Raw genomic sequence first — 271268 nt, forward strand, 5'->3', positions numbered from 1 at the left:
ATTATTGACTAATACTATATTAGTGAACTGCATGCAGGAAAATGCTACTATTACCCTAACTGATGCTAAATAACATCATTAATGCGCCAAAATAATAAAGATTACATTTTTTATTGTATGTTCCTTTTGTCTTTATTATCTGACATTAATTTTAAAAAGGTATGTTTCCAAAAATTTCTAATTTTGCATGTTAGACACTGAATACGATGATTCTGCATATTTCTGTAATACTGCAGAGATTAAGTCCATGAGTGAACGGAGCCACTCCATGCACTGGAGTCATCAACAGCCAAATATTAGAGCTGTCCTGAATGCATCCTAGGAGGCTCACAGCATTTACAGGAATGTGAAAAACTGAGCATTCTTGAACTTACAAAGAGAAAACGAGGACTGAAAATAGTACTAGATACAAGGTATTCCCAACTTTGGCCCTGAGAACCAATTTATTCTTGCTAACGGCTGTCCACAGACAGGACACAGAAGAACTCATATTCAAGAACATTTCTGAAAAAGGTGAACCAGCATTGTAGTAAATGACCTTTTTTTTTTTTTTTTTTTTTTTTTCCTCATATTTTATTAAAGAACCTTTCTGAACCATTGTTTTCCTAGAAGATGTTGTCTGTGATATTTCAGTCATCATCATTTCAATACTCATATTAACAAAAGCAAATGCAGCTGCGAAGTGGGGCTGTCACTTATTCCTTATCAATTGCTTCAGTGAATTTATGAAGACATTAATTTTATATGCTTACATTATTTTATATTGCATCCTCCTACATGTTACAATGAAAAAAGTCAGTGTTGAACACTGAACTTAGTATAAAACCAGTCTGTGAGCTATCATAATCCACATGCCTGAGTTATTAACATGGAAATAAAATTTCATCTTTCCTGAAACTTGTTACAGGTCTTTTGAGGGAATAAAAAAAAAAAGTGTTTCTCCCATGTACATAATTCAATTTCTCCTTAAAGTTGTTCTCAAATTAATTATGAATAAAAAAGTCTAAAACTTTGGCAGAAAAGCTTATCCAAGTAAAAAAAAATAAAAAAAATAATATATATATATATATATTCAGATTGAGATGTAGACAAAATATGTTTTAAAAAGTTACCTTGGACAGTATGTAAATTATCCACAAACCAACAAGAACAGACCACTTCAAAAATTGGTAGTAAATTGAATAACATTATATATATATTTATATATATGAATAACATAACATATATATATATATATATTTTTTTTTTCATTTTTGAAGGATCATCAAGGAAAAACAATTTTTCTTACATTTCATTTTTTTAGCAATTTCCTACTTTATGGACAGTGTGTGATGGAGTAGAGCCGTATGTGATGAATTGATTTTAAAAGTTTACTCTGAAAGCTGTCTTCTCTTGAAGAATCATTGTCATCTACTAATTCAGTGCAAGACTGGTTTGCCTCCTTGTATTAAATAGCATTACTGGTGGTTTTCGCTTACATGTTAGATGGACAAGACATCCATTCTAAAGGAAAGTTATTTAGGAATGATTGTTGGTGGTGTCTGGAAATGACAGACAGTGCCTCCATGTCAGGTGGAAAACTTGAAATTTCCTCATTCACCATGAGAAAAGAAAGGAGAATAGCTTTCTGTATTTGATTTTATTCTATTGCTATTTCATTTCTAGAGAGAAGCTTTACATAGCTTGAAGTGCTCAATATTGTGGTATTGGAGTGTGGGCGAGTTAGTTTTATGCCCAGCCAAAAGAAGAAGAAAAAAAAAAAAAAAAGCAAGAAGGTAAAAAATATCACAAAGCTGAGACAGTAACTGATGTAAATACTCAAGGGAGCAAGTAAATGGCATTTATGGTGAAATTCCTTCTTAGCCCACTGCTTCCTTCATTTACCTGAGCTTTGGCCTCAGGCCCAGGCCTAGGCCCAGCGGCTGAGGCATTGCTCTGCAGCACCAGCAAGGGCGCTTCTAGGGGTCAGGATTGAGGTGGCTCCTCACCAGCCATGCCTGGAGAGCCAGGACAGCACAGCTACAGAGTGTATGGAAGACAGCTTCCTGATCGAGCTGGCTAGTGAGCCTACAAGGTGGGGTGCCCTGCTAGACCTGCTGTTCATGAACAGAGAAGGACTTGTGGGAGATGTGGTGGTTGGAGCTGTGACAAGAATGACCACAAAATGGCAGAGTTCTCTGTTCTTGGAGAAGTCAGGAGCGATGTCAGTAAAACTGCTATCTTGGACTTCAGAGGGCAGACTGAACTCTTCAGGACACTGGTAGGGAGGGTCCCCTGGGAGTCAGTCCTGAAGGGCAGAGGGGCTCAGGAAGGCTAGACACTTCTCAAGAAGGAAGTCTTCAAGGCACAGGAGCAAGCTGTCCCTGTGTGCTGTAAGATGAGCTGGAGGGGAAGAAGAGGGGCATGGCTGAACAGGGAACTTTTGTTGAGTCTCCAGAAGAAAAAGAGTTTATGTCCAGTGGAAAAAGGGACAAACAGCTCGGGGAGAGCACAAGGAACTCACTAGCATATGTAGGGAAAAAACAGAAAGGCTAAATGACCTCAACCTGGCCACTATGGTAAAAGATAACAGAAAACATTTTTATAAATATATTAACAGTAAGAGAAGAGCCAAGGAGAATCTCTATCCTCTACTGTATGTGATGGGGAACATGACTACTGAGGATAAGGAAAAGGCTGAGAATCTCTATGCCTTCTTTACATCTGTCTTTAATAGTCAGACCAGTTATCCTCAGTGTATTTGGCCTCCCAACCTCGAAGTCTGGGACAGGGAGCAGAAGAAACCCCCATGATTCAGGTGGAAACAGTTAGAGACCTGCTGCTCCACCTGGATTGTCACAAGTCCATGGGGCCAGATGGGATCCACCTGAGGATGCTGAGGGAGCTGGCAGATGTCATTGCCGAGACACTTTCCATCATCTATCAGCAGTCACGGTCAACTGGAGAGGTCTCAGATGTTGGGAAACTTGCTAATGTTATGCCAATCTACAAAAAGGAATGTAAGAAGGAACCAGGGAACTATACGCCTGTCAGCCTGACCTCGTTGCCAGGAGAGGTGATGGAACAGGTCATCTTGAATGCAATCATGCAGCATATATGGAACAATCAGGGGATTGGGCCCAGTCAGCATGGGTTCATGAAAGGCAAGTCCTGCCTGACCTCCTATGACTGGGTGACCCGCCTGATGGATGAGGGAAAGGCTGCTGATGTAGTCTATCTAGACTTCAGCAAGACTTTTGATATGGTCTCCCATAGTATTCTCCTGGAGAAGGTGGCAGCCCATGGCTTGAACAGGCTCACTCTTTGCTGGGTTAAAAACTGGCTGGATGGCCAGGCCCAGAGAGTAGCAATGTACAGAGTGAAATCCAGATGGCCATCAGTCACCAGTGGTGTTCCCCAGAGGTCGGTGTTAGGGCCAATCCTCTTTAATATCTTTATTGATAATTTGGATGAGGGAACTGAGTGTAGCCTCAGTAAGTTTGTAGGTGACACCAAGTTGGGGGGAAGTGTTGATCTGCCAGAGGGTAGGAAGGCCCTTCAGAGAGACCTGGACAGGATCGGTTGATGGGCAGAGGCCAATGGGATGAGGTTCAACATGGCTAAGTGCTGGGTCCTGCACTTTGGCCACAACAGTCCCACACAACACTACAGGGTTGGGATAGAGTGGCTGGAAAGCTGTGCAGAGGAAAGGGCTCTGGGGGTACTGATTGATGCTCCCATGAACATGAGCTGGCAGTGGGCCCAGGCAGCCAAGGTCGACGGCATCCTGGCTTGTATCGGGAATAGTGTAGCCAGCAGGACCAGGGAGGTGATCCACCTGTACTCTGTGCTGGTGAGGCTGCAACTTGAGTACTGTGTTCTGTTTTGGACCTCTCAAAAGTGTTGTTCAACGCTTGCCTGAACATAAGCCAGCAGTGTGCCCATGAGGCCAAGAAGGCCAATGGCATCCTGGCTTGTATCAGAAATAGTGTAGCCATCAGGACGAGAGAGGTGATCGTCCCCTTGTATTCTGCTGTGGTGAGGCCACCCCTCAAGTACAGTGTTCAGTTTTGGGCCACAAGTCCTGTGAGGAACAGCTGAGAGAACTGGAGTGGTTTAGTCTGGAGAAGGCTCAGGGGAGACCTTATTGCTCGCTACAACTACCTCAAAAGAAGTTGTGGGGAGCTGGTATAGGCCTCTTCTTGCAGATAACTAGTGACAGGACTAGAGGGAATGGTCTCCAGTTGCACCAGAGGTGGTTTAGGTTGGAAATTAGGAGACATTTCTTCTCAGGAAGAGCAGTCAGGCATTGGAACGGGTTGCCCAGGGAAGTGGTGGAATCATCATCCCTGTGAGTGTACAAGGAAAGGTTGGATGTGGTACCGAGGGACGTGGTTTAGTGGGTGACATTAGTGGAAGGGGCACGGTTGGACCACATGATCTTGGAGGTCTCTTCCAACCTTAATAATCTATCATTCTGTGATTCTGTGGCTAAGTGCTGAATCCCACAATTTGGCCACAAAATTTCCTCCTGTGCAGAGGAAAAGGATCTTGAGGTGTTGGTCAACACTTGCCTTAACATGAGCCAGCAGTGTGCCCAGGCAGCCAAGAAGGCCAACAGCATCCTGGATAGCAACAGGAATAGTGCAGCCAGCAGGAGCAGAGAAGTGATCATCCCCCTGTACTATGCTCTGATGAGGCTGCACCTCGAACACTGTGTTCAGCTTTGGGCCCCTCACTACAAGAAGGACATCGAGGCCCTGGAACGTGTCCAGAGAAGGGCTACGAAGCTGGTGAAGGGCCGGGAACACAAGTCCTGTGAGGAACAGCTGAGGGAACTGGGGTGGTTTAGCCTCGAGGAGGCTAATGGGAAACCTCCTTGCTCTCTACAACTACCTGAAAGGTAGTTATCAACTTTTCCAACCTTAATGATTCTATGATTTCACTGATAACCTGAACTCTGACTGAAATGATTTTATGGTTTTATGATTCTATAATTCTGATTCTACGATTCTGCCTGCCTGCCAACTTGAGCGGCCAGGCGACCCTGCCATCTTCCACAGATCGGAACCCGCCAAGCGCAGCCACTCCCGCCCCACCCCCGAGGCGTGCTCAGCGCCGGCCACCCGCCCGGTAACACCCAATGGCAGCAGCCTCTCCAAGTGTCCGCCTCTGCTGCGCCCCGATCCCCCTGAGCGCCCAATGGGAGCAGCGGGCGCAGTATTTCCGCCTGTGTCTCTCCTGCCTCCCTTCTCCTCTAGCTAACGGTAGGGCGCGATGCTGCGAGCCAGCCAATGGCCGCGTGCCGCTGCGCCTTTCCCCGCCCGTTCCGGCCGCGCTGGGTAGCAACGGCAGTGGCGATGGACGCCGAGGGGCTGCGGGTGCGTGCTGCGGGGGGCCGGGGGCAGCAGCGCGGGGGGCAGCAGGGCGGTCTCGTCGGGCAGTTGAGGACGGGGCCGCCCCAGGGTGAGGCGTGTGTCCGGGTGACCCGCGGCCGTGTGTCCCGCAGGCGCTGCTGAGCTACTACTGCCGGGAGGGCTATTTCCATCACCTGCGGGCTGCCGCGGAGGAGGCGCTCGGACGGCTGGGCGGCCACCCCGTGTTCCACTTCTACCGGGCCTACGGCGACCTGCGGACAGGTAACGCGGGGCGGGAGGGGGAAGCTGGCCTGTGCTTCCTCCGGCCTGCCTCGCACGGCAAGGTTCGCTTTTTAGGCTATTGCATGGAAACAATATAACGTCAACGAGGTCTGAATGCTCTCCGTGATGAGGAGATCACCCACACTTAGTAGCTCACATACAAGCACTACATAGTTGCAATTCCCCCCACGCCACGTATACTCACTTGGAATGATACAGGTTTAGCACACATAGTGCCAAGGTGAGGAATGGTGATACTCTGTCTCATCTAGCGGCTCTGTGGATGTTGGTCAGGTCATTTTCTTGGAGGGAACCTGGTACCCAACCATATGCCTGTTGCGTTGTATCACAAAGATAAATTTGCTGGTTCCACCTCATATCTCTTCACTTCAACACAACTGTGCCTAACCTTGCTGTATCTGTCTGCATATAGAGAACTGACAGCTAATGCTTGTTGGGAGGATCTTCATAGATATTCAGCTGCTTTGAGATGTTTATCTAGATAAATTGGGTTTTTCAGGCATGTTACATAATACTAGCAAGTACTCTAAAGTGGAGGAGGGCTGTGGAAAGTGATTAGGAGAGAGTCAGGAGACTTTGAGATGCTGCGTTGCTTCCCCTGCTCCCTGATACTTCTTGGTTTACAGTCATACATTCCTATTTTTGAAGACCTTTTCTTTTCTAGATGTTTATAACACTTAAATAAGGCAAGTGAAAAATCCTGGCTATATAAGCAAACAGCCCAATGCAATGAACAAGTAATAATGATGGATTTAATTTTCATGCTAGCTGATAGAACTAGCTCACAACTCCTCAAGTTCTCTGCATTGAAATACTTTCTTTTTGTTTCCTATTTTTCTTTGAAAGACTTGCATAAACAAGTGAAAATGAATGAGTGATGAAAAAAGTTTAGTAAAAGGAATCAGGAGTCCTTGAGGTTGATCTTGAAAGATGTTACAATCTGTTCTGCTCTTGTTTTCATTAGGTGACATCCAAGACGGTATTCGACAACTAGAGACCATTAAAAACAAACAGGAAGTGTCACTGTGTGTGTTGATGGCTCTGATTTACGCTCACAAAATGAGCCCTAATCCTGGTATGCTAATTAAGTTGGTAATGGTTTATATTTTTTAACAGAGGTGTGTTAGGAATTGAGATCTGTAGACTAACTCTGCTGAACTACAAGAAGTACACCCCAGCATTGCATTTGGCTTAGTATCTAGTACTTTGAGTAAAATTTAACAAATAACAAATGTTAACAAAATTTAACAAAACCACCAAAATGCAAAGCTGTGAAAAGTAGTGTTGTCTTAAAATAAAACATCTTAAAAAATGACTGACTTACTGTGATGAAAAGGAGGAAATAAAGGGGAAAAAAATAGTTACAAGCTTCTGATTCTTGTTTGCTATTGCCTCATATCAGCTGTTTTGAGCAGAGCTGCATGTTTAGAAGGAAATTAAATCCAAGGTACTACTGTCTTTCAAGTTACACTGACCTCATGAATAAAGAAAAAAAAATCAGTTGAACAATGGTGCTTTCTGGGGGATTTGATAAATATTGCTAATTCTGTGTTAACCCAGTCTGAAGATTGGGTTATTTTGCTAGGAATTATACATTCAAAAGCGTATTTAGTCTGTCAGGTAAGCTGAATTGTCATGAATTTATTGCAGTTATGTCTTCCTGACTGTGGATTTATAACTTGTGTTAACAACTTAATCAGTGTGATGTGAAACAGCTCTGACTAATGACTTCACTATTATTTCAGTCTCTGGGGACTAATATTGTAGGGTAGTAAATTTATAATTCATTTCAAGACCCTCTGAGAAAAATCATAGCAGTAAGAGTTGGACATTTGATTTTAATGGTTCCTAAAAAGAGGACCAGAAAAGAATGCGGGCAAAAGAAAATATTTGGCATCAAGTCCCACATGCCAAATCAAACATTTTTATATGGGATTAACCTGATGAGGGCAACAGATGATAAAATTTGGAATATAAGAAAATGAGCTTTAGTGTTAAGAAACATATTACAGATTTTCTATGGGTTCTGGACCTAAATCCTCTTGTGTTCAGCATTTTAAGACTGAGTTGCAGTTGTTGTTTACTTGGTGGATGCTGATATATATGTGATAAGTTTATGTTCACCTGACAGAATTTGCAGCAACAAATCTGAAGCTTGACAAATAGCTGGTTTCTTACTCAAATCACAGAATGATAATGTTAATGGAAACCCTCTTCTGTGTCCAAGTAATATTTTTAACTGGGGGGGAATACCTGTGCACTTATCAATGTGGGATACAGAAAACAATGTTTGCTTTGGAAGTCGTTAGCTTATGTGTTACTTTCCCGTAATATTTTGAGACACTATCAATAATGGATCTAAACAAAACCTTTTCAGATCGTGATGCTATTCTAGAGTTGGATACAAAAATGAAGGAGCAACGTAAAACAGCAGGACAGCAGGCTCTGTACTTTGCTGGCTTATTTTTGTGGCATCTTGGTCGTGAGGACAAAGCCCGTGAATATGTTGATAGAATGATAAAAGTTTCTAATGGTGATAAGGAGGTAACTTTTTTTCTATGTAAAATAATAGGATTTATGTATATTGTGAAGCTAGATTTACTACATCAGTGCTATTTGGAGGTTTCCTTCAATGAGCTGTGTTGTAACACTTTTTTAAATACCCTAATTGCATTTGACAGGGACAAAGTAGAATTCAGAATGCCTTTTTTTGTCTGTGTTCATTGTCAGTTAAAAGGCCTGCATTAGCTAATGAAAATAGTATGTAGTTATGCCAGATTTGCTACTTGCTAGAAATTGTCATGGTGCACAATAGATTTAAAAAGACTTTCACTAGGGGGAGACATCTGTCTTGAATCTACACATTCAAAAATAACTAGAGGATTGAGGCTTTTTAGTTTCAGCAGTTGTTAAAGGCAAAATTTCCATACGGTTTTACTGAGTAATTTATTTTAAAAACCTGTGTAAGTCTTGTATGTAGCAATATGTTCTCCATTTATGTAGACATTGACATTTGATATTTTTAAGAATCTTTAATCTTCAGAAGAGTTTGTAAAAGTTTAGTGTGTTAATGATTTTTAAAGGTATCAGCCTGAATTCAATAAGAAAGGGGAAAATAATTACTTGATGACTTCAAGGCGTAGCTATTAATATTAAATGCATAATTGTTCTCTTTGCAGCATTGCTCTCTTGTAAATTACACTAGTATTTAGCGTGGTTCTTTTGTGTGGTGCAGTAGATTACTCGGTTTTACAGTTCCTGATATATTACATGAGTTAAATCTTCAACTATACTTAACATTCATTTCTGGAAACACATCACAGATTTAAGAAACAGCTTATCTTTTGAAGTGTTGTAGCTTATTAATAAAATTAGTAGTTACTAGTAAAAATCAGCCATTAAGAATTTCTTCGTTTTTAATTAAAAACATCTTGAAACAATACATTAATTTCTAAAAGGAATAAGAAAATAGCAATATTTATGACTTCACTCACTGAAGTTTTATGTTTTGTTTTCTTGTTTTTACTTTTAAGAAATACTATTTTTGAAACATTGCATAGTGAGAAATTTCTGGCTGAAATGCAGCATGTCTCAATTGTGGTTTTTGGGGGGTGTCTTTTAGAGAGAGACATGCACACTTCTTAAAAAGTGCATTAAGATTTAAATGTAAATTAAAAACAAATGATATTCTTCTTTCCTGTAAGTTAGCTAGATCCCCATTTCTAATTTGAGAATATGGAGTTGTGTGCTTTAGATTTTGCTGGGGGAGGCAGTTAGGGGTTTATCCTTAAACTTAGTGATGTATGCTTCACTTAATACATACTGTTTGTTTTGATAAGGTATTTCATTGGGTTCCTCATTTCAAAAAAAGTAAACCTCCTCTCATTCTTTTACATGCTTGAGGATATGATTTTCAGGCTATTTTTGTTTGAAAAATCATAACAGTGAATGTTAGCAATTCCAAAATATGGGTCTTCTACTAACCTTTGAGTCTTAAATAAGAAATGCTTATTTGATTTTATATTAAAGACCTCATGTTTAGTGAACTTTTTGGTTTTCATCGCAAATAAAATTTGTTTAGATAATCCATATTTTCATCATATATTTGACCTATTTAACTAAAGCTGTAATTGTCTGGAATATACAGAAGGAATATAATCTTTAGAAGGTGAAATGTCTTTTTATTGAAGAAATTATTACTTTCGGTTAATAAATTGGATGCCTATTTTTGTTATGGTACTGTAGGGACTATGAAGAAAGGTTAGATCTTTGCCCTTCACAGACAAGCTTTTTATAATCATGTAGTTGAAGAAAACAAAGTTTCTTCTTTTTCATTACGCCATAAGTTTATCAATGTCTGATACAAATGCTTAAAAAAAAAAAATTCTGCCTAAATATTTGCAGAAAATATCCTTACCATTTGTGATCATTTCCATGAGATTTTATTCTGCCTGTTTAGCTTGTTAGCTAAAATGGAAATGACAATTTCCATTGTCATTTTTAATCCTTTAAGTAAATAAACTATTTGATCAATGTAATGTTGGAATGAATTATTATTTAGGTTGTGTGGTAGACTGGTTATAATTTCAAATAAATATTTTAAATAGTTAATTAAAATACGTTACTTTATCTACTTTTTTACACTTACTATTCTATACAGTAATTTTCTTAGCTGGTTAGTTAAGAAATCTAATTTATTTTTTTACAGGGGTTGATTCTGAAAGCATGGCTTGATCTCACCTGTGGGAAAGAAACTCATATTAAAAAAGCTGTTAAGTACTTTGATGAAGCCCTTCAGGAAGGGAACGATGTTTTTGCTCTTCTTGGCAAAGTAAGTTTACTTAACTTGAACACTTTCAAAATGTGTCACATACATCAAAATGAAATCACATGCTAGTTACCGTAGTATGTGATATCATTATTGATTAGAGAGATTCTGTGAAGAGTTGTCCATAAGAATAGTTTATACAAGAAGTAAAATATAGCTGTCATATTTTTTGTTCAGTTGACTAGAATTTTTTGTCTACAACCTTGAGTAGGTTTTAGCAGAAATGAAGTTTCAATCACTTATTTAAGGAATATAAAACAGTTATCCCACAAACTGATCACTACAACAGTAAAAATATGCTGATGCTTTTATCTCCTGTGGTAAACAATGTTAATTGCAATGAGTAGCCAGGTTTCATAAGAAGTCACACTTTCTATGTTGATGAAGACTAACAAAAGGACATCTGGGTTACAGTAATGTTACACTGAGGCCTACTTGCTGTATTGCTTCACCTTTTCTCCACTATTAAATAGTACTGTGGTACGATATTGCTTCTCTAAGTACAGTTTCTGCCTCTTCAGATGAACTGAAGCCAATAACTTTCCTTCTGTGCATCTGTATTTCTCTTAAGTATGTTAATATGTTGTGTTTTTTTCTTTGAATAAAATTAAATACCAGATGATGCTTTAAGGTCCATTAGATGTTGATGCTTTTTTAAAAAAGGTTATTATAGACAAAATGGAATCCATCTGAATATGTATTTGTACATGTATTTTGCATGTAGTAAAATTGTAACTTAGTAAACTTTTTATTCATCTGTTTGTATGCAAGAAATGAGGTTTCATACCACAAAAAAGTATAGAAGTTGGTGATGCTTGTCCACATTATGGAATTGCTGTGTTTAAATGTTAAGATGTTTAATCTGTGGGTAACGTTTAATATCTTAAAATGTTGAGGTGGTTTAAAAAAAACTAATCAAAAGCTAATAAAGATAGTGTTAATAACACTAAAAAAAAAAAAAGCTAATAAGATAGTGTTATTCTTCAGCTACATCTATTTTTTTTTTTTTTTGGTTGTAACTGTCCTTAGTTGTAAATACTGTCCTGCAGTTATGGTTGGTATAGAGCTGCTTACCATGTAGAAGGTTTTACACATCTTTTGATTTTTTTTTTTGCAATAATTCTGGTTGATGCTGAAGCAAAACTGTTACTGAAAGATAGTTTCTTTATGAAAGAAATTCTGAATTTCTTACTTCTGTTCTGAATGTGTAGGCTTTGATGGGACTTCTTCTCTTTCCACTAGGCACAATATTTTGAGGTCCGACAGAATTATTCAGGAGCTCTGGAAATCGTGAACCAGATAATTGCAAGCTTTCCAAACTTCATTCCTGCTTTCATAAAGAAAATGAAGCTACAACTAGCCTTGCAGGACTGGGAACAGACAGTTGAAACTGCACATAGGTTGAATATGAAATAACAATTATGTTCTTGCTATGTTTAGACTGTAAGAATACTCTGAAGAAAGTTACCATTTAATAAAAAAATTAGAGCTCAGCCTTGCAATTCTGTGAGGGTACAACATCTGTACATCAATCCATCTTGGAGGAAGGTGTTTTGTTTTGTTTTTTAAGATAAGCACAGCTTTGCCACCTCATGCCTTCAGTTGAGTGCTATGATTTAAAGTGAATGTATGATAGAAGTTATGATAGTTGTCCCTGTCAATGTTTTGTAAGGCTGTCTCCCTTGTACCTTGAGTTTTTTTAATCATTGTCTCTTGTGTTTTTTCAGAGGTATTTTAGAAAAAAAAAAGTTAAGGTGATTTTATTTAGTAAGATTAGTTTTTTGGTTTTGTTCTTTTTTTTCTGAAAGCACTTATACCTGAGAAGCTTTCTCAATGCTTTATGTACGTATGCTAATGTTATACTCAGACCAGCTCAACTTAAGAACCTGAACATGAATTTGAATTAAATTTATCAAATATTGAGAAGATTAAAACCAAAAGTAGAGGACTCTTCAATCCATATTCAAGTTTTATCCTACAAGGGGAATAAAATGAAGTGTGATGGTACTATTTTTAACTTATTTTTAAAAATATGGTAGGCTACCAAAGCTCTTAAAAATAAAAAGGAAGGAAATAAGGCTTACTTTCACTGAAACAGATCATGAATCAAAAATTTTGATTTAAATTTACTTCTTGATTTGTTTTAGACTACTGCAGAAAGATGCCCTCAATTTAGAAGCCATAAGAATGGAGGCCCTGCACTTCCTATGCAGGGAAGGAAATATACCCCAGGTGAGCCTTTTTAATGGTGGGTTATTGAGCATAACATGGCCTTTCTAGGGACTAGATCATGATCTTGCATCTGCCCACTCATATTCAGTGTTTAGGCCTGTACCACTTAAGTGCAGGAAGATATGTATTTTCCTATTCTGACTCAAGTGGCTGCTCTGTTATTGTTGGGATGTTTTCTGGATGTGAAAGGAAGGAAACATAACTCTTTACCTATTTTCAAAGAAAAGGAATCAAACCAAAGAAGTCTCCTCTACACAGTTAGTCATGCCAATTCAAATCAGTTGTTTCTTATTGTTTAAATGCTCTTCTAAATTCATAAGTTGCTGTAAACCTCCTATTCATTGTGTTACTTCAAGAGAAATAAGCAAAGTAATGAGGTCTTCTAGTAATGCATTTTTGGAAGGGGGCCATAATCTCTTAATGACAGTCTGCAAGGTTAGATTCTTTAATGCTTGTGTGGTTTTTGTTTTTTTTTTTTCTCTATAAGAATTCTCTTAATCTTCAGAGCAGAAGGAAAAAAGTTACTTTCCACACAGGGATATACGTGTGTAGTTTGCATATATGGTGCTTGTACCATTTTTCAGGAAACTCACAAAACTTGTCTAGATTGACATATACCTTATGGTTGTAACCTCAGAAATGGCTAAAGTACTTCAGGTGGTTTGAGGAAGTGTGAAATTCAATGTCTGAGCATCTGCAAGTACTTCAGTGTTGCAGGACCTGAAAAGCATGTGTGTCTGTATTGCACAGAAGTCATAATATGATTTACAGGTCAGGGATTACAGACTATCTTGCTTGATGGGACTATTCCATTAGATCTGATACAGCTCATGTCATGGTCTTTTTTGTAGAGTACATAGAGGACATACAGATGTTTTATTGTTCCCTATTTTTCTAGAAATTCAAAAGCAATCCATCTCCTAGCCATGAGAATTTGAGTCTAAACTTCATGATACTATTACATAAATATGTAAAATGTTGCTAGTGAAAACTGTTCTGTTCTAATCTGTTTATTCTTTCCACTAGTAATTACATTATTCGTCTTTCTTTAAGGCTTCAGCAAGACTGGGTGACCTAGTTAAAGCACTGGACAAGTTAGAACCACGTAATTCACAGCTCTTCTGTAAAATGGCTTTAGCTTTCAGTAGAACAGTGAGTATTTTTTTACACAACGTGTAAATATCCATGGATCCTGGTTTTGTTTTTATTTTCTGGTACAGATGTTATGTCTCCTAAGAAGTTTCGGAGAATATTGAAATAGGTTAACATCTGTAGCCTTTTACTAAATTTTTAGTCTTGCATTCATTGTGACTTAAAATACTTAAGCCATCTCATTCCTAAGATGTTTTTATTGCTTGCTATTAAGTGAGAAATGCATTTCTCATGAAAATATACTCAAATGTCTTAAAGAATATAGGAAGGGACAACTGTTCAGCTTAATCACAGTGCCTTGAAACGGAAGTCTGCTTTAATCTCTATTAGAACCCTTTTAAGAAGGCATTCAAAGCAACTATCAGTTTTGTGGAACTTTATTGTATGGTATTATATTTTTACTTTTTAACTGAGCACACTTTACTGTTAAAATTTTTATGCCATTACATCAGATTTGTCTTACATGAGATGTTTTTCAGGTGCTGCTGTGATATTCATTGTGTAGACTATAAAATAAACCTTGAAGAGAGTTAAAATACTTCTATCTTTAAGTGAATTTAAAAAAATAGAAACTTAAGGTTTAAAGATTACTCTTACCTTTAGTGTGGCAGGAACCAACTTATCCTTCAACATACACAAACCTTAGTTGAAAGAGCATTTGACTTGACATCTGACAATGCAGAATTTGCTACTGAACTTGGCTACCAAATGATTCTACAAGGGAAAGTGAAAGAAGCTTTAAAATGGTACAAGACTGCTATGACCCTTGATGAAACAAGTGTTTCTGCACTAACTGGTAAGGTCTTACACTTGAGTTTATTTTTCTTTTTTGCTGGTCTTAAGACACAGATGTTTTTCTCAATTTCCTGCTACTGTGAATAAGTACAACTATTAGAACAGGACCACTGGACAGTACTTTCTGTATTTGTGTTATGCTGTCTTCCTTGTAGTGAGTTTCCCATCTCTGGATACATCTTTTGGTGCTCTTATTGAAGAGAGAAACTTCTTTTTTTAAATTAGAAATTTTAAAGTAAGAGTAAGCGTAAGGACAGATGTAAATGTGTGCATCTTTTGGTTTTGTGGATAGTTTTTAATATGAAAAAACACTTCAATTTATGAGAATATTTTGAAAGTTGCCACATGGCAAGTTCATAATATTTCTTACGTAGCTTTGGCTTAGTGTATTCTAAGTAAACTACACTAAAGGTCTGCTTTCACTAATTTTGAACCATTATATCCCGGACTTCCTTCTGGAAAAAATGCTTTTACCTATTGTTGGGTTTCGTTGCCTTTTTGTTTTTTTTAATCTCTTCCAGGTAACATTTCTAGTTCTTTATCTGTCCTAGTTAGGATCTGACTAGTTGGGGTGTTAGGTTAGTCACAAAAAAAAAAAAAAAAAACCAACTGTGTAATGGCCTTGAAAGAGGCTTTTGAAAAATCATTGGTGTTGAAGACTTTTTAATAGGGGTGTTTCTCCTTTTCTCCAGTTATTGGCTCTTTTGTATAGGGGCATTATTATTTTGCACAGTACTTCTTGGCTTTTTGTCCATATAGCATTTAATATGCAGACATGAGGTAACTATTTCTTATTGCTTGGATAGTGTAATTCATATGATATACTCATTCCTCTTATTTTAATCATGTTGCAAATCTGGATACCAGTCTAACTTCATGGAAGCAAATAACTGTAGAATACATAGTACTGAAGTGCCTTTGGTAGTTAGTGTCTTACCATAGCGCAGAAATAAGCAACACTGAGCATTCATACTTCTACTCCCTTGTCTTAGTTGCCTGTCTTATTCACATATACTGCCTGATCCATGAGGAAAAAACACTGACATTAGCCATCTAGTCATCCAGTGCTTGTCTCCTGTGGGTATGGTTCGCTGTGTATGTGTTAGCGAAATAAACACAAATGAAGAGAGGGAGCAAATGCATGATTATTGCTCAAAACTTGTTAAATGCATCAGCCTGAGGTTTAACTGTTATAAATACTGGTGCAGTTATTTCATTATCCTTGAATATTGACAAGTTTTCATACTGGAGTGTGGTAACTCATAGGTTTACCATGTCGCACACCAGTGCTGCTGATTAAACTAGAACCCAGGTTTTCAGTTTGATGTATTCTGGGTGTTTGAGCATACCTTGACATGCCTAATGCAAAACAGTGTTTGTTTTACTTCAGGATCTCCTCAGGACAACTTTTTCCTTTGTCCGCTGTGGACAATACAACAATTCTTCCTGTGACTCACTTGTAAATGAAGCATTACATTTGCTTCAGACCTCTCTTTACCTGGACTATGTCCAGAACTCACTCATTTTTTCTGTTGACATACATCACCAGATGAAATTGTATTTCAGTTGCAGTGTTCTGTCATCTGAATATCTGGTTTTTATTTTCTACTCTAGGGAGTAGACATTATCATTTCAGTATATTAGTGAAGTGCCTGCCTACATTTGTTAAAGCTAGAGAGCTTTTGGGCACTGCAGGAATAAATTCAAGGGCAGTTGACGGAACAAGTAGTCTCTTATGCCCATGGCAGAGACAGAAGTACACACTTCTGTACATGTCTAAATTAGGTTGAAACCATAATCAAGGCAAAACATCTGATGCTTACTGCAAGTCAAACATTTGAATTTTTTTGGGGGTAGGATCTTTTGATCAACTTCATTTTGCTTCTTGAATTTGGAAGTGAAGTTTATGGTACACATTGACTTCTGTTAGTCTAGAACAAGTTGAAGACTTACTGTGTTCAACTTTGTAATATTAGGGATAAGATATTTGCATGTTAAGTGCCTTATGACATTGCTTATATTAATGTATTAATTAATGCATTCTCTATCCCAGGTATTTCAAAGTACATAAAATATGCATTAGTATAAGTATCAATCTGTTCTTTTTCTTCTCTTATCACCATTTTATTAAGAGCCTGAAGAAACTTATGGAAAACGAAGTGTGTATTTGACTAGGAAGATGAACCTGAAAAAGTCTTTTAATATGTTACAGGAATTATCCGTTGTCAGCTAATACAAGGGCAACTAGAAGATGCGGAGCAGCAGTTGGAGTTTCTTAATGAAATTCAGCAGTCCATTGGGAAATCCGGGGTAGGAGACAACTTTGTTCATTAAAGTACTTTGTTCACAGTCTGAATTGTGGTCCACTACCTACTTCATCCTCCATGTTTCTGTCACTTGAGTAGAGCATTCTTAGCGGAGTACCATTAAATCTAAACTTCAGATTTCACTCCCTAAATTGATATGTTGCCTAACTTTGCAACACAAGACTAGTTGATTACTAAGCTTTATATCTGAAGATAAGTTCGAAATGTCAGGAAGGGGGGATATTAATTTGCAGAATTCTGTACTCAGAACTTAAAGCTTCTTGTACAGTTTAAAAGAACGCAGTGATCAGTAGTATCATTTGCAGTGAACATCCTAAATGTCTTACAGTATCCCTACAAGTGAAAAAAGTGTCTGACACTCATGATTATGTAGTATTTTATGAATAACAGACAAATGTATCTGAAATATGGAGAATATTGTTTCTTTTTTCCCCTGTAGGAGTTATCTTTCTTGCGTGCAGTCCTAGCTATGAAAAAGCATAAGAGACAAGAAGAAGTTATTGCTTTACTGAATGATGTTCTGGATACTCACTTTTCATCATTGCGTGGTTTTCCCCTTGGTGTGGAGTACTTTGAAAAACTAAATCCTGACTTCTTGCTAGAAATCATTAGGGAATATCTTAATTTTTGTCCAGCTCAGGTAAGCAGCTGTGTATCATATCTGCCTAAAAAAAATAAAGAATAATTTTTGCAATATCAGGTAATCATATTGCAGAAGTTTAGGAAAATTTCCCCCTTAATATGTGAATTATATGAGGTAAAACTATTTTAAGATATTTTACTATCATTAAACAAAACTAAAAATATTCCATGAGGTGAGTAAATTTTAATAATACGTGAAGAAGCTTGGGATATTAGCTTGGCCTGTGTCTGTGTTTGTAGTTTCGTAGTATCTCCTTTAATCAAGAAACTAGCAATACAATGAATAGAACTGTCTTGATATGAAACTTGGCTTTTGAACTGCAATTACTCTGTTACTGAAATATTTTTGTCAGCTCAGGATATCTTTTCAATTTCTTCATTTTATTTTCATTTGAGTGTTGATAAGTCAGTGTTATACTAATTTTTTTGGAAACCTAAATAAATCTTGTTTACTTGGGTGGCTGATTTTCTGTGATTGAATTTGCTTGTGCCAGGCTTGAAGCAAAGACATGTAGAATTTAAATTGAGTGGTGATCTAACATGTCTAAAGTGGAAGAAGCACACTTAAAGTAACTCTAGAAAGTGTCTTCCTTAAATAGATCATTCCTCTGTAGATGGCTGGTGGTGACTTTATCCTCTTGCTAGGAGATTTCTAGTCAAATTGTTGAACCTTTCTGTGAACATACCTTCATGCAAAGCTTTAGCATCTAACCAGCAAACAGTAAGTTTTCCATTATGATATGTCCCACTGTCTATAATGAGATGTTATCATTTGAGAGTCAAAAACATCAGTAGCAGTAACAATTCCATGTAATTTTGTCTACAGATGGAGATAAAGTAAGTGCAGTTCTGTGAAGTAGTGCTTTATCTGAAGGTTTTCCTAGGGTATTTTCTAGAATTACCTTGATAGTACCTCTTGTCCATAACAAAAGAAAGGTGGCTCCTGAAGTTTGATTATCCCTTTATTACAACAAAGTAGTGTTTGATAGGAGGGAGGCTTCTGTGTTGGTGAAAGAGCATGGCTGCTTCCTAAGACTGTGTGTCCCAAGAGGATGTTAGTTGTGAACAGAAGGATCTTTAGCTCGCCTTTTGCTTGTTGTACAGCATTTGCTTCAGGCATCTAGCTGAAGCAACAGAGGGGAGCAGTCTTTCTAATAGAGCAACTAAAATGTGGTAGATCACTCAGATTTTATCTGAAATTATCTGAAAGTAGCTATTTCTTGGCTGCTGTGTTCAATTTGATAGCTACAAGATTATGTTCAGTGGTATGGAGGAGGTGTAAGAGATGACACCGGAACCTTTTCCTATTTTTCTCATCTTTCTGGTCATGCATTCCAGCTTCAGCAATCTTGAAATGTAATTTATATTACCATTGTTGGATCAGTTGGCGTGGTAATTCAGAGTATGCTGCCAAATGTTTATGGCATGACTCCTTAGTTATGTCATCTCCACATTATTTTGTTTTCATTGGAGTCTGAGGCTCTTGTGTGTTCTTAATAGCAAGAAGTTGCATCTTAACTGTAAGACATCTTTTTATTTCTTCACTACAACACCTTTAGTTGTCCAGCTTTACTGTCATCATTAGAGCTCAAAGTGAAATTCAGACTTAACAAGTTCTGGATTTGAATGTAATTTTAAATGATACATTGCTTGTGGTTGCATTGGTTTGTTTTTTTTTGTCAGTGTTTTTCCTTTATTTTTACTTGTTTTCTTTTACTCCTAGCCTGCATGTCATGGGCAGTCTCCTTCATCACTTCTCAAACACTGTGCTTCTGTTCTGGAAACTGTGGTAAAGACTGTGCCAGGTCTCCAACAAGCTATTTTCTTAATTGCAAAGGTGAAATACTTAACAGGTAACACTCATATGAATGGCTAGCTATTCATCTCTTCAGTTCTTTTTCTAACACTAATTCCATGCTGAACAGAGTATTCACTCTTATCCACTGTAGAACAGATCATTACAGCTAAGTGAAGAACACACTTTTACTGCTTTTTTGTGATTTATGTGAATGTGTTTTTCTACACATGAGAATGTTTTATGTTTTAATCTACTGCTTCCAAAAAGAGGTCACTTAAGCGACTTGTAGATGGAACAATGGGGAAAGTCTTAAGTTTGACCTGGTTTCATTTCAGTTCAGAGCCACAATCAAAAAAAAAAATAGCAGTACTTCATGCATACATTTATTCATTCAATGATTACAAGTATTAAAAAAACAAACAAACAAAAAAAACCACAACAAAGCTAGTAAATAGTGAATAAATGTTGTGTATTTAATACCTGTATTTCATAGCACTTACATTTTCACTTACCCTTTTTTTTTGACTTCCTAGGGGATATTGAAGCAGCCTATAACAATCTACATTACTGTCTTGAAAGGAATCCTTCTTATGCAGATGCACACTTACTCATGGCCCAGGTATATTTGGCTCAAAACAATACTAAACTGTGTTCTCAATCCCTGGAACTCTGTCTGAGCTACAATTTTGAGGTAAGTTGGACAAAAAACTTTATTTGATCATCTAAAGTTTCTTGTATGTTTTTGAGTATAATATTTTAAAATGAGACTTCTGTGATTACATGTTCAGTATCTAAATGTTTATGTGAACACAATCCAAATATTTATCAAAGAAATTACAAAAATGACAAAAGGACAAAACTAATCCCTTATTAGAACATACTGGAATTGACTTACAATACAACAAAAAGATAATTTTCTCTCAAATTCTTATAAGTTTCCTTTGAGATCTCCTTTTCATGTGAAGTCTGTTTTAAAAGGTAGATTTGGCAGACACAACTTATGCCAAATAATAATTCTGTACTTTAATTGCCAGCCTAATGAAGCATATGTATTCTAGTGTGGGAGGTGCTTAAAATCTATTAAAATTCAGTCTAGTTTCAAGTAATGCTGTAAATTTTTTTCTGTCCCAAAGTCTCATGTTATGAAATAAGCTTGTAATTACAAAAAACTGGAACTATCTCATTACTGTTTTGCATATTCTTAAACTGAAATGTTCTAAGTACATTACTGAAGCATATATCTGGAAGAAAGAAGTAACAGAGGCTAATATTTATAACGGAATTTGAATACCACTCATAAAGTGAAATCTGGAAACTCCTTTTGCATTATTTTTTCAGGTGAGAGAACATCCTGTTTATTACTTAATTAAGGCCCAAACCCAAAAGAAGATGGGTGAATTATCAGAAGCTATTAAGACCTTACAGATGGCAAGGAATTTGCCTGGAATGAGAAAATATACAGCTTCCTCAAAGACCAAAGCAAAAAGAATTGAAATCGATGCAAATGATCGTGTGTCTGTCTTCCTAGAATTAGTAGAAGCACATTGTTTGAATGGAGAACTGGTAAGATAACAAATATATCCCAGAATGAGTTTCATTTTCCCATTACCAGATATCTTATGCTAAGGTAATTAGCATAGAAAACCATCACTCCTGCCAGTAGGTTTTGCTCTGTAAAACTTCAAAGATGTGATATCTGCCTTGACATCTTTAATACGTGAAATTATACAGGGAAAAAATATTTGTACATGCTCAATTCTTGCTCTGCAGGACCTGTTTAATTTTGAGGAGTGGATACTACTGATACTCACTTGCAGGCGTGTAGATTCTTGTTCTGTTGTCAAAATGCTATTACAAATATTTTTGGATCATGTCCTTCTGTGTAGCAGTGTACTTACTACTAGCTGCATCTGAATGTACAATAGGATCCTACATATGTCTGAGAATTTAACATAAGGCATAGAATAATGTAGTTGAAAGGCACCTCCAGAGGTAATCCTGCTCAAAACAGGACCAGTTACAGCAAGGTTCTCAAGGTGATTTTTGATGTTGCATATATACATGGATATGATCAATGTTGCATAAAAAATTGGTAGGGCAAGTAATACGTATGACAAATTTTATTTACATAGTAAGGGGAAAAATAACATTAAAAATCTTTTAGCAAAAGAAATGGAATCTATATGGTTTGGGTTGCTTTTTTTTTTTTTTAATATAATGGCCTCAGACATTCATTTGCTTATGGTGACTTTTTTTGGATGTTCAACAAGAAATACACTAATTCTATTTGGTTTATTTTCAGCATGAAGCTGCTATAGTACTGCAAGATGCCATTAATGAATTTTCTGGAACTCCTGAGGAAGTGAGAGTTTTGATTTCAAATGCAGATTTGGCAGTTGCTCAAGGAGATGTTGAACAAGCCTTGACTGTACTCCGAAATATCACACCTGAACAACCCTACTTTGTACAAGCTAAGATAAAAATGGCAGACACTTATCTTCAGTACAGGAGAGATAAGAAGTTATATGCTGGCTGCTATAGGTAAAGTTTTGTGTTGTATGTATATATTTTCCTATGTGTATATGTATATAATGGTAGCATTGTGAGCTACCTTTTTCCCTTTTCACTGAATAAGTCAGAAAGGTGTGGTGACATAATGAATTACTGTTGTAATGTATCATGTAATTAAAACAGTAATTGGAATTCTTACTTTGGAAAGATCTCTTTATTTTAATATTAATTTTTAATATATAATATTGTCATGCCCTATTTGTTTGAATACCAATATTGACTTGTTAAATACTGAGCAAAGTTCTGTCTTCTCTTTCCAGAGACCTAGTAGAAAAACTTCCAAGTGCTCATACTCTACTTCTTCTTGGTGATGCATACATGAATATTCAAGAGGTATGAGCTAGCTAGAAATGAATAAGTGATTGAGTCATCTGTTGACTTTTGCAGGTTGAGGCAATGCTGATTCTTACTCGTTTGTAGTTAGAAAACAAAGTGCTTAGGGATGTAAAAAATGAAATTACTCACTACAAATGTAACTGTTCTAAATTCAAATTAAAAGCTATTGAAAAGGCATTCCTCCTAGTAATCTTTAGGTGGAAATTCAAGGAGAGAATTTTTTCTTGATTAGTCACCCATCAGGTAAACAGAAATCTGAAGTGAGAGCTAAATCTTATTTGGAGAAGTTGGAGATACTTAGAGTAGTTCTGAAGCTTAGAATAGTTCTGAAAAAGTTCTTACATAGAAAGCTTGTATTTAAAAATCTTAAATTATTGAATTCTGATATACTTTTGAAATCCTTTGCTTACTTGATGAACTGTAAATCTTTTTTTACTCCTTGTAAAAGAAGCAGTTTAGACATAAACATTTGAAGGATACAATTTAAAAACTTGATGTTTTGAGAGAATGGATTGGGGTAGGATGCAACTAATTGAATGACTAGTTTAGGGAACTGTAGGTGATTAACAATTCTTAATAAAAATTTGCAAAGCGAAATGTAATTTGTGTGCTATACAAGGTGGAGGAGAAATGAATTATCTTCTTTGATACTAAATTCACTTGTGCTTTATATTAACTTCAATATGTGCAGCAGTAGAGAAATCTCAGAGGAGAAAGTCTGAAATTAATTCAAACTCTTGTGTCAGATCCTTTCCATATTCAGCTTTAACATGGACATGCATATTTAAATAAGTTTTATACTTTGAGCAATCACATACTGAGTATTTTTCTCTCAGAATTATTGTAGTTTATGAACCAGTAGTATGGGCACTTGTTCTTAAAAGTACTATCAGATTTTTTTCTTAACACACTTCTCATCTGAGTCCTTGACTTCCGTGTTTATCTTTCACTGAAGCCTGATGAAGCCATAGAAGTCTATGAGCAGGCCTTGAAGAAAAATCCAAAAGATCCAGCTTTAGCAAGCAAAATTGGAAAAGCCCTAACCAAAACTCATAACTATTCAAAGGTAATCTGTAAATATTCTATCAAACAAATTAAGCATTGAGTTTGTTATTGTTAACATGTGGGCTTTGCCAGCTTTTGTTTTTCAAGTTGAGAAGAAGAAGAAATCTTTAATTTTATAGCAGTGAACAGACTTGTTACCCTGGAAGTAAGTTTGCAATGTAATATGTATCTGGCCAAAGTAACAGATGATGGTGGAAATAAACCTGATGAATTGTAGTTCTGGTGATGTGCAGTTGGTATGGACTTGGGCCTGCACTCAAAACCATAGTTAAATACTTACACATTGGCCTAACTTTGGCTCACTGTTGGAAGATTAGAATCCATTTGGGGGAAAACTTGTTATGTTTTATGTTTGTAGTGTTAAGGTACTTGCATTTGTTCAGGTCACTATTATCAGTTCAGTATAGTTCAACTCCTGTCTTGTGCTATGATACTCCAGATCTGTGTGGAATAATCTAATGTACTGTGATTAAAGATTGAACTAGATGATCTTAAAAGTTTTTTCCAACCTAAATGATTTTATAATTCTATGATTTTATAATTTATAAATGATTTTATTCTATTCCTAGAGTTGTTTTAGGGGAAAAGAAACCTGTATTGTGATGGGTGTTTTATAGACTTCAATTTCTTTGTTTTGCTTTAAAGCTTGGACTACATTATCTTTAGGATGTTTAACCTTATATACATGTCTATAACATGTCCTGTGCATTTTTAAATATCTTTTATTTCAAAACAATAAAAGATAATAAAACACTTCAATTTTGTTCTGGAAGTGTAACTTTTCAACACAATTTCAGCCTGGATTTTTTTGTCTAACTAAAGCGAAATCCTAACTCAAGACTACGTGGGTTGTACTGTGAAGTACTATTTTTAAACATACTGAATAATAATTTGATCAAGAAGATAACTCCTTTTCTAGAATAAATATTTCTTTTCATTGACATTTGTTTATTTTTACTGTCTTTGTTTTTAAACATAGAATACTCCTCTTTCTAAAGTTATTAGTTGGTAGTTTTAAATTTCCCGTGACTTCTTACCTTCCTGTTTTTCAGGTAGACTTGGAAAAAATTTTTATCCTTTGTATACAGTAAAACTCAATAACTCTTAACTCCAGTCTAACTGGGATTATAACTTTAGCAGTTAATGAAAATGTAATTTAATTGGCAGGGAACCAGATGAAGATAGTATGTGCTAACGTTGTAATGCATATTTAGCAAAATGTGGGCTCTGGTTATTTTACTTAATTTTTGAAAGTCCAAACCTACAACCAAACGATATCACTTTAATGCAGTCCTTATTAGCAAATGACTTGGTTTGTCAAGGAGTAAAGAAAGTAGAGAAAGCTCTAAGCTTTAGTATGTGATTAAAAAATCTTAGTAAGGTTTTTGTTTTAAGAGTTGTCTTTAAATAATTCTCAGACTTCTGTTTGTTCCTTTCAGGCAATCAGTTACTATGAGGCTGCCTTGAGAAATGGTCAACAGAACTTCCTTTGCTATGATTTGGCTGAGCTTTTAATGAAGCTGAAGCAGTATGAAAAGGCAGAAGTGGTACTTCAGCAAGCTTTAGATCATGAGCCTGGTATGAATATCCTTGATTTACAGCAAAACATAAGATTCCTGCTATTATTTGTGGTTCGTGTTTGTCTGCAGGGAATAAACAAGTTCTAGATCAGCATTCCTTGGAACTGTAAAGCACAGGGTATTTTACATGATGGATACTTTACATGTATCATTTAAATGATACATGAAAAATACACCCTAAAATAAGCTTCACATTTATTTAAAGATATTCTTGCTAAGTTTCTTTTAAACTTTGAATGTCTGTGATGGATAAAGAGGTCCAGTAATTACAACAGCAGAGTTCTATACAGGCAAGATTGTTACTTTTCTTTGCTAACAGAAGTTCTGATATGAATTGATCAAGTATAGATGAGGCATTCCTGTTCTTAGGGGATGGTTGTTTAAGTGGAAAATGGTATCCTTCAGGGCAGAGAGACAAAACTGCTTGCAGATGTCTCTTAGTATCCCCTTTTGTGTCAGGAACGTGTACTCACTCCCAAAGTTAACTCACGTCTCTTCTTTTGCTCAAAGGCTATGAAGACATTTAGTGTGAACTGTTGAGTACTTCTTGATGGAATCTCTCTTGCGGTGGCTTAATTATAATAGCTAACTTTTTTTGGCTACCTGGATAGAAAAACAGAATTAGTATTATCCATCCATAAGTTTTTCTTATGCCAGTAACTTTTCATTTTACTAATCTTTCAGAATGTGCAGGATGTTCTTTACTAAAAAAAAAAAAAAAAGTTTAATGTTTTATTCCTAACTTAAGCATTTGAGGACCTAATTAACTTAATCATGCTCAAAACAGTTTAATCGTTTAGTGTGAAAAGATTGAGTATTAAACAGTTTGCTCCATTTACCTTAATCTTCTCTTCCATCTTACAACAAAGCAAAAAGTACATAAGCTGACATAGTTTTTGTATGTCTTTTGATATACTGCTTTTTCCTCTGGAGAATGTGTATATCGTTGGGTGATAAGTTAATGCAACTTACTGAATAGTTTAATATCTTTGATTAGAAATGCTAAAATATTTTTCTTTTACAAATGAAATCTAAAATATAGGAAGTGTTAGGGAGGGAATGATCCTACATAGTTGGCTACGTTCTAGTCCCTGACTTAGTCCTGTAATTGTGACAGACTTAGACAGTTTGCTAATAGAGCAATACACTTTTTTTTTTTTTACATAAAAGGCAATAACAATAAATCCACATGGGTTTTGTTGGCTTTTATGTTTTAACATGGAACTGTGCCCAAGGTGCTGCTTTATCAATAGGTTAAAATAAATTCAAACTGGGGAGAGCTAGTCTTATTCTAATGCTACCTTATGTGTGTGTATTTTTAATCATTATGTGAAAGCTTTCTCTTTGAGTAGATATCAAAATATTTAGTTAAAATAACTGGTTGTGTTCATGTCTATCTCTCTTAGCCTAGCAAAAGAAAGGTAGTTTGAGGGTGGACTAGAAATTTCATGAAACAATCCTATGCTTTTTTTGTACAGTGTTACAGAATCAGTTTAGATATTTTTTACTGCCTTTGAGAATGTTTTATATAAGAAACACAAAGAATGGTTGTATTTGTTGTCCACTTAAAAGCTACTCTTGTATTTCTGAAAATGCAAATAGACTAAACTGCCATGTGTCTTGTATTCTTTTTACATCTTTAAACATCTTGGCCTTACAATCTACAAACAGAATGGGCTTTGTTTATTCCTTCTATTGCCTCCTAACTCAGCACACAGAGTCAAATCTCAATCATAAATACCTAAAAGTCAAGCTGTGAAGCTTTGACTTAAGCTCTTGCCTGGAATATGTAGAGAACTGACTTTCATAGAATCAGTTCTTGAAAGAATGCTTGTTTAATACAATTCTTACAGTTAATGAATTGTCTTCTATGATGGAAGATGGACGTTACCAGCTTCTTCTGGCAAAAATTTACAGCAAAATGGAGAAGACTGATGAAACAATAGCTTCATTACAACAGGTAAAGGGAGAAAACCCTATGAAAGCTTGCAATATCTTAATTTTTATCCTTTGTTTCACTTTTACCCTGGTTTCTAACCATATTTTTGTGAATGAGAAAAATGGATACATGGTAGTGATAAACCACCAGTGACTGGTATGAAACAGCAAAACTTGTTAGTGTATGGTTTTTGTGAGCAGTGTCGTCTGAATTTTGGATCAGGCTTCTCGGTACAACTGGATGCCTGCATTCATACTATGTATTCATTTGTGTGTGGAACATAGATGGTTTGTTTTCACACACTCTGCTAAAGCTGGGGGGGCAGATAAGTTACCTACCTGTAGCTCAGCACTGAACAACCTTCATGGCTGTTCATGGAACAACCTAGGATAACTTCCAATGGCTACGTATCACTTCCTTGTAAAGAAAGAAACAGGAAGCCTTAGTAGTGTCTTTTGAAAAGCAAGAAAAGTGAATTATCTAGACTTATTAGATAATTTTACATAAGCAGTAAAATCATACTGGTATTGCTATTTAATCTGTTCTTAAACCCTTTCTTCCGTACAGTGCACTCTTGCTTTCTCAAACCTGTCTTTTCCCATTCTTCAGTAAACATCTAACTCTTGCTCTTTTGCTTACTTATTTGGGGGTTCTTTACTGTATGGCACTTCTAGCTGCTGTTTTTGTCATTGCCCTCAAAAATATTCTTTGTACACATTTTACCCCTTCCTGCCACATTTATTTAGACAAAAACACTTAGTTCTGCTGAAACCATCAGAATACAACTGCTCAGTCTTATTATTGCCTGTTCTTAAACGGCTTTCTTCCCTTGCATTTTGAGAGTGAAGTTAGGAATTCCTTGTGATTTCTACTATGTTTAGATCCCCTTCCTGATTGGGAAAAATGGTAGGGGGAAGAAGCAGTGCAGTACAGCTAACTTCTCTCCAGTTTATCAATTTCTAAATGAGCAAAGCGGCTCTTCTGAGACTTAAAATCAAGATTTTAAATATTAAGATAGTTATAAAACTTGAGCAGAAAGAGGGAGTCTCTTGTGTGGTAACTGGAGCGACCTAAGGTTGAAATCAAAGAAAATTGATCAGGTATAATCACCATTGGGCAAAGCTATTTCCTTCTCTGTCCTCTTGTTCTGTGACATCTGCTATTGACAAAGCTGCTTCCTCGTTTCTGCTACAGTTTTCTTAATCATTCTAAATGATTAAGAATTAAATGCTCAGAAAATAAAATATGAAGTTTGCGTTTTTGTTTAGTTTTCTGTACTTAATAAATTAGTTAATTACATAGTCTAAGTTTGGACTTTTGAAGTTTTGTATGCCTTATGAGAAGCTTGATTTTAGAAAAAGACATGTAACACATGGATTGAATTCTTCCCATGTTGCAAGGCAGTTTGGAGACAAAAGATAACGGGATAACATGGAGATAGATAAGTTGTTCTAAGCAAAGCTACAATGCTTGTGTGCAAAAATATTGCTTTTATGCTTAATGCATTTTTGTTCAATGGTGGCCTACATCATTTTTGTGGTTACAGCTTCATTAGCAATTATAAATTGGAACATAATTTAAATTGGGAAGAAGTTAATTATAAATAATGCAATGCACAGCCATGGGAAAAGTTTAGACCAATAAAAATGTTTCATCTTAAATCATATCAGTGTATTTAATATAAATATTCCTCAGATGTAGTATTCAATTAACTTAAAATTACTGCCTTAGTGTTTAACATTTCCAACAAGATGAAATCCCAACATATTTCTTCTAAAATACTCAACTGTACACCGATGTAAACCACTTAATCTTACCACTAGGTTGCTTTGCAGCATGTTTTTATATGAATTTTGGGGAGGCAAGACAGACATTTGAGGGAGTTGTGTGCATGTTTTTAAATGTAACTACATTATTTTAAAATAGCTTATACTATAGATTCCTTTGAAAAACGTTGCGTGGTCACTTCTTATTCGTTTCCCCACACCAGGCAAGGGAATTGCAAGCCAGAATACTTAAAAGGGCTCAGATAGAACAGCCAGATGTGGTTCCTGCACAGAAACAGTTAGCAGCTGAAATTTGTACTGAGATTGCAAAGCATTGTACAGCCCAGCGGAACTATGAAAAAGCAATTAAATTCTACAAAGAAGCACTTGTTCACTGTGAAACTGATAAAAAGGTCAGTTCTCCCTCTGACAGTTTTGCATTGTTTTCATATCTAGCTATGCATTTTCATATTAACCACAGTGCAGAAATATATTTGCACTTGTTTTTGCTTTATAATGAAACCCTCAAAGCTCTGTCTACATATTTGTGTTCTCTGCTTTGAACTTTCTCCCGTCTTAATCACATAGGATAAGACAGTTGTATATATTGCCAATGTCTGTCTATTTACATAAAACCCTGAATCAGGTAGTGGCCTATATTAGTCTATATGGTGAGTGTGTCATGCACAAGAAGGTGTATGTGAGAATCTGTAACACTTTACAGAGTAATAATGTAAATGCAATTAAGAAAACTGTTTCTGCTAGAATTCGTTTATATTCCAGAACTAATCAGTGAATGTTAATGAGATTTGCTTCTGTCAATGGTATTATAGCTACTTGTATACACACTTTTAAGAGAATTATTCTTACTGAAATATTTTAGTCTCTGGAGTAATACTATCTGAAAAACTGTCTTCAATATACCTCTGGAATATGCGTCTGAAGAAAAGTTTTCTGTTCTGTAAGTGAGGGAAATGAAGTTAATTTAATTATTTGACCAATAGTCAACAGGAAACAACAGAGAAAGGCTCTGCCTTTGGAAGTGAATAGTACCTCAGGCTCTGAAATCTCTCTGAGGTTTAATACTCAGCTTTCTTTAATCTTCGAATTACATGTGGTTATATGTTTTTAATATACAGGCAATGTTGGAACTTGCACGTTTGTATCTTGCACAAGATGATGCTGATGCCTGTCAACATCAGTGTTCCTTGTTGCTGAAGAATGACCGAGATAATGAAGCAGCAACGATGGTAATGTACCATTATACTAATTATGTATCGAAGCTTTTTGAGGTCTGTGTGTTTACAATACGATGGATTCATAAAATGCTTACAGCATCAAATTTCAGAAACATCAAAAAATCTATTACAACAAAATGTTTTTCTGTCTGTGCTGAATACTGATTCAAAATTAAGTTTCTATCAATCTTACCACTTTATCTCAATGCAAAACGCATGCTTAATAGTACCAGTGGAGAAGTGGTAATTATAAGATTGATTATAAGATGTGACTTAATTCATGATCTATTAAATTATAGAAGGGAGGAAGTTGAATTTCCAGCACATTAATATTAAAGCAAGCATCTAAAAAAAACTGCCAGAAGGTAAGAACTGTGAACTTAAGGTGTTCTTGTGTCCTTTTTTTTGAATCCTGGTTAATAGTGTTCCTATCTAACAGTTCTTTAATCACTGCAACGGATTCTCTATACATGGTCTGTATATTTTTGGTTTATAAGACAGCTTAATAGACTGAGCAGCTTTCACTTTAACACGTAAGGAGCAAAATGATTTTTAAATGGAATAACTTATTCTCTCACATCAGGTAACATCTGGAATTTATTCTAGTATGGTGGAAGAATGCGGATAATAGCACTCTGAATATGTTTTGTTCAATGTACTCTTTATTAGCTACTGCTCAGCAGAAAAACTGAAATGAACCTCTTACTTTCTCTGCTGAAACGTGCTATGAGCTTTCTTTTCCCCTAACTTGTAAGTTATTGGCTTTTGTATGTGCTTAATACGAATTTCTGGGAAATAAAAATAAGAATGGAAGTATGTGAGTGAAAACAAAACATTTTTGAGAGGTATGTTGAAATGGTTTTTGTATGTTGAAATGCTTTTTTTGTACTTTCTACAAGTGAAACGTTGAGACATGAGTCCATACCTGCTCATTGTCTTGTCTGTGCAAGGTGTTTATTCTCCAGAGATTGATGGATGGGAATGGGAACTGGCGCTGTACTTGTGAAATTCCTGCAGCACTTCATAGTTTCAGGTCCCATTATAAAGCACAATCTGTTTTGTTTTCTCTAAAATTGTCAATACCGTAGATGATGGCTGACCTCATGTTCAGGAAGCAAGACTATGAGCAAGCTGTCTTTCATTTCCAGCAGCTCCTAGAACGCAAGCCAGGTGAATATTCAGTAGTGATATTTTTAATTATTTGACATATAGTTCAAATGAGATAGAGGCACAAATCTGAAAAAAATACTTATATGTTTAAAAAGAAATATGCTATTTAAAATATAATGGATAGTAAAAACAAAAACTACCACTGTGTTCAGCAATTTACATTGCTGCAGTGCAATCGTTTACCTCCAGCTAAATACAACTAGTTATTTATCTGGAACTGTAAAGTACTTCGTGCAATTGATATTTTAAAAATTAAAGCCTAGGATTTTATTTCTAGGTTAGTAGAAATTTTCTCATTTCCAGTAATTTGCAAATTATGACCAGAGATAGAGCTATTAAAATGTATTAATATAATGAATATAAAGCTCTGTAGTGGACTTTGAAAGAAGCAAATGTTTGTGCTCTTGAAAGTACAATTACACTCTTTATGCAGTTTTTCTAGGAGTGTTGCAAGTATCACTTGATACCTTTTTCTTGTATCCATGGTTATGTAATATGCCTTATATATTGCACTATCACTTTTTTGTGTGGAGAATAAGGCAGGCTCTTCACTTGTAAATCTATTCATACAACAAATAGTTAAAATGATGTCCCGACTCATTTTTATATTTAGATAACTATGCAACCCTCTCACGATTAATTGATCTGTTAAGAAGAGCTGGGAAGCTAGAAGAAGTCCCAAGATTTCTTTTAATGGCTGAAAAGCATTCTTCCAGAACAAAGCTTGAACCAGGTTTTCACTACTGCAAGGGACTGTATCTTTGGTACTTATGTTTATAATTAAAATAAGGACAATTTAGTGTATTGCTACATATTTAACTTTCTTGTCATCTGTTATCATTCAGAGGTGCTTGTTACCTGTCAGAGGTGCTAATTATATTGTGATAAATACCATAGCAGTACTTCACTTAATTTCTTTAGTTAGTGGGATTATAGGAAAGGCTTCCTTGTCTCTTCTGAAATACTTTCCAATTAACTTCTCTTGAAAGCAATGCTATTTTATCTTGCATACATCTTTCATATTTCCTGCTCATTTAAAGTGATGTTCTTGCTGGATCAATGATATAATACTGCTACTTTTCAAATTTTAGAATTCCTCATGCAAAACAGTAGTTTTCAAAAACAAGCTTCTCTCAATAGTATGCTTGCTTTTTGAAACTTGTATTATCAATGCATGTACGTGATCTGTCTTCTAAATTCTTGGGTTTTGGGTGGGACTTGGGGCAGCAAATTTTACTTGCCTAGATTACAGTATTGTAATTCTTTGTCTAGGTACACAGGTGAACCAAATGATGCACTCCGGCATTTTAATAAAGCTCGAAAGGACAATGACTGGGGACAGAATGCTGTCTATAACATGATTGAAATTTGTTTGAACCCAGACAATGAAACTATAGGTGGTGAAGTCTTTGAAAATCTAGATGGCGACATAAGGTAAGTGAATGAAGTATATGTTGCTTGGATTCTTCTGTCAACCCATCCTCCCTGCCTCTTAATTATGTGTCTTAATCATCTAAATTGCTAGAATTTCTGAGCCCATCTAGTGTTTTGAATACCTATTAGATTGTATGAGACTACTCAGAACTGTGAAATAAATCACTTTCAGACAGAATATAAAGGATTTTATCTGGAACCTTAGCTGCTTGTAGAATTAAAAGACAAGTTGTAGACAGGTTGAAACAGCCATTGTTACAGAAGAGAATCAGTGTAGAATGCTTCTGTAACAAAGGCATTACTTTAGCGTGGAATCTGTAGTAACTCAATGTATTTGGTGTACAAAATGTAGTTTTAGATATGAAGGTAAAGGTTTATTTTTACAAATGCTTTTTCTGATAATAGCAATTCAACAGAGAAGCAGGAGTCTGTGCAGTTGGCTGTAAGAACAGCAGAAAATCTTCTGAAGGAACTGAAGCCTCAGACCAGTCAGGGTCACATTCAGCTGCGAATCATGGAAAATTACTGTCTCATGGCAACCAAACAAAAATCAAATGTTGAACGAGCACGGAACACTTTTACTGAAATAGTAGTGGCTGAGGTTAGTAACCTCTCTTGTTTCCTCATTTATCTCCCTTACACTTACAGTTAGTCACATAGTTCACATTCAGAAAGTGATGTCTTAGTGCTACTATTTTAAGATTTCTTTCCCATTAAAGAGTATTTTAAAGGAAAACAATATGCTGAAATAACATCTAAGAATTTCTGCACTGGATTGCAAACTTACAGCTCAATTATATGCTAATAACGCTAGTTGCTAATGTGAATAGGCTTCTTGGTTTGAGTTCTTGTTTTATTTTTTTAATTTCCAGTTGGTGTAGTTTAAGCATGGCAGGCAGCTTAGCACCACACAGCCACTTCCTCATTCCCCCCACAGTGGGATGGGAGAGTGAATTAGGAAGGTAGAAGTGTGGGAACTCATGGGTCAAAATAAAGACGGTTTACTAGGTAAAGCAAAAGCTGTGCATGCAAAGAAAAAGAAAATTTGTTTGCTACTTTGTCAGCAGGCAGGTGTTCATCTATTTCCAGGAAAGCAGGACCCATCATGTATAACTGCTTTTTGCAGCAACTGCTCTGCAACAGTTAAAGCATCTGTTAGTCATCACTATTCATCAAAAATCCAAATCATCTACAAGCATCTATAAAGAAAATTAACTCTGTCATAGCCAAAAGCATGATACCAGTCTTAGCAGCTTGTCTGATGATATAAGTATATATGGTACCTTCATTCTTTAAGCAAAAACAATTCAATAAAGTGTCTTCAAGCACTTCATGGCAACTTAGCAGAATTTAGATTCTAGGGCAAGATAATGCATGTGCATAAAATGCATTCTTATGATATGATTCTTCATTATTTTATAGCTACTTGTATTCCTTAACTTTAGGATTAATAAAGAATACTGTCACCTTTCAATGTTTTTTTATTCAAACATGTACAGACACATTTAGTCTATCAAAATGCCAAGAAATATCTAAGTTGCTACTAGTCATTTACTGTATACTACTACAGTGTTCCGCCCACTGGCTGAGCTGAGTATGATGGTCCTTTCCTGTGTAAGGCAGTTTGGAGAATGTGTCATTCTGCCTCCGTTACTGGCTTCCCATTTCTGCTCAGAGTTGATCTCATGTTCAGTGAATATGCAGTGTTTCTCACATAGTGGCACAGTTCAGGCATGAAGAATGCTCCAGTTGATTGTCTTCTCCCCAGATTTACATAAAATAGGTTTTAATCCATTCAGAGTAAGAGAACTGAGCCAGTTCCATCTTGAGAAACTTCTAGGGAAGTGCTCTTGCCTTGGCTATTACAGGGAAAAAAGTGATTACCGGATTCCATTTTGAGAGACTGTAACATGCTAGAAGGTTAAGCACTAATGGTTATTGATCCATTCTAGGTGTGACTGTTGTGGTGTGTAGGGATGAGCTGATGATTATATGGAGGAGGGTTGGGGGGGAGGGTGTGCATTTTTTTTTTTTTTTTAGCTCACTGTGGCAAGCCTATTTACAGCACAACCCCACAAAGACATGTAGAGGCAGAATACCAAGGGCACCCAGTAGCGAGCCAAGAATGCAAAGAGGGGGAGAGAAACTTGTAAGCTAGCTGCTAATGGAATCTTGTGTTCAGGATATGAAACCCATTCTAGGAAGGGCAAGATTTTAAGAATCATGATTCTTTTTTTTTTTTTTTTTGCTTGAGAGGCTCTTGCACAGAATGGTGGCTTTTAAGAACCCTGTTTATTGAGTAGCTTTCTGATACAGGTAGTTTAGACTTGCAAGTCTAGGAGCTGTACACCTAGAAATAAGAATCTGTGTCCCTGTTACTGACATTCACAGATCTCTAGAAGTAGAAAACACTTGTATTGCAACTTCAAGTGAATTCAGTTTCATCAGACGTATTTATTTTGTATATCAAAAGTTAGTTGTATCAGGTTGTTTCTTGTTGAGATGAAGTATATGTGAATGCTTTCAATACTTCCTGAGCCTGGAGAAGGTTGTCATGACCGCAGCCAGACTTACATTCAGCCTCTTAAATATTTAACCTAGTACTTATTATTGTGATCAGTATTATAAGAATAACCATTGCACTAAATGGAAAACATATTTGTAAGATTGGATGTTCTATCTTTAGTTCCTGCAATCTGTATCAGAAAGGTATAAACACTTAGGTTTTTCTTTTCTTGAAAGCAAAATCAAAAAATCGTTTAAATGGTCACTATGCCTTTTTCTGCAGAAAGATCATATACCAGCACTTTTGGGAATGGCCACAGCCTACATGATCTTGAAACAGACTCCACGAGCCAGAAATCAGTTGAAACGGATTGCAAAAATGAACTGGAATCCCATTGATGCAGAGGAGTTCGAAAAGAGTTGGCTTCTGCTTGCAGATATATATATTCAGTCTTCAAAATATGATATGGCAGGTGAATTATTAAAACGATGTCTTCGTCATAACAGGGTAAGTGACTGCACATTAGTAATATTTTAATTCACATAACTGGTTAGTTTCCATTTGAAACTTGGAACAGGCATGGCACAGGAATAGATCTTACCTCTTGTGGTATTTTCCTCATTTTTGCCTTTTTCCTCATCAAGCTGTTCCATCTGTTTCATTTTCCTTCCCCTGTGGCCCATCCAGTAGTCTAGTTTCTTGTAGATATTATACTAAAAGCTTGGGATACTGTCTATACTGTGCAGATTTTCTTTAGAAAAAAAAGCTCCAGGCATGGCTATGCTGTTTGTTCCAGAATGCTCTGATGTGAAATCTTGTCATTGCTTTGGAAGCCTAACTAAAAAAGAATGAAGTTAAACAAAGAATACACTCTATATATCAATATTTCTTTGGTCTGCTTTAGTAAATGAGGTATCTATCTTCATAAAAGCCTTATTTTTTCTCTTGAAATATTTGAGCTGTGGGCAACATGACAATATAAGCTCTTAACAATACAGTCCTGTAGTAGTTGTTTAATTTCATAACTTTTTTCTGCTTTATACATTAAACACAATATTCCTGTATGAACTAGTTGAAATTTCATATTAAAAAAAAAGCAATTAAATTGATGTACGTGTAACAATAGCTTTGCTTATGTTTTCTTGTGCTTAGTACTTTTACTTAGTAACTGAAATGTAGCTACAGAGTTCCTGGAGGCACTAAATATGTTTGAAGGAGTAGTTGCATTGTCCTCTGATATCTATACTTGTCTCAGATTAATTTAGGATGTCATTCTGCAAAATTCCATGTAACTGATCTGTATTGCAGATATTTTAAATCAGGACTGACTTGTCATCCAAGGTAGTGCAAGTATTACTTAATCTTTCAAGTTGTACTGATTTGAAGTATTTAAGCAATTAAGGTGTAATTGCTTAAAGGTGTAACCTAAATAAAATCTTGAATGAATATTTATATTTTGCAGTCCTGTTGCAAGGCTTATGAATACATGGGATACATAATGGAAAAGGAGCAAGCCTATAAAGATGCAGCAATGAATTATGAGATGGCCTGGAGATATGGAAACCAAACAAATCCAACAATAGGCATGTTTATGTAATGTATATGTATCATTTCAGGCAATACAGTAAGAATGAAAACACTACTGTTACCTGGAAGACTGTATTTTTCCGTCTGTAGAAATAATTACTGGTTTCCCTCACATAAAAACTCCAGCTATTACTGCAGCTATTTAATGGTCTACTTAAGTATTTAGGAGAGCCCCTATGGCAAGAGATGGAAGTTCTATGATAACTAAGAAATCTCATCTTACTGATTTCCATATGAGGTTTGGTCATGAACTCTTAGGAAACTTATAGCTGGCAATTATATGCTGTCTGTATGTACAGTATTCATTTTGAATATTTTTATAGTAATGCAGTATGTACTAGCTGTAGTAAACAACCTTTATACCTGTCCTATTATCTGAGGGTGGTAAATCATTTACTTGTTTACTACTATTTTTTTTACAGGTTATATACATATATATATATATATATATATGAATTAAGATTTCAAAAACTATTTAAATGGCTTTAAACACTTAAAATTCATCATAAGCTGAAAACTTGAGATTGTACTCAACTTCTAGTTGGGGTGGTTAATTGAAGTTAAGCTAGACTGTTACACTTGTAGACTACTTAATATAGGAAGCCCTTCGTAAAACTTACACATTTAAAAATCTCATTTTGTTTTTCTATCTTTGGGAAAATACCTTTTACCTGGAAAATATCAGCCTGATGTGTTGCTATGGGACTTAACTATTCCTTGTGACTGAATTTTATCTGTTGTCTGCTGACAGTGGAACAGAATAGCATTTTAATTTCCTAGTTTGTTTTTGGTATTGTGACTTTTTGCCCTTTAATAATGGAATTCTTTATTTTCTTAACAAAGAACATGGCAGGTCACACTGGGAAACCCTGTGGGGTACCACATTAGTTGAAGGAAGACAGCCGTTATTTATACTCTGTAGAAAAAACATGATCTCCAAAATGTCTCCTCTTGATTCCAACTGAGCCATTCATTTATCAATGTGTAAAGGAAATTCCTCTACTATTTAAAGTGACTTCCAGTAGAAATCTTGATATTTACGGTCTTAGATGAGAGAATATTTGAAAACAAATACACTAACTATAGAAACGTATGGTGATCTAAAAAAAGCTTTAATGTGATATTTTACTAATTTAATATGGAAATTGAAATTGTCACCTTTCTCTGTACACTTACAGGCTACAAGCTGGCTTTCAATTACCTGAAAGGGAAGAGATATGTTGATGCAATCACTATTTGTCATAAGGTAGAATTTGTGTTTAATTCTCTCTCTGCTGTAGTAAATTTGTTTTACATAATGGTCCTTTTTTAATATTTCTAAAATAGTGTAATATCATCAGAAAGACACACTTAAAGCAGATTGGTTATGTAAAGGATACTTAATCCAGAGCTCCCTGGCCATAAGGTAAATAAGAGATGTGGTTGGCTATCATATGTGAAGGCATATTTAAGTGGCAGTGGCTTCTTTTGGTTCTGTGGTTGACACTTGTAAGTTCATACAGAATTGTAGCTGAAGGTAATAATAAAATATTAATATTGGAAGACATTGTTAGAAAGTAAATTCCTTTGTATGGTTCAAACACATACACTAGATGCAAAATAATAAAGGGCTGTAATTTTAGAGCCAGAGTGAACATTGATATAATTACTAGTATTAATAACGAAATTATATTTTCTGTTTGGAGGAGAAATGAGAACTAGAAATCATAAACTAAATGGAAGGATAAGGGAGAGGAGGGAATTGGAGGGCAAGAAAAAGTGGATAGGGTGTAATAAGAAAGAGCCTGAGGGAGTGAAAATAAAATCGGTTTATCTCTGTGGAGAAAATTCTTGCAACCTTGGAAATATCTCTGGGGGCTGCTGTTCTTAATGCATGCATTCCAAACCACCTAGAGTCTTTAGCCCTTGACACTTGCATTTTTCCCACTAAGGTCACGGGATACTGTGAAAGGGAAGCAATGTGTCTTCAGTAAAGTTGTTCTTGACCTCTGCATGTGGTAGTCTCTAGCTACAAATATTTATACGTTCTTACATGAAACTTCTCACATTATTGACAGTTTTAGAATGTGTAAGCTCAGTGATGAGGGGGATAGCCATCCAAGTATTCTTTCCTTTCAGACAACTGTTATGTTTTTTGGTCTTCTGACAGGTGCTCGAAGCACATCCAAACTATCCGAAGATCAGAAAGGAAATACTTGACAAGGCCCGTGCATCGTTAAGAACATGACTTTAAAAAATAAATAAATTTTGAAGCTCATCAACTTGTTTGATCTCACTTTGGAAACTATTGCAATGACAGTGACCATATCAGCACAAATGTACTGTGAATATGGAATTCAATTTCTGTGAATATGGAATACAGTTATATTGCATTAGAAATCTGGTTTATTTCCAAGAAAAATCTGCAGCCCTGAAAAGAACTGTAGTTACTCAGCAGAGAATACTGCTTATGTGTGTGGTATATAAAGCATCATCTGAAAATAAAAATAACAAAGGTAAGGGCCACAAGGCCCTTTATATATAAATAACAAAGGTAAGGGCCATCTCTATAAAATACTGCTGAAGTGTATTTTGGATAACAACTCCACAACTTGTATCTCCAGGAAGGAAGTCACTAGTGTCCATTTCCCATCTATTTCTCAAAAGCGAATATGCACTCCACACTGTAATCTGTACTGCAAGTAATCTATACTGCTGTGTGTTTCAAAGTAAAGTAGTAAATATAAGATAAAACTTCTGTGAATACAAGGGTTTCAGAGAAACGGTATATAGGAGATAGTGCACTCCTATTCTTTTGAGTTCCAGCAGTTACAGTTTTAAAGACTAACTCTGTATTCTTTTGTCCATTTGAAATAGCACTCAAAACAACAGCCTGTCCTAACCTAGTGCAGGTTTTTTGTTGTTTTTTTTGTCTTTTTGTCTCTTGTTTTTTTTTTTTGGCTTATTGTTGAGATGCTGGATCTTGGTTTAAGTAAACTGCTCATTCCAAATTTCTAAAGTATGCTTTTATTTTTATGTATACTGTAAATACACTTCAGTTTTTCAAGATTAAAGTAATTGTATACATTGTTCTCAAACTTTAATTTTTAATGAAATTGTAGTATTTAAAAATAAGAATTTATATTAAAAAAATATTCAGTAAAGGCTTTTAAAGACTATGCAAGTCTTCTACACAGTATTAATTCTCTACTCATGCTGTCTGTTATCAACCTGTCTGTCAGACTTCCGTGGAGAAAAATCTCATTTCTAATTTGGAGGGTTTAGTCTTTCAATATCATATGTGTAGGCAGTACAGTCATATGTGTAGAAGTTAGTGCTTGTTTCACCTTTTTCCAAAAAGCAGGTGTGTGACTTTGTTTTGATTACATGGGATTGTGGTCTCTTGTGTATGTAACACACCTGTGGCTCTTTAAGGGATCAGCAACAAGTTGTGAATGACATTTTGTCAGTAATGCAGAATTTCTTTGAAAACATGCCAAACAAAAAATGCTAGTGCACTGGGGTATGTGTTTTTTCAAACATACCTTGGTTATATGTATTTGACTAGAAAAATACTTTGGCATGAAGAAAAAAAATCTTAAAACTAGTACTAAAATTTCTTAACTCTGTTTCCTGATTAAGTTTTAGCTTTCCATGTTGACATCACGTAAAGTCACTTTTTCTGGCAGTGAGGTGGTGGTCTGTTTTTGACAATTCCTTGTTAGGCTGCACAAGGAACTGTTTAAAATCATATCTAATCTTACCTATCAGTAACTGGGTGCTCTATCTTGGACAATTTACAGGCTTGTTTCCTAAGTGATACATGTCAATCTGCTTAAGTGGTGATGCTACCTACTGGAGGTTTCTAGGTTCTGCATTCAAGTAATTTCTGAGTTGTTGATCAGCTAAACTAAAATTAATGAAAACTTTCAGGTGCAGGTGTGTAACATTTCTGCAAGTTTTGGGTGAAAGATGGAGTTAAGTGGCCTTTCCTTCACCAGGTAACCTTGAAACTTTATGCTATTGACTTACCCCTTCTGTAACAGCCACAACAAAGGAGGGGAAAAATAGGAGATTGAGGCAGGGATAAGACTGGTTTGGAAATGGAATGGGGAACATAGAAGGAACTGGAAAATGCTGAGGCGGGAGGGTGTATTATATGGAAGCTGGGCTGTGGGGATCAGACTGTGAATCCTTAATCTGCTGGATTTTTTTTTTCCACTGCTAAAATACAAAGGCCTATTTCAAGGCAGTTTCTGATAAAACAGCATTTTTTTATCCACAGCCTTCTCTGTACTGGATCAGTGTTTCTGCTTGCTCTGTAGCATTGGAATAACACTTAGCTCAAGCTTAGAATAAAGTAGGTGCTTTTATGTCAAAACATGCAAGATGTGTTCAAAATTGGTGAAACTAAAATGCATCTACACCTCCTTTCTTTTACTGTGCAACTTATGCTCACATTGCCTTTTCATAAGATAGTTAACAGTAGGTCATGATGATGATGATGCATCCTCATTTTGGCTAGGATAGTGTTAATATTCTTCCTAGTAGCTGGTATGGTGCTGTGTTTTGGATTTAAGGATGAAAATATCGTTGGTAACATGCTGTTTTAGTAGTTGCAGAGCAGTGCTTACACAGAGCCAGGCGCACTCAGCATCTCTTGCTGCCCTGCCAGCAAGGGCCTAGGGGTGCACCAAGAGCTGAGAGGGGACACAGCAAGGAGAGGTGACCCAAAATGTCAGAAGGGATGTCCCACATCATTGGTGTTGTGCTGAACAACAAAACTGGGGGGGAGTTGGTCAGGGAGAGGCTGGCATTGTTCATGGGTGGTGAGCAATTGCATTGTGCATCACTTGCTTTGTATATTCTATTATAATATTTTCCCTTCCTTTTCTGTCCTGTTAAATTGCCTTAATCTCAACCCAGAAGTTTTACCCTCTCTTAATTATCTCCCTAGTTCCACAGGAGTGAGGGGTGAGTGAATGGTTGAGTGGTGTTTAGCTGCCTGCTGGGTTAAACCACAACATGATACAGAAATTAGCTGACAAATTAATCTGAGACTTTAAGATTTTTCCTTGCTACCTTATGGTGGAGAGTTTTATTGATACAGCATGGAAGTAAAAAAATCTGTGGAGTATGTTAGGCATCTTGAACACATCTACCCACTAATGTTTTAATATGGATGAAGTCTTTAAAATAAGAGTGCAATTGAGGCACATCTTTAGATTTCAATTAAAAAAAGCAGTGGCTGCAAGTTAATCCTTCAGAGAAAATCTGGCTTTAATATAATATTCCCTGGAGAAATGGCCTTTCCATTACCCTTTTGGTTTGTATAAGCCATTTAAGATTTTCTGACCTTACTAAATCTTGTTTACTTCCAATGCAGAAGGAATGCCTTTGTTTCATTTCTTTGCTCCACCTAATTAAGTGTTAATTTCAGTGCCTGCTTTTACACGTCCTTATTTTAGGATGCGTGTCCTGGTAGATTTTTTTTTTAGTCCCTTTCTTAATAAACAGCTTTGAATGGAAGAGGCTCCTGGAGGATGAGAGGGAGGATGGAGGGGAGTCAGTAATGCTGATTTCAAAGAGCTGCAGTCTTTAGTATGTCGTTGCTTAGTAACCCATCTTCCACTTCTGCCTTTGTTGAATAAAAGAGGAGAGCAAAGCTGTGGTTTCTATTGATTCATTCATTGGAACTGGGAACCTAAGCGTCTTGTAGCTATAGCAACATAAGCCATAGGTGTTGCTTCCTCTCCTCTCTTGACCCCTTTTTCCTGCAGGTACAGAATGCCTGGAGTATCTTTCAGAGGATTTGTGAACACTTGTGATACTTCTATCTTAATTTCCTAGCATTTTCAGATTTGTACCAGTACTAGGAAGATAATCTAAATTAAGAAAAATAATTTCATTAGTTACAATAACAAAATTAGATTCTTATGGGGGGAACAACAAGTAATATACTGGTTCTTTTCTGTTTTTTTTCAGACAAGATTCACCTGTCTTGAGTCATGTCTGAAACGTGACTACAGCAATTTCTAGAAAGGCTCACAAATCAGGAAACTCTGCTTTAGCAACCTCAACCTTTATATTATCAATCATTAGATGAGTGAATAGCCTTACAAACATCCTAGTTTAAACAGCTTATATTATTGGAGAACTTGTTGAAATTGTTCTGAAACAATTGTCTTTGAAAGTGATGGAGACAGCATTTCAGTGTAGTCTGCTGGCAGTGTAGAGTACTGTCTCTTAGGAAGCTGGTCATAAAGAACTCATGAGCTGCTGAGTTCTGTGTGTGAAGATGAGCAGGAAAAAAAATCACTCTGAAGTTTATCACTTTTTGAACTAAGATCACTACCTTGTCCCTTTACATTTCTTGCAACCATGAAACCTCTGTAGTTTTACCTCCTGCTTAATTTTCAATGGAACTGACTTCTTGAAATAACAATCTGCTTTAAAATGCTAAAATAGGGCTAAATAGGGTTCTTACTTGAAATATGTAATTTCTCTTTTTTTTCCTCTGCTGGAATGTCTAGTTTGGTGTTTAGCAGGTACCATCTCATGTAAAAGGAGCAGAGTGAATGATCTAGACCTTTAAACGACTAAGTATTCCTATCCCTGCATCCCTTATGTTAGAAAATAAAAGATTTTGAAATCTTTCTACTGCTAGTAATGTGCCTTACTTGAGTTTGAGGCCTGCCTGCCTGCCTGAGGTGCCCCTTGACGTTTAAACTTGCAAAGGTAGAAGGAGGGAGGGTTGTGTGCTGGCACTACCCGAACGTGTTAACTGTGCAGGAAACCTGTGGTGGATAAAATGTTCCTGGAAAGAAGAATTAGTCATAAAATACCGGCATCGCCCTGGGTGGCGGTGCTGCCACTCCACCGCCTGCCAGCTCACCGCATGTTTGCAGAGCAAACGCAGCTACCTGCCTGCCCCTCGGCAAGCTGCACGGAGCCAGCCCTGCAATGCTGGCCCGAGCCTGCGAGTGTGCTGCTCCGTGATCGGCAACTGCGGGTACGGTAAGGGAAGTGGGGAATAACAAACTGCTCGCTGTGAAAGAGGTATTTAGAGTGAAGCCTGGTGCTGTGTAGGCAGCGCCGTGGGGGACATGCCTGTCCTGCCCGCCACGCCGCGCTGTTTCCCAGCAACATCAGCGTCTGGGTGAGCGAGCCGAGGGCGCGTGGAGGCAGCGGCGCGGGGCGCACCCTGCAGCTGGCAGCGCGCTTGCAAGCGCCCCTGCCCGCGCGCACCGCGGGGCCGTTCCCGCCCCGCTCCTGCTTCCCGCCCGGCCGCGGCCTCGCACACCTGGCCGCCAGGTGAGGGCGGGCGCCGCGCAGGCGCAGGGCTGGCGGCACGCGCGCACCTGGCGGCCGCCGAGCGGAAGCCGTTGCCGCCGCCGTTGCCGCCGCCCGCCCGGTTTCAGCCCCCCTCAGGCCGCGGGCGGCCGCCGCGCGCCGCGCTCCCCTCCGCCGTGCCGCCGCCGGAGCCAGGTGAGCGGGGGCAGCGCCCGCTGCCGCTTCTCCTCGGCCGCCGCGCGAGTTTGAGGGGACGGGGGAACGGGGGAGGGGACTCCCGCCGCCCCCTCCGGTCCCGGGATATGTGGGGGGGGAGGGTCCGGCCCCGCGTGTCCCCGCCGTGGGGAAGCGCGGAGGGGGCGAGCGGAGGGGCCGGGCGCCGCCGCGGTGCGCACGGGGCTGGGGCCGCCCGGCGCTGCCCGCGGGAGGTGCCCGCGGCCACGTCCCGCGCCCACCCGGCGGGGGGCTGCGGGGCTGCCCCGTCCCGTCCCGTCCCGCCGCTGCCAGCCCGGCCCCGCTCCCGGCGGGAGGCGGCGGCGGTCGTGTTGCTTTTGGAGAGCTGACGGGGGAAGCGGCTGGTAACGCCAATAACCCAACTCTCGGCCGTCCTTAACTTCGTGAGAGCGTGCTCGCGTATCGAGGAGTCCTCGTTAAACGTTTGGACGGGTCAAATAAAAAAGCGTCTTGCTGGGAATATTAATCCTTTGTATTCATCGCAGGAATGTTTTACGTGTGGCTAGTGTTCTGCCACAAAAATGCACCTTCTGTCTGATAAACGATAACCAGTCCCGATCTGTTCAGCCTCGAGGAAAGCCGGTGCCCCACTGCTGAACTGAGAGGCAAAGGCAAAGCCGCAGCCCGTGGGCACAGCCAGTGTACGGCTCCTTTTTCAGTCAGTTCGCCCACTGGCTTGGTCAGCTTGGCATCTGCTACTGTCATCTCGAGGCCTCTCAGTACCAAAGCAAAGTAGAAATTAAGTTAGTTACAGAGAGACAGACTTACTATTTCTGCTGCGCTGCAGGGAGGAGCAGAGCAGCTTTCCTCCTCCTCGGAACTGCTGTTGCTATTTAACCTTGCCCTGGTTTTGGGTGGGGCAATACTGGCCGCAGCCTGGATATCTTGACTGCTGTCAAAATAGAAACAGGATATAATTGCCCTTTTTGTGACACTGCCCCAGAGTCTGTGGTCCTTGGTGTCCAACTGTATTGCTTTGAGACATTCCTTTGCATGAACGTGTTGCGTGGCCTATCTGTTCAGTGAGCTGATGCCTAGAGCAGGGCTCTCCCTTGAATTGGGGCCAAGGTAGAGAAGCATGTTTGTCATGGGATTTGCTGATCAGGTGCTGCCCAGCACGCATGAGTTTCACCTCCTCATCTGCTCATTTCTGTGCTTATGTTCTAGAAGATTGGAAAGGGCTTCAAGTTTCCAGACTGTGAAGTGCTAGATTTCGTGTAAAATGCAACTTTATTTGCTTGCCCAACTATTTTCTGTCCGATGTTCTGAACGTTTGCCGCTATCATGTGCTGTAGGTTATAGTTCTGCTTATAAACAGAAAAATCATGTCGCAAAACTACTTACAGTTACTAATGAAGTTCCATAGTCAAATCACTGTTTGTTTTGGTTTTGTTATGTAAATTTATTCAACAGTGACACACAGAGCCAGTCACATGGGGACAGGAGGAAAGAGAAGACAAGACACCTTTGGAAGGTTCTGACAAAGATCAGTTTAGCAGTTATTGACCCTGTAAACCTCATTACATTTAAAGAAAAGAAAAAAAAAAGAGAGAGAGAGACCAAAAAGAAACAAGAAAACTTGCTTTGCCTTACACTTATGGTTTAAACAACTTTAAAGGCCAATTTAAAGGCTAATTAGAGAGTAAAACAGACTTCAGGCCATGCGCTTAATGCTCAGATGCTCTCTTCCATAATAATCACTGCGGTGGATTGCCTCCAGTCTTTACTAGAAAAATCTATGCCCTTAGACTTTCTAAGACCAGAGAACTGAGGACGGTCAGTATTCCTCTTAGAGCTTCCTCTTCTCAGGAGCAGAACAAGATTTCCGCAGTCTGAGCTTCAAAGAAGGCATGTGTGAAGAAACACTATCTGGAGTTTGCCAATCTCTAGTCTTTTAGGAGCGTGTGCCCTGTCTAGGAGATTAACCAGCAGGAATATCTTTGTGGCAAGTATCTTTGTGGCAGGCAAGTATCTTCTGCAAGTGCAGAGGCAGAAACTGACCAAACGATTCTGTTTCTCTGTTTCAGGTGAAGCCTTAATCCTTAAATTCTGTATGTTTCATTTTGTAAGTTATCTGTTTATTTAAGACAGATACTAACTTTATCATGAGCAGTAGTATAGTTTGGTAAACTTTAGCAACCTTTTCCATTTTCCCCAAGTTCTTAAGTGCTTTTGTTCTTGATTGTATGGAAAGCCTCAGTATTCCATATTCAGCTAAGCCTGTATGAAAAATTCACTTCAAATTTGACATTTCTTAGTGTTGAGATACTAATGTGAGTGGATGTTCTTCTGAGATGTACTTCTGGGAAGTGGGTGCAGTTTTGTTTAGTGATTTTTATTTATTTATTTGGTAGAAAATCTCGATTGGTAGTGGAAGAAGAAATTATCACTTTCCAAAATTCTTATTTCTGTAGCTACTAATTTAGTAGCGCCTGTGTTGGTATTCATGCACGAAAAGACAAAAAGCCTCATCTAGAATTTTAGATTCAGCTGTACTGGTGGTGACAACAGGACTTCTTACCAGTCCAGCAAATGTAGCTGGGTATCTTTAACAGACTTCTGCTAATCTGGTGAGAATGGTTGATCATCAGGGACAGGTCTTTTTTTCTTCAAGAATTTGATCCACATTTCCTCTTCCGACACCTGCTTTCTGATTGGGGAACATTAAGGTCTTGGTGAAGGGACTGCATACTTGGGTACAAGAAAATAGAGATAAGTTTTTAATGAGACTGTGATGTTGGAGTTAGGAATTAGCTTAAAGTTGAACCTAAATTGTATAAAAAATGTGATTGAAAAAATTCGTAAGGATTAAATCTTTTTTTTTTTTTTTTTAAGTATTTTTTAAGTTCCTTAAACAACATTCTCAGGAAACAGAACCCTGTTTAACATAAAAGAAAAGTACATTTTCAAACAATTTTGTAAAAAAAAAATCTAAGGTCAAATAATATTGTTCAGTTTTATTCAGACTAAGATAACAAACAGTCAGATTTGTCTACATGTTGGCTACTGGAGTGAGGTTTTCTCATAGAGGGTGTTTGCAGACAGTCTGACATCAGAGTTAGTGGGTGGCATAATGTAACATAGACTGTGTATTGAATTCATGCGCTACCCGTGTGATGTGGTTTGAAGTAGCATGGCAGCTGCTTTTCAGCGCTTTCTAGAAGACTTATAGTGCATATAAGTTTTCTGGTTATTTTCTTTAAAAACAAAAGCAAACAAACAAAAACCCTTCCCTGAAATCAAACTTCTGGTGTTTAGGGCTAATTATTTCAAAGTGCTGCAAAAATGCAGGCTACTATTACTGGAAGTAACTCTAATGAATAGCATATTAAATACTTTGCTGAACAGTCAACTCAGGGAATTTAATTGTGCCACATATTTCTTCAGCATGTCCTGGAGGATGGAACAGTAGCTTAGTTTGTGCTTACCGATGTTGCTATGCCATAAAAATGTGTGAGGTGTTTGTGGGGAATAAAGATTGCATTTCTGACTACAAAATTTATCCTGTTTAAAAACCGTAGAAAAGTCACTGTTTTCATGACAAAAGTTGTTTGGATAATGTAGTCTGTGTTCTGGAAACTGATACTGTCTTGTATGATAAAGAGCTTTTCTCTTATTGTCAAGCACTATCCCTTTAATATATTTTGTCAATAAAATTACACTCAGAATTTGCCCATATCCAAGACTATAGGCATTTGTACCAAAGGAGCTCTTGTTTGTCCATTTCACTGCTGCACACACTATCCCAAGGCTATTACTTGACCCTTTCTTCCCAAAACAGCTTCTGAAGCACCACTTGCACTATTTCAGTGCACGGCATGCTGCCACATAAGCTACTGCAATGTATGAACTCACATTAAAAGGATAAGTTGTGTTGCTTTACTTGCACAGCCCACTTACATGAATTGTGATTACATTTCTAGGGGCAGACGCGTTTCACCTGTGTGTTTTGGCAGTTGTTATGCGTAAGCAGGCAGTACAGTTGTCTCCAATGCAAGGAAATATATTGTCAAAGATAAAAATTAATATGGTTACACAGAAAACTAAATGATGAGTAAATTGCTATATATATGTATTCTTGTTTACTCATTAGCTCTACTTATTATAGTCTTTAATTGGCACATATAAAGACAGATGTATGCAAAACAGCGTAAGAAATATTCCTGATGAATTATAGATACTTTTTATTTTGCTTTATGAATATATGTTGGCTATTTTGTTGTGTTGATCATGAGTGTCCTAAGGATTTGTATATGGTCAAGTTTTAAAGGAATTAATTCCAAATAAAATTAACATCAATTTGTTTTTTTTGAGTTTTTGGTAAAATGTACCTGTTAACTTCAAATGTTTTGTGAAGGCTATGTTACTGTGCCACCATCAAAACCAGCAGCAGATTTTATTACTCTGAAGTATGTGCTAAAATCTACGTAAGAAATCTTTGGTATCATCCAGTCCCTTTTTTTTTTCTTTCATGTTGCAGGAAACAAAGCTAAAATTCATATGGTATACAAAGAACTGGGGGGGAAAAAAAAAAAAAAAAAAAAAAAAAAGAGCAAGCTTAGCTTAGCAGAGGTAAAAATTGTTATATTAATTTAAATGCTGAAAACAGACTGGTAATCTGATAACTGCAACTTTAACTCTCTTGCGTAATTGTTAAATTAGTTTAAAGATTTTTTTGATGCAAAGGCAGATAACAGATGTGTGGCTACATCATGTAGTTTTTCCACCCTTTCTTGAGTAGTCTCAGGCCACCTCATTAAATAAAAAAGGGATTCTTAAATATTTGACTCAAATATTAATTCAGTTCTCAAATTAAAGCGTAATTTCAGTGTTAAACAGTCAATGTTGCTATGAAGAATTAACTCTTAGCTCATCTTTTCATGTTGTATCTCAAAACAGAATGTATATTGAAGCTTCCCCTTGTTATGGACAAACTTTCTTTATCATGATGAAGAGGCCCAGAGGAGGAGGCTGGAGGACGTTGTTGCTTGTTTAGTGATACAAAAATAAAAATAAAAATTTGAGGGCAATGGTGTTTGGAAACAAACAAGAACAACCTTATGCTCCCCTCTCTAGATGTTTGTGTGATAGACTATGACTAAATGGCTGCATGTGAAATTAGGAAGATGCCAGGTGTCTTATACATATATTTGAGGTATTTTATATTACACATATGTATGCATATATATGTTTTCTTTTTCTATTCAAAGAAAATGTATGTATATCGATTGTTGGAATCCTAAGCTTTAAGACTTACTGATATTGCATGTGTTTATGCATGGTGCACTGAGAAACAATAATGTGTTTTGTTTTTTTTTTATATAGCATTATGAAAACATTCGTGGTTAACAGGATGCAGGAGCTGCAGACTCACGCTGAGGCTGTGGTTATTTAGCAATAGTGGTTTTACAAGTTACAGTCTCTTTGGCAGGTGCTGAGCTGTACATATGCTTCGTGATTTGCATTATGTAGTGGGCTTATGTAGCAAGGTTTTGGTAGCTGCAGGGGTGGCCTCTGTGCGAAGAGATGAGGGGCTGCCCTGTGCTGGACACAGCCGGCTCCAGCCGGCTCCAAAATGGGCCCACTGCTGGCCAAAGCTGAGCCAATCAGCACAGCAGGTGGTGCCTCTGTGATGGCATATTTAGGAAAGGGTAAAAAAATAAATAAATAAAAAATGAAAAAGCTATGCAGCAGCTGTGAGAGAGAGGAGTGAGAAAAATGTGAGAAAAACAGCTCTGCTGACCAAGGTCAGTGAAGAGGGAGGGGAGGAGGTGCTCCAGGCACCAGAACAGAGGCTCTCCTGCAGCCTGTGGAGAAGACCATGGCTTGAAAGACTATGCAGACATTGGTCGTGGCCACCCACCATGGGGTTGTGAGGGGAAAGTCCTGTGTAATCAACTTCATCTTCTCATATGACAAGGTTGCCCACCTAGTTAACCAAGGAAAACCAGTTGATGTAATCTTTTTGTATTTGAGCAAAGCTTTAAATGTTGCTTCTTACAGTATCTTTCTGGATGAAATGTCCAGCAAACAGCCAGATAAATACGGAACATGATGGGTGGACAGCTCGCTGATGGGTCGGTCTCCAGGGGCCGTGGTAAATGTGGTTACATCAAGCTGGTGGCCAGTCACTAGTAGGTTTCCACAGGGTTACATTTTAGGGTCAATTCTCTTTAATGTTTTCATAAATGACCTGGATGCAGGACTCAAACGTATACTAAGTAACTTTGCAGGTAACACTAACTTAGGAGGGTTGTTAACTCCCTGGAGGGCAGAGAGGCTTTACAGAGAGCTCTTGACAAATTAGAGGGCTGGGCAATCTGCAACCACATGAATTTCAAAAATAGCGAGTGCCAGGTTGTGCACCTGGGACAGGGTAACCCTGGCTGTACATACAGACTGGGGGACAAAAGGCCTAAGAGCAACTCTGTGGAAAGGGAGCTGGCGGTTCTGGTCAGTGGCAAGCTGAACGGTCAGCAGCATGCCCTGGCAGCCAGAAGGGCCAGCTGTACCCTGGTGTGCATCAGGCACAGCACTGCTAGCCAGTCAAGGCAAGGGAACTATTAAATAGTGTCCAAAGGAGGGCAACAAAGATGGTGAAGGGTCTATAGGGGAAGACATATGAGAACTGGCTTAAAGTCACTCGGTTTGTTCAGCCCAGAGCAGAGCAGGCTGAGGGGAGGCCTGATGGCGGCCTGCAGCTCCCTCACGAGGGGAGCGGAGGGGCAGGCGCTGAGCTCTGCTCTGGGGACAGTGACAGGACATGAGGGAATGGCATGGAGCTGGGACAGGGGAGGATCAGGCTGGGGGTTAAGGTTCTGCACCCAGAGGGTGCTCGGGCACTGGGACAGGCTGTCCGGGGCAGTGGTCACACTTAGGAACTGACTGTGATCCCTATTATCCCTTAGCTGCTTGTGTGGAGAGGAGATAAAGGGATCAGGAAAGAAGAAGTGAAGCTGAGCTTGGGAAGAAGCAGGTTGGGGGGCAGGGAAGGTGTTTTTAGCTTTGTCTTTGTTTCTCACTGTCCTAGTCCATTTTTAATTGGCAATAAATCTTCCCTGAGTCTGTTTTGCCTGATGGTAATTGTCAAGTGATCTTTCTGTCCTTATCTTAACCCACAAACTTTTCCATCTTATTTTCACCCGCCTGTCCTGCTGAGGAGAGGGAGTGATGCTGGATGGGCATCCGGCACGTTGGCAAGTTGGTTACAATCCTTCCCCAAGAAAGAAATAAAAGGTTTTTATTCTTACGTTTACTGTATACGGGCATCAGTATAGCACAAGGTTATTGGTACTAAAGAAAATTGGGAAAATAATGTTTGAGACTGAAGTGCACTGGATTTAATTTTTGGGGGCGTGAGGGAGAAATTTGTGAGCCTTGTGAAGGTTTTTTTTTGGTACCTTTTAGTACATAGAGATGCTATAATAGGATTAGAAATCGTTCCACCCCTCTGTGTTTTTAGAACAATAGTTCTATGGTAAAACTACTGTGGTTTGAAAGTATGGGTTTATTTCAAAAGCTGACATAAGCTTTGAAATAAATTATAATATGAACAACTTTGGCTGCCTAACCCTGCAAATTCTTGAGGGAAACTGAGTGATGTCTTTTTCTCTTTTCTACAAGTTATATCTCTTCCTGAGAATATATTCTAATTAAAAATGCTGAATATATTTCTGTTTTAAATGATGAAATAGAAAAGTTATTTTTTATTTTATGTCATTTTATTTATTTATGCAGTTCTGTGGTCAGTAGTTAACAAGCAGGAATTAACTGTGGCTTTTACCTGGTTGCTGCTTAGTTCTTTTCTCAGTTCACATATGTGCAACTTATGCAAAAATAAATCCGTGCTTTGAATTCAGGCTGGTTGCTATTTTTAACCTTTCTTTTAAACTGCCAATTTTGCAGAGTGAATTCAAATCACTTGGATGCTGGTAGCCCTGAAATGTTTTTCATAGTTCTTCATCTTTGAAAGCCACTGAGTAATTGCCTGTCTGTAAAAAAGAATTTAGTTCCTGAAAAAGGAGAAGTCTGACATATTCTCTTGATGAGTTGCATCAGAATATGCCAGAAAGAACAAATGAATGAGAAAATATATAGATTGACTGCATGGCACTCAGCCTAAATTAACCTACTACCAATTACCTGTATTAAGACTGCATTTAACATGTATACTGATAACAAAATGAATCTTAATATATATATATTTTTTTCCACTTGGCAGTCTTGTTACTTAAGTCTGATCTTGAAATAGAAATGTTTTTCAAAATATTGGAAGTTTCAAAACTGTAGAAATAAATGGTTTGAGAAGTCCTTTCTGTCTTTATTGTTCACTTTTCATATGGATCTTTCTGCATAGAACTTGAACTCACCATATTGATTGCATGTGAAGTAGTGACTTTGTCTAGAAATAGTGATTTATTCCTACTGGAATGTCTGCTTTCTGGTTCTTCTATTTGAAGTATGTTTTAAAAAAATGGGGAAAGCGCATCTTGGGTATTTTACAGATAGGTAAAGCCTATCTTTAAGTGATGGATATATGATGTTTGACAGTTGGGAGTTGTGAATTAATTCCTGCCCATTGCTTTGTTGTAGTTTTACATTGTTGTAAACTGGATGTCTAACTTGATACTTTTTATTTTAATTTACAGGTATTATATTTTCAAGAAATGGTGTGACCTATTCCATATTAAAGAACATCATTCACTGGAAAACACTTGTTTTGTGACAGACTTTTAAAACTTGAATGGCTTTGAAAAAAATGCCTAAACTATTCAAAAAATTATTTTTTCACTGGAAACTTTGGAAATTTAGCATTATTGTGTTTTTCTTTCTGGTATTTTTATTTTTATTACAAAGAGAAGTGGGTGTTCAAGATTTTAAAAATGAAGGAGGGATTGAGCCAATTGTCAGAAAGAAAAGTCATGTATTAGGTCTTGTGCTAAATGCTATGAACAATATCAATGGTGCAAAGCCAAAAATGCAGATAAAAGCACCTGTTCGGCAAACTAAAGTTCCTGGAGAGAGGCACTGTTTGCCAGGACACTATACTGCAACGGAACTAAAACCCTTTCTAGATCGACCTCTTCAAGATCCTAATGCTCCTGGAGCTTCTGGTAAAGCATTTAAAACCATCAACTTAAATTCAGAAGAGCAGAAAGAAAAAGACCGTGGAGAAGAAAAACATTGTTTTAATGCATTTGCGAGCGATAGGATTTCGTTACACAGAGATCTTGGACCAGACACTCGACCTCCTGAGTATGTGGAAATGTGTATGTCCCAATAGTTGAAAAACTTGTCAGAAATAGAAATGTGAAGACCATAAAGTGATTTGATTTCAGCATTAGATTATCGTTTAGGAGAGGAAAAGTCTCTTGGTGATACATGATGATTTACTGTACATAACGTTCCACAGTGCAAAAGCCAAGAAAGTTCAGAAAGGCTCACTTATTTCATGGTTTTGAATTCATAGTAACCATATTTAAATAAGGTTTTCTACTGCTGCCTTTAAGCTACATTTTCTCAGTGACTTTCTGGACACCTAAGTTTTACTTAGAAGAAAACTAAAATTGTTGCTTAAACTTTTTTTCTGTTTTAAACACCATTCCCCACCCCCACCCTTTTTTATTAGTAAAACCACCAGTATAATTCAATAAAAAGTAGGAATAGTAAACTGGCAAACTAGGCAATGGAACATCTCTGCAATCTGTAAGAAGGAGAAACTGTATTAAATGAAGATTTTAGGACTTGGTGGGTAGAGTGGGTTTTAGCTTTGAGCCATCTCTGTGCATGTTCTCAGCTGTTTGTGTCAGAAGTGACTAACCTTACTGAGCTGCTGCTGGCAGTATGCCTAGCACTTTACACGTGGTACAGCTCACAGTAACCTTTACTGGAGTGTAATTGGTGAGATTTGGCCTGTATGTTTTGTGAGGGCTTTGGCAATGGCTGTGATAATTGCCTTGAGAAGTACTCCAGTCTCTAGAGTTGACAAGCAATAAACAGTGAGTGTGCAACCAATTTGGAAATACAGGAGTGTTGTCATGTCTTCTTGTCTTACAGTTGGATTTGGAGTTCTATTCAGAATACATGCATTTTGAAAAAATTGTATGTTTAAAATTGTTTCCCTTGAATGGGATATACTGTTCTAAGCATTATATGATATTTCTAAAAATTATTGAAGATCTAAATTAGATTTGTTCTATTTTTCCTTTCAAGTTCTTAATTTCTTCTTGTAAATACTTCTTTTCATGTTTTTGGATTTCAACAGTAATGGTGACTTAGTCTGACTTTGCAACTCAGTGCTGGTCTCAGGAGGAAAACATATTTTTGTCTGAAGAAGATCCAGGTGCTATATGAAGTGTACTCAAATGTTTATGAGACAGAAATCGAAATGAGCCAATTGTTCAAGTGGAATTCTTATTTATCAGATTTTTACAAAATACTTTGTGCAGCTTTCCTAGCTGGAGCACCCAATTTTGTGCTCCAAAACTTGGACAGAAATTGGAGAAGCTGAAAGATTTAATGTCCATACTTAAAAAGCTCTGTAATAGAAGGGGAAGGGTTTCTTTTAAGAATTCAAATAAAAACTTTTTGTCCATTTTGTAACATTTGATGCTTTCCAATCTGTAGATGTATCGAACAAAAGTTTAAGCGTTGCCCACCATTGCCAACCACAAGTGTTATAATAGTTTTTCATAATGAAGCGTGGTCCACTCTGCTCAGAACTGTTCACAGCGTGATGTATACATCTCCGGCCATATTGCTAAAGGAAATTATATTGGTGGATGATGCCAGTGTGGATGGTAAGAAGTCTTTCTATTTTCCCTTGAACACCATTTATTTATTGATTTTAAGGCATGGTAGGAATGTATATAGAATGGGTTAAAAGAGGATATATCCTTACCACCATAACAAATACCATATGGTTTTCAAAGTGCTTTTATTTCTTTTATTTCCTATAAAATAAAAAATAGTTCTCCCAGATTTTTTTCTTTCTAAGCATTCTCAAATAAGAAATCCTTGTTTGCTCAGAGGTTTTTAAACCCCAATTCCGATTATTCAAATTTTAGGGCTGCTTAAACAGTAAAAATGGTTGTGTGGCAAGTAGCTCTGTAGTATGTGCTTAAAACTAATTACAGTTTATAGAACAAAGTACTTAAGGATAAATTGGCCAATGCTTGTAGGTCTTTTATCATAGTGATTGCCTTTATGCAAATGAATATCATTACTATGAAGTGAAACTTCTTTCCTAAAAAATAAAATTATTTGATGGAAAATTAATTTTAATACTTCAGCTGATTGACAAAAAGAACTATGCATACTGAATATGATCATAAATGCATGTTCAAAAACTTCATATGTTTAACTTTAGATGAACACGTCTGTACATACATGCTTTCATCAGTTTGTTTAGACTTATTTGCAGGCCTGTATCTAGTATATTGAATTACTTGGATGTGAAGTACGTTCAGTAGTGCAGTTTAATATGAAGGGTAGGCAGAGGGAGGAAAAATTGTGGGATGTTTTATGAGGGATGTCAGGTTGTTTATCAAATTTTGCACCTTTAAAAGTTATTTCAATATAGCTTTTGTTGAAAGTAAATATTGTAGACTCTGAAAACCATTTGTAAAATGAGCTGTCATTAATGAAAAAAGATTGCAGGTTCTGCAGATAGTTTGAGGAAGTAGATATGTGATGAATTTGCCATGAGAATGGATTTTGAGTTGATATTCAAACAGTTGATACTGCGGAACAAACAGATACTGGCAAATGTCCTTTTTTAGAATTAGAGTGAATCCTTTATTCTGTTAGTTTATACATGCCATTGCCTAAAATTTCATATTACAAAAGTGAATAATATCTTAAAACTGGTTTCTCTTTCTAGAATACTTGCATGATAAACTAGATGAATATGTGAAACAATTTCAAATCGTTAAAGTAGTCCGTCAAAAGGAGAGAAAAGGTCTAATCACTGCACGGTTGTTGGGAGCTTCGGTAGCAACAGGAGAGACCCTTACCTTTCTGGATGCTCACTGTAAGTGTAACTACACCAGGTCTGGTTTAAAATAAATCTTTGATTTAATGTTTCAGTTTTATGAGTTATGTATGTCAACATTGCATAAACTCTTGCATTGCTATTTTATGTTATTGAAAGTATAACTGGCAGTGCCATTTAAAAACAGCATGTGTTGGTTTACTGTGGATATGTTAAATTATTCTCTGTGTACTACTATATAGTCAAGTGAAAATTCAGTGCTTGTTCCCATTTTCTCCATAGGTGAATGCTTTTATGGCTGGTTGGAGCCACTATTGGCAAGAATAGCTGAGAACTCTGTTGCTGTTGTAAGCCCTGATATTGCTTCTATAGATCTCAACACTTTTGAATTCAGTAAACCATCTCCTTATGGGCATAACCACAACAGAGGGAATTTTGATTGGAGTTTGTCATTTGGATGGGAGTCTCTTCCTAAACATGAAAATAAAAGAAGAAAAGATGAAACTTACCCAATTAGGTAAATGCAATTTGAGTAATATCCTTCAGTTTTCATGATTTTTATTATAAAAATCTATTTGTAGATCTAGTTCTTCACATGAGTACGATCAAAAGTCTTAGCATTACAGATTTTTTATTTTTTTTTGTGATATTTGCTTTAGGAACCAGGTTGTGAATTTTACAACTTTCATACAAATGCAGCTTCCTTAAGACAATAATTGTTCTGCATTACCATTTTCTCACAAACACTAGGAAGATCATAAGCAATTTCAGTAATTATTGTTTTTTTCAGAAGGGAGAGGGACAGGGAAACTATAAACTGTTCTTTTCAGAGACAGTACCACAGATTCTGTCTCTCCATCCATCATCCCTGAAAGAATGACACCAAAGGTTCAGAGCACCTTATACTAGACTGTTTCAGTGGTTTATTCAATGGTAGTTGTTATGGGCTTTGGCTTCAGACAGGTTACTGGTCTAAAGGCATAGTAATTTTTCTTGATGTTCTCCATACAGGGAAAATATAATTTTTCCTGATAGTTTGTTATTCCAGCAGTCATTTGCCTAATTTAGTTGTTAATTAATGACAATAAAATGTTAAAATGAGACTCAGTGTGGGCAGATTTAATTGCTTATTACCAGGAAAATCTGTCAGTGTAGTGTAACACTGACAAATGCATGAAAACAACCTAGAACATTAATACTAAGTTTTTACATCTGTATTTAAGAAAACCTACCTTAAATATAGTTTGAATCCTGTTTTCCTTGGTAAATTTCTCTTTTTGCAGAACACCTACTTTTGCTGGAGGTCTCTTTTCAATATCAAAAGACTACTTTGAACACATTGGAAGCTATGATGAAGAAATGGAAATATGGGGAGGTGAAAATATAGAAATGTCTTTCAGAGTAAGTTTAGCTACTTAATTAGTACTGGTCTCTACACTGATAGTTGAATGATTTTTGAGGACAATTTGGCATCAGATCTTGACTTCTCTGCTGATTCAGCCATCTAGGACATGGAAAATAAATTACTTATGACCTATGAAATAAACTACAAACGTGCTCACTAAACTGTTATTATTTTTTTTAATGTGTTTAAGTTTGATAGCTGAAGTGTATGCTCCCAAGGTTAACCTGATTAGGAAATTCACTTATGGTATTCCTGATACATACCCTCTTGCTGGTGTTTTTGATTTGATTTTATTTTTTTTTTTAGGTGTACAGTAATTTAATATTTTTTTCACCCCCTTAATTGTAATTGTGTTACACTTATACAAAAAATGTTATTATTAGGTATGGCAATGTGGTGGACAGTTGGAGATCATGCCTTGCTCTGTTGTTGGCCATGTCTTTCGCAGCAAGAGTCCCCATACTTTTCCAAAAGGTACTCAAGTGATTACACGTAATCAAGTCCGCCTTGCAGAAGTCTGGATGGATGAATATAAAGAAATTTTTTACCGAAGAAACACAGAGGCAGCAAAAATTGTGAAACAAGTAGGTGGTGGTGGTGGTATTAGAAATCACACTTGCTGCGTTGAAAGTTTTGGTGAGCAAAAGTTATTTATTGACAAAGTATGTAAGAATTCTAGACATTTTAATGAAAATATAGGCATAGTTCAGTACTTAATCCTGTAGCCCCCCAAAAAACATTTAGAAGATACTAAGTGTTTGGGTGGTGACAGTGTTGATTTCATTTGTTTGTATATTTAAGTATCTCTAATTAGAAAGTTTTTTTTTTTTTTTTTTTTCATATATTTTCTAAAATCTTGGGTTGTTTGCATGGAATAAGTTTTGGAACTTCCAGAAGAGCACAGATGGTGTTTGTATTATCTATGCTCACTACTAACTTGTTTTTTATAAGAAGAAATATAATGTCTCAAGTTACTTAAGTGTTTTTATTTAAAAAGCAGTTTTTGTTTTCTTCAGCTGCAGAATAAAGCATATCCAATGGTAGATATTGATTCTATTTCTATCTGTTCAGAAACGTAAGTTAAATTCAGAGTTTGGTGGAAGAGGTATTTATTTTTGTAAGTGTTACAGAACTTTAGTGTTTCACCAGCTGGAGTTTATGCTTTTCTTTTAGAAGCTATTTTTTTGCTCTTAATATGATAAAGTTTAGTGAATATTGTATCCATAATACCATTAGAATTCTAGAGTATGTTTAGCAGATAAAGACAACTGAATTCCGTGTGGGAGACAGTGCTGTACTGACTATAGTGCTTATTAATTAATCCAATTCAGCACTCTCTTTAATAACATACGTTATATTCAGCAGTTAGTTTTAAAGCTGTGGTCAATATGGTCTTTACTTGTTTTTGCTTTCCCACCTTATGATACTGTTAACATGCCCCTTTCTCTAAGGATACTTCTACTGCTTCCATGTCGCAATGTTGTATTTTTTTCGCTATGTTTTGAAATGCAGCAGGCAGGATGTTAGTGGTGTTATACAGGTATGGCAAAACAAATGGCAGTAAGTGCAGTAGTGCAGTACTTTTTAAAAAAGATTGACAAATGAAGCTTAAAACTTGTTTGATGCTACAGTACAGAGTATCATAGATTTATATGTATAAGGTTGATATTAATAGTTTTAATATATTCCTTTGCCATCTTTCCTTCCTTCCATCACTGCAATAGAAAACATTTGGAGACATCTCAAAAAGACTTGTCTTAAGGCAGCGTCTGCAGTGTAAAAATTTTACCTGGTATCTCAATAATGTTTATCCGGAAGCATATGTTCCAGACCTGAATCCTTTGTTTTCTGGATATGTAAGTTTAATTATTTTCACTAGCATTCTGGAATCCAGGAAGTTTGTTAATCTTTTATGCTACCTTAACCATGGTGTTTATATTTTAGCTATCATAAATGTCTCTAGAGTTTTCTGTCAATACTGTGGGCAAAGAATATCTCCTGCATATCATGTGGTTTAAATATTTTGTAGCTCTGGTAACAGGAGCTTTGCTTAAAGGGATCTCTCAACCTGATAAGCAACATTCTGCCCATCACTACTAGTGAGAGTGACACACAAGTACTAAGCCAGTGGTGAGAAATTTCCCGAATTGTTAAAATAAATTTAGCTTTATATAGTAAGAAGTCTGAGAGAATTTTTATTTCATGTTAATGAGGAAAACTGTACTATGAGAGCTATATACTCCTCAAAATTAGGTTTATGGTAAGAAAAACATGTGTTCATAGTTTAACGTAATTTATTTTAAAGACCATTTTATCTCCTCTGTCAACTTCTTAAACTTTGTAATGCTAAAACCAAAAAAAAATGAACAACTAATAATTCTTACTCTCGAGTCAATGTGAATGTTTAGCATGTATTGACAAATAAAGCTTTCCCTTCCTCCAATTTTTAATGTTTTATGTCAATCTTTTAAAATTGTAATCTGAGTAATGTAATAACCATGTATACTGGTAGCTGAATAATTCACGGTTCGTGGCTGTAGACAACTGTAATTTAGTTAGTAGGCTTTTGGGTAGAAAAAATAACTGAGAACAAGATTTTTAGGTTTGAGCATAGTAGAAATAAAAAAATAAATTAAAAGCTGTAGTTGTAGTTAAGCCACAGGTTAGCTTTATAAGCAAGTGAGACAGTTAAATTTTTCTCATACCCACTGAGATTTTTTATTTCTTTTTTGCTGATAACACCTTTTCTTTAGCTAAAAAACATAGGTAACCACATGTGTCTGGATGTTGGTGAAAATAACCATGGCGGCAAACCGTTGATTATGTATTCTTGCCATGGACTTGGAGGAAATCAGGTAAAATATTTGATCCCTGATTTTTATGATCTATTCAGCTGTAACTTTACCGTATGAAAGCTTTTCATTTGTTGTAGAGAAATTGGCTCACTTTTAGCATGCAATTTTTAAACGTTTAATATTTTTTGTAAGAATTAATTCCTCTTTGCTCAAGGCAGGTTTCATACTGTTTATTTTGTTGTGCCTCACATCTAACCTTTTCTGTTCAGTATACAGATTCAAGTTTTTTTACACCATTACACTACCTCACATTATCTTTCCTTTCTGTGCAAAACCTTTTCAACCTACCCTTACTACTTTCTTGTGTTTTCTTCTTAATTCCTCTTTTCCTTATACCTCCTACTGTTGCTTCTTTCTCTGCCACCAGGACTCACACTGTCAAGGAAGATGTTAATGGGAATCCAGCCAATGGGAGACCAAGTGGCCAGGCCTGAGCCATCTTTCTCTATCATGCTTGTAGCCTCATAGTGTGAGGTCAGAGTGGTCTACCCTGTAATGGCTAATGCAAGCGAATAATATGACTGAATTTGTCAGAGAAGAGCTCTTTTTGTTGCATAGATCTTGGAGACAGCAATGATCTTCTGTTTCTTCTACAGTATGAGTTGCAATAGATGTCAGATACTGAATTCTTCAGGCACTACTGTAATACTAACAAAAGTAACGTCTCCCTGCCCTGGAAACGCACAATTCTCTGTTGCTTTAAAGAGCTATTTGGAGAACAAAGTTGATTGACTGTATATCCATAATAATTCAAGTTCAACAAAGATTTAAATGTTTTGATTAGAAAATTGCTGTTTGTTTGTTTGTTTGTTTTTAATAAAATCTTCAACTATAAAAAACATCTAATTATAGCACACTGAAAACTCAGACACTCGATCCTAATTGATCTTTGTGGAAAACTGTCTGGATTAACAGCTACCCTGTTATGTTAGCTTCTTACAGTACTGAAGGTTTTATTCTTATTATTGTTATTATTATTATTATTCTGTTCTAATACTATATTAGCCTTTTCAAATTGTCACACTCATTAAAGGAGGAAGTGTGCCAAGACATTGTATTAAGAGATACATGTAGATCTGCTGTATGCTTGTCGTCTCTTTTATCTTGGATTGTACTAGAACTGGTGTTTTTAGTTTCTCCTGCCATACTTTAATGGCTTGAGTCATTTTAACATAGATTGTGCTTGTAATACACAAGAAATGTGCATATTTTCTTACTTAACCTTTCTTATTACAATACCCTATTTTCAATTGCTTTATGCTCTTTGTTCTCAGACTTCAGCAGTGCAGGCTGAAATTGTTTATGCTACCTGTCCTTTGAGCTCATATGTTTGAGATGGGAGAGGGGAGTGGAAGAAAGAACCTAGTTTTTGAGTTGTCCCTCAATTGTTTATCATTTTTTCTTTTTTAGCATATTCTAGTAACATGTCCATCTCAATGTCCAAGATGAATGAAGTTTTAAAGCTAGTATTCAAGTCATATTTGCAGGGCTTGCAGAGATTTTGAGTTCAAAAGATAATTCAAAACAGGTTTACTTAGATTAACAGATTTCAAGTAAACTATTATGTTTGAGAGTTAAATGACTAAGGAGGTCACTCCTATGAGTGCCTGTTTCAGGCAGTGATGTTGGATGCAGTGCCTCAAGAGTGAGGTGTCTGTTTCTCAGTGCTACTCCCATTGATGCCAAAGCAGTGAGGGGCCAGAAGCTGACCAACTAGACAGACAGCTGAAAGTGAAATGGAGCTAAGTGAGCATGGCTTAATAGTCAAAAGTGAATAAGGCTGACATATGGAGCCAAGAAACAGTGGTAATGGGACATGACAGGAATTCTGATGTATTGAGAGAAAGAAATGGAAGAGACCATGATGATAAGATAGAGAGTATAAAAGGACAGCTGTCTCTGTAAATGTTAGAATTAAATCCCTGTTTAGACCTGAACTATAGCCAAGGATACCTGAGCCTTAAAAGTAATCTGCTGTCAAGAAATAACACTAAAATTCACTCACAAAACGTGTCCTTATGTTACACTTTTCTAAAAGCTAGTTCACAGAGAACGTGACAGCATCCTATTGTTAGCATTTATTGTTTAGTTCAAACAGCAGAAGTTGACAAATGGCACTCAGCACTGTTCAATGTGACAAAATCTGGGTTTTGTTCTCTAAGGAAAAAGTAAAATCCAGCAACAAAAAATTGAATGAAGATTTTTAAAGTTAAGAAATGCCAAAACTAAAGTTATCCATGCAATTATTTCTACTCTTTCTTATGTATCCTTGTGGTTATGATTTCAGGGGGAGCATACAAGAGAATCTTGCATCATAGTGCATGTGCACCAAGTGTTTTTTAAAACTTCTACATTTAGATACTATTAATTATATTCCGTTGCATTAGTATTTAAAAAGGCTTTTACTTTTGTAAATACTTTTAAAATGCATACACTAAAGTCAAATAAATAATTCTGCAGTTTTGAATTGTTGAATAACAAAAGAAATCTATTCCTTTGTTTATTGGAATGTCAAAGGGATAATTTAGGTTAATACTCTTGTCAGCATTTATTTACTTAACTTTTTAAAAATTATTTAAATAGTACTTTGAGTATTCTGCACATCATGAAATTCGGCATAACATTCAGAAGGAGCTTTGTCTGCATGCTTCTAAAGGACCTGTGCAGCTTCGCGAATGCAACTACAAAGGCCAGAAAACCTTTGCACTTAGAGAAGAGCAATGGCAGCATCAAAAGGTATTCATACTGTACAGTGAATTATCAATGACCTCTTACATGAGTTAATTTTTAGTTTCTAATAAAACAGAAAACACCAACAAAAGAAAAGTGAAGCAAAAAAATAAGTTCAGTTTTGGGAGAAAAATGTAGATACCAGATCAAAACTTGATGATTTCACTATTGTAAAGTAGTCACTTAAAAAAAAAAAAAAAAAAAAAAAAAAAAAAACACTTGATATCATTGATATCGGGTACATCTGGCCATGCACCTGAAAGTCAATACAAATGCTTTGTGTCTTTTAAAATATTTATTTTTTACTAGCAAAACAATTTGGCATTTGCATTCTACTAATGTTTTTTTTTGCTAGCCTCCTTTTGCACTCACTGTCTGGCCTTACTCTTTTTACAGACATCGAACTTGCAAAAAATGATGGGAGGGAAGGAAATTTGTGTTTACTTTTTTTTTTTTTTTCTCTCCTTTCTCACCCACATTAGGATCAAACTCTGTACAGTGAAGCACTACATATGTGCCTTACAGGAAATGGAGAGCATCCAAGTTTGGTATCCTGCAATCCATCAGACCCCTTCCAGAAGTGGATCTTTGGCCGCAACCATTAAGATTTGCTATTTATAGACAGGAGCATTTTATTAAAAAAAAAAAAAAAAAAGGAAAAAAAAAAAAAAAAAAAGGCAGTTCCATTCTACACCGTGACCATATATGTATACTGCATTTTAAAGTGATGCATACTTTAAATGCAAAATGTTTAAACAGTTTCTTTTCTCTCTTATTTAAGTTGGATATAAAATGTGTAGGCAAAGATTCCCTAGCAGTCCTTTACACCAAAGAATGTTTGAGATCCCAATTAAGAAAAAATGTTTACAATATTTCCACAATAAGATTTTATATGTTGACCATTGATTTGTAGATCTTATTGTCCCTTTTCACTTTGGGGACCTTGTATATTGCTTTTCCACTTATCGTAAGTACTTTTGAAGATGACTGATTTTCTCTGTAGAGTTACAAGAAATTCTTGTATACTGTCTGAAAACCAAGAGGCTTTATGTATGTATATATTTATGTTTAATTGGTTGACTTAATGTTTTGTTTTTAATTGTTTAATTCACTCAATGAAGCTTTCTTACTATTTTTTATGTTCCCTCATTTGAAAAAATTAAACATTTGACTTTCTGTTTAAAGCTAAATAGGCTAGCATACTGTGCTGTGCCTCTAGAAAATCAGTCCTTTTGTTGTAGAAGAAAATGTCCATTCTCCTTGAAATATGTTATTTATGTATGATCACGTTAATGGAAAATCTTCTTATTCTGATATCAATCTCCTTTTATGTAGCCAAAACTTTGTGTATAGTTGTTTGGGTTTTTTTGTTTGCTTGTTTGTTTTGTTTTGTTTTGTTTTTTTTTGTTGTTGTTGTTGTTTTTTGTTTTGTTTTGTTTTTTGTTTTTGTTTTTTTACGATTTCATGAACTTTAAATTTATGGCAGTTACACTGTAACATTAACACAGTTTTCAGATTTTCGTTCATTGTTACCTTTAAATTGTTATCCACTAACACGTTTTATTTTTACCTTTTAGTGATTTATGCAATGTTTACCTAATGTTTTTAACGTTATTTGTCCATAATTTCCGGTGCAAACACTTAAATGTTGATTTTCTTTTTTCCTTTTTAATGCCTTTTCCTTTTTTCAAAGGACTGACCTCAGTTTTAACAGTCAAAGTGGTCTTCCTAACTGTTTTGCTAGCTCTTTTAATGAAATACTATAGTCTTGTAAGCATCAGAAATATACTTTATTGGATTATGTAGGGGTATTACTTCAGAAATGGCCGTTCTTTGATTAAGTATTTAAAAAATATTTATTTCATTGGTTATTTTACTGGATGCACAGTTTTTAAGCACTATTCTGTTAGTCTTCCATTGCAATCACCAATCATGCCCGTTTTCTTACTGTGACTGTTTCAGACCTTCTTTAATGAAGGTAACTCCTCTGCACAAAAATGTCCTCTTAGGGAACAGAGATGTACTCTAACTTGAAAATGTTTACTTCAGGGTATGAATGTGAGATTAATGATCATCCCATACTTAAAACATCTAAGATCACATAAAAATTGCACTTTACTATGGTAAACTTTCATAATTAAGTTCTATATTCTGATTTAGAGAAGACTTAACTGGTTGGTGTGAATTACAGAGATTGATTTATTTAAAAAAAAAAAAAAAACACTTCAGTTTGCACGTTTTATGCTATGGTGGGGCTGAAAATTAATATGAAATTAAAATAATATACTTCTAGCAAGGAAAGAAAGTAGCAGCCTAAAGACAAAGAAAAGACTTAACTGTGGTCTAGAAGTGCCAGTAATGTTATTAAGCTTTGCAGTTTACCAGAATTGTGTTGAATATCCATAGTATCTATTCAGTGGAAGAAAAAATGAGGTGTAATAGCAACCAGCTTGCCTTTATTAATGCACTCTTTAATGTGTGAATCTCTAGAAAGGTGCATATGATGTGGAACAACAAGATCAAGTCTAGTTCGATGCAGATAGTAATGCTTTAGTATTTTAGAAAATACTTTAGTATTTCCTTCAATGACTGCACTAGGAAAAAAAAAAAAAAAAAAAAAAGATTTTATCTTAAAAAGTCACAGGGAAACACAGGGAAAGAAAACTTAATTTTTTAAAGTGAAGGCAAAGAAAAGTGTTTGGCTGCATGATCAATATAAAGCTGAGAATAAAAAATGAAAGACTGGGTATAAGAGATTGAAATTAGTGTATTTTGTCCTGCTCAAATTTGTCCTTTTGTCCGAGTAAATAATAAATATCATTAAGAAGAAATGCTTATTTATCTGTACGATTTGTTTAATGGATGGATGTTTTTTGGTTTGTTTTTGATTTGTGATATTTTTGTTTGTTTTGTTTTGTTTTGTTTTGAATGGGAGAAGGAAGTCTGCCTTTCGTCAGTTTCACATGTTTGGACTAATGAGTTCAGCTTCTGAAGCAACACAAGAAGAAATCATTTCAGTACTTCTTAGTCAACAAGAAGACAGCAAGGGAAGACAACAAAGGCGTAAGCAAGGACCAGCAAGAATTTGTCAGGAGCATTAACTTCTGCTAGCTTATTTTTCTGGCTTGATAATCATGCCCTTGAGTCATGTCTTGGCTTTTGTTAAGGGTTTTGGTGACACCTGTGAGACTCTCCTATGAATCTCCTGTATTGCTATGAAGCAATATGACAAAATAAGTTGCTATAGGGTGGACATAAGTTGTTGAAAAATTGTACTGGAATAAAACTGTTTTTATTACGTTTGCAGATTAAATACTGGAAGGACAACAAATGCCCTTGACAAACTGAAGAAGGAGTTGAGGAAAAATAGGATACAGGTCAGTGAGATTATACAAGCACGAATAGAGGATGAGGAAATGATGTAGATAGCAACTCTACGGCGTTGGCCTCCAGGTATGAAATGTAAACCAAGATTGTTTAGGGAACCAGTTCTAAATGACAAACTATTTAGGATAACTGTTTAAAAGGACTTTAGTTCTTTTAGTTCATAGTTCACATTATATAGCAAATGTATTATTTTAAAAACCACTAAAGGGTGATTCCTTCATGCAACCTGTTTTTCCTACCGATTTGCATATCTGAATTATGATAGATCTACTGATTTCCATTTTTTCTTCTTATATATAGTGTTCAAAAATTAGATTTTAAATAACAAGGAAATGAGTTCTATTGCATTTGGAGGTAGTAGTAATCCTTTCTTGAGCAGGTGCTCATTGCTAGAGAAACTTAATTTTTGTCTTTTCTGGTTTTCTAACTGGTAATCTAAGACCATATTATAACAGATATAGCAATATATGTACTTGTCTCATACACTGTTTTCTACAAAGATTTAGGTGTAGTGGGTCAACCAATTATTATATTTACTGTTCAGTTTGAGCTGTGGAAGAGGAAGGTTTATTCTGAAATTTATGTTTGCCTTTAAGATATTTTTTTTTTAATATTTTGAGATTTCTTTTCTGGCCTATTATAGGTCAGTAGTCCAAAATTTGAAAAAAAAAAAAAAAAAAAAAAATTAATGTAGGTTTTTTTAACTGTTGCTACTCTTGCAAACATTCTAATCTTTTCTATATGTTTCCTCTCTGTTCCTTAAGCTATGAGCAGCATTTTTGCAGCACTTAGTACAACAGTAATTCAGTCTGTCACCTGGACTCTCAACTACCTGTCAGAGGTAAGCTAAATCCCATTTTAGTATTGGAAACCAATAAATATCTGTTGCATAATCCCAAACACTCTTTAAATAGAGAACTAATTAATTTGTATTGAATGTAGTCCAGGGTGCTGTATCGCTTACTCTACCTTAAACAGCTTAACATGAGGTAAATTTTCCCCTGTGCTTCACTTCCCTTAGTATCAGGTCCTCCTTGTTCTAGAAGTCCTATTTATTTACCAGGAAACTTGAAACACAATCTTCCTGAAATACCTACTGAAAACAAGTAGTTTTGTACCTTCAGCAAATCTCTTCATTAGTCCTGCAAATTTAATGATCATGGTATACATTGAAGCATGTACATTATAAGCCTTTACTCTCCTCTAAGCTAATAAATTAAATTTATTTTTTTTTTAATGCTTGAATACTTTTCTAAGACCAAACTAAAATGCCTTCATGTGCCTCATGTTAAAGCTGGCATTTCTGAAAAACAGGATGATGGAGTTCATACAAATGGCACATGGAAAATCAGTTTGTCGAAGGGGGTTCTCTGGTTCATTTACTGCCTTGGCTTTAATTTAAATATTTTCAGCAATGACACTATGTTCTGCTGTTCTCTGAGGAGGGAAAATGAAATATTTTTACATATGCAGCATATAAAGCTCATACATTAATGAGCTGTCTATGCGGGCTACCTACATTTACCAAAAAAACTAGCATAAATCTCTATCTCACTGTGCTCTCTTATACATTCAGGAGAAAAACTACAAGTTTTGAAGAAGGCTTGATTCTGGGCTGGGACAGCTCAGCCTTACGCCTGGTCCTAAATGTTCCAAGTCTGCATGGCTCATGGCTCAAGGCAGTCCCAGTTCTCCCTGCTCCCACGAACAAGAGGCCCTGCTACCCCTGATCTACCTGGACATGGTGTCATTAAATGCACTGGGACTTTGCTAGCTCACTGTACCTGATGAATTTGTTTTATCACCCTTGGGAGTAACTGCTGATCTACAGAAGTGTGAGTATTATTAATAGAACAGCTTACAGCTGAATCTTAGTATTAAGCCTTCCTATTTCTGAACTGGCATCCTGATGTCTTAAATTAGAACACTAGCTTTGGAAGTTGTTTTCCAAAGTTTTTTATGTCAGTACATCGTAGCAAGCCCTGGAGCACTGTTAACTGTAGCTCATTGCAATGCAAAAAGCAGTTTGATAAGAAAGGTTCATTTATTCTCTTATGTGTAACTCCTAACAAAAACAAATGCTACATTAAATCTTGTGAGAACTTTTTTTTTAGAACACAGAGAACAACTTAATATCTTTAGCAGTTGTTGTAAATACAAGTAATTCAGCAGTACATAATTTGTCACCACACTTGCAGACGACTTACCTTTTACAAATGTAAAGTTCAATTTTTATAAGTATCAGATTAAAAAGATGGCACAAAACTGTATTGTTAAATCTTAATGAAGCAATGTTGATCAGCAATTCTCAGAATAATTAAGCAGTTGTCCTGAAATTTAACAGTGCAGCTTCTCTGCCATTGTAGCCATTAAAATGATTTGTTCCGTAAAATTACTCCAAATTGGCCACCAGAGAGAGCTGTTGCAATTTTTTCCCCTACAGCTGTTGAAAACCATTCTTTCATTAACTTTTAACCAATAGGGTTATCTGCAGAGTAATCATGTAGTTTATTCCACTGGCCAAAGAAAAGTATGTGCTGTAGTGTCATTAAAGGGCAAACAGATATACCAAATGAGGCATTTCAGTTGATTTCTTAAACGTTTATATGCTGATAAGGTTTAAAACACAAAACAAAACAAAAAAACTGCAAGAGTTTCTTCTTATACTATCAGACTATGAGGAATGGGCAAAATGTTTGAAATTTCACAGAGCTGCTTTATAGGTTCTGCAGTCTTGGAGAGGATGTGCAGTACTAATTCTGATTCCGCTAGGGAAGAAAGGAATGTCTAGTGACTGCAAAGTAGAAATAAGATGCACAATGCACTGGCAGCCATGATGTAACGTAGAAACCTGTTTTACTTCATTGCAAACAAATGGACAATATATATTGTACAATATATAATAAAAATACAGCCGATACAAGTGCCACTAATTAACAAAAAAACTAATGTTAAGACTTAAAAATGCTCATTTTTGTAATATATACACTGCAGTAGTAAGCCACAATAAATACATCAAATTCCATATCATTCATAATAAATACTGAAAATATAAATACAGAAGAATACAGTTAATTTGAATAAATTATTACAACATAAGGTCTAGGTTAAGTTCTGTTGAATATTATTGTAGCTTATATTACCCTTTGGCATCTTTGATGTTACAACTTATTTAAGAAAGAGAAGAAACTAATTAAGGAAATGTGTAGTTCATGAAGTTTAAAATTATTTCCATGTACAGATTTAGGATGGAATTTCTTTCCCTTGGCTTCTTCAAACAGTTTAAAAGCAGTAGTCCAATTAAATATGTTGCTTTACTGTTGAGATCTCCATAACTTTAGTATGCAAGATCATCTGTAATGGAAAATGTTAATTACTTAATAGTTCTATTTCTCAAAAAATAGTAAAGTTAGATGTAATGGACAAATTTTAAACAAATCGCTGCAATTACACCACAATTTTACTAGTCTGATTTGAATGGATTACATGTCTGAAAGACCATCAACTTTTGAATCCATGCTGTGGCCTATTATTTAACACTTGCCAACAAAAATTTTCAAAGCAATTTTATATTTTTATGGGGAAATATATATACAGAGAGAGAGATGAACCTTCGAAAAAGAAAGGTTTGGAATAGACAGTGTAAATTTGACATAGTTCGTATTTGTTAGAACAATGAAAACATTAAACATAAAAATGTAATAAATGCTTTGTTTTTTACAAAATTGCTAACCACTAGTTGTAGATAGAAACAAATCAAAATAACAAAACTGCTATATTTTATGTTAACAGGTATTAACCAGTACATCTGTATTAATCATTTTATTTGCAAAAGGTTATTACACCAGAATGCAATTTAACTTAAAAGATTGACTTTACTAAGACACTATTACAGGCTGAGGCTCTTAGGAACAAATTTGTAACCTACAGATTTTGACTATTTTTGCACTGTTAAATGTCTAGCGCTTATTTTACATCAAACACTTTAAAACATGTTTCACAAACTACACTTCAGACATATTTCCATAGAAGTGCCTACATCCGTCAATTAAAAGAAGGACCCAGTAGTTAAGCATTGTTTATGTGGGCATTGTTATGTGAAAACTAACATGGTGGTATTTGTGTGTAATGGTATTTAGAAAAATAGCATGCTTTCTTGTGTTTTGTTGTTTTTTTTTGTTAGAAGAACTAGCTGCCCATACACGTAATGTTCAAATCTAGTCAAGAAACTAAAAACCTATGCTCAATCAGCATCTCAGAAAAACACAAATGGGTGACTGTTTTTACAATAATCAATCCCCCACTACCCCAGCAAGGATGACCTTCACCCATAATCCAGATTTCAAATTTCATTCTTGAGAAGTTCTTTAAAAATAAAAAAAGTTTCTGGTAGAGAAAAATTAGCTAGCCTAATGTACGAAGTCCCATTTGAAAATTCCAAGCTAAAATGCTAATAAAAAGGACACATGCTTCTTTTTTTTGCTTTTAGTGTCTATTGTTATTTGAGGAACATGTGTCTAGGAGCTGATTAATGATACTGAACTTGACTTTGCAGTTGACATAGGTAAAGAAAAGACATGGTAGCATAGCTTCTAGGGTTTTATTTTCCTTTGTTGTTTTTACCCCATGCTTTTGGATAAGTCTTTTATTTAATATTTTGCCTACATACAATTTCTATGGCAAAACAACATTTCCTATTTGCACCAAGTTCATATTTGCTTTAAAATATTTTAAGTAACAAAATTCATATTATTATTTGATATGGCTAAACTTGTAGTGAACAGGCATATACTTTTCCATTCCTGTTCTGGGGATACGTTCCTTTCCTTTCCTTTTTTTTTTTTTTTTTTCCTATTCTTTTATTCTCTCCTATATAGTATTTGGGGTTTTTTTGCCCTTTTTAGAAGAAGAAAAAAAAGTCCTTATTAATCTACCTCCTGCCTGCTTCCTCCTTTTCCTCTAAACTGACCTTTCTGTCCACCCATCACTCACCCCAAGGTGTATCTGCCCATGTCTCAAGACAAAAGAATTACCTTGATCCTCATATTAGAATAGTGGTGTTCATTTGTACATTCCACCATTTTTCCTGCCCATCAAGAAAAGCTAATCCAGTCTTGATGGCTCACTGGCAAGTGCACAGTTAGAGACAAACACCCATAAGGCAAACTTCTTTGACTTAGTTCTATTTGACATTAGTTTTCTTCAGGTGTTTTATCAAAGTGTCACTGCTAAGATTCAATTGAAAATATTTGAATACATAAATGAAGTTTGCCTTTATTTATTTTTTGTCCTAACCCTGGTATCATCTCAATTGAGAAGTAACAACGTACAGTATCATGAACTTTTTCTTATGCAAAGTTTTTCTGCTTTCCCCAATCATAGGTTTTCATCCTGTACTGGGGCTCTGCTGTATCAAGCATGACACTCTTCCTGTGGATCTGCAGGCTTCAAGAGGATCCCCTACCACATGTTGGCAGCTCATGGGGGTAATTTTCCTTTCTGTTTGTGTGTATGCAAAGGGAGTGTCTGTAGGAACCCTGCTGGGATCACTCCCTGATAACTGTCTATTCAGAGCCAATGAGGAGGAGGGGACATTTTTCACCACAGTTCCAATTTGTCTGCTTGCTAACGTAAGTGAAAATTATAATCTACTCTTCTTCCAGAGTAACGGGTAGCTTGCACAGAGGACACTAGAGTTGCCCTCACATTCATTTGATTTTAATGAAAAACCTTACTGTACAACAAACCTTTCCCAGATACATAGATTAAGGGAGGAAGGAAAAAACAAAAACTAAGGCTGCAAAATATGGAGATGTTTTAAATGAATTGGATGTTCTTACAGTAATTAAAATTCTTGATATCAGCCAGTAGAGTGACAGAAAGTTCTCAACAATATTTATAGGTTTCTTCCTCCTTAGGTAATAATGCTTTGGAACAACCAAATTAAAAGCTGCCTGTGATGGAGGAGGAGGAAGAGACCGTGAACAGGAAGCACTTATGAAGAACTCATGCACGTGTTCACTCATATCTTTACAACTGAATAGCATGCAGTCTTCGCTTCATAAGGTTTGTACTTTGGATTTTCTTGGAGAAAATGGACAATTAATAATTTGCATATAGGCAGTTATTACTGAGAACAGCAAAATTAAGATACTTAAGATACATTTTTTTTTAAGAAATATTGAAAAAGCAAATGTTGAAATTTCTCGTGCCAAGGAACATGTTAATGAACTCTACCTGTGCGTGTTTTGAAAATAACAGTAGCTTTCTACTATTTAAAAAAATAGTAATCAGATTTAGTATTTTAGAAATAAATTCTATAGAATATATTCTCTCAGTTAATTCTAGCTTTTCTAAGTATTTTACATCAAATGTTCTGAAACTGTAATAAAGTAGATGACATAACTACTCTTGAGCCCCAGTAGGAAAGCGTAACACCCCTAAAGATTAAGAATTTCCCATATCATTGTCTTCTGTGCCTGTCCTGACTGCTTTTGGAAACTAAACTAGCATAATGCATGAGTTTATATAACTCATTAGTTATACCACAGGATTTTTTTTTGTTCTGCAAATGCCTTTAAAACAGTACTGTGGGTCCAACTGTCTCTTTTGCTTAAGGTTAAGAGGACTCTGGCTTCACCAAAGAAGCAGCCTCAGCAAGAAGTTTAAACTCAGAGGATTCAACTGGCAAAAGAAGATACGCAGAGGAGTAAGATTGCCTGTTTGCCTGTTGCTACCAACTATGGTGTCGTTGACAAATTACAGTCTTGCTGCTCAAAGGTAGGGCACTCAATAGGTAAGACGAACTTTTATTCTGATTTTCTTTACAAAATTCATTGTTAAATTTTTGCTTATTAATTTGGTCCATGGAAAAAAAGAGCTTGCTTTTGTTTGCTGTTTCACATTAGTGATGCAATTTCTATTCACTTCTGAGCTGGACTGGGCTTTATTAGGAAAGTGACTTAGTTTGCAGTACAGAAGTTCAGTTACCAATTCAGAAAAAAAAAAAGAGGACAAAATAGTATTCTGTCTGTTCTACAGAATATTTTTATCACAACATCTCCAAGTACCTTGCAAACCAGAGCACTTCCAAGTGATAGAGCAAGACAAATGCAAAGCCAAAAGGTCTCCTCTGCCTTAGCCAAGTACTCTATCCAGTATATCACATTTCCATCAAAGTATTGTGAACATCTGAAATATTTAAAAACATAACACGTTCTGTTTTGCTTACAAATGTATGTATTCAATCTTTAAAAGTGAGCTGTGTTTAGTGAAGACAACCTCTCAGTTGATTATGGGGCAGGGAATGTTACAGGATCAGTTTGGTAGCACATTTACTGAAATACAACACCCAGATAAGATTGGAAACTGGATCTTAGAGTAACAGCAGCATGAATACTACACGCATTTTCTGCGTGTACTTATACAAAAGGCAGGATGGCATTATTAACTGATGCAGTTAGCAGAGCAGTGAGTGGGATGAACCACAATTATAGCAATTGATGGTAATCAATAGCCTTAAAAGACATAAATGTCAACTCAAATGATTGACTAGCAGCAACTTATATAAATGCAAAATAGTAAAACTTTACAAATTTAAACCTTTCTTATCTAAATGACATGTACCTGGTTAAAAAAAAAAAAAAAAAAAAAGTTTTGAGAAGAAATCATAGAAACTTTTGCTGATCAGTTCTTTGTTTTTTTTTTCAAAAATGTTTCAATGGGTATGAATTGAGTTACAGCTCTTAGGAAAAAATGTGATTGCTGCAATTTTGCCACTAAAGCGCCACTTTTATGGCTAACATCAGTTAAAGCTTTATATATAAACTTTAACAATGCATTTTTCCAAGACAGGCAAAGTTCACATTATGGGCAAAAAGGGATTCAGTTTTATGTGCTATTTCATTGATCTTCTGTTTGAAAATCCAATTTTATTTTAACAGAGGGAGGCATGCTTTTTTTTTTTTTTTAATGTATTTTTCTGAACTACCTAAGGTAATCATAAATTATCTGCCAGTTTATTATCTGGCTTCTTATGAGTGCTTATCAGTAGCCAAATACATTAGGAGAAAAACCTGATACAGCTATCAGTAAAGTAAACATTTCCACAAATGATATGCCATATCTATATAGAAGCAAACACTGCTGTTTATCACTTAATAACATAATACTTTTATCACGTATAAATAAGCTTGCCCAAAATGATAGGACCTTGTTATCAACATTAATATTAACTAACTGGGAAATGGGACACAGCATATGTAATTATATACTAGCCCAGAATATAAAGACTAGAAAATTCTCCAGCCCACAATTTAAATTTATTTTTTGCTACTTGGAGAGTACTTTGGTCTTCTAAACAATACATGAAAATCAACAGATATGAACTTTAATTCTCACCTGGTTTCTACACCCTACACTAGATTTCACAGTTAAATTAGCATACCTCTTTTGGGCAGGGCTGTGACTATTTCTTTTTCACTCTAGTCAACTTATAAATGACCACAAAGGGTTTAGCATAATATTTTGCTGGCTCGTAGTTTGGGGAACAGGTTGAACTATACTGGAAAAAAATATACTTGTTTTTGTTTGTTGTTGGTTGTGTTTTTGTCCTCCCCCTCCCCCATAGTATGAGTTTATCTCTTTTAGAAGGCTTGTTGATATTCTTAGTATAGCTACCAGGATATCTCCATGAATTACCAACAGACTTGACTTCTTAACTTGTTGCAAGAACTAAACAAGATTTCTTTAGTTTGTACCCTGAGACTGAATCTTGATCACAAAACAGTAGATCAAAAGAAGAGTTATGCAGTCTGCATTAGCAGCAGGTAGTTAAGAATATTTTTTCAAAAGAAATCTTTATCCTGCACATTTTATTTTGCAACTCCCAGGAATTAGGTACTTTTAAGCAAGGGAAAATAATGTAGCAAATGTTCTTTCATAGTCGCTCTGCTTTTATCCTATCTACTTGTTGTCCTATGCTGCAAGCTTTAGAGAATTTAGCTGTATTTACCCAATGCCCCTAGAAACATACACATCTAAGTATACTCAGAAATGTATAAAGATGCTAATATTAAGGAGGCCAGGGGTCTGAAGATTTTGCCAAGACATAATACTGAACTAGCATCTCAGTATCTTAAAGCTAGCTGAGATGTATTTTATAAAGTTAATCACTTACTGTGCTTGCTAATATTATTAAAGGTACTTATCATTTGAAAGCATAGGGGCCAAGAAAATAACCTCTTATTGCTCAGTTAGGGGGTGAATAATGAAACAAACATATTTCATTTAACTTACCCCTGAGAGTAATACCGTGGTAAAGTGTGCATGATTCTCCAGTAGCCAACACACTCTAAAGTTAAAAAGCTGTTATTGAGTCACAGCTATTCTCCCAACTCAAGAAGGGATTTGTGCTTTTGCTGCTGGTGTTGAGTGAGATTGCCAGATTTAAGCCTGCTGTTAATGCAAGATACCTACATACAAAGAGACTTGTTATGTTTGCCTGTAGAATAACTTGAGCAGAACCATTCTTATTCTTGCATGCAAAACTTTTGATGTGCTGAAGTGTTTTCCTTTAAAAATAAAGATGGGTATGTGCTATATGGAAGTGGCGAACACATGCGTTTTACCTGGCTACTCAGCCTGTACAGAAAGGGATTAGGGTGTTCTGCGACTGGGAGGAGCAGGGCCTGCTGAGCCAGTTAATCAACATCACTGCACTTTCCCAGGAGATGGAGTCTGTTGTTAATGTGGAATTCAGTCCCTAGAGAACTAAGGACATGAAACAATAGAGGGTTTCTTGTGGAAACAAAGAAATGAAAAAACTTTCCAGTTACTACATGGAGTAAAAATATTTTGCTAATTTAGTGTAAAAATAAAAATCAGAAATCACTGATCTCAAGAAATGAGATACTCAGATCTCATTAAAAAACATTGCTAAGCTTATTTTTTTGAAAGCATATTTTAAATCTGGCAATTCTTCTACTGGAGTACTATACATGATGTTGTGAAGATCTAACCAAAACAGTCAGTGTTACAGAGCTGAAATATACACTGTGTTTACATGCATACTGCTAACTATCTAGATTTGTCACAGGTAAAAACTAAGATGCTAATCCTTATTTTGGCAAACGTGACAGATCTACATTCCAACCTATGTATAATAAAATTTCAGTATTAGAAGAAAATACTAAAATAGCTTCTGAAGTCAAAATAAGGCAATAGAGAATTATCAGTGTATAGAAAAAATAGGCTTTTACAACATCCATTTCTTGAAGAAAGCAATGTTAATAACCTAAAGACTGTAAAATACAGTAGGTATTCTAATTTCCATGTAATTTTAAAACAAATGGAGTAGAAGTTAATGGATATCCTTATGATGAGCATGTTATTTTGCTTGGAAACTTCAGCAGATATAAGATCTCTGAAGCTATGTTCCCTCATTGAATATACTGGTTCCTAATTAGACCGAGTGACTCTGGGAATCTGGGATACAATCAGAAGTCCACAAAAACCTTCTTATTTCATAAAAACTGCTTAATGGGAAAATACAGACACTTTCACATTATTTTTCATGCTTCATTTAAACTGTGATCAGCAAGACTCTGCTATTTTAAAATTACTTACTAGCATATTCTTAACCTGACTTGGGAAAACATTTTCTACAATGGATTTTGGAGATCTTACGTATGCCTCAGAGTCTGGAGCTATGGCATTTCTCCAAAATAGTTCACAGTTCTCACAGTTAATATAGTACTGCAAAATGGCACTAAAGTGCATAAGTATCAGAATGTTTGTTGGGTTAAAAGGTGCTGTGCAAGCTTAAGCTACTGCTTTGCTATTATATACAAGATCATTCTTTGGGGAGGGGGGTACTAGTTCTGAAAATGCCACTGATTTTAATTTTGATGGAGGATTGTCTACCTTTCACCTTCCTAAAAGATACAAATGCCCCCTTTCTGACTCTTCTGTTGGTCAAGAACAGTAAAAAGAGAAAATAGTACTTTAAAAATGCATTTCAAGATAATCTATCAGAAATAGTATTTTTTAAAAAGGAAGAATACATGGTACTCCAGATGAAAATTGAACATGCTCTTTGTTACTAGTTATGGATCTTCTGTTCAAATGAACATGCTCTTCATTTTTATCAAAACATGACTACTAAACTACCATAAATAAAATACATAGAGTACAGAACAATTAAAACCTTTTTGTACAGTAATTACTTACATTAAACTTACCATCTTTTCAGATATGTTGAAAATTAGGACTCTAAACATGATCATTTCAAAGTATCATTTTTAACAATCTTGCACAGGCCCGACAATCAGAAACGTGAAGCTTTGATTCAGATAGCTTGGCAGGTTTCACATACTTTGACAGGTAGGCTACTGTGAAATATGTTGGGTGTGTTTTTTTACTTACGTGTTCTATTTTTATCAAAAGACAGTTTGATGTGTTTGTTTCTTTTTTGTTGTGTGTTTTTTTTTTTTTAAATCTTTACATTACAAACTGACTTTGTGCAATGCCACTGCCAATGTAGCTTGAGAAAACAAAATGTGTCTGGAACACTGATGATAGTCCAAGTGTTTTCTACCTCTTAAAAAAAGTAAGATTCTAGGAAATCCAGTTTGAGTGCATTTCAATACAGGAAGTCAGTCCTAGGATAATTTTAATATTAAACAGGTACCGTTTCTACCACTGGTGATTTGATGCACTCTTCGTGCAGTCTGCTCCTTTCTGGGAGGGTTAGTGAATTCTCAGCAGGGTGCTCTTGTACACGACTCTCGCCATTCAAAGCTGAAACAAATCCATCTTGAGAAGGACCTTTCAAGTATGAGTGAAATTCCACTTGAGAGTGACTTGGCCTATGCTCAGTGTATAAACTGTTACATGGAGCACTGCTATCACCTTCAGAAGATGAGCAGCAAACAATCACTGAGGGATTTGCAGAAGGGTAATGAGGGCTGCTAAAAGTTTCCTCTGATTGCCGTGTGTAGTCAACAAACTGTTCTGAAGTCATATTGTAAGGCACCAGAGAAAGACTACCATTCTTTACAGCATCCCTTTCTGAGTAAGTCTCACCAATCTGGTTAGCAGTGCCAGCAACATGGTTCTCTATTTGGTAATACAGATTTGAAGAGTTAGTATAGTATGAGGCGTTTTTAGAGTGGTTTTCATGCACAGCAGTTCCATCAGAGTAGCAAAGGACAGAAGGAAGAGGCACCATATTAGCATGGGAGCCCATGCTTTCTACAAAATCATCTGCTTTTTCTTCCTCCTCATCTTCCTCATCTTCCTCTTCCTCTTCCTCATCATCTGATTCACTAGGGGCTAAACTCTGAGTGCTAGAATCTGTAACTCCACTACAAAAGCTACTCCCATCTTCCTCTTCCTCCTCTTCCCCAGGGCAGTCCAAGTCCTCGGCTGACTGAGAATGCATAACTGAAGCCTGAGATTCAGTTTCAATCTCAAAATTTTCTGCAATTGAATATTCAACCGGATGGGGTCCTGGACTCATAGAACTAGTGTGTGCACTTATCTCACTGTGGCAGCCATTTAGTGCTGGAACTTGCTGCTCTCTATTTTTCTCCAATTCGAGTTTCATTATTGTGTGCAAAAAGTGAGTCCGTACACGGATAGGATTAAATTCAATTCTACCTGCTGTATTGCTACACCCTTCTTTAGTGCAACCGCATGGAAAAGACATACGATCCACCTTTTAAAAAAGAGAATACAGATTAACAATATTTAGCAGAAACCTGGTGATACAATATAACCTAGACAGCCTAAAGAAACACAGCAGTGAAGTGGGATTCAAATGGGATTCACCTCACAACTACTTGTAAGAATAATCATAACTAATTGTAATTTAGAGAGTTAACCCTGAAATTTAGCAATACTGTTGAAAACATAAGGGAATGATGTGTACCAGTGTTGCAAAGTAGGAAAAAAAAACAAAAAACAAAAAACATTTCCAATTCATGGGTAGAGCTTTACATAGTGGAACAAAAAAGCGGTTATTTTTCTATTTATGGAGCTGCTACAGCTTTACATAATATCGTGCTCAAGTCCAGGCAAAAGTATTACCCAGAAAAGTCTTAACATTTTGATAAAAGTCATGGAAACTACAAATCTATTGAAATAAAATGCATTATCTATAAAAAATGTTATAAAGTTGCCAATAGGGGGCACCTGGCGACAGAAAGCATGAATAGAAGCTCTATTATGTTTTAAAAGATACTCATTCAATTGTAGATGCAATATTTTACATGCAACGGACTGTAGGCAGAACTTACACATCCAATAATATCCATTTAAGTATGTAAAAATGTGATTGAATCCACAGATCAGGTAGTTTACTTAGATAGCTTAAGGTCTATGATTTTCATCTACACTACAGTATATCAAATGTGATGCAGAGGAAAGCCATGTAAAGCAAACTAGTACATCTTCCCCATATGTGAAGATGAAAACAGAAGTAGCAAAGGGAATACATTATTTAGAATAGCAGTGAAAATTTAGCTTGGATTTAAGAAATAATGAAATATGCATTTATGAAGAAATCAACTTGGCTGCATACTAACTCAGGAAAATTAGCAGACATCTTTTAGGAAGCATTTTGAGACATTTACAGTTGTACACAGAACATCGTGTAAATGTACAATATGCAATATCGTTTCAGTCTGCAGAGAAGAACTGCCTGCTAGGTTAGCAGATATATATTTCGTTGCCTACATGCAGTTTTTCATGCATGCATGTTAAATATCATGCATGCTAAATAAAGAACAGTACCACAGTGTCATATATTGCTTCTTATTTAGTTTGGACTGTAATTCACATTTGGACAGCATGTGAATTGTCTCTCAAACAAAAGCTACCTACCCTTGTGAAATCTGTGGGCTACTGATCCTTCTGTTGTTTCCATTTGCATGTTTAGATAAAGGGCAAAGGGGAACATGAGCAGAATATTTATGTATGAACAAAAAATATTAAATGATGTATGTGCCTAAAGGATCATAAAATAAATGTGTTTAAGGAGATATTTTGTATTGCACACTATAAACTCTTAAATCTGAGACTTAAACTAGTTTGAGATCCACAAGTGTTATTGTTTAACAATTCACTTACTTAATGAGCTCCCAGTACTTACCACATTAACAAGAACAAAAAGTACAAGCACTTCTCCCTCCTCCCCTTGCTATTTAAATATTGACAATAATATAGACATTTACCTGACATTTTATGCCTGCAAGACTGCAAGTGCAAGTTTCTGGATCACAAAACACACGGCAGTCACAGCCACAATCCTCTCTGGACAGCCGGATGGCTCGCAGCTCATGTTTTTCTTCCACATCAATCTTCTTCACTCCAGAAGCTCGTAGCAGTGCCCTTCGCTTTTTTGTCGGCAGGGGTTGTAGAAAGAAGTACTCGTCTACTTCAGTGTTGTCTAGATCAATATCATCATCAGAAATGTCATCCAGTGTCAGGGTATTCGCCTCTTCAGATTCCACTGTACCATTCTTTGTCATCTGTTACACAGAACAAATAACAAAGTGCTTAAGCTATCCTTGTATATAGTTGTTATATATGTAAATATATGTAATGAACTATGAATGTGGAAAGACATCTGTTAAAAAAAAAAAAAAAAAAAACACAAAGCCTATTGCATTTCACCCTTTGTTCTGATCTCCATGAATGCCAGTAAAAATTTCATAATACAATTACAGATGGGGTGAAAAGGCAGTTCTTTCACACTGTAATTCACAAGTTAATTCATTTTTAGTTCATGTTTGCCCTAAAGCTAATTTCTTTTCTAAACTTCCAATTTCATGTCTGCTTTTTATATCCTTCATTATATATTGTAGTTTGCCACGTCTTGTGCCTTTCTAAAATTCTAGTCTTTTCCATATCGCTTCATAGGATAATTCTTGAAGCCCTTAATTAGTTTTAGTTCCTTTCTCTGGGCTTTTGGAAATTCTTCAATAGCTATTTTGAGATAGCAGTTATACTACTAATGCTATTTCAGGTTAGGCCGTGTCACATCTCTAAAACAGTGCATTTCATGTATTCTATCCTGTTCCTCATGTAGCATGACAAGTTGTTTACTGTATGTACAGCTAAGGTCAAACTATAGTCTTTCCACTGAACTTGAGCACATACCTGTATTTCCTTGAGCTGATAATTAATTTTAAGCCTGGACGTCACTTAATTTTGCCCTTTTCTACCTAAATTACTTCACACTTACTTCGTATTACTGAGGCCAAGAAAAAAGGGGTAACAGCACCCTAATCAATTCTCTGTGGCCCTGGAGCAATGGAGAGTTTATTTACATAATAAATTCAATATATTAGTTCAATGAGGTAGAAAAGACAACATTGGAAGTTTTCCTTTTTCTGTGTAACTTTCGCTATAAAGTTATAGTGAAACACAGGTATATCCTCAGAGCATCTTGAATTAGCTGTCTAAAGCCAGTGGGTGGGAATAACCCTCATTACATACAATTCAGCCTGAATGTTCAAATCTAGAATGGCAGCCTTGATGTTTTATTTATTTACTTATTTATTTCTTACCTAGGTACAACTAAGTACAATGTATTTATGTTGCTTTTTGTTGTTGTTGTTGTTGTTTTGTTTGTTTGTTTGTTTCTTCATTTAATAGGAGAATGGCCTACTTAAGAATTCTGACTTCTCCGGTTTTAAATATACATGGTTCAAACCAGTCCTTAAGCTGGTTAATTGTCTATCATAATTTAAATTTGAAACTGGGGAAGAATTCTAATCCCTGCTTTGGTAATTTTTTTTATTATTATTATTTCATTCAATGATTGTTTAATACAAATCAACTTTCTGGTGTCTTACCTATGAGGCAAATGCTGTAACTGCTCAGTTTACAAAAGGCACCTACAGAACCATGCCAAGCCTGTCACATACTTCTCCCCCTCCTCCTGCAAATCTGAATTGTTTCACTACAAAGCAGTAGAGCATTTAGGAATGAAAGCCAGCCAGGCGCTGAATGCTTTAGGCATTCCGCAAACTGTAAAGTCAAATGTGTGGGCATCGAGTGAGATAAGACAGCAGTCTGTAATTTCAAAGCACCTTAGCTCCTTTTGACTCAGTTGCTGGATGCTATTCTCGTCTCCTCTGATTTTTTTTCTCAATTTCGTCATGCAAAGAACAAATGAATTAATGAAATGGAAAGCTTTGACCATCTCTTAAACAAGTAATTGGGAAACTACAGAGTGAAAATTATCAAGAACCATCAAATATATTTTTCAATTCAAAACTAAAGGACAACGTTATTTTCTCTTGTCATAATATTGCTTATCTGAATTAAACTAGATATGTAGATGGGTAAAATTTCTCGCATAAAGCTAAAGGTTAATGCCGTAACAATGGGATAAGGTACCAGTCAATGAATACATGAAGTTTCTGGGTGAAAATCACCTCAACTCTGTAAAATGTGAAAAAAAAAAATAGGTTAGATGCCTTTGCTTGCTCTAGCTGGAAGCTATTTCTTATGGTAAGAAGCCAAGACAAAGGAAGCCAACACAGAAAATGTATTTTTAGTTTCTCCTGCAGTTCACCATGGAAAAAGTGAACTATCTATTCATTATAATTTTGTTACTACTACTGGCTTCCATTTTTACTGTCCAACTACATGATCTGAGTAAGTTAAAGACTTCTGCATGTTCCTAGACAGGACTACAAAGCTGAAATCTGAATAGTCTGCCCAAAGATTAAAACTAATTTACCAATTACTGACAGTACCATGATCAACTTGAATAAATTCAGTTAATTCTCGTATGTCTAAAGCAGTTACTTACAGTGTACTACAAGTTTATTTTCTTAGAAATTGTTAAGCATATATGCTTCCACATGCACCACCATAACCACATTTAGGTTTCATAAGTTTACCTAGCCTATAGAAAATGGTGAAATGGCATAGATTTTTCATAGAAGCTACTCAACATTTCACCATTCCTTGACAATACATTTCAGGAACATTCCCCAACAGCTGATAGAGAGAAAAAGATAGAAAAAGTGCTAGAACGCTTTCTACACAACTTTTAAAAAAATAAAAATTAAAGATTAAAAGGCTCTAGAGTAATTCTGTTCAGAGACAAACCCAAATCATTTTACATTTGCATTTGTCTTGTTTTCAGAATAATAACAATCTGCACTGACTTGTCTGTTGGTCCACAGACTCAGGAACCTTAACAGCACCAGGCTCGTGCTAACTGTTTTAAAATATCTTAATCTGAAGAGACATTATGAGTTAGCAATAAGGACTACTGCAGCTAACCTGTTGTGTTTACTCATAATGTTTCCTCAAATGACAACATATTTAAGTAAAGCCTACCTTGTACCTTTCATCTTGACAAGATGGCTTTCATGCACAGACTGCCATTAGAATTTTCACACTCTGCTGCTAACAGTGTTTATGCCACTGTCAGCAATGTTTACACTGAAGTGTTAGTGCTAAATGGCTAAAGTGACTTGAAGATGATTTTAAAGTCTTTATCTGCTTTTAATTAACAGAAATTTCTTATTTGGCTCTTTACTTTTAGCAAGTAAAAACATAAACAATAACTAATATTATTAAGACTCTATTCCAATATATTCCTGTACTTCTTTTCTTTTCATCAAATTCTACAAGAGAGAATGCTTTCTACCTACAGGTTTCATATATTAATCCTACAGAAAAAAAATTAAATGGGGAAACTGAAATTGAAAACAAACAGGCAAAAAAAAAAAAAAAAAAAAAAAAAAAAAAAAACACTGAAAATGTTACTGTTTGCTTATTTGTTTTCAAACAGAAAGCCTTTTTTGAACAAACTTTGCTGTGCTTCAGTTTCTAATTTTCCTAATTTTTCTGTGCAGATGGACAGTAATTTACATTCATATACTGATTAGTAGGTTTTCATTATATCACTGACATCACCTTAGAATCTACAGCCTTTCCTTTTTGTGTTCATTTAGAAATCATGTGAATAGCAAAACACCTCTTCCTGGAAGTCAGCCAAGGGATCTACACAGTTACAGCTCAATTCACACTTGATGCTCTGAAGATCCTGTGATGCGAGATGTTTAGAGGTATATTCTATCTCTATGATAAATCACAAGCTCTATCCTTTTGTTTCCAGCCTGTCCAAGTATCCATCTTTAATTTACCTTTGTCTTGAGTGGTTTTTATATTTGTTTTCATTATGACAGTTCAAATTTTATGAACTATCTCAGAATGTTCCACAGTTCAAATAAAAAAAAAAAAAAGAAAAAAAGTAATTACAACAGTAAGGGTCATATGCACTTATTCAGGTATTCAGACAAAACCTATGAACAAAGTTCATTCTAGGGGAAAAATACTGTGAGATTTCTTAAACTGGGAAGGTGCCAGTTTGTTTTATGCATATGTAGCCTGAAATACCTGAAATAGAGATAATGGTATCAGAGAAGGAAAAGGAGAAGGAGAAGCTGTGGAGCACAGCAGTTCAGCTACAATTGTTGATATTGTTCACTTTTAATTACAGAATTATTCTGAAAACTAGTCCAAAACACAAGCCATCATATAGGAAGTTTTTTCATTCACTAAACAACATAACAAAAATGGAGCTTTTGCCACCACTTTTAGGGAGGCAGAAGAGACACTTCCAAGAATGCAATCCCCTTCTCTCTTCTCCTATTCTTTTTGTTCTCCTACACAATTTGTTTCCTCTGCTCTGCTAAATTAAAAAAAGATAGCTTTAAAACTATAGCTAAGATTTGCTCTGACTAGCTAAACTGATATAGTGGGTTAATTTGTCTGATGATTCTTTAACACAGACAACTTTTGGTAAAGTATTAAAGATGCATGAATAAATATTTGTATAAATATTTGTATAAATTGGTACATTAAAAAAAAAAAAAAAAACTTATTCTGTATTGCTGTTACCAAATTTGGTCAAGTTCTCCAAGAAAATAAGGTGTCTTGTTTTCAGTACTTAGCATGTTACCACTGCTTTCTCTAACAGGGCACTGTGCTCAGAGGACTTGCTCACTTCCTGGCACTTCCAGACTCTGCTAGATACCCTGGCTGAGGTTAAGTTCTGCTGTTTATCTGCCTTTGTCATCTTCTCTGTAAGAAAACAGGGAGTACACAACCATACCCTAGTAAAGCACTTTAAGTACTTTAGTACACATTAGTACTTTAGAACCATATCAGCACTTCATAATATCTAACAAAAATATATCTTCAGTAAAATAAAAAAAGAAAAAAATGTCATTGTTTCCATTGAAATCAGACTGGAAAGCAAGGAAGGGGTTTTGATTAAAGCATTTACATCATGCCCATATCACTCTGATACTGTTCATGGAAATATATAAGGGCAGGGATCAAAATCAAATAATTTTTACCTTTAATTTTAGAGAATTGAGTTTTTCCTCCCTTAGATGCTCTCTTAGCATCTCCCGGTGAAGCCTCTCCTGTTCCATTGCAAACTCTCCAAGCGTGTACTGGCGCACACTGTTGTGGCGAGTGGACATTCCCAGTGTGCTTCCTCCTTGGCTAGGAACACTGGTGAAGCCTTGCCTTCTTGTGAAGTAATACACAGTAACACAGTTAAAATGGACATTTTTTGTTCTCTTCCTCTTCTCTCTTTTAAGGATTGATGAAGCTGGAACAGATGCGAATTACAACATTAATGATAACTTGTAGTCATATAACAGATGACTACATAGTCAGGTAGTTCCATTTACCTTAACAATACATATGTACATGCTAAAGTTTAGAGAAGTGCAGTCTAAATGAGGGAATAAGATTAGAAAAAATGACCATATAGATAAACCCAGAAGCCATTACAAACCATTAAAATGAACAATATAAATCCTTGTCCAGGACAGCTTTTTTCCTCTGCATTTTTTAAATGTTTATCCATTTCAATAAGAAAGGAAACAAATCCCAGCAAGAAGAGTTTCTTTTATAGTGTCACCTCAAAGCGACTGATCAGTCTACTTGTACCTCTTTAAAACCCAGTGAACAAAATGACGCTGCATATGAGAGCAGTTAGAACAGCAGACCAGTGCCTCCCGCAGATCTATAAACATGATAATTATTATGTCAGCAAGGCTCTAGTAGAGGTCTAACACTTGATCTTTAAAGTATTGGGTCACATTAACAGAAAAGATTCCTATATTTTATATTCTAAAATATGTGACATCAGTGCATTAGGGTAACTATAAAGGTAGTATGTTTTGTGTTTCTGAAACTCTTATTATCACAGAATAATATAGGAATAATGCTGATTTACAATCGGATCCTTTTTTCCTTCACCTTCATCCTTTTCTGCTAACATCCACTGAATATGTCTGTATATATATATTCCTGATATGTAGAATTTTGACCCCCCCCAAAAAAATCTATTTTTTTTCTAATTCTTTTCTGATTCCCTTCACACTCTTGCTTGTTTTTTCTTATAAAAATATGCAGTTCCATATGAAAGGGATTTATTTAAAAATATATGCCAAATTTTAACTGTCAATTACTGTTCTTTTCCTACAGACATTCATAATTCCTTTCAGTGATACTTACCTATTGTCTCTCTCTGGTAACAGGGGTAAGCCTTTAGTGCAAAATACAAGATACAAACATTGGAGAGACACTCCTTGATTTTTAAGATGAAACAGCAGACTGATTTATTTGATTTATTGCAAAATGACAGCAGGTTGTCAAGGAAGTAGGTAATACGTTACTGCTTTGCAACAACTGGGCAGGTATGACTGAGAGACCAAACTGCCAGAACTCAGGCAGTAAAGTGATTTAACAGGTGCCTGAAACCACTTTTGAAAGATTTGAAACCATTCCATAAAAGCCGTAAGAGCATTGTGATGTACTCTGCTAATCTAAAATTGCACCATCTCTAGAGACTAGAAGTACTTGGCCTTCAGCCTTGGTTTCGTAGCAGGTTTGGTTTATTGTCACAGTTAAAATACAGTTCATTCCCTAATGTAGCAAAATGCTAATCATCAGAAATCTAAAAAACTCAAACTTTCATGTTAATTAAGTTTAAAAAAAATAGAATGATCTAACTATGAGAGAAAAACATATTGGAAAATACATTCTTGTAGCCAAACTACAGCTGGTATACCCTACTAACATAATCATAAAAACATTTTAGGTTCCATGAAACACTGAAATAATAATTTTTTCCTAAATATTGTCAAGCAGCTGAAAATATAGTAAGTAACGTGTACTTTTTCAGAAAAGCTACAGATGTGCTAGAGTAGAAGTATAAAACAGATAAATAAGCACAAGTCCTACCATTCACTTACCTGTTCTCACTGACAGGTGTTCCAAAAAGGGTGTAGGATGTACACAAAGGAATTAAAACAAATTGTTACATTAGGCATGTTTAAACTTACAACCACTTTTAAGCAAATCTCTCAACAGAGCCTATCAAAACTAGTTATAGAAAGGTTTTACTGGGTGCCAAGTGTTATTTTATTAGAAGAGAATATTTGATAGGTTTATGCCAATTTTGCATAATATGAAATACTGTTGTAATGTACTGTTTCTTCATTCACGTCACGGTTTCAAAACAAAACTGTTTAAAAAAATGAATAGAGTTTGGAATATGGGTATTTTGATATCGTGACTCTTTCAATTCAGAATGAAAGGAAATGTTCTCTGTATCAAAGTTCATTGCCTATATGCTCTTACACATTAAAAAATCCTGCTCCTAGTGAAGAAGGCTTCTAAATCATTCTGGAATGTATCCTATATAATATCCTATATATCCTATATAATTACCCGATATAACAGTATTGATATTATTTGGATTTCAACTGGATCTTGCCTATATTTGGGAAGAAATAGTGAAAGACACTGAAGGGCAAGCACCAGTATTTTTACGAAGTAAAAGATTCAGCCACAAATGGAATAAGAGATAAAACTATGGTAAAATATTAAAGTAAATAAAATATAAAAGGTTAATTTTACATAATTTGTCTGCTTCATGCAGAAATAGAAGGTTCCCATAGATCACACAAGCTGGTGAATGGTTTGAATTTTCAACTTTAAACTTCAGTATCTACTACATGGTGTTTAAATGTATAGCAATTAATTTTAGACCTTAGCTACGGAATTCTTGACATGGTTGCTTACTGGCAGAAATACGAAATGTTGGAATAAAAGCGATAAAAGTGTTTCTTTTTTTTTTTTTTCCCCTTAAGTCTGTCAGTTCTATGGAAGAACTAAATTACAGTACTTTTTATACATAAAGAAATCAACCTGAATTTTTATTCACCCTTTACACACTAACAGTTAAATGAAGCTAGGCAGAAGACCAATCTAACAAACAAATTCCAGTTGGAAAAAAAAATAATGTAATCTATGACAAAAATTAGATGACATGAATAGGCTTTTCAATTATGTGGATTTAGAGAGAGGAGCAAGGATGCCCATACGTGCATGTGTGTGTTGTCAAAATTTAGAACAATTTAATACATTACCATATGTTTATGCCTAAATGTTTGGTCATCTGTCTCTCTCAGTAGACTGTAGTTGCCATGAGCCGTCTGAAAGAACCCATTAATGCATTTCCTCAACTTTTTTTTATAGTTCTTCTCACTTTCAGCAATTAAGTTATCAGTGCCACACCGTCAAATGTTTTGTTTGCTTGTTTTATATGTCACTGGCAAAAACTGTGTTAAAATGGAGCTAAGCTGAACTTCAAAGAGATACTGGGGTACTGTCACTGCAACACAACCAGCACTATAAATCCAGCACTATACAATTGTACTAAAGACAGTGAGAGCTGGCATGCATTTGTTGTAAGTCATTAAAAATCATGCTTTTATTTATTAAGATCGTAGATCCTAGTCAGACAAATTATATGCTAATCTGTGTAAGCAAGCAAGCATGTAAACAGAGACCTCAGACTATATGCAGTTATTTTTTTCTGAAACACATCCTATCTTTTGGGTTTGCTTTTGTCTCAACCAAGAGCATATTAAAGGAAGAGCTAAGGATCTATGAATAACTCTACAGTTACCTCTTCTGTGTTACTGCTAGGACCTAGTCAGAGTATATTCATATTTATGAGAATGTTGTTTACAAGAACAGAGCAGGCAGGAACTGTAAGAGATAACAAGATTTGATTTGGTTATCCAGAAACATTAATTAGAGATGTTCAGGTGCCGTCCCCCCCCCCCCTTTATTTTTTTTTTTTTTCTGAAGATACAATCAGCCTTCTGTCAGTGAAGGCATTGGAGAATTGTGATCACCTCAGTAACAAGGACACACAAAGAAGCACAGTCAGCGCTGCAAAGGCATTATGTTCTTGTTCTCCTGTACTTCCTTAAGTCTCTGAGTAGAGCACTGCCATAATGTGATTTCTCAAAGGTTATTATTTGATATTGAAAGGAAGTGTTAAATATTTTCCAGCATCTGGGATGGAGTGCTCTATAACTCATTCAGTCCTTTTGTTTCAAGGCAGCCAAAACTCAGATTTTTATATCATCTTACCAGGATTCAGAGCCACATGTTACTTTGCATGCACCACACCTTAAATAGTAAGTTTGAATCAGCTGTAATTACTGCTAAGGACACTGCTTAACTCAAGACAGAGCACAAGGACATACAGAATATTTATTTTCTGATATATCAGAAATCAGGAACATTTGCTAGGCATCTGTGGAGTCAGTTTCAAAGGTGAAAGAAGGCAAGAAAATTTTCAAAGGCAGGAAAAGCTTGTAACCTAACAATTTATCCAAAGAGACTGTAATCAACAGGCTTCCCTGCTTGGACAGTCTCAGAAGTACTTACAGGACATCTGGCTGTGCAACAGTGATACCCAGGGATGCCACTATCATCCGTTCTGTGCAAAAGGGGCAGTATTAACTCCAGCCAGCTTCTGTTATGCAGAGATGTGGTCGTTTAGCATCTGCTGGACACACACTGTCAACAGGAACCAGAAGGTGGTTTTTGAAAATTAATGCCACCGTCTTGGGTCTAGCAGTTTATAATGTGCAAGGATACCAGTGGGAATAGGAATATTCACCACCATCTGAAACTACCCAATGGATCACGCAATCTTTTAATATATTTACATATTACAGGTCTGATACATAAGTCAGACATGTATAAATACCTTTCCTGGTATCCTCCAGGAAAGGAAAAAAAAATACTCCATTTTCACAAAGTTAAACAATGAATATAATTTGTAGTTCCACGTTCTAGGATTATATGGAATGTAATATATTTGGCAGATACATAAGTACCATAATGCACAAAATCTGTCTGTTATTAGAGGGGAGGATGATACTGTTAGCATAATTACTGCTATAGATCTGTCCCTCAGAAAAAGTCACTTTAAAAGTAAAATCTGAACAAGGTCTTCAGACATACATATCTTCAAAAAGCCCTGCCCAGAATTTGTCATCTGAAACGTTAACAACTCAAATTTTGATTTTGGGGATTTGACATTTAAGTGGTTCAGTTTCTGGGTTTAGCAGAACAGAGCCCAAGATAATAACCTGCTTGCAATGAGCTGCAGCCCACAGAATCGAGCCTTCTCCCACAGGTGTCTGCCAAGCCAGAGCGGTTGTTGCACTTTCAGGGACACCGTGCAGCGCTATTCATGCAGCACTCAACCTGCACTAAGCCACAGCACAGGTCATCTGCAGCACAGGCTATTTATGGGAAATGGGAATCATCTGCAAGCAAACTTCCTAAAGGTGAGGCCAGACTCAAAGACTTAAAGTAAAACTTTTATAGGCAAATATGGATGGTTAATGCATCCTGGAAACACAGCCTGCTCTTTGTCCTTGCCCTTTTGTTATCCTTGTTCATGATATGCATGCACATATACATTGTAGGATGCATTTATTCATCTTTTCCTCAGCTGTTAGATTCTCTGTCTCTCTTAACAATTCTGTTTATCCACAGCAGTTATAATTACTTCATGACTACATATGGTAATTCTGATGTTTCTCTTCACACGCTGCTCTGGCTATCAAACATACAAGGAATGTCTACGGATTCCAAAACTGAAGAACATCCATATGGCAAGCCAAAGAGGAACAGAACGCTACAATGCTTAAACATCAAGTTTTTTCATTATAGCCCTTCAGTTTTCTGTGTTTCAGTAGGGCCGTTTTTCAGTCATTGACATACATAACATGTCCTATATAACTGTAGTACTGGACAGGGACAACTGTTCAGCAGTAATTCAAGAAATTAAGATTTCTTTCAGTGATTTTTCCATAAGGCTACACACTAACATGCATGAAAATAGCTTTGTCACCTGCAAGACAAAACACTTTTCTATACACACACTCCTACAAATTACAGAGGTTAAGGCTTGACTCAGTAAAGCTGTCTTACCCAACATGTGGTTTACTAGACATGGAAAGATAGATCTACTAGGAAATGGCAGTAAACATAAAATGAGTAGACACACAAATGTAATCATGATCATTCCCATTAGTGGCAAATTATAAGCATGGCTGGAAACCATGCTGGGCCACTAAGTCATACCTTCTACTACCAACATTATTATTAAAATAGTTGCAATTTGAAATGGTAACTTTTATCTATCAGAACAAAAAGTACTATTTTTATACCTCGTTGAAAAAAGACTCATCAACAAAGAATAATAAAAGCCTTTGTTCATCAATAATTAATAACAGTTAATAACAGTTAATAAGAAAGAATGAAGCAATTTGTAAGGCAGAAAAGTTTAAACATGTATAGAGAAATGTGTGAATAGACTAATGGTGAAAAAAGATGTAGCACTACACAGATTTTTGTAATATATTTTAATGTAACTAGGACACTATGGTTAGAGACTGCCTCCTCAGTGGCATCATTGTATGAAAAAAAAACAAGTCCTGCAGCTAAATTAATTTCAAATAATGGCTGCCATCATATTGTTCTTACCAAAAGGCTCGTAAGATTTCTTGCACTTACCTTCTGTATTGCAAAGAAAATTTCTTTTTCATTTTACATCTCTTTGGAGGAGTGAAGGTTACAGTATCTGAGAATTTTATTATGAATGCATTTTTCAGTTTTTTCAAAGCTGTATATCAGCATCTCTCTAGCTTATGTAATTGTACCCCTTATTTCCTGTCTTAATTTGGCCCTCCCTACACCATACCAAGGGATTCTCAAAGCACGGAGCAGAAAATTCAGATACCCATAGGATACTTCCAGACCTCTGTACATTGGGGTGAACTGTTTACCTGTGAGCCCTCCCCACCCTCTTCAGCACCTCAAGCTATATTGTGTGCCCCGCCCTGAGAAAAAAACATTGTCAACTTCTGAAAAAAGAAAGATACAATCACAACTCATTCCACGTTTGAAAAATTCAGGTTAAGCTCTTTCTTATGTGCTGGTAACACATCTTATGATACACATCCAACTCTCATGTATGAATAAATTACAACCACAGAATCACAGAACTGTAGGGGTTGGAAGGGACCTCGAAAGATCATCAGGTCCAACCCCCCTGCCAAAGCAGGTTCCTCAGAGCAGGCTGCCCAGGTAGGTGTCCAGACAGGCCTTGAATATCTCCAGAGAAGGAGACTCCACAACCTCCACGGGCAGCCTGTTCCAATGCTCTGTCACCCTCACCGTGAAGAAGTTCTCTCACATGTCAGTGCAGAACTTCCTGTGCTCTAACTTGCAGCCATTGACCCTTGTCCTATTCCCACAAACCACTGAGAAGAGGTTGGCTACGTCGTTCTGTCCTCCACCCCTGAGATATTTATATACTCTGAGGAGATCCCTCTCAGTCTTCTCTTCTCCAGGCTGAACACACCCGGGTCTCTCAGCCTTTCTTCATAGGGAAGATGCTCCAGGCCCTGTATCATCTTTGTGGCCCTCTGCTGGACTCTTTCCAGGAGATCCCTGTCTTTCTTGTACCGGGGAGCCCAGAACTGGACACAGTACTCCAGGTGAGGCCTGATCAGGGCAGAGTAGAGGGGGAGGATCACCTCCCTTGACCTGCTGGTCACAATGGATTAAGTAGGTAAGCAATACTGTAATAATGTACTAGCAGACAAAGTACTCTCATATGCAAATAATGAATGTTCTATATATCTGCACTTTTCATCTGCTTTGAACATCCTCGTTTTGCTCTCTGAGTAGTGTACCTAGAGCAGGGTAAAACCTGAGAAAGAGAGAGCATTTAATTCCACACATCTAATGGCCAAAATAGAACCCAGAACTCCCATATGAGGGAATAGATCCTGCTACAGCTGTATTCGTGTATGAAAAGCAAAACATGTTTCCTAATTTTACAAAATCCTGATAGGAATAACATTTTAAGCCCATAATGTTTTTCAAACATTTTTACTAAGCAAACTGGTAGTTCTTCGATTACTAAACATAAATAATCTTAGTTCTGGCTGAACTCCAAATCATAAGCACTTTCTTCTGCTGTATCAGCTATTCTCCTGATGTCAAAGACCCATTAAAATAAATGCGAACCATATGGCTACTCGGCAGATTACAAGCACTTGCATCAATGAGGGCAAAGCAATTCATTGTCACCATCATGGAAATATCTAAGGCACATGAAAATTTCAAAAGGCTGGAAAAAAAATGTATCCTTTTGTATTAAAACTCTATCTGAAACAGGAAGAAATGCTAATTTTCTTAAACCCTACAATCCCATTTGTGTACTTTTTACATATTTTTAGTGCCACATAAACCACTATGGCAAGGAGGATTAACACCATTCTCCTGCTCAATGACTTTCTCATGTAGTGTTTCATCAAGTCTAATGACACAGAACAGCAAAGCCCCACACATCATAGTAACGTAGGCCAGAACATCACTGACAAAAGCCACCATGCTTCACTGTCTTCCTAGAAAACAAAATATTCCAGAAATTTCTTATACCACTCCCCCACTGCCTCCCAAAAGGTATTTTTCTAAATAGACTCTATATACTAACTTAGAAATGTAAAACCCTTAAAAGTGAAGTGCTTCCCCTTCATGCCTGGAAACCCGCATTAAAAGGAAGTGCTGTGTCATACTATGTCCCACCCCAAAGAAACACATGGGCTTGAGGGCAAGCAGACACTTTCTGAAATAAAAACTGAATGTGGAAGTCTTTAAGGGAGCTGCATACTCAAAAAAGAGTAAATTGAGTACTGGAAATTCGATGGGACATGGACAACATTGTGGAACCTACCTTAACAGTATTTCACTGCTTCTTCCTTCTAGTGCCTTCCTCAGGTAAAATTAAAGCTAAATTAATCTGACAGGTGTGGCTGGATGGGAATGTTTGCTTAATGCCACATTTATGTCACATTTTAAAAGGTTTTTGAAAAATACTAGTTTGTAGAGAAGTTTGGCACGAATGGGACAGGTATTTTATTTGAGCTTCAGTTAAACATTTTACCTCACTGTCAGAGTTTTCTTTAAAATCTTACATAAATGTTAAATTCTTTATATACATACTAAAAGCTGGAAATTTACTGCTAAAATTTCAATGAAAGCTGTAAGTTTCCTTCTTCATCACTCTTTATCTGATGAATGCTTTTCTTTGACATTGGCTACAACAGTCCAGTTTCTCCATTCTGCAAATATAATCAGCCTACAGGGAGAAGTTAACTGCTCTCTGCCTCACCATTTGCTCTAAATGCGAGCTGCTGTTTCTTGGATGATTATTTCTGACGTTGGCCCTAGCTTCAAGCACTGTGAGGAGGAAAGCTGCCACCGCGTATCCTTGCAAGAAGGCCCAAGCATAACAACTGTAATTGCTGAACTCTCCTAAGACGTTACAGTCAATCCTTTGTCCCATCTTATGGATGACTTCTGTGATTAGCCATTTGATATAAATGCAACTACCCATTTACCTGTCCACTAATTTGCATTTTCAAACATTCTGTGTATGTTACAAACATCTTCAACAAACACATCATTTAAGGCAAAAACTTCCCCTCTGTAGAGTGTGTGAAATGCACTAATTTAATTGAGAGAAATCTTCAAAAACAAAGACATAGAATTAATCACACAAATCCTTCTAAAAATCAGTGGGAGCCTGCTTCCTAATCCCTCTTTACGTTTTTGAAAAACTTCTACAATAGTCATTACTCCAGATGCAAGACAGCTGCCAGGTTTCTCTTGAGGCATACCCTGACCTATAATTTTGTATGAACATTTGAGCTAAAACATTGCACCACATTTCACTGAATTTCTTTCAGTTTCTCGGTGTATACTGTCCAGATTAACCCACTTTTAAAATCAAAAGTGAGACTCTCTCAACTTGTTTGCATTTCCTAGTGTTAGTCAACAAATGACAATGAGAATGTATTCCTCATTAACAAGGAAATTCCAGGCCTTGTGGCAGGCAGTATAAATCACTGCAATATGCCACAAATAAAGAATGGTTGCATTTAGCTATGCTTCTACGTGTTTTCCCCTAATAAGCCAGCATCACCACATTTAAGTCATTGAGATTTCTGTCTCTTACCAGTAATAAAATACAAAGTTTAAGCTCAAGGCTCAGGCCTTATGTTATGAACCTCATACCAAATAATACTTTATCCTTCACATAAAGAAGACCTTCCTAGTGGAATCCTTCCAAGGATTTAATACCTTCTTCCAAATGCTTTGTGGCCACACAGATGAGACAGCTCAATTTGTTGGTGACCATAGAACATTCAAAACAGTAGTTTTAAGGGCATATGGACAGAAGTGCATGGAAGATTTGTTTTTGAATACTTTTGCTTATCTTTGATTGCAAAATCAAAGATGGTAAGAGTACTTAGATACTGAAGGGTCTTCTCAAAACCTTTAATAACTAGCCACATTCATAATAAGCCACATTCATAATAAACCTCATTCATAATAAGCCTAAGGCATCTAATACTCTACAGACAGCACTGCATCCACCCTACTCAGCATAATGACAGGACTTGTGATTATGGCTGGCTGTAGGATAACCTTGTTAATGGCAGTGATAAGATTTAACGGTGAAACACAGAAAACTGACTGAAGTTCTATTGACGGTTGAAGATCATCTTGACAGACGAGCTAGTTCTGGAGATTTCACCTGCCTGAGAAGGTTCTACAATAAAGGCATTAGTCTGAAAGTTTCAGCTTCACTACACTGAAGTTGAAATGGCACAGGAAAGCAGCAGTTCCTCAGAGTATATTCCTTAAGAGATTAATCCATGATTAATTTGGTGTAGAATGTTTTTAACAGCACTAGAATGCAACAGCTCTTTCAATGGCATGTAATTTTGCAACTTAAATTTGGGTATTTTTCTTTATCAGAAAAATGGATCAAGCATTTAGGGACATGTACATCCATAACACAGGAAAAATCCCTCACATCTGAGCTAGTGCATGGAACCCAGTGTCCCTCAGCACACAATTGTAGGAATGGTCAGGGAGTTGTATAGATATCCTGAAGGGCAACTCCAAAGAAAACTCACTGTGGAGCTGATGAACCACAGCAGTGGGGTGAATCACAGCAGTGAACCACAGCAGTTGCGCGCTCAACGGGGCAATTTAAAGGAGCTCAAACAGTGAGTGTACTCCCACTCTACGTGCAACAGTGTCCCACAAAAGAGAAAAAAGAACGGGGTAGTAAGTGTCAAGAAACAGCTTAGAGAAGTAACTTCTGTCAGTGAGATAGTCAGGTATGTATTACAGAGGCAAGAAATCTAGCCAGCTTTTCTTCTACATTGGCTCTTTTCAGTCTGTTTACTGAAGAAAAATTATACAGAACTTTTTTTCCATATGTCCTTAGAAGTACTGTTTTGAGTATTCAACATCAAAAAGCTCCCATCTTTTATTTTGGGAGATTAATGTGTTTAAAGAATTAACAGAACATCATTCAATGTACATCATTAACAGTTTTGTTACTGAACAACACACCTGCATGTAGTTTGCAACTAGTTTTCAACCCCTTAGCATCTCCATGCAACACCAAGATTCAGCAGGTAACTGAAATGACACATTGACAATTTCTAGATATTTTACTTCTACAAAATGCTGAGTACCTCAAAAGGATCAGTTCACTTCTTACCCCTTCCTAGAACTCAAAATATGCTTTTTCAAATAATACTGTTTAAAAAATTTACAAGTTAAAAAAAAAAAAGTACATAAGAAGTGTTCCTGTCCTGAAAAACACAACACACACAACTGATGTCAACCAATACAAACAAAAATGAAAACAAATCCTGTGTTTTAAAAAAACACCAATTGTCCAATTAAAACATTGCTTCTAGAATCAAAGCACTTGAAAATTGAAGAATGTGAAAATAATAAAGTAAAATAAAGATTAAATCTCAACAAAAGAAGTTTTATTTTTTTAGACGTAGTCATTTATCAAATTTAAAACGTCTTTCAGCATTTGACAAGTATCTTTGCTCCTTTGCATCTATTTTAAATGTAAATGCAAGTATTTTTTATTGCAAACATATTAACTTTTACCATCAGACATCATCACCTTTTTAGTACAGAGTTCCTAGTATATATATCGGATGTGCCTAAGGCTACCAAATGAGTGATTTTTCTAACACTGCTCGATTGGCACATGTTGACTGTATAAACATGAAAAAACAATATATGATAATATTAAGAAGGAGCAACATCTCACTTACAATGTCTTAACAATAAATGAATAAAGCCTGACTTCCCCATCAGATGCAAAACTGAGTGTTTTTGCAACAGTTATGAAATTATAATGCATACTAGGAGAGAATTTGGATGCAAGATGCAAGTTTTTAAGTTACAAAGGCTGTGCAAGTATGCTGTATACAATAAGAGTAAAGCAGAATGTCAGATACCAAAAGATGCCTCTGTCATATACCAGTCTGCAAAAGTCTTTTCCTTGACTCCTGTTCAAATGTAGCACCTAAGCCACTTGCTCAATTCCTTCCCTCTCAAACCAGCTTTATGTAATACTATGAATATTCTGATTGAGTTCTTGGAATTTAGGCCACTGCATCTGTATTAAAGAAAATACTGCTTAAAAAGTAGTATTAATGATTCAGACAATTTTCTTTTCCTATTTCCATACTGCCAGCTGATGTATATATGTATATGTATAAATCTATTGTGTACAATTTGTGTATATATTTGTGTGTGCGCGCATACACGTGCATGGACCACATTTATTACGCTGGCTACAAATATCTCAGTTACATGGATCATTAATCATAACACTCAGAAATCCTATAGTTTCCCTTCCAGGTATTATTGAGAAACCAAACTATGTATTGTGTCAACTATAATCAAAGCTTATTGTTATATGCATGTATTACAACTTTCAAGATGTTCCTGTGAATTACTAGCTTTCTTTGTATTTGTGTATTCACAAAAAAATTGCTGTCTTCTATGTGGGTGGCAATGACTGATGTAACAGGACTGCTTTCAGTCTGTGATGAATAATCATGTAAGTCTTTAAAGAGACACAAAGTTAAAAGATCAGCATGCAAGTAATATTGCCACCAAACTGTTTCTTAATACTACTGAGATTTATTCGGTCGCTTACTTCTTTATAGCATTTTAATAATAGAAGATTCTGTATTTGTAGGGGACCTTAAATATAATATGCTTCATCAAGATTTTTACACATACATATTTCTGAAAAGTTTTGTCTGCATAACCTTTGCACAGAAAAAAAAGAGGAGATTTGAACCTTCATATCGAAACCCTATCTCAAAATGCACAGCAGCATTTGGCAGAAAAATCAATCATAAGAACCTTCATATCACATGGTACAAACACAATTTCTAGGCACATGCTAAACCACGTATTTGTAAGGATCATGTTGTATATGGGTGGTGACAAGGAAACTCACCTACTCCTTGGCCCACAGTTTTAAGAAACAGCTTTACAGCCACTGACTCCGGTGGAGAGATTTGTATATAGCAGAGCTGAAGGATGGCAACCCCAGCTTTTTAAAACATGCAGTTCATCATTAAAACAGCATAACCACCACCAAGTATCATAAACTACGAAAACAAAACCTTAATTAATTCCTCATATACATATATGCTGCCCACATAATCTACCTAGCTTTGCTAACTTAAGAACAAATGCTTATCTGTACACAGAAGAATTGCTGAGTACAGAGATACCATCCCCTGCCTGAAGAACAAAAACTACTGCAATGATAGGTGCCTCTGTGTCTAATACACAATGTTCCACAATTCGGGAGAAAAAAAAAAAAAATGTATGCTATTTTCTTTGAAGAAGAACTCTCAGAATACAATACTGTAGATAGCTGACAGCTGCATTACATTTGTCCATAGAAATTAAATAAGCTTACCTAGAGCATCTTCCCTACAGTTCCTGCTTGAAATACCTTAAGCACAACTCCCAACGTTATACAAATACATACATGACTCAAACAGCAAACAGTCAGGGGCTTCCAAGAGACTTCAAATTTTTACAGTGACAAATAGATTTATATAGATAACATGAAGGCAAAAAGGTACAGGTCTGCTAAGTTGTTCTGAACAAGTCACATACTCTGAAAGTCAGCTTTAGCATCTGTTCAATTTTAAATCGTCACGTTTATCTAACTATGGTGTTTGTAATTATTATTATAGTTTTATTTTGAGGAACAGAAATAATTGTTTAGATACACAACATTAGTACTTACGGGTAAAATGATTAGAAGTGGATGGATTGACACTATCACCACTGTCAGCACTTTCACTGCTAGAAATGTCATCATCTGATTCCCGCACAGAGGAACAAGGTGAGGAGCCATCAACTTCTTCAAACTTCCTCTTTAAAATTCCACTCATTGCTGCAATGCTGTCACATGCACCTGTAGCAGGAACAGAGGCAATGAAGCATTGAAACATCCAACTGCAGAATATGCAGTCATAGTCTCCAAAGTCATTTTTATTTAGAAGTACCAATAACTTGCCACTTCTCATCTTGAATAGCCATTTAGTATGAGATTAGGTATAATTAATTAGGAGACAGTGAAGCCACAGGAAAGAAAAAAAACTTCATAAATCATACTCTCTAACTTGCTACCTGTGGAAATGGTTAGTTACATTGTTAGAATAATGGGTAACAGACTGGTTTCAGGGTATGTATTTTGCCATTTGGAAGTTATCCCTTTTCATGTAAAAACAAAAATTTAATTTGAAATATAGACTCTCTTCAGGTCAGGGAGAACTGTGTCTGCAATAGCCTGATGCTGTGCATGAGTTGCAAGGTGCTTAGCATTCCTGATTTCTACGGACATCAGCCCCAATCTAGGTTATGCTGTGAAACGAAATGAAAAAGTGGGAGCTTCTCTTCTAAAACTCTCATTTTGGAGGAAGAAATGTTCACGAACAGATGAAGAATAAAGAAGAATAAATCATACTGAACATTATAGTTCACACTGCCAAATATGTGATCTAATTAGTGCTCACATCACACCTAAAAGAAATCGTAAGTTAAGTATTATCTGATAATTCCATATTACAGAGAGATAAAAGGCAATGAAGTCACGAAGACCATGTATCAGTTTCACACTCGATAAACCCTTACAATTCAGAAATTCCCCACTCCAGTCAGAGATACTAATTGCTTCCCAAACTCTCTCCTCCCCATTTTAAGAAATGAGATGCCTAATATGCCCCTGAAGTTACATAGAAGAGTATAAGTATTTAAGCAGGAATTTAGCATCAAAGGTAGAAATTTACAATGACTATCACATAATTAAGGAGAAAGTGTATCCTTAGTGTAACCAAGGAGAGATGAAGGGCAGCTGTAGCTTGTTCAGAGGACACATATCTGCTCCAGTGCCTCCTGCAGCACTGCAGAGGTAAATGGTGCTAATACTTACCCAAGGCAAGAAGTTTATCTAGGACTGATGATATCCTAGACGAGCAGGATGCAAAATCCAGAGGACACCACAGAGTACTGCCAAATCCCACTAAAATCAAATCACATCCCTCCCTCGGATAGAACAACTTAAATCCCTGCAGCTACCTCTAGGACTAACTGCTTCCAAGCCAGGTACATTCTGCTTCAGACAATGAAGCCCCAGAGCTCCCTTCCAACCCAAACTTTTATGATTAAGTTTGTCACAAAAAAAAAAAAAAAAGCACCATGAAACTGTCAGGAAACTAACATATGTCAGGCTAAATGACTACTAATAAAGGATACAAGGTCAAGGCACAGACTCCAGTTGTGGCCATACTTCTTAACAATTAGCACGTGTCACAGCTTTGGCCCAGGCCACCTAGCACTCTCCTGGATCCTGCAGGGTGCAGCTGGTACCAGAGCCATGCCCAGTAGGCAGCCTGGATGAGGGCACCCTGTTTTTGGTGGAGGGCTGACAGCCACTGTGGACAAGAGTAATAACCTGCTGCTTCCATCAGAAGCCAGAGAATGCTGTCCTCAGCCTGCATCTTCTCATCTTTTTAATTATCACAGAGGTAGCCTTACTGAAGTAGCAGCTATGTTCTGATCCTGTTCTGACAGCACTTTGATAGATCCTAAGATATGCTTGCTAAACCTCAGAGGCAGTCTAGTACCAAATAGATTGAATGTCTCCTCTGCATCCCATAGCTCCCTTCAAGCCCTAAGATGAGTTTCCTTCTGTGAATAATCAAAGGCAGCTTGTCAGAGGTTTGCAACCAACTTTTGGCCTGATATGAAGCTAGAACAGGACAAAGATGGATGTATGAAGCTGACAGCTATGAAAAACATATTGATGGATTCATCAAGTCACAGAAAGTCTGTAAGACTAATTCAAAACGGTAATTCAGCAAACAGATCTGTCTGCAGGAAAAGCTAGGAAGGAGACTGAAGAATAGTACAGCTTCACCCCAGTGCAACAGAAATTAGTTCGAATTATTTGCTTTGCTTTGCTGACAAAGCATTTTACATTGCCTGCCAGATCCTAAGCACAGCAGGATGAAGTTATGGGGAAGTTTAAACTTGCTTTTGTAAGCCAATACTAGAAATTACAGATACATTATACAAAACTTTCATTATGTTATTTAATTACAAGGGCTAGAAGAAAAGTTTTATAATAAAGGAGATCATTCACCTCTTAAGGAAGTAAAAGCTCTGAGAAGCACATACACGATTGCAGCAAGTTTAATATCCTGTCTCCAGTAGCAGTCAGTATTTAATGCTTCAGTGGAAAGCAATGGAATGAGAAATTCAGCCACAGCCCACTGCAAGATACACGGCTCTGCTTCCTCATCCTTGCAGTCAATTTCCCCTAAGCATAAGGCTGAAATGTTGCTATATTACTGTGCACAGCCTCTTAAATTCATTTGACTTGCTCTCCCAAGGCAACAAGTTTCATATTAGTTTATCAGGGAAAAAGACCAACAAAACAAATCTCCCAAAACTATAGCCACAGACCCTTCAAAATCACAGCAGTTCCAGCCTTTACGATATTTTGGACAGTAAGGAGCAGCAAAAATACACCAGTGTCCAGCAATATGCTTTACCAGAGAGAACCCCACCTATACTGGTATTTCCCACAAAGTGGAAATAGCTGAAGAGAAGTCAATGAGATCTTTTTGCATTTATATAGTGATACTTACATTTCAATCCCCAAAAGCAATTAGATTACAATGGATGTGCAGTGCACCCCATGATGTGTATGGAGTTAGGAAACATGGTTATACTTGGGGGGGGGGGGGATGTGCGGGGATACAGGGAGGGCATGGCGATGGAGACACAAACAGAACCACAAAATCAAGTTCCTCAGCCCAAAGCTGAGCCTGTCAATCCACTGAATCCACTGCAGTTGCCTGAATGTGTGTTACTGTCTACATTTGCAGTCTCATAGCTGCGTAACTCTTAACATTCTCAGCACTGAGGCCTCACTTGGAGTGCTGTGTCCAGTTCTGGTCCTCTGGTACAAGAGAGACGTGGACATTCTGGAGGGTGTCCGACGTTGGGCCACCAAGATGATCAAAGGACCGGAGCACCTCTCCTATGAGGAGAGGCTGAGAGGGATGTTACTGTTCAGCCTGAAGAAAAGGAGGCTCAGATGGGATCTCATCAATGTCTATACCTGAAGAAAGGGTGCAAAGATGATGGAGCCAGGCTCTTTTCAGTGGTGTCCAGTGCAAGACAAGAGACAGTGGGCACAAACTGCAACACAACCTGGTAGCCCTGCTTGAGCAGAGGTTTGGAACAGGTGACCTCCAGAGGCTCCTTCCAGCCTCAACCATTCTGAATCTGTGATTCTGCTTCTGGGAAACTTGCCAAAGCAGCACAGCCAGAACAAGGAAGAGAAAGTGGGGGGAAAAATCTGCAGATCTGAAAGCACTTGTACACACAGTTACTATTCAAACAGGTTCTTCACAATTCTGAGTTAATGATTCCCAGAACAAGAAACAGATTCCCAACAGAAGGTACCCAACTCCTGAGTGTAACGTACAGGGAGCTCTGGTCCCTAACACAGCCCTCCTGATTCTGGGAACTGGTGCTGTGTTCAGTAGGGCAAGGGAGAAAAAAAAAAAAAAAAAAAGGCAAGCAGACCTGGTCTGCAACCTAGGCAAGTGGCAAGTACACACTGCCAAGCACACACAGTACAGCATCAACTAGTCACAGTTGCACATGCTTGTTTTACTCCTTGCACTGGCACAGGGACACAGAAATGGCTGATTACTGTCTGCTGACTGGAAAACAGTGGCTTTCTGCTAAGAAGCTCAAAACTTTTGAACCACTCCAATGCCCCTGTCTTTTGACTGTTTTCCTGAAAAAAACTGCTTTCCTAAAAACTACTTTCCTGAAAGACTCTACCTGTCACACACTTCTTCAAGGGCATCTAAGCTTTTTCATGGTCTCACTTTCAAGTTCCCCTGGCGTAAAGGCTGCATCTGCATATACTCAAAAGTTACAAAGCTTTGAGATGCTTGAGTAACTCATGTCCAGGTCTCCCTGGGAGCTGGAAACTTGGTGTTCTTCCAAGCAAGGTGTCTAAGAACAAAAGAAAAGTGGAACATGATTTTGTAGTGCATGTTGAAAACTGACAGAAAGGGTTGGGCTGGACCCAATCCCATGAGTGATTGTTTATGTACCTGAAGGCTACTTAATACAACAGAACACTTGGCAAGCTACCTGTGCACACTCTCTCTGGCCTATGAATCTTGGCATTATTTTCTACAGAGTGCAACGGTCCACATCTAGACAGAGGACTAAGAGTCTCTCTAAGCTATAGCTCAGAGGCAGCAATTCCTGAAAAACAGATTCAGGTCTCTAGCGTCCTGGTGAGCTCTCTTGAACTGTTAAACTACTGTGTGAAAGATAGGACACCTATTCAGCAGCAGATTTTTAAAATAAAGTTGCTGTAAGAGTGACCTAGGCTCTGTTCTTGAAGATACATGGGCCTGCCGTCAGGACAGGGGTTTGGACTGTGGCTGCGCAGCACTGAGATCTCACATACCAAACAGCTGAGTTGGGGGTTCAGTGCTGAACGGTAGCCATCCAGAAGTTATGGATTAAAACATTCAACCATCTAATCTCTAATTACCTTGCTTCTTATTCCACTAAGGTGAAGTGACTTAGGGACTAATCTTGAAACCTTACTCAGAAGCAAAAGATCTGCAGTCCTCAAAAACCACAGGCTATCCTTACCACATAACAGAATGTATTTCGGTCAAAGAGAGTTGCTGGAAGTACAGGGTATTTTACAGCCGCCTCAACACTACTACAGAACACGTGCTCCTCCCCACAGCATGTTACTGGACTGCAGCATCAGTAACTCCTGGCATTGTACACATGACTTGTCTTTAAAAACGATGGGAGTCTGACAAATTCTAAAAGACTTTAAGAGGAAATATTTGAAAACAAAAGCAGATGTATTAAATAATAGAATCTCTAGGGCAATGATAGCTTGGCCTGCTCATTTCATAATTCATTGATCCCCCTTCCTCCCTTCAGTAAAAGGCAACTGAATTCCATTAATTTGTTTTCTGGCCACCTTAAAATCAACTCAGCTTTCTTAACACTCTTAATTAGATACTTTAAATGTTACATTTACATATCACAGTTAACATATAAGCAAGATTACAATATTTAGTCGGGAAAATACATCCTCTACAAGAGGGCTTGATTTAATTGAGAGGGCATTAACACTTGAATTTAGACAGTGACACAGAATTTTGTTGTAGCCTATAGACACTTTCTTTCAAAAATATTTCCAGCCATTATGATTCCAAACATGGAGGAAGTGAGGTGGCAACAATGAGGCTGCCAAAGGAGATGGTCAAGTGAAATGGCTACAACAACTTAAACGGCTAAATAAATACAGGCTAGAAGTCAAGTCAAGGGTAAAGATATAAATTCATACTGCCTCTGGCAGGAATCAATTATGCTGGCTATTCTGACCTCTAAATATGTTCTTCTGGAAACAGGAACACAAAGAGCTTGCTCTTATTCTCTCACTTCTTGCCCATTTATTTTAAGACTTATTTTCAGTTCTGTATTAGTCCAATTACTTTTGTGAACAAACAGCAGGGAAATGTTCTATCTGTGTTAAAAAGTACAACAAACAAAACAAAATCTTGCAACTCTTGTGGTTGAAAGAACTCTCACTCCCTAAGACTTTGAGGAAAAGACCTGAAATTATTAGTGGAGACATCTCTCAAATATTAAATAAGTGCCTTAACAAATGAACATTTGTAAGTTCTTGACAATTGATGGCAATACGGACTGAGTAACAGCACAACAGATGAGGTAAAACTGTAGAGAGAAAAAAGATGAGAGGATTTTTAGGCTTACGTAAAAAATTCTTACAGAAATTGGAAGCTGATCCAAAAATGCTGAGTTTCAATTTTTCTCCACTGTTTAAGAAAAATTATAAATCAAATAGTGCAGCCATGTGCTGTCATGATCACTGAAGGCCAGTTATAAAGGAGATGGTAAACAAAGCAGATATAAAAAACACAGACATCCTTGAAGTTGTGTTATCATGCCACAGGTATTCATCTATGCTATGTTTTTGATCATGTAGCTAAGGATATGCACTAGCTTAGCTCACTTTCAGCAAGCCAGCACAAAAGGCAGAAGCAGATGAATTGTACCAATATACCTTGCTTCTCAGCAGAACTGATTTGTCCAGCAGAACGGTGCCCTAATACAGTCACAGTACTGTGAAATGTATTCGTAGCTTCAACAGGCATCTCTAAAGTGTAAACATACTGATTTGGATACCAAAATAAATACAAAGTAAAGGGTCATATGAGTGCAAGAATTATGCTATTTCCCAATTATTCATTGCTTTGTTTTACAAATGTTGTTGCTCTTCTAACATAGGTTTCCTTTTGTCACACACTGAAAAAATCTAATTACGTATACACATTGGATGCAGATGTTTAATATGCCTTACCAAATATTGTTAATAAGAAATTGTAGCATAAGTAGAATGAAAAATGGTCTTAGTTTATTATGCACCAAATCCTGAGATATTAAAGAGCTGCCTGTGCACAGCCAGCAGCCATTTGCGTTTTAGTATTGCTGCAGTTTGTTATACAATAGGCATGCTCAGCACGTTCCCTAATGGAGGCTGTTTCAACTTTCCTCTCCTTAATTCAGCGTTCAAATTCCAGCTTGGCAGATGATTGTGTCCAACCCAATGCCTTTGCCTTGTCACAGCCACTTAAGAAAAGGCACAGCTGCACGAATACCTTCTCATGTGCCCATGCAAGTCCTAATACAGACCTGGAAGTGCCAGCAGCTTCCAGGTTTTCTCTGAGGGAGAACACACAAATTTGCGTGGAGCCCAGATGGTTGGATCATGTCTTTTATGTCTTTCCAACTTCAACAATAAGTCATTTAAAAGTTACAGTGTGAGCTTTTTTTTTTTTTTTTTTTTTTGGGGGGGGGGGAGGGGGGAGGAGAGGGGAGGGGAGGGAATCTGGTAACTTACAAGCAGCCAAGCAAGAGATTTTGGTTTGTTGTTTTTGTCCCTTTTTTTTGAAGACCAAAGCCATAAAAAAACTCCCATAACATCTTGTTTTTAAAAAGAAAGAATAGAAAGAACAGTATTAAGCCAATTAGCTAATATCCTCGCAAGGCTGTGAGAATTTTTCAGATACCAAATACATATTTGTACAGTCATTAATAGTAGTTTGGTGACATGGTCACAGATTAATGTCTATGGTAGCTCAAGACACTTCTTGAAGAGATTAACTCTGACACCTTTTTCTACCAGTAAACTGGGGAAAAAAAAAATACTACAAACTAAACAGCAGCTCAAAAGTATCAGAAAAAACATTACTTCACATTACTTTCTTTAGCAGATATATTTGTTGAACAGTGTATATGAAACAAGCCCCTGTAAACCAAAATAATTTTGTTCAGGAGGAGATAACATTCAATTACCACCGAAGAAATAAATGAGCATGCTCCATGGCATGAGCATAAAGTCATGTCTTCGTTCAAGGCTTAGCCAAAATTAGTAAAAAGATGTTTAAGTGCATCTTCTTCTCCGGAGAACGGTCAATAAAACTATTCAGACTGGAAAATATAAAATATTAATATCTACTGGAAGGCTGTAATGTTTTGAAACTATCATCTTCCAAAATAGCTTTACGGCCATAATAATTCAAGCTTTCATGTCTAAATCAAGGACAAAGTACAATCAACATAAAATGTTACAATTTGCAGGTTTAATGCACACCCAAGACAGTACTAAGGAGGCATTCAGGCCCACAAAAATCATACTTAATTTAAAAGAAGGTTGTTGTTTTTTTTTTTCTTCTATTATTTACCTTTTGATGTTTCACTATCTACTCAACCAGAAAAAATGTTGTGTTTTTTTATTTGTTTGTTTTTCTTTTTTTTAGCAATAATATGTTGATAATAAACACTAAACAAGAAAATTCACTGAAAAACCCATAAGATGCACAACTCATTACTGAATGCAGGTAATACTTAATTGATATAATAAAACAACTGACAAGTTCCCTCCTGCCACTGAAATGTATGTAGTGTTGACAATTCACCTGTTCTTCTACAACTAGCACCAGCTAAAAACAAGCTACTCAGTTATCAGCTAGAAATACAAGCAGAATTTAATTGCAGATTTAGAAAAAAATACCCTGTGAAACTAAGGGAGCCTGATTCTTTACGGATGTGCATCTTGTCGCTAGATTACCTAAGGCACAGGAGGAGGTTTGGTTCACTGATACTCTTCCCCAGAGCATTTGATGCATTCTGTGTGGTTACCTTGATATTCAGGGATTTAGTCATAATGAAAACTTTTTTTTCATCACTGTAAAATACCATTCTCTTCTCTACCTCACCACATATTTGTGGAATACTTGAAGACAATCTACTACTCTTTGAAACCCAGCTGAAATGAGGTAATGGGTTAAAAAAATAATAAGGAAAACATAACGGACATATGGGACAATATGACAGGCACAATGAAATCATAACTGCATAAGCCTATTTCCTTAAGAAATCAGTCAAAAAGATCAGCTAAACTCAGATTTCAAATTCCTGAATTTAGTGACCACAGAATGAAAAGGTCGATTTTAGGTAGAGGCAAAACGTATAATCAATAAACTGAAACATTTGTCTATAATACTGTTTTCTCAGTATTTTTTTATGACTGACAAACTCAAAAGGCAGGATTTTTAAAGCATATGTTCAATTACAACCAATCTTACCCTTAATAACTTTGTGGTTTTGGCTAGCAAAAATTATACACTGGTCCTCACTCACTCATGAGATTGCATCTCAACACAACACCCATTGAAGGAAATGTACAACACTATCACAGCATTAATATGTAAAGCTATAGACCACAATGAGATTGATCTAAAATTAGATCCTAATTGTATTAACTCGACTGTTAACATTTATTTATTTATTTATTTATTTATGTAATATTAAAGAAAATCTGGAATTTTTGGCAATAGTGGCTTGGAATCAGAAGAAGCATGTCTAAAAATCCTTTTCAGTTCAGTTCACTTTATATTTCAAAGCCGAAAACTCTTCCAGAAGGCTGACCAAAAAGCTGCAGATCTAATAATAAGTATGTGTACCCATCCAGTTCCCAAGATACTTGCCACCAAGTCAGTGATGAATAAAAACGAAGCAGCTAGCCCACAATGCCATAGCACTGCCTGACTTGTAAGCACCTTGTGACCATTTGACATCTCAGCCAGAGGATTCTTCTGGGACAAAATTAATTATCTGCCCTATGCTCTCCTGAAAAGCCCTGCTGTGAAGGTATGTGGATTACACTTTCAAACATGGGTATGGTGTTTTTTCTTTTTAATTTGATATAATTTATTCTGCTTTATCCAATCTCTTATTATTCTGTCTTTTCCAGGGGAGCTGACGAAGGTTAATACTCTGTGATTTTCACTTTGCCATGTTAATGTTGAAGATGCTTGCTTAGAAATCTGAGTGGGTGAGGAGGGCATAATGGTAAACAATTGAGCAACTTAACCAAAAGCTACAAAGTTAAACCTTAAGCTACTCTGAAAGCAAAGGTTCAACAAAACCTCTGGTACTGCAGGAGAGCAAAACAATGGGGACTCTGCGAGCACTTTAAGTCCCCCAAGAGTCATGGGGTTTCCCTCCCCACACAGCAATTAAATACTTGAAGACAAAAACGTTGGCTTGAGAATAGACTGCTCAGCTCTCACGGTTTGTGTTGGAAATAAGGAAATAAGTAGTGGTATCATTTATTATGCACACTAAAAACAATGAATAAATAAATTTTGTGGCTTTCAACATTTTTTTGTTTACCCTTTCACCCCCAGACAAATGACGCTTGCTAGAGATTTGCTGTTTCTTAGGAAAAACAACTGGAGACAGCTGCGATCCAACTTGTTTTTTAACATATCCATGCTAGGTTAAGAGTACACTCTGTTTAATTCTAAGAAAGAGAAAACTGCAAATCTGGTAAGATAACTGCTGAATTCAGGCTCCTACTCAAAAAACAACCTCCCACCACCATGGCTGTATCAGCCGAGTTCACCCTGGCAGCAGCAGTACCCAGACACTCCCAGGCACTGGAGGAGCCTTGGCCTCCGCCTGCAGGAGCCCAGGGAGATGGTTTCAGAAGCAGCTGCAGCGCTGGTACAGAAATGTCAGCCCCGTTTCACAGTCAGCAGGGCTGTGTGGCAGCAGAAGTGGTGACACAAGGGCAGCTCCCTCTGCTTTAAGCAGACAGCACATTTATTGCAGTGTTTTATAGATCCCCATGCTAGCTTTATGCCTGCTAGCTAGGGTACTGACACTAGAATAGCTGCAGCAGCATGGTGCTCAACACAGACCGATTTATCCTGATCTGCAGCACAGTTGAACAAAATGACTTATTTATAGGCGCATGTAAAAATGATTTACCAGTAAGAAGTAAGTAAACGTAACACCAAACTCTTCTTGATGCCCTCAAAGAAGCAGAACACTAATGAAAGCTACCATTACCCAGAGCCTTATTCACGCGACGGTCTTACCCTACATAAAAGCATCAATTGATTACATTTCCACAACAAAATCCAAGGACTCTGCAGGCTGGTGAAGCTACAGTTGGTAAATGATGTTCTAGTTGCTGCCCAGATCCCTAAGAAAGACTGGTGAGGGTCAGACTCCATACCTTGTAGCTCATGTTTTCTATTTCACACTACTTGGTGCAGGTAAATATGCAAAGCCCAATTGTTTATGAAAGAGAAGGATACTAACCAGCCCTACACTGAGTCAGAAAATGAAGATAACTATTTTATAAATAGATTTATGTAGTAGTAACTGAAAGATATTTATCTTTTTGTTAGAAAGGCTAAACATAGGTGTTCTGATACATTTCAGTGTTAAATTACAAGCAAGGATACTTCTTAAATTTTTACATTTTAACTTAAAAAAAAAAACCTGAAAACCTCAAGCAGCTCTTTTTCATTTTTTTTCCTGATTTTGCTTTTAGACAAGTTAAATATTGAATGGATTTTCCATCAACTTTTTATGTTGATACATATTTCTGTTCCTCTTCCCATTTTCCCTATTTCATTATGAAAAACAGAGACACAGCTATGAAGTGATGGAGAACTGATGCCAAGGGCCTAGAAATACAAACATGGGGGTGTGGGGAGAATAAGACTAGGATAAGGGCATGTGCTGGAGAGAATTACATGTACAAATGAAATAGGAAAAAAAAAATCAGGTTGTTGTTGTTGTTAGCAATTATTTACAGTTTCTCTTTGCTACAGGTTTCATTAGAATACGGTATCCATATTGTGGAGAATTAAAGCCCTACTACTTATTTCAGATCTCTTTAACCAAGTAAATCTTTCCAGTTTTGTGTGTTTGCAGATGAGTCATCTGTCTTTTTGCTACATTCAATCCCTTTCTCAGGGTCAAAAAACCTACAAAAGAGCAACGTAACAACAGTGATCAAATCTCACTAGAAGGACTTCATATGGCATCAACATTTTAAAGCTGTGATGGTGTTTGGTGATATTTTACTGAGAAAATGCCACATTGATAAATCTAATTTTTCTCAGCATCCTAATTGGTTCAGAGCAAGGATAAAGATAGACACGGACAGACTACATGTAAGTTTATCTTTCAAACAGCTTTACTGATCTTGCAATAGATTATACCTGCCTTGCTACAGCATGACCTTCTATCTACTTGTTTGGGGAGGAAAAAACCTAAACTTCAGGGTTCAGTTAGCAGAAGTATCTCTTAAGAGCAAGTAAGGGCTTTATAAAGCAGCATCTGTTGCTACTTGGGAGAAAATATTTAAACTTTAGAATGAATTTCCGAACACTCTCCGCTATGTACCCTATGCCAAGATTTATTAATCCAATTAATAGTAAACTTAAACCTTATTATTTGTCTTTTACATCTGCTGAAATCAACATGTTTTTCAACAAAAGTGTACTTCTCCTTCCAATAAATAAATTAGACCACATATCTAAGACGCTGAACATGATAAACATTGTGCATGCACAAACCAAAACATTATACACCAGACCTGGACTTCTCAGCTCTTCAAGTAAATTGGGAAGAGCAGAATTATCACTTAATTTCAGTAATGCAGGAGGTCAACGTTACGTTTCTGTCTCCAGAATGTCTGATGCAACAAAAAGACTTGGTGCTATTCATGATGCTCAAATAAGTCCACTATCAAGTTGCAGCAAAACGTTTCTGTAAGCCAGTTTTAATGGAGTTTGGATCAGGAAAAAAAAGCATTTCAAAATTACCGTAACTTGAATATGTGAACACAGAACACCTGCTTGCTCCAGGAGTGGTTTTTTTTTTTCTTTATATTTTTTAAAATAACTTAATACTGGGAGAAATTCAGAGCATGAATCCCTGAACCATTATAGTTTTGTCCACAGGAAAACTGTGGTTTATTTTTCAGTGTGTTTGTATGGGAAGGGCAAGCATACGTATATGTAAAGATTCCCTTAAAACAGTGAGAAGGCTGTTCTGCAGTGATGTTCCCGTTGTTTTTAGTAGAAAACAATAATTTCATCTATGTACACACTTACTCTGAGAACCTAACTGCCTCAGAAATCTAATCTTGAAATCCATGTTTTTTGTACACCTATGGTAATTATGATAATTGCAAGACTCGCTATTATTTTTTCCATTTAAATTAGCTTGGAGTGGTAAGTTCAGCACATGCCATCCAGTCGCATGGTTAATACACCGCAGACGTTACTGGGATTTAAGTGTTCCCCATTAGAGAGACTGCCAGCGGACGCAAGAAATATCACGAAGCAAATACCTCTCTTTTAGATCAACCCCCCCTTTTAGACCCATTGTCTAAAGCGCAGGCCGAGCTGTATCAGTGCTTGCTCCAGCACCGGTTTTTACAGGAGAAACGCCCGTAGGCAGCGATGGCGAGGCACCATCACGCAGGCTGGGGCGCTACCCGCAAGTGGAGCCCGGCGTTTCCCATCGCCGCGGCCGTGCGGTGCAGGAGGAGCCGGGGCCGGGCGCGATGCGAGCCCCACGGTAGCCTCCCCGGCCCGCGCCGCGCCGCGCTCGGCCCCTCCCCGCCGGCAGCGCCCGGCCGGGCCCCGCGGGCGCCGCCCCGCAGCAGCGCTGCCCTCCCGGTGCCTCGTTTGTATGGCCCCGCCCCCGCCGCGGGGCACGCAGGGCCCGGCCCGCCGGGACGGCGGACGGGGAGGGCGGGGGCGCGCCCCCTCCCCCTACCCCTCCCGTAGGGGCAGCGCGGCCCGTGCCGGCCCGCAACGGGCCCCGCGCCGCCTCCTCCTGCCCTTACGTTTTAGCCAGCGGGGGCGAGCGGCGCGGCCGGCAGCAGCCGAGGGGTCGCGGGGCCCCGGCCCGGTGCCGCCGGGCAGCGGGAGCGGTGCAGAAAGGGGGAGGCTGCGCACAGAAGCGCCTGGGGGCAGGCGGCGAGGGGACGCGGGACAGGGGCGAAGCGATCGTAGCCGCGGGCCGCCGAAGGCGCCGGGCGGCCTCCAGAGAACACCGAGTGGGGTCGGGGTAGCCGCGGCCGAGGGGACCGACGCCGCCGGGAAATAACAACGGAGCCGGTGCTGCTAACACAAGAGCGGAGCGAACGCAGAGATGCAGCACGCCGGTGCTGTCGCCCTAGAAGCGTATTACAAACAGCACAACCACCACCTTCAGAATCAGCTGAGCAGAACCGAAAACACATCCCCGTGCACCCAGATACGCTGCGGTGGTCTGTTATTTGAGACACTTCAAACAAACGCTACAGCTCTCCCATCGAGAAAGAATTAGGCTTGAATACATAGCAGAATAATAGATTGTTGTTATTAAATATTTTATGATATTGGCAAATGATCCATCTAGCATAAATCTAATTTTACTTGCTGTCCAGGTTTCCATGCATAATTGAATTTTGAATTGCATAGGAATAACACTAAAAACATTTTTACAATGAACGTGATCACAAAATTTATACAGTTCAGCTTGGTATCACGTTACCGTGCATCTTTCCAATCCCACCTTACCAAATGCAAAAAACCTGACTTTACTAAAAATAAGGAAATAGCAAAACCACCACTTACATTTTCACTACTAAAGTGTGTGAATAATCTATATAAAAAAAAAAAAAACTGACCTGTTCAAATTGTTGTTTTTCCAATCCATGCACTGCTTTTATTAATTAGGAACCCAAACAGATTGATCATCATTTTATAATGTGTGACATATTCACTGTCTTCCTAGTTCCAGCAGAATCTTCTTAAATTTCCCAGCCCTGTGTTTTATTGCTGGTACCATATGCTTTATTGTTCAGCGACAAGAGCTGCACTCTGAACAAAGACTCATTACCTACTGCTTGCTGAGCAGCTTCAGTCTCACTGAGGCTGCCTGTGTGATCACATGGGAGTTTTGTCTGAGAAAGCCAGGCATGCCGCTGATTTCACCGTCTATGGATTTATTTATTTATTTATTTTTAATCAGCTGAGGACTACCATGAGGAAGGAAAACAACAAATTGTAAAGCTCCTTTAGCTCATTAAGACATCAGACATTGTGGAAATCCCCAACTTTTTTTTTTTTTTTTAATGATTATTATTATTATTCCTATTGTAACAAAGGTTCAAGTTAAAATTCAAGAGTTTTAAAAAGTATTTTTTATTCTTGTGGGCAGTAGCAAAAACCTTGTATTATCTGCATCACTCTACACATCATGCACACTGAAATTAATATTCTAAAGAGGTAATATTGTGCCAACACATTTAATCTGCCACTGTTTATCCTTTATGTAGAGGACAAGCTTCTAAATGAAAAATTGCTCCCAAAAAGCAGCCCTTGATTTAAATTTGTCTCGTCAGTCAAGGGCATTATCCTGTAATCTTTGGTTATAAAATTAGTTTTGCTGGTTTCAGTGAGACTACTCAGGTGAATAAGAATTGGCCATTTGAGCAACGATTATTCCCTGATCCAAATGACAAATTATATAGTATGCAATGAAGTCTGATCACTTCTTGGTAATATGTGATAACACTCAGGGTTTTGTGTGTTTTTTTTTTGTTTGTTTGTTTGTTTTTGTTTTTTTTAATTTGTTTTTACACAAATTATGAAGAATATTTTATATTGGCTAAAAGCTTAATATTTACCTGAGTATTTTATATTGGACTAAGTGAATAATCATATTCAAAATCACAACAACACTTACATAAATGTTTTATTTTACATATGCTATATATAAATAATAAAAAATAAAATTATATTTTTTTCCACTGATGATGCATCAGTAATCCACTATGGAATTACTGGAGATATCCTAACTACAATCTCAGAATACCAGAATATTCTGGTATTCGATTCTAACACAGAGCTAGTGATGATAAATGAACACCTCCATCCAAAAAAGAGGTACTGAACAAGTAATTAACCCTAACATTAACACTGCAAAGGTGCAGCTATCTTATTGTGAATTATCACTGGAACAATTCATAGCATTTTGAAAACGCAAGTTGGCAAAAAGAAACTGTTTTCTCATTAACATTCCACAAATGAAATACCAACTTCTTCTATTTAAAATCCCCCTCATTAGAATAAATGACAGCTTGTTGCTCTTTGTTGGCTTTATTCTGGTCCTATGGAAGTTTTGCCACTGATTTGCATGGAAGAAGGAACAAGCATGACGAACAAATTCATGCACTTTACTGTCGTCATGCAAATCAGTGACAAAACTCTCGAATCCTTTATTGTTCTCTGCATCTTACTCATCATGTACTATTAAGGTTTTCTATCAGCTGGTATGCAGTCTCTATGATTACACTGAATTACAATAGATGGGTAGTAAAGGACAGAGAATTACCCACAGCTAAATCCACTGATGAATCTGTTCTAGAATCTTATATTCATTTTGTTAAATAAAAAAATTCTATTATCAAGAACGTGTATATTTTAAAATGCCACCATTTTTATCTACCCAAAGACAACAACAGAGCAGATGGTTCGTGGCGGAGAACCTTCCACATCTCTTAAGCAAGAAACACTATCACATATACATTAATGAGAAGAAATGAAAGCAGACTAGATGGGTTGCTAACGAACAGCTGGTTTAACTACAGCTACGAATATTTTTTCCCCTGGTGATATCATTTATGATGTCACGATGCTAGTGTAGGAAGACATAAACAAAAGGCAGGCATTTTTGCTGCAGTAGCACTAAGGAGAGGGTGGGGGGGGGGGGGGGAGACCAAATGTTTGGCAGATGGAAAGAACAAAAACTGGTAAGGAAAAGAGTACTATTGTCACATTTTCTGGGTGCCATTATATATACTATGGAGCCCTTTTCACAACTTGAAAGAAGGTTAGAGGAAAACAGATTTAAGAACATGATACTGTTAAACCAGCCTGCAGGAATGAGTTGTTTTTACAGGGAGACAATAGCAGCAAGCAGCCTTCACACTACACAAAAGGCAGCTTCAGTTATTCAGCTCTTAAAGGTTGGGGAAAAAATGCTTCAGTCCACCACAGTGGAACTTGGAATTTCCTAATTCTAATGACATTTTCAGGAAGCTAAATATATACCATATACTCCATATATATTCCACACTCTATTCTTACTGGTATACTAAATAGAAGGAGGTCTTTATCAGAGCCATCCTGTGGAATTTCTGCTCCACCATACTATGGTGGAGACGCCCTTTTTGCCCCCAAGGAGTTAAAGATCACCCAAGAGTTTCACAGTGGCAAGAACCCACATTGACTTTAGAACCAGACCTCCCTTGCCACTCCACAGCAGAAAGAGATCTGAACAAGACTCGTCATACAGGACCTGTCCTGTAACAGACCAGACTTCTTTAGGAAAATCCAAAAACACCTCTCCTTGAAGCACCAGTGGAAGTATGATGTGCAAATGCTTAGCAATCCTTCCACCTGAAGTCCCACATCGGTGCCAAGAGGTAAGGAAGTGCTCTCTTCTCTAATATAAGGCTCCTAGTGAATCCAAATGAAAACAGAATCAAGAACCTGACAACAAATTGTACATACAGGTAACTTGTCTGCCAGATCCCACATCTGCTCTGAAAAAAGACCAATTCAGAGGAGCATTCTTCTGCTTTCATGTTCCACAGAAGCTACAGCAAAAGGGAATTGTTAAGCAAGTTTGGGCATCAAATCATCTCCATTGTTATAAAGGAATAACTGGCAAAAGCCTGCTTTATTCTAGCCTGTATGCATTTAAACTTGAGTACTTTATACACAGATTATAAACACTGAAATAAAGATCTTGCACAGAATTAAAAAAAAAAAAAAAAAACCACCAGCCATTTATCAAAAAGTAGACTAAGATTTCAACTTCAGATCATTCCCACTTTATACAACTAAATTGCTTTGCTATGCATTGAGCATAATATACTGTTTGGTATCCTGTATCACAGTTGGATGATCCGGATATGAATCAAAACAATTACTAGGACAGCACTATTCAATTTCATGAGACAAAAAGGATTTCTTTGCACTCAATATCTTGTTTTTCCTAAATGGCTGAATCCTGTAATTTAGAATAAAATGCAAGAGAGAACACCTATTCTGCTAAATAAACCAATAATGCAAGTTTCCACACCATGAGGAGAAAGGGCTTTGCTCAAACTCTTTTGCAGTCCAGTAACAAAATAGATCAGAAGCCCAGGATTTATGAAATGCATCCTATAGACCACACACATGCTCTGCTCCAGGTCTTAGAAGCAGCATGGTTTGGATGCCGTGGCTTGTATTTTATGAGCTTCAGCAGCCAAATGCCTCAGAATTGACTTCCAGGTTTGGAAGTGGATGATCTATAGATTTTACTGAAGGAACGATCACAAATCTTGCCCACACAAACTCTTCTAATTTGAGCTCAGGAAGAGGTGTAGCCACAAATTTCTCATGGAACTCTGCCATTTCAGTAGTTCTACAAAACTGAAAATGCACATCTTTGTGAGAAAATGGTGAAATATTTATTAAAGCTCTCCATCTGAAGTTACCATCGATACCACTAGGGTAGGACAACCTTAAATATAAATTCCACATCTTTCTTTCCAGACCAAATATAATTTAATCAAATACACTTCCTCATCCTAGCCTCCCAACATAGTGCTTTCTGTAGATAGATCACAGCCAAAGCTGAACTGTCAAGTATTTCCACATTAACCACTCAGTTCAAAATACTGGGGCTTGTAGGATTTCAGTAGCCTGTCAGAAAGAACATACTTTAGATTCCTGAATTTCACAAACATGAAAAACTCACACGTCCCTAAATGACATTTTCAGAGAAGTACAACCGTATTTTGAAATAAGAGTCTAGTCAGTGAAATTTAGGAAAACAGACAAAATCCATTTGAAAGGTAAGGAGACATTCTCAGCTCAATAGATGGAAGGAAAACAGTAACAATAGCTCCTCAGAAACTGTTCTGATTTCTGGCACCTTTGTGATCTCCCCTTCAAAGTCCAAACAGTGATGACTAGAGCATTAAAACTGAAGACTGCCAGTGCCAGTCTGCACTTCTACTTCTGGCACATTTGCCATGTCATGTCAGTTTTAAGGGCAGTATATAAAGTTTCCTTAGTTTTTCACTCTTAAATGTTCTCCTTGATCAAGAGCAACTTCCTAAATTATGTGGTGCAAATCAGCCACAGAGCAGCAGTGAATTCTCTTTAAATACTCTACAAGGTATACAACAGCATACCATTTCCTACTGATTGTCTTGAAAGCAACCTCATTTTTAATGATACAGTGTTTCTACGTCTTACAATACCTGGATCTTTCCAAGATAAAAAACAAATCTCAATGACCTTCTTTCTAGGGTGATATCTCAGAGGAAAGTGTACTTCCTTCCAGAAAACAGCTGGAGGTACTTTAATGGTACTATGATTACAAGAGCTACTGTGCTCAAACAAAAATACTCCCCTGTAGTAAACATTTAGGGTTTCTTTCTAGTTCCACAAACTTTCTGAAAACTGCTGGTTAACTACCAAATCCAAAGAATATATTAACTCTGTGGCAGGCAAATTAATGTACTGAGAGGTGTATAGTAAGCAGCAAAATAATCTTGACTGCTGTTGCATTAGATTATGTGAATAATCAAAGCAATTAAGTGTTGCCGTAATGCTTGATACAGCCAATGTTGGTCTTATGCAAGATCCAAAACAGGAGCAGCGTATGGAGCTTCTCAAATAAAACATAAGGTAATTTTAAAGAGCAAACTGCTTATTATTTAAAAAAAAAAAAAAAAAGGACTTGGAAAAAGCTAGATACCTTAAGAACAGGGACTGCCTGTGCTGTCTTGTATGTACTTCATAAGCCAGCTTTGCTCCAGCTAGTTTCCATGACAGCTCAGACATAGCAACATGATCCATGCCAGGGAGTAATTCAGAACTATAAAGCTATGCCTGGTGCTGTTAGAAATTGCAAGACAGACAGAAGAAACAAAGGCGTTTCTTTAAGATTTAAATTAACTGACATACTCCCTACTCCCTTCCCTGGTTACTAAGCACACCTTTTCTCATAGTATCACTTTCCAGCTTACAAATTTCACTTGGCTGTTGACCAGCAGAAAGCTTAAAAATAAACACAATTAGAGATACCTGAAGCAAGCATAGTAGCTAATATTTTCTCTTTTTCTTTTCTTCCACCTGTTTGGTTCTTCTAGTGTCCCTTATACAACAGTAAACCAAAACAGTAAACCAAAAAGTATTTTACTGAATTGGTGAAGTTTAAACAGGAATAAAATCTAGTCAAGAGCAGGCCATATTTACTCACTGGATTTGTCATCAGTAGAACTTTCTGAAGTACCACTGTAACCTGTAACGTCTCATCCCTTGCTTTCACACTTTCCACAGTTAAGCAGACAAGTTCTTTAGTTTTTATGAGCAATTAAAGATTCCTTCCACTGGAAGATGAATCTTTCATTGTTACAGTCTGAATTTGTTCCTGTCCACCATAAATATATGTATTTTAATTTAAGTAGAGACAGTAATAAAATATAAATAACAATTCTTTACATTTTATAACAGCTAGGCAGGCAGTAACTCATAAAGCATCACAACTTACAACACATTTTCAATGCACTGGCAATAAAATACATAGTGGACTTTTACAGACAAGAAGATAACTAAACTCTAAAATAAGGTGTCCTCACTGAATTGCTAAAAAACTGTTTAGGATCTCATTCCAGAGGAAGTGAATTTGCTGCAAGACTTCTTCCTGGCTTTGTACATCTCATATACCACCCTACATGTCATTTAAAGTTTAAAATGACATTAAGTTCTAGATTGTATGTGAACTCTTTGCTGTTTTAAATAACCTTTAGAGCTTAGAAACTGGTTCTCCTGTAATAATTCTGTCCATTTCTATTTGGCCAGCATCGATTTCTTTCCCTTAGGTGTATCCAGCAAAGCTTGAAAATAATTTTTCTTTACTTCATTGTTTGTGTACCATCACCACTGATAGTATGAGCATAGCACTGGGAATTTTATTTCTCATGTTCAATTTTCTCTATCAGCAGAGAACAACACATTTTCCCTCATATGTTCCATGGCAGTGGACTGCATGAAGAACGTAAATATATTTTGTATATCCTTATCCTATGAGCTTTCTGAAAGCTGATGGTTGAGACACGGTAACAATCTGGCTTTCTCCAAAATCAAATTTAAAAGAAATTCAATTCAAAATTTTATCATGTGTACTTAACATCCAAAATAAATTCCATAGCATATATACCAGATTTTAATCAAGTTAAAACCCGAACCAATATATTCTTACAATAAACATCTTACTATTACATGATAATATCTTGGAGATTACAGCTTTTACATAGAACTGTCCAACATTGAAATAAAACTTCAGGAAGTAAGTGCCTACAATTTAGAAATATGCTTTCCAAGGAACAGTTTTTGCCATTTCTTTCATATATGAAGACTGATTAACAATATTTAAGTAAGCACAGTCATGTTACCAAATTAGAGGACTGTTCTATGTGCTGGTATAAATCCATTACTTCAGTGAACAATCAAAATGGGCTGTTGATTTGCAGTTTGATTACACAGTTTTCAGCTGGTGTTCAAAGATACATGATGTTCTTGAGCTAACTTTCCAACAGGACAAAGAATAATTGCAGTTTTCACATGATCTGGAACTGTACAAAGATCAACATTTCAGCAACAGGCTGAAACTTGAAGTTCTTTTGTCGAAGTAGCAGTCAAGTGATTATTTTTACCTCTATCTCAAAGGTGTCAGGACTGAATAAAGACTTGTAATAGAGCACTTATATAGCCCAAATCTTGAAAAAAGATTTCAGCATTTCAGAAGTCTGTGATTTTATTTATTTATTTTTTTTAATTAAACTGCTTGATACCCACTAGCTGCAGGAACACTAACATGTTCCAGTTAGATTTCTGTTCATAGTATGAGGTAGGTATGTTTATCACCCACCCTGAAGTACTGAAGGGTTTGAGTTATGTCAGGCTACCTCTAAACACTGCATTTTTGTCAGCCTTTTATGTTGCGTTGGTGCATTTTCAGTTGAGAAAAACTTTTTGATTTTCTTTTAAAATCATTATTCAACATCTTTTCCAATACACTGATTCAATAAGCAAGCACACCAACCAAACAGACTTCCTACCAGGTTTATATCCAAATAGTTTGAAAAAGGCTCATCATGGACAAAACTTGGGCTCTGAGGATCACTGATATTACCTGCCAGGAAACTGCATCATTTAGCAGTTTTCTATGTTGCAAAAAAGAAGCGATTATTACTTCAGTATGATTTTTGGCATCCCTGCCATGACTGTGGTTTCTCAACTAATTTATCCCTTTGGCTGGGCAACATTAAGCACTCTGTCACAATATTTTCCCATCTAGTAGCATGAGGACACTGTTTATATCTGTTATAATAGATGGAGATAATACCAGTTTTGTCAGATATTTAGAAAGAGTCTACTCAACTTGTATGTTTTGACCTTCTAGGTTATAGCAAAAGGTGCAAGCTGACAGCACCAGCTGTCATTTGCTGTTAAAAGACTTTTACCAGACCAACAGCTCCAAGCTCATGGAGGAACTCACCAGTTCTGTGACTGAGAAGTATGAAGTCAAGGTCCTTGGCTGTCTCATTCCATCTCTTCAGGTGGGTGTCCTTCTACTACAGTTCTAGCTGCATTCGTTTAAGTGCTTTCATTTCTGTGCTAACTCCACTGTCACTAACATAAGTCACCAGACATCCTAAATGTAGACTTGCACCATTTCAGATTCCAAGAAGCATAAGCATTTACCAGGGCCAACTGTTCTATTCCTCCAGAGCAAAAGACATTCTCCCTGACCTGGATGTCTTGATTGAGACACAGCAGTGGCCCCATTTACACACAGGAAACACATTTCGTATTGTTTACAATGCCTATGAGTTCATAACTGTGTATTGTGTATCCTGCAGTTTTCTTATTATCTCCAGTACTTAGAGAATTCCTGAGTTGTCACATTTAGCTTGTGAAATACTTAAAACAGCAAGTTGCTACACACTCTGTGCTGATTTTACTATTCTTTTGCTGCAGTTGCAAACAACTCTTCAAAAACTACATTCATAGTCATACTGGAACAGACCCAGATCAACAATTTCTAGCCTCTTCATGGCTATAAGCAGAATTTGCAAGGAAAAGCAATATCTTTAAAAAGACAAGTGGAGATGGCTTCAACAGTTGAAGCCTCTGAGAATATGAGAAAGGAGTTACTTTCCCCACAAACCTTTATCCTGGTGGTTATCCTTACATTATCATACCGTAATAACAATAGCATTAAGAGAGACTAAAGCGGTCTCTGCCTTAAAAGCTATGTACCTTCAAAGTCAAACAGGTAGATGAAAAGTCAAGAAAAGTCAGACAGGTAGATTCAAAGAACTGGGAGTACAGAGAAAACAAGAGATATCATTTCTCATCTCAAAACAGTTACTTTTACATACCAGGTGAAAATTTGGTAGATCTAAAGACAAACGTTTTATGAAAGAAATTGAAAAATGACATACATTTCCAGACTTCCAGGAACTCCTCCAAAACCTTAGAAACAAAACAGGACCTGAAGATTTCAAAAGTTACCAATGCTAATGAATGCTGTAAGTGGAGAGGAAAAGACCAAGAACTTGTTTCTCTGCCACGAAGCAGAGGCTAATAATATACTTTCATGACAGCTTTAAAAAAAAAAAAATGCATGCTGCTAAAGGGGATATAAAGAGATGCATCATCAGGTCAAGGAGGCATTACTTGTGAAGCAGCACTGGTATACATGAAAACACATTAAGAAAACATTTGTTAAGGACAGAATTTTGTGATACTTGAGATGGGAAACATTAGAAATTTTGTTTCACAGCTGAGTTCAGTTAATTATCTTGCAGGATACATATGAGACAAACCACTCAATGGAAAATGATTGTACAGTAAAAGTCTGGGAGAAATATATCTTAAGTTCATTGCAAATGTTTTTGCAATTAACCAGAAAAAAAAAGTACAGATAGAAATGAAAAGGCTACTAAACATATAAATGTATAAAAAATGTAGGGTGAGGAAGGAAAAAATAAAGTACCTTTTGAAAAATAAATTGAATAGCAATTAGAATAACTGAAGAACCAAGTCTGGGAAAATGCACAGGCAAGCCAACATTTTGGAAGACGAAACGTGGTAAACTCTTGAAGATGGGTAATAGAAGATGGATCCAGAATGTTTATTCTGAGATCTAGGAAATGCATTTGTTTCTAGTCCATATATGTTGAAATTAGGGCACATGGGTCATAAAGTAAAGACAAAATTCACAAAGTGAAATATGCACTGAGCAAGAAGAGGAAGATATGAAAGCTAATGCTTAGCTACGTAAAATCAGAGAATTTGGTGAAGAAGGACTAATGACCTCAGACTATTGTGAATGGGGTGGTAAAGAAAACTAAAAAAGCCAAAATCCAAGATACTAGACAGGCTGACAGCTGAGTCTAATCTAGCCTGAATGAGAACTGGAGTGAAAACTCCTTCCTGTCCACACATCTGGTGTTATGTTAAACTTAAGCAAACAAACAAGGTAGCCAGGTGACTCCACTAGTGGCAGCAGTAGAATCTCCTGTCCAACACCCAGTTGTCAGCCAAAGGCAAATCTTCAGACAACAAAAACAAGAATTCAGAGGTTCCAGAGGTATATTTTAAAAAGTCAAATACAACTTCGGGGAAATTTTACTAAGCAGGGGGTAACCACTGAGAACTCTGAAGCCACTGCCTGATAGCATACAATTTACAATTCAGCAGTATGAATTAGAACATGCAACAAATAGCACATATTATATAAAGAGAGCAATTGCTTAGAAATGACCAAGCACTTACTAATTGCTTTGCTGCTATTATTTTCCTTATAATATAATAATTAAAATATTAGTGATACCTATATAAAACTTTTCTTTGGATTATAAAAGGAAGCTGTTTACAATAAATAACTTTGTGAGACCTTCAGCAATTTAGTTATTCCATGCCTTGCTTCTCTGCATGAAAAAATTCAAAATATCCTATTGTTACTTATCCTGCAATTGTGCTCTTGGTGACTAAAAGTACAAGGTATGCTGGAAGACCACTGGTTACAGAGAACCTGTCTGTCTCACTGAACAAGTCAAAGTAATTACAGGAAAAAAATCATGAATTATTTTGCACTATTGATAACAACAAAAAAGGAAAATTATAATGGCAAGCCTGAAAATTTAAGCCTCATATGAACTTCACAATTCTATTTATGTCTAAGTAACATGCAGTAGGTGGATGGGAAAGTACTGTTTTTTCTGATATAGGGTGATATACTACCACTTGAATTTACAAAAAGAGCTAAGAAAAATTTAAACCAGCTAGCATTATTTTAGTATCCACAAAGGAGTTAAAAGCCATTTATTTCTCTTCTCAGAGATAATCCCTGCTAATTGCTCCAGTCACAGAAATACATTCTGTGGGAAAGGATAATGAAGAATACTTGTCAAATTGGTAATGTCATTATTTCACTGCACAATCCAAACAGTATAATCTGACCCATTCCCAGCATGCTGAGTATCAGCCTACAGAAAAGGAGCCATGCATAAGCCATCCTGACCTTTCTTGCTAGTTTCTTCTGACCTTTCTGACCTCATTAGACTGCTGGGTAGGGAAGGCTAAATAAAGAAATAAAAGAGCTGTTGGGTACTCTTGATGGATTAGAAATAACAAGAATGCTTCTAGGACTTAAGTACTAAACCAGACCACTGAATTTTAATGTTTTTCAAGCAATCAAAAGGACAATATGGATGCTGATGAAGAAACAGAGGTAGGGAGAAACAGATTGTTAAAGTATTTAAGTATGAATAATATGTTTCTTTGAAATTGTTCATCAGGGTCCTTAACCATTTATTCCGCTGTAATTTTAGGTGGCTGGATTTTTAAGGCTCCCTTTGAGTGAGAACAGATATTAAAAAACAATGGTCCCAGCACAGTTATTCTCATTAAGCATGAATATAACTTTAGCACCATGCTGAAAAAGGGCCTTAATCTCCACTGGCCAGATCTATTTAATGAATCCTTCAAATTCCCAAAGCAAGGAAACTCTAGAGCCTAGAATACAAGTATCCAGAGTCCCCACATCACCTTTCAACCACTATATCATATAATCAACAGAATGTGTATCTTAGACAAAAGAGAATAGTTACTCTGAAAATGTTTATTCGTTAAATAATATACACTTTCTCCAGTGGAATTACTTAGGATTTTTAAAATAGCTCCCAATCCTGAAGTAGTTGACTCATGCCTTTTTTTGTAACTTACATAACAGTAAGTACTAATTACATAAATTATTATTATTATTATCATTCAGAGCTAATACTACTGAGCAAAACTCTCAGAAAGGAAACCTGCTCCGCAGCTCACAACAGAAGCCCCACTATGAGAGAAATCCTGCAGTGGTTGTTCTCTACATTGGAATAAGGGGCATACTTTTTATCTTCTTTTTCTCCTGTATTTCTAGCTTCTGGGGAGAGAAGTACTATAAGGGAACTTATAGTCAGATAAATCTTTCGCACTCCTCTTTAATGCAATTTCTGATTTAAAACTGTCTTGCACTGGAAGATTTTTAGAAGAGAATTTTTTTTCTTCATATCCTTAACTACTCCTAAAACAAGACACCAGTAGATACGCTGACCTCAGCTGTGGGGTTCAGGCTTTATTATGCTGTGCATTAAAATGCAGCCACTGTCATATAAAATTAAATGATGTCTGATTTAAAGATAAAACTAGTCCATTAGTTCCTGAAGTACTGGCTATGAGACATCTGTTCAGTTGTCCTGCAGTTTTATAGATCCTGGCAGGGGAAAACTGTTACATTTGTGATAGCAGGGATCATCCCCTTCATCAGTTTAAAGCATTTGGTAAAGCTTTGTATGTCTTGCATTTCTCTGGTGCTAACCAAGTGCACATGCTTGCATGAAGCCAGCACCGTCAGAAGACGATGTATACTGCACAAATGCAGTAACTCATGAAAATACGTTGAAACGAAATGCCCAGCAGAAAATGCCTTAAAACAGCCACTGAATCCAGACACTGATACAGCACACAGAGCTCTTAGATGACACAGTCATTAGAAAAAACTGAATCAGATTTCGTGGTTGCTATATGTGGGCTGCTGTTCCAGCTCAATGGGATCAACAATTTATGCTGTTTTTGCTGAAAGAAATTCAAATCCAGTAACATACAAAGAGGGGAAACCACCATGTCGTGTAACAATGGCAGAATAAGCACTTCTAAAGCTATGTTAAATTAACTAGTTAACACAAAAGCCTTTACAAAAGTTTTCATCAGTAATTCTATACAGATCCCCCTCAATCTAAGGTTAAATTATGAACCTCATCAGCTTTTTCTTGTCTTGTAATTTGTTTATTCCTGTGAATTACATACAGAAAGTTACACTGCAATTTAAAAAGCACATGGAACAAACTCCCCCTCCAAAAAAGGAAGGGCAAGGAGAAAATACACCAAAAAGAGAATGGAAAACACAACCTGAAGATGAATAGGACAGCTACATGGTTATCATGTTACTTATTTATGCTATTATCTCTTGTATTAGATTATTTATTAAATAAAGCCTGGAAAAGGAAACCCTTTTCAAGTGATCTCTTACATAGTTCACAAACCTAAATCCAAGTTCCAAAATGAGATGGGGTGAGGAAACCCCACCCTTCCTCCACTTCTCAAATCAGAGCAACATGGCAAAAGTTTTGTTTCTGACTGCAAGACTGTGACACATAGCAAGGCATACATAGGAAGCAGGAATGTCTTCCAGTGCCTGAAGAAAACCCAGAATTTAGATCCAATAATATTAACGAGTTTTGCAAGTTCAGTAATATTTAGGCATCTAGGAAATTAATTCCAGAAATCTGATGCATGTTTTCATGCTTACTGAAATAAATGAAGCATTTTGTTTATTAAGAGCCAATTTTTAAATAAGCTCAAGATTCTTATCAATTCACATGGTCACATCAGGAATCACATGCTCCCCTCTTATATGCTGTACTGTGAGAACCAGAAGAACGGGAGGGGGAAAGCTGTCTTCTTATCCAAATGCCTATCCACCATAGTGAATGAAAATATGAACTCCTACACTCAGTGGCTGTGTGTTACCAGCAGGCAGGAGGACTAGAGTCCAGATTGCTGCAAGAATTGGGTTCTGCTCTTGGGGGACAGCTTCAAGTTGTTTTCTTTATCAACAGATTTGGCACTAAGTGAAGGGCTCTCCTAGACGTAAATGCTTTGCAGGTGACTCCTAAAGTTTCAGTCATGGAGTCTGCAAGACACATTTTCCATGTAAAATGGAAATTTTGGCAATTGGCCCAATAGCATTGGGCCTACCTATCATCCGCAACTGCATTTTATGAACAATAGCATTGTCTGCATTTGATCTAGGTTGCTTTGCAGGATACACACACACACACACACGTATATTCTCCTATTTCCATTTTCAACAAAACAAATAAAATATGACAAGATAAGGTCAGAAACTGGAGGTACCTACAGGTTAGGGCAAGTACTTCAAGTAAACTGAGGTAGGACACTGGTTCCTTAACTGTTCCTTTATTGTATCATTTGTATCCTTCTGGTCTAAAATACTGCTTTTACACAGAAGAGGTTGAACAATGTGACACAATGTTCTTTTACAGAAATGTGATAAAAGTACACAACTGAACAAAAAGCCTTCATTCTATTAAAAATGATTGAGGTTTAGATTCCTCCCCTGTGTACTTCTAAGAAATCCTAATACATCTTTCCTGTGAAATAAACATTAAAAATTTGAATTAAAATCAATTTTAATATAGAATGTTGCTACAGTTTGTTAACAGAAGATCAGTTTATCTATCACAAAGATGGAAAATCTCTGCATAAGAGGGAACTGAAAATCAGCTCCTCACTGAAATTCTTTTCTATTAGAATACCAACGTTCAACTACAGATTCAGATATCTGATATTGTTACCTAAAGCATTTTAATACAGCATGAGGTAAAGGAAACAGGAATAAACATCACTGCATTGAGGGCATTGGTTTCAGAGATCTCTCAAGGAATGATTCAGGGGTTTCTACACATTTTGCACATCTACATGTATTATATGTCAAACTTCTCTACAGATTTGTTATTAGTCCTAGTTAAGCCATCTCTGATCTCTAAAACCCACTAAGAGTTAATGAAGCCAAGAAAAGAATTCACCAGAACTCCAAAAAGGTTACATGTACAGCATTACAATGTAGGTACTAAGCTTCATTCTCAAAAGTTGTTCAATAATGACTGTATGATTAAGCCTTATGTTGCAAGGTTTAATTGAATTATGACAAAGTTGAAATTGTTATTACACTTCAACGCAAACATACCACTCTTCTGAAGATTTTCACGTATTTTTACATATACATCCCATCTGTCTAGAGAAGGGCACATGTTAACAGTGCCCTAACTCAGTTTGTCATGTGAATTACTTGGTACTTGAAAATTCCCCAAAAGCACTCTCTCTGATGATGCAGCCACTAAAGGAATATGTGTTTATTTAACTTTCTAAATTGCATTTTATATTGCAACCATCAGTGGAACAATGGTAATACCAAAGGTCACTTTGGAAAGTTTTCCTGCAGTGCTTACCCATCTAAATTAATGGAGAACCCCTTAAGTAAACAAAACTGCTTCCTGTTGTGTGTTTTTTTTTTTTTAAATTGTAATTCTACCTGACTGCATGCTCATCACGCAAATGACAATTTGAGTATAGCAAAAGAAAAATATTTCAATATTGAAAGTGTTATCCTTTCTGAAATTAATGTTATGAGACAGTTATAATCAATTTCTCTTCACTTGTACACTACAGATGAGGAAAGCTGGGCCAAGTGAGCCTTCATTAAGCAGTATGTGTCCTCTTCACTGCAGAAACTCAACACAATCAAAAATCAGACATGACATGATTTAAGGCTCTAGCTATTGAAAGAGAATCAGCTTTCAGTTGCCTTCAGTAATGTCTTAGAAAGATAATCCAGGTAAAGTAAAAAGAAATAACATACAAGTCTCATTTTAGGCTATAAAAACAACCAACAGGAAAAAGCGATCAGTAACTGCTGTCATGGAACACTGCCCATGTGTGCATGCCCACATGATACAGTGCTGTACCTAAGCCTGACAGCTACACTTAGATCCACAGTCATTTGTGAAAAGCCAGGTTTGGTGTCTACATTCACATCACGGTTTCAGGCCTTTCAGGTAAGAATTAACTATACTTATGCTTTCTAGTTTTTCCTTCATCAATAGATGTAGCATTTAAAAATCACATTCTAATAACAAACACCTGAAAAGATATAACGATTGTACAGATTCTCTAGTATCTGAGCAAAACTTACAACAAATTATGAACATGTTATCTGAGAGATTTTTTTTTCCTCTTCTTGTTTTAATTAAGCATTTTAAATTACTTTGTGAAGTACTTATAATACTATACTGATTACACACAGTTCTTTGAACACATTTACTACTTTTGATGTGTTGGCTAGCTCTTTGTGCTTGAATAAATCATACCCATTACTTCCAGTCCTCGGAAGAAATAAATCACATCATGATGTGACAAATTAAAATACAAGCTTTGGAAGTACCTCTTCAGAAAACTTTGTTTCCTTTTCCAGAATATTAAACAGCTTATACTTTTGCAAGCAAGTGAAGAAAGATGCAAATATGCAACAATTAATTCATTTACAAACAAAGACAAGAACTTAGGAACATTTCTCCCCTATAAATCTAATTACAGTGGAAGCTGTTGATGTATATTAATCCAAAAGCTTTTTAAAATTATTTTAAGCAATTTTAAACAAATTTGCAGCTGGAAATTGGAATATTTTCCCTATTGCTGTTGTAAAATTGCTGATGAAAATCTCTGTAGATGTAAAATATAACATATTTTGTACCATCAAATGGTAGAAAACTGAAACTAGGTCTGCGTTATTGTATAGATAGATGCATGTGAATAACTGCTACTGTACTACTGACCTTGTGATCTCAAAGAACAGCAGTTTCTCTCAGAAGATTTTTAGACCTCTGAAATTATGTTTTCAGTCTGTAGACATTTCCTTAATCTGTCCTTAAAAAAATGAAATTCATGTCTCATTACTGTTAAAATGGTACCAACAAACATTTAGAATTTCTACCTTAGTTTTAGTGATGCCCTATACAAACTCACAGAATAAACAGCAAATTCAGTTTGTCTGCAACAAAACTAATTAACGTGAGGAAAAAATTTCAGAAGAGCATGTAAGTCACATGTATGAGTTAGTCATACAAGTTATTTAACCAAAGTATTAATTTAAGATTGATCTAAATTATTGAATACCTCATATAACATATTTCAGAAGGAACAAATGTGATTTTTTATTTTAAATGAGTGTGAAACCTTTGAGCACACAGCCAGTGTGCATATTCGGGTTCCAGTATACACTAGACACTTCTGCTCAGACACAACAGGAAGACTGAACACCTAAGCATCTTTTCACTGAACAGAACAAAATTCAGTAACGGCAAGGACAATTAAACATTAATCTTGCTTACCAAGGCAGGTGACAGACTTGCCATCTGTTGAAGTACTTAAAGCAAGGTTTCTTATCTTTCTAAAATCCATTTTTGGATATATGTTTTGAAGCAAAAAAAAATCCTTGATCCATACTGTACGCTTGTGCATTTGGCTATGGTAAAGGGAGAAGAAGAGAACAGGAGCACAAGCCAGTGACAGCTCTGACTTTGCAATTACAGGTACGTTAGTTTACTTGCTTGCATCACTTTCCATTTTGCCCCATAACACTTGTGATCAGGCTTGAAAATAACTTCATATTCATACCTTGGTTCAGTATTTCAGCTCAACTTGCAGAGGATCAGAAAGGAATATTCATTTCAACATCTCTGAACTCAGAATCTGAGTTTCTATGGCTTGACTGATAATTTCTCACCTTCTTCTGTGGCACTGAAAATTGAGCACTGCTGGAGACAGGCTCATGGCCAGACATAGTGAGAGGCATTGTGTTTGTGCCTGGAAGGTATTCTGTACTCATTGCTAGTTCATAACAACATGATTGTTAATAAACTATGATACAGACTCCAGATAGACCTCTGGCACTTTCCATATCCTCCTTCAGCACAGGGCATGCTCTGCTAGCTGTCACTCTTCAGACATATAATTTCTACAGTGTCATTATCTTGCCAATTCGTCTTTACCTCAACAATATTGACATGTCTTGATCTTGAACTTCAGTGGTACAACTGATAAATACTATTCTCTATTTAAGGCATGCTTATGATTTTTTTAGGATCTAAATAATTTGGAAAATAAGTTTTTGATCATGATACAAGAAATTCAGATGATAATTGAAGCCCGCGTCATAAAGGCAAACTAAACTACATCAGTCCCCAAAAGCATTAAGAACTCTCTGTTGTTACACAAATTGGTATTTGTTGCCAATACTGCTGCTGTTTGGTATTTCTTGCCAATACTGCTGCTGTTTTCATGCATCACAGTGTTGGGAAATGGATACAGTGCATGCAACTCCATCAAGAGCAAGAAAGAGGTTAACAAACAAATATTTATATATATATATATATATATTGAGATATGCAAACGAATTAGTCAGCTAATCTAATAAAACATGACCAAAGCAATGGAGAGAAGCATGCCAGGCAGCATGGAACACACTGAAGAGGTTGTATAACTTCAGAGCAATAAACAGGGCTACAAAAATGCACAGGCAGAAAGGGGAAAAGAAAATTCAGGAGAAGTCAAGAGGTGGTTCCTGCATCAACTGCCAGAGGCATACGACTTTGTGCATGTGAATAATTTAACATCATGTGCTGCCATTGGGACAGTAGGGATTGCAAACAAGAACTGTTAGGGATCTATATAGCCCCCCCACCTCAGCCTGTAGTAATTCAATATTTTTTCTTTCTTGTCCTTAATTTCTATGAAACTAAGATTCCTACACACTACAGATAAAGTACATTAAATATTTCAAAGTGGAACAAGGTTTTTCTCTAAATAACAACAAAGTCTGCCAAATAAAAAACAAGACAAATCCTTTCTCTGAAAACCTATTTTAACCATTTTTTTTCCTGAAAATCATAGTTCTAGTCAAATCACAACAGTTAATGACTTAATTAGTCACACGCTCTAGCCCAACACTTACCTTTCTACATTAATCTAATTGTCTGAAATGTGTATTTTAAAATGTCAACTCAAGCTTTAGTTCAAATGTCACAAACCGTCCTCTCATCTGGTAGCTTTTTTCCAAACACTCTCTGCACTATATTCTTTGAGGAGCCAGAAGCATGCTTTTGACACTGAATGCTCAATAGCTTGAGTAAATTTTATTCATACAGTAGGCTAGTGACTTGTGTCCATTCCACAAATCACTCAAAACTAAGAATACTACGAGTAAAACAATGTGTAAAAAGATGAAAAGCAGTAAAAGTCAATAGGTGTGCTTCATTTAAAAAAAAAATCACAAAACTTTCTCACTTTTTTGGTAGAATGTAGGTCACCTACAGTTTCCATAGTAACCACTGCTGAACCCGCTCTACAGATGACCACTGCCTATGGTTGCTTTCATTGATAGTAGGTGATGTACAAATACAGCTATGCCTCAGTTTGAATGAGAAAGAGCTAAAAAGTGCTTGGAATTGCCCTTAATTTGCTTTCAAATATAACTCCTGCTTTAACATTTTCAAAAGCATTACCTAATATCCTTCAGTAGATAAACTACCCGTGCTAACCCGTTGGAAATGCACAAAAAGTAACTTTCAGTACTAAAAGCTTATTCTTTGTCTGCATCAAGCCTGGACTCTCAAAAAGGGAGACAATAAACTTTACAAGTTTATGAAAAATATTTATACACAGCAATCCACTGAACATCAGTAATACAGGAAGTTCAAAAAGGACTCACAAGTACCTTAAGCTGTCTTTGATAAGCACACAGCAAATTCTGAAACTGTGTATTCAGTACATATTGCAAGTGGGAGTTAAAGACTTGGCAGAGTATTACTTTGCATGCAACCACACAGCGAAACCCACTGATATAACAAGAACCATGGATAAGAAAGGTTAAAGCCTCACTGGGGAGAAAGTGGTACAGGATTCAGTCAAACTGATGGTGAAAATCCCTTTCTCACCACTATTACTCTAGGGCATATAGAGTTGGCGATGAATTAATTAAAATACGAAGACTCTATATTACAAAAAGACACTAATTGGCTTTGATAAGGAATTGGGAAGTAACAGGACAAGTCAATGCCCCTGACCAACCACAAGCTGTTTTCCCCTTTAGAACAGTCGTTTCACTGTATTATGAGCTCGGACTGAACCAGATACTTATCGTTAGTTAACGCATTATGAAAGCTCTTAAACAAGGTTCAAGGTCTGGATGCTATACATATGCCTTAATGCTACTACTGCTACAAACACATTGTGGTGGACTAGAATCAGTATTCACATACACAATTAGAACACGAAAAATGTTACATATTCAATGACCAGAAGAATGACAATCAGTAGTATGAATGGCATTGAGGAGACTGTTTCTGATATTTTGTCAGTCTCAGATCTTAATTATTTAAATACTACAGTTAATAGAATTATGTGCATTTCTAAGATTAACAGAATAGCATCTTAGCACCTGTCAACTTCAGCAGTTTAGCAAGCAAAAAAGATAGCCTCTTCAGCTGCCATTGCCAGAAGTGCAAATCACCGACGTGCAGGAGGTGTCCTTGAAAGACAGCACTGCTGAAGAAGAACTGTGTCATAAACAGTTTCTTGGAGTTCTGATACACCACAACCGAGAATATTAGGCATACTGCCCATTTTTTAATATCTCTGTTCAAAACAAATGTGTATGAGAAAGGTAGGAATCTTCTGCAAATTTGTAGGAGGCAGTCACTTATAGATCTTACTGATCTGCTTGTTTCTCTCATTGTATAACTTGCATAACTACCTTCCTAATATATTGCACTCTACCTTACTTACTGTTTATCTGATCAGATATAAAGCTTTCCTCTAGCAGAAAGTTCCAACTGAAAACAAAGAATTAGCTCACATGTCTCAGGAGGTACTCGGCATCCTAGTACTTTATTCATGTTTCCCGGTCTTAAATAATGTATTTCTTACACAAACAGTGTAATTTGTTAAAAGCACTAAATCTAACTTGGCTTTAAGTTTAAAACCATAATTAAAGACTGGTATTAAAAACTTGTAAACCAGTATAAAATGCAGAATATGTACTAAACATATGAAATGAAAAAATGGTACTAAATAAGAAAAAGGAGGTTATTATAAGAGTCTTTCTGAAGCTTCATTTGCTTTGTAAGAGCACATAAAGAAAATCCAAGGGAAGCTGCTGAAGGACCATTGGGACTCTCAGCAGGAATAAAAGCTAGCACTAGGACAGAGCAGCCTTGAGAAAGAAAGCATCAAGAAAAATTTTCAGGCAAAAATGAAGCTATTAGAAGTTATAAACTGGTAACAGAAAAATCCATTTTCGTTCTTTTATGATTTGATTCATCAATGATTTCCCTACAGAATTTAATGTAATACTATCAGACCACCCTCAGCTTTCACTGGTATCCAAATGTCATAATGTTTCCTCATGTCTGAGAAGCAAGTCTGCTACTTTTAGCATCCAAGACATCTAAGTTTTCACCTTTATGAAACACATTGTAAAATTCTGGTATTATTTGTCAAAGACCATGGAGGAAGACTGCATTAAAATAAAGCCCATCTACATGCCAGCATTATAGTTTCTCCAGAAAAGAATGTTGGGTAAGACTAGATCAAATGCAAATTTAAAATCGGTTGAAAAGAAGAACTGACATTAAAGACTATGGGTTTAGGTACATTCCTCTTCATGACAAAAGTCAGAGTCATTATGATTTCATGTTTTTAAAATTCTATATACATGTCACAGATAAGAAAAAACAGACTTTATATTCTATGTATATAAATGATTTTCATTTATCGGTAAAATTACTGAAGTTATTTTGCAGATTAGAACAGCATCTGAAGACAGCAACTACTAAAAAAAGTATAGAACTAGTGCCTTGGATTTTATCCAATATACTACTTCAAGTGTTACTATAATTTTTGTTCTGCATCATAAATCAAGGACAAAATCCAACCATCAAGTTTAACTTTCAGCAAACCTCACAAACAAGAGATCAGCAAATCTCACTTCTTATATCACATTACTATCATTCTGAACTAGGAATGCCAGTCAGTACATAACATACTCCTACTCAGGAATGGACCAGGGCTTACACACCTGCAAGACACCTTTCTCTAACAAAAACAGAACTCTAAGTGCTACAAAATCCCAATCAACATTTTCCAGTAATTTTCTGATGTGTTTTTAAAATGTGTTCTGCACAGTAATGTAGTGAAAGGGGATGAGTCACTTTTACTGACTAAGAATTTACAAACTGCCAGAACATTAAATTCCTTTGATCTTGATAAAACTGGTTTATTCTCATTTTGTTCATTAGCCCTCCCTCTTTTCCCAGTTATGAGACAGCCAATCTGTGGCCCTTTCTGCAAGCTGACATATTTGCCAAGGAAAATCTGTTACCGGCACTTTCTTGCTCTTAATAAAAAACATCCTGTTGCTTGTCAAACTCCTCCTGCCTCAGGGAACCTCTTCCTCACTTTTAGTTCATATACGGTATGATCAACAAGCTGTTCTTCCACACCAGAAGTTATTAGCTCCTCTCTGTATTTCTACTAATTGTTCTCCTGTGGATTATGACCACTTTCTTTATTCTCTTACAATCCAGAAAGTCATTTTCTTGTTCTCTGCTCCCACTTTTTTTTTTTTTTTGACTCCCACTTGATGAAATTCCATCATCAGTCTCTAATACTGTTTTGCTGATGATTTGAAAAATTGCCAAAGAATCTCAGAAAGCAACCTGCTATGTAGCTTTGAGCCATATCCTAAGTACATTCCTTTTAGTGTTAACATGGTAATGTAAATATCCATGTGATGAAAAGTAAGAATGCCTTAAGTTATAAATTATCATTAGTTTTCCAAAAAGTTATTTAGAAACTGTAACAGAGTTATTTTCTCACCTGTTCTATCTGAGAAATTACTGTACATGGAGTCTGCCACAAGCAGGTATCCCTATTTAGGCGAAGATTCAATTACAACACTGATCAGTGAAAAGCTTCCCTGTGTTCCCTCTACTCTGTTGATAGAAAAACATTATACAGTCCAAAAAACTATTTCAGCACTTTATTTTTACTCTTCAATAATCAAAAATCATGGTTGTCATAGAAACTGTAAAAACTGAAGTAAATCATGACATAACAACGGGATAATGGAAAATGTCTGCTGGCTCAGGTTTTCATGTTGGAAATGCCTCAGTGAATTTACCTGGGGAGTCAAGTAGTTCCTCAATTTAACACAATCTTATAATGACAGGTACGATTACTGTTTTTAATAATCTGGTCAGAATTTGGAAAATATTAGTATTACTCCTGCTCTACACATTGGTTATAGCAAATGCACAAAGACTGTTCCAAAAAAAAATATCTGTGCAAGCCTCTAGGTTAAGGGGACAGAATTTCTTTAATCCAGAGTCTGAAATATCCTGGAGGGACTTCTGGCCAACATTCTCAACATTTCAAAGGTCCCATTTGTAGCTTTTTTAACTGAGACAAATCAAACATCACTTTAGAAACACACATTGCCATTAGCTTCAGTCTCTTACATACTCTATTCAAAAAAAGAATTAAGCTGCAAGGCTCTAGCCCAACTGAAGATGGTCCAGCTCCATGTAAAACACTATGTTAGGTTCTTTTCATGCAACACAAAAATCAGTAAAATAAAACCCTACTCTTAACTAATAAAGGCTAGAAGAGCCATTTGCTCTCCACCTCCCTGAGCCACATCACAGACCAAAATCCACACACTAGAGTGCAAAAGAGTTTACTGCAACAAGGTGACACTTGGTAATTATTAATTGACTGGAGTGCCTTACTGCAACCATTTGCCCTTTAAGCAGAGCCCAACCTGACAAAAATAATCATAATACATAGAAATATTGTTAGGCTATCCCCAGTGTAGGTGAACAAATCAAGTAGTTTAATCATGAATAATCTGAAAAGCAGCAGTGTGAATGTGGAAGTATTCAGATGTTTAAAAAAGAAAAAAGAAAAAAAAAAAAACAAACAAACTAGAAAGCCTTGTATTGAGTTTTATGGAGAAATTTGAGGGGCTTTCATTTTCTTCTTTGTTTTTCACATAGTTTCCCTAAACCATTTTCATTGTGTAGCTTTAATTTATTCTTTCAAATAATGAGGAGCATATATTTTGAATAGACAGCGAACAAGCACGCATTGGTTTTCCCTATGCTTTCCTAAAATTACCTTTTTTTAAAAAAAATATTACTATAGGAAAAACGTCTAAAATCATTCCCTGTGCTCCCTGAGCATGAATGTGCATGAACACATAGAAGCAGAAAGATTGAGGTATTGAAGAAGTGTTCAGCTCTGTTTTGTTTGACTGCATTGAGCACTTTTCAGACTTGGGTCTTACACATCTTCAGTGACCCTCCTTGCTTAGGGATTATGTTTAGTGGAAAGTCTGCAGTCTGCAACATGCTTCAGCAATCTGCAGAAGGTTAACTGACATTAGAGCAACTTTCCCAGCTGCATCTGAGATAAAGGTTGGGCCTGCACAAATCAACCTGTCAACCTCTCTAACCATTAGTTTAGAAGAAAGTTCTGATTTAAAACAAAATGAAATCCTGCTTCCAGTAAAATGAATAACAAACAAACAATGAGTGAAAGAGTAAACTTTCTTCAAGGGACTAAGAAACAAACACCATTCACCTTTCCTTTCCAAGAATGTCGTGAATTAATTTGTTTGCTGCATACATAGCACAGGCTTCTTACACATATTAAGTACACAAACATACACTTCTTCAAACTATACACATACATAGTTTACATACATATATAGTACACATACACTGTTATGCTTTTTGAATACTATAAATGTATACAAACATGTACACAGACATACACCTTTATTTACTGAAGAAGGTACACTCACTTCCAGGGATGCCACTGGGAACATGAAAAGCAATAAAATGCTACTGTAATCATTAAATGCTTCGGATATGCCCGACAATTATTTTTGATTAAAATATGCTACCACAGGAAAAGAAATAAAAAGATTAATGTAAAATGTTGAGTATTAATTATTAACAGCAGTCTTAATCTATATGCAGCTTATGAAATACTGTTAAGAATATTACATTTGACTGTCACAAAGAATTTTTATGTACTGACAGGGATTACGGGAGCTCATGGCATAATAGAGGATTTTTTAGATTGCAGTTGTGTCTCAGCAGTCCCTTGGAGATGCAATGAATCTGCGTATGTACTGATAAAGAAGAGTGAGAAGAATTTATATAAATCTTTTGAGATTTTGCTGAACAGCACAGTGGCTTTGGGCACACAGTAGGAGCCCAGACTTCAGGGAACATGTGTACAGAATAAACACACCACCACACAGAGTGGGCTGAGGAGGAAAGAATCCAACACTGATCTCAGATGATGTTAGAGCAAATATACTGTACATATTATAAAAGCCTATTGTTGTTCATATAACATAGACTAGTGAGGATATAGTTGTATACAGCAGCAAAGCATGTTTTCATGTTTTGCCCTATATTCAAATATTACACAACCCAATCCTGCAACTTTATCACATAATTTTTGTTTGTAAATAATCGTATTTATTTCAACATATGCATCTAGAGATCTTAGTCCGTTAATAAATTTTGACATCTTGGTTTTGTGGAGAGTGGTGACTCGTGAAAGTAACAATAGAAAACGGGAATCTGTTTTCTACCAGTATCAGGTCAAAATGTTCTGATTAAATATGCAACTCCAGATCCTTTTGTAAGGAAAAATCCTTTTTAAGTAGTAATCTGTTGCTGTGATCATTCCAACACACATATTCTGCCCAGAAAATAAGTATACTTCCAAAAACAATGGCTGTTAGGAAAATTGGGAAAACAAAGCAGTGAATATTGTATCATTACATAGAGCTAACAATATTTTATTTGAAGAAACAAACGTGAAAGTAATCACAAGCACCTCAGCTAATTTACAGGAAATATTGCATTGTCTGGGACTACAGGCCTGATTCTCCACCACCCAATACAAACACCACTGTAAAAAGTATATGTGGCTTCTATTTTGACTCTATTATAACGTCCAAGATTCCACTATGAAGAGACATGCTCCTTAAATTCAAACTTTGTTGTTTATTTCTACTTTACAAAGAACATTTTAATCAGTTTATTTTGTGATTTATAAGTCTGTTGTAGCAGTCAGGGATTGTTTTTGTGGGTGGTTTTGTTGTTTTTATTTGTTTGTTTGTTTTGTGTGTGTTTGTTTCCCTAACACAAACATTACAAAGCAGTTACCCAAACTGAGCTGTATTAAAGAAATACTGCCGTTGCCTATAGAAACCACGAGCAAATAGGTTGTGGCTTTGTCAAGAATAAAACAAAATGAAAAACAACAAAAAACACACAACAATGGAAAATAAATGAAAGCTAAGCAAAATAAACGCATCTACATCATGCCCTGAAGCCTATTCACGCTAGACTAAAGCTCTGGCAGACTGCCAAGTGGAAGAAATTCCAGACTGAAAACCGTATTGCTAGGCTGTAAGAGTTCAAGTTCAAGAGCCACCAGCAAGAGCCTGAAAAGACAATCAGAGCAGGGTAATGAGTTGCAGGGGGTAGAGGAGGGGGGTGGACATCTCACATCTACCTGTCTTAGATCTTTGTTCCTCTCACTGTAATTCTAAGTTCAGTGAGAAGCCTAGAGAAAACCTGGGCTTTTCAAAACCGCTCTACTAGCTACCACCTGCATGCTGTTCTTCAAGTGTCTCATACAGACATCAGGTATGAATATAATATCTTCTCCAAGAAAATTACACATTTCTTTCTCTGTTTACTCCTGTATAGAGCAGAAGAAAAAGACTGATGGCTGTTTGGTTACACTGGATGAATGGTCATAAGGAATAACTGTTAAGCCACGGATTGTGCAGGCTACTCTCAACACTGAACTGACAGGAACAAGCAAAAGCATTTGTTTTAAAGCTTAATTACTGCTGATTTTCCCTCTTTCCCCAAATCATCACCCAAAATGGAAGATGTTCTCCCACACATTCATAACATTTCAGGTTCTCTAGATGAAAACAATACAGTACAGAAGTTAAGTTGCCTCAAACTCATTCTGACAGCTACTAATTTTTACAAAAAAAAAAAAAAAACACAAAACCGACTAGATGAAAGTGGTTTTTAAACAAAAGTATTTCCTCAGTGTCAGCACTGAAATGCAGTAGAACAGGGGGAAAAGAAACACACATCAAAGAAATCCAGGTAGCCTACATTGTATTACTTCAGAGTAAGATGAACCTTTCTTAGCTGTTATAAAAACAAGGATCATGTCTTACATGCCACTTTAGTACTTACGGGTAAAATGATTAGAAGCTGATGGATGGACATTGCTTCCACTGTCAGCACTTTCACTGCTAGAAATGTCATCATCTGATTCCCACACGCAGGAACAAGGTGAGGAGCCATCAACATCTTCAAACTTCCTCTTTAAAATTCCACTCATTGCTGCAATGCTGTCACATGCACCTGTAGCAGGAACAGAGGCAACGAAGCATTGAAACATCTGCCTGCTGTCCAAGTCTTCAAATTCATTTATCATGGAGGAGTTTATATACATGTATAAATCTGATACTATCACCTTTAGTTAAATGGTTCTTTAACAAGAGTTTTTAAACAACTTTTGCAGGAAGAAGTCCAAAAGACATTCTGACTTTCTTACAGGCAGTTTTTTCTTCTTAAGACAGAAGGTAAATGCCACCTGTTTTCTACCAGCACATCTGAAGTATTATAACTAATCTCATGCATAAAATTAAATAATAAATATTTCAGTTTTGGAGCAAGCTTTAGCTAAGCATAAAGTACACATAATCCAATATAGTTCAGTAGAAACGTGCCTTCATGTAACATCTAAAAACTTAGCTGGCACCAAGAAACATTACATAGCAAAAATCAGTGTTCCCTACCAAATATAGTTCAGAAATACATGCTCAGCACTATCAAATGCCCATATTTTCAATTAGATTTCAGAGCATGAGATGCTTAGCATCTTGACAGGCCAAGCCCTGCAGACACAGTTCTGGCTCATTTTGCAGTTTTAATTTATGCATAAGTTTGTTGCAGAGCATTTATGAAATTAAGATATGAGTAGTGGTACATATGTAGACTATTTCCATTCATATGAACAAACTATCAAAGGACTGAAATTATCTTCATGAGCTTTGCTTCCTAATAATACTGTCCAATATAGCCAGAGTCGGGTTGACAATTCCTCAATGTTTCTCCTTCATTTATAACAGCTGACCTTCTTATCTCCATTTATGGAATAACAAGTAAAAAAAAAATAAGATCAAAATAATTTTAAAGCAATTCCTAGATCATGCTAACGCATCTGATAGGCTAAAACATTTTTTTCTATATCTTTAATTAAAAAAAAAAATCTTAAATTTTCTGTCACTATCATTACTGATTACATCCTTGTGAAGATGGAAAATTAATTCCTAGATCTTAATTTAAAAGTTACAGATAACATCTACACTCTGACTACTAATCAGTGGAAAGTTGCTCTAAATAGCTGTGGGGAAAAAAAAAAAAAAAGTTGCTGCTTGATGCTTTCAAGCATACAGTAGCAAAAAAATCCCATTCCTCTGAATGCCACTCGTCTGCAAGATGCCAGTATAATTTATTTCATAATGAAGTTGTTTTCCTCTGCTAAGTTTTGTTCTACCTTTTTGGATGTGTCTAATTGAGAGAAAAGATTTCAATATAGATGTGGAATGCTAAGATAATGCAACGTAATGCTCAGAACAGATGCTGCATAACATGATCTTCACCACTGAACTTTTTTTGACTGCAGAGCACACAAAAAGTTAAATAACGAATACATTAGGTTCTAATACTGTCAGTCACTCAGGCAGTTTTAAATGCATATGCTTGTCTAAATCTTCTCAGCTTGTTTTATTATTTATGAAAAACCTGTTTTCCTGAAAGGGATTTCTTCAGCCTAAATGCATGACAAACACTACAGGCTTAGATCTCAACCTTTGACCTTTTGTCTAAAAAGGAGTTATCACATACTACAAAGAAAGCATTTTAATTTTTCATGCTGAGGACAAGGAAAGGTGCATTCTGTATCATTTTGGAAAAAAAAAATAATAAAATAAAATAAAATAAATTGTTAAGAATCACCCATTAATATAAAAAATACACTTTCAAAAGAAAAAAAAGGAACAAAACCCAAACACACTGGAAACCTAGAAAAATGGAGAGAGGGCAGAAAACCCCAAAGGATAGGGTCAGAAACAACTCCTTCAAACTGCCCTCTGTGTCTTCACTATATCTATTGCCAACCACCTTTTCCACTGCCTCCTGCAGTGCTTACAGCACTGAATTTGTGAAATCACAATTATTTCCATGGCAACTGCCTGCAATATCAAAACCAAAGGATTACAGCTTGACTGCAGAATAGGGTAAAGAAGCAGCTGGAGTGTGAGAAAGAAAATGCTTACACTCAAACATCTCAGTGAAGAGACAGAAGAGTGAGAAAAGGGCTGACAGTTTACTGTGCAAGCAAAACCTAGGTCAAATCCACATCTAAGCACATTGAAATTGTGGCTACGGAGTCTTAAAGCCCAAAGAACCTCTGTCATTACTACACTACAAGGCAAACCTCATAGCTATAATCATCACTAGCGTGCAGACCATCAGAAAGAGCTAATTTTCATAGCCTGAGACAGTTACCAGACAAAAGCCCTTTTGCCAGACATTGTCTTCTGCAAGCATACCACACAGTGCCTAGATGACTAACATACATCTTGCCCCTCAGTAAAGCTGTCACAGATGGTGAGTGTCTCAGTCACTGTAACTGTTTACAGCTAGTAGCAGCAACAAATATTTTTCACACCAAAGGGTTTTACATTTCCTTGTGTTTAGCACAGCCTACATTTGCATCATGTGCCATGACCTGGCAGCAGTAAAGCCATTGTATTAATATTTCTGGAACAAACCATAAGAAATGATTCCCAGGATCCCTGAATGGATGGACAGAGTAGTTCTACAGCCAGCTAGCTGATACAGATAAGCCAGGAGGTATGGGAACACTGCAGAAGATGAGTATCAACACGACACTTAAAGAAGGCATAACTATCCATTTAAAAATGTATGTACAGTTATCACTGCTGCCCAATTTTGTTCTGAATCTCTCTTGCGGGAAGATTATCTTATCAAGAAGGTTGCTTGACAAAGCAGTCGCACTAAAATTTAGGTGTTGTCACTTGTCTAGGATCCGTTGATTCATGTCTCTCTGGTATCAAGTCTCTGCAGGAAAACGCTAGATGGGGAAAAGATATTTGCACAACTCAAGAGCTTGGATATCACACAGATAGATTACAGGGCGTCTAAACCTGTTTGTACACACTACGTACCAGCAGGAGATCCCCTCAGAATCACATCTGTATAAACAGCTGCCATTCCAGAAGCAATATTCTTCAGAAAGAGGCACATCTGCGCAGGAGTGCAGCATGTTCGATTGGATACATTTAACCCATGCCTCGTTTACACAGACATCGTGCAGTACCTGCATGACACATCCACACCTCCTGGATCAATAAGCCCGGCAACATACAACCCAGTACTGGTTATCCAAGCGTCACTTCGCACTGTTGATCACGTGATACATCCCAGTGGAACATGGAGCCCTACTTCTGACAGCAATGAAGCCACAAGGTTTGTGTTATCTATAAAGGTTCCCAAAGTCCAGAATCAGGGAACTAGGACAGGGAACTCTAAATTGTCAGTCTTTCTGCATCACAGCTACAACTGAATCAGTAGTTTCAAATTTTGGGGGAGTCAAACTGAAGCTACTGCAGTCACACGGCAAAAGCAAAATAAAGCAAAATATCCAAGACAGTCCATCACACAAAACAGGATTAATCTCTTACACACAGAAGCGCTACAGCAGTATGTATATTCTGAAGAAAAATGAGCAAAGGTGTGCATTTCTGCATCGAATCCAGTACACAAATGTACATGACTCTACGGGAACCAACCTATGTCATGTGACTGAGAAAAACAGACGTCCAGAATAGAGTGAACATGGAAATTAAAAAATAAGTCACTATGCTCGAACTCACAGTAAGATACCAGTGAGTTTCAGCCTTCAGAGGCAAATGCTGAGACAAGAACCAGCTAGTCAGACAGCAAACTGACAGTTTAGGTGAAAAAGAAAAAAAGACGGCTTGCAGAGTTCAATTAAAAACAGACCTTTGTGGATGATCATTAAATAGCTGTCTAAAAACTCAGATGGACTTGGACCAGCACCCTGCTGTCTCACACAACCAAGTAAGATGCAGACAGTGGAAGCTTCCCTGTGTGTTGATGTATGCTTCACAACACAAAGTGCTCACGCAGTGAAGTGCTGCATCATCCTCTGCCACGCTCCTCACCATGCTAATGGGGCACTAATCTACACCAAGGTGAAGCACAGCTCAAGCTGAGGTAACAGTATATCCGAACAAGGAAAATCAGCCACATGTGCCTTGTCATGAGCTGCAGGTCAGGCATCAAATACCCATTGCAGACAAGGGTTATGAGAGAAAATGGCAACTTGCCTCAGCAGAAGCACAGGATGAGTGCCTGCTGGAAGGAAAATCCATTTTCCTCAATCCCCCACATTCATCCTTTCTCCTTCTCCTCCTCTCTGAAAAAGCCACAGGCACATAGGGACAGTTTGACCAGCTCCCGGCTGCAGGTAGCTGCCTGGTGAAGCGAGGCCTCAAGGCACCATGGCAACGGGCTCTGCCTTGCACGGTGCCAGACAACTGGCAGACACCCCACATCCGCAGGCTCAGAAGCAGCGAGCTATTACTGGAAGAGAAAAACCCCATGCGGGTGCGGGGGGCATTTAAAACAGTCACAATGCTACCCATAACCTACAGAGTGAAATAATGCAAAAGCCTGGCTAGATTGACTTCCTCTTGTGCCTGAAAAGGCTGGAAATTTTAGAAAACCATGGTAACAATCTCATTACAGCAGTCCTGCAGATAGCAGGAATCTCCAAACACCAGCAAAAAGCCCCAGAAGAGCTGGTAAAGAATTACTGGTGAGTGGAAGGGAGGGGTGACACTGCAGCATTATCTGTGGCACTAGGAGACATTTTTGCTGTGATGTTCCCCTGTAAGACATGCTGCCACCAGTCTTTCACTGCCACCCATGGACAGAAAAAAAAGTAAAACAAAAAACAATCCACAAAACAAAAAGCACCGGTACCTCGTGAGATAGGAGAAATGCTTTAAACTCTCCCTGTGCTGCCTAACTTGCACTTCTGCTATCTGTTTGAAATGTGCTAATAGATGCTAAGAAAACACACAACAAGCTGCAATATAGAAATAGGGAATTCACAAAATCCTTGGTTAATGACAACAAGACCAAGACATGCTCATCCTACTCATACTCTACAAATAAATGACTGTGTTGTAAAATTCAGCACTAGATATATATATACAGCTCATGTATCATCTTATGGGAAATAGAACAAGTACAGAGCATACCTGTGAAGTCATAAACATCAAGTATGTATCATATGCAGTAGCCACAACATAAAATGGAACAGATATGCAATAATAAAATAGTTCCCTGCCTCAGATTATATATTTTCCTGCTTGCTATAGGAAACTGTTACTGACTAAAGCTCAGGAAAAACAAGATACAAATCCAAGAGCACAAAGGCATTTAGGCTAAAATAAAGTCCAATTAATTGCTTCTTTTGTTCACTTATGAAATATTATTCTGCACTAATTCCTTCTTGAGAGCTGATCACATACCATAATAAAATCTACCTAATTCTTACCTGAAAATAAAAATAAAAGGCAGCCATCAAAGACTTGACGTATGAGTCACACAGTCTTTTGCCTCATCTCAACTGTATCAATTCAAAGTATGGAAAAACATACGGTAAACTCTAATGTAGCAGTACAGATTCTCTTCCAAACAAAACCCACTTCTGTGTAAATGACTGCAAACAGAACAGGAGGATGCAGAAAACAGATGTTACACACAAAACATTACTGCAAGTACTCATCACAAACAACTCCCACCCACTGGCCAGTCAGCATGTACTGTAACATGCTAGGGAGACTTGGCAAATCATTTCACAGTTAAATCATGAATATTGATGCTCACAAGCAGAGATGTTTGGGTTATTTGTTGTGATTAATATTCTTGTTGAATATATGTCTATTTCTTAGCTCACAAATAACTTGATATATTTTTAAGAATTTTTCTTATCTGCTTAAAAACATCAGTAACAGAGATGGTCATGAAATAATCAAGGTGTTTGCTTAGTTACACATATCATGCTTTATTATTTTGCTCTTTGGGTAACTGACAGTTTGAAAAGGGAAAAAAAAAGGAGTCATAACTGAAAGCATCTATAGCGACAACATCACTCACACAAAGAATACCATTTGCTTGTGAAAATGACTATTCATGTAAAGGACTGCATTAATGCACACACAAATCCATTTGCATGAATGCTTGCAAACAGTGAACAACAGAGGTACAAGAACATGAATCAAACAGCTGTTCAGAATTCAAATTAATGTTTGCAATACATGTTTTGGTGTATTTGGCAGCTCTAATCACAAGCACCAGTTGTCAGAGGTAGGCTCTGATACTTTCACTAGTACAGCCTGTAAAAACTAAAACCACATAGCAAGATAATTCTACTTTGAGATTATTGCATAGGCAACAAGGAATACCATTAGTATAATCTTACTCATAAATTTGCGCTTATAGCAGTGGTCAAGTTACACAGTTATAAACTAGGAAAATCCTTTACTTTCTTGCTTCAGTCTAGCTAAATCCATAGCACTAAGTAAATGCCATAGGAATAAGGCTGTGTATTTCAACCTAGGGAATTTGTTCCGGCATTGCAAGCCAAATCCTGCCAAGTCTGCTCTTTGCAGGGTTTCTATACCATTGCTTTAGAGCACTCCTGATTTCACACTTGAGTACTAATCCACGAATCTTCTAGACTGCCTACACATTGTTGTACACTCCACTGTACGCGCCACTAGCTCCACCAGCAATGAATTTAGAATGCCATAGGGATGCTGGCATATGCTCACCTCCTCTCCCTGCACGCAGTATGGATGCAATAGTCAGTGGTAAATCTGTCACCCTTAGCATGCCATAAGGTCTCCAAGAGCATGCCATAAGGTCCTACATACACCAAGTGTGCACATATCCCCTTCTCCACCATACAAATATAAAATGTCCATATATAACAGTATTAAAGCAGCTTTCTGATGACTGAGTTCAACAGTTACAGGAAACACACAAACAATTCAGTAAACAAGAAAATTCTAGGCTGGTTCTCCTAGGTCTTCTGGAATGCCTTCTCCTAGGCATGGTGCCTGAAGAGCAAAGAGAGAGGGGGTAAGAGGCAGTGATAATTCAAGCAGACATCCAGGAACTTTGTAGTCAGGCCTCCAGGGTGCAACCTGGCAGAAGTAGATTCAGAGGCACTCAACAATGAAAGAGACATTCCTTTCCAGATGAGATTTGCCTACAGAAGGGACATGGTTCGAGGCTGCATTTCATTCATAACAGTTTTTTAAATTTGCTGCATCAAAAACTGCTTCCACATGAGTGAATGATGCATAAACGGTACTGTTTCCTACAGGCAAACAGGAGATCAAGAAGCAAGTCATGCTGAAGATGGGTCACAAACTCAGGCTCATAATACCTCACCTTCATCTAAGTCATCTAGGACACTTTTAGCTGGGCCTGTCACAAAGTCCTCACCAAAGTTTTCAGGTAAACCACCAGCAACCTGGTGCTGACCAATTATCTTCTGTAAGGCTTTAAGCTTCGATGATGAAATTTCAGTAATAATTAAAATCTCTTCATTGAACAGTATTGCAGAAGATGTTCCCTTGCTTCTGTTTGAGGAACAGAAACAGTGCAACTTATTTGGCTTCCATTATTGAAGCATCTGTATCCCAGAATAAAATTTTAAGATTGTATGTGAACCACGAAAAGGCTTATTACTTTTTAGAATGTGCTGCAGAAGGACAGTGTATGGCAAAGCTCTGGCCAGGAGATGTCAACTGTCCACAAAACTGAGATGTAAGCAGGACACTGCCACCTGACAACTGACTTTTACGGGTACACAGCCTTTTAAAGAAGAGTGAATGTGGAAGTGATGGAAGAACTGGACTGTTCGCTGTATGAGACAGCATGCTAGCAACACATCATTATTGCATCTGTTTGCAATTGGACAGAGCGTTTGGTTTGCTTAACCCCTCACTAGCATTCCCTAACTGGAATGTGATTCTGAGACCACCAGCAGTGTTTTCAGCATGTTTTTGGCACAGCGCCTTTGCATTAAGCTGCTCCCAGCAACAGGAATAGCAGTAGGGTCCAGCTCTGTAGTGGAGATTGGAAATGCAAACAACTTAAAAAGCGCTGAAAAATGAATGTTCTTTAATTTAAATTTTGCATATTAGACCAGGTAGAAACATTAGTAGACAAGCTGCAATCCATCCTCATACTATTTCAGTACTCATCTTCCACACCCTTCTTTTGTGAACATCTTGTACACTGCCTGCTGAGGAGCTGCACAAAATGGTAGGAAATCTTGTACATCTCAGGATACTCCTGCCAACATACACTATGGATTTAGCCAGTATGTGCCAAAAGGGCGTTCAGACCTCTCCAGCTGAGACAGCATGCAACAGGGCGCAAATCAGCATGTACTTAAACACAGCCTGTCTGCTTGTTCACCATTGCCAACAGCTAACAGAGACAGCACCAATTCAGTAGTTCTTCCTTTCTGCCCCATGATTCCTGCATTTTGGTACAATGTTTCTTCTGAAATCTGTAGTGCTTAACAACAGAGTTTTGTTTGTTTGTTTAAAAAAAAAAAAAATGAACCTGAACTACAAGAAGAACCAACATAAGCTAGTGAAACAAAAATGTCTTAGAGCATACTTGGAAAAGTAACTCTGAACTATGTTTTCCTCTTTTACCCAAAAAGACATGAGCAAACTCTTCCAGCTTAATGGTTTTTGTATGAATGGGGACATGCATGTGTATGCACAAATTTTACATATCGAAGTAACAAATCCTTCGTACCTTGCTTTTGCAATAATTATTGACAAAAATGATGTTACCTATACATGAGAGGATGTCTTGAAAATGTCTGACGTCAGGTGATGAGGGGTTAGAAACATGAGAAATGGATGGGTTGGTATTTTGGGGGGACAGGAGAGCCTGTCTTCACCTATGTAGTCTGATACCAGCTGTATAGCACGGAACAATTAAATTCTCTCCTTTTTCAGGCATAAACAAATAATGCAGAAAAGAACTGGAGGGAAAAAAAAAAAAAACACTAACCTGGCAGAAACTTCAGCTTATCTGTCTACAACTTGCTATTAAAAAGAAAAAAAAAGGCAGTACTCTCTCCGTGTTATTATCCCTGTCTTCCACAAATTCTGCGCAGAGACATGCAATGTGTGACAAACTTTCTCATTACAGTTTTCAGCAGATGAGAAGTTCTGCCTCTATACCCAGAAATCAAAGGAATCATGTCAAATTGGCACAACTCAGCTACAGCTGTAAAAACACACTGATGTTACTTCCAATAACTTATCAGACCTTTGCTTCCTTAAATAATGATCAGATTTACTTATTATCTCCATGGAATTTTAAATTACATACTGTAGGAAAGTGGTCTTTAATTTTACTGTGACCCAGCTTTTCTCACCTTAATACAAAAAAAAAATCTCAACATGAAAGCCTGCTATGATTAATTTTTATTGTCCTCATAGAAAAGTTTTTATAATCCATTTACTAATTTGCCTTATTAATATGTTAATACTCTCTTATAGAATGAAAGATACCAGATCCTTTCCTCTTACTCATTTCAATTAATCAAAACCAAGTGCTCAGCTTTCACTTTAAGTAACCTTTGGTACTCGTGTTGTCAGCTAAAAATGGATTTTAGTATTAATTTGCAGAGGATTAATTATTTATCTATGTAACAATACCACGTAATATTTTAATGTTGCCTTTGAGACACTGCAGAACAGGGAAAATGCCTCATTCAATGCTGGAAAATTAATCAGTGATTTTGATCTATGCCAAAACAAAGCACATATATACTAACTAAATAAAAAAGAGGCACATTTCGCCCACCACGCAGCACTAAGGAAACATCTGTCATTTGTTCTGTTTTCTTGGCACAGTCAGGAAGCCAACCAATGGAAATGAAGAGAGAGAAAAATAAATAGAAGAGTGGCATTTTTCATATATACTGAATACCAGCTAACAACAAAAGAAGTTGTAATATATGCAGGGAATCAGTAAGTTAGAAGTGGATAAAAAAAATAAAATAGTGGAATTAATTCTTTAAAGGATGAAATTCCTTACCAGTGCAATTACTTGCTTACAACAAGCGGTTTTTTAGTGATTTAGTCTGGAGCTTTTGTTTAAGACAATTGAATATTTAACTTAAAATAATTTCTATTATTTTTTAGTCGTCTACACATACAGCTGATGAGAAAATCTTCACAAAAGATTTGCAATGTATTTAAACATATATATTTTATTTGCACAAAGGAAATGTACAAAGGCAGGGCTTAAACATGCTCTTCCTGAGTCCACTGGGAGTAAGCCTGTATCCACAAGTACATTGCACAATGCATGCTCACACCCCCACCAGGAACTTTTTTCCAACTTGCTGCCTGCTTTCTAATTCTTCAGCTGTCCTGCCTCCCACTCTCACGCTTGCTTCTCAGTAGGGTCTGCAACCAAAGCTAATGAGTTTATCTCATTTCCACCAAGCTGATGAGTGCTGGCAGCAGCTGATAGGGAATACTGGATAGAAAGTGTAAATCTGTAGTTCAGCAGAATACCTGAATCATTAGGAAACTTTAAAACTAGCGACACGCATAGTGGTTTTATCCAGTATCTTTCACATTGTCATTATTAAGTAGGTATTTTTAGCCAGCAAAAGCAAAATCCATCGGCAGCAGCGGCGTTTCCAAGGAGACAGAATAATTTAAATACATGTGGTACTAGATCTTTGTTTTCATCAACTCCTCTCTGTTACTGGAGCTGGTTTGAGTAAAATTTCTCATTTCAGGAAAAAAAAAAAAAGATACATATCAACTGCTTACAAATAATCAAATATCAGGATGCATCTCATCTATTTTTCACTTATTATTTACCAGTGTGCACATTCCAGTGAATAGCAGATATAAAAACAGTTTCTCAGTTTTTCAGAATAATTTTGTGAATCACTAAGTCTTACTGATTTTTTGTTTAGCAAACTTACATCAGGCTCCATTCTCTGAAGAAATGGCTAGAAGAAAATGAAACAACACCTTATGCTTACAGCTGGTTAGGTGTACAAAATGCGGACAAAGGACAGAGTTTCTTCCACTCTTCTTTAGCAATCAGTAAGAGTTTTATTGTCCTTCTCCAGCTAATTTTTAATTAAGTCCCATTTTGAGAAATTTAGGCCTTCTCTAAGTGAATACAAGAAAACTGAATATATGCATTTACTGATTTTAATCTCTCAAATCTAGTAAAACTAACTTCTAATATTTTAGCAGAATCTAGCTTTATGAATATACAGTTATATAATCTCAAACTAAGCTGAAAACTTCTAATCCTTCCCTTTATTTCAATGGGGTATAAATGGACTGTGACAACTAGATAATCCCCTGACTATATTTTCAGTGGGGTAGGAAGATGAACAACTAATTAAAAGCTAGTTGTTCATGAAATAACACTCCCAATTTTTCTATCAATGGATTAATTCAGAATACAGTATTGAAAGACACAGGTAAGTCTCACAAAAATTAACAACTGCTAAGGAACAATCGATTATTTAAACAGGAACTTCTTCCATAAAATACTTGATATCAAAAATTGCTTAAAAATTAGGTATTTCTTAGATTATTATAACTAACTTCAAGAAATTCCAGGAAAAAAAAAGGTCACATCAGAAATATACAGTGGTTACTCGAACATCTGCAGCAGCTCCTTTAATATAATAATGAGATTAAATTTAACAAAAAATATAGTTATCTGAATCAACTCCCACCACAGTGCTATCTCCACCAGTAATGTCAAGTAATGTAAATGACTGTTTAAAAAAAAAAAAAAAAAATCTATACATCGGCAACAATATATAATCACAACTCATTTATTTCAATCAAGATTTCTGATTCACACCAGCATAATGGGGTCCTGTACTATAATAGCTATTTGCTACATGTAAAGCATGCAGAAATAAGTCAGTAGAGTACACACGTTGAAATCTGCACCCCAGGGAGGCAAATACTGGTGTCTCCAAATTTTTCGGTGGAACCAGGACTGTAATTCTATACCCTCAAATAATCTATCTTGATAAACAATCCTGTTTTCTGTAACAAGTGAGTTATTTGCTACTTGCCATCCTCAGTTTCTGTGAGCTTAAAGCTACTGGTAACAGGTAAAATTGGTAAAATATGTTTCATACAACCTACTTCAACAGTTTATTGAATCTGGTATGTAGCTGCATTAAGAATTACAAGATTTGTCTATCTTGTATGCATAATTTAATTATATGCACTTTTATGACAAAAAATGTATGACTGAATTATAACCAGATACATTCCTAATAAAGAAATAATACAAAAATCCACAATACAGCCTTCATCCTTTAAGAATTGCTCTGAGGAGCCACTCTTTCTGTATGTTCAACACTAAATAAAAATATGTACATTTTTTGAAACAGTTTATTTTTAAGTCCCTTTTCCTACCCAAACTCAAAGAAAACATTTTTAGATTTTCCTGCACTGTTTTACTGCTGGTAGCATACACTGTATTTTCAACAGTATTTCCATCACATGTAAGATTTCTCTTCCTATAGCCATATGAACAACTTCAGCATCAATGAAATGCAATATCCATACTGTCAAATGAGAGTTATCAGATTGCATTAGGCATGCCTATGATTTCACTGCCTATGGATCTCATCTAAGTTGAAATCTCCTACAAAGGAGAAATAATAAGCTGAGAAGCTGCTTCATAGTCATTAATGAGGAACAAACAGTAAGATGCTTGCACATGCTTTTTTTTTTTTTTAAGCCAAGAAATATTGTGGCAAGGATCAAGAACAGCTATTAAGGATTTTTTTTTCCTCCCTTACCTGTAAACTGGCTTTCTGTGTTTCAGCTCTATCAATGCAGACTGAAAGGTTTACTCCTCCTTTTTCCATCCATCAGACAGCAGTCATCCAATAACTGAAGTCATCCTGGCATCCTCTGGAACATGCTCTCTCCTCGCCCCCTTATTTCCCGCTCCCAACCCCCATCTGCATGCTAGCAAAATGGGAAAACAGCAAGCAAACAAACAAAAAAAAAAACCCACATCTGAAAAACAGTTTTAATATGCTACTTAGTAATCACTGAGGATGCTCTGTACTGGCAGGTAATGACAAAATTTAAAGACAAGAAAAAAAAAAAAAAAAAAAAAAGTGTACTAATAACCTTCAGCTCCAGTAGTAAATTGCAATTCTCCCCTTCAGCTTCTTTTTCTAAGAAAACCCAAGCAAGCAGCTGTAGGAACAGTTACTGCCTATACACAGTCTTTGATATATTTTTGCACGTCAGCTTTGTACTCAGCTATCCAGATTTGCAGTGAAGAGTGCTGCTGTGCATTTAAGAAATTTTGTGATTATCAAAGTAACAATGGTGCTTTTATACAAAGCAAGACTCTGAAATCTCAATGCAAATTACAATTCAGGGATTGATGACAGTAATTTCCTACTACTCTCCAATGCTGCAAAGGAATACCAATTGTAAAGGCTAAAAATAGCCCTAAGGTACCAAGATATGCAGCATCAGAAGTTCCAAGGCCAAAATAATAAAGGGAGAGGAGAACTCAGATTTCCCGTGGTTTTAATTTCTATCAAATTGTAACTGTACTTCAGCCATTTTAGTATCCCTAAGCATCAGCTAAGCACATTTTCTTCCTGCTTAAGACATCATTTATAAAATATCTGAAGGTGAATAATCAGTAGTAACCTTCTCCTTAAAGTTTTACCTGTATAAAGCTCTACCTATTTAAGTGGTGTTTATGGCTCTTCATTATTTATTGCAGAGAATATGCCAAGCTGGAAAGGACCCACAAGTATCAAATCCAACTCTAACAGCCAAAATCTACTGCCCAAAGCCAATGCCCTAGGTGAACTTCAACCACACAAAACTTTCTGCCTAAGAACTCAAATGCAGAGAATGAGTGGGCAAACAATTTTCAATTTGTTTGCCTCAGTGATACTGTCTACTTGTAGCCTCTTAAATCATGATGAAAAGATGTTTTCCAAGACAAATTCCAAAGAGAATTTGATTTTTTATATAACTATATCAATCGGGTATCAGCTCAGCTGAAGACATGATCATTAAATTAACGTCACGAGAGCTTAAAACTAAAATCAAAATCAAGAATGAGTCTTCAGTCCCGGCTAATGTAAAGTTTACTGCCACATCAAAGCATTTGTACTCCAGGATTTCCCTTTGAAAAGAAAATGTTAAGAAGTAGAAGCTGACAAGTACCTTTCTGTTTACAAATTTCTATCTTTGGCTATGGCTTTCCAACGAAATTTACTGTGAATTCCTTTAAAGAAGAGCATCTATACTGTTCGCTGAATTATTGATCTTTAACCGTAGTAAGGCCAATTTGAACTAGCATACTTCCACTATGAAGTAATAGCTATTTTAGCTTCTGGAAAAATTACCTGTCACTCTTACCATAACGAACTGCCAGTAGATCCTGTGTATAACATTCAGATTCTATAAGACACCTACAAGAAAAGTGGGTGGCTTTTTATCCAAATTACAGCTATTTAACATAAAACCTCTTCCTCAGTGCCTAGAAAAATGGAAATTCATTCCTGCCTCTGTTCAAAAACTAAAATAACTCCTCGATGACAAATCCAGACAATCAATATGATTTTTTTTTAGTGGTTAAGAACTTTCAGGAACACTGAGGGAAGACTAAATAGACGTTTTGCCCCGATGAGAGACTTGGTTGAAGACATCTTCATCCTTACTTTGTTATCTGCAGAAACAAATTTAGAGCACTAGGGCTTCACCTCTCAACCAGCCTGGCTGCTGAAGGAGATGCATGGCATCTGAGAATTGTAATCTCATAACTCGTTTTAATATAAATCTTTTCAACACAGATGCAAGATGCAATGCTGTTCTAGTCCTGAAGCACTATTAGAATAATTAGTCACAGAGAAATGGGCAGTACATATAGACAAGTCAGAATGTCTTGATAGTACCTGCTATGAAATAAACAAGTTAATAACAACAAACACAACAGAAACTCTAAGATAAAACTCCCAGACTGAAGCAACTATTTAAGACAGGTAATCGGGATCCCTAAATTAAAATGCAAGCAGTCTTCATGAAAAAAAAAAAAAAAGAAAGACAAAAAACCGTTAAGTAAATGAATTATGTTTCTAAACACCAGCCTACTTAACAGAGAAAGGTATTTTAAATATGTGAAATGCAACTCTGCCAGTATGTCTGGGCCCTGAGTACAAACCCGTGTCCTGGGGGTTTGGCTAGGCACAAGGCCAAATTATAGCCAGTGCAGCTAGTGGCCTTGAAAGAAGATGCCCAAAGCAGCTTCATTGAGTGGCTGCCCACTTTTTGCCAGGACAATGCTTTTAAAGGGCCTCTTGCCCTTGACCATGCTATGACTGCGCTGCCACACCCGGCCACATGCCCACTTGATCCAGCCCCTGATGCCAAGCATGGACTGGACTTCCCTGGGTGAACGCTCAGTTTCCCCCCAGCTGCCATCCCTGCTCTGTGCTGGGGGATTTGGCCCCTGCCCCGCTGCCACCCTCAGTACCTGCCTGCATGCCCCTTTGAAGCCACCAGCTACGCTGGCCACACTGGCATGGCACATGAAGCAGGCTGTCCACCTCCAAGCCAACACTTTCGAAGTCTGAGCAATGCTACCCGGCTGTGCGGTGCTGTTACTGGACTAGTAGGTCACATATACACAGATGGAGGAAAGGAAAGTGGCCTTTTTGAACTTGTACCCAGTCTCTGCTTGTGACTCAAGTGATTAGTGGGTGGGCTCATAATCCTCCAGCTATTTCACCTTTCTTTTTTTTTCTTGAATGTCTGTTTTCCCTCTTTGCTTAATACTTCTTAAAATATACCTTGTTTTTTCCTCCAGAACCATTACATTGCACAAAAGAAAGGCTTCATCTGGAAGCAGGCTCCTGAAATAACTTTCTGCACTTCTTTTCCTGCTCATGTCTGTTGCTACTAAAATATTTGCTTCCATTTTCTTTCAGTCTACAAAGATTAAAGCTTCTTTTAGCAATTCCTTTACGCAAGGGTGACATGTTGAAGGATCACTTCCTTCATAGAGGACAAAAAAAAAACTTCAGAGAAAAAAAAATGTAGAAAGTGTATATAAATTGCATCACAGTAATCCCCTCTGCTTTACCATATAATGGTACTAAGCAAATTAAAAGAGATGCTGGTTAAAAAAAATAATAATAATAATGATAAAATAAAACCCATGTTCATCTTAATGCTTTAGACAGCCCCGATTGTAAAGGTGAGCTGACACAGCTTAGTGAGTAATTAGAACCTCAAACAAATCTCTTGTATTTCATAACATCCACTGCTAAAACTGAACATGATCCTTCCCAGAATATCTTTCTTCAGCCTCTTTCTCTAGCAGAGCTAATTGTTCCACTCCCCTCCCTCAGCAGTCTCTAATAGTAATCCCATTTTCTTTCCCTTTAGACCTTATACCTCTCTTTATAAAAATAAAAAATAAATAAAAAACACAACTGTTCTATTTTATCTAATAAAATAGATTCATTTTCCTCTCTCTCCTTTACTTTATTCGATATCTGGTCCATAGCTGCTTTAGAATCCATACTGATTTGCTTCCTGGAATCACGATGGATTTACTTATCTAAAGATAGTTAAAATTCTTTAAAGCTAAATCAATAGTTCTGCATCCAGTTTTCTGCTAGTGGTCTTTACTTCATATTTTGAAGAAACACACAATGGTTAGTGAGATGGGAGCAACAGCTCATCAGTTCCTTATGGTTCACATGTACCTTCACACCAAGACTAGACCACTTTTTCTTCCTGCAACATGGGATAGGATGTGATGTGTCCTGTCTGTTCTCACATTTAAGATTCTGGGTAGCACATTCTGCAATTTATTTTTTTATATATATTTTTTTTTCCTGAAATGCAAATATTTGCAAGTGGGACAGAAAGGAAGGGAAAAGATGGCTGGGGGAAAAAGCTACTTGCAGATTTACATGTGTCAAAGAACTCCGAATACCAGTAAGTGACGTCTCTTTATCTTCACTTGATAATCCACACAGGCACTCATATCATGGGTGACTCCCAGCAGCTCCCCTCAGGTTATGTAACTTTTTGATTGGTCATCACATTGTCCTTCATTACAGAACTACAGTAATTAGATTCTAAATTGTGAGATTCAGCTCAGGCATTCTGCTTAATGAAGACACAGATGGAGGTTGGTATTTGGAGAAAGCTACAGGCAGACATTTGAGACATACCCATTTTTTCATCAGACTGCCAACCAGGGGAATCAGCCGCTTGCCTAAGAAACATAGTGGCTACTGCCTGGCTCAGGAGCAGAAGTTACCACCTCAGATATAAACATGGGAAGCCATCAAGTTTTCAACAGGATAAAGCTGTCCTGAAAGATTGTCACTACAACATCTGATTACGTTCCATATATGTGGTCTAGAAATAAGAATCTTATTTGCCATTCTGCTACCAAGATTCCAGGCACATATGTCATGTTCCATCTATCAGACCTCCTGAAAAGAGAAAGACTTTGTAACCCCTTCTTTCTCAGTGTCCTATATCCTATGTGCCTCTCAGAACATGAAATACAGGCCAAGAGCTCTGCAAACATGCCTTGGAACCTGTGAATATCTGGCACTCACGTGCTGGCTCCATTCTTCCTGAGGCACTTGGCTTTTTGCAGTTACAGCATTAAGAAAAAAAAAAAAAAAAATCCCACCTCACTCCAGGAAAAATGCATCTGTTGCTATGAGCTGATAAAACGAGAGTAGCAAGGTTAGGAGGAAGGCTCCTGAAAACACTGCATGTGTCTTGCCACACTGGAAGGTGCTGTCATATAATTTGAACAACAGCAAGCTGTTTATTGAAAGATCAGTCAGCAAATTACAAAGCGCAGCACCTCTAGAGGTAGCTACAAAAGCCTGGCACAGAGCACTATTTAGGCGTCAGAGACATTGTGGCCGAGAAAGACAATTGCTCTTAGTACCTGGCTGAGAGATCAGCTGTGGAACTGAAATACAAAATGACCATGAATATGACCAAAAATGACCAACCTGCCTAGAATAACAATGGCTCCCACGGCTAGGAGCCAAGAGTTAAGCCAATGGCCAACACAGTTTGTGAGAGGAAAGGGCCCAACCTCTCAAAAGACTCTTGAAGATGGAGGAGGAAAAAAATAATAATAACAAAAAAAAAGGAGAATTGAGGTTTCTTTCCCACAAATGGTGGGCAAATGCTGTCATTTACAAGCCTCAGAAATTTTTCAAGGCACGTTGGATTCCAACAATCCAAGGTTTAAATAGTGACAGGCTCCGCACAGAACCTGTGTGAGTCTCTGAACAAACCAGCACTCAGAAATCAGAAGTAGCACCATGCAAAAACGCAGCACGCATACAAGTTATATTGGCTGGAATGCCCTACTGACTGCGTTTACTGAAGCCTGAAGGGATGACTGCTCAGCAGCAGCTGGATAACTGCAGGCGATGCGGAGTGGAAACATGTCACCCTATAGTTCAAGAATCTAAACTCTTTCAAGAAAGAGCATGATTACTTCATCGTAACATTCAGACAATTTTACTTCTTAACAGAACATAGAAGACTGCTATCTCTGAAGCAGCTGTGCCTAACAATATTTGTTACAGTTTACAACAGTATAAAAAACAAGCCTTTTTTATATAGCATATGAGGATGCTAAAAAGTGGCAATAATGGTCAGTGGACCTGACACTTGACAACATGTTACATGAGGTGGAATTTTCAAAGAGCTGTAAACACTATTCTAAGATGGCGAGGAAAAAAAAAAAAAAAAAGAATACACTGCTTTCTGTGCAGCTGTAAAAAGCTAGTTCCTTTCTCAGTTTTAAGGGTAACAGTACTGCAGACCTCTGTTATAATAAGCAAGTTTTTCTTTAGCCCTTGATAAACAAAACCAAAACAAATTCTCCTTTCCTCTTAAAAAAAAAAAAGATACAGTTCATATAAAAAACACCAGAAACCTCCATGAAAATACTGCCAGGTGGGAACAAATTTCAAGGCAAAATTGAGAAACATATTCAAGGCAGACTAATTTTCACCTCTTCAAGTGCAAGTTGCATAAATTTCAACTCCTCAGACTCCCACCCACTTACCAACATCCATCTGTATTCCTTCAATCAGTTTAAGAGTACAGTCACCTGCCTTCAGTGAACTCAGAAGTGGAATAATAAATGAAACATGGGAGAGAAAAGGTAAGCAAATAAATTCAGCACAAGAGTATATATGATTTCACATTAATTCATCTGTGACTATCTTACAAAGCAGCTTTCTAGCATGGAAATTATTTCCAGTTCCAGTTATTTACATACCAACATGTTTTATAGTAACAGCCTGAAACATAAGATTTTAAAAACAAGACTCTTATAAACCATAATCTAGATGTCATGACTGAAAGAAAAAAATTAAGCAAACTTAACAGAACAAAACAAAAACCAACAACATTTTTTTTTTCAAAAAAAAAGTTTGTAGCCATATCAGCTTTGGTAAGGAGTATAATGCTGGAATGGCAAGGTAAGAAAAGAGATGGGGTACTACCCCTTTTGGACGGGGCACAGACAGACTGGCAGCAAAAAGGTAACTAATAGCTAGTTCAGGGAGGGATAGAAATTTTTTTTTTTCCCTGTGACAAGTTCATTATGAGACCATACTTAGTTACCACTGAGTATCTGAAAAATTAATAAGCGTTCTTTTTCTTTCTGCTTATCTTGCAGGTTATACAAGTTTCTTCTTTTATTAATATTCCATCTTTCTCTAATAACACTCTGACTTGATGAAACCTTTAAGCTGATTTTGAATCAAGCCACTTCTGACCTTGCTAGCAATTAAGCATATAGATCCCCCCCAAAAAAAAAATTTTAAAAATTGCACGTCCCAGGCTGCCTGAAGACTTTCATTCTTTTATTAATTACTTTAATAAATATCAAAGACCATTTGTACTTTGCAAGTATAAGATTCCCCCCTCCACCCCTTCTCTTTTAGAGCCACGGGTGAGATATTTTATGGAAGAAACTACAACATCAATCTAATCCCTGTATTTCCATCACAGAATCAAAGTTCCAAAGTTTGACTCTCTCCACCCAGCACAGCTTAATGCATGACTCCACAGCTACCCTGTGCTCAGCCTCACAGATTGAACACATGCCCTTAAAAGCAGCTTTACACTCAGATGCAGTTAATGCTGGGTGACTGGCCATAAATCACTCTACATACATTACTAGAGAGCTCCTAAGTCTACACCAATATCTTAAGGCCAATCTTCTCTAACAGATTTCAGATCTTCCGGACATCAACACACCAAGCAGTTATCAAAGAGAAGTGATCAAATGATGATTCTCAAGTACACTATATGCATAAACAGCAAAGTTATTTAAAAACACTGTACACAAATAACTTGATAGATCAGTTGCCCTTTCTGAAATTCAATAGGTGCCTGATTTGTCACAATTCTTGCAAGTTAAAAAGTTCATTATTTACCTTTTTATTGTGTCGTAGCTAAGGTGGAGTTCAGAATGTCTGCACTTAGCTTTGCTGATAAATTAAAACGTACTTGGTCTCCACCAAAGTTTGTTCAGCAAACAATCCACCTGCACCTCCACATACAGATCTGCAGAGGAGTTTAGAAGAGGACACTCAGGAGGAAATGGGAGTCTGGTCCCTATTTCCAAAACGTTGTGTACAATACAGAAACATTGTGTGAACATGAAAGCAAGCCCAGCTGAGTGACCCAGTAATGAGGCTTGAGTGTTACACCCCTTTTTGTCCCTTTTCACCCAGAAGACACACTCCTCAGCATTATCTGCTCCAAATTATGTTACAGCTTGTCATTTATGGCACACTTCTGGAAGATGCAGGTGCAGACTGGAACACTTTCAGACTGAGGGAAGAACAGTAACCAAGTCTCTCACTTTCTTAGGAAGTGCTCTCAACTACAAAAAAACGAGTGCATGGCTATCTTTTGTAACAGAAATGATCCTATTATATCAAGAGTCCACCCACAGAAGAGGGATCAGTGTTGGAGATTCTCAATGTACACAGCTGCCTATACTCTAGAGATCAGAAATTCAGACATACTACTTTGCTAATATGCTCACTTTAGCCATCTAGAAATCCCAGTGAAATGCAGGATGACTGAACTTTACTGTGTTTTTTAGCATAGGAAATAAAGCATTACATTAAAGGTTAAAGCAGTAGAGAACCGCCAAATTGATTTCCTGAGTTGCAGATGCCTTTTTAATCACCTCCAGGGCAGCATTGGGCATTGCAAAAATGCTTCCCTAAATCACAAACTTCACAGGCAACACACCAAGAAAACATCATGCTTGGCAATGAGAAGCAGCACAGCGGAAAGAAAGCACTGGGAATAATTTTAACCAATTTGCTCAAGCCATGTCAAATAAGGGAAAATAAAATTTTGTCACTGAGCACAAAAATCTCTTTTCAGACAGATGAACTTCTCAAGAGAGATCCTATAAAAATACCAAAGTTGACATTAGAAACAAACAAACAATCAAAAATCAGCCTTTCCTATGCATTAATTCTTAAGCCTTAGTTAAGGGCAATTTTTAAAACAGTGACAGAATCTGCTCTATTCTGCATCATTGTGAATTGATAATAATTCTGGTGAAGTTAATGAGCAATTGAAGCTGGCGAATGGGCTTTTGTTCAGTGTTCAGAGACAAAGTCAAGGAATCACATGCAGTGACAAGTCACTCAAACTCTCCTATATTTAGAACTTGTTATATGCATTTATATTCAGTATGTCTGTGTAAGGGAGTATAGAGGGAGCAAAACACTATTTTAATCTCTAACTAGTGGTACTTCTTATGGCCCTCCTTATGCAAGCCAGATCAGAATTTGTCTTAAAATATGGCTAGAAAGGTAGCTGCATCCCCTGATGAAAGATGTAGTGCTTAAAACTCATTATACAATGTAACCAGAGGGCAATCGGTGTGGAAAAAAATAATGCCTTTATGTCTGACGAATGGACGGATAGAAAGTATCTGACAGTTAAGTGTCGTCCTGTCACTGAATAAACAAAGATGACACCAACAACAGTTCTCTTTTACAGCTGCAACAATAGGGGAAATACTGAAGGTCAGCCATCAGTCACATCAATATTCATGTTCCGCACAGAACACAGAGCAACATAATGTTAAGTGTGAGTGAAAAATGTGTTTATAAACAAATCAACTTCTGTAAGCTACTAGCATGGGCATTAACAACTTCCTTATGGTACCATGGAGCAATGCTAAAGGCGGCCTTTCCATACATTACATATGAGACAGTAATATATTGTTTTTGTTTTTTACCATTCACTGTTATGGATTAAAATTTAATAGAATTTGAGTACAAAATGGAAGATACAGGAGAGCCATTTCAAATATTTATCAAATGAGTGACTATTTATGATATTTTAGCCTACTAATGCACTGTTCTCACTGAATACTTCAACACACAAAACAGAAATAAAATGTTTTGCAACAAGTTAAAGTTCTAAACAAATGCTGATTGAATGTATATCAAATATACATTCTCTAGTCATCTATCATTAGAAGTAGGTTAAAACAAGGCTAAATATTCTGAATTTAAGTCTGTTTAAAAGTCAAATAACCTAATACTGAGATGCAAGTAATTTAGGCATTAAAATATATCCTAATGAATGTGATTTTCCATTCTGGTGTCTGTATACAACAAGAGAACAAAACATTTTCTTTCATAACACCAAGCAATTTTAGCTATATTCATGGTATTTCTTCCACCTCAGCTGATATTTACAGACTTAATCTTGTACAAACCTTAAGAAAAATTGTAGTTTTGAAAATAATTGACTGTTTGTTCTACAAATAATGCATAATTATAAAAACTGATTTTCCCTCATTTTATTAGGAATTTTAGTCATACCCAAGATCAGAAACAGAATCATGTAGCATATTTCATCAGTAATATACCAAATACTGGCAAGAAATCTAGATGATGATCAACACATGAACTGCTGAAAGTCTTTAAATTACCTTTATTTAGCACTAAGTATGATTTCTTCTTAATTAACATTTTTATCAGACCACTCCTAAAAAAAAAAAGGATTGAATTAATTCCTTTTGATGTGTAGTGTGGCTAAGCCACACTACATTCTGAAGACAAAGTAGGAATTTTCTTTAAAATCACTATCCATAAGGGAGGTACCATAATGAACCTCTCCATGCAAACACCAATTCGGTGTGATCACGCACTGACACCTAGTGCATACTTGCAGTTAAGAAATGCTGCTGCTGCTTTTCTAATTGCCCGTGCAGGACAAATGGTGCCAATATATTCCTGCTGACAAGGTGTTCCACAGATGGACTATGGTTTCCTTTTTCCAATTAGAGACACATTAGGGTGTGTAGTATTTCATACACAAGCATGAAAGCACACATAGTATAAAAAACATGTATGTCCTCATGCATAAGAGATTACCTCACTTTGTTTTCCACCCACAATGATAGACCGGTGAGTAGCACCCAGCACCCCAACAAAGCCAAGCAGACAACGAAGTTCCCAGGGCCAGACCAGGGCTTCGTGCACCTCCTCCTCTACTCAGGGAGGCCAAGGGCTCACATACAGCAAAACTGCTCTGTTTCCATTATGGAGCAGATGGTGATAGAGATGAGCTGAAAAGCCCTTAAACGTGAACAGCACATGTTGAGGAACAGCAGAGGCTGCAACCACAGGATTTATAACCCAGAACAACCCAGGGTCAGTGACCGCAGCGTTGTATTGTTGCCTCCTCTGCTGCAGCTCAACATTAAGGCAGATGCCAGCCACCTGACCCACCCATCCAGCTTTCCACACAACCACCAGCCCTGCAGCCTCTCCACATACAGCGGAAGAGATCTGAGATTGCAACTCACAACTCTTTCTATTCTTTAGTTGCATTTAAGTGATTCTTCCTCCCAAATTTTACACGTTTCTCAAGCATAACGCCTGAGCCAGCAATTACCTTCTCTTGAATTTTTAGGGAGCACTGGACAAATGGTTCAGTGAAAAACTCTGCTGCCTAGTATTACGCTATCAGAATAAACCGCCAAGCTCACAAAAATGAGTTTGTTTCCAGAGGTGGTATGCAATACACTACCAGATGCTGTCAGTCACCATAAAGCTTTGCATACCCATGTTCAAATTTTGAATATTCATATCCTGATTTTCTTGAATCCCCAAATGTAAGGATACCCAAAAGCCACTTAAAGCTTTCTGCATGACACTGCTGCAGGCTATAAGCTACCATTCAACCTTAGTGCCAAACTGATTCAAGAATTGTTCAAGAGAAGAGAGACGCAGAGATCCAAACTACACGCGCCTACCTTGTTTAATCTATCCACTAGGGGGTCAATAAAGAGAAAAAAAAAAAAATCAATCATTTCAGAAATTTTAGGGCAGTTTAGGCTTCATTTGAGAAACCTGATGCTGCCTCACTGTAGTCATGGATGGGTCTGGGTGTGATCCATGGTTTCTCTCTCACATGTATGCCACTTTTTGATGCAAGCTCAGACACACCCAGGTGACAGCACTAGTGAAAGGTCTTTCACAAAGGGGTGTCTCTCAGCTACCCCAAGAAAAGGAACACTGGAGGAAGCAGTGGTGCCCCGCCACCTCCATCACCCACACACTGCAGCCAACAGGGCATCTTCAGACCTCAGAACCAGCATTCGGGAAGTGCCAAAGCTCTGATCATGACCCTGATGTTTGCCCTCAGCCTTCATAAACTATTTTGAGCAAAGCCATCAGTATACTCACCTGAAAAGGTGAGGGGTAGGCATACACATAAAACATACACAAGATTACCACCACTGTTCACAAATTTTAGTATGTGAACTACGTATATTATTTTAGGATTCTTGTGTTAAAGCATCTAAGTCCATTTTAAAAGTAGCTGTTTTATCAATTCATCTTGGAAACAGTGTCCATCAAGCCAAAGTATATACTAGTGGAAGACAATGCAAATCCCAAGCAGCTTTAACTCTCAGTGTTTTATATGCATATATGATGTTTACAAATGTGGCTTTTTGCTTGTCAGGATTCCACCTGGAGCATATTTTCCAGGCTATGATTACAACAAGCCATTACAAATTTTCTGCCATCTCCTATACTATGACAAAAATGAAAACTGGTAACCACGTTTCTGTCAAAAAGGAATTCACATTTACATGTGATACAAACAAAACATGGATTATTAAAGGGGGGATGGGAGCAGGACACCAGGGAGCCTGATCAGCTCCTTTCATGGATCAAAATTGCTTCTGTAATAAAGAAAATATGTACCCCCTCAAACCATACACAGTGTTCTGTTTTGCAGATCAAAAATCCTTGTTGCCATGGGAACTGCAAAAAAAGTCAGTCATGACATAGCAAGGCTGTAACAGAAACATGTCTGCTGGGAAATTACCGCTAGTTCTGGTTTTCTTATCAAAAATGCTCGTGTATTTTCAACCTGAAAACAAAATGCTTCCTCAGATCTTACTTCCGTACTCTCCCCCACAATTATCTACCAAATTTCCACTAAAAATTGATGATATATATATATATATCATTTATACAGATTAAGCTACGCAAAGTACTGTTTAAAAAGATGTACTATGTACAACATAAGAATAGCAGCTTGCACATTTCTTTCCCAGATATACTTGGTACAAAATGTGTACTCCTGATTTACATTGCTCAGTCTATCTGTACACAGGAAAAAGAACAGATCTTTAAAAAAAAAAAAAAAAAAAAAGCACTTGATGAGAAGCACACACAAGAAAAAGAGTATTGCATAAAACAGATTACATAAAGCAATATTTACAATGCAATTGTTTAAAGCAGTATTTATTTCAAGGTTACTTATACATACAGTTTGCTTTTGTACCTGTGTTCTCACCAGGTAACAAAAATTAATGTTTGATTGCTAGAATAGAAAACCATCCCTTTTGAGAATGCTGTTGTCACTTCAAAGCAAAGTGAAAAATCAGAGTCATGCAATTCCCATTTGAGCACAAACAGCTCCCAGAAGCGTGAATAAAACAACAACAACAACAAAAACGCTGATCAAAGCATCTATGTAATAACATGGAATTCACAATGCAATCAAACATGCCCTTTTCAGCACCCCATTACACCCCATTATAATCTTACAAAAATGCTAGACTTATTTTTCTGTCAAGCACGTGTAATGACGTAAAACATCTTGAGAACACTGCACAAAAAATATTACATGTAAATACTGTTAAAATTATTTTACCTCTGTGCTGGTTTGTAGCACAATGAAGTGGGAAAGAACCCTGGAGAAAACAGTTTTGCAAACATGATCTGCAGAAATTGCTTTTGTATATAAAAGTAGTCTCACTCTAAATATACACATATATTAAATACATCTTTATTTTAACACAGCAATTACTTAAACATCAGATTATAGCAAAATACTTCTAAAAGAAATCTTGGAAACTAAGTGCAAGTGTAATCTGCAGAGTGGCTCATGGTTTTGGATAGTTCTGAAGAGCTATTAACTAGGAAATAAATTCTTTTTTATCTGTTCAAACCACACTTGCTTATCAGGCTGAACACTATACAGAATATAGGACTACCAAAACCACTCAGTTTGATTAATTCTTTGTTTCATCCCACACGGAGTGCAGATTTGGGTAGCTATCTGGAAACATAGTCATGCCCCCTCTCCTTCCTATCTTGGTCTACCTAGCCTGGCACAGAACCATGCAGGTCTCATGAAGTCCTCAGATAAGCCATCAAACTGCTGAGGATGATCAGAGCAGTGGGAGTCATCTCCAATGGAGACTGAGCTCATCCAGGAAAGGCAACAGGTGTTTGTTTTTTTTTCATGATAAAGCCATGCAATAAACAGGATGGTTGAAGGATGGGGTAATACCCGCATCCTTACTACAGTTGGAAAATCTGCAAATATATTTAAACCGAGCTTAAGAAATCAAGTCATTTACAACAACAAAATGAAAGAGTTCAGTGTTTAATACTTGGTATTGCAATATTTATAATGCCGTGTATAATAAATATAATATCATGTGCAATGCAATGCAGAAAATTTATATTCACAATAGCATGGCATTATTCATTTGATAAATTGGTGAGGCAAAACCAACTGTGGACTAACAAACCAAGTAATGTAACTAATGCAACTGATATAATACCACAAAGTATGCTACAGTAACAGTAAACAATTTTAAAAAAGGAAAATAAAACAGGAAAATATTTAATATTCTAGATCTTATTTGTGTATATCAGTCCTTCACTTAAAGCTGTATCTATCTGATGAGTCACTACTTCAGTAATAAGGATGCTTGGCATTTGTCAGATTCATATAGACATTAGGCAGACATCTTTGCTGCCAGGGTCATCAACCCTCCCCCTTCATCAATTCATTGTTCCACTAAATTAGTCACTACCAACCACCTGTAAGGACGCCCTTATTTACATTTCACTATTAATAAATAAATAATTAAAAAAAAAAGAAGCCACGGCAAGGTTCAGCCCCATTTACTCCCCTCTCCATCTTGCACAAACAGATCCATGCGTTACATCAGCGCGGTGGTTACAGGGTAACATCTGCCTGTGGCTGGGTGCTGCTACTCCTGCTACTGGACTGCCAGCGTCACAAGCACAAAACCAGGCTGTGTTTGGATCTGTATCCTCTTTACAAGGCTTTTTGTTTTTAAATTACACCATTCTACAATAGTGGACATGCGTTATCACAATACAATTACAATATCCTGCAGCTGTTATTGCTTATTTCCCCCAGCTATTGCTATGCAATCACAAAGGCCAGAAACTATTTAATATTGTCATTAGAAGGACCCGTCAGAATCCGAAATCTAAACAGTTAGGCATAAGACAGCAATAAATTCACAATAACATAAAACTGCAAGCTGTAAACACTCATCGCTGAATCACATAAATAAGGGCTCCTGTAGCGTGCGATGACAGCTGGTATCTGACTGCTTTATGTTCCTGAAAGTGCCTGAGACCGAGCCCACTTCACTCAAATTGCAGACAGGTTTCCCTAATACCAACCCACCTCACACCACACACAGGTGAAAGCTGTGTTTCTTTCAGGGTAGATAAAGTAAACAGATCTGAAGAGCTACACTTAAGATCCCTAGGAACATTTTAAAATAAAGGATGTTTAGTTATGGAGATAAACAGAAACCATCTCTGAAGGTCTCTGTTTTTTAATTTATTTTCTATCTTGCGCAAACAATAGCTGCAATTTTTAGTGACTTGTCTTCAACTAGTGAGGTACGCTGCCGAGCTAGCCTGAACCACGCTTCACAGGATAAACACCACAAAGGTAAAATACCGAAACAAATCATCAGCCAGGAGCAGGCGTCCAGGACGAGCAGACCCCTCCTTGCAGCCAGGCTTTAGAGCAGCGTTTCAGAGCCCTACAGCTCTTGGAGCTTGCTGCCCTCCGACAAGAGCAGCGCAGAAGCAGTCCGGGAGCCACCACCTGCGCTCACGTACCTTTCTTCACTCGCCCCAACGCCTGCCAGAGTACCCACGCGACGACGCTCCAGCTCCTCGCAGCGTTACGCCTCCCACACGCGTGATTCCAAGGTGCCAGTCTCCAGCCGCCGCACTGTCGAGACAAAGGCGGCCAACTCGGACTTCGCAGCCGTGCGGGGCGGCGCTCGGCGCACAGCGGCACGGAGCGGTGCCAGAGCCGCCGGGCACGGCACAGCACGGCACGGCACCACCCGGTTCGGCTCGGCTCCTCCAGCCCGCTCCCCCCGCCGCGCCTCGCCCCACCTCACGCCGGTGCCGTTGCCGGCCGTTGGGCTCGCGCCGCTTCGCGCCTCCACCACGCGCCGCCCTGGCAGGGCCGTTGGGCTCGAGACGCCGCTGCCAGAGCCGGGGCCGCCCCCGGACGTGTCGCACGCGCCTCCCCTCAGCCCGGCCCCGCCCGGCTCCCCCGCGCCTCCTCACCTGCCCCGGGCGGCCGCAGGCGGGTGCCGAGGCCCCGCTGCCCGCCCGCCTCAGCGCCGTGCCCGAGCCGGGAGGGCTGAGGAGCGGCGGCGGGGCCGAGGGACCAGCCTCTGGGCAAGGGGGAGCTGGAGCAACAGCACGCCTGCCTGCTCCGAGCGCGCTGCTGGTGCTGGCGCTAGGCTCCTGCTGCGTGCAAGTCACTGCAGGAAGCATGGATCGGTTCTTGAATGGTATCCTCTATGCAGACGTGTGTGTATCTGCTTATTTTTCACGGCTCTCCTGCCACAACACCAACGAACCGGTCGTAACGTTGGTGCTTCGGTGATGGGATTTCAGACTTTCGCATTTCTTCCTTTCTTAGACCCTATCCTGAGCACTGAGGTTTTCCTGGCAGAGGGGAAAATCTAATTGCAACACTGCGGCCTAATAGCTTGCTACAGTAGCGCTGCAACAGTGATGTGTGGAATTAAAAATCTCAAAAAACCATTAGTGATTGAAAGCTGTAAGAGTCGAGATGAAAGAAGCTGTCCTCCTGCTTCATTCGGGGCAAAGACCATTCAGAAGTTTTTGCCCTGATCTCGGGTCCACGCTCAGGGGTAAGACACGTCACGTACGTGATCAGGCATGTGCGGTTGTCCTGATGTGCCACAGAGATGTACACAAGTTCAGGCTGGGATCACAAGACAAAGGCTCCTTCTTGTGCCCAGAGGAGCAACAAGGTTGAGATTTTGCCTAGTTTTTAATTTGTTCAAGATGGTACTTGAAATTTACAACAGAGAATTTTTATTTTTTTTTTTTTTTTTTAAATAGCACTCAAATGTGACTGCAACCTAAAAATTTGGCTCCCCTACTTTCAGTGTTGCACATGCTATTTTTTTTTAAGTCCATGGATCACAGGATCACAGACAACTGCAAGAGTGTAAATGAACTCTTGCTCATTTTAATACATTGAAAGGATAGCTGTATCTTGTAATTAAATATATATACATACATACATACATACATATATATATATATATATGTGTGACAATTTCTTGCCCCTTCATTTTACAGAAAACTGCTTTGTTTGTATAGGAAGCACAGGAAGCTTTCCTGAGAGAGAAAAAATACTTTGATACATACATCCAGACATCTCATAAGGTTGAGATACAATTAGGAACTTTGCATGACAAGACTGACGCAACAAATACTTGTATTCCTTCCCCCAAAATGCAAATTTTTTCTCAGTTCCACTGCCACCACACTTGCAATGCGTGTTCTACACCTGTCTTCTGCATTCTCATACCAGCACTTCCACAGGTACATGCACAACACTTAGTGCATATGCCAGCTCCTTTGCAGTGAAAAGCACTGTGTATAAATTCACCACAGAAAATTAATATTATTGTACTTTGAAATTGTAATTGCATTCAGCACGCTAAGATTATTTTTTAAGGTATGAATTTGATGCTTTAATAAAAGTTCCAGCAAAGTTCCTGCTGGCTTCCACACCCTCATGCCTTGAAGTAAAATAATGAATTATAAATATTTTACAAATTATGTAGAAAACAAAATTTTCCTTACAACACACACAAAGTGATTTCTAAAGTAAAATATCATTGAAATTATACATACTGTTCTGTAGCCTTGGTAGCCAGTTTCTTTAACATCTGATTTTCTAGTTGTCTCAGAACACCTGACATGAAAAAGGGTTTTAGGTATCGTGTACATAAATGTTATTCTACTCTAGAATAGTTTTTAATAGGATTAATAACCTGATGAGAGTAAATGGAAATCATAGTAAAGATCTTCCTCAAAGCATACAGCTTCAATATTTGACCTTTCACAATTTTATTATTGAGTTTTAGTCACTATTCCCTACTTCTAACATTTTATATATTCACATTTTATTGTTATAGCAGTTCTTGGAGCCAATAGTTTTTAGTGATGAAAACAAAGACAGAACAATTGAATACAATAAAAAATGAAGTCTTTATTCTTTTGGCTCAACTGTAATGTGGTTTACTGGTCTTTATGGTAATAGCATTTTCCTGCATGCAGTTCACCGACACACAAGTCAATATTTTTTGTAAAAGGAGGAGTCAACATCAAATTTTTGCTTGTGTAAGAAACACAAAATGTCCTGATGTGATTAATTATACAAGTTTGTTATTTAATCCCTGTGGGAAAAAAAGAAAAGAAAAGAAAAAAAACAACATCGTGGATCCCATATTATATTTAGAACAGTTCTAGTGCAGCATGAATCAACAAGAATAAGAATAGTCTATGTAAACAAACACTGGTAAAGATTTTATGAATAAAAAGACTACCTTGAAACTTCTGACGCAGGCAGTGCTAGAATTTTAAACAAATCTTCCCCACCACATTTCAATTACAAGTTATATCTATTTGGAAGCAAGTGCATTTTGGACTCAGTTTGAAATGTATTTCACATTAAAATGTGTGCAAAAATACAGTACTAATAAAAAAGCAGAAACCTAAAGCTACCCCATTCTCTCCTTTGTTTCTTATTTTGTGAAGTTCTTGAATTAAAAAGTGCTATGGATAGAAAGTAATAAAAGTGACAGTGACATCAACCTGAAGATAATTCTCATTTCTTATTTTATGTACAAAACGCTGAAAAATAAAATAAAATGATATTTTTACAATATTTATATTTTCTTAGAAAATTCTATCCATGTATTTTCAACAGATTGAGCAGTTTGCAACAAATCCTGTACAGTCTGACTATACACCGTACAGTATTCACTTAAAATTTTAGAATGCAAAGCAAGAAGCTCTTCAATAGCTGCAAACTATTGCTTGATGTCATGAAAGAATGATGACTGATTGAACAATTTGTTTCACTTAACCACTGAGATATGGCTTCCCATATTAGACTTTTAACAGTGGAAGGATTAAAAATTACAGCAGCAAAGGCAAGATAAACATGCATCAGTGATAGCTTCCAAACTATCTATAATGGTACAGAATACTTTATATTAGCTGTTAAAAGCTTGCAAACTACACTTGTTGTGGTACATATTTGATGCAATAAATATTGTGCACAGGTCATTATTTGTTTGCTCAAACATGCACCACAGGATAAAATAACTATTTACATAGACGGTACTTTTTTAATCAACACATACGATGTCAACCTTGCTGAGAGCAGAAGATGGCTAAACAATACTGCAGGGTGAAGCAGAACAACTTCATAATTCTTAAGTTTTGTGTTTGTTTGTTTGTTTGTTTTTGGTAAATTAAATTTCCCAAGTTCAGGTAAGCTATTTTCCACAGAAGAATACTTAAACATGGACTTCATGTCCCTCAATTTTTTTACGCAGAGTTCATTCAACTACAGTTAAATGACTTATGAAAAAATAAAACATCTGTTCTATTATTGTAGACTCTATGGGACTTTACAGGCACATTAAAATTTATCTGGATGAGATACTAGATGGATACTGTTATTAAGCACCTCAAAATATAGAGCCACCCTGAAACATGGAAGTAGTCAGACTCTGCTGCTTTGTGCGACGTCATGTTTTTCCATGCATGAACTACAAGTGCAGCATGCCTTCATGCAAATCACTTCTGTCTGTACATTATAGAGAATCCGAGAGTAGAACACCTGGTTCTCATAACCCCTTCCCCAACATAAAACCCATTTACAAAAATAGTCACATATAATAGTAAACAACCTGTGAATTAAAAAATGATAAGTTCACCAACACTGATTTTTGTAAAAATATGGCAAATGTGGCTGTTGAAATGCAAACAGTGGATACAATTTTTATACCGAGTGTTTCATGTTAAACACAAAGATTCATAGGTTCGCACCTTTTTTTTTTTTAACCGATCCCTACAGTCTGATTGGCCATTTTATCTTCTCTTCAGCAGTGTCAGCTGGTAATAAAAACAACAACCTCCTGTCAAGATGTTACCCTGTTTTACAGAGTTGCAGTTTGATGACGAGGGGTCACTGTCTTGTTATAGGCACTGACCTTTTATATATATATATAATTATATATATATTTATATATGTAAAAACTGACAGTTTGGCATGTACCTCCTACAGGAGTCCTGTTGACACAAATACATACTTTCTCAGGCTGTAAACAGTTTATCACATAATTCTGTGTTACTTTTTACTTTCCCTGCTGTCTTTACCTTTATCTTCTTTTTCTGATTTGTCTTTTTCATATTTATCCTTGTCTGGCTTTGTTACACTGTCATAGGATGGTGGGGAGGTTGTGGATGGGGTCATATCTGTTTTCTCTGGAGTGGAGTTCTCATTTAGTTTATCCATAATCATATCTTCTTTTGTGGGCAGATCATCCTCATCTTTACCTTTATCCTGATTAAATATACATGAAACTTTTTTGACTTTTTGCCTTAAAAGGTGACGCCTAAAAGCACGTTGAATAACGACAGCAGATACCTCCTCCTGTTTCCGCTTTAATGTGGTTGTGATTGGTTCATAGGAGACTTTAGAAGGATTGGCTGCCATAAAACGATCTTCCATCTGAATTCTGAGGGCATCCATCTCCCCACTTTCCCCCAGGACACGCTTTGTGAAAGCAAACAAGATGTCAAGGCAGTGAATTCTGTCACCGCTTACCATGGGCAGATCCATTGCAATAAGCTGGACTTTGTTTGGTTTTGCTATGAGAAGAGGAGGATCTAATGAAGCTGCAAAATCTGATAGTTTACTGAACTCTATGAATTGTGTTGCATCTGGATCAAACTTCTCCCAGACTTCATAGAACATCTCAAAGTCATCCTCACTCAGAGGCTCAGCACTTTCCTCAGTAGCAACACTGAAGTTCTCCAGAATCACAGCAATGTACATGTTCACCACTACCAGAAAGGATATGATGATGTAGCTGACAAAGAAGAAAATCCCAACGGAAGGGTTGCCGCAGTCTCCTTTAACAGAGCTCCCCGGATGATCTTTGTGAGGGTCACAGTCCGGCTCCCCACTGTTCAGAATTGGGGCTAACAAACCATCCCAGCCAGCAGATGTGGTGATTTGAAATAGGCAGATCATGCTGTTGCCAAATGTTTCAAAGTTGAACATGTCATCAATCCCAACTTCCCTCTTAACATAGGCAAAGTTGGACATGCCAAATATCGCATAGATAAACATGACCAGGAACAGCAGCAGGCCAATGTTGAACAAAGCAGGAAGAGACATCATCAAAGCAAAGAGCAGAGTGCGGATTCCCTTAGCACCTTTAATGAGACGCAGGATTCGACCTATTCTGGCAAGTCGGATGACTCGGAACAAAGTGGGGGACACAAAATATTTCTCAATCATCTCAGCTAAGAACATACCTGTTGAAAAACAAGTTAAATTAGTAAATAATATTATTACATTTAAAAGCTGCTGCTAAAGATTTATCCTACAAGCATTGTAGAATGTTAAGAATAGGAAAATTGTAGAGTCTTCAGAAATTCAGCTTCTAGCCACTCAGTTGGTTTTGCAAAACCTTTAGCATCTATTATGCTACTGAAATCCATAAATCCCAACAGAAAGTCTGAAGTAATTTGCAGAATAAGGAAAAACTGTGTCAATGACATTTCTAAGCATTAACTGTATAAATGCATATGCAAACAGACACAAAATGGCAATCTTTTTTAGTACAAACTGGTAACTGCTGCATGTAGAGTTGCAAATAGTGAGATCAGAACAGCTTTCTGTTTAACAAAAATAATGCCAGTTAATATGAAAGATCATATTTATAGCAGTATTCAAATGATGTAATCAAGTTATGGAATTCAAATAAAATAAGTTCAAAGAGAACTGTAACTTCCTAGTCACATATGAAATAACGTGATCACAAGTCTAGCATTAATGACACAGCAATTCAAAACATAAATAAGCTGATAATATAACGGCTTCCTAGAACCCATTGAAGAGCATTATATCATGGGCCTCAGTGAAGCAGAAAAATACTAAATAAATCCTGTTTCCATACAAAATGACAAAATGATAAATTAAAGTTCTGACAATTAAAATGGAACAACTTTTGCTGAAGTTCTTTCAGGTTTTCTGCTCTAGATAAAAGATCAGTAGAACCATATATTTATTACAATGTCTGCTTCAGTTCTGCTTCTTCTTTGCTCACATTAGCTCTGGTGTAAAACCTCTTAGGATCAAACAAAACTCTGAAAAAGCTTAGGATTTTACATTGCTGTCTGAGTTGCTTGCATGCTAGCCTACCCAGAGTCCCACACAGATTTTACTTTTGGATTGAAGGACTCTGTTTTCTCCTGCAACTGCCACTGTCATTTTGTATCAGAATTGCCTTTGATTTATTGATTTCTTTCCATGCTGAGGAATTTCTACTGAATTCAGTATAAGGGTCTAATTTCAACCAATGTAAAAATAAGAGTGTACGAAGCACACTGATAAAAATTTCTTACCATAATGTTCAGTTATTTTTGGGGTAATAAGATATCAGAAGACAGAAAAACAGGAGTCAGAGTTTCTAATCAAAATGATGAACCCAAATGCAAACAGACTTTACATTCCAAAATTAATTTTCAGTTTCCCCAGAATAGCCATTTCATGAAAATGAATTGTTCTTACCTACTATGGAGAGAATGACAACCACGAAATCAAAAATATTCCAGCCTATAGTAAAGTAGTAATGGCGAAGTGAAATCAATTTCAGTACACATTCTCCAGTGAACAGTACAATAAACACCAGGTTAATCCAATATAAAATGTTTTCCATGTCTTCACTTTGATCATCTGTTTCTACCATCATTGTGACCATGTTAAGGCAGATAAGTATCATGATACTGATATCAAATGCTTGTTTTGTTACAAAATCAAATACCATGCCTTGGAATTTGTTCTGGAGGAAAAAAATAAGATTCATTATAGTAAGCATTGGGCAAAATTTCTTTTTTTCAATTGCTACAGATTAACTAAATCTAGTATGAAGGGGATTTTTTGTCTTCTATGAAGTCTTTCACTTGTATGAATTTTCCCATTTGTACATGTAAACACAAATCAAATAGAAATGCAATTACTATGTTCATAAGCATTAAAGGGGAGATTTCAAAATATGCATGGTGCATTTTTTAAAATTGCAAAGGTGACTTTGCCATCTCAAACCAGCTCACTGTAAGCTTCGGTCACAAAGACTACTGATTGAATGCTTAACTTGACAAAATTTGAAAAAAACGAAGGCAAGGTGGTATGGTAAAGAGTCTGAGAGTTAATAGTGCTTCAATTGTCAGAAAACTTTGGGAAACTTACAAAGTTTTCAAGCACAGAGTTCAGTGTTCTTCATGCCACCAAGGTGACCTTTAAAACAATGTGTTGCATTTCTCAGCTACAGAGAACTTACTGATAGCTGAGTGGGCCATTCAGTAGGTTCCACAATCCAAAGTGGAACTGCAGAGCTGGAATCACTGCCCCAGCCAAACCCTGCTCTGTAGCACCAGGGGAGAGCAGGAGGACAAACCATTGTATGGATTGTGCAACAGGAATGTGAGAGGCAAAAGGACTTTTTTTTCAGGCAATGATATGGTAACTTGCCCCCAGTTTCAGAGTCTTACTTGATGACTGAAAAAGCCTGTGCCCTAAGGCTATCACGTAGCTTGACAAATACACTGTCACAGTTCATTGTTTTAGTCAAACCAGTGTTTTGAAAAAATGCCACATAAAATGTCATTGCCACCAGCAGATAGAAAATGAGGGGGGAAAATGGAAAGAGAAGAGAGAATCCTTCATGTTTAGAATGCAAAGGACAAATAATTTGGATTTCAGATGAATAAGCCTTTTCTTATATCACTTGTATTTTTAGCTTACAACTTCATTTAGCCTAAGGCATAACTGAAACACTTCTTAAATAGATGTAAAAAGACAAAATTTTTATTCTTACTGCTGGTCGTGGTATAGGCTTTTGTGGTTTCTTTGAACCCAACTTTTTCATTGCATTGTAGTATTTCTTCTGTTCTTCTGTCATAAAAATATCTTGACCTCCAAAGTAAAGCAAAGAGAGAAAAACTGGTTACAATCACATATTCCCATTGGTTACTTATAAACAGGAATATAGAATAGTAATAATCACTCTTGTTCACATTCTCATCTGTGTGAAAAATTAAGACAGACATGGAAATCCTGTTCTATAAGTTTATATCAATGATAAGTATATGGGTAACAAAATAAATGCTTTACATATTCCACTTTTGATATTTAGGATATTTTTTGAAAGGCTCTTGAACTTCAAATGTTTGTGGTAGATCTCTGGTTTCCATTGGGGAGGTAGAGAGGATGGGAGTCTTCAGGAAGGAGAGGTGCTTTTTCTTTGAATTCCTAAATTTCATCGGACACAAGCTAATAAAACATTCCAATTCCCTTCTCTTGTTTTTCCTCTCAAGCACATTTTGGCAAAATTTCAGAGTTGCCATCTATGATACCAAAGGAGAATTAGCAGTTGGTCATATAACCATATTTCACAACCTCTTCCTCTCCCTACACTGAGGCAGGACTTGAAGCAGGAGATCCTACAACCGCTACATGGACTTAGCAGGAAAAAAAAAAGCTCTCCATCTCAATCAATTTCATTACTTGTCCAACAGCACTTCAACCAGTCAATAACATTTTGTCTTCCAGTTACTTAAGTTCTGCTGCTGAAACACTGATACCTTTTGAGGCAGTGTTGATAAAATATGAAGTGTTGATAAAATATGAAGACTAAAGAGCATACAAAGAAAGATACTACAATATTAGGGTTGAGCTCTGAGATATGACAATAATGTAGCTAAGAGTTTTTATAGCTATGTTTAGCTATTTCAGTGTTTAGCCTTCTTATGATCTTGTTAGACTCCAGACCCATATCTACATCTTTACAAAGATGACATTGAGTATTTCACTAACTGTGGACAGACTTGTGCTGTCAGTTGTCTGTCAAAACACTCATCAAGTGAAATTGTACTCCTGTAATAATTAAATGTATTTAATATGCAAAGCATGTTAATTTATCATAAAATAGAAAAAAATAAAAATAAAAAAAAAGGAGAAAGTCATTGTGTGTGGACCAAAAAGATGCATTTTTTGGCTTTTGTTTCTGAATAATGATGAAGTACTTATCTTCTTTTTCTGCTGGTTGAAATTGTCTATGATGACACCAATGAAAAGGTTCAAGGTAAAGAATGATCCAAAGATGATAAAGATGACAAAGTAAAGATACATGTACAGGTTATCTTCATATTTAGGCTGATCCAAAACCTGCAAAAAGGCATAGACACTAAGCCTTAGTTTAACTGTGGACACAGAACCAAATAGCTGCTTAAAAGAATTTAGGGCTCTGCCACTCTGATCTTTACTTCTTATGGTCAAGTTCCCTTGATCCTATTGATCTGCAATTTATGAAATAACATTCTTGATAAAGGACTTTGGTATTGAACTTGCTACTTATTTTTTTAAAAAAATGCTATATGACTTTAGAATAAATATTGAAGGCACAATTGGTTTATATTAGTATAGCGCATCTGCCTCAGTCTACAGATAACCAGAAACACCAGCTTTTAAAGCTATGAACATTTCACTTTATCATGTTGGAAACTCCCAGCTTGTGGAGCTTTCAGTGCTACAGACACTAAGTAAGTTGCCCTGGATTTCAGTATTTGGAGCATGAACTGTCATTTTTGAAAAACTTCTTCATTTATTGTTTTATTATTCACTGCTTTGTCTGACTTTCCCTGCAGCGTATCCTTGTTTTTACCTGAGTTTTAACTCAAAGGATACATTGGTCAGGTTACAGCACTTTGTAGCTTAATGGGCCTAAGTAGGCTAAAGAGAGTCATCCAAGCAATATTTAGAGGAAGCGTATTTTCTTGCTAGAGCTATGCATATTTATTATACTACACCAGAACTGCTGCTGTGACTGTAGCTTACAAAAAAGTTGGGGCTTTAGCAGTATAGTTTATTCAGTTATCTACTTAGAGCTAGAGCACAACTAGCACCAAGAGTGCAAGGGGAAGACAAAAGGATACAAAAATGCACCCGTCAAATTAAGAATAGGAACAAATGAGGAAAGAACCCAGGCTGTCTGCTGAGCATAGTGAATGTCTCAACTTCAGAAAAATTAAATATAATAAAATTAAAAAACAGAGGTACAAACCATCATCTCTAAACTTAAAAATCTTACCAAAAAAAATCTTAAACTAAAGTTAAAAATCTTACCAAAGGGACTTTAAAAAAAAAAAATCAAAAAAATCACCCTTACCACATGCACCATAAAGCAGAGCAGGGCAGGGCACCTTGTGGCTGACACTCCCCTTCAGCCCACATATACAAGAAAGCCAGTTATCTTTCAACCTTCATCACCCTTCTCTGTGGAAGACAGCACAGCTGCTGCATACAGCCAGGAATGGCAGCCACAACGTCAAACAAGGGTTTCCTACATAGCTACCCAGACTGGTGCAAACTCTTCCCTGCTTCAGTCTCAGAAGACTCCCCACAGTTCAGCTCCTGGAGCAATGATTGGGAAAGCTGCAGCATTTGGTTTAAGTACAGCAGGAAGAGAGCTCAAAAAGAGGTGTTCTTTGAGGTTAATATAGGAAACCGATTTCACGGGAGAGTGTTTTAGAAAGAAGTTAATCACAGCTCCTGTCCTTCTCACTGGAGTTATAGCCCACTCAGTCTTACGTTTTCTTCTTTAGCTCCTAAAATCTCCAAGAAATGCCTGTCTCCAAATTTAAGTAATGCCTCAATACACATATAATGAGAGGAGGAAAAAAGCATTTCATGACAATAATTCAGTCTGCTGTACAACTTGAGGAATTTTGGTCCAACTGTACCATAGAGAACAAGGAATCATTTAGGACTGCTCCTCTGCTTTCTTCATGTCTTGTATTTTTCTGATGGTTTCCATTTCCACTAACAATAAAACTGTAATAACTCTTTGTTCTCTCATTTTTACTGTTATTTCTGAAAGATGTTAAGATTATGGTCTTAACACTTGGAGCTCCCACAGTCAGAACAGATGGAATCATGGGAGTATACTCACATTGCGAGAATCCACAGCTGCATACATGATATCCATCCATCCTTTAAATGTAGCCTATAAACAGAACACTGGTGTTTATCACATGCTTTTCCAGGAAAATGAGTTGTCAGAAACATTTAAGAGCTGAGGACTAAGCATCTTGAACATCATATCTAAGTATCATAAACATCAGCACATTGTAAAATTAATAGGCAAATTTTGCCTTATATTTTATGTTTATCCATATATGAGGATCACAAGCAACTTCTAATATCTGACCTAGACACAAAACACCTATTAAATTAAGAATTTTTACCTCTTATGAGTAATGCCTAAAATAAAAGTTAGTTTCTGTCTATGAGAAAAGAAGGTGTACTTGATATAGATTCAACACAGATAGTGTGAGTTAGATTTGAATTGCTTACATTTTTTATGAGTCAGTATAGCCTCTACATTTTGTATTGTTTCAGTGGAGTTGTAGAATTATCTACACTAATACCACCTTTTGGGTCTAATGGATAACACTTTTCAACAGTCACAGTGATGCTCCACAGTTTTTGAGCAAGAGTGCAAGTTTATTTACCTTTGTAAATCACAGGAATTAACTGCACTCTGGTCCAGGAATTACTAATTTCTCCATGCCCATGACAACAGATTTGTCACAATTAACTAACACTAATTAGAAATGATACATACATGAAGAATGAGCTTATCATTTATGAATACCTCCCTAAAATACAGTCTTGCGGATGTTAGCACAGGTGATCCCAAATCAAAAGGACATATCATAGTCCTAAAAGTTAGAAAGGTAAGGGAAATATCTCCAGTTTGAATTCTCAGGACTCTTAGAATCACTGGCAAAGAAAAAGTATCTTGCATGTGGGAAGCATGTTTGCATATAGCGGTTTTAAGTTGGAATCTTGTAAAATATATTAAGGAATTGACTAATACACAAGTTAAATTTTATAAAATTTTTGTAAACTGGAATATAAATATCAACAAAAGTATGGAAACTCACAAAGTAAAAGATTTGATCTCATCTGAAAGCACCAAACCTCCCCAGGTGCCCCAGACAGTTCAGCTCTTTTGAACTAAACTCTTAAATTGAGCTCCTTCCAGCTTCAGAGGAATCCCATAGTGTTGATATTCATCTGCTTGATTTATTTCTAGAGTTCATTTTTGCTTTTTATTTGACTTATTGGTATATTATTTTGACTACTTATTTTTTCACAATTTTCCTGCTTATCAAACTTGCCTTCCAACAAGTAGATGCATAAAATATACAGTATAATCAGCTGAACTGAGATGCAAGACTGATGTATATTTGAAGAAAGTTTAAAAAATACACCTTATATATTTTAAACATCCATTTCTGCATACATGTCCCTTAGATACATATACATGTGTATATATGTATGTTTGGGTACATATATATATATATATTTTAAAACACATACTCCCACATACTCCACAGTTTATTTAAGGCTTTTTATAAGTATACCAAACAAACTAGTGAAGAACAAGATCTCTAAATGAAAGAAACAGAAATAACTTTGACTGTTACAATTAAAAACAGATATATTATAAAAAAAAGAAATAGAAATAAAAAGAGAAATTAAGGAGCGGTGTCTTACCACTTGAAGCAGAGAAAGATAACCAAGGCCTACATTATCAAAGTTAACCTTCACATTTTTCCATCTGGCAGTTTCATTGTTTTTTATGAGTTCTTCACATTGGCTGTAATTGTTGATTTGGCTGATATCAAATCTCTCATCAGTTGTAGTGTTAACACAGTAATAAAATTTTCCAGCAAATAGATTTACTCCCATGATACTGAATATCAGCCAGAATATAAGGCAAACAAGAAGCACATTCATAATGGATGGAATGGCTCCTAAGAGGGCATTCACAACCACCTAGTGTACAAATGAAACGAGAGACATTATAAGAACACAAGCACCACTATCTTCATCAGACTTCCTTAAATGTAACACCTTGTTATAATCCTGTATTAAACTGCATTATATTTTTTGGATTGTAACAAATAATAAGAAAGATAAAATATCAACACAGAGGAAAAAACACAGCAGTACTAGGAAATGCTGTAGCAAATGGTAGCTTGAAATAATGGAAAGAAAAATAGATAAAATGAAACTCTAAAAAATAAGAGCATTAATTATTTTAAAAATATTTACTTTATATCTGCAAAACAGTAGAAGTAATATTTCTGATGACTGCAACAAGCACAAAAATCTTTTTTGCTATTAAGTATTTACTGGATAAACATTCCAAATCAATATTATTGAGCATTTTTTAATTGAAAGTAATGTAGAGACTTCTTTTAAATAAAAGACAACTAAGGGACGTCTCTCCATAATCATTTAGATGACTATATATAAAAGCAGAAGACCAGATATTTTCAAAGCAGGAGAATAGCTGACTATCACAGAAAAGCTGGTAGCGTTCAAGTAAGCAGCAATTAAGACTTGAACAAGGGGGAGACTTAAATTAATTTCCTAATGAATTTTGGGAAAAATAAGGCTTCAGGAAAGAAAAGTATGAAAAAAAGTTAATGTATGATGATGAATGACAATTAAAAGCATGACAAAATCAAAAACTAAAAAAAAGTTAGGCAGAAAGTAGGTCCATTATGAATGAGAATGATTTATAAATTGATTAACTCCTAAATTAGTTAATTCCTATTTTGAATCTATTTATAAGTAAGTAAGTAATAATATAAATTATATAAATTCAATAACTATGGAACACCTCTGCTCATTTTTCCAAAACAACTGAATAATCTCCATAGAACCTAACAAAGATTTTCTTTTAAAAAATTTACTTATATGATATAGGTACTCCAACAGATCTAACATACTACACTGTTCCTGTTTGTAAAATATTTTGGCATTATGTTTATATTTACATTTCATGGGTTCCATAGAATCAATTACTTGAAAAACTAAGTAGATCACTTTAGTAGATCACATCTAAGTAGATCACTTTTCATTCATTGTTATTTTACTTGACAGAAAATAAAACCTTTGAAGGCTACAGTAGGTATACACGATCACGTATACCATATAGTAAACAAGCTGAAGTAAAGGAGAAATACTTGCACTTTCAGGTTTTAATTCCTCTCAAAATAATATATCTTTGTAGTGATACATAATTTGAAAAACATTATAGATCCCATACAACTTCAATGTATTTTTTTATTTTATTAAATTTAGAAGCTGGAACAAATTAGGTTCTATATAAATTATTCTATAACTGTATAGAATGGTAGATGAACTCTCCCATGCTTCAAGCTGACCTGTTTTTGTTTGTTTGTTTTTGTTTTTTTTTGTTTTTGCCACATACCTTAATCACATACCATAATAAACATTATTTCTAAAAGAAAAATCTATTAGTTTAGAAAATATTCTTATTTAAAGGTATCTCAATTCTTCTAATAAAAAATAGAACTAGATTCCTTAGCTGTAATAATATTATTCAATCATTGAGATATGAAGTTATTGAAGATATTTGTCCTCTAGTTTTCAGTCTTATTACACCTGAGAATTCTGTTCCTCTTTCTACTACAGCTGCAGGTCCAGTTATGTTATTCTTTCTACAACTGTTGAATTTCTACATCTGATTTACTTTCCCTGGTTTTAGTGTGCATCCTGAAGCTATAGCAGGATCAGCTTGAAATATGAATCATTTGAAAATACCAAAAATGTAATGTTGAGCATCACAGAAAACACCAATTGGTCACCTCCTGGCTTCCACTGGAAGTAGGGGTAGTACAAAAAAACAATGCATGTGAAAGAACGGAAAGCATTCCAGAGAGATTAAACAGTGTCCTTTACTTGCTAGAAGGAAAAAGTTAGTACGTGCCTATCACAACAGGGCAGTGAGTAATAGCATTTGGAGCACAGCATAGCCATGTCTTAGCATAAGCATGCATGTCTTGTCAGCATGGCATGTCTTAGATCATGTCTTAGCATAATTCTCAATTATATATACACAAGCTAGTTTTATGAAGTCTCACATGCAAATTAAAGTTTACTTCCTTTAGCAATAGTCATGATAGAAAGATACAGGAGAAACACCATATGTTTTCCACTGGGGGAATGCTTTCTATTAATTATTAGTTTGGGTAGGTACAACAAACCCTGATCCTAGGGTATCCAACAGTATGGAGGATTAAAAATTTTAGATGTGTAAAATGGAATTTCTTGCATGTATGTAAAAAATACAAGGGTCACTGGAAGTAATTCTAAGTACCCATGCAAATATGTACACCATACTATATCGTCATAGTTTCACTTCATGGATAATAAATACCAAAGAAACAACTTTTTTATGATGAAACATCATCAATTTCCATGTATCAGACCTTAAAATCTTGTTGTAACTATTTTTTTCACCAACTTGAGCTACTGTATCTTTAGACATTGTCTGAAATTTCTTTAAATAAACAAAAGGTGTCTATATCCATAGAAATGTTATTCCAATGTTAATTGCCTAACTGACAAAGATATCTCATTTTTAGTCTGAAGTTAACTAATTTCATATACTACTTCTTATGTCTTTTGCTAAGGTCATAAATCTCCTCATTATCTGTATGATTTACAGAGAGATACAGTTAGCAGATCTGGATTAAAACAGTAGGCAAAGTTTATATCAACATGGAAATTACAGTATTAAAAAGTACCTTTAAACCTTCATGAGAAAAAGGTGTTTTTTTGTTTTTGTTTTTTCTACCTTACTTCATTAAATTGCCACTTCAGAAATTTACTGCACAAAGTTTTTTTCCTTTTTTTTTTTTTTTCCTCTAATTATTCTAATTAAAAAGTAACAAGTAATGTGCTTTCAGCAAGATATTACTAATGTTTTAGACAGGCCTTATATTTGATATAAGTATTCCAAATTTTGACATTTTTCTCAGCATAGTTCAGAAGGATTTTTTTTTCTCTTTTAACTGAAAAGAGGTGTCCTTTTTAGCCAATTTAAACACAGGTGACAATGAATTACAAAAGCTTTGCTCTCTCTGCAACTGTGAACTCTTCTCTTTTCTCTGTTGTGAACTCTTTTCTCTTCTCTCAGAAGAGAAAAAAAGTAAATGTAGTCACTTAGAACCCAGACATTCTAACTTATTCAAAAAATGCTGTAGGAAAAATATGTTATGTTGAGGAAACTATGAGAATTCATATTCTCATGAAGGGTTCTCTTTCCACACATACATAGCATCATATGTTCTTTGGAATCTCACCAAATCATGGTTGACTTATAAATTTACTAATAAGCCTGTAAACTGGGGTGTCAAAGATCAGTGGTTGCAGTAGGGAGCTCACACAAGGATCTCTTTTAATTACAGCTATAGTTTATTTTTTCAGCTCATGTGCATTTGCTAATGAGACTAATAGCAATATGCCCCAAGGAGACAGATGGGCCCTGAAGGTACAAGCCACAACACCTTCTGGCAGGAGCCAGAAATATCTTCTATAGTAGTTGTTGACCACTGACCACAGGAGAAACATTTCTAGAGTTTTCATGTCATAGCAGAATATGTAAGGTTTTCGTTCATTTCAGTGCACTAAAGACGTGATTTAAACTAATCAATCTGACTTTGCACTGAAATAGAGAGCCTAGCTGGGCAAATCAGGGTCTCAGCTGTGGTAACTGATATGGTGATAACAGCTGTGGACAGTAACTTCTCAAATATATCCAACTGTATCAGCAACAGAAAGTCTCCTCATATGTTTTCAGGCTTCTTAGTGCTCTGTAGATTATAATCAACATTTTAAAATCAACATAGAAAGCAATAAGCAACCACTTTAAGCCAGAAATCATAAAAACAGAACACTAGCACCTTCTTTGAAATACACAAGAAATGTCTCAAATGAACACAAGCTTAATTTGAATGAGAGAAGACATTTATAACGGCCAATTTTCTTAATATATTGATTCATTAAAAATAAACAGATTTGTAACAGAAATTGCCAATCAATATTTATATAAGAGTATGCTAAAAGATTTTTGACGGACAATGGATGATATTCTATACTTGTATGAAATACACATATGCATGTATGTGTGTGTATGTGCACACACTTTTATTACACACTTTTTTTTAGTTTCGTTTTTTAAAACTGTTTTGACTATAACAGGATTTAATCATATGGGATAAACTCAGTCTTGTAGTAAAATCCCATAGATCCATGCAGTTGATAAATCTTTGGTACTTTCAGGAAAATATGAAATTGGCTGAAAGGCCAGTGGATCTAAATAAAATTAACAATGTGTGCAATAACACATGAATTCATATAAGCAGATGAAGCCTTTTGCTTATATGTTAGTGATAAATGTAAAATATATAAGATGATAGTGTAGCATCTCTGCATGGATTTATCATTGATTATTCTGCATGCATTGTTTCTGTGTATGCATGCATTATTTTGAATTCTTTCATTTTTTCTTACCCTCATCCCTTCAAATCGCGACAAGGCTCTTAGAGGTCTCAAAGCTCTTAGTGTCCTAAGGGATTTAATCGCACCAAGTTCTGAGTAGCCCAAGGCATTAGCTGTTAAGCTAACCAAAGAGACCTACACAAAAACAGAAAGGCAATAGTGCTCATTCATCTTGTATATCCTTTGATACATATGGTGGGGATGATGTGTGCCTTGAACTTCCCGAGAAGATTCAAGGATGAACCTCTTTCTCCAGGAATTCCTCTATAATGCAAAAAGATTTTTGAAGTCAGACAAAGTAGAATAAAAGTGTATTCTAGGTACCTGTTGATGAAATCATGTTGGCAGAATGGTATAAAAATGCCTTCTAAAATCACATAAACCAGTCAACATTTCGTGGTATTTAAAGAAAACTGAAGTCACATGCAAAAAGAAAACTCCCAGAAGCTGGGTGAATTGGAACGCTCAATTTAGGACAGGACTTCCCATGGTATCTTCAGAACTTGAAAATGTAATAGCTCTCAAAAAACACATTCAGACCTGGTCTTTGGTCAAATGTAACTTTTTAGTGTCCATAAAATCTTATTCAACAGCCATAGCTACCAGTGCTGTTCAGATTTAACCAGACTAATCAAAACTGATAACCAACTGTTAGACAATGGTAGGAGCTTCATTGTTAGGCATATCCACACTTCATTACATTCCCTGTGACTCCTTTAACCACTTCATCAATTCTGGCTTGTATAACGCTGGTCTGGTCTGCAGGCAGATGAGTAAATAAAATAGAAAAGCTGTAAAATAAATAATACAATTATCTTTCATCAATAATCCTTAGAAATGCATTTATAGTAGACCACTGGGAAGAGATGGCCCTAGTAAAGAAAATTAACAACTTCTACCACTCTCCATTTAATGTCCTCTTCCAGCCTTCCTGTTCTCTCATTTCTTTCATTTCCAAATTTAATCTCTTTGCTTGGTTATATCATTCCTCTGACTAAACACTTAAAAAGTACTTCAGAAATTACTATTTTTTTTCATGCAAACAACTGCACTAGAAAAAGGTTGAAAAAAAAAATCAGAAAGATATTTATAAAGTTCACAGAAGCAACTAAGCCACAAATTATCAAATAAGACTTAAAATATTTGTTGATAAATACAACAAAACATATAAAGACAGTGTAAAGTATTATTCACGAAGTCTCTGTAGAATTCTACTGATCAAGATCATTTACACAATCTGATGACTGAGTCATTAAATGTTTTACAGAGGTACAGGCTCAATCACAGAACAATAACGTGGCACATAGCCACATTTTATCATAGGATCTGCAATGCTGGTATGGATATAAAAATTAGAATTTTGTCAAGCTCTGTGTAGTAAAGACATCATGGTCTATCCATTGCAATCTTACACAGAAACATAGCTGTTTCCACAGGATTCTGCTGCTGATCAGAATGAGTGAACACAGGACTCAAGACAAACTCTTACCATGCATCCCATGGGAATTACATATGCAGAACTGAGAGAGACCATATGTAGTCAGGCTGTTGGGGATGGATGGGAAATGAATGTCTGCTGTGTGGTAAACTTCCATTTTTTGCTTCCCAGAACTATTTTTTGTCACTTAGACTTGGAATTATGACACTCCTCCTACTTCGGACAATGTGTATCTGCTTCTTGGTGGTGCAGCCTTTTTGAAAATCATTTGAGTACCCTTTCCAAGGGGGCTGATCTATAAGTGCCTCTTTAAGGTTGCACATGCAATGCAAGAATACTGAGTAGTAAAATGGAATTGAGTTCCCATCAGTTTTTTTCTTTCCTTTCACTGAGTAAGTGATAGGACATTTACAGTAATTGATTAGAGTGTTAGAAATGTTTTAAAAAATTGCTGTGAAATACTTAAATTCCCTGTATAGTAAAAACTAATGAGGATCACAGCAGCATATTTTCCATATGGAAAAAAAAATACCAAAAAATCATCATTTCAATAAAGCTCTACAACTTCATAAAACTGCAGAGTATCAACAAACCATCTCTAGAGTAATACATATATCTACGTAATTTTCCTTTTCTGAACATAATTATAAACTGTACCACATGAAAAACAAACAAACAAAACAGTAAAACTGTGAACAGTTTTTAAAATAGAGCTTCCATTGGATAGAACAGAAAGTTTCTCTTAAACACATGGTATTCTGATTTTAGAGCCTGTGATACATAATATGAAAAAGAATACATACATCAACAATCAGGAAGTCCAACCAGCACCATGCATTAGTGAAATAGGTTTGAAAGCCATAAGCCACCCATTTTAAAAGCATTTCCAGAATGAAGATGTAAGTAAAAACTTTGTCAGCATATTCCAGCATGGTCTTGATAGTTTTTACGCTGTTCTATGGTATATATCTTCAAATGCCTGTGAAAAAGATTTTTGAGGATATATTAATTCCCAATTTGCAATGCAGGATAGAGTAACCAAGAAAGTATTTGAATTGAAAAGGTATCTGTGGTGCTAAGCCGCATATCCTTCCCTCAACCACAACTTTCTCTTTCACTCCATAATGTAGTCTTCATAATGGTGGGTCGAAACATAATATTTATCTCTCAGCTGAGCTGCATTATGGCCCACAAACTTACTATATGTAATTTTCAAATCCTTTTCTTCATTCATTTCAATGAATAGAAATGGCTTACTGACATAAGGATTTCCTTTGTGATAGTTACAACTTTATATCAAAATTATCAAAATTGTATTAGAGATTTAATAATGGTTGTGACACATAGTTTTTGAGAAACTAACAACTGAAACCAAAGTATACACATTAGCCTGCAAAGAAATTCTGAACAGAGATTTCAAAAGAGAAGGTCTATGTTGACAGTGAATCCCTTGTGCCTTGAAACCCAAGTATGACAAGTGCGCTATATTTTGCTTCTGATGTGAGGAACTAATTACTTCTGTACTGACTCAGCATACCTGATTCAGCATCAATTTGGCCAAATAACTGACAGGATCACTTTTTCACCTTACATCTTGGTTTGTCAACTCAAGTTGTTCTTGATAACTTCCTAGCTCAGCTGTGGTTCATTATAAATGTGTATAAGTCAAAAGAAGCTACTAAATCATATTGTATCTCTGAACAGGAAAACAATCAAGGAAATCAAGGAAAACAACAACAAAAAAATGCTAACATATAAAAATAATATAGAAACATGTGAGTACCAGTTTGATATAACTAATTTCTTATTTCCATGAACACTACATTTTGATCACACCAACCAATTCCCTTCATAGCCTGTGAGAAAAGTTACATGTATAATACAATACATGCCAAATACTTGTTGAAATATGTTGGCACTAGAACATTTATTAATTGGATATTAAATTCTGATGTTACCTGTAGCTAGATAATTAACTGTAATTCTAAATGCTTGCTGCTTAAAATAGACACAATTGTTCCACATTGATATTACCAGAGCACCACTGCTGAGAAGAATCATGAAGACAATGAAGGTCTCAAACCAGTTGTGTTCAACTATCTTATAGCAGGTTTTCCTCAGATTCCACCAGATTTTCCCTTTCCCATCTTCTACACTGACTTGACAGCACTTGAATCTCCGCACACAGCCTAAGTGTGATAATAAATTGAGATGTCAGAATAAGGTTAATACTTTATAGGAATCACAAATGAACAGAAGTCATTTATTTTATTTCAGTAGTACTACAATAGATGGTTGTAAATAAGTATCTGAGTATTTCAGGGCTTTCATTTCAATATTTGAAACAAAAACTTTCTAACTCCTACAATCCATATGAAGAAGAAAGAGAGCACCAGAAAAGTATGGCACTACCTCTGAGAGATACTCACAGAAAAATCAAATACAATCATAATAACATAGCAGCTTTTTTCTTTTGACTAAGAATAGAACACAGTCCAAAGCAACATAATTAGGTCTAATTCCCTTAGTATATTGTACTTCACCCACCTTCTGTGAAACAAGCCTCTGGCTCCAGAGCTTCTTCAGGTTCTACTTCTGGCTGCTCTCCTTCTGGAGGTAGTCCAATATCAACTGTGCTGCCTTCTGATGAACTAGACGCATTTAATTTCTGTGAATGAAACCCCACATATATATATATATATATTTCAATTTTAATTATTTGAATAATGTTCATGTTTGAAATGCATACCAAAATCTTTTGCATGTATTTCGTGCTCTGACATTAAAAGAAGAGTATCTTATCTATAATCTAATGCCAAATTGCTCTACTACAGGTGAGGTCACAAGATTAGAAACAGTATGTGTATTTTCTCTATGGAAAATATTTTGATATTTTCATAGAAGGAATTGCTGAAATTACTAGCCACATATAAGAATTGTGAAATTAAATTTCTGTAAATTAGGAATTAATGCCTTCTACACTTTGTACTGTTTTAGTTATTCCAATCATGTGGCTTCATTTGAGATTACACTTCATATAGCATGTGTTAATACAAATCATTTTTCCAACATCATGACCAAACCAACAGCAAGCTGCAAAGATGTATTTTCATGTCTCAAGTAAATGTTGTTCTATCAAGTCTGTAAAATCTAAAAAGCTTGAATATAAACTTTTCGTTACCATTGACATGAAAACACATATTATAAGTTGTACAGGACAGTTTAAGTTTCATTATTTCTAAAAGAGCATCACATTATTTTAATAGCAGTAGCTGCTATCTTGCATTCTCAATTGCCAATGCATTTTCTGATTTTATTGTGCATTTTGAACTACTTATTACTTTGTTACAGTACACATACATGTCCAATAACTATAAAAACAAACAAACAAAAAACATAATTTTTGGAGAACTGAAGTGAAAACAAATGTTTTAAAAACAATATTGTGATAAAACAATATGGAACCAATTAGTCAAACTGATAATGTATTCCAAATCTTCTATTTCATACCATCATACTCTGTTGGCAACAGACAAATATGAGTACTATAGTAAGTAAAAGCAGTTTGATCATGGCATTCTATGACTCTTCTAATGTTATCACTATGTGGAGTATAACATCAGTAAAATGGCTGCATTGATAAGTAGCTAATTTTATAAAGGGAATGATGTAAGCAGTGTTAAAACACAGTCTTTGGGGAATTAATATTAAATAGAGGGATGATCCATGGAAACATTAAAGATATAACTTTGCTGACAATTAAAACTTAAGTTAGAGGCATTATTCCTTTAAAACATGTTCAAGAAGCTCCAACTTCTATAAGTGTTTTTTTTTTTTTAAAGGAAATGTAAACAATATTGTATATGTGAATACAGAAAGTACCATAAAACTTCAAGGTAATTTTCCACTGTTGACAAGATTCAGTAAGTTCTTCAAACAAAGATAAAATTAATTTGTTTCTTTCCCACTCTGATTTTATCAAATGACAGTGACAATATATTGTCATTTTGACATAGGCTTAATTTTGATTTCTGTGTACCATGGTACACTATAGTCCACATTTTAGAGGAAGATGAAGCAAACAGAAACATTTATTGTATGGTATATTATGCATGTAATTTCAGTGATATCCACACCCCTATATGTTTCTTTGAAAATCCCAGTTTGCATATTCATGTTTTAAATCTGTGCATGAGCTTTAGCATCTCTGAAGTTAGGTCCAATGTACACACATGGATGCATACTCTTCTGCAGATTAGTTATTTATAAATCTCCCATTACAACATATTCAAAATTGTAGATGGTGCATGGCAGTTTTGTCATTGTGGAATACTGCCTCTACAATGGTGAAGCTGGAAAGTATGGGATAAATACTGCAGTCCTAAAGTAAGGACCACAGCATATAAACATGAGTGGAAAACAATCACCAGTTTGAAAAAGACCAGAAATACTACAACATAAGGTACATTTCAAAGAAATTTATGTATAGTGTCAAACTTAATGTTTACCAATACTATACAGTAAATAACTTTTAAACTGAGAAGTGACTATCTGTTCGTTAACTTTTCTTAAAATGTTGCTTGCATCATTCCAATCTGGACAGCATTTCTAGCCGAATGCTGTAGTAGCAGAGCAAAAAAACAAAAAAAATGAACTAGTTAAAATATAAGCTTGAAAGACATACTGTCCATTCTGTTACAGAAAAAAATGAAGAATTCAGTAACTCAGATATTACACAGAGAGTTTAATCAGCACATGTTAATTTGAAGAAGGACTAATAATTCCTATTACTGAAATTGCATATGACTAACAGGTAATTCAAGATGGAAGATTAGAGATAATCACTATAAAGAGATCAAAATGATCAGGTAGAAAAGCTAGAAAATGATACAGGAGAACAGTCAATTATCAGGAACATCAGAAATTCATCTTTATTTATGTGGGCCAGTATGTATGGTGAGTTGTATCTTACAATAATCTTCTCATTGAATATCTGGTATGCTTCTTGTAAAGAGCTGTAATAATAATCACAGGAGTTAGGCTAAACAGATAAATTATAAATTTGAATCATCAGGTGATATTTGAAACGCAGCAATAAAATGCCTTATCCTACTGAGAATTCAGTTAGTCTTCTGTTATCGGTGTAACAGAGTATTTCCTTAGCATGCTGTTCTTGTATACTTGAAATTAGCTCCAAACAGGTTACTCTATAAATAATCATATTACAAACATTATTCAACAAATTAAATCTGTAATAACTAAGTATCATTTGGGGAAGAAAAAAAAAATAAGAGAAATAATTATTAGCTATCTTTTTGTTTCTCTGTTCAACACTGAATTTATTGTATGGCATTCTACATAATATTTATAGAAATTAGCATGCATTACAAACAGGTAGGAAGGTTCTATGATATATCTTAAGATGTCACCAAGTCAATAAAGTTCAGTGTAGCAGGAATTTTTTTTCAGTAACAATCACATATTTCCACAGCAAACTTCTGTTCTAGTATAAAGCAAATGACCCAGGGATATTGTACTAATTTCTACATATTCAACACAAAATCACCTGGGATCATGTCATGGCTGATTATGTTTTATCCACATGCTTTAATACATATGAAGACTTGTTCTGTCACTGAACTGGAATTGCCTGTGTTCACACATACAGAATCCAGCTGGATGGGTAGATTATCCCCAGCTGCAGACCCTGAAATGTTGGGTATATAGCTTAAGTCCCAGTTCTTCACCTGAACGTATCTTGAAATTACTTTTGCACCTGATAAATTCTTCTCTGCTCACCAGCATTACACAAACTGGATCTAGGCAATGCTGTCTACTAAACATGTATATGGCTTTTTAAAAGAATGAACCTGTAGGAACAAAATCACCACCTGTAGGAACAAAATCATCAAAACCAAACTTTATCTTTGCTATGCTAGCAAGTCCTTTTTCAACCTTTTTTTGATATCATGTTTCTAGATTTCAAAAGCATTCAGTCACTCAGATTACAAGAGTTTACAGATTACATTATTAAGGTCAACTATTAGACAATCTGCAAGAATTATGACGCTAGATAATAAAAAAGAAAGGTTTTCTGAACGGTATGCTAAGGAAATTATTCTCAGAGGAATCTACTTTTAAAAACTCAGAACATACATTGTGCTTTCATAGAAGACACTAACTTACATGGTTCAAAAGCAGCAATATACTGATTATCATAGGTATGTATCTTTTATGGCGTATTTACCAACAGCATTGCCAGTCATGCTTTAGTCAGCAATACAGTACAGTATACAGAGATACAGTTTTTAGTTTAGCTTTCAAGAAAGAAACTGAAAGCGGAAAGCAGCTTGCCTATCAGAGAAGCATTGCAAAAAGCAGCAGCCAAGTTTAGGTCAGGAAGTTTTTGAAATACACTACTTTCTGAACCTTCACAACATCTCATAGATTCACACAATTCTGCTTCACTTACAGCCAGGCCACTTTGAGCTTCTAACATTTCTTTCTTTCTTTGTTTCTACGATGATTATCAGAGAGTAGCTAAACAGCTCATAATTTAATATTTTTAATGAAGCCTGAAGTTTCATGATTGGTCAGGATGCAACTAAGAACTCTCAAAATCAAAATTTAAGGGACTGAAGGAGCAAAGAGCAGTAAGATAGCGCCAAGAGAAACCACCATTTTCATTTTGCTTTAATTTCCATTCCTCGCAATACCTGTGAAAACATCAAATAATGGAAAATATATTTTTCTTTTTCTCAGTGCTGTCTGGATGTCTGTATGAAAAGGAGTTTAACTCTGATTTTGGTACTGATGTTAACTCCAAACTTACACAGTCTGTTCCAGTTCAGCTATATAACCTATAAAAACAACCAAGTGGCTAAATATCATTGTAGTTCCACTAGTACAGCTAAGTGGCATGTGGATGTCACTCTTTCTAGTGCTTATACAGTCAGGCATAATAACTCTACCAGGTCAAAAAAACAGAACATAGTAAATCAAGGCAAAACTATTTTGTGTTATTGTTTGCAAATAATGCAAAATCCCAGAGTCCTTAAATTTCAGTCCACTCTGTACTTTACTGATATTCATAATTACTTTAATCTACTTATTCATAAGCATTTGATAATTGAAAATATTTGCAAGAATGCTTGATGAAAGCAAAAGCATTGTAAGTAGCTGTGCAAATATTTGCGAAAGCACTCCCATTATAAGCCACTTTAAAAGGCTCTTTAATTCACACAAATAGCAAAAGGATATTTCTGAAACAACATGGGCCTACTGTTTGTAAAGATTAACAAAGTTATCTGCAAGGTGAAACAATATCTCACTATTTAATATCATACACATCTGACAATGTGGTGTGACCATTTCATAAACAAATCAAAGCCTGAATTTTTCAGAGTAGCAAAGAATTTTGAATATCTGTAGATCAAAATATGACTCATCAGAAAAATTATTCGTTACAAATAGAGGATAAAAAGCTATGTAATAAGTGTATATTAGTTCACTTATTTACCAAACTGAAAGCAGCATCATATTGCACTATGATGTTGTAAATATTATGGTAATTTTTAATAGGTGAGATGCAAATTATTCTGAATCTGGGAACCTTTTGGTCCTAAATCAATAATTTATTTACTGGATTGCTGAGTTGCATTTATTACCCATAATGTGACAATAAGTTTAAGTTTCTCAGGGCAGACAATTTTAGATGTTTAGGGAGGTAGTCAGTTTGTGAGCATAAATTAAAGAGCTATGGAAAGACTGAATTGGGTCAGATTTTGTCATCAGTTTTCTCTTTGCACCTCTACACTTAAAAGTGTGGGTGTAAGTAAGAGCAGAACTGATCTCTGAATGTTTGACCAGCCAAACACCCATTTTCTATAAGCTTTTGTAACCAAATAATTGTCACATGCTTTGACTGTAGAAATTAAATGCATTTCATGCTTAATGGTGCTTCAATTAATGCATATTAATAACCCAAATAACTAAATGCTTATATGAGTACTGAAGAAACACATTTCTACAGGAAATTGTAGAAAAACAAATATGGTTATCGTGAGTTTGCAATCTATCTTCATTACAACCTAAAATAGCATGGAAGTTTTCAAAAAACAGCTAGCAGCCTTCCACTATCAACACAATTTATAGATGGACTTCTTAAAAATTCTGATGAGAAAGATTTAGGTGTTACATATCCTGTGTTCTTACAAAAGGAAGAAAATCTTTCAACACTAGAATCCTGAAAATTTTAACATCAAGACTGGGAAAGGTACATAGCATGCACTGCCAAATACTGTTAGAATATCATGAAAGTATAGCATCTGAGCTGTAGAAATACTGGGGCTGCCGATCTCGCCTGACCATGCCGTGATGCAAGTCCCGTGGCTCAGCAGAGAGCAGCTGTGCATGTTTGTACTTTATTGCAATGAATGGGACGGGAGCTGAATAGCATGCATGCTAGTCAATATCCATTAAAAAGTGATTATATATAATATATATATGTATAATTGCTTACGGTAACCTGTGACACGATGCTCTGCCTCCCTAAAAGGCACCAGAGCTGCACTCTTGTCTGATCCAGCTTGGTTCTACTCCTGTGAGAAGTAAAGAATGGTAGGAAGTGAAGTTCAGGACACAGCACCTTGGCTTTTTTGCGCTCCAAATTCTTATAAAAAATATTGGCTGAGTAAAGATTTCAAACATTTACTTTTCATTAATTCAGAATAATATGAAGATATGTGAGAACACAAGACAATAAGTATCTTTCAGATTGCTGAATACTGCCTAAATTAAAAATATACATTAAGATGCCCTGCAACAGTATTAGGAGATCCCACATACATTAAAAATAAAAAAATATATTGTAACTTTGTATATCTTGGTTTATACTAGCCTAGAAGTTACACTTAAAATAAAAATCTAGTTATTGCACAGATATACACCACTACAAAATTTTCTATATACACCATCCCCATAGTACTAGAGGACCCAAAAAGGAAAATATATTTTACAACTTCTGTGCTGGATAGCAGCACCACAGTTTCAGGTCTTCAGACCTGCATAGACAACAGACTCAGCATAGTGGCTCCACATGCGTTTAATGGCCCTACTTTCATGGTAACATTTTATTTAGGATATATTCCCTGATTTCCTTATTGCATTCAACTTCCCCAGTACCATTCTTATGGACACAACATCTCCATAATTATTTCTTTTATTTTAGGCCTCAAAGGGCAATCTTCTAGAAAAGAGCTTTTCATTATGTATGCTCATAATACCTACTAGCACGTATGATATTGTATGTTTTGTTTCTAGAAGGGCAGAATTGAGTTAATATTTCCATCAGAATGCTGGAAAAGATGCATGTTATAATGAAGAATTCACCAAACATTAATATACTTAAATAAAACTTGCTAATAAATTATAATTACTATGTAAGTATTCATCTTACTGCCCTATGCCACAATGAATACATGCATCCATGTATGTAGAGAGACAAAACAACAACAACAACAATACAACAACAACAACAAAACAGACACACACTCATCAGGATCTGGCTATTTTCTGCAGTGATCTCACAGTACATTACACTGGTGTCTAAGCTGTCTTTCATTTCAGATTCTGCTAAATAAATGTGTTTTGGTGGCAATTTCTAACTTGAGCACTTTTAATTTGCGTTTGTAAGCAATAAAGTGACTGCGGATCAATGCTCAGCAACATCAGAATTATATAAATGGAAAAATATGAGAAAGCAGAAATGTAAGCCATGGTACAGCATAACAAGAAAAAAAAAAAAAAAAAAAAGAAGTCTTGAACAAAAAGCCATTTGTAGTCACTTTTCAATTTTAAAAATATCTTATTTCACTAATTTCATGACCAGACTGTTGGTCCTGTGACTAGTATGCTCTATATCAAAAACCACAGCAGATAAGAATTCTCTAGTGAAAAGTAGGAACCAGGATTAAGATAAAGAACTCTACTTTTGTGATTAAAATATATTTGAATTTTAGGCAATTAAATCCAAAAAAATACTCATAATCATCACTGCTTAACTATTTGTCTCTCTTTAAGATGTCTGAATTTTGTAAATGTTTTCTTTCATTTTTTTACCTTAAATTTCTGCAAAAGCAATAATTTTGGTCCTAAGTATGTTCACAAGTGGAGGAGTTCACATATTTTAGCCATCAAACTATTGAATGTTAAAAAATTATAAACAGAATCTGTAGTAGGGAAAGATTTATTTTGCAAAACGGATAGCGTAATCTTTAGGCACTACCAAAATGCATGTTCCTTCTTGCTGTCACTGTTCAGTGAATCACAAATTGTTTTCTGCATAATAGTTGCAACTTCAGCATGAGAAACCGAAAATACTCCATTACATTTTCTAAAACAGATTTCAGCATCGAATTAAATAATCACTGTGAAAATGTTTAAAGTCCTTCTTTCTGTAACATAAAACATAAAATAAATCTAATATTTGCATAGCTTCATAACCATTAAAAACAAAAAAACAAACAAACAAACAAAAAACAACCAACCACAGGAAAAGTTTACAGCACATCTTAAAACATGGTTTACTACTACCAGGAATTAACCTGCAGACAGGATCTCAGAATAAGCAGTGAAGAGAGGAGAGTTTAGAGTAACGCTTTTCTGAGTGCATACTTTTGATCCTAACAGGACTTAATAGTCAACATCTCAGACTATATCTGCCAGAAAATTTTCTTTCAGTACCACTCATATAGTAATACCATCTGAAGCATCATTGCCAGTAACCTGCAGCATAAACAGTATCTTCTTCACACTTCTAATTGAAGTATTTAGAATATTTTATTAAAAATCATAGGCCTACGCTGACAGCATCTTTGAAATCAATAGGAATACTGTACTAATATTAACTTGACAGACAAATGCAGAATGACAGATTGCTACTCAACAGAGATAGCAATAAATATTTTGTGATGAAGAACTCCAAAGTATTGGTTTTCCTAGTATTGAATGTAATTTTCCCAAATTACACTTTATTCCCAAACTTTTAGTACACCTTCTGGATATCACTAGTTGCTAAGCAAGGCAAAGACTGAAAATTATGGATGTGCTTGAAGATGACTAGCCGGACCATAAAGAAAAAACCAGAAGGTCCAGGCCTATATCAAGAAACAACACAATTTAGAGTAAGAGAGAAAATGACCTGTGACATTATTGTGATATGCAAATGTTATGGATAATCTCACTGTTAGGTGGAAATTCATCAGATTAGCAGTAGAATTTTCTGGTCATTAGTCAGCAGTAAACTTGAAACAGTTAACAATGGAGCAATAGAACAATAGAATGATAGAACAATGCCCTGTGTGTTGTAAGATGCCTGAAGAAGATTCCTTGTCTCATCTTAGCACAAAGATAGAAATGGAATCAATCAACGTCCTACATTCAAGACCAATAAATTTTCATATCATCACCCTCTTCTTTACACAGAACAATTAAAGAGCTAATTAATAGAACTTCTGCTTTGTTGTAGACACCCCCCAAGGTCATGAAAAGTAAGAGAAACACTAGTAGAAACAATATAAAAACAAAACAAAACAAAACAAAACCCTACCCACAACAATGTATTTCTGAAAGAAAAGTGAAGAAATTTCTGGAGAGACAAGAAAATGTGACTAAAAGTGTGATGCAGACAGTGCAAGAAAGGATCTAGGGGTAAGAATTATTAGAATCTTATCCATATTATATCCTCAGATTCAAGTGTGAGAAAATCATTTATGAACTTCTTTATGTTAGTTTATGTCTACACCACAGCATGCAGTACTGCTCAAAAATGCCCATGCTAATTCTGAATGAACTAGCATTGCTACTGAACATAGCACAGACTTACTGCATGAGGCAGTGTTCCTCTATCATGTACAATTGCACAGGCTTAACACAGTAAGAATAGCTTTGGCATCCACTGTTACTCACTAACTGCTAGCTTGGAGTCATCCACTTGGCACCACATTGTGCCAGACAGAGGTGCGTTTTACTATTTTTCACAGTAGGTATCATATTCAAACATCTTAAAGCTTTAAAAATGACAGTGGGTAACCATATGATCTTATACTGAGGTATAAAGCCTCATAACATTTTTTGAGACATAAAGCTTTGTAATTTTTTATTTTTTACCGCCAGATCACTACTTCACTTCTTCAGCAGTTCTACTACCATCAGATGGTTGACAGTGATTGAGATGAAATCATCTAGTGATGCTAGTCCAATATTCAAATATACTTATGACGTATACAGACGTTTTTTGACTATGTCAAAATAGTTAAAAGCATCAGAATGAACAATTTATTTGACAGGAGGCCCTCCAGAAAGCAGACAAAAGAATAGATAACTAAACTGATGAAGTAAGTATCAAGATACTTGCACAACTCACCCCCCACATTTTATAAGAGTTTTGGTATCCAAGGCTATTAAATTAGTTCATTTTCTTGTAAGTGAATTAACTAAATAAAATGGGAAAAAAAAAAAAAGAATATTAATTTACTTTAAAATTGTTTTATACTATCTGATTTTTAAGGTAAGTAGAATCGTTTACTACCATCTCATTCAAAACTTGCAATCTTATGTCAATTTATCTTAAATACAAGTTTGTACACTGTGTTATACACTAGTATGTTTAGAAGAGTAAAAAGGATTGGATTATTTTTAACATAGAAATAGTCCTACCTCTTTGCTTTCTTCCAGGTCTGACTCGCTGCTAAACTCTTCTGTATTTAAGTTTTCAAAATCAGATTCGCCGACAGCAATTGGCACTGTCACAGTGAGACTTGGGTTGTTTATGAATGACATGTAATCGCTTTCATCAACAACATATTTTTCCACGCTGCTGCCTATGCCACTCGTAGTTCCATTCCCTTCTTTAAGATAGGCAAGGTTTTTACCTATTTCTACTATCGTGTGATTGGAAATACAGCTGTCTTTTTTGTTGTTTAGGTCTTCAAGAGGTTTGATTTCATCTAAAACTTTTTGCTTTCTAACAAAGGCTTTTTGGATGAATTCACGCACTTTTCTCTTCACATAGTCTATGCCCTTCTGAATCCTTGCCACAGCAATCTGTAGATTGTTCATTTCATTATCATCATCTGTAGCAGCAAGGTTGTCTGAACTAAAGGAGCTCAGCAGCAAGGCCAGAAAGAGGTTGAGTACCTAAAAGACAGTAAAGAGAAAATAACCTGGATCTCTTATTTTAAACTCATACAAGTAATTCCATTATGGGTTGTTTGATATGACATATTTTTTATATCACAGCTAGCACTTTATTTCAAACCACTTTCTTTCTGTTATTTCCAATCCACTTACTATCCCCTTTTATTATAATTTGACAAAAACTTAATTATTAAATTAGCTTCCAGAACTTGACTAATATAGGTGAAAATCTAAACTCTTCCATGACTTTCTCCTCCACACTGGAAGTCTTGCAGGTCTGCTTCTCAAAATGGAGAATGACACAGGGAAACAGGACACAACACGGTATGTAGTATGCAAGCCATGTAAGTCATTTCCTCGGTAGTGTTCATAGGCAAGGGGAATGCAGGTAGACTCCAGTTTTCTACAATTCAGAAGACCATAATTTCAGTGTGTCTAATTCAGAATATAATAAATTATATATTTGTCCAGAATACCTCAGTCTGGTTTTGTTTTGTGCTTGAAAACTAGCTAATAGAGAAAAAATCAACAGATGTGATATATTTTGGTTTTAGGAATCTGTTTCACACATTCAGTCACATTCTCAGGAGAGCAATGCTGGTACAGAAATTTGGTATGTAATTTGGGGATGTATAAATAGGAATGGTATGTGTAAGACATGGAGTATAATTATTCCAAATTATTCAACACTTGTGCCTCTACCCAGAAAATGGCACTTGGGAGGAATTCAAAGGCCCGCAATAACAGGATTAAGCAGTTTAGAAAGCATCACTTATGAGAAAAAGTTTAACATCTAGGCTTATTCTGTTTCAGAAGTAAAAGACTGAAAGTGGAATTTTTATTACTTTAGGTAATAAAAATGTTGTCATGAAGACCAATTGTTTTGCATGATTATAGATACCAGGCAGTCTAATTGGCTGCAAAGGTGATTTAAGCTAGATTTTTTCAAAGGCATCTTTATGACAATATTTTATGAAAATAATTTAGCACTGATCTTACCAAAGATGTTACTAACTCAGTGAAGACTTAAAAGAGGTAGACAAACTGATCAAGGTATATTTGAACTTTGTGTAGAGAAAGGGCAAATGAATTAAACAATTTCCTAAAGTTCTTCAGTCTCCATCTCTCTTATTTCTAAACTGTGAAAAATAGGAAAAACATTCTAAAACTTTTTAAAAACTCCCATTGATTACATACCACTAGGTTTCCAATCACCATGACCATCATAAAGACAGTAAGGCACATAGTTTGGCCTGCAACCTCCATGCAGTCCCACATTGTTTCTATCCATTCTCCACACAGCACTCGGAACACAATCAAGAAAGAGTGGAAAAAGTCATGCATGTGCCAGCGTGGAAGTTCACAATCACTGGAGATCTTGCAGACACATTCCTTGTAGCTTTTCCCAAACAGCTGCATTCCAACCACAGCGAAAATGAACACAATGATGGCCAGCACAAGGGTCAAGTTCCCCAAAGCCCCCACTGAGTTGCCAATAATCTTAATGAGCATATTTAGAGTTGGCCAAGATTTTGCCAACTTGAAAACTCGAAGCTGCAAAACAGAAGAAAGGTACACAGTTATTCATGTTATTAATTGTAATAAATAAAATGTAACTGTAAAGTCTCCAATTCAGCCTTTGCCTCCTTTGATAACTGTAGATATCTACAGACAAATTGGTCAAAACTGTCTTTTCTCCTTCAGTCAATTCTAAGAGAATACTACAAAAAATAAATCAGTGCTTGTGGAATGTGATCAGCTTAACAAGATTATTAGTGTTCAGACACTTTCAGATCCCGTTCTTGTTCATTAGCAGAGAGATGGAAGAAATGGTTTTCCTAAAAGGAGAAACAAGCTAGAGTTTTAATGACAGGCATAGAGTTACTTACAAGTATCTTTTTACACCACCTTTTCCGTTGTGAAAAATAAGCATCATGTGTGTCTTATAAAGTTTACCATGCAACATTGAGAAAAGCGGACAAAAAATATGGTATATTAAAGTGCAAATTAAAACAGACAAAAATTGACGTAATTGGAAAAATATAGCAAGTGTTACAATCAAAGGAATTTAAATGTAAATGTTATTTAATGGAATGAGACATAATTAAAATACATATAGATGCAAAGGAAAATACAAAACTCTATTACTGAGGGAGAAGTCAATCCAGACAGATACTAGACTTAGGGAAAAAGACAATATAATGCTATATGGAGAACCAGCAAATAGATTAAAAAAAAAAAAAAAAAAAAAAAACTTTTTCAGAGGGGATTTATTTAATTATTTTTGGGAGGGTTGCTTTATTTAAGGCAGGAGTTGATGACCAGGAACTCTAGTTTAATTTCTCTTATTGTTTAGGTCTTTTTAAAAAGGATTTGAATATCAAATTGCATCCTTGCCCAGTCTTCAGCAAGACCAAGTCTTTTCAAGTTCCTATTCATGTCAGAGGTATCTAACAACAGACAGAGATACTCTAGTGATTTCAGAACAGAAAATATATATTTTCTATCCAAAGAAAATTCTTAACACTGCTTTCTTCTAAAACTAACCATGTAAGCAAACTGGATGCTTATGGTAAGCAAACTGGTATGGAAGCTTATCAGCTAAATAGTTGATAAACTTTTATTAATTAATTAGTTATTACTAAGTGGTTTACTTATCTTCTTCAGTCACAGGTTGTGATGGTCTGTGGCTCTTGCATTCTTTATTCCCTCATTTATGAAAAAAAAAAAAAAAAAAAAGACTCTAAAAGATACCACTATTTAAAAGGTTAATTCCTAAAGCACACCCCTGCTGCAAACAAAATTGATCATGACAATGTTTTGAAGGAGAAATAGGTATTATCAAGATAATGTATAAAACAAACTTGACATAATAAATATTTGCCATTAAGTGGTATGGAATTCCGTATTTTGTAAGTTCTTATGCAAGGAACTTCTGACTCAGCCAAATATATAACGTATGAATGAAAAATGCATGACATAAATGCACAAATATATAAAAAAAATATAGAAACGTATTTTATTTAGTATATTTACCAATCGGAATGATCGAAGGACAGATAATCCTTCTACATTTGCAAGGCCAAGCTCCATTAAACTAAGACTCACAATAAAACCATCAAAAATATTCCAGCCCTCTTGGAAATAATAGTAAGGATCCATGGCAATTATCTTGAGAAACATTTCTGCTGTGAAAATTCCAGTAAACACCTGCAAGGAAAATACAGTTTCTTAGTCCATTTTAATGAGAAAATACTATAATGTTTATATCTTATATATAAAATATTATATAATAAAACTGTCAGATTCAACCTTTGTTAGGTTTGCTCAGCGAGCAATCCATGATGAATCTGAATACCTTCCCTATATTGCAATAGATTTGGTTAGGAATTAAATTCAGATTTGAAGCTTACATATGCATCTCAGTGTGTGGTTGCCAAAGAAGAAAGGGGAAAAATGTTTTCATGCAGTTAATACACATGCATAAATACTGATACATAGAATCTCTTCTGATTTTAATACTCATTTTTTTCTTCTCAAATATCATCTTTGTCCTTGTGACATCTCATCTTTTTGCTTCTAGGGGTAAGATAACTTTGTAAGAGGGACAATTAATTTTATTAAGAAAAAAAGTTAATAGCACTGTCATCCTATTTCATCACCTATTTCATTCTGTGAAGTCACAGAATATATGCTGTGCTCACTGGGTTTTTCCCCTCTACAGACAGGGACATTAGAAGGTGCTAGTGAGGAGCAGAAAAGGTGTGGGATTGGATCCAAAGATTCTTTCAGTTTGTAAGTGTTCATCTCCGGAGAAAACATTACATAAATTTCTGTAACTAGCTTCAATGACAGAAGCTGAGGGTTCTAAAAATCAAAATGTATATTGATTCAATAAATCTTACCACCTTTTACAAAGGAAGCAGAATTAAATTCCTTAAAGCAAGAATGGATAAATCCACAAATGTCAACAAAGAGGCCACTTTACAGCTTAAATTTAAATTCAATAATCCCAAGCCTATTAATACCTAGTTAACGTTTTCTTTTAAACATACGCTACATAGGTTACATGAGGAATTATTTAAGAAAAATGCATTTGACATACATTGTACATCATGAAAGACTTACAAGGTTTCCTACTGAAAGCACACCACTGAACTGTTCTGTCATTGGATAGTGTTCCATGGCCATGAACAGGGTATTAAGAACAATGCAGATAGTAATGGCCAGATCAACAAATGGGTCCATCACAATCAAATTTACAATATGTTTGACTTTCAGCCAGGGAGTGCAACAGTCCCAAATCAAGCAAGTGTTAGCAAATTTGTACCAGCATGGTGGGCATTTCTGTCTTGATTCTTCAAGTTCTAGAGAGAAAAAGGTAAATAACATTTTAAACATATTTCTCTATTTAAACATATTACAGTCCTGCTTATTAGACCTACGTATTTTCTTTTGAAACCAAGGCTAACGTCCAGTCAAAAATAAATAAATAAATAAATAAATAAATAATAAATAAATAAATAAATAAATAAAATAGTCTGTTCCACTATATTTTAGATTTGATGTGAAATGAATACCAAATATTCAATATATAAAATAACCACTTACAAATAAATGCTGCATAGGATGCAAAGTAAAAATTTGCCTTAGGAATCTGGCATGTATAGAATGAATAAAATATATCAAATTTTACTCAGGAAGGATAACTCTTAGAAAGAGTCTAAAGTGAGACAACCATTTAGACAAAATTATGGCCCAAATGTGCAAACGTGCCCATTTGCTATCTTGGGCATAGTCATATAAGCCTCAGAACAACATTTTGCCCTTTGTTTTTTAATTCCATGTTTTGGAATCATTGTATTTAGTCTTACAGAAAGAGCAATGTTATCTTTCCTTTGTGAAACAGCATGTCTGGTGAACTGGTAGAAGGGGATATTTCTACTGCAAGAAGCATAGCCATTTCAGTAATCTAAATAGAACTTTTACCCTAAACACAACTCCTCTAGAGAAACACTGCATTGATCAATTGCTTTCTGCTTGCATTTTTCTTGGAAGCTTGCTGCTTCCATGTCAAACCTATACTGAAAGCTTGATTTCTTTTCCAAATATATCAGTCCATATTAAAAAATAAACAAACAAACAAAATAATTACCCCTATATACAAACCTCACCTCGTCTTTACCTCTAGGTTCACATAGCTACCTTTAAACACCACTAACACTTAGTGTGTCATACATTTAATAGTAATTGTATCATAATACAAAAATTCTATTTTACATACCTTCCATTGTATTTGTAAGCATGCTGGCTATACTCATTGCTCTTTGCCTTGCACTAGGATCTGTTAGGTAGTCCATAGGAACATGGTAAGAACTAGACCGTCTCTTTCTTAAGTCAGTTTCTGTAGTAGTGCCCTGAAAATAAAACACTGATAAACTACCCTATCAATTTTTCATTTCATAACACTGTAAATTATTATAAAAGTAAAATGTTTCAAACACTCTGGTGTCCTGCCTCATGCTCCATTTACATTGTTGTTTTGCAAGAAAATAATGTAATGCCTATCTTTGTATACAGCAAATGGTCAAATGCATCTGTAGGACTGCTCTTGTGCTCAGAGAATGTGCTTTTAACTATTTTGCTGAAACAGGGTTGAGACTTTAAAACAGATTCATGCATTTTTACTTTAAAAGTTCCATAATGCTTGTCAGTGAACTCTGCCATATATATCCTTCATATTAGGCAGTGAAGTATTTTTCTAAACATGAAAATGCACAGCTCACACAGCTAGCTGTAAGAGTACAAAGTATAAGTGTATTTTATTAAGATAACTTTGAAGTTATTAACTTCCTAGCACACATTTCAAAACAAATAAGACAAAAATATTTCTTAATGTTGACATCACCAAAAAAAAATCACTAGGAAAATTATCAATTCAATAGGAACACTAACTAGCATAAGTTGTCCTATCAGATATTATATTAAAAGTTTCAGGTATGGTCAGTGGGAGGTTAAATGCTCATTTAATATATTCCATTAATATAATTCACATATACATATATAAATTTTGATATCCTGTCTGATATGCAAATACATAACCTCTTCAGTTAGTATAATGAACACATGGGTTATTAGATGACATGTGCTACATTTATTCAATGGTTTCCTATGCTATTTTGTTGATTCTAGTGAACTAACATATATTTTCACTTATCTAGTTAATGAGAGCTAGACAACTTCAGTTTCTTCTTCAGCTTATAACTGGAATATATAAAAGGAGCATTCACATCTTGGCCAAAAAGGGAATTTTTCTCAAGTGACTAAATTTCATAGAAACAGTAGTTGGTTACACAGGGAGAGGACATAATGCCTGAGCTACTGCAGACTTCCTTACATTGCTAGCAGTGGCTGCTTTATCAATCATCACCTCTGGCAGAAGCTGTCCAGTAGGTGATTGTCAGAGCTGGAGGCCCACCGACCTAAGAAACTACTCCATTGCAATCCACAGTGCTGTGCATCTTCCCGTTCACTGGAAGCGGAGGTACTGTCCTGGATGACCTACTGGCCTGACTAATGTTACTGTTGCGCCGTTCACCATGTCTATGAGGAACAAAGAGAGAATCTCTTCTGCTCTCATTGTCTTCAAAAGTGCTGTGCTCATCATCAGCAAAGTCATTTTCTGATCCTACATCCTTTGCTCGACCTCTGAAGCTGAAAAGACTTGTTCTGCTATTGCGCCTTGGGGAAAACAGGGAGCCGCGAATGCTCAGCAAAGACTGTAGGCAAATAAAACAGCGATTATCAGATTGAAAATTATGTTAAATACAACACTTTCATACAGGGGAAAAAAACACAGTGTTAATATGTCTTAAAGGGTAAGGTCATCTACAAGGAAATGAACAACCCTAATATACAACCTCCCCCAGTACACTCCCTTTTGGGTAGTAAACAAAGAGCACATAAGTGACAGACAAAGACTAGTTATTTTACTACTTTGGCTATATGAAAACAACCAGTTTAATTACAGTAAAAGAAACTGCTTGACAGAATTGCTTCCTCTGCCATTCTGCCTGCTTTATTACCAACTGTTCATAAACTGAGTAAGCACATCTAGACACTATTTATCCAGGTTGGGATTAGTCTGACAGGCTGAGTAAATAATTTTTTTGGCATATTTCCTGTGACTCAGTCTGTGCACAGAAGTAGCTCCCAAATACTGCCCAGTTTAATTTTTTTTTTTTCAGGTATTGTTCAAATAGGCCCCAATAAGATTTTTATTATTTTCAAAATGTTAGTTATCCTGAATACGCAAAGATATGTATGCATATTTCTATGAACAGTCTCACTAATCCTCATCAGATTACTCATATGAGTAAATGTTTTGCTATGGGTGGATCTTTTCAGGATCAGTCAAAATAAAGCTCCAATCTTGCAATTATACATGTGCTTAACTTTAATTCATGTTAGTGATTCTCTTGACTTGAATGACCAGCATTAGCACCTGATTTCACCCAAGACCACTATGAACAGCAGAGAGGATACATAACAAAGCAGTGTCTGTTTCTCTTCTGCAACTATTTTTATGGACCTGAGTCCCATTGTTCTAGGCATTGCAAAATGCAGAACAAAAGGCCACTCTCTGCAAATAAATTATCTAAGTGTAACACAACAGATGGATACAAAAAGAGAGGGAATATGAAGAGGCAAAATTGATGGGTATGATAAACAGTGGTCTTAGCTCACCTGAAGTCACTTCCCTGTTAAGCTTTCTGTAGGCAGCATGGTAAAAGAGAGTTTTAAAGAGGGATTTGAGGAAAGCAATGAAGTGTTCTGTGGAAACTCATGGAAGATTCTTCCAAGCATGGGGGGCAGCACACCAGAAAGAGCTCAAAAAAACTAGTTTGAAAATTTAACAGGAGGTTATGGATGCTGGCATGGGTCAGTCAAAGCTGTGACTTGATTTGCTTACCGTAAGTAGACAAGGTAGGTTGGGATGAGCTTTAAGCACAGTATGTTTTACAGTATTGAAAATATCTATAGGTAGGTATGTTAACTAGCAGATTAGCTAAAAGCAATGAGATAGGTTAGTGTTCTGTGTAACAACATTCTTGATGAATACAGCAGTAACTGGGACACAGAAAGAGGTCCAAGTTAAAAATTGTTCACAGCTGTGGGTCCAGAGTAGAGTTAAAAATAAAAAAATAATAATAAAATTAATTAAATAAATAAATAAATAAAAAAGAGAGAGTAGGGAAATAGCAACAGGGCCTTGTGGAAATCCCTTAGAAAACTGTCAGAAGGTAAAGGAATCTTCTAAAGCACAACTAAACCAGAACCGAGAGGAGACGAAATAATGAATGTTAGGAAGAATAAGTTTTCAAGAAGAACATAATGGTCAGTTACATTGAAAGCACGTGAAATGTCAAGGAAGATGTCAAAAATGAGATATAAACCTGAGTTTTGTCTAGGAAAAGGTTATTAAAAACTGTGGTGAGTGGAATTTCTGTTAAGTGTGGTAGCTAGAACACAGAGTGGGAAGGAACTGGGGTTGGAAAACCAGAGGAGAGGGAAGCACTAGACTATTATAGTAAACAGCTGTATATGAACTTAGAGATGAAAAGGTAAGAGAAGCAAGTTGGATGATGTATGCTTCATTTCTTAAAGTATGGATGAATTGAGCTGCAGCTGAATAAGGCTGCAGTTTGAATGAAGACATGAGTAAGAATAAGGACCTACAGGATCAGATGGGTCTTCAACATGAAGTTGAAGTCAATGGATACAGATGAGAAGATTTGTATAAGGAATAGAATAAATCATGAATTAAATTCAGAAATGAAGTCTTACAAAGTTAGACAGTTAAAACATAAAACAATATCAGACCAAGAAAAAATAATGGATGCAGCACTATGAAAAAAAATAAAAAGTATGTTAGGGAGGAAGTGCAAGGAGTAGACTTGGTAGATATGGGAAGCTAGAAACATTACAGTCCCACCGCAGTCTGATCAAAGGAGGAAAGTCCTTAATAAGAGAGTAACAGATGAAGAGGTTTGAGATTCTCTGAGAATGGGAGCTGGAGAAGGTGATATATGGAAAGAACATGGATGCACATGTTATATTTAGTGATGAAACAGGCTTTCCAGAGACAGGAATAGAAGAGGATAAAAAGGGAAGGAATTTAGAAATAGTTACTAAAAAGAAGGGGAAAGCAATTCATAAAGACCAGGGAGAATCAAGAATGTGGGGTTAAAAGGAAGAGACATATTGAGGCAAAAGTCACACAAAGGGGCAGAAAAAGAATGGAATGGATGTGAGATCTAGACCCGAACAGCTGAGGGGACAGTCTGAGGTGGGCGAATGAAGCGGAGTTTCTGATAACTGTAGAATGGATGACATAACAAAGCTATCAGATGAAATAAATGTCTCAATGGGAGATGCAGATGGCACTCTTCTTGAGTCACTGATGTATCAATGTAGGGAGAACACATGCAAGGCCACTTTGCCACAGATATTTCCACCTTTAAGATAACACTATTAAGGGTTTTCACATCAATTAATTTGCCAAATTTCACTTGAACATTTATGATACATTTAACATTTTTTGCACCCCAAATTTAACACTCTTCTCATCGAAAACATGAAATTCCTTCATATGTATGCACCAAATTTTGAAGCCACTGATCATTCTGAATACATCCACCTTGTCGTGCTCTTTTTCATGAAGAAACTTGCAAATACAACTCATTCTAACTAATACACATTACTTTGATTTTTCAGACATTAATTCAACAAAATCTCTCAAATTCTTACAGTTTCATCTTTGATTGCAATTATTAGCTTGGTTATATTTTGACTTAAGATACTTAGAGTCTGTGGTATCTTTTGCAAAAACAGACCAAACTGCATTACAGGGGGTTTGTTTCTACGATGACTAGACTACAAAGATGTTAAGAGGTAAAAATACTGTGGTACCTGGTGTGGGGAAGAGAATCTTTTTTCATATGTCAGTCTATTCCCCTCAATGGAAAATCGGAAGCCTTTCCTTTTGATGCTGTCCTCTGATTCGGATTTGCGAAATTCTTCCTCATCCTTTTCCTCGCCTTCAGACTGTTCTTTTTGCTTTTTTTTCTTTCTTCTATTCCTCCTCTCTTTAGCACTCTTTGAGCTCAGTTTTGATGCCTCAGAAGAACTTTCAGAGAATCCACCTATTCCACCTACTCCACTATAATCTCTTGAGTCAGCTGCTGCAGCTGCTGCTGCTGCCTATATGTACAAGCACATATGCAATTTACTACATTTATACAAATACACACCACTCAGTATTTTTAAATTTATTGCTACTCTTAAAAAAATAATAAATTTGAAATAAAAGCAGTGATCCCGCTTCATTGAACCCGGTGTATCATAAGAAGTATAATTTGTGAAATACCACAGGAACCATAATTTGCCACTGCTCCATAAACCAGCAGTTAAAGCAGCCCAAGGGAGAAATGTGCTGTCAGTAGAACCAAGTTAACAAGCACCTCTTTCAGATTGGAGCAATATGTCACAGTGAGTTTTTCACCTGAAAAACTATGTAAATTAAGGAAAAAAGACTGAAGCAACAGGAAAATCCCTGTTAATGGGAAGCAAAGTTTTCTTGCACCATTTTGCTGGATTTGCAATACTCTCTAGTCTACTAAATAGTTGGTGTGACATTATTAATTTCAGTGTTGCAAACAATCACCGGAGATTTGAGTTTAACTGCAGGCTATTAGTGATCTGTTGCTGCTTGAAGTCAAACATTTGGGAAGCATTTGATTAATATTTATTTGCAATCTGTAGTAAAAACAAACAAACAAACCCCTATTGCTGGCTTTAGTCATTTGATCACACGGAAGACATAGTTCAACTTCTGTTCTGTGTGGCCACATGCCAAGCAGACATAATCTATTATCCTATTAAAGATTTCAGAGTTTTCAAACAAAGAAAAGAAGTTTCAAATCAGTATGTAATCATGACATCTGTAGAAGAAGCATTTTCTCCATTTTCTCCACTTTTTCCAGTTTTATTTAAAACTTGAACACTACTTACGCTGTGAGAGCTGCAGAAGAGAAAAAGCCAAATGTTGCTGAAACAAAATATTGCTCCCACAGCAACAACAGTAGTTTTGTTTCTGTCACTTAAATAAGAATTCCTGTTTGTTTGGTTTATTATCTCCACCTCAATTTCCAGAATCACAGAGTGGTTGAGGTTGGAAGGGACCTCTTGAGGTCATTTTGTCCAACTCCCCAGTGCAGACGGGATCACCAAAAGCAGAAAGCAAGTTGCCCAGGACCATGTCCAGACAGCTTTTGTTTATCACCAAGCATGCAGATCGCACAACATCTCTAGATAACTTGTTCAAGTGCTTGGTCACCCTCACAGTAAAAAAATATTTTCAATCTCTTGTTTGAAATTTTAGTTTACTGGTTGTCTCTCTCTCTCTTTTTTTTTTTTTTTTTTTTTTTTTTTTAAATTTATGAGAGAGGAGGTAATATTCAGAAGTAGGGGACTGAAACTATTCTCAGGTGTGAACATTCAATCACAATCATGAATGGCAAAAGCAATTCTACTTTACAATTACCTGAGCTTCTTCCTGTTGCTTTTTCAGTTGTTCCAGCATTTGCTGAAATTCTGCTTCTTTCTGTTCTGCTTCTTCCATGGTTGCTTGATTCTGTTCTTCATAGGCCATGGCAACCACAGCCAGGATCAAGTTAATCAGGTAGAAAGAGCCCAGAAAAATGACCAAAACAAAAAAGATCATATATGTTTTCCCAGCAGCACGCAGTGTCTGGAGAAAAAGGAAATAATACACATTTTTAGCAGACTTTTACATACTATTGCATCTGTGTTATATTTTAGAAATACATTGTAAGATTGCTCTATGTTAGCACAAGATGATTTAGCTATTTTTTTCCACATACAAGTAGCTAGTATTACATCCTGGCTACATGTGCAAAAACACAAGTTTTATGTCTGCTATGGTCAAGGTGAATAACATTCTGCAGCTTGAGTACTTCAGAATTTCTACTAATGATAAACATGTTACAGAAGTTGCTGCCACAATTACACCTTTGTATTATAACCTTTAAATCTAACAGTAGTGGGGCCACTAGCCAGCATCTTACCTTCTTCTCTCATCAGTCCCAAACTACAGTGCCACAAAGACAATGCAGTATACAAAATGTCATGCTGCACAACATCACTGTCCTTCAGGGTAAGGATCTGTATAGTTCAGGGACAAGATGTAACCTTCTCAAAGATAACATATTTGTACTAGACTGCAAATCAATTTAACTAGCATCTATTTACACCACGTTTGGGCAAGAAGCATTAACAAATTCATTTACTCATTTGTGAAAAGGAAACAATAATTCTTAACCACCTTCATAAAGTAACAGCTATTTCTTACTATGTATTTGAATAGCACATGGAAACCTAAATCATGGACAAGGCCCCTGTTGTTTTAGATAGCTTACATATATGAAATAGAAGATGATTTGTGTCCCAAAGGCCTTAGGGACACGTGAATGAAAATAACTATGCAAGTACTATGTAGTAATGGTATTGGTGATGGTGCTGTTTATTTTAATAAGTCCTCACCAGCTGGTAAAGATTCTCCCAAAAGTCCTGAGTCATCAATCGAAACAGTGACAAGAATGCCCAACTGAATGTATCAAAACTTGTGTAGCCATAGTTGGGGTTTCTACCAGCTTTCACACATATATATCCTTCTGGACATTGACTACAAAAGAAGAGGAAATGCTATTTTTAACAACTACTCTAAATTACGATATTCTATAGAAAATCACAAAATTGTTCAGGAGTACCAGTTGCTAATGAAATTATGAACAAGTAAAATTTTATTCTACATACCTAGGATAAAAATATGTATCTTAATCAGTTTTTAGTTTTTAATTCCATTTCCTATTGATATTTCAGTACTTTAATAATATAACTAACAGCAATCAACCCTTCCCCACAATTTTTCTTATCAACAAATTTCCATCAAGAAAGCAAGAGAAGAATGTCAACTAGAACGGCTGACGATAAACAGTCGTCAGCCAAATGGCAGTAACATTTATGCACTTAGGATCCATGGGATTACCTTTACAAAATTAGCCTAAAATTCTGAAGAAAGTGCCTGTGTAAACTCAAATCACATAGATGGTTATATTTAGGTATGGCTTCATATCCCCAAACATTGGTAATTTGAAACTCTAAGGTACAGTTGATGCTTTAGTTAGCTACCTAAGCTATTCTAAGTAGCTAATTATTCTTTCTTGATGCACTATGAAAAATGACGACCGTTTTCTTACCCTGCATCTGAGCTATTGCCACACAGCAGAGCATCATTTTGTCCTTCCAAGAAATAGAAATGATCTGTTTAAAAAAAAAAATGAATAGGATGATGAGAAAGACATAATTTATACCCTAAGGGAAATTGAACTATGACAAAAACTTTTACACTTTGAAGAAATAAGCAGAGCTAACTGTTTAACTGCAATATACAATGATCAGAGATTAAAAAAAAAAAAAAAAAAAAAGGAAAATACTGTTTTGATAGCAAAATTATATAGTCTTCAAGTTGGTCTTTCTTTAGAGAATAGAAAGGTAGTCATATGATTTATTCTGTGTTTAACCTACACAACTGAGAAAGAATACAAATGATGGATTAACAAATTGTTTATGTCAGCAAATGAGTGAATGTATACCAGGAAAACACGACAAATAAGGAGAGCAATTCCCTGCATTTTTCAAGCATTTTTGCATATACCATTTAGAGTTACTCATTTAAAACTATTGATTCCATACTAGTTTATCCAAATATTACTGGAAAAAGTACTGAAGTTTTTGCAGCATGAAAACACAACACAACATGCATGAGGTATTTTTAAGTGGATCTTGACTTGAGCAGTGGAAGGCAAAACAAAGCTTTTATTATACATGACCAAAAAAAAAAAAAAAACCTACACCAAATTCTATAGCAGAGAAGTGTACCTGAAGTATCTATATGCATTTTGTTAATAGGCTAACAAATAAAATGAGGTTAAAATTAATTTAAAGAGATGAAAGTTTAAAAAGCCCCTGCAACAATCTTCCTTTTTCTTTCTTTTTCTGTCTCATTCTCTTTCCTGTTTTTTTCTTTCCTTCTTTCCCTCTTTCTCTATCCTCCCTCTTTCTCTTTTTCTCTTTCTTTTCTCCTCTTTCTCCTTGTCCTTCTTCTGCTCCTGCTCCTCTCCCAGCCACTCCCACCTTTCCTTTCTCTGTTTTGATGCAGAAAATTAAAACCAATTTGCCATCAATTGCTTGTTTGGAGCTCTTATAGCAAAATGGGAATCTCTAGTGGTGATTTTTGGATCAGGTGGCATATTAAACTAAAGTTGCCAAAATTAGGTATGCTCTGGCTGTTCTCAGGAAACAGATGGTTCCTTCCTTGAGATCTACTGCCAGCTGGCATGGACTGACTTAGCTGGCATGAACAAGCTGAGGGCTAATGCTAAAGAGACAAGCAGGGAATTGCAACCAGTTCCTATTGACTGCTTCTGCTCTGTCACAACCAGTATATGATGGAGACAGCATAAAATCTGCTTATGTTAATGAGAAAGAGATTGTGCACATCACTTCTGCATCTGCCTTCTATTCTCCGACATAAGATGAGAAGACAATGGGTTTTTAGATATTTAGGTGCTTGCATAGTCATACCCTGTGAGAGATCTACTCCTACTTAAAAAGCTTAGAATGTATAAAGATTAAGATAGGCACCAAGCTGAATTTTCAAAATTGCCTGTGTGCCCAATTCACATTTCTGCACAGCACAGCTCCTCCTCTGGTAAACAGAGTATCCAGATAAACTGTCAAGTCAGCTCAATTCTCAGCCCAGTATTTTGAAATAAATAAATAAATAAATAAATGATCGATTTCTCAATATAAAGATGATATTGATAAAGTAAAAAAAAAAAAAAAAAAAAGTCAATACGAGCTTATTAAAAATTAGCTGTACATAAAACTATTCCTGTATCCTCCTTTGTCAACGTCAGGACAGTAGTCACAGGTACAAGTCCTACATGACACTTTCATAAGCAAGTAAGGGAGATATGTTCCAGCTGGAATCATCAGAAAATGCTTGAAAAATGATTCTGATAAAACAGTTGCCAGTGACCCACTGTCAATTCAGAAGGGCATTTTCTGAAGATCTTCAAAGGATCTGCACTATACACAGTTTTTATAACAAGTTTCATTAACAGCTCAAGATGAGACCTAATACAAAAAAAAAAAAAAAAAAAAAAAAAAAAAGCAAAAAAAATTTTGAATACAAAAAGCTAGGAGAGGAGATGACTGAAATTTAGAATGACTTTTGCAAACTAACAAGCTCGTCTAAAAGCAGTTGGATTTATTTCAACAGAGACAAGTGGAGAACACTACAGTTGACAAGACAAAATGGAATACATACATGCAAAACAGATAGGACCTGGCCACAGCCGTTGCTGTACAAAAAGATGCAGTGACTGTCATGAACCACAAGTTGACTGTGAATCAACAATACATCACATTACAAAAATGGTGTAATTTTGAGATGTATTAATAGGAATGTCAGATCTGTGGCATGAGCTAATTACTTCTCACTACGTTGTACCTTTACTAGAGGAGTAAGTACCAGATTTGAGCACCTTACTTAAAACAAACAAATGAAAACCATAATAAAACAGACTAATTGGAAACAGTCCAGAAAAGCAAAGATTGTCAAAGAGATACAGAGAAGATGAAACAAAGAAAATAGGTTTGCTTAGTTTAGAAAACACCAGAGAAAAGATTACAGTTTTAAAATGTTGTAAAGATTAATATAAAGTAGACTATTATTATCTTATTCTTAAGATCACAGAAGAAGCAGTATTTGAAATTCAGAAAACTTAGGTCAGAAAAACTTTCTATTTGTGTGATGTAGTACTAGAAGCAGCTCAAGAGGGAATGGAATGGAAAGAAATTGAATGAGATAGAATAGAATTGAATAGATTAGAATAGCAATAGAATTTATTTTTCGGAGGTTTTTAAGAACAGGTTATCATCCAAAATCTTCTCAAAGCCTGCATTTTTATGAGACTACTAGCATGCTGAAATGATAAGTATATTAAAAAGCATACATAAATATATTAAAGTATAAGTATATTAAAAAGTCTATTAAGAAGTATAAGCATAAGTATATTAAAAAGTATATAAAGCAACCAGACTTGGATCCAAAATCATTTAGCTGTTAAAATGAGGGATCCTAACTTTCAGTGATGTATTCATCAGTTACAACATTTATGAAGACTTTATAACAATTAAAAAAAAAAAAAAATTATTTTTTTAATATAAAATTAAAAAAAAAGATTGTGCCTAATTACAAAGTTAAAACTCTAAATACATTAACTATATATAAATAGGAGAGACTGAAGCTATTTTCCATTATGAAAGACAGAATAGCAATGCACTAGGGATACTTTCAGAGCTGTTCTGAGTTTTAAGACTTTTCTGTTAACAGAGCAGATATATTATAGATGTCACTGTTAACACAGTGACATTAACTAAACTACCTTAATTCTCAGGTGAAAACACTTATTACGTGGTACAACAGAGAAAAAAAATACTAGTTTCTTGATTTTCAACAGATTAGAAACAAATGAAAAGATACATAACATGTAATGTGGTTTTTATTTTGCTATGTTTAGATGCATAGGACCAGTATACTCATAAAGACATGTTTGTGCTGTGCAAGGGAGTATGGTGCAGAGATGTTCTCAACCAAGTTCCAGAACAAACAGTGCAGCTTCATTTACATGCTGCGGTAGGATTAGTGAGATAACTGATGTCCAAATGTGGATTTATGATTTGGGGCATTATCTTGCTATTATATCTAGCTATACAGATTTCAGATCCCATATTAGAACTGTTACACTATTTCAGGAGGATATTTCTGCATTGTGCTCCAGTGTGGGTTTACTCTAAAAGTCCTACACACAACTTCGATTTACTCTAAAGTCCTACACAGTAGAAGGTTAAAAACAAACAAAAAAAAGTTTTGTTGGTACCCAGTACAATATCATGAATATATTAAACTACATTTTGACTGTTGCTTTATTTACAACACAAAGTGTTTATTTTTTAAATGAAAATTAAAACTATAATCTGCAAAAACTGTAAGTGCTTTTATGTTTCTTGACTAGGAATCAACATTTTAATTGCAGTGAAAAGATACTGATATGCTTTTGTAACTTTTAAGAAGTTTCAGAAAAAATAATACAGTAAATGGTATCATTCTTACTTCTATCTTCGATGTACTCATCCCAGTTAAATGTTGTCATTGTTGTATTAATAAATGTGCCATTTTCACCTATAGAGCTATTAAAGTAGGAAATAACAGTTGTTTCAAAAGTAGAATTGTCTGGAGGCCACTGCAGGCATTTATTCCTCAAGTTGCCCATGAACAGCTGCAGCCCTATTAGTGCAAATACACTCAGACAAAACACAGTCAGGATCATAACATCTGAGAGCTTCTTCACAGACTGAATTAGGGCTCCCACGATAGTCTTCAAGCCTGCAAAGAGAAAAGATTTTTATGATGATGTTAAACATACTAAACACACAAAAAATCATGTGTTTTTTTTCTAGATTTCATGCAGAATGACAACTAAATGAGTCTAATGTTTGTGATACAATAATACCCATGAAAAGACTGGTTACTTGTGAAGATGAGTGAAAAGCTGTAAATTTATGCTTATTCTAGAGTGTACAGAAATAAAAAGTAGCTATTACCAAACACATTGTTTATGCCAAAACAAGTGATTTTATTACTCATGCTATATCTCAACCTTACATAGGAAAGTACTGTTTGCTTTTGCTGATGCTTCTTGCCCAAACCTTTCTTATATGAACTTTTCAAAAATTATTCTGCATTTATAAACCTATTACAAAGACATAATAAATTCTTATTTTAAAGATAACCTAATAATAATGTTCTTACGATATGAGAGGGATGATGGTTTGGAGAAGAAAGACATCTTTAAAACAATTCCCCATGCATGGCCCATGCTATCCTTTAGAGATTAATTTTTTATATATGACATTTGAAACTGAGTTAAAGTTGATATATCAAGTGCCTGTAATAAATGATAAAATTTGCATCAATATGAAAGCTTAAAATTAATTTATATTTAAAACATATAAAGGAAAGCTTGATGTCATAAGATGCAAATCACATAGGCTGTTTACTGCAAATATCTCATGCAAGAATTTGTTAAACTCAAAGGCTGATTTTTTGAAAAGAAAACACAGCTAATAAAAAAAGCAAAAATCAATCTAAATAAAATTGTATCTTGATTCCTGCTTTTTTATTTTGTTAACAATGTGTAGCAAACAAGGCTTATGTTTTAAAAACGTGAGTACAGCCTCTGTAGAACAAAAGTCAGCCTCAGTGTTTAACCTAGCTCTCACCTGGAATGACTGATATTGTTTTCAAAGCTCGGAGAACTCTGAATGTTCTCAACGCTGAGACATTGCCCAGGTCCACAAACTCTGTCACATATCTGTAATAGGGGAGTTCACACACAAACACAATGACAGCACACAAATAACAATTGGAGAAACGAGGGGCCTAACACCTTACACCAACTACATCTTACCTGGGATTACAGAAATAGTTTTCAAAGCTCTCAATACTCTGAAAGTTCGAAGAGCTGAAACATTGCCTAGGTTTACAAATTCTGTTACATACCTGTAGGATTAAATCACAGTTACTCAGAATTGAGGCAGATTTTATTCTATTTGCTTGGGTCTTTGATTAAGACCTTTTCAGCGTTCACTGTATTTTGCCTGCGTTATAAATATCCTTCTGACCATAAAATTAAATTAAATTTTGTCAAAGTAAACCACATTCACTTGATTTTTGCAACCTAATTTGGTCAGCTTCTAGCAGGAAGTCAGAATGATTCCTTTAATTCTGGTATGCAGAAAGGAGACAGGATATGAACAGTTCAGGCTTGATGGCATTCACAATTCTAACAGGCTGACACACCATGCTGGCCTCTGCAGCACATGCTCAGTTAGAAATACTAAAATGTGTAAAAGAGGTAGAAGAAACATATTGAAACCGCAGGAAGTCCAGGCTCCAAATGTTCTGGCTGACAAAATATGAGGCAATTTTTAGTCACTAATTTCATGCTATCAGAAAGATATTTTTTTTAAAAAAAAAAAGGAGACTTACGCAAATGTAATGACAGTGAAATCTAGCCAATTCCACGGGTCTCGAAGAAATGTAAAATCTTCTAAGCAGAAGCCCCTTGCAAGAATTTTAATAAGTGATTCAAAGGTATAAATTCCAGTGAATGTGTATCTAAGAAAAATATGCAAGACAGAGTTTATAGAAACACATTTATGCTTTCTGTACACAGTATGCTCTTTAGTCCTATCTTCTTCTCTTTGAGTGGCATTAAAAATTTAATGCAAAATACAACCAACTTTAAACATCTGCACAATTTATTACTTAAGGGAGAAGTAGGAATCAAATTACAATTATAAGACTACATCACAATCCGTAGGCCAAAGATCAGATTCTATAATCTACACCAATGAATCAGATGTAAAATTCCCTGTTACTTCATTGGTGCATGTTTATGTCCAATCTAAATCAATGTTGTAAGAAAATACATGTAAATACATAGTGATTTCAAAAGTTGCTTCCGGTCTAAAAGTGTATTTCTTCAATATTGTTTTTATACTGAAATACTGGACAGTACCATGATCTCACAACCTGTTAACCTCTCAGCATCACTCATTGACTTTGTTACAGAGTAGTTGTACCCAGTACTGCACCTTCAGCAAGGCAGGCATAGTACTGAAACAAACCCAGTGTTTTCAGATGCAAAATCCTGTGCAAGAACAACCAAAAATATTTACCAATTTCAATAAAATTCAGCTACTAAAAAAAAAAATGTGGCTGAAACATAAAAGGCTAAAATGTTTAATTCTGTCATTCTGAGCCACTTAAATTTTCTATCTCCAAATGATGTCATTTTGAAATTTACTTTCATTTGTATCTTTAATGGAAAAAACGATAAAACAGACTTTTTCAAATTAAACCATTTAAAAGATTTGAACTGCTTTTCAGACTTGACTCAACCTGAAACCAATTTTCCAGTATGAACTTTCTTCAGTTCAATCACTATAAAAAATGTTTTTTTCCTGCACAACTTTACTCAACCGATGACAGGACTTCCATTATATATATAAATGGCATAATATAATGACATGAAGAAATATTCAAGCTAGCTATCTTTATTCATAAATACTTACAAAATGCCAGACATCCTGAATGCATGTAGTTCATATTGAACTCAAAATGAGAATGCCTACACTGTCTTTAATAGCCCTATGATTAGCCCTGTTGATTACCACAGATTAAACTGGTACTTATCATCCAAAGCAGTTAGGAGGGAAGAAGCAGCAGAAGCATAAAATGCTATTACAAAAATGAAGCACCATCAAGAGCAGTGTTTCACACTGCAGCCTTGGAACCATAAAAAATTTTGTGCCAATTGTATATGGGGACCAAAGTGTTGATACCATATTGGAACTTTTCTTTTTCTAGCTGTTACTTACTATGGGAGGATTAGCCAATGCCTTAAATACTTTTGTAATAGCTTATTTTTCATACTAACATTTCATTATTGGTCTGTCTTTGGTAAATGAAAGATGTACAATGCTAAACACACCATCCAGTGGACTCTTTATCTGTAATGGCTGCTGCAAGAGATAGGAGGGTGCATTTCCCCAGGTTCTTGCAAAGACGCAACACAGAATGCAGTGTAAAATATTTATCATCCACTTTTTTGCATGGTCATAAGACTAGCTTCATCTTCTTATATTACCCATCTAATGTTGCAAATGGAGAATTGAAATTTAACAATCTGTAATGAGGGAAGTGTTAGAAAATATATTGATTTACACAGAAGAAACTGGCAACTGAATGGCTGTTTAAAGCATATGCCACAAAGTAGTTGTTGTCAGTAAATGTCATCCTTATTAATATAACATGATAAACAGTAGTTTATTTCAAATTACTGAATTCAAAGAAATGTCAAAGAAAATCCATTTAACTTACTCTACATTCTTTGTCCAGTCTGGAGGGTTACTCATGGTCATAAATACACAGTTGGTCAAAATAGTGCACATGATAAGCATGCTGAATAACGTAGGTTAAGAGTTAAGGAATGTAAGCCAGAAAATCTTATTAAAAGAATATCAAACAACACCATGGCCTGGCAGATATCCAGTATCAGGAGCTATTTATCCCTCCACTGCTATACTGATGCTCAGGAAATATGAGTATGTTATCCATAGTCACTGCTTTTTAGTTAAAAGAGAACAACCACACACTAAAAATTAAAAGAAAGCTAGACATATATATACGCAAAAAAAATCACTTAACTTACATGAGTTCTTTCTTTTGAAACAAAAATTTGAACATTTAAAGTAGTGGCTTCTAATCTAGTGGAGTAATACAAAACATTAATTTTGTTGGATGACCTAGACAAAACAGGCTGACCTGTTTTCTCTATGTATGTTTTTTGTTGTTGTTTTTGCTTCAGTGCAAATTCTAGAAAAATTCCAAGTCATAAATAATTTAACTGATTGTGACAGAACGACTCTGGATTTACAAACCTTCACTCACAGGACTTACACATTCTTAGAAATGAAAATAGGAACACAGAAATGAAAACCGCACAATGATACACAAAATGTCCACACGATGGCACCATTACCTAAAATTAAGAGAGAGCAAAACTCGACTTTAAGAGCTTTAGTTTATTTAACTAAAATGTAGGTTGACATGGTGCTCCACTCTAGGAATCTGAGTATTATAGTGTGGGAAGTACTGTAATATTCTCCTCACACATCCCTTTATATGTCTACATTAACCAAACAAAACAAAACCTTCAAGCAACAGTAAATACCTCTGCCTTCTGATGTGTCAAACTAACAACATTACAGCCAGCAATTCCCCAGGTCTTTCATCTCATTAAACAGATTTCAAACCTTTTACTTGGAACGTAGCTTCTTGCTGTATAATTAATAAGTGAAAGGAGCAGAAGAGAAAAGACAGTATTCTAAAACATAATAAATAATGTATTATGACTACTTCACAAGTGCATAACGTAGATAGGCAATCCCTTTTTGAAAAAATATCTTCTCACGGTTGAAAATCCTCACTATTCTTTCATCAGGTGAGAAATAACTGGAATGTACCTTCCCAAAATGTTAAACAATGATTTTTAATATTCTGACTTTGGTCACTACATGTGTTACCATCTTACTTCCATCTTACTTCCATGATCTTCCATTACTCCATGTAATTGAATAATGCTCTGTTACATGCTACAGAATGTCATATAACTCTCAAATAGTTATTTGTAGTGGCGCTTTTAGCAAGCAAATATAAAGCAGACTATGCAGTGTTATGACTGATTCTGAAGTCATTTGTAGGCTAGCCATTGATAACAACATTCAACACATATTAGGTAATCATAATTATCAGACTTCCATTATATTAAAATTATTACAAAATCCTTCCAAAGTTTATTCTACATGATCTTAGGATACCTCTATGTAACACTACAGAAAACTGCTTTCAGTGTGGTTATGGTAGACTCCTCTGAAATATAAGTGTGCAAACATTTGTATGTGCTCCTTAAGTAAAAAACTTTTTGAAGTCAAAGCCCTCAATGACTTTGTATCAGTATTTGGGATCAGACCAATGGGATGCCCATTGTAGTCATACATCAAAACACTGAGAAAGACAAAATGAGAGATGACCATTTACCTTTGCAAATCTCTACCTATAATGTGGAAATATCAGGACCTACTCGAAGACTGAAATTACAGTATCTACAGAATTACAAATGCATAAGGTAATAATGATCAAGAAATAAATATGACAGGCTGGATACATACGGGACTTAGAATGTGTAAGACAAGAAACCTAAGCAGTTCTATCAAACTAGCCTTCTGCAAGTGGGATCTGAATACAAAAATGAAAAGGAATAATGAAACTATTTTCACTAAATATTCATGTGAGCACATAACTGGGATAAAAGATTTGGTTTTAACACAGTGTCAGTGAAGAACTAAAAGTATTTTGAGCAATATGTCCGTTATTTGTGAAAAAAATGTGGTGAGATGGGAAAATATGAAAGAAGATGTGAGGATTACATGAAAAATAAGAGGGAAGGAAAAAAATAAATAGGTGGGGGAAGAAGAAAGACACGGGAAAAAATGTAAAGGAAGATGATTGGTTATCTGGCTTCTGATATCTGGCTTCCACCAATGACAAACAAACAACACTAAAAAGGGGAAAAGAAAAAAAAAAAAAAAGGGAGAAATAGTACAGAGAAGAAGGACAAGGCACTATAGATCTGTTGATCTTGGAACATGCATCAGAGAATGATTTAAAAACTAAGTAACATCTCATTGACTACAATTTTAGACTAACCACTTGAAAAGGATATGAATGTACCAAAATCTTAATAGCTATTTTTCTAAGAGGATTGAAAGGAGTTAACATGTATAGGGCAGAGGTGGCACTGAATCGGAATATTGCCTTCCCTTTATTCAATACTATAAAGGTCTGGAAAAAAAGAAACACAGAATGTAAAATAACATTTAAAAGATACTAACAAGTAACAAACAATGTACAAGTTCAAACCCTGAATAATTTTCATTTCATCATTGAAATGAAATGTATTTGGTCAGACTTTTCTTCTATTTGCACCCCACCCCACCCGCCACAGAATCACAATCCCCTTGTCCAGTTCACATATAGCAGACTCCGTTCAAATTACTATCAATAGATTTGCATGAACACATTTTGAGCATTTATTTACAAATCATAAGCAATCCTGCTATTGCTAGCTAGAAAACAAAGACAGGTACATAAGGTGCAAAGGTAGTAGGTAAAAGTACTAATATCTGATGTATTGGTATACTTTCTACAGCTTAGAACAAAAATACGGATGTACACAACTTTCAAAAACTTTAAGGAACCATTTAATTGCCAACATTCCAAATAACCAGCATTAATTATCATACCATGAAAGTACTAAGACAATAGTGCATGGAGTGATATAATTTTCAAAGGAGAAATTGCAAAGAAGGAAATTGCAGTTTTTGGACATAACATTAATGCAGTGGATAGTTTTCACAGTACTCTCTAAAAAGAATAACATATTGCTTCTCTTTTGAGAGTTTCATACCTGCAATTCTGTCTATTTTTCTTATGCCATGCTTTACTTTTACCTAATATAGAATTCAATAATCCATGTATTTTCACTGTCTCTCCATGGTTTCACCAATAACTCATGCATACTGCCAACACTAAAAAGGCTTTTATAAATGTAGTATTTTTTTCCTTAAAACCTGGGAAATAAAGAAGGATAAAGCCTTTATTTAATATGCAGTATGTTGTCTTCTTTTTTTTTTTTTTTTTTTTTTTAATTATTATTATTTAGATTACCATGCATTTGGATAAATTCCTATTTCTATTATCTCTTCTTTCCAAACATGGGTGAAAGTTCATGTTCACTGAAGGTAAGAGGATCTAGTTAGCATTGTGGCAGCCCTAAAAAGCCCAAAAGGAACATAAACCATGCAAATCTGGAGCACTGCCAGGAACCATGATCTACCACAGCTGGAATCAGAGGGCAGCATTTGCAAAGATTATGCTCTGCCTTCTGAGCTGGTGTGCCAAATACAGCAGCTGAAATCCTGGAAACATGAGGCCTCCCCCTGCTTGAAATCATAAACTTTAGCTCTTCCAAAGTGAACACATTTCCATTCTCAGATACATGCTGATTCTCAAGCCATACTTTGGTACTTAATTGTAGAGGAGAAAGAATTAGTCTCTAATGTGCTATGTTTTTTTATCATTGCTTTTCAACTCCATTAATACTCCTTTCAAGAAACTCTACCCGAAAATCAGAGTTTCTCACATGTCTTCTGTTCCCTTTATTCTGACAAAACATCTGTTGAAGCATCATTTCTGCACTGCTGGCCTACCAAGACATATTGAAAAATTAAAATGGAACCTGACCTAAATACACAAACAAGGATGTTCAAAAAGATACAAAGAACACTAAGAAAAATATCAGGAGAAATATGATTGCAATGTGTGTAGTTTGAAATCTTACATCTCAAGCTAGAAACCACAATGCTTTTGGAAAAAATCAAGGCAATTGCTACTTACGTCTCTCACTCTAGAGCAAGCAACTCAGAAGGTATATACTTCATTTTCACAATAAATTGCAGAATTACTTTTCTGGTTTCCAAACCATGATAATACATGTGTTAATTTAAGGATTTCCAGCACCATTTTTTTTATTTTTTTTTTTTTAGATTTTTATTACTGCAGAACTGGAAAGGAAGGAAGGAAAGAAACCAGAACTTTGACCCAAATCTCATTTGCTGTACTTCCTGACTTCAACAGCATTAACCACTTGAGTAAAGGGAGCAGAACACAATATTTAACTTAAAATGTAATTGAAAATTGAAGTCACAATTCTCCATAGAATGAATTGAGATTTGGAAATTCTGCAATGAAAATTTAAGGTAGAGCTTAGTTTTTAAAGCTGTTTAGGTTGTCTCTAAACACTCTGTTTAGGTTGTCTCTAAGGTCCATACTAGTGATAAGGTAAATCCCTAATTCCTGCAGGAAATATCTTTTTTTTTTTTTTTTTAATTAGTTCAAGTTTGACTCCTAACATTTCTTGAGGGTTTTCTTCCATTTTCTTCAGTCATTTTTTGCTTTCATGTTTTTTTGTTTGTTTGTTTTTAATTCACTTGTTTTCACTCACTTGATAAAGTCCACAAGAAAAACAAAAGAAAGAACAAGAAAAAATGAGGGAGACAAAATTCATCAGTCATTTCTTCTTCTCTGGTAAAATAATGCTGATGCAATACATATGATGCCAAATCCTAAAGGAATGGAGTTCTGGAGGAAACCTAATTCCATCCAGCCAAAAGTCTAAAGCTTAGCACTACTCCGTTTGGCCCCACAGTTGTTATAGTTTTTTTTTGTTTTTGTTTTTGTTTTTGTTTTAAAAAAAGAGAGAGAGAGAGAATACATGTTCTTATTAAAAAATAAAAGTCTATAAAATATTTTTTAAATTAGTTCTGCAGAAACTCCAAAAGGAATTTCTACATTCTCATTATTTGCCTCTCTTTTTTGCCACCTCCTCTTTAATAACAATCAGAGCAATACGAACCTGGATGTGAAAAACTTTTAACGGAGTATGTAAGTTGGATGTATGATTCCTCTATAGAGTGAATGAAGAGGAAAGAGGAAGATCTTCAGCATATCCTGAGAAATTACCTTTGCATACTTCCCTATCCTTACGAGCAAGAGAAAGCAGCCTAGGCTTTCTGTGTGATAGTGATGAAAGCTAGTCATGTGTCTAGCTACCTTTCAGATGGGTTTCAGGATGAAGATCTGCTCCTCTCACTTCCAAAACAGAACAATTAATGAAATAATAGCATTCTAAAGATATCCCTTGTGCTACTTTTTCAAGATTTTTCCTGCATATGAAACAATGAAAGCTACATATTTTAGTAACATGCCAAGTATATCAAAATAAACATAAATGCATCGCTACCTGCAGACTAGGTTCCACAAACTTGCATTACTAACTTCTGTTCTTACAACTGAGATTTCTGCCAATTAAATCAGCTGTCAGGGGAATGTAATTTTAAATAAAGACTGGATCCAAAACAGTGTAAAGCCAAAGAGACTGCGAGAGAATATGCTCTATTTTCATCTTCTTAAGGTTTCATAGACATATACAACACACTCACTTTTTTATTGATATAATATGGGTCCAGGTCTTCCAAGGGCTCGGACACCATTCCTGGAGGTATGTCACCATAAATAAATGGCAGTGTTTTTCCTGCTTCCAAGTCACTGTTTGGCTTTGGGCCATCTTCTTCATCATCATCTTTGCGTTCTTGTTTGGATTTCTTAGCTTTTTCTTCATTGATACGCTGTTCAATCGCTGCAAGTGATTCTCTTGTGAAATAGCGGAAGCTGTCAGGTCCTGGTGGTACCAGCACTGATTGTGCCATCTTTTCATCCTGCACCTCTTAATTACTGCTTAGCCTCTCTCATAAAAAAGTGCTAAATATATATTTAAAAAAAAAAAAAAAAAAAAGAAAGAAAAAAAACATTTTAGAGCAACACAAATAGCCATAGACAATGTAAAGGAATATACCTTCATAGAATTTTCTGTGGGACATCTTTATTAAAGACGGTAATTATCACCCAAGAGGAGATTGTTGTGAATTTTATTTTTTTTTTTTCTAGACAAAATATTTTCTTTTGTGGCTAACCTCTTGGAGGTAAAAGCATCAATTCTTGTGACATTTAATTTAAAAAATTCTTAGTCCTTGTGAAGGTAGATTGTCAAAAGAAAAAAAAAAAAAAGATTGTATAAAAATGTCACATATAACACACATATAACACAACATCATCTTGCTTTTTTTCAAGGGTAATCCTATGATCAATCCATTGAATAAAGTAGGAGATACTTTCCAGCACATTCAGTGTGAGGCAACAGCAGTTCAGAATTGTTTATGGTTCAGTTTTGAGGAGTGAAACTCCAGTCAGTACACCTTTTAATTATCCTGAAAGCTGTAACTTGAACCAACCATCCCTACAGCAAGATGGACCAGTAATTGCTCTCAGAATCCACTACTGCCACATAAAGCCAGAAGGATCACTTAAAAGCAATGTGAGATGCTCCTTCTGCTCAGGTACAAATATGCTGCCTTTGCAGAGCTGCCAGCTCAGGAAACAAGGGATCAGGCATAAGCACCTGTATTCAGATCCCCTGCCTGGCAACACACTGTGCACTGGAAGAATTGCTGAATTAAACAAAAATTATATTTAATCATTAGATAATGCACTTGTTGACCTTTTAGTATCGATACCATATAAATTATATTATATATATATATTTATATATTATATATAATATATATTTTAAACAATTTTCAGTGAAAAGAGCAGAACTATTTTTTCTTGATGTCTCCAAACAGTTTGGTTAAAAAGAACAAACAGAAAATATTTTTAATGCAAATACTTTAATATGAAATCATAAACACGATCTCTGCCATGCATTTTTCTTGAGAGTCCTTATCCTGAGTAAGCACATTAAAAATACAGCAAATGCAGTAAAAAATAACTTCTGTGTAAGTAAATAAACCCAAGAAACAATTATCAAATTAAAATGATACAATAGTTAGAATACAATCAGTATGATCCTATTTTACTGTCTCACTAAATATACATACTCCAGCACAGCTGCAACAAATTCCTATTTTGGAAGCCTGCTAAATAAACTGCGGCACGATACTTTCTCCTCCTTTTCATCCATATGCATATAGCCATTTACACCTACATAGACATCCCCACACATCCCAACTCCTGCAGGTCTCCCTGCAAACATCCTCTTCCACTGCGGGCAAATGCACCTGGTGCAATCTGTCATGGACGGTCTGTAGCAAGCTGCTGCTGGAACACATGCACAGACCAGTAGCAGCAGAAGGGTTAATTAGGAAAATGCAAGTGGTCCTACTGCAGAATCCTGTCAGATTTTATAGTCAATTACAGGAAAAAAAAAAGCATAATCTTGTCTTAATACTGCAGAAAGCAATTAAAAATTGATTACCAGTGTAGAATCTTGCGCTTATGTAGGTTTGGAATGGCACCAGGGAAGACTGCAGCTAAAATTCCATCATGTCTTTTCCTTCTTCTTCTTTTTTTTTCTTTTTTTTTTTTCTTTTTCTTTTCTTTTTTTTTTTTTTTTTTTTAAATTCTCCTTCTACAGACCACACCTAACTTCCTGCTGAAGGATCCTGGTTATTGAAGTCAACTCCGGCATTTCCTGTGAGAGACTACTAGGTGTTGTAACTGTTATTGCCACTAGATGGTACTGATATATATCCATAAATTTCTGTCAGAAATGGTAAAGAATTTTTGCATGCTCGAACACTTGCTTAAGCTGAGACTCTGGGACTAAAATATACAATTTTATATAACCAGCCAGGTCTCTGTATTCTCAAAAATTCTTTTGAATATATAGCAGCTACTGCTGTTGAGACCATAGCTGTTAAAACTGGAAGGTGACACAGAAAAGAAAGTAGGAGGGATAGCAAAGTAAGAGAAATAGAAGAATGGTGGTTGCACAGACAAGTATACAACCAAAGCAGTTGCTGAGCCTCCCAGCAGTCTGGTTTATTTTCAACCAAAGCTTGTATCTGTTTTCTAATATACATACATAGAACATTTGATGTATATTATTTCTAAATCTAGGAAACCCAGCAACGCAGAGGAAGGGTGGCAGTTTGTAAAGTTCACTGCAGTAGAGAATTGCTGTACAGTAATCACCCACTATCAGTAGGGAACAAGACAAGACCAGCAGGAGCACTACAAGCCCTTCCCATGTGGCAAGTCAATCAGCTTTGGGCTACACACAACCTAAATGTCATCTTACTTCTTTTCTCTCTCCTGCTTAATCTGTATTTTCTATGCTTACTGATTTTCATTCTTTCTCCCACTGCATTGATATCACTATTTTATCCCCTCTCTTTCATGACCAGAAATATTCCGTCCTTCCCTCCTACTCTCACACATACCCTAATATCTTCAAACTTTTCAAGCAACACATTTCTGTACCTAGAGATTCAGACCTTCAGGTAGTCATTTATTTTGGTCCCTCTGCCATCTCCTTTCCTTGAGCTGAGAAAGGGATTAAAGAAGCTGTGGAAAGTAATAAAAAGTAAAGGGTCACTATAAAGTGAGAAAGGTTGGAGAAGCCAAGAATACAAAAGCAGAAGAAAAGCCACTTCTGTGGCATTTAAAAAAGGACAGTGAAAAAAAGGACAAATACTGATAATTTGGTTCTTTGGCAATTGTGGCAAGAGAAAGAACAGTTTGATTGGATCAAAAGAGAGTTTTCAAAACTTTTAGGCAATTAAGAACAAGAGTGTCACAGCAAATATAATTTAATCACATCAGAAGTAGTGAATTGGTTCTAAATCATTTAAACACTACAGAATATTTTAAGATTATAGTAAAAGCAGTGTTAGAATGAAAAGTCTTTTCATGTGGCTTTCTACTTTTACAAATGATTGAATGAAATCCATAGAAATTTTGCAAACAGTTCTATGTGATCATGTTTTTTTGGTTAAAAAGCTTTGGATGACAACTTCTGGCTGCCTCTGCTTAGGACTGTGGTTTACTTGGAGCTGCTCTGCAGCCTCAAAATAAGAGGATTATGAGACAGCACAAAATTCACAGAAGGGGTAAAGCAGCTTCTGACTACAAAAGGATGTTGATTATTAATAAATGCAGCTGTGTGTATGTGTTTATGCAGCTGCTTATGAAAGATAAAATACGGCACGTACCCAAAAAGCTTGGGTAATCCACACAATATGGAAAAGGGGCTTCCCTCTGCCACTACTGTTATACTACATTAAACTGTATGATTAGTCTGATCATTTATTACTTATGATATGGGTCAGTAATTACCTGAGACCTCAATTTGATTTCCACCTATGCTATACAACCTACAGGCACTGAACTAGGATAAACAGTGAACAGTAAAGACGAAAAGAAAACAGCCAGTGGGACACTAGCCTTAGATACTTGGGTCTGTGATCTTGCTAGACTGTAAGGTGAAAAGAACAAGCACTTTAGAGACACAGATGGGAGGGAAATGCAACATAGTCTTTGCAATCTAAAAGAGAAATATATATATGCCTAAAGAGGAGACCACAGTAGTACAGGCAGAGAAACTAGTAACAATTGTTAAAAAGTATTAAGTGGATGCTACATAGCTATATTAAATGTGATAGATAAAATTAACAGAGATAGGAAGAGATTATGATTAAATCGATCAGTATCAATCAAAAAACAATCAAATGTAATTTACATTTGAAAATTATTGTTCACATCAAAAACTACCTAAAATATAAATATGGAATAATATGAATTCTGATAATAGTTGACATTCAAGTGTTGTCTACTTTCCTACCCACAGCCATGGATAAACTTTATGACTAGTTCGATCACCTGTGGCATTCACGTTCCCACTATTATGGCATGTCTGAAAGCGTGACATGGACTTTGTCCTATTTTCTATTCATACAGTGAAGAAGCACTCATGGTCCATATAAAAGGCAGAGTGGAAGAAGCGTGGAGGAATGGTTAAGTGAAATAGGACACGTGGATGTTGGGCAGTTAGGAGGCAATGGGCTAGGGAAGTACCGTACTCAACTCACATGAGTCTGGCACGTACGCAGCTGGCTGAGAGCCAATCAGGCTCAAGGACACGATGCCCTTGAGTGATGGGGAAAGTCCCTAAGGCGGGACGGCGGCTAAAAGAAGGAGGAACTACCTGAAAAGAGCGGGAAATGTTAGCCAATCCTGAGCTTAGTTTTTGCAATATGTATGAGTTGATTATGTTCGAACTAGATAAAAGGCGACTGAGCTATCCATTAAAGTTGAAGTTCACTGTTCACTCATATTGAGCGTCTGTGTCTTCCTTCAGTCGACAACAAAGAAGTGTTCTCTGTCACATGTAAAGAAATTCTACATGACAATGAATGACTTTTTGACTGGACAGAGCTGAGAAACTTCTGAGTCATTTCCAGGATGTCTAGGAGCCCTTAACCTATAGATAACCCTGATTAATAAAATTATTTATTTATTTATTTATTTTAAAGAAAATAGAAAAAAGTGCTTCTTCTCAAAACTCTGTAAAAATTAAACCGTGTGTTAAATATTAAGGTTGAGCATTAAAATGTACAAGTGGCAACTTGCCATCACTCTGTGGTTCTGTGATCCTTTCACTCTCAGTTATTCCCAGCTGTGTTCCTGCACTCTAACAGAATTGTCCCTAAGTGCATGCCTTTTCATTTATAGTTCTGAATTTCATCTCCTTCCAGTAATGCTAGTAATCAAGCTCATCTAGTCTTTTCTGCAGAATAGCTTGCTCCTTCTTTGACAATGCTTCCTAAATTTGTGACTGGAGTAAATTACATTGGCGTATTTCTACTTTCATTGCTGAAACAATTAATACAAATTTCAAATAAAATTTGTCCCCAAAATATAATGGTAATTAGCAACTATGACCAAAGTGTAGGTTACTTTGGAATTTGATGTAGCTTTCAAAATACTACTCTAAGAAAATTAAACTTAAAAATAATAATAAAAAAAAGTTTATGCTCTAAAATAAAATAGTAATTTTTGTTTTTAAAGAGCAAAAGGAAGGAGAAGAGGAGCGAAATTGGGAAGAGAGCTCTGTCTTCTAAATAATACACATTTAGTCCCATACATTGAATCTAAAGAAATTCTTGTCGCCTCTTCCCTACATGCTAGTTAAAATATTTACTGTAACTACTGAATTACTTGTTTGCCAGCTTTGCAGATTATGTGGAACTGGGAGGACTACAAGTCCTGACAAAGAATAAATAGGTCTCAAAAAATTACGCAATTCAAGAGCTGTTAAGTTTTATATTTAAGCAAGAATAATCACTGGAAAATTACAGGGCAAGGTAGAAAAACTTATCAATAGTTCTGCAGAAAAATATATGGAATAGTTCTGCAGAAAAATAGATGGAGTACTCACTGTATCAGAAACTAAGTATGACTGAAAAACGTGCCTTGAAAAAAAAAAAAGTACTTGATTTATAAACTTGTGAAATGATCTTCTACTCTTCTGAGCATTGCAAAGTCTAGTCGGAACACCATATCCAACTTGGGTACTACTCTTCTAATTGATGGGGGCCTTCTGGAGAGAATTCAGACTGCAGCAATAAAAACATAACTAACAAGAAAACATCAAAGCATTATTCCTTTGCCTCAAGGAAGCAAAAGCTTATTGTTTATGTGCTACACAAACAGAAAAGAAATGGGTTTTGACTGCAGTCACTTTTGGTCGAGAAAGTTTGCTAAAAGTCAGTGGGGTACAGGGCAAAGGTCCCATCACAAGCAGGAAAAGTCTTACAGGATTCTTCACAGAGGAAGAGAAGATAGTGCCTAAAGAAGTATTGGTGTGGAATAGGAGAGATCTGCCCCAAGATTTAATTTACTCACCTCTTTCTCCTTCCAACTATTTTTATTTTCCCCTAGTCCAACATGAAGAAATTAAACCAACCAAATTAAAAATAACCATTCTCTAGTCCATTCTCTTACTTGCACCTTCCACTACCACTATTCCTACACATAGATAAAATAAATTCTGGAAAAATACCATTCTATCTCAAAGAAGCATTCTATCTCTTCAGCATCCTATGGCACTACATGAAAGACTGTATAATACGACTACTCTGTCTGAAGGGAGAAGATTTACAGTTCATGTAGGATCTCTGCTGAGATTTATGGTCTCACTACTTCACTGCTGAAATCAGTAGACAGCTGATAAAAATAATTTTTCCTGTGTTTGAGGTTTGTGTTTGATACTGTACTGCATTACATGTTCAGTAATCCAAGCTCTGACAGAGGTCTCTTCGTGCAGTATCTGTGTGCTGAATGGTGAGATACAAACAGTAGGTGTTTCTACACAACACATTCTTCCAAATGGCTCTTAGAAGAGCTATGTAAAAAATATAGCTTCCTACACATTGTCCAACATTTAAAATGGACGGGTAACTAGCAAGTCACCTTTGAAACTGCAGTTTCAGAAAAACCTTAGGCCAATATGAGACAGTGCTGTCAGAAGGGACAGTCCCATTCTCCATTCATTCTTAGTCTGGTCATTTCCCACTGTGCTGGCTTTAGTCAGCTAAACTTTAGTCAGATCAGTTCACTGCCCTGTCTGAAAACTACAAGTAATTGACTGGATTTCAGCCAGAGCAAACAGCTGATCCATCACACTTTGGAAAAGTAGTTAAGAGACTTAATTTTCCCTTACTTTCAGAGTGGAAGGGACTAGCTGACTATCAACAGCATCTTCCAAATTTTAGTGTTTCTAACTTCAAAGCTCAATACAGCTTAACATTCTTGAGTATAAGTAAGAGGATCTACAGTGCTTGAATTCTGGAGCTGAACAGAACTCTAACATGATGCAGTCAACAAATGTAAACATAGATCCTGCACATGGTGTACAACACAGTATAGCTAAGATAGACAAGCAAAAAGGCTCACTGAAGTGCCTAGATACAACTAAATCTAGAGATTGCATTGGGCCAGCATGCCTGTGCAGAAGCCTTAGGACTGCTATTCATAGATCGGGAGGTGACCAGCATCACCCTCTGCCTCTCAACATGGACTATATGTCAGGACCGCGTTTTATGCAAAATGTGTGGCAAGGATCATCTAATATGAAATAGATAAAGATCGATATTGGGAAAGTTTGGATGTTCCTTCAAATCAATTTTCTCACCATCGTTAAAAGCTAGTTCAGGGCACTGCTCATAGGCCTACGACAAGATGTACTTCTGGAAGTATGAAAATTACATTGATAAAAATTGGTTGACTGATATCTTTACTGCTTACTGGCTTACTTACTGTTTGGTTGTAGTTACGCACAAGATTTTGCTCCCTTATCAGAAATGGTTTCTGAACAACTCCTGATTTTCAACCAAGTCAGTGAATGAAGACAAAAGCTCATTGTTTTTCCAGATAGGAGGCTCTTAAGTCTTTCTTTCTAGCATTAGACTATTGGTATCTTTCTTCACTAGATGAAAATACCACTTTATTTATTGGATACAGTGAAATAAGCTTCATGCCAGATTCAGATGAGCTGCTCTACTGTTCTAGTATGACCAGAGGAACAAATAAAGGGCAATTTGTACCTAAGATTCAAAACAGTTTATCTTCAAAAATTGAAAAGAGTTCAAGTTTCCCTTTTGTCTTCCATCAATGAGGGAGACAAAGTGATGCGAGAAGAGCACTCACCACATCCCTAATGCAGCTGGTTAAGTGACTGAGGCCTTTTGGCCATCTAGCTGAGGCGGGCCTTCCATCACATCAATCTTTGCCCTGTTGTCTGTTGTGAGGAACATGTTCCCATAAGTACATTCTTGTATAAGTAAGTGTCAGGCTAGAGATATATCCATTTTTAGTGTGTTTGTGTGGGGAGAGTGACTACACAATTTGAAGATGTAATGATAACAGAAGTGCCATATGTATGGGATGAGCTAGATATTTCCAGATGCCTGAATAGGGGAATGTGCTGACTGCTTATGCTGTTAATAAAACATGCTGTGATTTCTTCCTTGACAAACCACAACCCCTACTTTAACATTCCCAGTATGGGCATTATGTAAAGATTTTTAGAATGAAATCTTCATTAATCTTAACTACATCATGGCTACAGAAAATTTAATCATATATAATTTACATCCTTTTGGATAGAAGCCACCAGTTAGGAGAGTTTAATGTTCCTATAAGAACTACCTAGCAATTTCGGACAAGCAACATAAATCATGATTCGGAACTTACTGACGAGTGATGGCAGTAAACACAATGCATTACCGCCTTTATCATCTCTGACTGCCTTCTAACGCAAACACGGCATTTAGGCACCAAAACGGCCCTTTTCGCTTGTCACAGGCCATGACAGGCTGTGCCGGTGAAGCTGCGCCAACGCCGCCCCGCTGAGGGGCGGGGGGCTCAGGACCCCAAACTCGGGGAGGCGCCCGCAGGGCCCCCCGACGAGCCGCGGCCCCGCAATGGCGGCGCGGGCAGCGAGCGGGGGCCGCGGACAGGGAGCGGCGCTGAGGGGCGGGGTTGCCTAGCAACCGGCCCGGCGGCTGCGGCACCAGCGCTGCGGCCCGGCAGCGGCGGCGCCGCCCAAGAGGGGCCGGGGTGGCTCCCGCTAAAACCCCTCCTGCAGGCCTGGGGGGCGGCCGGGGACTGGCCTGGGCCCCCCAAGGCCTGAGGGGTCCCCCGCGGTGCGTGAGGGTTGTTTGCCTGGCGCTGCGGGGAGGATAGTGCCGGCCAGCCCCGCTGGTTGCTCCGCCATCAGCTGGCTCCCCTTGCACCATCTGGGTGCTTTTTTTTGAGGAGGAAATGGAGACCGTAAAACTCTAGATAACGGCATAGGGAGCTGGGTGCCACGCCAGTTGTTATGTGATCTCCCTATTTAAAAGATGGTAGCTGTGTTTCGAGCTGTTGGTTTGTTTGGATAAGAAAAAAAAAAAATCACCTCCGCCAAACAACCCTGAGCATAGATTTTGTTATGTGAGAGCATTGGGAGGTACACGTCTCCACGAAAGTCTGCAATGTAAACTAGGTGGATCTGAATAAATGGTGCCTTCTCTAAACAGACCCTCAACTGCAAGGGCAGTTTATTAGTAACAAGCACAGTTGCCCCTCGACCTTATTTATAAACCAATACGCAGTAGCCACCAAAAAAACATGAGGCCAGTTCCACATGGAGAGGACACATAACTTCATGGATAGCACATGAGAACTTCCCCTTGGGAACCGTGCTGCCGCTGATGGGCTCCCTGCAGCTGCATGGCACCAGCTGCTGCAGGGATCCTGCAGGAGTTAATGCAGCTTGAAAGAAGCATTAACTCCCCACATATCCATCAGCCACAGAGAACAGGATGCCACAGACGGTTTTCCTCGTCAGCACTCTCATGCCCCTACCTGAATGCCCTAGTATGTACCTGCACTTGGAAGCATATCAAGGTCTCTGAAACAAGCAGAAGCAGCAAAAAGCACAACTCCCTTCCCAGCTTCCCTTTGCAACTAGAATGGAAGAGCTGGCTTTGTTTCACGGAAGTGCCAGTTCAGATAAGCTAGAAGCAAACTGGTTTCAGTGATTTGCAAAATTAAGACAAGGTCTCATATTTACATGTTAATATTCCTTTAGTCTCATGATGGTTTATGGGTTAGCAGTTGTTACTATATCCTTAGGGATATATAGTGCAGATGGGCCCAAGCCAGCCAGCTACTAGTTACAGGTTGTCGTGTTTCCTGATAATTGCAGACAGGGCTGGCAATACTGTGTATTAAAGAGACCTGACCAGTCCCATTTTCCTTTTTTGACCCCTCTTCTAGTCATTGCTTGATTACATCAAACTTTAAACACTTAGACTAAAAATTTCAGTTTTTGTCTCAGGACAATTTTTTGAGGGACGCTTCAACTTAAATCATGATACTATTTCCAATAAAAAGTTTCTCTTTTAAATTTTACAGCTGCCAACTTTCAAAGCACAAATATGAAGTTTCGCAGAAATTATTTTTGCAGAACAGAATTATGAATTTTGGACTTTTCTGTTGGAGCAGTATCTCTGTAATGCTTATCCAGATTTGAAAACATTTGAATAATTAGTTTGCATATATTTGAAATAACACCTTAGAGGTTTGAAGCTATGAATTCCAGAGGTGCTATTTCTTCTGTTATATCTCTGTCTCCAGATGAGATTTTTCTGCAGATGTGGGCTGCAGCTATAGGCTGTGCTGGTTTTGGACTCTTGACCTACAAGTAGGAATGCTTTCATCTTTGTGTTCTCAATGATCCTATACATTGGTTATTAAAAATACAAAGGGAAATACAGAAGGAAAAGGGGGGAGGTTGGGGAGAAAGGGAGATATATCTGGGATTGAAGACTGGAAGCAGAAAAAACCTCCAGGGAAATCATATCTGGAAGAACTGTCTGCAGGGATAAAGAGACTGTTTCAAAATTAGCTGTAGTAGTCCTTGAGGCTGGTTAAAGAGAGACAAAAAGTTCAAAGACTTGTAGATTATTATGACCAAGAAAATCATGTTGATTTTCTGAGTCTGAGCTCACAGAAGAGCAGGCTGGGAATAAGTGAAGGAAAAGGAGGAACGGGAGGTGAGAGCCACTATCATGGGCCAAGCTGAGGCAGGACAAAGCAAATAAAGCTTGCACTGAACAGGCAAGAGAGGGAATAAAGAGATGAGATAACTGGCCTAAGATTAATTGGAAGAATGGACAATGAAATAAGAAAGTGAATTTACAGAGAACAATAAAGATAAAAAGCTTAGAGCCCTGTAAAGTATATGTAAACATACATTGAGTAACTGCAAATTGTTCTTATGGGTATTGATAGGCCGTCCCTAAAATTATACATAAAAACTCTGATAAAAGACTTTTTGGAGGAAGAAGGACTGAAATGTTAGGATATGCTACAATGGAGATTTGCCTTACTTTTGGTGTATTTGTCAGTAGATACTATAAGGCAACATTCAATTAAATAGTTTATATATCTTATTTTATGCAGTATCCAACAGACGAGCTCTTAAAAGCAGTGAGATTATTTTTGAAGATGAATCCATCACTTCCTTGATGGATTGTGAAAAATGCATTGTGGGAAGGGAAAAGAGGATGACCACATGGGCAAAAAGTACAGTCCTTTGCCTAAGGTCTGCTTGTTGCCCTGGAGAACTGCCTATTGCCCCTGCCTCTGTGACGACGAGTAGGACAGCTCCCCTCCCTTCAGATGTCTCTGTCTACAGACATCTAAATCTGAGACAATCTGAACTGCTTTCATAGTCACTGGAGAAGAACGGGTTCTTTAAAAGGCAATTCTGGTGACCTGTTTTAGACAGACCTTAAAATAAGGGAAGTAGTGCCCTGGAAGTCCCTGTTTCTCTGCTGACTGTAAAGGGAAAGAGATGAATTCTACTCAGTACTGCGATACAATGGCAGGCAGTTCACTCAAAGCACTTTTCATAGGTGACTACAAATTGTATGTCTAATTTCCTCAATGTAAAGACAGCCTTTATTCAATGTCCCACAGCTTGACTTTGCCACTTATTAATGTTCTTTTAATTAGATTTTTTAAATATGGAGTATTTAGATTGAACCTTGTACTTCCACACCTCTTAATTAAATATCAGCCACTTGTTCTGCACCTTTTAACATTATTCCCACTTTACATTTTCAGAAACAGAACCACTTCTGATTTGGGAGACAGAATGACATACAAAAACATACTCGATTTGCCTACTGATGCATTATAACAAAGGCAGGGTGAGAACTGAGTATTCCTGTTGTAGCACTTAGCATTTAAACTAATTACAATAATTGTAAGAGTTAGATTTATCACAGCTCTGCCAGCTGTCCAAAATTTCTCTACAGCTGAGTAAGTATGTATTTTAAATGAAGATGTCACCAGCATGAGGCGTGTAATGGTGGATGTACATTCAAAGTTTGGCAACCTAAAATGAAAAAAGACACCAAACAGCATGAAATCAGATCCCATGATGAATAATATGGCTGGTGGCTTGTGCAGAACACAGCTGGGTGGTTATATTAGCATTTCCCAGACCGGGATACAGGAACCAGTAGAAAAACTTGGGGCTATAGATTCATTCCCCTCTGCCTCCCATGCAAAGGAAGAGAGCAGGCATCACCACTACTCCCTGGTGAGCTGACCAGCATGTTTGTTTCTCTGTGTAATGAAAAGCTCAGTCAGATATACAACATTAGGAAGCATTAAACAACTCTCTATTAAATTTAGAGGATTTTTTTTTTTTTATCTGAAAGGAAACTGAGTGGTTAATTGGCCCACAATTAAATAGAAATGCCATTAAAAAAAACTGAAACAGCTTGCCAGGACTAGTTTCTGCTTGCCTTTTATATTGTCATGATAAGCTAACTGTCATATCAAGACATTAATTGAGAATATTATGAACACTATAAAAACATTTTTATGGATAAAGCTATCCTGGGGGACAAAGTGCATATGGCATACATGTGCAGTGAAGTAAGATCAGAAAGGTGATATCACTGTGCCATCAAGAAACTTGAAGGGCCTGAGGGAGCTACACAGCTTCATAAATGTGGGATCAGTGATCATTATGGGTGTTTATGCTGACATTCTGCATAGGATGGTTTATAGCAGTCCCCTGATTTAACGTCAGCCTCTGCTGCAACATAACTTTTTAGAATGATAAATTCACAAGAATCCCTCTGTAAGTTATCTGATAGCAAAGTATTGCAATAAAATGCACACCTTATCTCAAATCTGGATTCCAAACTTCTGATTAATATCTGAAATAATACAAAGACACATGTTTTAATATTGCTTCAGATTGCGTGCTAAGCTACTTTTACATTTCATATTCACTGGAGAATTTGGCAGGTTTTAATGTGCTATGTAAAAAACAAAACAAACAAAACAAAAAACCCTACAAACTTAGATAACAATGTCTTGGGGTAGTGAAGTTAAACAAATTTCTGTGCCACTTCTGCTTTTAAGTATAAGAATGTGCCAGGAATTGAAAGATGAACAGTTACAATGTGTATCTGCCCCAAACTAATGTATTTTTGCTCCCGAGCTTTTTCATGAGGGGGAAAACTCATGGAGGAGAAAAAAAAAAAAAAAAAAAAGAAAGAAAAGTAGGGATTCAACATCTGTAAAGTTCTGGTCACTGTTTATGAAAAAGCAGATTCAGTTTCAAGGTATCTAAAAGGGGAGGGGAGGGGAAGGAAGGGAAGACTCCCCTTTATAATTTTTAAGAAGTTATGTAAGTCTCTCTTCATGAGAAAAAGAAGGACTGCACAGGATAATCTACAAAACTTGTTGACTACAATACAACTGCCCATTGTAGCTGGGTAACCTGGAACTGAGATTTGTTCATTTCATTGGAGTTTAGACAGTTTAATACAGAATCATTTTTTATCTGTAAATTTTTCTTATCCACTTTGTATTTGTTGGTACATTTGAATAAAGCCAGGGAGCAGATGTTGAAAATCTCCTCGGGAGACTTCTTCCTTTTCTACTATATTTAAGCCAGCAAAACTGGTTCTGATTACAGGCAATACAACAGTTCCCCAAAGAGTTCTCACATGTGCTCCTTCCTCACAGTATCACCTGCTGCCTGGAGGTGTACCACTGCCAAGAGATCTTCCCACTGGAGCCATGCACATGCACTGCCCACCTCCGTACAGGAAAATGAATACACATTTCAATGTTTGCTTTATAGTAGATTGTTGTTTTTCCTCATATGTACTGAATTTCCCTTCCTGATTTTTTTTTTTTTTTTACATTATCTTTCCCCCAAACATTTGATTTCTTTTCTCCTCTTGTCCTCAGATTCCCAGGGGATATTTCATTTCCTTATCACAGTTTCAGAGCTGTTCACCCATCTTCACAATATTTATATCAGCTCACTCAATTTCTGCATCATACCCATCATCTTCTCACTAAGGACAGATTATTCTGAGAATGTGTGAATCCTTTAACTAATTTGGAAGCAAGGTCAATACCGAGAAAAGCAATATAATTCCTTTCCCAGCAGTGGAGAATGCTTCTGGGTTCCCAGCCTCTGCCATTCTACAGAGCCAGATACCAGCATGAGTAATAGCACCTAAGTGTCCTATATAATATTAGAGATCATTATTTTCATGCCCTTAGGCTTACTTTTTTTTTTTTTTTTCACTGAAGGTGAGCGTGGAGTGGAGTAACATCCCCTCTGTGTGAAGGCTAACCTGCCTTCAGCTTGGCTTAGAAGGCCAAAGCTTTGCTTCACATCAATGATCATTCAACTTGTAAACACTAAAGCTGGAAAAAGTACAAATATCTTTTTACCGTCACAAGTGTTGTAAAAGAACTCCACAAGCTTTTAATGTTAACTCTATTAAACAATCCAGTGTTGTAAAAACAAAATTTAAAACAGTAATTCTTGAAAATGTTCTGTGACTGTTGCATATGTTTATCCTACAAAAATAAAAAAGCAAACTGGTTGCAAGATAGAAAATGTTATTCTATGGAAAAGTGACTCTCGTACTTGTGGACCAGTAACACTTAGAGTCTATTGCTTCCTAATCAAATTGATTTCCCCAATAACTTTAAGGTTTCCATCTTGCCATTGCTACTGACAGTAAAACTGTGTGCTTTTCATTTTGTTACTATTAGAAATTTCACAAACCAAATCATAGTAAGTTGGCAGCTCATCCTGCATCCCAATATTTTCAAAGAATGTTCTCATTGCTTCATTAGAAAGATTTTTCAGTAGTAGTATTTTGGTACCAAGGAGGCTGTCTACCATCAGCACTTCTGTGGTACTGGCCATTCTACAAAATGAAAACCTGCACCTGCACCACAAAGTCTAACCTGTGTGAAGGCATTTGCCAGTAGGATGTCTGTGCAGGCACAGATTGGAAACAATCGATCTGGAAACAATCATGCAGTGTTTGTCCCATGTCTGCTTTCAGGTTAACACAACTACAGATGGAAGACTTTTTCATTCTGCCTGTACCAGTACTTATCTTTTAGTTTCCATAGTTTCATTATTGACACTCAGTAAATAGAAAACATACGGAGCTCACATACTCTACAGATACACCTGTTATGCTCTTATAATATGACCTTGTGTGCCACAGTCCTTGTTAGAACAACCTCTCCAGAGAGATCCAGTGAGGAAAACTGATCTTACAAAGCTTTCCTTGGGGCCTGGGAAGTAGGATCTTCCACTGTTTTGAACTAGCTACAAGTATTTAGCATCAAATGAGTATACAGTCCTCCTAAACAATTTTCATTTCATTAGAGACAGTCCAAATTATAAATATCCTGGGTAGAATTCTCTTTACATATTAGTTGTGGTTGTAGGGAAATTTGCCATAATTTTCCCTGTAAGCACAAAGCGTGTTTAGATATTTAGGTGCTTTTTCAACCTTCTTTTTGTTGGCACCTGTTTATGGAACTCATTTTCCAAGAGAAAATTCAGATCACAGTGTCTATGGAAAGCACTGTTCACACTTCTGACTTTGTTCTATCTATATGCAGTTCATAATGTATTAAACTCTGGCCACTGTTCTTCTCAAGATCAAAGATCGTCAAGTTTGTCTGCATGTGCATGTGTCTGGTGCCATTTTGTATACATACATGGAATCTGGCTCCTAATATATCTGTGATCCTACCAAGACAAATGAGTAAATCTAGAACACATTGTATTGCTTTAGAGAACTTGACTCATTTCAGAATGAGTCATTTAGATTTATCATCAAACAAAACCACATTGGGGTCAAAGTCTGCAAAGGATTTTGCATTTACACTGAGAAGAGTGAGAAACTGTGAGGATGGGATAGAAAAAAAGTACATATTAGTAACATCCATTTAGACGTGAAGCTTCTGCTGCTCTCTAAAAGCCTGCTGATAATTTAAAGCAAAATTTGCATTGATGTCTAAGGAATGACAACAGTACAATATGGAAATATTGTAGCTTTAATTTAGTTAACTCATCACCAGCAGAATGAAAGCTACAATATGATAATCTAGGAGGGCAAATAAGTAATCAAAACAATCAAGCATGTTCGTACAGTTCCATAAAGCACATGTACTGCACTTGAAACCAAAGGATTAAACTGAGAACTGGCTCATGTATGTCTAAACTTACTGTAGTCATAATTTTTACTGCAGGGTTGAAGGATATCCAATTTTATTTTATTTTATTTTGGCTGGAATGGGCTATTTGACATCTTCTAAATATATTCAAGTGCTGTTCCTTACAACTCCATTTAAGACCAGACAAGCAGCACCATATGGCATAAAAAGTAAGCATCTCCCATCATATGACAGGGTCCATGGTAGACCTTGCTGTACATACGAAAGCCATACATCCATCACCCTAAAATGTGTGTCTGCTAATGTGATATGTCATCAGTTTGTTCAAGTAAAGTAGCTGTACGCTACAAGGAGCGATCATTTTATTATTGAACATTATCCTGTTTCTTGGTAGGGAAAGTCTGCATTTTCACTAGATAATGGGAAGGTGCTGTGTGGATCTCCAAAGAGACGAAGGAGAATTTGCCAGCATTAGCAGGTCAAAAGAACAATTTATCTGGCCAAAATCAGATTCTGCCCTTGTTTAAGGGAAGCTGAGCTAAGAATTACGAAGCAACTGTGATAGCAATTACACAAAACCTGAGAAAACTTCATATACAGACAATTACTAGACTTCAGATAGAGAGGTTTACAAAAATGTTATTGGTGAATTTTTTTAAGCTTTATATATATATATATATACACACACACGTACATACGTATAGATACAGACACACACTATGAACTGAGCTGACAGAGGCCTATTTGCTTAGTATTTTTTTCAAGCATGAGAATGTCTTTCCAATGCCTTCAGTTTTGCCAAACCTTAATTGTTCAGATTGAATATGTTTATGCTGTAAGGCCTCAGTCTAATCTCTTTCCTTAATGATACTATAAATGGTGAAAATTTTCTTTCAATGAAGTTAGAAAAGCTAAGTTTTACAATGCAGATATGTTACCTCATGATCTTTCTTGTTTATTTCAACTCGAATGCTTAAAACAAAAAACAAAACCTGCACCATTAAATAGAAAAAGTACATTTTTTTTAGCTTATTTGTTGGAAAGTTTGATAGTTTTACTGATCTACAAGTCAAGAACAATGAATCTATGGTGTTTTTCCATTTCTTTTTTTGTTTTAAATAGGAAGATTAAAAAGTATTATCATTTGTAAGTATGTTTGGTAATACTGCAGCCTGAAATATTTTTGAGCTATTTTACTGAGAATTTCTGCTAGTCTCTTTGCTTTGAATTTTGTCAAGTCAGTTGTTCAGGGAGTATAAAAGTTTGCATTTTGTTGCTACTGTTCAAATCTATTGAAATCTGGCCATTCAGAACTTCTCTAAAATAATTTCTAGACACGCTCTGAAAAAGCTTCTTAGCTGCTTGAAATAAATACTTATAGAGCTTCTGTGTGTTGACTGTGTTTTTGCCTAGCATTAGGAGTCCCTTCAGTGCAATTGGTAATCTCATCGCTGCTGAGACATCAAATGCTGAAAATATGAGCTGAGCAAAGGCCTTCCGCTGGGACCACACCAGTAAAGAGCAGGAAGAGGAAGCAGCCTAACTTAAATAGGAGAGGGGAAAAAGGTACAATAATAGGTTCAGGAGCAGAAATAAAAGAGGTAAAGTTGTGAGCTGGGAAACAATAGGAATTTGAACTGAATAATATGAATATAGTTATATAATGTTTCTTTAAATCATCCTCTTTCAGTATTTTGTTCCCAAACCTTTACTGCATATCTTCCTAAAAATGCACTTATTACAAAATTATGAACTTCCTCCTTAGCTTTTGTTCTGATTATTATCTTTATGGTATTTAGTGATTCTCAGCACCACTTGCCTCCCCTACATTAACACCTTTTTGAGATCAGATACATTATTGTCTTTGCAAGACAAACAACAGAAGAACAGGAGATTAAGGCGACCATTGACAGAAATGTTTTTTAAGCCAGCGTTTCTCAGGCTGGAAGGTGTCAGTGAGAGTAGAGGAGGTACAAGAAACAGATTCTTTCGAGTTGCTTCAGGAAGCCTCTAGAAAGGAGGCATGCAGGCTCCCTGATACCTTCTTAGTAAGCTGGGCCTGTGAGCAGAGGGAGTGGGATGGGTGGGCTCTGGTGGATGGAAGGCTGCCCCCATGTCATGGGAACACAGGAACTGGGTCTGCCACTGCAAATGCCAGGAAGGAGGCTAAGTCCTCTGGAGAAGTTGGTGCAAGTGTGTGGCTGGCCTTAAAACAATGGAGGTAACACAATCTTGCTAGTGATTTTCAGGCTTCAGCTGAGAGCTGCATGCGTAAGAAGGTGTTATGGTTGCAATCATCGGTGTCTAGCATGATTCAAGCTATACTGGATTCCATGTCATCCCTGTCCCTTTAGGAGGGGAGCTGAGGGGCTCCTCAGGGGTGGAGCAGAGCAGCAGGTAAGCGACCTGTCAGATCCACTAATCAAGGCCTGTAATGAAAGAATCGAGCAAGCAGAACTGGCAGCGTCACTGCTGCTGGGCTTTTGCTGTGGCTGCAGCATGGGTCTGCTGTGCTGAAGAGATCTGCTGTTACGTGGTGCAGAGAACAGCACGATTACAGGAATTTGAATGAAAGAAAAAAAAAAAAACACTAAGCTGTCTTGTTATTTAAATTCCCTACAGAGGGTAGAGAAGGCCAACTTTTTCTCAGGGTCAGCTTTCTCTTGAACTCCTCATTTAAACACCTAACTTGAGCCATCACTACTGAAAGATAACTGAATCGTGCTTTGCCATGATATGTCCATCTCTGGGTTTGTGTTTGCCAAAGACCGATGTTCATAGTGTTCATAATCTGTAAGAATTTAGCTTCAATATTTTCTTCCAAGGCTTGTAACAACTCACTATATTTTTAATTTTATATGTAAACCTAGAGCTTATCTTTGAAGCTATATGCTAGTTTGGCCTACTAACTGAATTTATGAACTCTGCATAATTTCTGTCATAAAGAAAGTAATTCAATCCCTGAACATTAGTATAATAATAATAATAAAAAAAAAAATCAACAGAACAGATCCAGGTACTTATCCACTTGCCTAATATTAAGAATGTGAGTCATCCCATTGACATACCTGTTTGTTGCTGAATTGGGGCCTATAGACATAAGAGAGCATTATTTTTTTAATGCATTTGTTGCTGGAGGAAATTGCAGATCATTTGGGTGTGATTATTCATCTTTTCTCCAGACCTTTTCAGGAATGGATGATCATTTACCATCTAATGAAGATATCTACAGCCAATACAATGGCTGAGCCATACCTATCTATACATAATGTAAACATTGCTCACAAAAATGTAACTAAGCAGGCAACATGCATAGATTGGAAGAATTCGTGAACCTTTTAATATTCCACGTATACCTAAAGGATCATCTAAAGCCAAGGCAGCATCTAACATTAAGATCCCAACAGTCAAATTTCCGTTGCTTCACCAATCGCTAAAATACATTTATCTTTACACAGATAAGTGAAAATTTCCTACTTACCTCCAAATAATAGAAAGCAAAATGCAATTTATTTAATCACACATTCTGTTTTTCTCACATATGGTCTAGCAAGCCCTTTTTTGATCTGCGACTATGTAGATTAATGCATTTCTATGTTGTTTTTTTCTTGTCTAAATAAACGATTACTGCAAATAAGTGAATTTCAGAAAAGAAAAAAAGAAAAAACCCACAAGGCTTGAAAGAAAAGTAAGGGGGTACTGCATAAGCTTCCCACCTCCTGAGTCATTCTGCTGTCTCTCCCAGTGTGTATTATGCATCTAAAAAATAATGGAAGAAAAATATTTCTCATGCAATATGGACTGAAGTTTTTGCAGTTAACACTTCATTCCTATATAGAAAGCATTTCACAAAACACATATATGTCTCATACGATATTTGCAGCACTGCAAAACCATGTTTATTTACAGACAAATCCTCCATTCTGTCTTCCATCCAGGAGAGGCTGTTCTGGGAGACAAGGGAGGGGAGAATCCCGTAAATCTCTTATGCCTCACAAAATCAAAATGTTGAATTTAGAAAGTAAAGAAAGGCACTGCCTGAAGATGGTATAAAGAAGCAACAGTAAATTTCCGCATTAAAACAGGGAGGGTAATTTTAAAACCGGGCAATCCCAGGGATATATTAATATGCTTTAGAATACCACTCCAATTTGTATCCTGGATACAGCATGAATATAACCTCCAGTAGAAAATGAAAACACTTGTAGGTAATCACATCAAAACAACAATAAATTACCACAGTTAGGATGAAAAATAAAAATTCAGAAGTAATTGTAATTATAAATATACAATCTTAATAAAATGTAGGACGAGAGAACTCCAAAGAACATTTTTTTTTTTTTTGGTGTAATAAAACCTAATTAAGTACTATGAAAAAATACAGGCAGTTGAAAAGATGTCTATTTTTGCCTCTCCTCTTGCTGGATTAATATTAATCGAAAACTAGGTGTGGCACCACAAGAGAAGACTCTTGGTACAAAATGACTGGAATTTATTGCCTAGGCATTTTAATCAAATATCATGTTGTCTTACCTGATAAAAAGAGAATTACAAATCATGGCATAAGAAATATCCATACGCTTGTAGATGATAAGGTTCCTTATACTGCAGGTTCAGGTTTCTTGGCAAAGAAGCTTGTAAACTCTTAATTTCACTGAAATGAAAAAGGAAAGAAATGAAGAAAGGACCTCCCCATCAAAACAACAAAGGAGCCTCTGCAGTATTCTGTAGTCTCTTCTCTTGCTTCCTGTTCTGAGATTCACTCTATGAATCCCAGCATCGATCAGAAAATTGGTTGTGGGGAAAAAAAAGGGGAGGGGGAGACGAGAGGGAGGAAAAAATGAGGCAGCATGTTACGTGCTGGCTCCACCTACTGGCAAGGAAATGAGCTCAGCTGGATTTTTAACACCCTATCAAAAACAAGTGTAATTTAGTTTTAAAGCACATATTAGCCCTTAATTATACAGCTGGAAAATAAAGTAACTAGGTTAAAACTAATTAATTCTTGCGTATTTTTTAATAGTTTGATATTTAGATGGGGCTGCTTTTTTATTTTTATTTTTATTTTTTTATTATTTTTATTTTTATTATGTTACTGGAGTATGTACTTAGATACATCTGTATACAACTAGTTCCAGAGAACTCAAGATTCTGCCAGGTATCTTTATTTTACTTTGTGTTAATGCATGAGAAAAAGTAATTCTTCAATCAGAACCTCTGCAAAGTAATAGCAAATGAGACTCCTTGCTTTTTACTTCTCCTTGTTTATTGATTTTTCAAAATAGAAATTACACAGAATCACAGAATCACAGAATTTTCTAGGTTGGAAGAGACCTCAAGGTCATCGAGTCCAACCTCCAACCTAACGCTAACAGCCCTCCACTACATTTATATCTTTACTGAAAGCCAGGGAAGAAATTTTTTTTTATGTAGTACAAAATGAATGGATGCTTGTATTTGGCCAGGAATAATACATTATTGCTCAATAAAAGTTATTATGTCAATCTGTCTTATCAATTTTGGTGTAAGGCTCTCTTCTCTATTTCACAGCTCTGTAGTACTCTGGATACTATCAGTTACAAAAATCCAGTGTGTAAATTGTCTGCCCCACCCCAGTTGTTTCTAGCCATGTTCCCCATGACAGCAATGTTGGATATGCTATTACTAAAGGGTACTGTATGATGGGGTGCTATATAGATGAATGTATCTGCTCTTGTAGCAATACAAATAAAAAACTGTCAAATAAAATTATTGTATTATCCTATTTTCTCAATATTGCCTTCAAAGTTTTCCATCATTTTCACCTGCTCATCAAATGGCTACCAGCATGCAGAGCTGGCTCAACCGTTCTCAGCTTTGGAGGAAAATTTTATCTCATCAAAACATGAAATCTGGGGGGAGAAAAGACTGCAAGAAGACTTACATAAGTTATATCATGGAGTCTAATTAAACATTCCATGTTTTCCATTCTTATCACAAAAGTTGTTAACATCGACAAAGGGAGGCTGCTGGAGAGACCGTCCCTTTCAGTAGCAACTTGTATCAGCATAGAGCATTCATCAGAAAACCCTTGGAGTCATCAAAAACCCTTGGAGTGTCAGTTCTACAGGAAAGAGATCTATTCCTATGCTTGTTCAATCTCTACAACAGGACTGTGGGCCATCACAGAATCCAAAGTACTAAAATAGTTCATGTAAAGATAATAATATGTCAAAACACCTATTGCGTGAGAATGGACTGGGAGTTTGTCACAAAAAAATACACTCTCTTTTGACCTTGTGTTAAAGCAATTTGCCTTAAAGTACTATTTCATATAAAAACAATATGCTTAAAAAAAATCTGGGATTTCGCTGAAAAGTACTGATAGTTTTTACTTTTATAGTTGTATTTAAATGAGCGGAGGCATGAGTGTTGTCCATGGTGCTAAACTGCAGCTTTTCGTTTAAGGAAGACAGCACATCAGAAGGTCCAGAGCCCCAAAAGTATGCAACGTTAAATACTTTTGAATATACTTTGACAACTTTCTATAAATATGGAAATGCACCATGAATAAATATAGGCCTACTATGGGCCTAAATTGGTCAAGTTGATGTTCTAAAGCCTACTTTCAAGTATTAATTTAAAATATTAATCAAATGTCATAAACTAGACAAGAGTTTTTATGATTTAAAAAAAAAAAAGAACACATAATTTGAGTTATTAAAATCTAAATTATTTTTTTTAATTATATAAAGGAGAGATGTTTGGAGATTGCATGAATCTTTATTACTTACAATATTACTTACAATATATATATATAATATATATAGCTGTAGAGTAACCATTTAGTAAAAGGATTTCTGGGAAGAAACATGCGTTTCAGAACAATTATAAGCACTACTTTCTCTCTAGGAGACTCATTGAAACTTTTATTCTTTATTATTGTTATTATGCAATTATTAGCCTTCTAAAGGCTATCCCACTTTTACTTTTTTTAATCTGTAGATATATCACATTTGCATCTTAATGGTAAAGCTCATCAACAAAGCTGGTTTTGCTTTTTTGTATTGTCTGTGAAGAGCACAATGAAAATGAGATATAAAAATATCTCACATATACCACAATAAAATATGACAATACATCAAAGACAATTAAAAAGTAATTTCTGAAATTCACAGAAATTTTTAAAGCTTACACTTGTGTGTAACAACTGCAGTTGTCAGTGGCATAAACTTGCCTAGTTACAAGTGTGTGCGAAAATAAACAGTTTTTCTATGAAAAATTCAGAAAGCACTCTGAGAATCAACAAATTACAGTAACTCTCAGAACTGATTCTAAATCTATGAGCGCTCTCCAAGAACACATACAAGTATGGTTTACTAATGGTTTAACTTATCATATTAGTGGTAATTATATAGGAATTAAAACAAATATCTATTGAACAAGTCTCATTTTCTGACATTTTTATTTAAGCGTCTTAAAACTAGGATAGCTAGAAGAATCTTTCTGCTTATTCAACCATGCTGATAGAGCTAGTTTCTACCAGAAATTTCTCTTTCCCTCTTAGAGCTTAACAGTCATCTGCATTAAAAAGTAATAATAATAAAAAATCTATTAGATCATGCAAAAACATTTACCCAGAAGAGATGGAGCAAAAGTCAAACTCCAGTTTCCATAGCACATAGGATGTTAAGCCTACAGACCAATGCCAGTAGATGTTCAGGCCAACAGACGCCTATGCCTGGTCTTTAGATGCCTCAAATAGCTATTTTAGAATACTTACTTTTTTTTTTTTTTTTTTTGTAATTTTTATTCATACATCTCTTAAACTCTGAAACTCTAGACCTATTTCGTAAGCTTCTAAGGCACAAGACAGGTCTGCAGAGTGAGCAGGTTCATGGTTTCTTGATGTATCATCTTCTCAAAAGACATAAATTAACCTTGATCAAAAGTTATTTGCCTTTGTTATTTAGTTCTGATTAATCATAAAGTCTACCATTCTTGACTTTAAAGTTTGAGAATCATCATTGCCAATGATTCATTGAAGTGAACCTGAAATTTAGGATGATTCTAGGTATGAAGCAGATTTTTTTTCACTGTTCCAGAGTTACTTTAACAGAAATTACCCCGGTGATTACTAAATAACAGTGTTATTTAATTTTACTACATTTCTTTCACATATAAAATAATTGCATCTGAGGTATATGCAGGGTGCCATTTTACCTCCACCTAAGAAGAAATTAAGACTAACTTCGGAATTTAAAAGATTTCTGAATATTTTCTTTGCAATGAAATCTATTTAGTCTTGACAATTACTTCTGAAAAATGGGTTATTTTAAATTAGATTCATAATATTTTCAAAATGTAAAGCCAGTCACTTCTAGTCTGCCTGTGGCAAACACTCAAGTCATGTTTAATGACCAATTGTGAAGACAGATTTGAAACAGAGTGTGTACAGCAGTATTCAAAAGTATGTATCAATTCCATCTTTGCTTCAAGACATTAGCATGCCTACAGTCATAACCATCAGGGCATTAATTTGTGTTTACTTCACAATTCAGTGTACCAAATAGTTTGTATGTTCTGTATCTTTATCATTCTTGGCTGAACACAGATCAAGGTAAACTTATTTTTCTTTAACTTATCAGAGTCAATTGTTGACAATTTTTTACCATCTCTCTCAGTGTAATATGTTTTAATGGTTTAATTATAAAGGTACTATTTTCAGTACAGATAACTACTAGGCATACTGTAAGATGCAAAGAATCTTTCTAATGTAAAATCAACTTGGCAAGCAAATGTTATTAAACAGTATAATTCTTCTAGGCATTCCAGCTTTGAAAGACTAGCAAATAAATAAATCATAACTTGAGGTTTACTTAACATAACCTCCCCTCTCTCCAAGTGATGATTACCTTTCATCTGACCAATTAAACCACATGACTCAGTAGCAATAAATGGAATGAAAACAGATGAATGCAATCTCTCTGTTTATAGGTGTCCTGGGAGAGCATTATTAGATTTTGTTACTAGCTCTGAGAGCACTACTGCACTTGTTGCTGAGGTATCATTTAATTCATTTGTCCATCTCTTAAAATCTGTCTGTCTGAAATTGTATTTGTTCACTTTGAAATAATTTGCTTGCATTTTGTCTTTTTTTAAAAAAATATTATTATTTTTCTTGTCATATGTATTTTATATATATATATATATATATATGAATGAAATTCTTATGAACAGGAGCTATCCTGTGAATATATAGTGCCTAAAATAATGATTTCCCAGGCCTGGCTGGTCTCTTTGGACAATACACAGAATATTAAAATACTTCTTCAGTCTTGTTCTCTATATCATGGCAGGCTAACAAAATTAATTTATCCTATAGCCTCATCTAAAGCCAAGAATTATTAACCCCATTCCATAGATGAGGAAGTGAGATACAAACATACTTTATTTTCTGGAAGTTATACAAGAAGTTTGCAAGCGTTAGATACTGAAACCTTATTATCCAAGTAAGCGCCTTCTCCCTGTTCTCCTTCTTACATAAAAACATTACTCACATAAATAGCAGATGTTTTTCAGAATCTTTCTGAGCTGAAGGCCTGTAAGTCCTACAGGTGTATTATATAAATATTAATAATATTAAATATTAATAATAATAATAATAAATATTAAATATTAATAAATAAATAAAAATATTTTATTTTTATTTATGAATTTATTACCTTCTTTGACTCTCCTGTGCTTTGCCAAGATAATATAGCTGTAATTGTTGTGTACATTGTGTTTATCTAACAATAATTTTGTTATTATGATCATAGTTCATCTGAATGACAGGAAAAGATATAACAAGAGGACAAGAGGTCAGTATTTTGGAAGCACTTAGGCACTTCTGGAAGGTGTTTGTGGTGGTTATTCTAGGCTAAGTTTATTCTTTGAGACTTATTTTTAATTTATTTTATTTTTTTACAAAAACAAAAGAATTATTGGGACTGCATTGATTGAGGCCATTTGGGTATGGCTTTGTATTATTTTTTCTACAAGAACAGGAGGGCTCTAACTGTTATATAGTAATGTTAATGTTGATATAATTTTGTATTATTATTAAAAGCTATAACCATTAATAGTGCAGATTGCTGATCACATACCTTTACTATGAAATTATTATGAATATCTTAAAGCAAATTATTTTTCAAGTTGTACACTCTGTGGCCTGTTAAAATATTCGACTAGTTGAAGGCTTATGTTACTGTGAAGTCCTTAAATGAAGTCCTTTCATGGCATGGGAGTTAAGAAACTAGATGATTTTCAAAGTCCTTTCCAACACAAACCGTTCTATGATTCCATATTGATAAGTGATTCTATACAGCCACTATGAAATGTTATTACTGGTGATACAGAGAGGATATAGAGTATATCTTCCACTTCCTCTTTACCCCAAGATCTGGAGATATGTTTTACAGTATTCAACTGGATCGCCACATTTTGAATTTTCTTTCACAGTTTTTAAATTCCAAATATGCAATCTACATGGTCTTAAATAAAAAGAAATAGTAGAATTTCCTTTGTAAGTCTATCAGTACCATCCTTAAATATTAGACCAAATTCTTCCACTGCAGCTAAGTGTATTACCTTCCCTAAATTGTACTTACCACCCTCAGCAGGAGTCAAATAAATACATAGAATCACAAATAAAGTTCAGATTATTGACTTTAATGCTAATCTCAGGTCCATGGCATGGAAATTTTCATTAGTAAATCTGATACAAAATTCACTAAAATCAGTCTCTTTGACTCTCCACTCCTGAGGGGGAAAAAAAAAAAAAAGAAAGAAAGAAAAAGAAAAAAGAGACTGAAGGTAGAAAAGTGTGTTTAATGTGTTTTAAGTGTTTATCTTAAATTCAGATGGATCACAGTTGGCCATATACTGCAATTTAGTTCACTTTCAAACACAGGTGAGTAGTCAGAGGAATAGATAAAGCATATACATTATGTCTTTTAGTCTTTTAGAACATTTTAATTTGACAAATTACAAGTAGTGTGTGAGATGTATAGTGTTCATAAAAGTGCCTGAGAATTACAAATGAAAACTATTGTCCAAAAATAATAGTATTAATAAGACAAAGTATTTAATGTTAAAACGATGATTGCATTGCTGAGAAGTTACATGTGATCTATATACAGTGCTTGGCCAAGGTATGAGATCTCATGAGGGGTCACAGGGGCTGTTTAATTCATGTTTAATACTTCAAAGTTATTTTTCTCTTTGCAGCTAAGTTATTTCAACATTTCTATTTCAGCTGTTTAGTTAAAAGTGACTGAAGAGCTTCGAATTTATTCACTCATTACTGAGAGTATAACTGCACCTGGGGCAGGATTCCCAAACAAACGAATTATTTAAAATGTCATAGCTTTTCGAGTTATATTTTTAATGTAATTTCTGAAATGAACTTTCAGTGATGATTCATTAACATTGTACTAATAATTTAAACTGAAACAAGTGCCAGGCTGGCACTGTTATAAATTAGTTTTGTCAAAGTAGTCTATTTGTTGTTGTCTTTCAAATGACAACTTTTCATTTTCAGATCTGGCAGTCTAGTTTAGACTGTTCTACTGTTGAGTGGGATCTAGTGAAGAAAAGGAAAGGTGGAAGAGGAAGATTTGGTATGCAGAGTACGCATACATTCTATATATGTAGTAAGCGTGGCATGTATGCACTTATTTACAGTGGAAGAGCATTTTTAAAAATGAAATTTTCATGTTTAAAAATTCGTGTTTTATTTGTTTGTTTGTTCTTGTTCATGGTGGTGCTCCAAATAGATAGTTTGATGTACTTATACTATAAATGTATATTTATGCATATGTCATAATTATTTATTTCTGCCCTGTTGTTCCACTGTTCCACTAATTAAAAAAAGTGTTATGGAATTCTTCAGAACATGGTTTAAATCCTGTTTCAGTAAGTCAAAGACAGATCAGTTTCAATGAATTTGAATCAGGCAATATACAAGCAGTCCACTACATTGGGTCAATAAGAATATATTATGTATGGCTATACACAAGCCATATTCACAAAAAAATACTTATCATGACTTCGTGAGGTGTCATCATTTCCATAAATAAATCGCCACTTGCCGAGGCGATCGGCTCTGGGGCAAACACGTTCTGCAGCAGAGCAGGGGATCGGACAGGCAGCGCTAATTTTTCCAGCACCGAGCCCACTCGAGGGAGCCGCCAGGACCTGGCAGCCCTCACGAGGGAGGTGAATGAGGCGAGAAGGAGGTGTAGGTGGAGCCAGCAGCACCCCCTCCCCGGCCGTTTGAAAGCTGCCCCTGGGGAGCACGAGCGACCAGGACGGGCAAACAAGGCGTGGTGCGGCAGTTAGGGTGTGGCACCGCAGTTGGCGCGGCAGTTTGCACAGGCAGGGCGAGCAGGAAGGGCAGAGCGCTCCCCCCCGCCTATACAAACACCTCCTCTAATGGTGGTCTACTGCTAGCTCAGCTGCAATGGTGTACACCAGGCACAGTGCGCTCTCCAGGAAGTCTGTACACACCCAGACTGACTGCCTGCTGAAAACTGCAGCAGTTCAGGTCTCCGGGTGCAGGGAGTGCCTGAGCCTGTTGCTACCACCTGCGGGGGACAAAGAGATTGTGTGCGTGAGGTGCAAGCAGGTGGATGACCTGGTCTGCCTGGTGGCAGAACTCAAAGGAGGAGGTCGAGAGGTTGAGGGATATCAGGGAGTGTGAGTGGGAGATAGACTTGTGGAACGACTCCCTGTGCGGCCTGAAGGACAGGCACCGGGGTGAGACACCCCAAATGGGGGTGGACGCCCTGCCCCTGTCAGGCAGAGGCAGGAGACCTAGGAGTTGAGGAGGAATGGAAACAGGTCCCTGCTTGACATTGCAGGCAATGCCCCCCCCTACCGGCCCCACCTTCCCAGGTGCCCTTACACAACAGGTTTGAGGCCCTGGAGCTTGAGAGACCGGTAGCTGAGGAAGAGGTAGAAAGTCTACCCAGGAGGATGCCTAGGGCGAGGAAGTCAACTCCACACCTCAGGACTGCCTCCACCAGGACAGAAAGAAGGGTGATTGTTGTGGGCGACTCCCTTCTCAGGGGAACAGAGGGACCTATTTGTCGGCCTGACCCTACCTGTAGGGAAGTTTGCTGCCTCCCTGGGGCCAGGGTCAGGGATGTTGCCAGAAAGCTTCCCAACCTGGTTTGCCCCTCTGACTATTATCCTCTTTTAATAGTCCAGGCTGGCAGTGATGACATTGAAGAGAGAAGCCTGAAGACCATCAAACGGGACTTTAGGGGACTGGGACGGTTAGTGGATGGAGCAGGAGTACAGGTGGTGTTTTCGTCCATCCCTACGGTGGCAGGGAGAGGTACAGAGAGGACACGGAAAGCCCACCTGATAAACACGTGGCTCAGAGGCTGGTGCCAACACAGAAATTTTGTTTTTTTTTTTGACAATGGGGCGCTTTACTCAGCACCCGGCCTGATGGCCGCAGACGGGTCCCTATCTCTAAGGGGAAAACGGATCCTGGGCCAGGAGCTGGCAGGACTCATTGAGAGGGCTTTAAACTAGGTGAGAAGGGGGACCGGGCTGAAACAAGGCTTGTTAGAGCTGTGCCAGGGGGAACAATGGCAAGGCTAGGAGAGAAGGCAATGACCCAACTGAAGTGCATCTACACTAATGCACACAGCATGGGTAACAAACAGGAAGAGCTGGAAGCCATCATGCAGCAGGCAGGCTATGACTTGGTTGCCATCACGGAAACGTAGTGGGACCACTCTCATGACTGGAGTGCTGCAATGTCTGGCTATAGGCTCTTCAGAAGGAACAGGCAGCAAGGAAGGGGTGGCTCTCTATATCAGAGGGAGTTCTGATGTCGCAGAACTTGAGGCTGGGAATGATAAGGTTGAGTCCCTATGGGTTAGGATCAGTGGCAAGGCCAACAAGGGAAGCATCCTGGTGGGGGTCTGTTATAGACTGCCAAACCAGGATGAGGAGACTGATGAGGAGTTCTACAGGCAGCTGACAAAAGTTGCGAAATCGTCAGTGCTTGTTCTTGTGGGGGACTTCAACTTCCCAGATATATCCTGGAAGCACAACACAGCCCAGAGAAAGCAGTCTAAGAGGTTTCTGGAGAGCGTGGAAGATAGCTTCCTGACACAGCTGGTTAGTGAACCTACCAGGGGAGATGCCCTGCTAGACCTTCTCTTCACAAACAGAGAAGGACTGGTGGGAGATGTGGTGGTTTGAAACTGTCTTGGGCAGAATGACCATGAAATGGTGGAGTTCTCCATTCTTGGAGAAGCCAGAAAGGGGACCAGTAAAACCGCTGTATTGGACTTCCGGAGGGCTGACTTTGAACTGTTCAGGACACTGGTTGGTAGAGTCCCTTGGGAGGTGGTTCTGAAGGGCAGAGAAGTCCAGGAAGGCTGGGCGCTCTTCAAGAAGGAAATCTTAATGGCACAGGAGCAGTCTGTCCCCACGTGCCCAAAGATGAGCCAGCGGGGAAGAAGACCGGCCTGGCTGAACAGAGAATTGTGGCTTGAGCTTAGCTTGAAAAAGAGGGTTTACAACCTTTGGAAAAGAGGGCGAGCCACTCGGGAGGACTATAAGGATGTTGTGAGGCAGTGCAGGGACAAAATTAGAAAGGCCAAAGCTCATCTGGAGCTCAATCTGGCTACTGCTGTCAAAGAGAACAAAAATGTTTTTAAAAATACAGTAATGCAAAACAGAGGACTAAGGAGAATCTCCAGCCTTTGCTGGATGTGGGGAGGAACTTAGTTATGAAAGATGAGGAAAAGGCGGAGGTGCTTAATGCCTTCTTTGCCTCAGTCTTTAGTGGCAAAACCAGTTGCTCTCTGGATACCCAGTACCCTGAGCTGGTGGAAGGGGATGGGGAGCAGAATGTGGCCCTCACTATCCATGAAGAAATGGTTGGTGACCTGCTACGGCACTTGGATGTACGCAAGTCGATGGGGCCAGATGGGATTCACCCAAGGATACTGAGAGAACTGGTGGTGGAGCAGCTGGCCAAGCTGCTTACCATCATTATTCAGCAGTCCTGGCTATTGGGGGAGGTCCGTGTCGGCTGTCGGCTAGCAGATGTGACGCACATCTACAAGAAGGGCCGGAGGGCAGACCCAGGAAACTATAGGCCTGTCAGTTTGACCTCAGTGCCAGGGAAACTCATGGAGCAGATTATCTTGAGTATCATCATGCAGCACGTACAGGGCAACCAGGTGATCAGGCCCAGTCAGCATGGGTTTATGAAACACAGGTTCTGCTTGACAAACCTGATCTTCTTCTATGACAAAGTGACGTGCTTGGTGGATGAGGGAAAGCCTGTGGATGTGGTCTACCTTGACTTCAGCAAGGATTTTGACACCGTCTCCCACAGCATTCTCCTCAAGAAACTGGCTGCTCGTGGCTTGGACTGGCATGTGCTTTTTTGGGTTAAAAACTGGCTGGATAGCTGGGCCCAAACAGTTGTGGTGAATGGAGTCAAGTCCAGCTGGAGGCCGGTCACTAGTGGTGTTCCCCAGGGCTCGGTACTGGAGCTGGTCCTCTTTATTATCTTTATCGATGATCTGGATGAGGGGATCAAGTGCACCCTCAGTAAGTTCGCAGATGACACCAGGTTAGGTGTGTGTGTCGATCTGCTCGAGGGTAGGAAGGCTCTGCAGGAGGATCTGGATAGGCTGCACCGATGGGCTGAGTTCAACTGCATGAAGTTCAACAAGGCCAAGTACCGGGTCCTCCACCTGGGGCGCAATAACCCCAAGCAGAGCTACAGGCTGGGAGATGAGTGGTTGGAGAGCTGCCAGGCAGAGAAGGACCTGGGAGTGATGGTTGATAGTCGGCTGAATATGAGCCAACAGTGTTCCAAGTAGGCGAATGGTATCCTGGCTTGCATAAGAAGCAGTGTGGCTAGCAGGTCTAGGGAAGTGATCATCTCCCTGTACTCGGCTCTGGTGAGGCCGCACCTCAAGTACTGTGTTCAGCTTTGGGCCCCCCGCTACGAGAAGGACATCGAGGTGTTTGAGTGAGTCCAGAGAAGGGCGACGAAGCTGGTGAGGGGTCTGGAGAACAAGTCCTACGAGGAGTGGCTGCGGGAGCTGGGCTTGTTCAGCCTGGAGAAAAGGAGGCTCAGGGGCGACCTTATCGCTCTCTATAGGTACCTCAAGGGAGGCTGTAGCGAGGTGGGGGTTGGTCTGTTCTCCCACGTGCCTGGTGACAGGATGAGGGGGAATGGGCTAAAGTTGCGCCAGGGGAGTTTTAGGTTGGATGTTAGGAAGAACTTCTTTACCGAAAGGGTTGTTAGACATGGGAACGAGCTGCCCAGGGAAGTGGTGGAGTCACCATCCCTGGAGTTCTTTAAAAGACGTTTAGATGTAGAGCTTAGGGATATGGTTTAGTGGAGGACTTGTTAGTGTTAGGTCAGAGGTTGGACTTGATGATCTTGAGGTCTCTTCCAATCTAGACAATTCTGTGATTCTGTGATTTTCTTTTTTGAATTTTCTTTTAGTGATGAGGATTGATCACTGATTTTTTTTTATTTATTTTTTTTAAGGCAGTGACACAGCATGTCTCTAAGAGCAGATCTACACCTAAGAGAAGGTTATCTTGGTACAGAATACATTATACATAGTCATATACATACTATACATAGACGAATATATATACATGTACATAACAATCACAGAAGATTGCTATCAGTATAAGGGCACTACTACACACACACACACACACCCAAACAAACAAACAAACAAAAAAAAAAACAGGACTGTGGGCTCTTCGGTAATACAATGCTAGTCTAACCATCTTTTGGAAAACTAGGACACCAATATTAGTTATTCTAAGGATATGCTGTTATTAAACTTACCAGAGAAATCAAATATCTGAACCAGACCAGGATCAAAACTACTTTTAATACATCTTTTTCTGTTGCTGCCAGAATTAAGGTCTGTTTGCTACTTTTTATAAGGTTTAAATAGTTTATTATGTATGTTAAAATTTCTTAACTTTTCCAGGAGAGAAGGATTCAATATGTACAATCTGCTCTTAACTATGATGTTACCAGATGATTGCATCTGGAGTATGATGCAGATCATAGATGACTTTCTAAAGATGTGTAAAGACCACGACATTTATTTTTTTTTAAGTTGAAAATAGTAAATACAAGAAATGCAGCATATAAGGAAAGTAAAGTCCCATTGAAGGACAAGTTTGCCTTTGAAAACACAATACTGTCAGAAAGCAATATTCCTAACAAGTTTAAAATCAAGACACCAACTTCTGCACATTCATGGGTTTGCTAAAGTAGCATAATTCTATGAGAGCAAAACCCATATTTTAGAGATAATGGACTTTTAGTTGTTGTTAAAAAAAACATTCCTTCATAATTTCTAAAAGTTTAAAAATGTAAATATTAAAGGAAGAGCTATTTTTAATATATATATATATATATTTAATAAAACTGTGGTATATGTTCACAGAACATTTGAAACAGACAGGATTTGCCTGAGTGGTGTGATCAGGAGTGGTCCCTTGTGCCTCAGTCTTACAAAAGTAGACCAGGAAAGTAGTGCACCTGCATTTGCAAACTAGAGGCACATTTCTTTCACTTATTATACTGAAAGTATTCTTTTTCTGTTTTGGGATTACTCTCTGAACATGTATTTCTGTGAATGGCTTTTGTAAGCCATTCAGGAATTAGGAATTTATATGTCAAGAACACACAAAGTTTAACAGTAATTGACAGGTCTATTCACAAATTGAGACAAATGCTTAAGGACTGTGGTTTAAATATGCTAATTGACATAGGAATATATTGATAATATTACAGATAAATGGTAATAGTTGCAGGCAGTTTTTACTGGAACTGCTGCTTTGTGCAGTTGTGCTTCTGTAGCAGCCATCATGCTGGCTGCCCTTGGGTCACCCTTTTCCAAACATGTATGTGACCACTGGGACAGAGAACTGAGTCACCTCTGTCCACAGCTGAAGAAAATACAGGGGCTACAGTAATACAGATAGCAAAGTAATAATTGTCTCTTATGCTCTCTTTCCTTGTTTTGTGGAATAGCATTTGTTTGTTAAATCCCACATGAGTGAACAAAGCTGGTAGCTTGATATTAAATTAGCTAATTCTCTAACCCAAGGCTGTTAGTTTACATATTGCACACACTTCCTGACACTGCTTAGTGTTTCTGCATGTTGCTTTCCACAGTCACAATATTCTTCAAATTGACATATAGGACAAAGGACAATGTTGCCTGAAGCACAATATTCACTCAACACTGTTGCCCATGGACCAGGAGATGTTGGAGCCACTCCCCTAATAATTCTTTCCAGGATGGCTAAAGGAGTCCTAGAAAAGCAAATATAAATCTGCGCACTCCCAGGAATCCCATATAAGGGAAAGACTTCGAGATTTTACATATTTTACACACATAAAAAAGAAAAATTATGTCAAAGATGAATAGGGCAGTATCAAGATAATCATCAAGTTCAGCACCAGTTAGGGTAACAGTGTCTGTGATGTCTTACTTATACAGTCCTCTCTTTTCATGGATTTTTATAAGAAACAACAGATTTACAGCTAAAGGCTCTGTTAAATGTGTACAAACAACTGGTTTTAAATTTAATTATTAATTTTTTAAGAAAAAGTCTTTAAAACGTCTGTTCAATGATCAGTGTGGCTTTGTTGGTCTGTTTTGCTTCTTGCCTCGAGGAACTTACTACACAGGAGGTGTTTCAAGTATAGGTCAGGATAAACAGGGATAAAGATGCTTTATAAACTGATGCTTTGTACGTATTCGTTATCTTTACCAGTAGGTGGAGCTGCTATGTTAGGTGCTGCTTTTTTTTTTTCCAGTTCTTCTCTCCCTCCATTCCCCCACCCTTCACCCCCCTCTTCCTAATAAGCTGTTTTCTGATATATGTTGGGTACCATAGAGTGAGACTGAGAACAGGAAGCGGAGGCAGAATCAGAGAGGATTCTGGAAAGGTCTCTGTGTTTTCTTTTCCACTGAGAATACAGAAATTATAATTAATTAGTAAAGCTTTGTGGACGGAAATCTGGACAATTTCAGAAGGAGATATATATTATCATATTTTTTTTTGGATGCTGGGCTTTGCATTGATTTGTCATTCTCTTTCAATCAGGTAAGCTGGCAAAACATTTAATCATACCCATAATAAATGTTATCAATATGATCTCCACATTTCGGAATCAGATTGTACTCTCTGGTTTGCTGTTAAGGCAGAGCCAAAGATGAAATGGGGAATTCAAAGCCATTTTGTACTGACTGATTGTGATGATGGTGTGATTTTTTCATTTTAACCTAGTTAAATCTGATATGTGGCCTCTTACTCTTAATATGATGTTCTGATGCAGTAGTCTTACTTGCAAAATCAGATCTTCTTATAATCAAGGTGTATTATATTAATTCCTGGCATTTTATAGAAATGACCTTGTTACCTAAGAAGAAGAAAAATGTGGTGATATCCAGGCTTAGGAATAGCAGATCTCATAAGATTCTGATCACCTCGGATTCTGATGATCCAGGAATAAAATCTATGTGGTTTGTTAATGCCATTTTCAATATTTATATGTTATTGAAGAAATTCCCTTATTGGCTAATTGTTTGAAAAGATGTATAAAGGAAATTTTTCTATGCCTTTTTTTTTTTTTTTCTATGGAATACAGGTTGTGTGTCTGTATGTACAGAGAATGGGCTCACAAACTGTTAATTAACCAGAGGTCCACACCAATGATACTGTTCACATTTTGTTTGTAACATCACTGTCTACCTTAATATATGCTTTTTGATAGGGAAATTTGGATAGATCATTACAAGAATTATTATATTTCTTCATGTTAATCTCCATTTATCTATTGCCTTATTCATTGTTATCAGTAGTAATTATAGCAGCCAGTTATTAAAGGTAAAAGAAAAATATCTATTAAAGCTCATCTTGATTGATATATATATATATATATATATATTTCTTTTTCAGTAGTGTTTCCACAGACACACATTCACATCAAAATTATCATATAATATACAAAAGTATCATAGTATTAATTTGGAAATAATTTTCAATAGAAAAACAAAGATGCCAAAAAACATACAACATAATAATGAGATCACTGTTTACAAAACATTGTGTCAGTCTACATAAAAGCAGGATTGGGTCTCTGGTATTACTCAGAACAGCAAGTGAGGCCTATACCTGAAGCAGTGATATGAAAGAATGAAGTTTATGATTTGTATTTTTATGGTGGCAAATCAATGTGTCTGTGACTTCCTTGTGTAACTTCAACATAAGTAATAATAATAATGATGTTTGCTTTAAAGACATACCATGTTTGTATATTCATAACATATTTTTCAAGAAAACAATTTCAAAAGACTTTTTAATTCTAACAAATTAACATTTTATTTTATTCTCACACATCTCCATTTTGTGAGGAAAGATTGTGTTAAAGACTAGAATGTGAGCTGGTGCAGTAATTTGAAGCTTCATAGCACCTGTTAAAACAGATATGTTATTTATTACGCCTTGGTATTTATAGAAATTATGCTCATGTTGTTAGCTCATGATTTTTTCCCTTTAAAGAAGCTGAAGTTAAGAGCTCACACTGATTTTCTTAGCTGTACTAATTAAACTCAATCTTTTAAAGTTCTGTTTAGATAGTAATAGGTGGTAGCAGAGGTAGAGACTGCCACTTTTTCACTGGAGAATATTAAACAATTCCCCTGTGCCCTTCTATATTCTGTCAGCATTGTAATTTGGTCATTTCCCTTTATTATCAGGTAATTAGGGTGCTGGGGGTGTCAAGGGAAAGAAGAAAATATCGAAAGTCTGCTTTTTAAAGTCAATATGTTGATGACACATTTTGTATTTTCACCTCTTTCTTCATCAGATAGCACTATATGAGTTAACTTGTACCTCTTGAAGATTAGGCATGATGACAAGTCTGTTCACCCTCAGCAAACAATTTTAGATGCAAAAAGGATGGTGAGATGTGAGACAGAACTTTGTGACTGACAGTATCCTTTTGCTGCTCACATTCTCAGCCCCACATATATATATACACACCCTATGTATTACATTGCTGGAGTCCCACAACTTTTAATGGATCAGGTAACAGTAGATGCTGAGAGAGTTCTTTGCAACAGGCTAGCAAGTTGTGACTTTGTTCCCTAAAATGAAAATCCTGGCCCTTTTTAACCCGATATTGTTTGTGACATAAGGTGACAAATGAAAAAATTGCTTGAACCCTGCTTGAGTTAAATGTAAGGGGAAACAAATACAAGTTTCTGATATTTGGTAATTTTTTTTTTTTTTTTTTTTTTTTTTTTGGTTAAGATTTGTTGACCTCTGAAAATTACTGAAAATAAGCTTCAGGAAGTTTAATTTCCTCTGTTTTTTATCAGAAAATTCTAAGAAAAGGATAGAAACTTAACTTTTAAAAGTGTAATCAGCTCATTTGCCACTCATTGTAACTCTCTAGTCTGTATTTTTTAACATTATCATATCAATCAGTAGTATATACTTTTGCCAATTGTAGGGAATATTGTTTTTTTAGTGTAACGTTGAATTCATAAAAACTTTAAAATACCATAATAAAATTGACGCTCATTCAGACTGCTTACAGAACAGATGTACACACTGAGACCTAGGGCTTCAGTAAGTCCATCACACGAAGTGTCAACCTCCATAAAATCCATCTATATGAAATTGCATCCTCTTAGTGGAAAGATGCTGTTACTCATTACAGCTACCAATCCTGATTAAAAGCTCTGAAGCACATTGCCAATAGCACTCTAATCTCAGTATTGACTGCCCTCCCACAGGATCTAGATATTAGAGCTGATATCTTACACTGAGTTCATCTGCTTTCATCATTTCTTCCTTATGGACAACTGGAATCCCTGCTATGCTATTCTGATAGAATTATTGCTTGATTTTCCTTGTCTTGTAACTAGGTAAAGAGCAGGATAAGAGCAACTCAGGCAAGGACTGCATTACTTCAAAACGTAAATATAGAGTAGGAGCACCATATGCTCTTGAATAACCATAAAGTGAGTACCATCACTGTGATCCCAAAAAGAAACAACCAAGTTAAATTCTAGGTCACAAAAGTATCTGGTTTCTCCTTTGATCCTTATCTATTCCAAAAGAATAGATAATCTATTCTCATCTATTCTGTTACCAAGCAAACAAACATTTAAAAACAAAACAAAACACAAAAGCACCAGCCAACCGAACCCCAAACTGTCATTTCAAATTGTTACTAAACTTGAAAGTGGTTACCCGTCTTTGCAAGGTCTTCCTTCAAAAAATGACTGTTCACTTATTCTACCAATTAAGACAGATCAAGGAATGTGTTTTATAATAATAATAATAATAAAAAGTTAAAGTCAAATTAAAGAACTTAAGATTTTATGAGGCTCTTTTGCATGTAAAAACCTTAAAGAAAAAGCTATTTCTACTCAGATTAATATTTGTCTAGTCTTCTAAACAAATTCTTTATTGTTACTGATCTTTCCTTACTGAACAGTTTTACTTAGGCAAATATAAATCATAGCACTACTGTATGTACAGGTCCCCTTTTCAACCTGGAATTGTTTTCCCTGCAACTTCTCTGGACTCCTGACTTGATCTGTCAAGTTGGTGGGTGTCATAAATCCTGATCAACAGAAAAATTTTGAATATGTGTACATTGACTGTTTAGTGCATATGCAGTAAGTCTGGCAGATATATCAAATAAGAGGATATCTTATATCAAATGCATACATGCTGCACTGTTGAACTACCTACTGTGCACAGCTGACATCTATCACATGTGATGTTGCTACTGAATGTGTATAGACCAGTTGAACATAATATGAATAACACATACAGCTGACTCCCTATATAGGCACTGCATCAGGCAGATCCTCATATTTCTTTGCAGGATTTCCTGACTGAAAACGTGAAGGGCACTAGTAAATCTGAAAGGATTTCACAGGTGTCAGTATGGAAAAAGAAGAGTATCAGTACTATTGTCTCTATGATCCCAGTATAACCGCTCAACAAGATCCTTGATGATTTATGTTTGAATTAGACATTGTTTATTAAAAATTTGGTTCTCCTTAAAGGCCAGTATTTGTACAAAAAGGTCTGACCCAAGTTCTGACCAAAAGCAATACAAAAATATTTCAGAAGGAATCCTCCTGAAAGGCTTTCACTAATACCAGTTTGAGTTAACTGCCTTATATTTCCTATATATCAAATTGTGTTAGTTTGTGTTATAACAGGAAGAATGCTAAAATTCTATTACCTTCTATAAAACTTTGGCCATGATTCTGTAGAGTGTATTACGAGGCCTCTAATTAGTACAAATATTGAGCTGATGTACTTAATTTCAACATTACAAGAAAAGATACTTTTTAAAGAAGTGGTATAACTTGTATCTCATGAGCTTTGCGGCTTTGGAGTTCTTATATACACGTAGTGACTAGGTCAAAATTGTATTTCCATAATCCATTCAGAAAACATTCCAAACTTAGAGCTTAATTAAGTTCTATTAGGCAGTTCCATACTAATGGAAATTGAATAAATCCATGCAGAATTTTTCATTGTCTGTTTTAAACCACAGATATAAAGCACTCTATTTTCATGTTGCCTTTCTGTGCTTTCTCATCCTTGTGTAGCAACGACCACGTTCAGCTGAGAATTCTGTATATGCCTCTCAGTCAGAAGTTCAATTTTTTTCCTTTCAGTTCCCTAGACAACTGCCAAAGTCTAAATACAATCCATTAATCTTGTGCTGTGCAAGTTTTATTCTTTCATATTTTCTATTGATTAGTTTCTGGGGCTTAGTAATGCTAGGAAAATAAGTGTTCCAATTGCATGGTTCTTAGTGATTTAGTTAATTTTCCAAGTTTGGATTGATATTTCTTCTGAGGTTCACCAGCAACATTTTGTGTTGCAAATGCACTTTCACAAGTTTCTCTAGAAAATTTTTGTAAAGATTATTACTTTACAAACAGAGCTTTTTTTTTTTTTTTTTTTTTTTTAAATAAAGCAAAAGTCATTGTGATTTATTTTGATATTGCTAATTGAGGTTTTACTGTGAATTCTTTAAAACTACAACAGTGGATTGTGGTGTATGTTCAAGTGCTTCACTTCTCAGTATATTTCAATTTTAATTTGAGTACAAAAAAGATTAAAAAGATTAGGAATTAGTATATAAGGGATTTGGGGAACAGGCAACAAATTATTCTGAATCAGGACTGTTAGTTTTGTGGATAACTGTTTCTTGTCAATATATAATTGGGTTAACTTTTTTTTAATCACTTAACGCTTCAAATATTCATATAGTTACGAAGGATTTTTCCTCACTGTCTTGTATTTGTCACTAACTAGATTTTACTTAGCAGAAACCATCATTGGCAGATTGTCCTAAAATAATCTTGATAGGAGTGTCTAATTTTGAATAACCCCATTTATCTTCTAAATTACATTTCAGAGGAATCAACACATTTAGCCACAGGAAAATGTGACAACAATATGCAACTATCTTTTCCAGCTCATAATTACATTGAAAGGGAGCTGAAGTGCATGAGCATATAGTTTGAAATATTTTATATAATATGATGTTTTATAATGTAATATTTTTAATATTATAGCTCACAATTTGAAGGACATTCCAGCCATCCTTAAAAGAAATGCTGATGCCATATAGGCAGAAGAGTTCAGGAAATAGTCCCACAGCTAGGAAAGAATATATGTAGAGTTTTTCCATCAGCAATCACTTCTCATTATGCCTGAGATTTTACCTGTGATTCATTCTTGGAAGTTGAAGCAGGATAATCTGCTCCAAATAAAACAATTTTGGTCAATTTCATATCAACCAAAATAATTCTCTATAGCCACTTTCAGCTACAGTAAAAATGTATAATTTAGATATCTGCATATGCAAGTTTATAGCCTTGTGTTGAAATCCAAAGACGTTAGATTAAAATGCTACAAAAAGCAAAACACTAAGAAAGCATTGTAATTTTGTTCAGTGAGTTACAAATACCTACCTTATGCAGAAGGAAGATATTTACAACTATATGAAATGATATATGAATTGATATTTTTTTAATGGAATTACCCTGACATGGCCTAGGCCTACTACAAATTCAGGACAAAGGGCTCACAATTCTGCCAGCCTCATTTCTTCAGTTTTTGCTGTGAGTACCAGCAATGCTATCACTGTGACTTATAGTATTAGTAGGTACAAAGCTATATTCCTCATCCACTGAACATACAGCCAATAAAACATATATGAAATATAATAAATAGGGAGATGAAGGCTAGACCATG

At 36.5% G+C, this 271268-nt stretch overlaps 4 protein-coding genes across 9 annotated transcripts; 2 read left to right on the forward strand and 2 right to left on the reverse strand.

Annotated features, from left to right (window-relative positions):
* The first annotated feature begins 5310 nt into the window (after positions 1-5310).
* TTC21B (tetratricopeptide repeat domain 21B) lies at positions 5311-39092 on the forward strand. Its single transcript, XM_032189784.1, has 29 exons — positions 5311-5360; positions 5489-5618; positions 6604-6714; positions 8017-8183; positions 10348-10470; positions 11710-11867; positions 12615-12699; positions 13753-13851; positions 14455-14647; positions 16859-16956; positions 17413-17613; positions 19339-19468; positions 19947-20104; positions 20752-20976; positions 21716-21954; positions 22245-22317; positions 23276-23386; positions 24825-24963; positions 26819-26925; positions 28895-29083; positions 29810-29920; positions 30997-31078; positions 31692-31842; positions 32351-32512; positions 32918-33113; positions 35301-35525; positions 36481-36601; positions 37784-37851; positions 38755-39092. The coding sequence occupies exons 1-29, from the start codon at positions 5340-5342 to the stop codon at positions 38830-38832; spliced, it is 3951 nt and encodes a 1316-aa protein (XP_032045675.1). The 5' UTR covers positions 5311-5339; the 3' UTR covers positions 38833-39092.
* Positions 39093-52854: 13762 nt separating this feature from the next.
* GALNT3 (polypeptide N-acetylgalactosaminyltransferase 3) lies at positions 52855-63698 on the forward strand. Its single transcript, XM_032189687.1, has 10 exons — positions 52855-53366; positions 54738-54910; positions 55993-56142; positions 56386-56620; positions 57387-57504; positions 57892-58092; positions 59233-59364; positions 60262-60363; positions 62947-63099; positions 63576-63698. The coding sequence occupies exons 1-10, from the start codon at positions 52855-52857 to the stop codon at positions 63696-63698; spliced, it is 1899 nt and encodes a 632-aa protein (XP_032045578.1).
* Positions 63699-68651: 4953 nt separating this feature from the next.
* CSRNP3 (cysteine and serine rich nuclear protein 3) lies at positions 68652-170160 on the reverse strand. 6 transcript variants are annotated; one of them, XM_032189686.1, is made up of 7 exons: positions 169983-170160; positions 141422-141592; positions 100088-100258; positions 85872-86131; positions 80715-81011; positions 78170-79198; positions 68652-69834 (listed from the first exon to the last, which is right to left on the reverse strand). In XM_032189686.1, the coding sequence occupies exons 2-7, from the start codon at positions 141567-141569 to the stop codon at positions 69781-69783; spliced, it is 1959 nt and encodes a 652-aa protein (XP_032045577.1). In that variant the 5' UTR covers positions 141570-141592; positions 169983-170160; the 3' UTR covers positions 68652-69780. The 6 variants fall into 6 exon arrangements, 5 of the variants coding, with proteins under 5 accessions (XP_032045577.1, XP_032045573.1, XP_032045576.1 ...); XM_032189682.1 differs by lacking the exon at positions 169983-170160 and adding an exon at positions 154266-154326; XR_004253388.1 differs by having other exon boundaries at positions 69789-69834; positions 77721-79198; positions 169983-170120.
* Positions 170161-172906: 2746 nt separating this feature from the next.
* SCN2A (sodium voltage-gated channel alpha subunit 2) lies at positions 172907-250691 on the reverse strand. The gene is given in 29 exon segments (XM_032190320.1): positions 172907-175763; positions 177022-177292; positions 178328-178432; positions 179539-179676; positions 181460-181513; positions 183073-183354; positions 187909-188031; positions 190138-190290; positions 190293-190313; positions 191369-191523; positions 191882-192002; positions 202052-202531; positions 203729-204085; positions 205568-205741; positions 206660-206898; positions 207816-207948; positions 208929-208988; positions 208990-209310; positions 212504-212794; positions 214137-214343; positions 215156-215297; positions 215872-215935; positions 219855-220127; positions 221024-221115; positions 221793-221921; positions 223689-223778; positions 226093-226211; positions 229430-229748; positions 250440-250691. Coding segments are annotated over 28 exon segments (6057 nt in total). The 5' UTR covers positions 229697-229748; positions 250440-250691; the 3' UTR covers positions 172907-174567.
* Positions 250692-271268: the final 20577 nt, after the last annotated feature.

This window comes from Aythya fuligula, chromosome 6 (assembly GCF_009819795.1).
Source record: "Aythya fuligula isolate bAytFul2 chromosome 6, bAytFul2.pri, whole genome shotgun sequence".
Taxonomy (NCBI): Eukaryota; Metazoa; Chordata; class Aves; order Anseriformes; family Anatidae; genus Aythya; species Aythya fuligula.

Bases quoted from the DNA above. Each gene is read 5' to 3' on its own strand.
- CSRNP3 (XM_032189686.1), bottom strand. From the start codon at position 141,569: ATGAGTGGAATTTTAAAGAGGAAGTTTGAAGATGTTGATGGCTCCTCA. The intron at 81,012-85,871 runs GTAAAAATTATT...TCTGTGTAACAG, and splicing joins TCAATTCTCTAAAATTAAAG to ATGACAAAGAATGGTACAGT. The intron at 69,835-78,169 runs GTACCTGTTTAA...TTTCCATTACAG, and splicing joins AATCACCAGTGGTAGAAACG to ATGATCTTGCATACTAAAGT.
- TTC21B (XM_032189784.1), top strand. From the start codon at position 5,340: ATGGACGCCGAGGGGCTGCGG. The intron at 14,648-16,858 runs GTAAGGTCTTAC...AATATGTTACAG, and splicing joins AAGTGTTTCTGCACTAACTG to GAATTATCCGTTGTCAGCTA. The intron at 29,921-30,996 runs GTAATGTACCAT...TCAATACCGTAG, and splicing joins ATAATGAAGCAGCAACGATG to ATGATGGCTGACCTCATGTT.
- GALNT3 (XM_032189687.1), top strand. From the start codon at position 52,855: ATGGCTTTGAAAAAAATGCCTAAACTATTCAAAAAATTATTTTTTCAC. The intron at 57,505-57,891 runs GTAAGTTTAGCT...TGTTATTATTAG, and splicing joins ATATAGAAATGTCTTTCAGA to GTATGGCAATGTGGTGGACA. The intron at 59,365-60,261 runs GTAAGTTTAATT...CCTTTTCTTTAG, and splicing joins ATCCTTTGTTTTCTGGATAT to CTAAAAAACATAGGTAACCA.